Source organism: Lissotriton helveticus, chromosome 9 (genome assembly GCF_964261635.1).
Source record: "Lissotriton helveticus chromosome 9, aLisHel1.1, whole genome shotgun sequence".
Classification (NCBI taxonomy): Eukaryota; Metazoa; Chordata; class Amphibia; order Caudata; family Salamandridae; genus Lissotriton; species Lissotriton helveticus.
In genome coordinates this window covers 393013123-393301480 of record NC_136070.1, presented here as the reverse complement: position 1 = coordinate 393301480, position 288358 = coordinate 393013123, and the positions used below count along the sequence as shown (strand labels likewise).

At 43.3% G+C, this 288358-nt stretch overlaps 1 protein-coding gene across 4 annotated transcripts; it reads left to right on the top strand.

The window, feature by feature from the left end:
* Positions 1 to 85933: 85933 nt before the first annotated feature.
* On the top strand, positions 85934 to 245813 carry BCL11B (BCL11 transcription factor B). 4 transcript variants are annotated; one of them, XM_078660133.1, is made up of 4 exons: positions 85934 to 86685; positions 105435 to 105791; positions 239421 to 241277; positions 241914 to 245813. In XM_078660133.1, the coding sequence occupies exons 1-4, from the start codon at positions 86628 to 86630 to the stop codon at positions 241955 to 241957; spliced, it is 2316 nt and encodes a 771-aa protein (XP_078516259.1). In that variant the 5' UTR covers positions 85934 to 86627; the 3' UTR covers positions 241958 to 245813. The 4 variants fall into 4 exon arrangements, with proteins under 4 accessions (XP_078516259.1, XP_078516258.1, XP_078516261.1 ...); XM_078660135.1 differs by lacking the exon at positions 85934 to 86685 and adding an exon at positions 88908 to 89031; XM_078660132.1 differs by lacking the exon at positions 241914 to 245813 and having other exon boundaries at positions 85946 to 86685; positions 239421 to 241544.
* Positions 245814 to 288358: the final 42545 nt, after the last annotated feature.

Genomic DNA, 288358 nt, shown 5'->3' with positions numbered 1-288358 from the left:
GTATCAGGGGCTTGGCAAGAACTGCAAATCCCACAATCGATTGCCTGCACTATCCTACAACTCCAAGAAACATTCTGATCTCTTTTTGTGTTTGTGGCAGATTCATGTTTTTAATTATCCTGATTCTTTCTGTGGTAACTTTTCTAACACCTCTCTCTATCTGGTGCCCCAGATATTTCACGGATGTAGCACAAAATTGCAGTTTCTCTGGGGACACTTTATGTCCTCCTTCACCCAAATGTTTCAGTAAAGCAATGGTATCAACAACACAGTCTTTTCGTGTTTTAGATGCCACCAAGAGGTAAACCATGTACTGAACCAGGACGAACTGTCCAGGCAGTATTAAGGACTCAAGGCACTTTTTCAAAATCTGATTAAAAATCGAGGGACTTTCTGTGTACCCCTGAGGGACACGATTCCAAACATAGACATGACTGTCGAATTCAAATGAGAAAAGAAATTTGCTGTCTGGGTGTAAGGGAATTGAGAAAAAAGTGTGACATAGGTCAATGACAGTAAACTATCCAGCTTCCCACGGTATCTGATACAGAATCACTGCAGGATTTGACACAGCTGGAAAGCAAGGAACAACAATCTTATTAACCTTTCTCAGGTCCTGTACTACTCTGTACTTACCACTCGGTTTCTTTATACCAATTATGGGTGAGTTACATTGACTGCTCAGTACTTCTTGCAAAATGCCTGTTTCAACCAATCGTTTTAACTCCACTGCAACACCTGCTTTTATCTCTGCACTCATTTTGGACTGACGAGTATTTGGGTAAACTGCATCTTCTTTTATAGTCACTTTTATTGGGTCAACATTTGCCATTAGTCCTACATCCTTTCCAGTAAAATCCTATGCCTCTGGCTTTACCGTCTGTTGCAGTTCTTCTGGTAAGTCTTGTATTGTCAGCCTTTTAATTTCTGTCTCTGGTCTTACTAACATTAATTTGTAAATTCCATCTTCTTCTGGGGTTTGAATTTCAACACCATTTGGAGTGCAAAAGATGGTGCAATTCATTTGGCACAACAAATCTCGCCCTAGTAGGTTAACAGGACTTGAATCACAGACAACGAATCTATGCATTTCTTTAAAATTACCTATTCTGACTTCCATGGGTTCTGTAACTGGGGTACTAATTTGTTTATTAGAAACACCCACTACTTGGATCGCTTCTCCCGAGAGGGGTAGGTTTGGAACGTCTGCTGTTCTCACAGTAGAACGGGTAGCACCAGTGTCCAACAGAAAGGTGACATCATTTCCTTCAACCTTTCCTTCAATGTATGGACCTGACTGGTCTACCGGCAAGGAGGCGCCAAGAACAAACTCCTCGTCCCCCCCCTCAGGCACCGTCAGTAAGGTTTGTCACAAAAGAAGGTATCATTCAAAAGAAATTGTGAAGTTGCTGTATCCTTTCTTTCCCTTCCTTCCCACTCTGTGTTATCTACACTCTGTTGTGCTTTGCTCCTGTATTTTGGCATAGTTGGCGGGGGCAACTGATTCTGTATTACCTGCTGCTGGGTCTTCCGTGGCACCTCATTCTGCGTCTGCGGATTTAAATAATTAATTTGCACATTACCATTTTGCACAGTCTTACACTTGTCTTTCCAATGCCCCAACTTGCCACATCCGTGACAGGGGAATTTCTTCTTGACATCTTCCCTATTGAATTTTCCCCTTGGCCTTCCACCACTTCCATCACCCTTATTCTGATTGCTAGTCATCTGGTTTAACTGTTGTTCTTGTTGCTCTGCTAATTTTACTTGTGCCCACATGGCTTTTTCTTTTAACACCTTTTGTTTATTTTCCAGCTCATCTTCACAATACTTTGCATATTTAAGGACCTCATCTATGGGCTTAGCTTGCCAACAAATGTTATTGTCTTTAATCCATTGTGAAGTTTCTGGCCTTAAACCTGACACAAATCGATAAATGAAATGTGTAATGTCTTTCATGTCAATATTGTCTAGTCCACTGTATTGTTTGAATGTCTGTAATAGCCTTTCATAATATGAATGCACAGATGCGTCCTTATTCTGAGTGGTTCTGTCTATATTCATCCAGTCTGTCTCCTTTGCAGGCACCTTTCCTTTAAGGTAAAGTATTACCTGATTATATTTTTTCATTACATCCTCAGAAGGTGCCCCAGTCTTTGGGTCTCTTGGGTACTCATCACTAGGCCAATCAACAGCAATTTTGCATTCTGTCCACAGATCCACGGGAACTACTATGTCAAATAATCCGTCTAAGTCTTTCAAAAGACACTTTGGAACCTTTACAAATCTCTCGACTTGTCTGTACCACTCGACAGGTTTTTCACGAAGTTTTGGAAAATCATTCGTAAATGACAAAATATCCTGTCGGGACCATGGGACATGCACATAGCCTCCACCTGGTACCTCTCGCATGGGACATCATTTCTCCACCTTTTCTGTTTCTTTTAAAACATATTCTGCAGTCATTTGTCTTGATCGAACCTCTTCCTTTTTCTTTGCCCACCTGGCTTTCCATTTTTCTTATTCTCCCCATTTTTGTAACAAGTTTAGTAGTTCTCTTATCTGCACTTTTCTTCCTGACACATTCATGTTTCCTAAATCTTTGTCAGAGAATTCTGCTCGATATGGCTTTTGCAATACTTTAAATTTACCAATGTCAATCCCCATGCTAGCTGCGGTGTCCATTAATTTTTCATCGTACACCCTTGTATTTCGAGTAATGCTTTTACAAATAAACAATAATTCATCTTCACAAAGAGTATTTAGCCTGTCCAATCCCACATTCCCAGCCATCAACTCCTCCAATTCGATTCTCAATTTATATATGTCTAATGGCTTTGGCTGGGTTTTTGGTTTCTCTATTTCTCGGGTACATCTGTCTATTTCTTCAGGAGTCACTACTGTGGCACTTCTTGTACCAGAGGATGTCTCTATCTGAACTTCTCTCGAATTCAAAGAAGTTTTCTTTCTCATTGAACTGCCTTCTGGTTGTCTTATTGGTAAATCCATTAGTGAGGTTACTGACTCACACTCACTTGCCTGATCATCTATTATCAATGATTCTTTTCTTGGCTGTACTACTGATGTAGTTATAACTGGAGCTTTTGGACTAGCTTGCTTATCCCCGTACAAAGGAACAACTGGGCCAATACTTACTGGGATTGTCAGAGCTTCAGGACTTGTGTTTAATTGAGAGATTTTCTGAATTAATTCACTTCTCTGTTTATTCAAAGCCTCTCTTTCTCTGTCCTGTAGTACCTTTTCAATGGAGGTCTTGTGTATTATTTGCGGAATCAAAGGTGGTTTTAAAAACGGGGCACTTGGATTTACTGTACTTGGTCCCTCATTATAAGGTGGTGGATTCTTCATTAATAAATCCTCCATATAATCATCGTCTGAATCGCCACTAGTCATTAAATGTTTGGTTTTCTCAGTCCTTTTACCTCCTGTGGGCTCTTCTAAGGTTAGTACAGGATATAGCCCTTCTACTAACATGTTCTGTCTCCATTGTTTCATTTTTTTATCTTTAGAATCTCGTTGAATCTTTGGGTAAAATGTACTCAGTCCTTTGTCAATTCTAGGTCTGTCTCGCTCAAAGGCCTCAATTTCCCATTCTTCTAGTGACTCATATTGTGTTAATCTAGGTCTGGGATGTAAATCATTCGTCCGAGTCCTTAAATTGAACAAAATTCTTCCATTAAATGTGCTTTCTAAGGGAAATGCAAAAATTCCATCATTTTTTGTGTATTCCACCCAGTTTTCTAGCTATACACACGTGTGGTAACCCCTATCAAACATCATGAAGGATGCAGGAGTATTCGGTGGTGGAATAATGACTCCTTCTCTGGTTTTAATCTGCTTATCTTTTTTTTAAGTAATTCTTGACTCTGTCTACATGTGACATTTTCCTCTTACTTCCGTACATATTGCGGGGTCTGCCTCTTATCGCCTGATCCCTAGCAAAACCTTGGTATCTTGGATCAGGTCGAATCTCTGGATGACTTGGATACCACATATATTTTACAAAGTTTAAAGTGTGCGAAAATACCTATTTCTGTTTACTAAATGCTTCCAATAGTATTGCGTCTTCTATTTTTCTGCAACCAACCAACACTGCGGTTTCAAATAATTGCAACCAATGAGTGCGCGGCCTTTCTTGTGAGACGAGTTCCCACGCTCCTGTGCTCACCCCTCCTTTACAATGCTATCTCATCTAGATGCCCGCGGTCTCGACCAATACCAGCGCGGCTCTTAGTGACGTCAGCACAGCTCCGCAACTGACTCCCTCCTTCACAAGGTAATGGAAAACTCAATTTCTAAATTTTAAAGTGCGTTTTTATTTTAATCAACAACATGAAAACATTCGCCACTGTACCAGAGTGACTAGATAGGAAAGAAATATTTCACTGCAAGTAAATCCCTTCCGTTTACTTTTCATACACTACGAGTAGATCCCTTCCGCCTACCCTTCATACAAGCATTAAAGAAACTGCTACTCCTTCAGACTTTATCCACTCCGAGATATATACTAAGGCCAAAGTTTCACCAGCGAACCCCTTTGCTATCAATCAAGCTCAGACAAACCTGCTACTCCTTCCGTGTGACCCATACTAGGTGATATCACAACAAAAGTTTTGCTAGCGAACTCTTTGCTATCATTTATTCACACATTCATATAGAAAACCCTAAATAGTGCTTCCGGTTCTGCCCAACCATGCACTAACTTCCTACAGGTAAGCGACCTCACTGCGATGTGGTTTCCATTTACCACCCGCTATTCTGCCCCCAGGGATTCCAGACAAACATATAACAGGTACGAACAATTTTGGTTAATACATAAAATCAATTATAGCAGCAATGAAAAAACATTTCAAATAATATTACATTTGATCGATCAACAAAATGTGAATCATAACCAACTAACTAGCTACCTATCTTAACTAATCCCTAACCATACTACTGCTACCAAAGAAATATACTGATAGAGCGCGCAGGTCACCCGACTACAATTTTGTCAGTACTCACCTGGGCCCATAATTCAATTTTATCACTATTTACTCAATCGGTTAACCCACACTCTACTACCAGTCTATTTTAATATTACTGATTCCTATTCCATAGACTTACCAATCCTTGTCACTGGTACCTACGACCACAATGGATCAGGGAGTTGGTTGTAAAGATAGGCAAACAGTCAAAAATACCATAACCTTTGCACTTATGTAATGACCACAGACTCGAGAAAGGTTTAAAGGTTTAAAATCTTTATCTACTCATCATCAAAAGTCATATGCTAAAAGAAATTAGACTATCAATAAACAACATCAGAAACAAAGTATAGCTATGCAAAAGAAATATTATGCCAACCATTTAGCAAGTTTGAATTAATGGGAAGGAAAACAAGGAACATGCTATTTTGAAAAACAGACTTTCCAACTTAACTAAAGGAGGGTAAAGAAATGGAACACACTAGAGAATACAGTTTAAGCAAATTATCAAAAAGAAGAAAAAAGGAAGCATAATATGCAACTACGAACCAGATTTAACATATGACTATAGGGAAGTTAAGGAAAAGGAACACACTAATAAATCGAACAATCAGACCTAATTAATTTCAAGGGAGGGTAAAGAGATAGGACGCTATTTATTCAATCATTAGAAGTTTGACATTCAGCTAAACGGGAGGGCAAGAAAATGGAACACGCTAAATAAAAGCAGATTTCATTTACTACGGGAAGGGTAAGAAAGGGAAAATTTATAATCAAAGCTTTTGCAAATTAGGGAGGGTAAAGAAAAGGACGCAAATTATAATGACAATTACCCACACAGATTTATATTTACCTAGAATGGTGTGAAGACCAACCCTGGCCACGGGTCAGTTGAAAAGGACAGAAGAACCCCAAAGAATGCAGTTGCCAGTAGGCCAGCAGGTGCAGTATGGAAATCAGGAAAGGGTAGACCAGATTTGGATCAGGACGGGACCACCAAAGGTTAAGACCAGGACCCGGAGTTCAGTTGCAACGCCTGCGCTACTCCCTCTCTGCAAGGAATCAGCCAAATCCCCGACTGGGTTATAGCATGTACCAGCAAAGTGCTTCGCCAGCACTTTACCTTCCCAGCACCCCGATTGGGTCAGCGAGTCTGTCTGACAGAGTGCTCCGCAGCCCTCAGTTCTAAATCACCTATTGAGTGCGTTGGGTCAGTGACAGGTCAGCTATTCAGACAAGTCGGACAATTTCTCTAGTTAAACCTAGGCTAGTTATACCATTTTCCAAGGAAATGTACCACCCCCAATGTTGCAAGTGTAAGGTTCCCCAATTTCGATTAGATAAAAGACGAGGAGAGGTCATCACACCACCTAATATTTCGAATTTTGCCGTCTCCTATTCAAATTTAGGTTCACGCCCATCAAGTTAAGGTTCTCATGAAGTCTTCAACTCGTAAAACAATGGATGGTCTATTCCCAAATACATTGTATTTTCCCAAAGTTCATTAGGTGAGGTTCCCAGGAGCATCTTCTCAGTCAGTCAGCTCCTTGGCTGTAATCCAAAGGTCACTGCTCTGGAGACTCGCGGATCTCGCGCAGACGCAGTTTCAACCAAGATGGAGTACAGCATTATACAACAGGCCAAGTTTCGAAGTGCAACATGAAATGGAATAGAAACAGTTTTAGGACACAGAATAAATGAGTACACTGTATACCATGAATCTCTATACTATACCCATTACTTTATAATAAACTATAGCATTAGGATTAAGCAGAACGAACAGCTTAGCAAAAGCAGCAGTGCAAGCTTCTCGCATGTGATAACACAGAGCAGCCATATTAGCTCTAGTGCGCAGAAGCAACAGATTCCCTCCATAGCTGCGAGTACGTCATGTCACGTGAGTATGACAGACGCATGCGCAGTAGACATTCCCGCGTAGCAGCAGCCATTTTATTTGCAAGCGTATTAGGATTAGAAAACACATAAGTAAGCTTCACTCGGATACCCAGTAACGAAGGAAAAGGGACAAATTAGTAAGACAAAAAGGTTGATTACATAGGGGTCGATTAGGATGGCGGTGAATCCGCATCCTCCGGGCCGGTGGAAGCCACCGCCAGATTATGATGGCGGTGGGATCAGCGGCGGATGGCAAGTCCATCCGCCGCTGATCCGCGGGGTGTGGACCACAATATGGTGGCAGTGTCTGCAAGACACCGCCAGCCATATTATGATGTGTGCGGAGACATGCTTTTCCGCAGTAGATATTCCGCTGTGGAAAAGCATGTGGACCTTTGCTTTTGGGGGCCCCTTGCGGGCCCCCAGGGTTTTGGGGGGTGGGGAGTGCACATGGGGGGTACCTATGGTACCCCCCTGCATGTGCATGCACAAAGCGGCAGGCACCGCGCGGTGCCTGCCGCTTTGTGCATGCACATGCAAAGCATGCATTTTTAACTTTGCGGCGGGTGCTGCTTTAAGCACAGATACAGGATGTGACCGCCAGGGTGGTGGTTACATCCTAATTCCTATGGAGGGACCGCTGCTGCCCCTGCTGACAGTCCCTCCACCTCGCAGGTGGCGGACAGACGCAGGTCTGTCCGCCATCCTAATCGACACCATAGTTAGGGTTATTCGAGGTTCATGAATATGAGCAAGTCGCTTCATATGCGAATCCTTGCTCCATCAGTAGTCTCATTGTCTTCTTTTGCCTTTACGTTATCACAGATTTGTGGATGGAGATGCTTGAAGAACAACCACATTGCCGATATTACATACACACATCGTGGCCCTTTACGCATCTGTTGGTTGGAATATGGACAGACATTAACCCAATGAGGTAGCACTTACTAATCAACCAGTACTCCAGTTGGGCAGACGTTTTCGGCATAACTGGGGACTCTTCTTGGAAAAAAAGAGGTTCGATTTTGGCCTTGGTGCTGATTTCACAGAAATGAAACATGACAGGAAGCACTTACAAATATAAACATAGCAGGTGCCCCAGTTGAAGCTCCACTTCAAGCTTCTTGGGCTTGGCAAAGGCAAAGCAAGTGTGGTTCCTTTCGTATTCCATGTTGAAGAACAATATGAAATCCTTAATGAAGGTATATATATAAATATAAATATATATATATATATATAAATATATATATATATATATATATATATATATATATATATATATACACACACACACACACGCATATATATATATTACCTACTGGCGGTCGCCAGTAGGTAGTTATAGTTAGTACCTGTTATCCATAGGAAAATCGTAACATTCTTTTCCCAATAACTTTGGCGTCGGTTGACATGTGACCAAGAACAACCAGGGTTGTTCGAAACGGGTTGTCCTCGATCGCTTGCTGTGCCTGAATAAAACATCTGAAAGGACTACGGGCTTGTCTGAATTCTTTCTGCTTACCGGAATTCTGCTGGTTTATATATATATATATATATATATATATATATATATATATATATATATATATATATATACACACACACACACACACGCATATATATATATTACCTACTGACGGTTGCCAGTAGGTAGTTATAGTTAGGACCTGTTATCCATAGGAAAATCGTAATATTCTTTTCCCAATAACTTTGGCGTCGGTTGACGAATCTTCGCGAAATTTTCAAAACTCGTGGGTCGCTCCGGTGAGCACCTAAATTAAACGTTTCCGGCTGATTCAGCAAGCGGGGGCCAAGAAAAAAGGGTGGTCCCAAAACATGTTTTCTCCATGTTAATTCCCGTAGGAAACTTTAGACACGGCTATAGCCCGAACTGCTGAACGGAATTACACAAAATTTAGTGAAAAGGTAGCCCTTGGTTCAGAAAAATCCCTTTCTGTTAAATGGTGTAAATCCAATTCAGTAGTTCATGAGAAATTAGAAAAAGAAAAAGTTTCAATATCTGGGCGGAGCCTAACGACACATCTCATCGTGAGATCTGATTGGCTGTCAGCACTTAATCCTGGAATTGCTGGCAGCCATCTTGGTACCAATATACATGATAGTACCCCATTGAAATGCATTGCAGTGAATCGAAGATTTTGAGGGTTACCAAAAGGAGAACTATAAAGGGTGATAACAGACTTTAGTTACATTAGAATTCATTTGTTGATGGTACCATACTAATTTCAGGAATTGTGGTGTGTTCTAAGGTGATTTTACCCTGTGAAAAACCTTCTGCTGGAATATCATGAATCATGTTTGAGAGAAAACTGATGCTAAAATGAGAGCATATTTTCTGTAAATTCACATTATCTTTCTCAGTCATGTGAGAGTCTGTAATTCTCAGTAAATCATGTACATCCAACAAGGTCAGTTGATTCCTTTGTTTTCTACTGCAGCTTACCAGAGTGTTCTAAAGAAACAACCAGAGCGCTAACAACCTTACTTATGAAAAAAGTAGGGCACACCTGAAGCCATCTTGATTGGAATAAACTGGTAACACTTAAAACATTTAATTTAAAAAGGAACAAAATGATGGGGTTCATTTTGTCACAGATATTATGGTTAATGCTGTAGAAAGAAACATTTGGACATGTTTCAAGTGTTATCTCAAATATCTTCCTATTACATTTCAACAGGAGCAGCCTGTCAGTTGATGTCTTTGTGGGATCACTGAAATAATATCGACTGCCAGAATATCGACTTGCAAAAATATCGAGGAAAAAATATCTACAGACAAAATATCGAGTTTGTATCTGCAAACAGGTAAGTACAAAAATATCGAGTACAAAATATTGTTTACAAAAATATAGTTTTAAAAAATATCGACTTTATTAAAAACAGTGTTAAATTAAATTACAATGAAAAATTAATTACTAAAATATACCTTCAAATACTTAAATTAACTTATAATAATTAAATAATTAATGAAAGTTAGAAAAAAAAATTACAATCATATTTGTTAAAACATATATATATATATATTAACATAATATAATTAAATAATATCCAATATTATTACCGTACGATAGCATAAGTCTAGTCTAAAAAATACTATTCCCAATCCACAGAGTGCAACTGTAGGGAAAGCATTGGATAGCGTAGGGGTAAAAATTACTATTCCCACTCCAGTGGGTGCAACAGTGAGGAAAGCGTTGGATAGCGTAGGGGTAAAAATTATTATTCCCACTCCAGTGGGTGCAGCAGTAGGGAAAGCGTTGGATAGCGTAGGGGTTAAAATGACTATTCCCACTCCAGTGAGTGCAACAGTAGGGAAAGTGTTGGATAGCGTAGGGGTAAAAATTACTATTCCCACTCCAGTGGGTGCAACAGTAAGGAAAGTGTTGGATAGCGTAGGGGTAAAAAATACTATTCTCACTCCAGTGGGTGCAACAGTAGGGAAAGCGTTGGATAGCGTAGGGGTAAAAATTACTATTCCCACTCCAAAGAGTGCAACAGTAGGGAAAGCGTTGGATAGCGTAGGGGTTTAAATTACTATTCCCACTCCAAAGAGTGCAACAGTAGAGAAAGTGTTGGATAGCGTAGAGGTAAAAATTACTATTCCCACTCCAGTGGGTGCAACAGTGGGAAAGCGTTGGATAGCGTAGGGGTTAAAATTACTATTCCCACTCCAGTGAGTGCAACAGTAGGGAAAGTGTTGGATAGCGTAGGGGTAAAAATTACTATTCCCACTCCAGTGGGTGCAACAGTAAGGAAAGTGTTGGATAGCGTAGGGGTAAAAAATACTATTCCCACTCCATTGGGTGCAACAGTATGGAAAGCGTTGGATAGCGTAGGGGTAAAAATTACTATTCCCACTCCAAAGAGTGCAACAGTAGGGAAAGTGTTGGATAGCGTAGGGGTAAAAATTACTATTCCCACTCCAAAGAGTGCAACAGTAGGGAAAGCGTTGGATAGCGTAGGGGTTTAAATTACTATTCCCACTCCAGTGAGTGCAACAGTAGGGAAAGTGTTGGATAGCGTAGGGGTAAAAATTACTATTCCCACTCCAGTGGGTGCAACAGTAAGGAAAGTGTTGGATAGCGTAGGGGTAAAAAATACTATTCCCACTCCAGTGGGTGCAACAGTAGGGAAAGCGTTGGATAGCGTAGGGGTAAAAATTACTATTCCCACTCCAAAGAGTGCAACAGTAGGGAAAGCGTTGGATAGCGTAGGGGTTTAAATTACTATTCCCACTCCAAAGAATGCAACAGTAGAGAAAGCGTTGGATAGCGTAGAGGTAAAAATTACTATTCCCACTCCAGTGGGTGCAACAGTAGGGAAAGCGTTGGATAGCTTAGGGGTTAAAATTACTATTCCCACTCCAGTGGGTGCAACAGTAAGGAAAGTGTTGGATAGCGTAGGGGTAAGAAATACTATTCCCACTCCAGTGGGTGCAACAGTAGGGAAAGCGTTGGATAGCGTAGGGGTAAAAATTACTATTCCCACTCCAAAGAGTGCAACAGTAGGGAAAACATTGGATAACGTTGGGGTTTAAATTACTATTCCCACTCCAAAGAGTGCAACAGTAGGGAAAGCGTTGGATAGCGTAGAGATAAAATTTACTATTCCCACTCCAGTGGGTGCAACAGTAGGGAAAGCATTGGATAGCGTAGGGGTAAATATTACTATTCCCACTCCAAAGAGTGCACCAGTAGGGAAAGCGTTGGATAGCGTAGGGGTTTAAATTACTATTCCCACTCCAAAGAATGCAACAGTAGAGAAAGAGTTGGATAGCGTATAGGTACAAATTACTATTCCCACTCCAGTGAGTGCAACAGTAGGGAAAGTGTTGGATAGCGTAGGGGTAAAAATTACTATTCCCACTCCAGTGGGTGCAACAGTAAGGAAAGTGTTGGATAGCGTAGCGGTAAAAAATACTATTCCCACTCCAGTGGGTGCAAAAGTAGGGAAAGCGTTGGATAGCATAGGGGTAAAAATTACTATTTCCACTCCAAAGAGTGCAACAGTAGGGAAAGCGTTGGATAGTGTAGGGGTAAAAATTAATATTCCCACTCCAAAGAGTGCAACAGTAGAGAAAGCGTTGGATAGCGTAGGGGTTAAAATTACTATTCCCACTCCAGTGAGTGCAACAGTAGGGAAAGCGTTGGATAGCGTAGGGGTTAAAATTACTATTCCCACTCCAGTGGGTGCAACAGTAGGGAAAGCGTTGGATAGCGTAGGGGTTAAAATTACTATTCCCACTCCAGTGGGTGCAACAGTAGGGAAAGCGTTGGATAGCGTAGGGGTAAAAATTACTATTCCCACTCCAAAGAGTGCAAAAGTAGGGAAAACATTGGATAGCGTAGGGGTTTAAATTACTATTCCCACTCCAAAGAGTGCAACAGTAGGGAAAGCGTTGGATAGCGTAGAGATAAAATTTACTATTCCCACTCCAGTGGGTGCAACAGTAGGGAAAGCGTTGGATAGCGTAGGGGTTAAAATTACTATTCCCACTCCAGTAGGTGCAACAGTAGGGAAATAAATACTTCATATATTATTTCAATAAATATAAATTAATATCTATCAAAAATTATTTCAAAGTAATTACGAATTTAATATAAAATAATAAGTAATCAATTAAAATTAAAATTTAAAAAGAATTATTACAATTATTTAACTATTAATAGAAATTAATTACAAATTAACAATTAATAATTTCACATTTAAAAATTAATTTACAATAAATTCTAATTAAATACAATTAAAAAATGTTATTAAATTTACATAATTAGCAAATATTCAATGAAATAAAATTAATTAGCAATTCTAATTTAATTATTTAGCCATAAAAAATAAATTAACAATTAATTCTAAAACAATACCAATACATATGTTAGCATATTTAATTAATTATAAATAAATTACTTGCCACCCAATTCCCCTATAAACCCACAACCCGCTCCAGAAAATAAATTAGTAAAATTAACATAATTAGCAATTAATCAATTAATTTAAAATAATTGCCAATTAAAAGTTAATTCATTACCAAATATAAATTATTTAACAAAGAATTAAAAATGAATAACAATAAATAAATTTACATATTTAATTAATTAAAATTAAATTACTTCCCACCCTATTCCCCTATAAACCCACAACCCGCTACAGAAAATAAATTAGTAAAAGTAACATAATTAGCAATTATTTAATTAATTAAAATTAATTGCAAATTAAAAGTTAATTAATTACCAAATATAAATTAATTAACAAATAATTAAAAATGAATAACAATAAATAAACTTACATATTTAATTAATTATAATTAAATTACTTCCCACCCTATTCCCCTATAAACCCACAACCCGCTACAGAAAATAAATTAGTAAAATTAACATAATTAGCAATTAATCAATTAATTAAAATTAATTGCCAATTAAAAGTTAATTAATTACCAAATATAAATTTATTAACACATATTTAAAAATGAATAACAATAAATTAATTTACATATTTAATTAATTATAATTAAATTACTTCCCACCCTATTCCCCTATAAACCCACAACCCGCTACAGAATTAAATTACGCAAAAATTAACAAATAAAAATGTCATTAATTAAAATTATTTATAACATAAATACACACTTTTAACACACATAATAACATAAATATCACTATAAAAAATTCAATATTATCAAAAATTCGATAATTTTATTAAACTATATTATATACTTCGATATTTTAAATGTCTATATTTTTAACAATCGATATTACATTACTTACCTTAATAACAATATTTTTGGTGTCTATATTCTGTCCTGTCAATATTTTGTCCATTCGATATTTAAAACTCGATATTGTGTCCAGTCGATATTTTGTAGTCGATATTTTGACTGTGCACCGTCTTTGTGTTCTACTGCAGCTTCCCAGAGTGTTCTAAAGAGCAACTAGAGCGCTAAAAGCCTTACTTATGACAAACGTATGGCACACCTGAGCCATCTTGAGTAGAATAAACTGGTAAGACTTAAAACATTTACTTTAAAAAGGAACAAAATGATGGGGTTCATTTTGTCATAGCAATTATGGTTAGTGCCGTAGAAAGAAAAATTAGGACATGTTTTAAGTAAGATCTCAAATATCTTCCTGTTATATTTCAACAGGAGCGGCCTGTCAGCTGATGCCTTTGTGCTCTACTGCAGCTTTCCAAAGTGTTCTAAAGAACAACTAGAGCGCTAACAGAATGACTTATGAGAAAATTATGGCACACCTGAAGCCATCTTGATTGGAATAAACTGGTAGCTCTTAAAACATTTAATTTAAAAAGGAACAAAATGAGGGGGTCCATTTTGTCGTAGAAATTATGGTTAGTGCTGTAAAAAGAAAAATTAGGACATGTTTTAAGTGAGATCTCAAATATCTTCCTGTTATATTTCAACAGGAGCAGCCTGTCAGCTGATGCCTTTGTTTTCTACTGCAGCTTCCCAGAGTGTTCTAAAGAACAACTAGAGCACCAATAGTCTTACTTATGACAAAATGATGGCACACCTGAAGCCATCTTGGTTGGAATAAACTGGTAACACTTAAAACATTTATTTAAAAAAAGAACAAAATGAGGGGGTTCATTTTGCCATAGAAATTATGGTTAGTGCTGTAGAAAGAAAAATTAGCACATGTTTTAAGTGAGATCCCAAATATCTTCCTGTTATATTTCAACAGGAGCAGACTGTCAGTTGATGCCTTTGTGTTCTACTGCAGCTTCCCAGAGTGTTCTAAAGAACAACTAGAGAGCTAACAGTCTTACTTATGACAAAATTATGGCACACCTGAAGCCAACTTGATTGGAATAGACTGGTAACTCTTAAAACATTTCATTTAAAAAGGAACAAAATGAGGGTGTTCATTTTGCCATAGAAATTATGGTTAATGCTGCAGAAAGAACATTAGGGCATGTTTTAAGTGAGGTCTCAAATCCTCTTCTATTTCATTAGAAAATTCTGCCATTCAGACTGAAACAATCACTTTCAATACCAGCAGTAGACTTCCAGTTAACTCCCTGGTGAGCAGTAGCTTTACTACAGTGATCTAATGAACAACTAGAGTGCTAACATTCTGAATTTATGGCAAATGTGTGACACATCTGAATGCCTTCTTGATGGAATCGAAGTAAAACACTGAAAGCATTTCCTACTGAGGAAACTGCAGTAAATGAGGAAATTAGGAAACTTCAAAACAAATAAGTCTCCCAAGATGGCCACCAGAGAAAGCAGAGCCCAAATGTAGCACAAATATCACCCAGATGTAGCCCACATATAGCCCAATGACAGAACACTTTTTATTTTTAGTTTTTCTGTAGTTATATATAGTGCATACTGGGAAGGTATTGGAGCGTTACATCTTACTTGGACCCCTTATTGCGTATTTTGCACGAAGTACATGAGATTGATCTTGCGAAACATTGAACTTTACGATTCTGTTAACCTGAAGTTGCTCTGAACCGAGCTTTGTAACACCCATTTTTACCTACTGGTTTTAATTCATTCTCACTGTATTGTATTAGGAAAGAGGATTTACCGGTTTTATGTACACTTGTATGATCTATGTTTCTAAATCAGATCCAATAAAGTTTAATTAATTCTATGGCAGGGCGGAGGTGAGGATTAGGCATATCTTTCCTCACTTTATTTGCATAGCAGTTCAAAGAAAACGTAACACAACAATCATTAAAGAAAAGACTACACAACCCATGAACCATTAGGAGGTAGTCTCCAAGGCAACTATAGTCCAATCATATCACAATCCAAGGTATATTATATTGTGACGTCCCTTCCGCTTCCTCTTCCTTCACTGCTCGTCAGTTAAGTGCATTCCTTACATTCTTGGCTTAATTTGACATTGTTGCTATTTGTATAGATGTTTCTTGTGCACGTTATTAGCATTATTGCCTTGGTATTGTTTCATATTCCCTGCGCAGCAGGCTCTTGCCCGAGAGGGTTCTCCCCCTCGCAGTTTCTCCCGCTGTACGCTCTACGCGTGGTGAGGTCCTGTCAAGTGTGTCTGGTCCGAGCGAGGCAGCTCTGTTGAGCGATCCCGCTGGTCTTTACGTGCGTTTGGGAATCCTGTCACTCCTTTAGTGACCGCTTGATTCCCGACCAACCCTCACCTAATTTTGACACTGCTACGCGATGATTTCTCCACACGGCCACATTAGTGACCTAATTGGTATTGCGCCTCAGTCTATTCTCATAACAGCTTCGGGGAAAGCCCACCTGTTGGAGCACCGGCGAGGGGGCTACCTTAAGGATTTTAAGGGCTTTTGTTCTGTGCTCACACCCTCTGCTATCATGTCTTCTCCAGAAGACCATTTTTACTCCTCCTACCAGGAAGTGGAGGAGGAATGGCCCCCCAACTTCTCCCTCCAGCAGTGGACAAAGCCCTCTCTCTGGCTATTTCTAGGGTGCTGGCTCCTCTTAGGGATCAGGTTGATAAGCTGGCAAAAAGCATCCCTGGGGTGTTCAGTCACCCAGATCTGGTGGTGGCAGGTCCCAGTAGCTCCCAGATGGGGAATAAAAGGGCCGTTAAGCATAACGTGGGGCACTTGGAAGGATTTGATAAACCTACGGAGACCTTCCTCAAGAGTGCGCAAACGCTAAAACATGCACCCTGCCGGGTGGAGGAGGTGTCCAGAGACAATTGCGACGCTGTGACCATTATTGTAGACCCCGACGGCGGGTTTCTCTTAGAGGGAGAGGGTGTATCGGAGGACGATTTCTCCTCCGAAGAGGATAAGGACTCAGGGCGTCCCTGGCATCCAGAGTCCCACTCCTCCCAGCCCCGGGTTGGGGACGGGGTCCACTCGGACTTGTTGGAGGCAACCCAAATTTACCATCCTAGGTCGGCGGAATGAACCCCTGACGCCAAAGTGGCAGAGTATTTGGTGGGGAAAATCCATCAATCCCTTGAATGGGAGACCAGGAATAGGATGAGGGGTTATGCCCCAGGCCCTCACTGAAGGGGAAGGTGGCACAAACGCCTGAAATTAATGAGAAACTATGTACCTTTTTCTCCAAGTGTATGAGGAATCCCAAGAAAGGAATTGATAGGTCTTGGACGTGGTAGGGCCCTTGATCACAATTATTCAATTGGGGGAGCGTTCAAAAGAGTCAGGATCCCCTTTGTCCACAGATATCGTGGCTGGTTGGGCGCACTACCCTAAACCCTAAAACACTACCCCCAGCACGACACCCTACACTACCTAAACATAACTGCACTACCCTAAATCCTAAAACACTACCACCAGCATGACTCCCTACACTGCCCAAAGACCACTGCACTACCCTAAACCCTAAATCTACCCCCAGCACAACCCCCTACACTACACAAACACCACTGTACTACCCTTAACCCTAAAACACCACCCCCAGCATGACCCCCTTCACTACACAAACCCCACTGCACTGCCTTAAACCCTAAAACAATACCCCAGCACGACCCCCTACACTACACAAACACCACTGCACTGCCTTAAACCCTAAAACACTACCCCCAGCACAATACCCTACACTACCTAAACGTAACTGCACTACCCTAACCCCTAAAACACTACCACCAGCATGTCTCCCTACACTGCCCAAACACCACTGCACTACCCTAAACCCTAAATCTACCCCCAGCACAACCCCCTACACTACACAAACACCACTGTACCGCCCTAAACCCTAAAACACTACCACCAGCATGACTCCCTACACTGCCCAAACACCACTGCACTACCCTAAACCCTAAAACACTACCCCCAGCATGACCCCCTTCACTACACAAACCCCACTGCCCTGCCTTAAACCCTAAAACACTACCCCAGCACAACCCCTACACTACGCAAACACCACTGCACTACCCTAAACACTAAATCAACCCCCAGCATGACCCCCTACACTACACAAACACCACTGCACTACCCTAAATCCTAAAACACTACCTTCAGTACGACCCTCTTCTCTACCCAAACACCACAGCACGACCCTAAACAATAAAACTCGACCCCCTACACTACACAAACACCACTGCACTACCCTAAATCCTAAAACACCACCCCAGCATGACCCCCTACAGTACAAAAACACCACTGCACTATCCTAAACCCTAAGCACTACCCCTACACTACACAAACACCACTGCACTACCCTAAACCCTAAAACACTACCCAGCATTACCACCTACTCTACCCAAACACCACTGCACTACCAAAAACCTTAAAACACTACCCCCAGCAGAACCCCCTACACTACACAAACACCACTGCACTACCCTAAACCCTAAAACACTACCCCCAGCACGACTCCCTACACTACCCAAACATCACTGCACTACTCTAAACCCTAAATCTACCCCTAGCATGACCCTCTACACTACCCAAACACCACTGCACTACTCTAAACCCTAAAACACTACCCCAGCATGACCCCCTACACTACACAAACACCACTGCACTACCCTAAAACCAACATGACCCCCTACACTACTGAAACACCACTGCATTACCCTAAACCCTAAAACACTACCCCCAGCATGATCCCCTATACTACTGCACTACCCTAAACCCTAAAACACTACCCCAGCACAACCCCCTACACCACCCAAACACCACTGCACTACCCTAAACCCTAAAACACTACCCCCAGCGCGACCCCCTACACTACACAAACACCACTGCACTACCCTAAACCCTAGAAAAAAAGCCCACCCCATGCCCAATCCCCCTTACCTCTCACTCCTCGTGGTTCCTCTCTCCTCATGTTTCCTGCTTCACATCGTCTCTGAGGGGCGGTGCACCTCATTGTGAGGAAACGGAACAGCCTCTGTTTTCTTACAACAACGTGGATCATCTACATGTTTTGTAGAACACATGGTCATTTACCATACATACCTTTACAACAACATTTGTTGTAAAGGCATGCGTGGTAAATGACCATGCGTTCTAAACAATGTGTAGTAATGACTTTGCAATGTACAACACATGCGTAGTAATGCATGCGTTGTAATGGTATCGCGAAGTAAAAAAGTAATTGTAAAGGCTGTTTACCGATCAAAGCTGGCCCCTGTTCTTCAGTGAGACGTTTATTTGATTAATTAGGAGGAAGGAATGTGTTTTTTTTACCGAAAAGTGTATTCCCAGCTGTTGTATTGTGAAAGTGTCAGCGTGGCCTGGTTTCACTTCCGGTGAGAAAGTGGAAGAGTCTGTTTGGATCTAAAGGAGTTCTTTTGTTGGACGGGGCCGGCACGACATATCATCAGAAAACATAGCTAATGGAAAGCATCCTCCCTAAAATGTGGAGCAGTGCCATGAGAGGTCAACGAGTGTGTGTCCCACCGCAGTATGACCGTACCGCGTGACCCATGTGCCGCCTCCAGGGTACGGGAGGCAGAAGCGGCATCGCAGGTCCTCTTGAAGACCGTTGTAGCACTAATTCTATATTTTGGTACTAGGGCTGGGTTCTAAATAACCCGGTACTTCATTTGGCGCCCAACGTGGGGCGATTTCAGCGGTACCGGTCCAAGCCTGAGGTTCGTGAGGAGCTTCGTGTGAAAATTCTGGAGGAAGGCCAACCACTTCATCGACCCCTGTATGTCGTCGTGGTCTGAAAGTCTTTGCTGCGAGGTTCCCCGCTTTCCGACGGCTACGAAGGACTGCTGCCCTGACTATCACCCTGTCTTGGACCCTTTGATGATTTGTAGAGCGAGACGATAGACGAGTCTTCTGGTGACGTCATCGATACCTCAGTTAAGTATGAGTGGAGCATCTCCCAGTCCTTAGTTTTTGGGTATCCCCTTGGGATCTTTGATTTGGAACTTGGAAGTACCAAAGCCGAGGGACTCGTGTATTCACGAGACTATCGTTTTTGATATTCCCTTGAAGTTTGAAGCTAGGCTAGTGAGCGAAGATGCCTGGTCTTAGCAGACTTGGAACTTTGTTTTGTTGTGGTTATAATAGGGATTCCCGATTGGAGGACTCGTGTCTGGTTCCTCCAATTGGAACTCCAACCAATGAGCTCTGTGTGAAGCATGGCGTGGGCCCTATCGCATATAACGAAGTATGGATTCGTTACACAAAGAAGGACGGTGTCCTACAATGGCCCCGATATGGTAGTTTCGACACGGAAATTTTAGATAACCTAGAGGTTAGACTTTTCAAGAAGAAAGCCCGGCCGGCGATGTTTGAGTCTTTCCGCCTATGGCGAAAGGAAGCCAAACAGAAAGAAATTAAATTAGCGAAGAGAAATAAAAGAGAAAGGGGTATCTCGATAATGCAAGCTGCTATGCAGTATAAGGATGATGAAGAGGAACAAGCGAGTGAACAGTTGCACAGGCAACGTAAACTGGCGATTGATAAATGCTATCCAGTTTTGCCACCTTTTCAGCAAGATGCAACGAAGGAACTTGAAAAAGATCCTTTAATGTCACATTTGTTGAATTCGCCACCCCCTTATGCGCAGAGTGCTACAGCACCTCCGCAACCTTTAGTTGCGCAACCTCTGGTTGCTTTGCCTCTTACTGTTGCACAGCCGCCAGCTCCTCTTCAGCTGGCTCCTACTCCTCTGGTGCAGCCTTCTCAAGGGCTGCCGACTTTGCTACCTGTTCCACCTTTAGTACCTACGACTTTTTCACCTGTTCTTGCTGTTTCCTCTGCTACTGCTCCTACATTAGCTTCTTCTCAGTCCGCTTTATCCCCTGTTCTGTCAACTTCTCCTTCTGTCCGACAGAGAATGACGGACACTGTTACTAGTCTTCTGTCTCCTTTCTTTGGGTCATTAAACACGACCCCCGCTTCAGAGCATACACAGTTGCGTAGCCAACTGCCTGATTCTAGAGAGAAGGGAGTATTGGACCACTTGGCGCGTAGATGGGTTACCGACCCTACAAGATACCAGTTAGAGTCTGTTATGGATGTCTTCCGCCAATGGGAAGCACCGAAGCAGAGATATGTTTTTGATAAAATGTGTGTTTTTCTTCTCGAAGAATTGGAGGATCGTGACTTGGAACCCAATCTACCTGAGTTGTGTCATGTACGGTTCGAGTTTGCGAAAGGCACGATTGTGGGTTCCGACGTTGAGAGAGCAGTTGCGACATTGTCGTCATTTAAGAATGAGGCTATTTCTCGATCGTTGTTTGAGCCTGATCCCTCTGTTAGGAGGAAAGTGAGACAGTATCCCATGAAAGAAGTCCCCCCAGTTTGGAAAGAAGGAGATCTAACCGCTAATCCACCTGTTCAGCCTCATTTTCAGCGTGCTTGGGTGCATGTTCCATGGAAGCGAGCTGAAGTCTTGGCCCTTAAACAGACCTTACCTGACCCCCGTAAAAATCCTGCAGGCTATTATAAGGAACTATCACAGACTGCAGACTCATGTGTTATGAATTTAGCTGATATAGACATGTTGTTTGGAAATGTGGTCCCGCAGCCTTTGTGGGGTTTGATTCGTCACACGGATCATGCGCAGGAGTTAGGGGACACATGGGCTAATATTAGTGCGGCAAATGACAGATAAGTAGGCGGTGCTAAACCTGAGCCTTTAGTAGCAGAACTCCCTGGTAGGATCGTTACTTACATGAAGACTCTAATGCCTGCGATGCGTGTGAATTGGGATAAATTGTCTGCATGCAAGCAAAAGAAAGAGGAAACTGTGTCTGATTTCTTCACTAGGTTTGAAGAAACGTTTATCGACCACAGCGGTCAAGACATGAGTACAGAAGGCGGTCAACGGTTGTTCGTTGACAAGTTTGTGCATAATTTGCTTCCCGAGTTGTGTAAGAAATTGAAAGACTCAGAGAGTTCTTGGGCCGTTTCCTCTTCATCACAGATATTGGCTACTGCACAATACTACGAAAATACAGATAAGGATGAGAAGGACAGAGCAGACAAGAAAACTAAAGAGTTAAAAACGAAGGTTCTCTTACAGCAATCGTATCCGCCCCGTAGTAATCAGCGTGACTATCAGCAACCTCAGCAATTTCAGAGAAACTCGCAAAGGTTCGAGTTTTCTCAACCACGTTTTCCTGTAGGCCCTAATCAGTGTGCATATTGCAAAGAAGAGGGCCATTTTAAAAGTAGCTGCCCTGTGTTGTTACCGCGCATGAATGGTGTTTCTAGTGCAAGAGGTCGGGGTGTTCCACAAGCTCTTAGAGGTAGAGGGCGTGGAGGATTCTCCCAGAACGCACGTCCGTTTTCTCCTCAAAATTCAATGAATAGTTTTGATCAGCAGAATAACGCGTCTGGTAGGACGACTCAGTACTATGCCGATGACTACTATGCAGAAGGTGAGAATATGGAAGGTGATGATTGCTAGGACAGGCATAGACAAAGAGTGGGAGTTGTTTCAGTTCCAGTAGATCAGAGTGGACCTTATGTTGAGGTGATTACATCAGGTGTGTCAGAGCCTTTTCTGTTGGATACTGGTGCTACGAAGAGTTCTACTATGCACTCTAAACTCCCTGGCGCACCTTTGTCTGGCGAGACGAATGTTTCAGTAGGTTTTTCTGGCGCCCCGGTTAGGAACCCGATTTCTAGTCCTATGTCTCTTTCTGTTGGACCTTGTGAATTCGAAGCACCCCTTATTCTGACGACAGGTTGTGGTGAGAACTTGTTAGGATTGGATCTGTTGAAAAGATTGTATGCAACATTGTATTGTTCTCCTTCGGGAGTACAACTCACATTGGGCAAGAAAGTGGTCTCCCCGATGTATTTGTCGAAGGAGAAACTTCCGGCAGAATTGTTATCTCTTCCTGATATTCTGTGGGCTACTGGTCCTAATGACGTGGGTCTTTTGGAAATACCGCCATATGTTGTGACGTTGAAAGCGAATGTTAAAATGCCGCGCATTCCCCAATACAAGATCTCTAATGAAGGTGAGAAGGCGTTGCTAGCGATCATTTATGATTTGATTGAGAAAGATGTAATTGAAGAAACAAGAGGTAATGTTTGCAATAGCCTTGTTTTACCTGTCTTGAAACGTACTGACTCTTCTCAGCCACCCGTTTACAGGTTTGTGATCGATCTTAGAGAGGTGAATAAAATCATTGTGCCACAATTTCCTGTTGTTCCTGATATCACTGCCTTATTAACTATGATTCCAGCTTCCGCCACTTGGTTTTCAGTGATTGATTTACAGAATGCCTTCTTCAGCATCCCAATTGCCGAGGAGAGTAGGGATATTTTTGGTTTCTCTCTAGGAGGTCGAAGCTTCCGGTTCAAGCGCGCTCCTCCAGGCTATTGTGAGAGTCCGTCAATCTATAGTCAGGCTTTGAAAACACAACTTGATACGATTGTTCTACCGGATGGTGCTGCTCTTATTCAGTACGTCGACGATTTGTTAATCGCTGCAGATACTGAAGAGATTTGTAAAGAAGCCACCTTGTCGTTGTTACGTCATTTGTCTAATTTGCATCATAAAGTGTCTCTTTCGAAATTACAGTACTGTCGACAAGAAGTGACCTACTTAGGTCATTTCTTATCGAAGGAGGGAAGAAGATTGACCCCAGAACGAATTCAGGCAATTGCAAAAATGAGTGTGCCAGTTACACAGAGAGAAGTGCGTGCCTTCTTGGGTATCACGTCATATTGCAGACAATGGATACCGAATTTTTCCCTACTGGCCAAACCTTTGGTGGCATTGACTTGTAAAGATACACCAAATCCCCTTCCGTGGTCCGAAGAGTGTCAGAAAAGTTTTTCGGAATTGCGCAATGCATTGTGTTCGGCTCCTGTGTTGGGTACCCCCGACTACAGTAAGCCCTTTGCACTGTATGTCCATGAGAGAGAAGGATGTGCATTGTCAGTGTTGACGCAATCTTTTGGGGACAAGCAGCGTCCATGTGCGTATTTCTCGTCGACTTTGGATCTGGTAGCTAGAGCGTTGCCGAGCTGTCTGAGAGCTACAGCGGCAGCAGCTGTTTCTATTCGACAGTCTGCTGGTTTGGTGATGAATAATATGTTAATTGTAATGGTTCCACATGCATTGGATACTTTGCTAAACAGAACCAAGCCACAGCATTTAACTAGTGCTCGATTGTAAGGTTATGAGCTGACACTTTTAGCGAGCCATGTGCACATAAAGAGATGCAACACGCTGAATCCAGCTACGTTGTTACCGATTACAGCAGAGTCAGATGTTTCTGAACAACATGATTGTTTTCTCAGGACAGAAGAGAAGACGAAAGGAAGAGTAGATCTTAGGGGCACTCCTCTTGTAAAGTGTGATGGTACCTTATGGGTGGATGGCTCGTGCTTCATGCTTCCAAATGGTGATACGACTGCGGCATATGCTGTTACGACCTTGCATACGATTGTTGAAGCTGCACGTATCCCACATAACTCCGCTCAAGCAGCAGAGTTGATTGCACTTACGAGAGCGTGTGTGTTATCAAAAGGAATGAGAGTAACCATATATACTGACAGCCAGTATGCGTTTGGTGTGGCTCACAGTTTTGGACGATTGTGGAAGGAACGTGGGTTCCTCACGTCTCATGGAACTTAGATTCAGCATGGTCAGTTGGTAAATGAGCTCCTCGAGTCACTTACTTTGCCGTTGCAAGTTGCGATTGTGAAATGCAGTGCACATAAGAAGGTTACTGACGACGTTGTTCGCGGTAATGCGTTTGCTGATGAGGTTGCGAAAGAAACGGCAAGAGATGTGGTAAGCCGAATATATGTTGCGGGTCCTGCAAGATGGATTGGTGACGTTGGAATGTGTGAAGATACGATAGAGAGTGTGAAGTCTATCCAAGCTGAAGATACAGAGAAAGAATTGAGTGTGTGGAGAGAGAGTACGGGTAAATTGTATGCGAATGGTTGTTGGGTTGAGTTGTCAGAGCATCAGCGATGGTTGTTACCCGATGCGTACGTGCTTGCAGTGGTTACAATGGCGCATGGAATGGCACACATCAGTGTGAAAGGGATCTGTAAGTTGTTGGCTCCAGTATGGCAAAATGCTGGAATTCCCAAGTGTACAGAGAATGTGGTTAAAAATTGTATGGTTTGTCTGAGATACAATCCTGGTAAGGGAACTCCAACTCCAGCTGGTCATTTTGCGCCTCCAACGTATCCGTTCGAGGTTTTGCAGCTAGATTTCATCCACATGGAGAGGTGCAACAACTTGAAGTACGTACTCGTTGTTGTTTGTGCCTTTTCGAGATGGATAGTAGCATATCCCCTAAAAGATAATACTGCCTTGTCCACAGCGAAAGCCCTTCTCAAAGAGTTCTTCCCTAGGTTCGGTTTGCCGAGAATGGTTTGGAGTGACAATGGGAGTGAATTTGTGGGTCAAGTGATGAAGAGAGTGTGCGAAGGGCTAGGAATCCGCCAGAAGTTCCATGCTGCAAATCACCCCCAATCAGCTGGACTAGTAGAGTGCTATAATGGCACTCTTAAACTAAAACTGTCCAAGATACAAGCAAGCTCTGGCCTTAAATGGCCTGATGCTTTGCCATTAGCACTTTTGTCAACTACGATGACTGTACATTCACGAGTGGGACTTAATCCTTATGAGATTGTGTTTGGTCGCCCGGCCAACATATGGGGAGTGCCGAGGCCGATGAAATTCAGCGAGATTGAACACCCTGTACTGCTTGATTACTTGTATGATCTGACGGCTAAATTGCGTGTCTTACACCAACAGGTTCATGATACACTGCCTCAGGCTTCTGGAGATCCAGGGCATGCAATCGATCCTGGATCGTGGGTACTCATCAAGAACTTCCAGCGGACAAAGAACGTTCAGCCCCGCTGGATCGGCCCCTACTTGGTGCTTTTGTCCACAAGAACTGCAGTACGAGTGCAAGGAAAAAAGAACTGGGTCCACGGCGTACACTGCAAGAGGGTCCCTTTGCCTCTGCCGTACGACCGGTGGGTCCAGGAGGGTATTGCTGATTCTGAAACTGAGACTGTGCCTCGTTTTCTGCCTTTCAGCGATGCACGTTTAATTGGGACAAGTTCTGAGCGTGAAAGCGACGACCTTTTGCAAGAAGCCATGCCACCTTCAGTTCGATTGGACACTACCGGGCCTGAACTCCTATTCCAAGACCAGACGTTATCTGGAAAAAGCCGTTATAATTTGAGACCAAGAACCATGGACAAATAAAAATTATTTTTACTTTTAAGAAAAAAAAGGTTCCGCTCTCCCATCCGAGAACCTGTTTTGACCGATTTTTGTTTTTCGAACCGCCATCCGGGTTCAGCTGTAGGGTCGCGGCGTCAAGTCTCTGGAGTGCAAGCCGAAGACACAAGGTCGACGGTTCTGGTTGGTCCTAGGGCGTTCCCTGGACTGACAGACGCATTCCTTAGCACGGAACACCCTACCTCCGCGAGCAGCAAGGTTAGAGGATGGAGTTTTTCGAGATGGAGAGACCTGCCAATGAGATGAATTTTAGAGCCAAACTGTGTACAATGATGACTAGAAAACGTTTTCTGATATTATGCATTTTTATGTTGCTTAGCGTGAGGGTGTTTTTAATGGGATATATGTTTTATTCTCTTTTCGAGTGACGTTTGCACCCACTCCACAGCCCATACCTCCGTCTACTGTTTCCTCGCATTCTTTTCACCCTCTACCTGAACATGAGTCCGTTAGAAGATTAGAGTTTATTAATAACTCCTTCGTTCAGCTTCTGCACCAACACCAATTAGTAGTGAACACAACTAACTGTTGGGTGTGTGGTCTTATGCCTCATACTACTGATAAAGGTATTCCTTACCTAGTCCTGCCATTCAGCTATAATGGTTCTGGGTGGGCATACCGAACGGTGTTCATCTATGCTCGCGAAGTCCACCCCCTACGTTCTGTGAAAGACAACCCAAAGAATAGTGCTCTAGTCAAGGGAATAGTCGACATGATAAAGAGAGCTAGTGCCTATGAGGCTATCCCGAAAGATGAGACACTAGCATATATTGGATGGAACGTGACTGGATATGGAGCGAGTCTGAGTGAGAATCAGCGAGCAAAAAGATCCTCTCCGATTTGGATTGTACCCCATCAGGGTCATCTATGTCTGCAAGGTAATGGCAAGAATCCAAGAGCTCAGTTAGGGAAGAGTATCTGCACTGAGACGTATGTTTTTGCGTCTCAGACTTCCCCATCATTCCTAGCAGTTAAGGGTACCTATTTCATCTGTTATGATAGAGCATACACATGGTTGCCCCCTGATTTCTCGGGCTCATGTTTTGTCTCGTTCCTGTTGCCTCCCACCTACACAGCTGCGGCAGATTACCACAAGACAAGGGTAGTTAGAGGCGTCTTAAGTAAGGAAGATACTGTAGGACAAGAATTGAGTGACTTCTCGAAGGGTTTTCTGCCGTTTTGGGGACCTATGGTTAACAGCAGGAACATACGACAATTGACGAGGGGGGTTGAGTCCACCGTAGTTAAAACTGCCGGTGCCCTTAGTAACTTGACTGCTGAGCTCCAGTCGGATCGTCTTATGACACTCCAGAACAGAGTTGCGTTAGACGTCATACTTGCAGATCGAGGTGGGGTATGTAAAGTGATCCAATCAAGTTGCCGCGTTTTCATTCCAGATAATGCTCCGACAATGTACCAGGCCATTTTCAGACTGCATAAGATCTCCGAATCTATACACGTGGATAAAGGAGATTGGTTGTTGATGGGATGGTTCTGGGGACTGTTATCCACGTGGGGATGGAAGATTCTGATGATCATTGGGATGATCTTAGCCATTCTTTTCCTGTTCTGTCTGTGCGTACAGTGTGCTCCTGCTATATGTGGCCTCTGTGCTACATCGTGTGTAAGGAAACCTGTACCAAGAGACGTGCTAAGTAATAGGATGATGCTACAGCAACATCTTGATGACCTGATGAATATAGACCTAGACTCAGACTAACATGGGTTTAGGTTATTGCCTATGTAAGGGCAAAAGGAGGGTCTGAGGTACTGAAATTCTGAACCCGTTTCATAAAAGTCATCGTACCATGACGATTTTGGTAGCATCAGACCGAAAATGGCGAGTGTAAGGTGTATAAGTATTTTCGTCATATTCGAGTGACGAGATCACCGTGAAATCAGAGTTTCCGTTCTGAACCCTCGGGTTCCATCTTGCGTGCGGCAGCCATTTTGTGGTTGCCCTCACATAGGCCGATGATAATGGCCGAACGAGTCTCCAAGCACACGTACACTTTAGCTGACTTCAGAATGACCTGAGCGAGCGACCCTCTTGCCTGAAGCCAAACTTGTTAAGCCAGTTCCTTTCCCAGTAGCTGATCAAGATTGCTGATCAAGACACAAGACACCATCAAACCTTTTATTACGCACAGCTATGTCTTATCTTGCTCACACCTGTCTCTGCTCCTTTCTTTATGGTCCATTTTACGATGGGGATGTGCCCGTTTTTATGGTGGGTTCGATCGACCTGTCTGATGAAGAATGTTGGGTTTGACTAAAAATTGATTGTGGGCTGGACAAACTGAAAAATGAGCTTGTCATCATTATTCTGCGGTTTTATCGTGAAAACATGTGAATGGCCAACTGTAAAATCAGGAATGTTCGCTTGAAGCATAGTATTTGGTATAAGAAGGAATGACTAGCTTTGTAAAGTGAAGTTAAGCAGTCTCCTGAGAACATACACCGTGTTGTACTTCTAGGATACCTGCTACTGGCTGCAGCCAATAAATCTGATCTTTGACGTCACCAAGAAGTTTCTGTGTTTCTGTAGTCTGAGACAGGAGAATCCGAAGTCTTCGGGTGTGTCCCCTGGCACTGCTGGGTTCTAAATAACCCGGTACTTCAATATATTTGCCAAGGTGTATTGAAGAATGAGTGGGTGTATACAGGTCTGGATGGATGATTTAGTAGGTGTGTGACTGACTGTATAAGTGAGTGATTAAATGTGTCATACTGAATGCATGGGTTAGTGACTGATACATTCAAACAGTTTAGTTTGTCAGTTGGTGTCGGTTGCATGGGTTGGGGAGTAGCTAAATGAGGATCTATATGGGTTATTGATTAGTTGTCTGAGTATCTGTATGGGTGCCTGAGTGTCTGTGTATGTGAATCTGTGCATAGATGTGTGAGTGGATGATTCACTGGGTGTATGGGTTCAAGAGTGCATCTGTGAAGGGCTGTTAGGGTGAGTGAGTATGTGTATGGGTGTGTTGGTGAGTGAATGGATGCCTCAGTGGTACATGTGTGAGTAACTATATATGTGAAATGCAGAGTGTTGGAGTGTATAAATGACTATATGTGAGAGTGAGTGATTGTGAGAGTGAGTTATTGTGAGAGTAGCTGTATGGATCAGTGTGTGCTTGTATTAGTTATTGTATATGAGTGTAAGTATGTGTTAGTATATGTTTGAATAAGTGAGGTGGTGTGTATAACTGTATAGGTGAGTAAATGGGAGTGTGATTGATTCTTTGCATGACTGACTAGGTGTGTGAGTAACTCTATGGATGAGTGGCAGTGTGGGAGTGTCTGTATAGATATGTGAGTGCATATGATAATGCCGTATTGATGTTTGACAGCATGTATGAGTGACAGTATGGGTGAATGTGTGGATGTGTGTGTAGACCTGGGAATTAGTGAGTGGGTATGTACTAACTGGTATTGGTGTGTCTATGGTTTCAAAAATGGTAGGCTGTATTTTAGTGTGGGTATATCAAAGGTTATATTAGGGTATGAGGAGGTGCATCAGATATCATGTGGATGATGTCATCAATGATGTCATCAGTGATGTCATTTGAGATGTCATCAGTGATGTCATTAGTGATGTTACTGACCATGTCATAAATGTGTAATATGTGACATCATCAGCAGTGCATTGCGGGGGCGCAAGTTATAGTTAGGTGAACTAACTATAACGGCCGGCCGAGTTTTGTACGAGAGAAATGTCCAACTAACTATAACGTTCTGAAACCTGTGGTTTTTTTCAGTGAATTTCTAAGGTTTTTTAAATGCTAATTTCTAACTATAACGTCCCTGAAACCTATGGTGGGTTTTTTCAGTGAATTTCAAAGGTATTTTAAATGCTCATTTCTACCTATGCCTACAAAGGTAGGACATGTGAAGAAAGAGGTAGAAAAGCGATTGAAGCACTGCATCCGTTAGTGCCTGGGTCATTGCATAAGTACATGGTTAGTGGCTGGATGATTGGAGTGCTGCAAAGTGAGTACATGGTGAATTTATAAGTGCTTGGGTATTGGCGCAGTGATTGGTTAAGTACATGGTGCTGGTAGGGTGATTGGAAGAGTGCTCAGGGAGTGTCAGAGGGATTGCTGGTGAGCATCGGTAGGGCTCTGGGGATTGTAGCAGTGCATGTGTTAGTGCCTAGGCCATTGCATAACTACACGTGTAGTGACTGCATGATTAGAGTACTGCAAAGACAGTGCATGGTGAATTTATAACTGCTTTGGTTTTGGCGAAATGATTAGATAAGTATATGATGCAGGTGGAGTGATTGGAAGAGTGCACAGGGAGTGACAGGGGGATTGTTGGACTGCATGGGTAGTGTTCTGGAGATTTTAGTACTTCATGAGTTAGTGCCTTGGCCATTGCATGAGTACATGCATAGTGACTGGATGATTAGAGTGCTACAAGGAGAGTGCATGGTGATTTTATAAGTGCTTGGGTTTTGGAGGAGTGATTGGATAAGTACATGATGCTGGATGGGTGATTGGAGGAGTGCATGGGTAGTGACAGGGGGATTTCTGGAGTGCATGGGTACTACCTGGGTAATTGCAGGAGTGAATCAGCACTGTGTAGGCGGTTAGAGGTCTGCAGGGGTAGTGCACAGGGGATTGTAGCAGTGCATGTGTTAGTAGTGCCTGTGTCATTGCATAAGTACAAAGGTACTGACTGGATGAAGAGAGTACTGCAAGGAGAGTGCATGGTGAATTTATAAGTGCTTGGATTTTGGCGGAGTGATTGGATAAGTACATGGTGCTGGCTTGGCGATTGGAACACTGCATGGGCAGTGTACAGGTGATTGAACCACTGCATGTGTTAGTGCCTGGGTCATTGCATGAGTACATGGATAGTGACTGGATGATTAGAGTACTGCAAGGAGAGTGCAAGGTGAATTTATAAGTGCTTGGCTGTTGGCAGAGTGATTGGATAAGTACATGGTGCTGGCTGGGTGATTGAAAGAGTGCATGGGTAGTGACTAAGCATGAGCGCAAAATCCGCTACGCTCGCGGATTTTGCGAATTTTCGGTAAATCCGCGATCCGCGAACTCTCGCAAATTTACCGAAAATTCGCAATCCGCGAGCGGAGGATTTCGAGGCCAAAAGTTCAAGCCTTCCTGGCCTGTTGTTGTAACTAATTTACGATGGCGCCGGCAAGCTGCCAGCGCCATCGTAAAATAGTTACTAAATTAGCTTCAACAGGAAGCACTAATAGATAAAATCAAGCAGGCGCTCGTGCATCTGCTTTATTTTATCTATTCGAGCTTCCTGTTGAAGCTAATTTAGTAACTACTTTAGGATGGCGCTGGCAGCTTGCCGGCGCCATCGTAAAATAGTTAACAGGCCAGGCAGCTGTGCCCTCTTCCCAAATATACCATCGAAAATCGGCTGTGATGCTGGACAGAGGCCTTTGCATCCTTGACTGTCACGAGCGCAATCCTCGTGCTGTTCCTGGGGACAGGAGCTTTTATAGCTCACTCAAGGGACCCCTGCGCCCTTCGGCGCTATTGCATAGTAACACACACCTGGTCGCTGTAGACAACTCTCTGGCACTTTAGGCAGCTGTAGTGTAGTGTAGTGAAAGCACTATACATTTAGCCAACGAGGTATGGCACAAAACGGTGGCGTCTTCTTGAATAAATATGAAGGGCAGGGTTCATTCTGGCACGATGGTCCTGGCACAAAAATTAAACCTCAACCGGAAGCACTTACAGATATCATTTAACCATGTGCCCTAGTTGAAGCTTAAATTCAGTGACTCATTCATCGGCCCAAAAAGCAATCGTGAGCATTGTCAAGGCTGGGCAGCTGTGCCCACTTCCCAAATATACCATCGAAAATCGGCTGTGATGCTGGACAGAGGCCTTTGCATCCTTGACTTTCACGAGCGCAATCCTCGTGCTGTTCCTGTGGCCAGGAGCTTCTGTATCTTCTTCATCCGCTGCTCTGATCGGTCTCTGACCTTTTATACACACAAGAGGCATATGCGCTCGCATGGAAGCCCCGCCCCAAATCCGCAAATCCGCTAATCCGCAAATACGCGGATTTTGCGGATCCACGATCCGTGAATACGCAAATCCGTGAATCGTGGATCCGCAAAATCCGCCCATGCTTAGTAGTGACAGGGTGATGGCTGGACTGCATGGGTAGTGCTCAGGGGATTGTAGCAATGCATGAGTTAGTGCCTGGGTCATTGCATGAGTACATGGATAGTGACTGGATTATTAGAGTACTGCAAGGAGAGAGCATGGTGAATGTATAAGTGCTTGGATTTTGGCAGAGTGATTGGATAAGTACATGGCGGTGGCTGGGTGATTGAATGTGTGCATAAGCAGTGACAGGGAGATGGCTGGACTGCATGGGTAGTGCTCAGGTAAATGTAGCAGTGCATGTGTTAGTGCCTGGGCCATTGCATAAGTACATGGGTACTAACTGGATGAATAGAGTTCTGCAAGGAGAGTGCATGGTGAATTTCTATGTCCTTGGATTTTGGCAGAGTGATTGGATAAGTACATGGTGGTGAATGGGCGATTGAAGCAGTGTGTGGGTACTGACAGGGCGATGGCTGGACTGCATGGGTAGTGCTCAGAGGATTGTAGCAGTGCATGTGTTAGTGTCTGGGTCATTGCATGAGTACAGGGGTACTGATTGGATGATTAGAGTACTGCAAGGAGAGTGCATGGTGAATTTATAAGAGCTTGGGTTTTGGTGGAGTGACTGGATAAGTACAAGGTGCTCGCTGGGCATGGGTAGTGACAGGGCGATGGCTGGACTGCATGGGTAGTGCTCAGGGTATTATAGCATTGCATGAGTTAGTGCATGGGTCATTGCATGATTGCATGGGTAGTGACTGGATGATTGGCGCGCTACAAGGAGAGTGCATGGTGAATTCATAAGTGCTTCGGTTTTGGCGGAGTGATTGCATAAGTAGACACATGTCACATCAGGCCCGCCCCCTCCCTTCACCACTGTGCAAACGCGCCCCGATGGCGGGTTTTAAGTCGGGGGATGAATTCCCCTTGAATCCTGAGGGTCCCTGGGGGCCAACTAGCCCACCAGGTACCTCCAGTAAGCACCACAGAGCTGCGTTGCAGAGAGGTGGTCTGAGGCCATGCCCCTTTTTACACCTCTCTGCAACGCAACTCTGTGGCGCTTACTGGACATACCTGGTGGGTGTAGTTGGCCCCCAGAGACCCTTAGGATTCAAGGGAACTTAATCCCTCAACTTAAAACGCACCACAGGGCGCGTTTGCACACTTGTCACATCAGGCTACGCCCCCTCCCTGCACCACTGTGCAAATGCACCCCCTGGTGCATTGTAAATTGGGGGATTAAGTCCCCTTGAGTCCTGAGGGGCAACTATCCCAACAGCTACCTCCAGTAAGCACCACAGAGCTGCATTGCAGAGTGGAGTTAAAAAGGGGCCTGGCCTCAGACCACCTCTCTGCAATGCAGCCCTGTGGCACTTACTGGAGGTACCTGGTGGGCTAATTGCCCCATGGAACCCTCAGGATTGAAAGGGAATTAATCCCCCAACTTAAAACGTGCCACGGGGTGCGTTTGCACAGTGGTGCAGGGTGGGGCGGGCCTGATGTGGTAAGTGTGAAAACGCCCCCGAGGCGCATTTTAAGTTGGGGGATAAAATCCCCTTGAATCCTGAGGGTCCCCGGGGTCCAACTAGCCCACCTGGTATCTCCAGTAAGGGCCACAGAGCAGCCTTGCAGAGAGGTGTTAAAAGGGGCGTGGCCTCAGACCACCTTTCTGCAACGCAGCTCTGTGGCACTTACTGGAGGTACCTGGTGGGCTAGTTCGCACCAGGGACCCTCAGGATTGAAGGGGACTTAATCCTTCAATTTACAATGTGCCAGGGGGTGCGTTTGCACACTTGCTACGTCAGGCCCCGCCCCCTCCCTGCACTTGAGTGCGGTTCCGCTTGTTGGGCAAACTGGATCGTGAATAATTACCGGCCCGTTCAAGGTCGGGGAACCGCACCGCCACAAATCACTTGTGGACTGCCGCTTTCAGATACACAGGAAGCGAGGCAGAGTGCAGGTATGAACTTCAATCTACCAGCAACAGAATGGGAGGCTCATTGGAGCTATGGACATTGTTTTAATGGCACTACAAGTCCCAGGAAGGCCATGAGAGGGCATAATATATAAACCTCATGTGACATTGGTTTCCATCTGAACAGCCATTTACATGCATGTGAACAAGGAGAATGGTCTCCAAAACGCGTAGGGAGCAGGATTTCCATGAAGGGATGCTGGTTATTTTCAATAAAGGGACCTACAGGGTGCTGTGAGAACCCACCTACACTTGAGTGCGGTTCCGTTTGTTGGGCAAACTGGAGAGTGAATTAAACAACAACAAAAAAATTATATATATATATATATATAGTGGTAACGAAGTTTGCTGTAAAGGCATGCGTGCCAAAGACACAATCTTTCTAATGACCACATTGAGGCATGCATTGTATTGGCATGCATGGCTCCATCATACAACCAATAAATAGATGCTAATTGTGTGAACAATACTGCAGTCAGGCTGGCTTCTGTAATTACCAGTGAGGAGTGCACGGTCACTGGTTATGAGTTAATGAAGATTTTGCATTCTGCAAGATGATACCTATTAGTGTTCTTCAGTGCCTGATTAAAGTATACCGTAACCAAAATAGCACCTTCGATGGTATTCGAACATATAAATCCCCAAATAGAGAAAGTGGTGGCAGTGTACGGGCCATCTACCATCATCAAAATGGACAATGATGCGCTGTTAAATGGACAGGAGTTCGAGGAATACTGAATATACTAGGGATAGAATGGTGAAGTAGAAGACTTAATGCAAACTCTGACTAAAGATCTCAGGATTGAGTTGGAATAGGTTGGCACCAGAGACGTTTTAAGACCTGGGCAAAGTGGGCTTTGGCCCAGGGGCCCATCCTTTGAATAAATGTAAATGTAAATGTTTTTGTACTTGTATAGCGCACAGCTACCCAACAAGGGTCTCCCAGCGCTTGTACTCATACCGCTGAGGAACCCTTCCTGGCTTTCCTTGTGAAGTATCCACTCCTGGACACCCCCATGGTGAAACCAGGCATCCCCAGCGCTGTTGGGGGCCGTTGTGGAGATTAAGCAAGCTATTGCCCAGAGTTGCAGCGTGGGGCCCATGATTAGAATAGGCGCTGAGGCGAGAATATCAGGTCAGAGGAATTTATGAGCCCGAGACCCGCCGAGGCAGGAATCGAACCCTGGTCCCGGGCCTGAGCTCTGCATCAAGGTCTGCCGCTCTAACCATTTGAGCCACACTTCTCCACAATGATATGTTGACAAACGCGCAGTGCCTTGAACAAGACTCTCTCCCTAATTGGCAACCAGTGGAGGGAGACCAACATCCTCAGGAGCATAAGAACCAACCGAGCTGCTGCGTTCTGGATAGCTTGGAGTCTTTGCACGCTTTAGCAGTAGCACCCAGGCAAAGTATATTACCATAATCAAGGCGCGAGGTCACCAGGGCATGCACCATGGTCTTCCTGGATGCAGTAGGCAACACATCCAAGGTTTTCCGAAGGCCCCGCAGGACTCCAAAACAGGCACCTGCTACCCGCCTGGTATGGTACTCAAAGGAAATCTTAGTGTCCAGCCATACCCCCAGGTTCTTAGCCTGAGCGCAGGGCATGGGGGCGGGCCCCAGACTCTGGGGCCACCATGCCGATGTCCACACTTACGCAGCTTTCCCTATCACAAGCACCTCTGTGTTATCACCATTCAGTTTCAGGCAGTTATTAGCCATCCACCCTGCTAGTTCTTGCATGCATGCAGCAAAGTTGGAAGCTGCCGTGTCCTGCGCCTGTGTACAGGAATCCACCAGTTGAGTGTCATCGGCATAGGACACAACCATAAGTCTGTATTTTCCCGCAATCTCAGCTAGAGGAGTGACATAGAGATTGAACAGGGTCGGGCTCAGGGTAGATCCCTGAGGCACCACCTGTTTAAGTTTAATGACTTTGGAATAATGGGAGCCCTGACTCACCTGGAAGCTGCGCTCCGACAGGAAAGATTCCATCCAGCTCAAAGCACTGCCAGACACATTTCCTTCCCTCAGACATTGCAACAGAGTATGGTGGGCAACAGTTTCAAAGGTGGCACTTAAATCAAGTAGAATTAAGGCTAGCGTCTGTCCCGCATCTGCATATTTCCTAATGGTTTCAGTAGAGAGTAACAGGGCCGATTCTGTCAAATGGAGGGCCCGAAAATCGGACTGAGTGGGGTGAAGGAGATTGTATATCCCGATATGCACTGTAAGTTGCGTATTTACAACCTTCTCCGCAACCTTGGCGAAGTAAGGAAATTGGACGCAAATTATCAAGTTGGTCTGGGCTAATGTGCGGTTTCTTAGGCAGTGGAAGGACCACTGTTTCCTTCCATTTCACTGTCGTATGTATTTATCATATCACCTTTTTTTGCCTTGCAAAGCACTCTGATACCCGCAAGGGTCTTGTTCGCGCTATACAAAACTTTCAAAATAAAAAATAAAATAAACAAACTCCAAGAGGTGTCTGATACACTGCTCAATAGTTTCAATACACCGTCTAAGCAGCTTGGGGGAGGTAGGGTCTCTAGGAGAACCTGACTTAACACTAATGCTGATTTTTGTTAAGATCTCTGGGGGGGGGACAGTGAATTTATCAATGCATTCTATCTCTAAAACGTGCTCCGCTTCCCCCGCGGTCCTGTGGCCTACTCGAGCAGAGTCCAGGAAGGTGCAGTAAATCCTCTCCACCTTCTCCGCAAAGAAATCCACTGCACGGTTGCATGACTCCTCTGACCAGTTGCTGGTGCTGCCATTTTCGCTGGAGAGGATTTTTCTTTATAGACCCTGAGCAGTTCCTTTGCAGAATGTTCCGCCGCGCCAATTCTTTCCTGATAATAAGATGCCTTAGCCCTTCTGATGAGCCCATGATAGCTCTTCAAGGTGACTTTATATTCCCTCCTCACCTGGGCAGAGAAGTCTTTCCTCCACCGTCTTTCAATGCATTTACAATCTGCTTTGGCAGTTCTCAAGGCGGTGTTATACCAGGGAGCAGATTTTTGTCCTCTTCCCGGCATTTTTAGTGTCCAGGGGGCGGTGCTATCCAGTGCCTCCGTAATACACCTATCCAAGGATTCGCATGCGCCTTCAGCGTCTGAGCCCCCGGGCGGCCCACCCTGAGAGAGGGCATAATTAAACTTCTCCTGAGAGAAGCCAGCCCACTTCCGGTGTGCTATTTTCATCTTGGATTTCTCCTGTACCTTTAGCCCGGGCAACCTCACCACGAAAGGAACCAGGAAATGATCTGACCACAAAACAGGAAGCGGTGGTTTCACATCTATGGCATCCCAGTTAGCAAAAATTGGGTCGCGTAAATGACCCAATTGATGGGTGGGGGAATCAGATTTTAACAAGAGCTGCAGCATAGCCATTTCCTGACATAACTCGTGAGCCCCCGCATTCGTTGCATCATCAAAATGCAAATTAAGATCGCCGAGCACTAGGAGTTTCTTGTAACACAGTGCTGGTTGTGTGAGGCATTCTATCAAGCTAGGCGAGGAGCGAGTGAGCGGTCCAGGGCGTCTATAGACCAGGAGCCCTTTCAGGGTGACATTCGTGGTCGCCCTGATTGTAAAAAGACCAGCCTCACTGTCTTCAATAGCGACCGGCTCGAGAGAGCATTGGATGGTGTGTTTAAATATGACCGCCACCCCTCAACCTCTGCTGGAATTAATCATCTTTTACTAAGATAGCTGTTCTAATGATGCTAGAAGCGTCTGCACAACTTCTACTACGCCAAAGAATCCAAACGGGGCTTCCATGTTCAAGTAGGGGACTCAAGTACAACTATAATTTATCATTGAAGGGGCCTGCAGTTCTAGGTTAGCTAGGTCTATGATAAATCTGACTCCCTATGAACACATGGCTCAGACTCTTGCAGCACTGACAGAATCCCATATCCCTCACAACCTATTTCTGACTTGGAAAAGATGAAACATTGAAGTTTTATGTAGTGGTGGGAGCTGTAGCCCTGACAGCTTTCCCATAGCTGTGGACAAATGACAGGGCCATGAGAAGAAGGTGAAACAGTCCAATGCAGAGCTACCTATACCCATAAGGAACAGACCTTACAAAGAAGTGGCAAGAAAGTCTTCGCAGGTAAGTCACCTCCAAATCTTTTGAATTTTTAGACTGAAAAACAAGGTGCAGATTTAATGAACTTTGACACAACGCAGCAAGGGAAGTTGCTGGGTTGCATCAAAGGAAGGGAGCAGAACTGCACCATATCTACTAAGATATGGTGCAGTTCTGCTCCCTCATAGAGCTGGCACCCCTTTGGTTATCTAGAGCCAATGCAGTCACCCTTGTGCCATGACGTAAAGCTGCCTCTGTTGAGGTCAGAATAGTTTTTGTGGAGGAAGGGGTATCTTCTTGCGCAAAAACAATTTGTATAGGCTTTTTCCTCTATGCATGTGTGCTGCACAGAGCATGTTATGCCCTCCTCAGGTAGGCGCACCATTTTGGCACAAAGCTATGTTCACTGACCTTAGTAAATATGGGTTTGCATCAAAATACATGGGTGGATGCACAAGAATAGCCATGCTGCACCCATGTAACCAGGGGTGGCTCCTCTGGAGTGTCGCTCCACTGGCTCATAGCCAGCAGGTGAAATATAAAACGATGTTCTATCATCGTTTTATTTTTTATTTGCTGGCTCTGAGCCAGCATGTGTATGGAGGGGCGGGCTGGGCCACGGGAGGAGAAGGAGGAGTGCTGTGTGCACTTCTAAGCACGCATGTGTGTTTGGCTGGCCACCTGGGTACTTAGGTTTCTCGAACCTGGCTGTATTGAACAGCCAGACTGGAGAAACAGCACATACACCCTGCGTTTCAGCGCAGGGAGTCTGTCCCAGTGTCTGCTGGGAACTGGAAGAACATGGAGGCGCAACGTAGGAGGCGGCCAGCAGCTTAAGGTAAATTCTTTTTTAAAATATTATTATTATTAAACGCCAGCGCTACCCACGCTTCCTCCAGCAGCCCCACCACCCTTTGTTTGTGGCGGCTACCACTGCTTGTAACACCTCTTCAATACAAAATAGCACACAGCAGAGCCATGTGCTGCCTTGCATTACTTTTGGGTTAAAATCCCACGCAAGCCATGCAAATCTTGATTTGCGTGGCTTTATAAATTCAAACATGAAATTTGCATCAGGACAGTGCCAGAAAAGTGCTGCAACCGCGACGCAACATCTTGGTATATCTGGCCCCCAATTCTCATCTTGTTGGAACTTGATAAGTTGGGTGTGATAAAAATGACTAGAATCCCTAATGTAACTGATGCCGCAAGAGGGCAAGTATGCAGTGGTCCAGAGGACCCCTGGAGCATTGCTGCTTCTCTGATGTTTCCCAAATGCAAACTTTTTTTTTAAAGTAGCTGCGATTTCTTGGGCTTCATTTAAAAAAGAAATTCTGTATGGGAATGCAAACACATGATTTGCTCAACTTTGCTGTCCCTTGCAGGTCACCGTCCTTGTGTTTCTATTCAATCACAGAGGGCCGCAAATTACAACCTGTTTAATTAATATTCATGCAACAGGTCATTCTGCAACCCCTGCAACAGGCAATTTTGTGAAGCAACCTAAAAGTGCATAGTTCACTTCACAAAATCAAATATTGGCCACAAAAAGTCAATGGACAACTTGCTACCACTTTTTGTGACCAGTATGATAGTACATCTGACCCATGGTTCATTTGTCCAACAAAAGGCAACGGTCCAAAGGTGGAGATGTAGGTACATACAGTTTAAAGGAATTTCATGTTTCGGGGACTTTTTCAAGACACGTTAAAATGGACAAGATTCTTAAAGGGAGTTGTAACTCTCAAAACCAATAAAAGTCTTCAAAGTCTTCTAGCCAGTACCTTTTAAACTAGGAATTATTTTATTTGACTAGTCGTTTCTTAGATTTTCTCGACATCCCAGTCTGGTCTACGAGGCTTGTTTACCATGTGCAGGTGAAATTTCCATTATGCTATTATAATCTCACGTTAGTTCAGTCATTTTACATTATGCTTGTTATGCGAAATTCCCAAAATTGAGCTATTCCACCACGTCACGTAATTAGATGCGGTACATGGTAAGAATGTTAAGCACACAGGAACAATACAAGCAACCTGAAAGCAAGTGGCTGCTGTTTGCGCTGCTTGTGTTAAGTGCGCTACTTTTTTAGCATGAAATGTGTCCTCGTGTAGAAAATTGATACAAGGACACAGTTCGTGCTAAAATATAGTGTGAAATTACCCGTTTGCATTTTGTGTAATTACACATAATTTTGCATAATGCTATTGAAATTTTGAGCAATTACTCAAATTTTAATTATGTGAATTTTGAACTCTCCTAATGTTTACCAGTGGGTAGGGAGATCAAACCCTAACTGCTCCCATAGATGGGTTCCTGAAACCAGCTCACTCACTTCGTGGGGCAGTTCAAGTTAGAAGTTGGATTCCAACCCTTCAGATGGTATTCCACCAATCAAGCAAAAATACTCCTGACCAGCAGGTAGGGAAATCCTTCTTTCTTCTAGAGGTCTAGTGGCTGAGAACCATTTTTACAGTCTTGAACAAGCATGCCATTGATGTGGATCCATATATGAATAATAAACTAGTTGCCACGGGTTCCACTGCAACTTTACAACAATATAGCCTTATAGCCCGCGAGCCGAAGGAGAGGGCCTTTAACAAAGCAGAGGGACTTTAAAAGCCGGTATAGCCCTGCTACGAATTGCTATAAGGCTATTAGAACATTCTGCCACTAGAGGGCAGAATGTTCTAACAAAAAAAACAAAGCCTTCAGGGAGCACGAGGGGATTGAAATCCCCTCAGGCTCCCTGAAGCCTTTGTTCACAGCCAGAGCTGTGAACAACGAAACATTCGAATGTTGGAGCCCCGGGCTTATACCAGCCATTATAAGCCCGGAGCACTCCATTGTTTTCAATGGAGCTCCCAACATTCCAATGTTCTAATACAGAGTATTTCTTGCTCTGACACAATACCAGAGGACCTCTTCAGAGTCCCTGGGAGTCAAAATCCAAAATGGAAGGAGAATTCTTCAGCAGGAAAGAACTCTACCTGGTATCCCTACTCTGTCCCTTACAAACAGTCCAGTCCAAAACAAAGCAGTGTATTTGTTGCCACAGGGATGGAGACCAAAAGGAGTTGGGGGGATGTGGATTTGCAGGCTTGTGGAACTGTCTATTGCATGATAATCTTCCGAAATGGGAGCAGTGTCAGATGATCTGCCATGTTCATATTGATATGGAAATTACTGTTCTAGCCGGTCCAGCATGTGTCATTACTTCACTCTGGCTGGAAAAGCAGAAAATGGGCCCTCTAAATATCCTTTGTTAATAAGATGATTTTGATGTGGAAAAAATTATCCCACTGCACTCGGACGTAATCTACACCCATGTAACTTGTCTGAGATGGTTCAGAACTGCCCGACCTCCTGTAGCAGAGTTGCATTGAGAGGGAACAGTGTAAAATCCACCAGTGCACTTGTAACTGAAGACTTCTCACTTCCATCAGCCCTTAACAAAGGTCATAAATCCCTAGGTAACACAGGGTGAAGAACCGGGTTTTAGAACCCAGCGGCGCGAGGGGCACGCCCAAAGTCTTCGGGTTCACCTGTCTTAGAATACAGAGACACAGGATACTTCTGAGTGGCGTCAAAGATCAAATTTATTGGCTGCAGCCAGTAACAGAAGTCCTAGAAATCATCACGGTATGAGTTCTCAGGAGACTGCTCAACTTTACAAAGCAAGTCATCCCTTTTTATGCCAAACATTATGCTTCAGGCAAACATTCCTTGTTTACAGTTTAACCAATCACATGTTTCCACAACGAAAGTATTGCATGACGACAAACCCATTTTACAGTTGTCCGGCCCATAATCAATCATTGAACAAACCCAACATTCTTCTTTGGACAAGCCGGACAAACCCATAATAAAAAGGACCACAACCCATATCGTAAATAGACCATAAAAGAAGAAACAGAAACAGATAGAAGTAGGATAAGGCATGTTTGCGTGCAGTAAAACTTTATGATGTCCTGTGCTCTGATCCTTAATCTTGATCAGCTAAAGGGCAGGAACTGGTTTAACATGGTCAGCTTCAGGCAACAGGGTCAGTTCACTCAGGTCAAACAGGAGTCAGCACGAACTCGAGCTAAGGTGTACATGTCCTTAAAAGACTAGTTCAGCCACAGTCATCGGCCTATGTGAGGGCAACCACAAAATGGCTGCCATACACAAAATGGAACCCACGGGTTCAGAATTCACAGAACCTCAAGGGGACACCCAAGACTGATGAACTTCTTCACAGTTCCAAGGCGAAATGGCACTGGGACGACTTACAGAAAGGAGCTCCATTGAGCTAAAGTGATCCTCAGGAAGCAAACTGTTTATGGTCCAGCAGTGGCTTTGGAGGACTTGGAGGTTGTACCGCTGCAGCAGGAAGGTGCAATGTGCAGAAGAACTCTTGCCTTGCCTTTCCACTACGTTTCATAAAGGGGGGTGGTGATGGACAGAGTATCTGAATTAAGCAGAACACTCCTACCCAGTCAAAAGATCAGGGCTTGATCCATCACCGTTTTTTAGCTCACTGCACCATCCCAGTTCAGAACCTGGCTACATGCAAATTAGTCTGTCCCTGGCCCAGTGCATCATGGGAACAGGCCAGACCAAACTACCAAGCCAATTCTTTACTGGAAAGGAAACAAGCTTCCGGGGACCGGTTTCTGGCATTACAGCCGTCTTCGGCCCGGCTTGCTTGAATCCTGATGGTGCAGTGAGCAAGGGACTCACATCTGAGCATACCCTTCCACGCTTATGGTGGCCAAAACGATTCAGACTTACAGAAAGGTGCTCTATTGAGCTAAAGTGATCCTCAGGAAGCAAACTGTTTATGGTCCAGCAGTGGCTTTGGAGGACTTGGAGGTTGTACCGCTGCAGCAGGAAGGTGCAATGTGCAGAAGAACTCTTGCCTTGAGTTTCCACTGTTCCTGTCTTAGAGTTTGTGAGTAAGTGATGCAGCTGTGATAGCTGAAGAAAGGAAGGCAAATGCATTGTGAATAAATATAACAAGTATGTTATTAAGGACTCAGCAACACAGTCTATTGAATACATTCCAGGGTCTATGTTTCCTGTGGTGATGCCAGATGCGAATGGCTACTGTGACTGTTAAGCATAAAAAAATAAATCATTTAAGGATGAAAGTTGGAAATTGAATATGACTGAGGAAGGAAGTAAAAGAGGTTATGAAATAATATTAAACACAAGAAGGCAGGAAAGTGGGAAGCGTGAGGTCAGATGAATGAATGAATTCTTTATTAACCGTATGTTTACTTAAAATCTTTACAGTAAAAACACATTAAATAAATAAAATAGAGTGCACCATGCCTGCATGGGCGCAGTTTTTAGCAGTATACTCCTGGGAGAGACTATGTTACGATAGGTTAAAATTATGAAGACACTCCTGAACACACCAATTATCACTTTGTCCTGTAAAAATCCCTGTTTACATAGAATTCATCAGTCATTGTTGCCAGATCTGATTGAGCCACGTACGCAGACCCGCTTTCACTTATAGTCTATTTAACCACACTGTGGGCCCCTGAGTTAGATGACTTCCACCAGGGCTAGAGCACCATCTGATTTGGCTACTGGGAAGTGGAAGTCCAAGGATCTGCGACCGATAGCTGGGGGTCACGAGCGATTCTTATTTGATTAGCGAGGGAAACGAAGCAAAAATCTGCCGACACCGCCGAGAGTCACACTCACCTCTCTGACGGCCGCATAGGACGCGGAAGCCTTCGCCTGCAACGCCGCCACCGCCCAGAGTCAGGGGACACCGGACTCCGCGCCGCCGCTCCGGGAGACTCCAGGTCCCGGCAGGCAACGCGGCGGCGCGTCTGTGTGACGCGGTAGCGCCCTGTGAGCGCCAACTGAGACGCTCAAAAGGAGGAGCACCCCCGCGTCGCGGGACGCGAGCGGGACGCCCGGGGCTAAGCCCGGGCAAAGGGCGGGCCCTCTACGGCCCTCATCGGCACGAGGAGGCAGGGCAGGGCCTGACCCCCTGTTTCACCAGAGACGCGTCCACAAGTAAGATTTAGTTGCTCCGTTGTTTACCGTGTTACATATATGGCGACTAAAAAGAAACCTGCTGTTGTGCCCGCTAATACCATGGATAACTATGTTGTGCAAACTGTAAAGAAAATAAACGAACAAAGGAGGGAATCACTTGGGCTAAGCCAGTCACCAGATTTGCGCAGGTTAAGCCCTACCTTACCTATGTCAGCAGAGGATAGCCCTTTTGTGATGGTGGAAACAAGGGTCTCAACTAATGATTCACCAATGATTGAGTCTGACAGTCAGCCACTGATCACGTTAGTATCCCCTGTTATTTTGGATGTAGACTTTGATAATGTTATTGATTCAGATCCAGACACTGTTACTGGTCCTGTGGAGGACGATTTACCTCTGATAGAGCACACACCCCGACCTGTGCGTGCCTGTGTGAAGAATCAGTGGAAACAGGGTGGTCAAAGACCAAGAGTGAAAAGGAAAAGAACATTATCTCCAGGTTCCTCGAGAGCTCCCCTAAAGGCAGTAGGGGACGGGACTGCAAGAAACAAAGGAGAGGATGAAATGTTTGCTAAACTGCTTGAGGTTGTAGAGGGTAAACTTATCGAAATTGTAAAACCTCTGATCTCTAAAATAGATAAACTCCAGGCGGAAGTAAAAAGACTTGGAGGTATGCAAACTAAGCTGACGGAGGAAATAGGTAGTCTCAATACTTCATTATCAACAAGAAATATTATAGAAGGGGTTAATCATGCCGGAGAAGGGATACCTGGTGTGTTGACTGATCCAGCCCATACGTCGGCCCCCAAAGTTAATCATAATATTACAACAGTAGAAGGGTGCCCGTTGATAGTTAATATTCCACAAGCACAAGTCCACGGTACAGACCCTCTGCAATTTATTGAGGAAGCTTCACCTGTTGTATTAGTGTTAGCTAATGTACCCCAGTTGGATGACGGTATTATCGAGTCAGCCAGCTCTCTGAGTAGTAAGGCCCTTCACTGGCTCTCTGGTAATATGAGGTTAGCGCCTGGTGGGTTACAGCAACTGGCGCATGATATCAAAGCAGTTAAACGTATTCCCTGGATAGGGAATCGCCCCAAAAGATTTAAAGGGGATTGCGTGGCGATAACATTTGCACATCCCAATATACTTCCTAATGTTTTAACACATATTTTTCCACCTCAGCGTAGAAGAGGTACGGTGGTTCCCCTAACACTAAAATTTTTCCATGGGGAACAGCAAAACGTAACCCTACCAAAAACGCCAGCATTAGGATGGGATAACAACTTGATTAACAACCTGAATATGCATAACCGCTGGGCATCCCCCCTAGTACCAAGTCTGCTATTGCACAATAGATTTGATGCCCTGTCTGGTCTTAACAACTGCGATTGACAAGAGGTCAGACATGAGTCTGTCGCAGTGGTTGCAGGAGTAGATTTACATCAGCCCTCAATTACAACTGGTAGTACACTGCCTAAGTCTGTGGGTACATCCTGCAATACCCTAGTGGGGGCGTCAACAACTTGCCTTATTGCCAGTTGGAATATAGCAGGACTAGTTTCTAAATTAAATGTACTAGGGTGGCTAGAACTAATTAGAACATTTGATATCTTATGTTTGCAAGAGACCTGGTGTTTAAATTTTAAGGGCCTTGATGGTTTTGTAGCCTATGAGTTACCAGCAGTGGCAACTACCTCAGGGAGGGCCAAAGGTGGTTTGCTAACTCTGATTTCTGTGAAAATGCGAATCAGGGTGAAGGAACATATTACTGTGGGCAATAATTCCCAACTGCTATGGTTAGCGGATGAGGCAGGCAAAAACATTCTGTTGATTAATATGTACAATAATGTTTTTGATGCCAGTAGATATATGGTTATTTTAGAACTAGATGTCGCAATCAAACAATTGATGAAAGCCTCCAATACAGTTTTTGAATACATATATGTTGGAGATTTTAATATTTCTGTTTGCCCTCTCTCTAATCAAAGGTTGTGTGGTACTTTGAATCGTGTTGGAGAGCCAGCTACGCACTTCCAACACAATACATATGGAGAAACTTTGAACTCCTTCCTACTCGCCTATGACTTGGAGATTTTAGAGATTGAGCAGGACGGGAAGGGTGATAGTTTGCCAACCTTTGTGGGGCGAGGGGCGAACACTGTGATTGATTTTATTTGCATGTCTTCCGAATTAGCTGATTTTAGTTCTGATGTCAAGGTTGTAGACCACATGGTTAGTGACCACAACTGTCTTGTTATTGAAACTAGGTTTTGGGAAGCTTGTATAATTCCAGATAGTAGTCCTATTTTAAACATTGAAGTACATAGGCCGAATGGATTTAGAATAAGGTGGGCAGGGGATAAGGCTGAAGTAACTTCAAATTGCATTATCTCCTGCTGTTTAAATGATATTACATCTATTATTGACGAGAAACCAAATATGAAGGCCTGTATTTCCCACTTTACAAAAATCAATGTTTTTATTAGTAGTAAGTTTACTAGGTCTGCTGGAAATTTCAACTACAAAGCTAGGGGATGGTTTGACAATGCATGCACTGTGGCATTGAAGACATTAAAAAAAGCATTATCCATCAAACCTAGAGATAAAACAGTTGTAGTTAAGCTTAGATCTGACTATAATTTAGCTCTTAGGCAAAGGAAAGTTGAACTACGTGAGGAAGCTTGGGAGCGATTTGATCTAGCGGCTGTATCGAATAATTGTACGCTTTTTTGGGCAGCAGTAAATAGCCCTTTTTTAAGAGATGATAAACTTCCCATGTTAACCTCAAACGTGGGTAAGGAATCATGGGTACAGCATTTTTCTGCCATTTTTAATCCTGATACGGTAACGTTGCCGATAAGTTGCTCTTGGCCAGTACTTAATTTAGATATCACCTTACAGGAGGTCCTAAGTAGTATCAGGGCTAGTAAGGGCGGTAAGGCCCAGGGACCCGACGGTGTCCCAGTTGATGTATACAAATTTGCGCCCGAGACTTGGGGGCCAGTACTAGCCAAAGTTTTTAACGCTGCTGTTCGCTATACTATTCCGTGTACCTGGTCCGAATCTATAATAGTTCCAATTCATAAGAAAGGGGACCGAGGAAACGCCAAAAACTACCGGCCAATCTCGTTGTTGGATTCGTCGGTCAAGATCATGAGCCGTGTACTCCTCGTCCGATTGGAAGAATGGGCAGAGTCTAATCAAATAATGACAGACTGCCAATATGGGTTCAGGAAAGGGAGAGGTTGCATTGAACAATGCTTAAATCTGGAGCTACTGATTGGGAAATACACCCGTGCAAAAAATGGTTCACTTTACCTCTGTTTCGCTGATCTGAGCAGCGCTTTTGACCTGGTGGATCACGCCATACTATGGACTACCTTGCTAGAAATGGGAGCACCCAGGGAAATTATATACTTTCTGGCCCGTTTATACGAGAGGCTTAGCTCGAGTGTCCGGTACGGGCCTTCGGGCGAATGCACAGATAAATTCAAGGTCAGGAGAGGTATCAGACAAGGGTGTGTATTGGCACCCTTGCTCTTCACTCTGTTTATTAATGAAATAGACTCGATCTTACAGAGGGCACCAGCTGACGCACCTAGAGTAAACACAAGTACCATCCCCGTGTTACTCTATGCGGACGACGCTGTGTTGCTCTCTAGGACTCCCCGGGGTCTACAGCTTTTGATAGATAAATTTGTGGCCTTTATTGAGAAAAGAAAGTTGGTCATTAATAAAAGCAAGACATTTGTGATGGAGTGCGGAGCTAGTAAGGTAAAAATTAAAAAGCCCTATAGGTATCTCATTGACGGCCAAGTGGTGCAGTCTGTGGAAAACTTCTGCTACCTGGGAGTTAACTTTTCCAAAAATGGCCACTGGGATGTCGAGCACAAGGTGGTGCGCGACAAAATGATCAGGAGTGCCAATGGAATATTTGCATTTGCAAGTAAATTAGGTAGTAGAAGGCCTAAAGAAATGCTTAAGATTTTTGAAGCTAGGTGTCTCTCGGCTGCCCTCTACGGAGCAGGGGTATGGGGGGTATCCAGGGTAGAATCCCTACAGGTAGAAGAGAATATGTTTCTGAAAAAATTGCTGTGTCTCCCGACCTCTACTGCTAATAGTTTGGTCCATAAAGAACTAGGACTACACCATATAAACGATCTATTATTGTTGAGACCTTTGATGTTGTGGCGTTCAGTCTGGATGAAAGACGAAACCTCATTTAATAGGGCCATCATTGAGGATTGTTTACGCCTAGACTATTTTCTTAAAATCCCATGGATTAAATACACAATTGATTCTTTCTCTAGTGTATTTGGGCTTAACGTTACACTAGATCACTGTTCTGCCTCGGATCTCTCTAAGGAGAGTCTGAAATCAATTTTCTTAAATCATTGTGCAGAAAGACGAGCTACGGATGATCTTAAACTTTCCACTTGTATACGTTATAACCATTTGAACGAATTCGTGGGCCTACACCCTTACCTCATCCAGGTGACTAAAGGGCAACACCGGTTTGTTCTCACCAGGATGAGGATGGGTACGGTCCACCTACTGGTTGCATTCCCTGAGATTAAGATGCGCCCTACTGGTCCATGTCGGTGCGACAATATTTCGGAACAAAGCACAGAGCACTTTCTACTTATATGTAACCTGTATAGCGAATGTCGTAAATTCTTTTTAAAACCTTTATTTATTAAATTTGGAGCAAGAACTGTTAAAGCGGCAATGAAATTACTTTTTAACTTGCATCACCCTGACATCTGTTTTTACACGGCTAGTTTTTTACTTAGGGCCATCAGCTATAGGAAAAGCATGATTTTTAAAAAATATTTATCAAATTTCTTATTCCATTTTATTTATTGGAACATTTTTAAGTGTGTCATTTGATTGTTATATGTATCTTACTGTATTTGTAGCTGATTGCGATTGTCAAAGTGTATTTTCTTTTAACATGTATTGTATGTATGTACTTTTATGGACATGATTTACATGTTTCCGAATAAAGTTTTTGAATTAAATTGATTAGCGAATTTGCAGACTCTAGCAAGAAGGCAAGTAGTTGTTTCCGTAAAGCACCAGTCCGAGGTGTCCCTACACGTTCTCAGGCCCTTTTCCATTAGTGCTGGGCGCAACAGACGAGGATGGGCTGTGGCTAATTTTGGGCAACAGCATAGAAGGTGTAACCAGGATTCCCTGTGGTAATTGCATAACTGACAAAAGGCTTCATTGGCTTTTCGTGCCCAGGTTGGGTTGAAGTCCAGAATCCTAAGGGCGGTGAGACAGAAATACAGGATTTTCCTTCTAGCTTGGGCTGAGAGAGGATCACGCATGTAAGGTTGAGTTTTCCATGGGTGTATGAGGTATTTAGCGGCAAAGTGAGAGAATTATATCAGAGTGAGGATTGATCCAGTTCAAAGGAGAGAGTCTAAACTTGGAGCTTCACGTCTTTAGCCCTGGCTTGGTCCAGCTTCACGTGCCACGGGGAGCCCTCTGTCCTAAAGATCAGCTTTAAAGAGTGTTTAAGATTCTTTTCTGGCGCTTTCAATGCTCCAATGTAATATTTGTGAGGTCAGATGTGGTGGGCTGTTGTGGAAAATTAATACGGTTTGGTAAACATTATCTGCGCCATCTTGCCCTTTTTCCCTGATGCCACACTTTTTGTCGTACGCACCCGCCATTTTAGGTGCCCCGATCAGAACCACCCTCCGCACGCCACCGGCCCCCAGCATAGCCCTTCGCCCTCGCAAAGCCCGCACGCAGACAACCCCCCACTCTCGCATGCGTTGGGTCATAAACCCCCCTTCAGCGCAGCTCTGCCTCAGAGCCCCATCCTGTCCCCAGCGCGACACCTCCCTTCATTCCTTTCATGGTCCAAGACCCTTTTGATTCCTCGTTCCCAGGCCGACACCTAGCTCTGCCGATACTGTTTATTGCCCCTCCCCGTACAGTAGAAAGCTTCCCTTATCAAAGGACCCCCGAGTTGATCAAAGCCCCCATCCCACGAGATCCGATCACACCCCCACATTCCATGAATCAGCGGAATGTCCAGCTGCGCGATAGTCATCACCTGTTGTAACCGGGGTGGGGACTTCAACTGTAAATATGTGTGGGAACGGGCTTGAAGGGGAGATTCGGAGGATATCCTTTCATACTTCAAAGCATTACAAGACTGTGTTACCTGCAATAAAATTCATTTAACTGTGTATAAGAGGCCAGGCCTCAGAGATGCGGTTAGAGCACCTCGTGGCGATACCTGCTGTCTGAACTGATGTGTTCTCCTCCGGAGAGAATAAACCTTGTTTCCTGCCTTCCCGTCTCCAGCGCCTGCCTCTTCATTGATTAATATTTCGTGGGTTATAGAGGCGATACCGCCGGGCAAATATCGATTGTCCATTGACCTTAGTTTTAACAATTGGCGCCCAACGTGGGGCCCATCAGTGACTCGTGGATCCAGTGGGAGAGGTCCTGACGACAGAGTGAACGACTGCAACGATCGGGAGAGCTCTTGCCCAATAGACCCTCGTCTGGCAGCCGATCATCCGAACTTCACTGGTTCCGAACAGACCTCTCTCGAGTGATCTACGGTCCTGACTGGGAACCATCAGGAGTGCCACGAGGAATACGAGGAAAAGAGGACGATCGGGCGCTGGATTCGGAAGACAAGAAACTGTCCATACGGTCCGGGTAAGGTCGTGTAGACACGACGAACTGCGAAATAGTCGTTTAATTGTTCAGAAAATACTAGTATTACTCTTTGTTGACCTATTTGGAGATTCACTGTCTGCAAACGGAGAAACAGTAGGCTCTTTCTCTTTGCAAACAGTGAAGGATAAGTAACGCAGCCAGCGTGCCTATCTTCCTCCCCCACTGATTAAATGTTTTTCGGCACTGATTAATTGTTTTTTACCCCGAACTACTGTTCGCGGATTGTTTTCTGGAGATTCTCTATCTGCAAACAGGAAAGAACAGGTTCCCCTTTGCAGATAGTGAAAGGGTAGAGGACGCAGACCTTTTGCGGGCCTACTTATTCTCCCCACTGGTCGTTTATTGTTTATTTGTTATTGGTTCATGAGGTATTCACTGCCTGCAAACAACGTAGAATAGAAATATTCTGTCTAGTCTTTGCACGCAGTGATAAGATAGGCAGTGTTGACTTTTTGTCCTCTTCGCGAGCCGTCATGTCTGTCTTCTCCCCACTGGTCGATAGTTGGTTCAGCCCGGACCGTTTATTAGAGGTGGATCATCTAGCTCCGCTGGAAGGCACCCCTAATAAAGACATGTTCATAAACTATGGATTAGTTACCATAGCCTATAGTAAACTGTGGCACAGGTATACCAAAGAAAATCAAGAGAAACAGTGGCCACTGATAGGATCCTTCGATCTTGATAAAATAGAAACGTTAGAAATAGCCCTTCGTGATAATAAGACAACGCCTATTATGCTCGACAGTCTCGGTATGTGGCGCAAAGAAGCAATGCAACAAAAGAAAAAAGACGAGGACAGAGTAGGTAAAGGAATATATCGACAGGACAACCCCAGGACACAACGACCCGAAAGTAATCCCCCGACACTGCGCACAGGGCGACCAGACTTAGGGCAAAACCAATGTGCTTTTTGTAAATATGCCGGGCACTGGAAAGCCCAATGTCCGACTCTACTAAACAAGAGTAGGAGCGGAGGGCCGACAGGAATAACAGGCCGGCAGAAAGGGAAAAGGCGCGAGACAAAGATGAATCAGACCGACATGGACAGGCCAGATAGAACCACCACGTTCGATTATGCCCGATGGCACAGATTTCGCCAGGCCGATTTCAGCGACATGTTCGAGTCCTCATAGACCAAACAGCGCTAAGACGGGAAACCCAGTCTAGCTCTAAATCAACCACGACAAACCCCGAATAAAGCAAAAAGAATAATGTACACACGTGATCAAGCATTCTAACGTTTAGCCGAATAGGGAAAAGTTTAGGGTATTTCGAGGTAAGGGTTAACTCAGAACAATAAGTATGCGCAGCATACAGAAAAAGATAATTATGGCCAATAACTGTTGTATGTTTGTCTTGGGTCTTTGTATATAATACTTGTACTGTCTCCCCGTCTGAGTTTGTGTGTACGTGATGCATGAATCTACGTCATCCCTCTGCCTGTATTTCCGTGTTACTTAACTTGTGTTAACAGAAGCTTTAGCATGAAACAACCTGGAAAGAAAGGAATGGGAAAACGAAATCAGTAGGCCACTGATGAACATGAACTTTTATTTTTTTAACATAACGAGCGAGAAACAATAACAATACGTAATAACAACACCTATTAATGCCCTAACAACAGGAAACGTTAGAAACAAGAACGGTAAACTGTAGAAAATAAAAGTCAGCAGAACACCCCCCCACTCTAGAAACTTCCAAGGTGGGGCAGGGTTGCGGCTACGCCCAGCCGGCAGCAACCCATATAAGGCAGGTCCTGCCGCCAACAATCGGCCAGGAAATCGTAACATAGGGCGGAGCCGGAGGAGAGACAGGGGCCAGCGGGACCCAGCCAGGGGATCGCCTTGACCACACTGGAGAGTTCTAGGGGAGGGATGTCTATGTCCTCGACTCCCTCTCCCAGTCTGGCCGCGGTGGCACGTGACAGTTTCAGGTAGTCCCGCCACATGCTCTCCCGGTCCGGCCACCAATGGCCGGGGACTGGGGCCAACTGGATCCGGCTGCAGCCGATGAGCCAAGGAACCCGTTCATGGGGCCAGAGCAAGGGGCGTCCGGCCGACGTCCACCGGAAGCCCGGCCCAGAGACGGACGGGACACTTCTTTCTTTTCTCCTCCGTAATGGCCGCAGCGACACGCCAGGCGCCACTTCTTTCTTGAATAATGGCTGCGACAACTCTGGGGAGGATGTCATGTACATACCTCCGCGAAAATTAGTCCAGGTCGGGCTGGGAGGGAGAGGCGACGCGGACGAGCCTCTCCCACCTCCACGGATAGGAGGCTTCCCAGCCCTCGGCCCGGCACCGAAATCCTCCAGCCGGACGGTGCCGATACTTGCGCAGCACCGAACATGCAACGGTGCCGATACTTGCGCAGCACCGAACATGCAACGGCGCCGATACTTGCGCAGCACCGAACATGCGCCGCAGGTAGCCATACTTCCGCAGCACTGGACATGAGACTTGAGGCCGAATGTCCTGCTCCAACGACGCAGAGTTCCTTTTCTTTCACTCCAAAAGGTCACCTCCACTCTTGCAGACTCGACGAAGGGCGCTGCTGCAGGCCTCAAAATGGCGTCTGGGCCCCCTGGAAGGCGGGTCTAGGCCGCTAGAGTAACTTTGACCAGCAATGTAACTCGGACGCTTGCCCACCGGGGCACGAGCCCCCACCTCCGACAGCATCCCCACAGCCTTGAAGATTCTACAAAAGTCCCAGGAGCCCTCGGCCCCTGCCGGCTCCCGGTGAGGAACGACTGCCTTGGTCGCTAACGAAAATAACCACGACATAGCCACCCCTTCTGTTAGCACGAGTGTTTGAACTGCCGAAGAGGACTCTGGTCCAACCGCCGGTTATGGGAAACATTTTGTCTCTGATGCTACTTCCGGACTAACCCGGCCCCGCCCAAAATGGCGCCGGAATCAATGAGAACTTGCGAACGCCTCGTGATGTTTTTGCTAAAAAGACTCGATGTTTTGAAAAATGTATATGATCCTTTGTACACTTGACGAAAAAGAGGGAGGGTTCACTCGACGAACATGTAAAAGGGTCCCGTGAAACATGTTCTTTTCAAATGTACAATTTATTATGATGTTTATTGTAGCCGATACATAACCTCGCTTACGACACACGCACACGGTATACATATAGGAAACTTGATCGCGACTAGTCCAACTGTACTGCCAACTATGAAATGAATGCCCCTTGACCCCTCAACTATCGATAGACATTTTAGTTCCCTGCAAATGAAGGAATAAGCCTTTTTAATATTCTTAATACTCCCAATACTGCAAAATAACCCCCCCCTACTGTACGCACTTTAGCCATTGCCGTGCCCGACCAAATACGATTGCACTGTCATATCTGCATGCTGAACGATTGTGCAAATAAAGGTTTTCCGAACTATGAAATGGGTATTGCATGTTTTTTTTTTTTAAATGTGGGGTCAGCGAGAGAGTTTTTTGTGCACCCTGCTTTGTTCTCTCTTTAAGGTTATTAGAAGATGGTTGCCCAGCCCCGGAGGAAGGATCGAATCTAAGACACACTACTCTGCCTCCAAATATGCGACTGGTTCAGGAACTAACGCATGGAGGAGGACCTCGACCTCCGAGGATGGGTAAAGTGGAGCGGTGTAAATAATAGAATGTTATAAAGGTACGGCACTCAAAAGGTACTAGGGAACAGAGTTGACCGAAGAACTGATAAACCCTAGAACATCGCAGCGTTGAAAGAGATTTAAGGACCCCGATAGCTAGATACACCTACCAACTAGAAACCTCGCACTAAGTACCTCCGATTTTTTTAACATTTCCCTACACACGGCTTATAAGGACACACTGCCCCCCCCCTGGTACCAGAAATCAAGACCCCAGGGATTCTATCCCGAGGAGATAAGACGAGTATGAGGTAAGTAAAGGACTTTCGTACCCATGCATTTGATATGCTCGAATGTTGTCCCCTTCCCTTCCCCTCTTTTCCTCCCCCCTACAGGGTACACTAGAGATCACGACCGAGGTATGGTGAAGATCTGAAGCTCCGCCATGTCTGATACACGAAGCGGACTAACATTGCCAGATGGCACCTAAGCACACCCGCAAACTGTTCTTGCAACGAAAGAACCAATAAGTTGAATGACATAATGAAAAACGATCACCCTTAATCCGTGCTGTGCGAATGGACACGTGTCACGTATGTCTGAAACTATGAGAACATGTTTTTGTGCGACTGAGGCGCTGACTTGACTGGTCGGCGGACCGAGAGTGCGAGAAGTGCGATACAATGGTGTCTTTTACTCAATGCATGCCCCCTCTACCCTGCCTAAATGCTCGTCCGTCCCAAACTGCATGCTTTCGAAATTCTAACACAGACCCGTACTGTCTCATGTTGTGTAATGCGCTGAATAGCCTACCTTAATACACTGCTGCCTCCAATATCGCACGTGTACTATTTAGCCTATTGTTGCACATCTCTCTCTCTCTCTCTCTCTCTCTCTCTCTCTCTCTCTCTCTCTCTCTCTCTCTTCCGAACGACTAGCGCCTAAATTGGCAAACCACCACCCAATTGGCTCCAAATACCGCAAGTATTTGCACAAAATTTGTCCTAAATAAAATCACCCTGATGCCGTGTCACTACCTCTCCTTCCTGCTAAAAATTGATGAAACCGAGAATTGGCCATAAGGGAAAGGACAGGTAAGACGACTGAGGTTCCCTGATCTGACCCGTAATAAGGGAACTACATGTCAGCGGCTTCTATGATAAAAAAAAAATGCCTCAGATAACGCAACCTTCCCCGTCCCGAATCGTCGCAATACCCAAACAGTAAAGGTGATCGAAACATCCCCATCTTCCCAGAACGCCCCCAGTTTTGTATCAGCTGCCCCAGACGAGATTTTTTAAACTGTCCCTCACCCCCGATTGTAAGAGATGGGTCGACTTACGACTAAAACAGGCCAGCCATTGTTCCTAGAAATGATTTGTTGATAAGCTAGCTACAGAATTTAGAATTCGAGAAATGCCACTGAACGCTTACCAACTGAACTGTGGCCTTCTGCTAAATAATGCCTTTATGACACAAAGCAAGACGATAGTCCCTTACCACAGTTTTCTATGTCCCTAGTTGTTTTCCATAAGACCCCGGTTTTTAATGAAGTAGTCGGGTTGTAAGGAGCTATGTAGGAACTAGAATGATGTTTGCAAAGTTAAAGAATAGACCGAAACGAAGAAATTGTTGCAATAAACCCTGTTGAAAGTAAAATGTTTAGCTGAAAGGTAGGGTGCATTGCTAGAATGGAAAAATGTTTAGCCTATGTTCATTCCTCAGAAAGATACCTATCAGACCATGGTGATGGCACGTTGCACTTCTTCGCAAAATATAAAGCCCTGGAGAACGGTATAACTTTGTAAGGCTCGTACTAGGAAGGTGGGTCTCTGTCAGAAGAACTGGCACAACTGTAATGCAATAAAGGGTACCAGATCTCGTACCACGACAATGAATGTATCTACCAACAAACACCCAAGAAATAGTTAGGACAGGAAATCCAACAGGCCCATCATCAATTATTTTATATGTCGATTGTGAACCCCAATGTAAGGGACGTTTCTCATTTTGCTTGGAGCTGGGAGAGAAATAGACTTATGTGATTACCTTCCTCTGCCAATTCTCAAAAGACTGTCTTTTCGAACTCATTTTAAGGGTACAACTGTCGGAGGAAAGAAGGACCGGATGTGGGAGCACGAGGCCTGACTACAGATTATGGAACATCTGCGACATTGGCCAAGGCGAGACCGCGACAGTAAGGAGCTGCAGGACGAGGCACTGTTTCCGAGGAAAGGGCTGACCTGATGCCCCTGCTCGAAGTTCAACGTGTGCCGAAAAATCCCCGCTCTCTGAACTCGGTCGTGAGCCCGCCTACCCGAAATTTTCCGTCCCCTTGGTCTGTTCTCGATCTGGCCCTGCTCCATCCCCCTTTTTCTCCGACCTACCCTAAGGACTGCTCACACACACATTCCTTCCACCTGAACTTTTTGACAATCGACTCAAAAGGACACAGGGCGAAAAGGACCTCTTTGACCAAAAAAGCGAGGAAAGGGTCATGCCCTGCAACGCGAGACTTAGAATAGAGCTGGATCCATAGCTCCACCGCCGGTGCTCCACAGTGCCAACAAACGACGACAACGAATGCTGAGAACTCACTAACTTCGAACAACGACACCCTTGATTATTGTTTTTACTCTGTCTCATTTCTCTCCCAGCCGCCATTGTATTTATTATGCTCCAGCCAAATATGAACAGAACTTGCATATGTAATGACCTATCAGTTTACATTCCGAACGACTATAAGTATCTATGAAATGTACTCAATGCTCACACTACAGAATCGTTTTTTGTCCGATATTGCATTACTATGACTTTCCTGCAAACGAGTTTATCAATAGACCCGCCTCCTAAGACGAAAGATTTTAAATGAAATGTTTATAGCTCCTTCACCTAGGTTCCTGCTTCTCTGCTTCTTTCACCACAGTAGACATGGGTAGGAACTAGGTCAGCAAGATGTCTTGGAAATGTTAAAGGGAGGACTGTGGAAAATTAATACGGTTTGGTAAACATTATCTGCGCCATCTTGCCCTTTTTCCCTGATGCCACACTTTTTGTCGTACGCACCCGCCATTTTAGGTGCCCCGATCAGAACCACCCTCCGCACGCCACCGGCCCCCAGCATAGCCCTTCGCCCTCGCAAAGCCCGCACGCAGACAACCCCCCACTCTCGCATGCGTTGGGTCATAAACCCCCCTTCAGCGCAGCTCTGCCTCAGAGCCCCATCCTGTCCCCAGCGCGACACCTCCCTTCATTCCTTTCATGGTCCCAGACCCTTTTGATTCCTCGTTCCCAGGCCGACACCTAGCTCTGCCGATACTGTTTATTGCCCCTCCCCGTACAGTAGAAAGCTTCCCTCATCAAAGGACCCCCGAGTTGATCAAAGCCCCCATCCCACGAGATCCGATCACACCCCCACATTCCATGAATCAGCGGAATGTCCAGCTGCGCGATAGTCATCACCTGTTGTAACCGGGGTGGGGACTTCAACTGTAAATATGTGTGGGAACGGGCTTGAAGGGGAGATTCGGAGGATATCCTTTCATACTTCAAAGCATTACAAGACTGTGTTACCTGCAATACAATTCATTTAACTGTGTATAAGAGGCCAGGCCTCAGAGATGCGGTTAGAGCACCTCGTGACGATACCTGCTGTCTGAACTGATGTGTTCTCCTCCGGAGAGAATAAACCTTGTTTCCTGCCTTCCCGTCTCCAGCGCCTGCCTCTTCATTGATTAATATTTCGTGGGTTATAGAGGCGATACCGCCGGGCAAATATCGATTGTCCATTGACCTTAGTTTTACCTGTGGTAATTGCATAACTGACAAAAGGCTTCATTGGCTTTTCGTGCCCAGGTTGGGTTGAAGTCCAGAATCCTAAGGGCGGTGAGACAGAAATACAGGATTTTCCTTCTAGCTTGGGCTGAGAGAGGATCACGCATGTAAGGTTGAGCTTTCCCATGGGTGTATGAGGTATTTAGCGGCAAAGTGAGAGAATTATATCAGAGTGAGGATTGATCCAGTTCAAAGGAGAGAGTCTGAACTTGGAGCTTCACGTCTTTAGCCCTGGCTTGGTCCAGCTTCACGTGCCACGGGGAGCCCTCTGTCCTAAAGATCAGCTTTAAAGAGTGTTTAAGATTCTTTTCTGGCGCTTTCAATGCTCCAATGTAATATTTGTGAGGTCAGATGTGGTGGGCTGTGAGTGATAGCAGTTTTATGTTGTATAGTTAACAAACAGGCAGAATATAATTAGAGGGTGCATTTTAAGTTGCACTCAGTAAACCTGGTCTTTCACCATATTAAAGTCCATGGTGTGTTTACTAAAATTAGATGGCCAAAGAAAGGCCTCGCCCAACTTATTACACTGCTTTATAATACCTTTCTGGGCCGACTCTCAGAAACTCCAGTGCTGTACACTTATTTTCCGGTCTTTCTCTAATATGTCAGAGTGCACTATTCATATTAATGCGTGCGCTCTATTTGTTATTTGCATCTGACATCATAGTGTTCATGTAATAAGAAAAAGTATCTCACCACTCGTAATTATTTACTGCAGACGGATACTGGAGTCACAATACCCCGCTGTCTACGGTGGTCCATAGCAGGTGCTTAGCTAAAGAGAAGGCTTTGTGAGAAATGGTGCATGGCAGTCTTAAGACACCCTCTATGCACTGGAATCAGGGACGCATAAACAAACTTCGACTCGTTCCAGAGAACAGAGAATGTCTGCGCTACTGTGCAGTGCACCATCTCTTTCACAAACTCCGAGGGAAGCGATGCAGCCATTGGTTGCCTCAGATCAGCATGGATTTACCTTTCATCGCTGAGAGCTGCTGCCTCAGTCCTGCCTGACGAGACAAGACCGACGCAGCAGCATTTTGTACTTGAGTTATAAGGAAGCTATTTCAGCGTGCAACAATGTTTTTTCAACCTAAGGCAATGATTCATAGCTTTGTTGAAAAAGCGGAAAGATAGGCATGGCGGCACTTCTTAAACCCTGAATCCCTACATAAAGCACACTCTGCATTATTTGGGTTAGAGGGTTAGTGGAAATTGTTGTTTTTAGAAGCAGTTTCTTAATTTTTTTGACATGAATCATCTTTATTCTGTGGAAAAGCATATTCTTTTTTTCTCAGTAATCTGCTGTTCCATAGTATGTCAAGTGTGACACCTTCCACTTGCCCTTGCTTTTAGCTAATACAATTTTGTATTCTTGGACATATAGTTTAGTGTTTCTCATTGTAAATTTGGGATCCAAAATGTGAGCTCGCAAAGTAGCCTTAGCTAAAAAGTCAGGACTGTCTGAAGACCTCAAACATAACACTGGCTGCTTGTCCATCAAAACGGATTGAAAGTAAAAGAAAACATTTGAGACTGTGTGGGGCATATATTATATGGAATAAAATACCCTTAGTTTACATGAAAGTGAAATTGCAAGTTGGCTTGGAATTCCATGACCTTAAAAGGACAATCTGCATACAGCCTCGCCCTGGCCCTGAATCTATTTGGTGACTTGCAATACCAATATAGTATTTGACTGGGGAAATTGTATTCCATACAAAAGACCTAATGTACTATACCTGACTGAAACTGTGTCATTCACACACTTCACGCAGCCATACAGTGACCTTTATAGATTAAGTTGTGTACCGAAAGTGTATAAAAGGACCATAAAACTCTGCACATTCTCAAAAAAGGATACCCAATCAAATACATCAATTCCTGAAATGCAATGTATATAGTTGTTTCTAGAGAAAGAAAAACTGAAATCTGTTGTCACATAAAATCTTTCCACCCATCCTCAAACCAAGTACATTCTGAAAACCTTTCATTCAGGTTTTTGCCCCAATTACTCTATGGAACCGCCTTCCTAAACATTAGAGAAGAGGCACACAGTGTAAGGGGTAAAGGCCATGTGCAAACTTTGCTGCTCAACTGTATTTTGAACAATCCATAAAGAAAAACCTCAATTGTCTGGTAAATGTTATTAAGGTGGGGAACAGTTTGAGAGTCTCAGAGGAGTTCTGTGTTAGAACACCAGCAAATGGTGGACTCTGCATCCGTAATATCTATTGTATTGCCAAATTGTTTATCTTCTATTTTTTCTGGAATGCTGAAAGGCCGAAAAACAATGGTGCTTCCTTGACCACAGGCTTTCCAAGAAGGCCCACAGGCTTCCAGGGACGCCTCTCTGGGAGGTTTCTTAGTTGATTCCAAAAGACAGACTCAATAACATGACAATATATAACTGATCACTCAAGTCACTCTAAAGGTTCAGTATCCAACAGGGACAAAGTATGGTTTCACAAGCTTTCCCTCTTGTACACACCTCTATCTCGTCAGGAGCCGTGCGTTTCACCCTGGATTGGATGGAAAGGCATTCTGGAACTAGCAGTCCTGAAGATGCAATAAAGTTCCATATGGGGGCGATAAAATTGTTTTAACAAATCAAAAGAGATTATGGACCTTAAGTAATACTGTGGTTCAGTAAAACACAAGTATGTAACTGGATACTAGACATGTTAGGGAGGGAGCAACCAAACCACTAACACCATTTGAAAAACTACTTATTCCGGTGGAAAATTAGTCTCAACTCATCTCCTGGCACCATAACATGCTCTTGGAAAGCAAGACCAATAGAAAAGGCCTCTACCAGAGTAAATGGAAAGAATAAATGAGTCACTTACTTTCGGATGCGCAATGTGATTCAATACTACGGAATATATTCAAGGGAATTACGCAGGAAACAGAAAAAGTGGGAAAAGGCACTGGAGATTAAAACGTCTGTCTGCAGTTGATGGTGACCAAATGGACAGTTGTTGGAGAGGTAAGGGCAAAAAGCTACATTGGCACACATTGTATGGAAATTCTGCAATCTCTGCACTGTTTAGAGGGAGGCTTTGAGGTTACTGAAGTGATGCTGCATGCACAACTTCTAACATCCTCCAACTGCTTTCTCTTTGGATGAATGCCAGAGGCAATTTTGGGGAAGTGGGAAAAGGTGCTTGTCATTGATTAACTCATTATGTAGTAACCATTCCATCCTTTCTAGGTGGGGGATAGTTAGTTGACTGCTACAAGACTGGCACGCCATATTATGGTACATGCTACAAATGGAAAAGTGTGTCCATTCGATCAATGGTACAGAGAAAGCCTCTGGTGCCATGTGGTGGCTTCTACTGGACTATTTTGGCAAAGACAGCAAATAACTGTCCTTCCAAAGAACACCCAGAGCACTGCAAATTACATGCCCTGAGACATGGTCATTAGATTGTTTTTAGCAGGGCAAGGACCAATCGGTTTGTTTTGAGCTGGTGTAGCTCTTCCACAAGAATAAAGCTCCTAGGGAGAATAATGTTATAACATCTGCAATGGAATGCTCAAAATCAAGGTATGAAGGCACCCAAACTCCATTAATGCTGGAAGGCCATAACATTTACAAGCCTGTCTTTGATTTCCAGTCTAGACTTGCCCTTTCCACCTTACATAAAATACAGCAAATGTGGAAAACTCCATTACATAAGTGTTTGTAAACGTAACAGGAATCTTCTAGAATCACCTTGGCATTAGTTTATATATATTCAGCGTGTCAATCCTTACAATCATTCTGTCTTGTCAGAAACCGGCACAGCATTCCAAAGCTCATTCTCTGGAATGCTCCGTCTTGAAAACATGCACTCTTTCAGGAAACGGGCAGTTTAACCATTTAAACCTATTATCCTGAAAAAAAACAGCCGTCCGGTCTGCCACATTAAGATAATTCATGACTGTAAGTGATTTCTAGTGCTGCATGTTTTTTGCAACCTTACAAACGTTTATTGAAATTTTTGAAAACTTCACAAAGTTCCATGTTTGACATTTTCTCGCGTTTGTGTACAAATTTACTTTACAACAATTTATGTAGTAAAAGTTAAACCTGAAGACCAGAAAAAAAAGACCTTGCGATGTGAATGAAAACTTTGCGTGTGCGAAGGAGAACTTAAACTGGTAATTTTTGTAAAGTGTATAATATTGGAATAAACTCATTGGCATACTATAACTATGCACAGTCCTGATAATTGCAGTACACTTTATTTAAAAACATGAGCACATTCACTTAACTCAATCAGCTACATTTTATTCAGCTAAAAAGATAGCTGGTGAAAAAGACTTTGGGTCCGATTCACAAGCCAAGTTACAGCCGTAAACCTGTTTCTAGATAAAGTTCCTTCATATGTGCCTATAACGTCTCCACAAAAGGATACCTGGCAAGTATGACTGATTTACCTTCAGTGGAGTTGTGTATCCCGACTCCATACAACCATGCAGTACTTAAGTCCACGCCTGGGTGGTTGAATTAAGGTGTGGTTTGTGCTGAGAGATTATTGTGAACATCTCAACATGTGAGTTTGCTGGCTTTCAGAAATTCTTCACTTTACCCTTTGGGGGCCACCAGTAGGGGGGGGGAGCACTGACCACAGACACAAATTAAGGTGTGACAAAGGCCGCTTTATTGGAAGCAAGTGCACCCTAACATTTTACCCCAACCTGGCCTCTGCCGAACAAAACTAGGCCTCACTAAATATTCGACTGCCTCACAGCCCCCCACCCCTAAGTATTCTCCACAATGCAACATAAACGCAACATCCCCAGTTGTTACAGGCCCCCTACCTAAATACTCATAACATGACCTCAGTGTACCTCAGCGTCCCCCATCACCTGCCAAACAGCCCAGGTCTCCTGCAGTACCCTCCCCTTTTAACTAGGAAAACAACGCCACCTCATTGCTCAGCACACCAGCACCTGTTCCAGCGACACGAAGAACCCCCTCTGCGAACAGCAAACTTTCAGTGCACCATGCACCCAAGAAAACCCCTCTGATTCCCCAGTCCCTTCCCGCCATGGCCAAATTACCCAAAACCAGCAAAAAAGAGGGAGGGAAAAAATGTTACGCTCTGCCCTTACTACACCCGACTGCTGTGTCACTGCCACCTAAATGGTGGGCAGTGACACAAAATGGCCGTACATATAATCCCCCCAGCCCAACCAGCCCAAGAGGAGCCCAAGGGAGCCCAAAGGAGCCCAACCAGCCCGACTAGCCCAAAGGGAGCCCAAAGGAGCCCAAGGAGCCCAAACGAGCCCAACAACCCATGCTCCGTCCCGAGAGCCCCCCCTACTGGCCCCAAATATCCCCGGGGGAGGCAGGCCTCCCGATGGTCGACCGCCCCCCCCAAATCCCCATTGGGGCCCACCAGTAGGGGGGGGGGAAGCACTGACCACAGACACAAATTAAGGTGTGACAAAGGCCGCTTTATTGGAAGCAGGTGCACCCTAACATTTTACCCCAACCTGGCCTCTGCCGAACAAAACTAGGCCTCACTAAATATTCGACTGCCTCACAGCCCCCCACCCCCACCCCTAACCCCTAAGTATTCTCCACAATGCAACATAAATGCAACATCCCCAGTTGTAACAGGCCCCCTACCTAAATACTCATAACATGACCTCAGTGTACCTCAGCGTCCCCCATCACCTGCCAAACAGCCCAGGTCTCCTGCAGTACCCTCCCCTTTTAACTAGGAAAGCAACGCCACTCGAAAGCCGCTAGCGACTTTCGTCCCCCCAAAGGACCCCACCCCCTGAGGATACCTGCGCACCCCCAAAGCCGCGTCCAAAGCCTCCTTCAGCTGTACCACATACAACTCCATCCCGTACCGCGACAGGTGAACCCCGTCCTCCCTAAAAAAGTACACCGCCCCGTACTTCAACTCAGGGTGCTCCATCCTACCCAGACCTTCCCTGGCACAAAATTCCTTCATTTCCCTATTGAGCTTCCTCCTAGCCCTGTCTATCGCCCCTGGGTGCTCCGCTCCTCTCCAGACCCTCCTAGGAATCAGATCAGACCAAATGACGTAGCACCCTGACCATTGCCTCCGTATCTCCAATAAGTCCCTCTTCATCTGCTTAACCAGTGCCAGGCCCTTACACTGCACCAGGTCATTTTCTCCCAGGTGAATAACCACCACATCCGGGCAAACACCCCCCGCACAACAGTATTCAACAAGGGCATCAACTCATGCCAACGCATTCCCCCCTTTCCCCGCCAATGACATCGAAACAAACTCTCATCCAGTTCCAAGTTCAATGTTCGGTGCCTCTCCCACTCAGCCCTTTCTGCCCTCTTCACAAAGGAGTGTCCCACACCGTAAATTTGCATCACGGCCGCCTCCGGCCCCGCCACAGCACCTGCAAAGACACATATGTGAGAGGGCGAGGCAATTCAAAGCACCCCGTCCACCCCCCGCAACCTGATGTACCTACGGTAGCAATCCGACTTCCACCGCCCCAACCGCTTGATCTCCTCCTTCTCCCACCCCCTCCGAGCCGCCTCCGTCGCCGCACTGATTCGAAAGGAATGTGTCTCAAAAACCTTGGGGTCCTCACCCATCCACCGCAGGGCGTGCCGCAGAACCCACAGAGCCTGAGCCGCCGTCACCCAACCTCCTGTCCGCAGCCAAACATCTCAGTACCCGACTCGCTCTGGCCTGCCGCCAAACGCCGCCCCCACGCCGCGGGGCACACTTCCTCCCGTCTTCCCGGGCCCAGCACCACCCACCCTCCCACCTCCCGCTGATCTGTTTTCGAGCAACGCAAGCGCACCGCCACTTCCTGAGCCCATATGTCCACATCCTCCCACAGGACCCCCGACCCCCCTTTCCTGCGCACCAACTTCGACACATGAAACGCTCCAAAGAAAAGCCAAGACATGAGAGTGGAAAACAGAACCGACTCCCCCACGTCCCGACACACCGCCGCCAACGCGCAAAGCAGACCCTCCAGCAAATCCACCGTGATCGGCCGCCGCTGGCTCACCCCTGCCCCCCTCCCCCTCGCCCACCCCTCCAACAGCCGTGTCCCCAGCTCCCCCGCCGACGGCAGATAACCCTACCACAGCTTCCCCATGAACGCCACCGCCGACAGCTTACCCGCAATCGTCACATGCGACACACCCTTGTCCATCAAAGCCAACATGCACCTGACGTCCTGCTCCTCCCTCAACCACCGATCCCCGCACCTTACCGCACCGGACCGAAGGATTTCCTCCCACGCCTGCACGTATGCCGTCCACGTAGACGCGGCCACTGATGCCCTCGCCAGTTGAACGACCCTGTGTCTCCCACAGACCGTAGCTCCCTCGGAACCGGTGTCTTGACCATCTCCGCCTCCGTGGCTAGCCCATGGAACCTCTGCCACTGTGAACGTGACAAAGCATCCGCAATGTCATTGTCCACCCCAGGGACGTGGCGAGTATGAAACTAAATGTCGTACTCCAAGCAGCGTAACACAAACACTCTCATCAGTTTCAAGAGCTGCGGGTCCCTTGCAGACTGCCGGTTCACCACCTGCACCACTGCCATGTTGTCCACCCTGAACAATACCTGCCTGTGCGCCAACTCCTGTGCCCACACCGAGACCACCACCACCAACGGGAACAATTCCAAAAACGCGATGCTACGTCCTCCCGCCTGCCAATGCAGCAGCCACTGCTCTGCGCACCAGCGCCCCGCCCAGTACAGACCGAAACCGCCAACCCCCGCCGCATCAGAATACAACGTGACATCCCAGTCTCAGTCCTCCGGCGGCGCCATGGGAACACCATTGAACCGCCGCAAGAACGACGACCACATCCTCAAGTCCTCCTTTGTCCCCGCCGACAACCGTAGGTGGTGGTGCGGTAGCGTCAAACACGACAGCGCCAAACACAGCCGCCTGCAGAATGTCCGCCCCGCCCGCACCTCGCGATACGCAAAGTTCAGATGGCCTAACAGGACCTGCACTTCCCACACCGTCACCTTCCTCTTGACAAGCATACCGTCCACCAACGCCAACATTGCTGACCTCTTGTCCTCCGGCAGGCGTGCTTCCATGGCCGCGGAATCGAGCTCTATACCAAGAAAGGACAACACCGTACTGGGATCGTGCGTCTTCTCCGCCGCCAGGGGGACCCCAATTTCCCCCATGAGGTCCGTAAAACTGTCCAGCAGCCGCTGGCAGTCCGTCGAACCGGGCCGCCCCACCAGGAAGAAGTCATCCAGGTAGTGCGTCACCATCTCAGAGCCTGTGCGCCTGGAAAAAGCCCACTGCAAAAGGGAACTGAACCGCTCAAACAGCGTGCAGGATATCGACAGCCCATCGGCAGCGCCTTGTCAACAAAAATGCCCCCGTCGAACTAGATCCCCAGCAACTGGTGGTCCTCCGGGTGCACCGGGAGCAGACGGAACGCCGATTTGATGTCGCACTTCGCCATCTGCGCTCCCGTGCCCACCACGGTCACTAGCCTCCGCGCCACATCCACGGATGAATATGACACAGACGCGAGGTCAGCTGAAATGAAGTCGTTCACCGACTCCCCCTCCGGCCACGACAAGTGCCGTATGAGCCTGAACTGCCCCGGCTCCTTTTTGGGAACTACCCCAATCGGGGAGATGATCAAACCCGGCAAAGGCGGCTCAGGGAAAGGACCCACCATCCGGCCCTCCTTTACTTCTTAAAGTAGCTTCTCCCGCACCACACCCTTGTGCGCATTAACCGACTTCAGGTTATCCGCCCAGCGCGCAATCCGAGGGCCCTCATAGCCCAACCTGAACCCCTCCCGGAAACCCCCCCGCAGTACCGCTGCATCCTCCGCCCGCGGGTATGCCTCCAGCCAGGGCTCGATCCTCTCCAATTTAACCGGCGTATGAGCCCTTCCCCATGGCCCCTGCCCCCCCCTCGCGCTCCCCCTCACCCCCCGCCCTGGGGCCCTCCAATCTGCAATCCTCCCGCGGCCAACTGCTGCCCCTGCGGCCCCCCGACCCCCCAGCAGCATACCACTGGGTGCCTCCGCCCACATTTGGAGCACTCGTGCCGAAAGCGGCAGGCCTGTCGGCCACACGCCCCCCTGTTAAAGTCCCAGCAAGCCTCGACAGTAGCCTGCCCTGCTGAGTCTCCGTGTCCCACCCCCCCGGGTGGGGCGGGTTGAAAAGGGATTCGGCACTAGCGGCAAACCACTGGCCGTGTACACGGTGCGACCAAACTTCGCCCCGCCCATCGTCTGTTGGTACAGGTCGGAATCTATCTCCCCCCACTTTGCCTCCCGATCCGCCGCCATCTGGGCCCGGAATTCCTCATCATAATGAGAACAGGCGTACCCCCGTACGTCACATGAGCCCTCCCCACCACGTCCATGTACTTGAACAATGCGATGGACCGATCCGGATGCTTTTCACAATACACGCTAGCGTATATCAGAAACGTCGCCGACCAATTATCGATCGTCAGGGGTACCTTGGGGCGCCACGCCAATTCCAGCTCCTCCTCCTTCGACCCCTCCTTCGATGTCAACTCCCGGTGCAGAGGCCTCAACATGTACTCCCCCTTCCAAATGTTCTCTTTCGTGGCCAGCGACAAATGAGCCCCCAGCGGCTTCGTGACCCCCATGTATGGGAGCTTGCGCACCGGCACCAAGCAACTCTCCTTCCCCCCTGCCGCCGGCTCCTCCACCGCCGCGCCTCCCGACGCCTGCACCCCGCACACCCCCCGGCGCCTCTCCGGACCCCGCCGCAGCCGCCGCGACGTCCGTGCCTACCCGTGTCCTTGACATAATGGCCTTTCACCAGCCGCCCCTCATCCACTCCACCAGCATCCGTCCCCACCGACACCTGCACGCAGCGCCACTTGCCCGGACCACTCCCCCCTCCGTCCCCCACCTTACCTGGCGTCAAGGTCGGCGTCCTCGCCGGGTCCCGCCGCCTAACCAGTGGAACTGAGGGGGCCGTCACTTTGGGCGCGTCCTGCCGTGTCCGAACCTGCAACACATTGCCAACAAAATTACTCTCCCCCCCACCCACTCCCTAATCTCCACCTCCTCCTCCGACTCCCCCACAGCAACATCCATGGCCTCCCGGCCGCCCCCCAGGGGCTCCAGCCGGCTCACCCTGCCTTTTCCCTACACACCCGCATCAGATCCACCAAATCCCCACTTGCCCCCCGCACTGTAGTTTTAAAAAAGGTAGCATTTGTTTCTGCTGTGCCAAGCGCACCCCCCCACCTCCAGCAGCCGTCACGACCCTTCGGGGGGGGGGTCGGCGAGGACTCCACCCTCTGCCGTACCATGTGCTCCCCTGCCAGGTCCCACGCTGGAGCACGACCGCCCGTACTAGGCTTAGCCGGCCCATCCCCTCGGTGGATTGGAGCCGCATGCTGCTCACCCGAGCACCTCGCCATCAGCTCCTGCCAAGGAAAACAAGCGGAGTCCAACATGCCGGGGAAACAACGCGCCTCCGCCGCCCCCCAAACGCTACCCCCCCAACCCCGCCGTGCACCCCTCCCCCACCCCGCCGAGTGTCCCCCCCGCCTCGCCGGGCGCTCTCACCCCCCCTCCGCCCCCCACTCCACCCCGTCCCCCCAGCCCAACCACTGCGGCCCCGCCAACCCCCCCACCCGCCTCTTCCCCGACGCCCCCGCGCTCTCCCACTACACTCCCCGATCTCCTCTCCCCGCCGCACCCCCCCACCCACCGCCTCGCTGCTCGGGCCCGCGCCCCCGCCCCCCCTACCCCCCAGCCCGCACCCCCTGTCCACTCCTCCGCGGCGACGGCAACCGGCTCGGGCCCACCATGTCCGCCCCCTCCCCCGAGGAAGACCCACAGTCCAGCTCACATTCCCCACCCACTGCCTCCCCCATCCCTGCCCCGGCCCCCTCCACCTCCACCTCCAGATCGGACTCCTCAATGAGTAAGGGGGCCCCCCCTACCCCCCTCCTCCCTCGCCCTTCCTCCACGTCTCCCCCCACCCCACTGCACTCTGCCCCTGTGCACCAGCCCCACCCACCCCCTGATCCTCCCTCACCCCCCCGCACTCCCGCCAGCCCCTCCAGCCTGCCTCCCCCAGGAGCCGCAATGCCTCCTGCACACGGGGGTCCGCTATCCTGGCCATCAGCACGCCGACAGTCTGTAAACACGTGCCAGCGACCCGCTTCCTCCTGTCCAACAGAACCGCCGCACTAACGCTCCCGCTGCACACACTGGAATAGCGCCCTCCGGCCCACGACACCCACACTAGGCCAAAGGTTCAAAAAATGTTACGCCCTCCCCTTCCTACACCCGGCTGCTGTGTCACTGCCACCGAAATGGTGGGCGGTGACACAAAATGGCCGTACATATAATCCCCCCAGCCCAACCAGCCCAAGAGGAGCCCAAGGGAGCCCAAAGGAGCCCAACCAGCCCAACTAGCCCAAAGGAGCCCAAGGAGCCCAAACCAGCCCAACAACCCATGCTCCGTCCCGTGAGCCCCCCCCTCCCCCTACTGGCCCCAAATATCCCCGGGGGAGGCAGGCCTCCCGATGGTCGGCCGCCCCCCCCCCCAAATCCCCATTCCCACCTTAGAAGTGGTCTGAGATTTTTTCCACGAAATTACCCTGGGTGCGAAATGGTACTGAACACTCGCAAATGTTTTTTTTTTCAGGGAAGAGATTTCCGCATGGAGGAAAAATGTATTCCCTGCCTAAGGAGAAAAACAGAAAAAATTCAAAAAGTAAAATTGTGCAACAGGCTTCCTTTTCACCAATGTGGTTGTACTAAATATGGGGAAATAGCACATATTGCATGAGTTTCCGAGAAGAATGTTAAAAGAAATGTGTGATTGGTACAGCTTCCCAGGCATACCCGTGAGAATGTATGTGTGTCCCCAAAACTCATAAATCTACATCCACATTGGGGAGTATGTGTACATGTATATGTTTGTAAGTCATTTTTATGAACTGGGTCCCATGCATTCCATTTTCTTCAGACACATGTTGTATCCCACTCCTAATTGGTTAATTTGGGATGAGCCTGGGGAAGCCCCACAATGATGCTGCCAGGTAGACCAGCAGCTGCTGAAATGAACTATGAACCTTTGAGGTGAGGTGGTAATGAGTGATGGTTGTGCTTGAGAATAGTTTATGTGAACCAAAATGGGGCATTAGCAGAGAGTGATATTCATAATAAAACTATAAAGGTTGTTACTGTAAAAAAATGTATATGAGAATATTAAAACTACCATATTATCTTTTATAAAGCACGTTTTGCAGAGTTGCATTACACTGTGCTTTAGGCACACGTGCTATTGTTGTAATTAGTATTAAAACATATTTTATTGTTAGCAGTACTAACATCATTAGTATTGTTAGTATCCTCATTAGACACCATCATTTTAATAGTACTAGTTGTAATAACTGCAACAACTACTACTACTACTACAGCAACAACACAACAACAACAAATAATAATAATAATAATAATAATAATAATAATAATAATAATAATAAATAGTAATAATATTAACAATAATGACTCGTTCTCGGTATCAGTATCTCAAGTCGGTGGCAAATAAGTAGCATGTCTTTAAAAGTAAGCCCTGCTTTCAAGAATAGCTAGTCAGGGTGCTCAACTGAATGGAGCCGCTCTCATTGGAACCATCATTTAGGATTACAACACCTCCCTCCCCCTCCTTCTCCCCCGAGGAGACTCGCGAGAGAGAGGGGATTTGAAATCTCCAGAGCCTCCCATGTCTAGACTTCCAAATATCTCGTGTTTTACTCTGGGGATGGGCTCACCCCAGCGCCCCCATGTATTTCCCTCATTTGTAAAAGCAGCTTGGAATTTGTACAGTTTTGCACTGGGCAAAACTGAGGCTGGTAGATGTACGTTTTTAGGTGTTGGGGAGCAAATGCCTCGTCGTATATATGGGCTTAGTAAAATCACGTGCCAAAAATATGTTTACTCTTTAGTACCACGGTCCAGAAATATAAATACGACCCCGCGTTCGCCTGATGCAAAAGTTTCACCTTCTGAAAAAGTTCTTTCAAAGTTTTCTTCAAAAAATATATCACAATGTTTGTAAACCTGATCACTTCGTAATACTCAGTAACATGTTTTAAAATTAGGTTGTGTGAATTGTCAAATATATATTTGAGATTGTTAAGGGCGCATATGCGATTCGTGTAAGAAACATTTTATAGGGAGTGGACCTGTGCAATTCTAGCTTGTTACTATGCGGGGCTGGGCTCGGCTGCTAGCCCCGGGACGGGAGGTGTCTGTCTACCCCTTAGGGCCGCCCTTTCTGTTTGTCTGCTGTCGCTACGGGCAGAGTGGCGGGGCAGCTGCAGACGGGGTGGGGGTAGAGGTCAAGGTTAGAGTAGAGCCTGCCACGGATCTGGCTTTGAACGTGAGACGAGGCGAGGGACGGACCAGAGGGGGAGCTCTCAGACCAGACATTAGCAGTTCCTGCAGCTAATGATCGGGCGCGCGAGGCGGAGGGAGGGGAGGCAGAGCGGAGCCTGGGCGCGCGCCACGGGCTGGCTGAGCGGCTGCGGGACCAGCTGGGCGGATGCAGCACGGAGACAGCGAAGTCCGCCCAGTCCATTTGTAACTACCTGTCCGCCCTGCTGCCCCCACAAACGGACTTCGGCGCTCGTTCTCCTATCTGCCCACCACACCTTGCAAAATGAGCGATGGCACGCGCCTCGGTTGCACACACTCCCACGCGTGCAATATTGGGAACTTTTGTTTCGCTCACCGCCATGAAATTTGCAGGGAGAGTGGTGAGGAGGAACGGCAACTGTTATGGGGCGTTCTCCAGGGAAGCTCAACGCCCCTAAAAAATGTTACTATGCTCCGCAAAATATGCATTTTCTTACGAGATATGCCCTTCGTACACGTCATTTTGAATCAAGCGCATTGTCACATTGACGTACATCGCTTCTTGATACACAAAGCCATAATTTGGAAACATGTCTTTTATTTCACGTCACTCCTCGGCACGGATATGAGCACATACATACACGTGCCCTAGTTAGCTAACTTTACTTGTTTGCACACGTTGGTGAATTGTACAGAAGCCTCATTTGCAAAGGTGCCCTCTCGTGCTCACACGATAGTACTCCCCCCACACATATCCTCTCTTACTTTTCCACACTTGCCATTTCCGCACATATCTCTCACATTATGCATATCAGGTTACCTGCACATGCCTTGGGTGCACACATATCCGTCGTTGACTCACATGCCCACGTGTGCACAGAGGCATAGCTTTGTCAGTATGACTGGGAGGGTGTGTGTGTGTTGGGGGCTGCGCTTCAGATTTCCCATCAATCACAATATGTAAAATATACGTATAGCAGGGAAGGAGGGGGCATTAAGAAGCAGTAGGAAGGGAGTGGAGTGGGGATTGTGAGGGGTGCTTATAACTCAAGATTTTGTAAGATAACCATGTTGTCACTTCTTTAAAACAGAGACTAGGGTGTGTGTTTGGGTTTACATTTGCATGTAAAAATCCGAAGTGAAATATGGCAAACACTTCGCTATACCCGACCTAAAGCACGTGTACCCAACTATTTACTACAGAATACATTTATTAGGGTAGTGTAGTACCCGAAACACCCCCTGAAGCTGTGTACTTGTATTTATTGCGCCTGTAAATGTATAGTTAGCTGGTATATTCTTAACGTTCCTAATTGACACTTTTCACACATGACCCTTGTGTGCGCAAGTGTCTCTCGTTTGCATTCACACCCCTCACTGTAGCTCTTAACGTGCCCGTTTTGTAACTAAGGTACTTGTGATAGTTTAGGGGGATCATACCCGGAAGTGGCAATTTTTAGCTGTACATGAAATCGAGTGGGACCCTCCAAATGGGAGCCGCTTTTGAACTACACCACACCCTCGTTTAGGTACACGTCTCGCATCAGACGTATGTCTCTCGTCTGCACTTCGTTTGCACAAACGAACTTCATTTGTAAACATGCGTTTCACTTGCGCGCCGACTTCTCGATTGCGAACATCCTTCTCACTTGAACGCGCGTCCCCTCATTTGTATCGTCTTTCATGTGCACACTTGTCCCCCATTTGCACACGTGCCTCCTTTCTGCGCTCTGATCTCATTTGCTAAACATAATCATGATTCCATCCAACGATAATCGTTCAGTAAAATGCAGGGCGGGTTCATCGGTACTCAGCATCCAGATATACCTCTTTTCCACAAGTCTCTTATTTGTATCACTCATTTGCATACGTGCCCCAGGGTGCACACATGCCCCAACGCGGATACGACTGAGCCTCGTGGTGCAGGCGGGCGTGCAGAATTTCTGCTGAAGTGAGTGGCGACTGCTTGAATAATAAGCAATTGTAAACACCTAGTCCTAGGCGCTGAAAGCGGGTCATTAACTCATGCCTAATGCCCCTCCCACCCCCCTGCACCCCACACCCCGGAGCAAGAAGCCGTGTATATCCTGTCACTGTCCATTCTCCACCCGCGCAAGTCCCGCATCGTGCGCCAGAATTCCCAAGGTGCCAAGGCTACGTTGTAGGTGCCAATTCGCTTCCTTGGCCAGGTAATTCACGTTGGCACAGAAGTATTTAAAGTCTTAACAAAACAAGGGCATTCAAACAAAGACAATTTACCAGAGACTTTTCCCTGCCAGTCGGTCACGCAAAGACAACCGGTGCTCCTCGGAGCATGAACATTACAAGACACACACAGAGCATGTATCGGAAAACGGGGCATCCGATTTGTACAGCAGAAAAGACTACGAACAAAAATTAGAAATTGAAAATATTAGAGCCAGGGCTGAGAGACAGACAATGCACCATCAGCAGACATAGCAGGGAATAGCAAAGAAACCATAATAACAAAGAGTCATCACAACCAGACAGCAATGACTGTGACATATGAAGGGTTCACTGGGACACAGAGAGGGTCTTCGCCAACAGGTACAACAGAGCGTGAGAAACACAAACTAACTGAGAGTAGTATCGCCACCAGACAGACAGCACACGCTTGTAAACACGTTAGGTGTACTCTGAGACCAAAAGTGTCACCAAAAAGGTACGACAGACTGAAAAACAAAAAAAATACATACAGTAAGTGCCATCACCACCAGCGAGACACATAGAACTGTGACAGGACTGGGAATTCTGTCATCACCAACAGACACATGACAGTGTGAGAAACAAAAGCATAGAGCAACCTACCAACACCAGCGAGACAGGAGGAGTATTAAAGCTGTCCTGGGTTACTGTGTCATCAACAACCGCAGCAATACAGTTTAAAAATCAAACCTAACATAGAGACTGCTCCATCACCACCAGTGAGACAACAAGACAGCAACAGTACTGGGGCACTGCCATGAACGACAGGCACATTACAAGTGTGAGAAACAAAAACGAATATAAGCAGTATAGCACCAGCAGAGAGGCAGAACTGTAATAGAATGGGACACGGTATCATCACCCACAGATACATTACATTGTGAGAAACAAAACAAAAACAAAGAGCAAGTCCTATCACCTTCAGCGAGACAGGAAGCACTGTAACCTGTTAGAGCTGTACTGGGTTTCTGTGTCAGCAGCGACAGGCACAACACAGTGTCATAAACAAAACCTAAGAAAGAAAGTGCCATCACCACCAGAGCGACAAGGACAGAAGCAATACTGGGACATTGTGTCATTCTCAGCAGGCACATCACAAATGTGAGAAACAAAAACGAATATATGCAGTATAGAACCAGCAGAGAGACATAACTGCTATAGTACTGGGACACTGTGTCATCAACCACAGATGCATTACAGTGTGAAAAACAAAACAAGAACAAAGAGCAAGTCCTATCACCAGCAGCGAGACAGGAAGCCCTGTAACCTGTTAGAGCTGTACTGGGGTTCTGTGTCAGCAGCGACAGGCACAACACAGTGTCATAAACAAAACCTAAGAGAGAAAGTGCCATCGCCACCAGAGAGAAATTAAGGACACATATGCTATAGCTGTACTGGGACACTCTGACATGAGCGACAGGCACATCGGAATGTGAGAAACTAAGTCTAACATACAGAAAGTACTATCACCAGCAGCTACTGGGTGATTGCACCATCAACAACAGACACAACTGAGCCGGAGAGACAACAAGCATTTGCAATGCAACAGGTCTTGCATTTACGAGAGTTAGAGCTAGTGCCATTGTCAATGGCAATGCCTTCGATTTATGTGTTGTTTCTAAAACAGATAAAAAAAAAGGCTTTGTCATTTACAATGCCAATAGCTTAAACTCTCACAAATGTGAAACTTATTGCATTGCAAATGCTTTTGGCGCCGGTGCTATAAAAAATTTAAAAAAGCGCTAGGGGGTAGCATGTTCTGCCTGCAACAGAAGGCAGAACAAAGCTATTTGAGAAAATAGTGCTCAGAGGCTGTAATTAAAGTCTACCAAGTAACAACACATGTAACATGGGGTGTCGCCATGGGAGGTTACAAAATGAGAAAAGGCAGTGGTAGGGAGGGACTACTAAGCCTATTGACCAATGAACAGTCACAGTTTACAGCGGACAATGACGCAAGCCAATGAAAAATATGGCAGAAAGTGGGTGGATATTCAAGCCCCTACCTGAATAAAGCATGCCTTGCAGAGCAGATCATGCACTGCCAGGCTTGACCTAAAAACTAAGATCCAAAAGGTGCCCTCACCACTAGAGAGACGAAAAAGACAAAGATTAGAGCTTACACTGTGCCATCAACACCAGGCACATTAGACCCTGAGAAAAAAAGCAAACATTCAGAAAGTGCCATCATCACTAAAGAGACAGCAAGGACTACCATGTTAGAGGTGTACTGGGTTAAGTTATTATCAGCAATAGGGACACAGGAGCACGACAAACAAAAACTAACATAACGAAACTGCCATTAACTCCACAGAGGCAACAAGATCTGTGACGTATAGCAGGCTGTACACGTACAGAGAAGGTTTATCACCAGCAGGAACAACAGAGCAGGAGAAGAAGATTGAAACTTACTGAAAGTGCCATCACAACCAGACACTGCAGACAGCAATAACTGATCAGAGACTGCATTTCACAATCATCCTGCAGTACAGTGCATGAGGCAAAAAGCTAACACATGGAGAGTGTCTTACTCTTCACCACCAGACATGCAAACAGCAAGAACTCAACACACACAGCTTGCAATGGCACAGAAAAAGATCCACCACCAGCAATGTAGAGCTTATATTGGGATAAACACAATAGGAGGAAGGAAAGCCCACACACCCAATGAATAAGAAACAAGCAAATGACAATGACAAAAAAGCCAACCAAAGGCAAGCAATGGGCGAGCTGTAAGTTCAATATAAGGTAATAATAATACGTCTCACAACAGGTATCGGATGTGCTGCCTCAGGAGTGACCTAAAAACTAACATACAAAGAGTGTCAGCACACCAGACAGAGCAGAGGATAGATGTCAAAAACTAACATATCAAACATATAAGAATTACTGGGATAATGAGTGTCACCAGCAACTGCCAAATCAGAGAGTAAGAAATAAAAATTAACTGCGGCTGTTCTCACCATCAGACAGTTAGCAAGAACTATAATATCTGAGAACTTGTATTGTGACATAGTAACTTCACCATCATGAGGCACAGCAGAGCATCAGAAACAAAAACAGTGTCAACTCCACCAGAAAAAGCAGCAAATGAGAAACAAAAACTAACCTGAAGACAGGGCACTGGAATTATGTGGTAGTGGAGCCACAGCATTTTTTGCACAATTCTAGATTTACTAAAAATGTAGTTATTTAAACTAGTAATAATGAGGTGCAACCAATGCCCAGACAGAGTTAACAAGTGTAAAAACTACCAAATAATGAAGTAATACTATCACAAAATGTGCCGCATCATATTTTGGCTTTTCTTGCTGCATAATTTACTCAACCCTGCTGCATAATTTGACCCTCCACTACTGCATAATTCCAGTGGCCCTGCATATAGAGTGTCATAACCATTAGACAAAGCAAACAGAAAGACCTGACACACAGGAGAGCTCTCCTGGGGCACAGAGTGTCAACACTCTCAGGACCAGTAGGCAATGAAAAACTAAAACTAAAATACAAAGTGTCATCGCCACCAGAACTGTAACATTCTGTTCTTTATATGGCCACACAGATGTCACCACCATCATAGTAAATCAAGAAAAACAAATACCAACACACAGACAGTGTCATCACCAAGAGAAAGAGGAACAGCACAAACCCCAATTATAAAGCCTACACAGAGACACCGTGGGTCGATTCACAAAAGGGCCTCCGCACTCGCGGCAAAGGCCCTGCAATCGTGGCGGGGGTCCCTCACTCGTGACAAGAGCTCCACATAGAGAAACTGCAGTTCAGAGGCCATGACTTGAGGCCCCCCCCCCCCACCATGACTGCAGGGCCTCTGCCTCAAGTGTGGACGTCCTTTGTGAAATGGGTCCAGAGTTTCACCCCCATCTGGCACAGCCAAACATGAGAAACAAAATCTACCATACAGCGAGCATCAACAACACCAGTCAAGCAGCAAGAACTGCAGCATGAGAGTTTGACTGGGACACTGTGGTCCAGATTTACTAACACCAGTAAACCTGGGTTTGTGACATGGTCGGGCACCTATCTGACAGCAGCTGCGGCCTATGCAGGTAAGAGCGGTGGGGCCCGGTGGGATTTCGACGGACGATGACCAGGGAAAACTAAATAAATAATTAATTTTCCGTTATCAGGGTCTATCGTAATCCCTCCCCCCCGTACTAGGCCCCACCACTCTTACCTGCACAGACCACTGCTGTCTGAGAGAGGTGTAACAATGAGAAATATGTTAATTTCTCTTTATTAATTCCTCTTTTATTGTGGAGTGCACTCACCACACATAAAATAATACGCCTCAAATGATTGTTTTGTGAAAAATGGCGTCTCTTGGGAATAATCCTGCCTTTAACGCAGACACTCCTGGGCTATGGCACAAGGGTGCGTCTGTTGGCGCTAGGCTGCCAGAAGTGCACCAGCACTGGGAGAGAGCAGAAGTGAGTCTTATCTTTATTTTTTTAGAGTTTTATATAGCGTGAACTAGACCCGAGACATCAGGTATCACAGCGCTTTACATGAGCACCAGTTTTGTTTACAGAAGGCCAAATTAATTTTTGTTAGGCATGGAACGGAGAGATTAAGTAATTTGCCCAGAATCAGAGGATGTTGAGCGTCATTGCCAAGACTCAAACCCGGGTTCCCAGCTTCGAGGTCGACCGCTCTACGTAAGGCTACATGTGGCACATTTCTGCTCGCTCCCCTTTACTTTCATGCAACGCAACACTGCAAGCTCCTGCGTTGCATAAAATGGTAAATATACACCAGAGTGTGCAACCACCACAGAACAGAGCTGACAAATAAACAGCCGCGGTCTGTGAAGGTAACAGCAGTGGGGCGGAGTAAAGGGGGACTTCGAGGGACGATGCAGAGTAAATGTAAATGTAGTATACTTGTAAAGCGCACAGCTGCCCCAGCAACGGGGCGTCCCGGCGCTGTATAACTCTGGGGAACCCGTCCTGGCTTTCCCTGTGGGATGGTCCCTTGCTGGGAGTCCCCAAGGTGGAGCCAGGCATCCCCAGATTTGGTGGGGCCGTTGTGGAGATTAGGCAAGCTGATGCCCAGAGTTGCCGAGTGGAACCCCTGATTAGAGTAAGCACCGAAGCGAGAATTATCAAGTCCGCTGACCAAGGTCCACAACCCTGCCGCGTCGGGAATTGAACCCTGGTCCCGGGCTGACTTCTGCTCTCAGGCCTGCTGCCTCTAACCAGTGAGCCACACTACTCCACGAGGGAAAATTAATTATTATTTTAATTTCCCCTCTGCATCGTCCCTCAAAATCCTCCCTTACTCGGCCCCACAACCCCACTGCTGTTACCTGCATGGACCGCGGCTGACAACAAATACTGAACATACAGCATATGTTGTGGCACACGTAGCAATTTACTACCAGCAGAAGAAACAAAAACTAATGTAGTCTCATCAACATCAGAGGAAACAGCAAGAACTGAAAATACAGCCCAGTACCTGGCGACAGAAACCCAGTGAACTCACAGGCATAGAACTTCATGAGAAACAAAACTGAACACACACAGTGTCGTCACCACCAGACCGAGCATGAGAAACAACAAAAACTAAGATGCTGTGAGTGTCATCACCACCAGTCATAGCAAACAGCAAGAACTGAAACAGTCTCTTCTGGGTCACAGGACGTCAACAGCACCACCAGACACAGCAAACCATGAAAATCAAAAAACTAACATAGAGAGGGTGTCTACGCCACCAGACGAAGCAGACAGTAAGCAAGAACTGCCACCTATCAGAATCCGGGCTGAGACAGAATGCCTGAAAGCACTGGAGGATTTAGACACACATTCATGTATCCTTCACAGAAGCAGGGCGAGCAGACGGTGTTTATGTTGGGTTGCACTGTCTGATCTTTGTCTTAACCCAGCCCACATTCCTGGAAAGGCACGGCTGACCCCGGGGCATCCATCACGCTGACAGCAGGTGGGGCCAGGGCGCTTTCACCTTTCAACCTTCTCCCCAGAGGAAGCGGGGCCTGGGACAGAAGAAAACAGAAGTCCAAAACAAGCCGGGCAGAGCAGAAGCAGGAGAGGCAGAGAGGCCTGGTGACACTGCGCCGCTGCTCTAGGGTGCCGGCTGGGAAATTAGGGGCGGGGTGGCCTCAAGTGCTGGGATAGAAGCAGGAGGGAGGGGGTGCTACAATCTGGGCGTGTTCGCCAAAGGCACGCCTCGCTCACGTTCACCCCCAGTTTAGGACACAACTTTTTCGAGCAGTTCTACCAGTCTGAAGCTGTCAGTCTTCGCAGCAGACACAGGCGTTGCGCAGTTTGTTTTCATCGCCAGGTGCTAGAACAACGCACATAATAATGTGGTCGGGACATAAACATTGCAATGATACTCGGATATATACGTGCATTGTATATAATACCAGCACGGACTAGCGCTTCAGAGCCTCAGAGTCGGTAGTGCACGCTATATAAATATTACAATAGGTTACAGAGCTCGCCACTTCTCTACCGTCCTTTTCTCGCCCTGGCTTTGATACTCCCACTCTTTACTCCCACCTCCCTGACTTTGTTTCTCTCTCTCTCTTTTCCCTGCCAATCTCTCTCTGTCCCTCTCTTTTAGTGTATTTTTGCCTGTCGTTTGCCTTTTTAGTGTCCCTGTGTATAGTTTGTCTTTCATTTTTTGACCGTCTTTCTTTTACATAAATGTCCCACTCAACCCCTTTCCCGCCTTACTCTGTATTGGTCTTTCATGTCTGATATTCCTGTTCGCATTACCTCTCATTTCACCTCACAGTGATTTTCCTCTGCCCAATTGGTACTTTCTATGATTTTCCCACCAGTCTCCCCCCCCCCCACACCTTTCACTATCTCTCCTAAGTTCTCACTCTTTCAATATCTCTTCCATTTACGCCGCCGCTTTCCCAATCTGTTTCCTTCTCTGTGTCTGCATTTCTCATTCTCTCTCGTGCCTCTATTGCATAGCGCTCTTCGAGATCCAGGTCACATCTAGGCGCTCACAATCTTTGCACGTCTGAGACAACAGGAGGCCAAAGGGATTTGTCTAGGATCACACTGTGTGCATGCGGAAGCCGAATCCTGGTCTTGCATTCCTAGGCCTGACCTATCTCGCCCGGGAAACAGCCGTTACATTGCAACTTTTACAACGCACTTCTATTACAACGCAACTTTTACAACGCTGGATCCATTACATCGCATGCCTTTACAACGCATCACATTACATAGCAGATGCTATTACAACGCATGCCATTACAACGTAAGTATAGGTAAGTATATAATTTTATTTTATATTTTATTTAACATTATTTAATTATTTTATTTAATATTAAAAATAAATAAATATATTGGGTTTGGGTTTTGGGGTACAGGGGTATTTTTAGGTTTCAGGGTTGGGTTTGGGTTTTGGGGTACAGGGGTATTTTTAGTTTTCAGGGTTGGGTTTGGGTTTTGGGGTACAGGGGTATTTTTAGGTTTCAAGGTTGGGTTTGGGTTTCGGGGTACAGGGGTATTTTTAGGTTTCAGGGTTGGGTTTGGGTTTGGGGTACAGGGGTATTTTTAGGTTTCAGGGTTGGGTTTGGGTTTTGGGGTACAGGGCTATTTTTAGGTTTCAGGGCTGGGTTTGGGTTTTGGGGTACAGGGGTATTTTTAGGTTTCAGGGTTGGGTTTGGGTTTTGGGCTACAGGGGTATTTTTAGGTTTCAGGGCTGGGTTTGAGTTTTGGGGTACAGGGGTATTTTTAGGTTTCAGGGCTGGGTTTGGGTTTTGGGGAACAGGGGTATTTTTAGGTTTCAGGGTTGGGTTTGGGTTTTGGGGTACAGGGGTATTTTTAGGTTTCAGGGTTGGGTTTGGGTTTTGGGGTACAGGGGTATTTTTAGGTTTCAGGGCTGTGTTTGGGTTTTGGGGTACAGGGGTATTTTTAGGGTTCAGGGCTGGGTTTGGGTTTTGGGGTACAGGGGTATTTTTAGGTTTCAGGGCTGGGTTTGGGTTTTGGGGTACAGGGGTATTTTTAGGGTTCAGGGCTGGGTTTGGGTTTTGGGGTACAGGGGTATTTTTAGGTTTCAGGGCTGGGTTTGGGTTTTGGGGTACAGGGGTATTTTTAGGGTTCAGGGCTGGGTTTGGGTTTTGGGGTACAGGTTTTTTTTAGGGTTTAGTTTTAAAATACAATCTTTTATTTTAATTAAAAAAATTAATTTTAATAATTTTATTATTTATTAAAAATAGTTCTTTATTATTAAAAGTTCTTTTCAAAATAAACTTAAAGTAATATATGTACTAAATAATTATTTAAAAACAATGTAATTTATTTAATTAATTAAATTTAAATTACTTACATTTAAAAAAAAATAATATACTTACCTATACTTACATTGTAATGGCATGCGTTGTAATAGCATCTGCTATGTAATGTCATGCGTTGTAAAGGCATGCGATGTAATGGATCCTGCATTGTAAAAAATGTGTTGTAACGGAGTGCGTTGTAATATATCGCGTTGTAACGTCATACATCCATCTCGCCCGGCTCGCCCATTGGCACGAGGTGCTTTTCCTCTCTAAGAGCTCTCTGCCCTGGTTTCCGGGAGTCCGCCCGCAGCATGTGGGGCCCACTTTCGGCAGAATAGTGGAGGCTGATTGTACCAGGCTGGAACCCGGAGCTCGGCACAGTTAGGTGCATCTGCTGGTGGTAGTTCCCAGGCGGAAAACTAGAGAAAAGAACACTCAGCTGCTGTAGCTGACCCCAACGCACACGTGCTGTCTCTGTTGTAAGGAGGGACTTTACTTCCTGTTGTGTGATAGCTCATATCTGCGACAGATCACGAGTCGACAATTTCTGGAATCAAAAAACTGTCCTTCCGCGGGATGAAAGTAGGGCTGGAGGTACGGCATCAATTGGTTACCACGGCGCAAACTGCACACGCCACACGGGGGCCTGTTTTCTGCTGTTTTGTTGCACTTTTGGCACATGATTTAAACGTTTCATCAATGATAAAAGGCGCCCAATTCCATTTTACACAGTCACTGTTGCCACCCAGGGCTGCATGTGCTTCAAAGTTATAATCTATCTATCTATCTAGATTTATCTCTCTGTCCGTCTGCTCATCCATCCATCCATCCATGAACCCTTCCCCACACACCTCTGTCATCCAAACGCTAGCCCATCAACCCCTATTTACCTCTTAGTGTATTATTTATGTACAGTAACTGTCTACCTACCTAGCCTCACAACTGTCCATCACTGGTCTGACCATCTAGGCGTCCATCTATCCTTCTCAGCCATTTATCTGTTCCTTCTTGGATATACCCACCCAAACCTATTCATTCATCTGCATATCCATCCATCTACAACATCTGTCTATCTGCCTAGCCTCCATCTGTCCACTCATCCATACTTTACCATCTATCTATCTATCTATCTATCTATCTATCTATCTATCTATCTATCTATCTATCTATCTATCTATCTATCTATCTATCTGTTTGTCTGCCAATCCATCCATCCACCCATCCATCCATTCCACCGACTTACCTGTTCCTTCTTGCCTATGCCCATCTAAACCTATTCATTTATCTGTGTATCCATCCATCTACATCTGTCTATCTGCTTAACCTCCATCCAAACTTTACAATCTATCTATCTATCTATCTATCTATCTATCTATCTATCTATCTATCTATCTGTCTGTTCATTCATCTATCCACCTATCCATCCCATTGATTTACTTGTTCCTTCTTGGTTATGCCTATCTAAACATATCCATTCATCTGTGTATCCATCCATCTACAACACCTGTCTATCTGCTTAACCTCCATCCAAACTTTACCAACAATCAATCAATCAATCAATCTATCTATCTATCTATCTATCTATCTATCTATCTATCTATCTATCTATCTATCTATCTATCTATCTATCTATCTATCTATCTATCTATCTATCTATCTATCTATCTATCTATCTATCTATCTATCTATCTATCTATCTGTCTGTTCATTCATCTATCCACCTATCCACCCCATTGATTTACTTGTTCCTTCTTGGTTATGCCTATCTAAACATATTCAGTCATCTGTGTATCCATCCATCTACAATATCTGTCTATCTGCTTAACCTCCATCCGTCAATAAATCAATCAATCAAGATTTATATAGCAGTACTAATCACCCGGTAGGGTATCCAGGCGCTTACTGGTCCCGGAAGGCTAAATCGATCAACCATGTCTTGAGCACCATTCGGGATTCTGGAAGTGAGGTGACTGTCGGAGTCGCAAGTGGAGGCTGTTCCAGGCCTTTGCTGTAATGTATGAGTAGGAGTGTCTTCCACTTCCATCCAAACCTATCCACAGACAGATCTATCTATCTATCTATCTATCTATCTATCTATCTATCTATCTATCTATCTATCTATCTATCTATCTATCTATCCACCCATCCATCCATGGATCTATCCACCCATCCATCCATGGATCTATCTATCTATCTATCGATCGATCTATTTATCTATCAATCAATCTATTTATCTTTCTACGAGCCCACACACCAATCCATTCATCTACCCACCCAACCATCCATCCACCTTTGCATCTAGTCATCTCAAAAGCAATCCATACTTCTACAACATGTCTACCTACCTTGAATCCCATCCTTCTGTCTGTCCACCCATTCATCCATACATCCCACCCATTCATTCCTTCTCGCATATAGCTACATCCAACTCTATCCATCCACACATCCACAGTCTGTCTGCCTACCTAACTTTCCACGATATATTCACGCCGACACCCACCATTCGCCCAGCCATCCGTCATTCATGAATCATCCATGCATCCATCCATTCATCTACAATATTACTGACACCAAACCATAAATTATATTTTGCATTACTACATTAATAAATCTTGACTGCTTAAATCTATCTATCTATCTATCTATCTATCTATCTATCTATCTATCTATCTATCTATCTATCTATCTATCTATCTATCTATCTATCTATCTATCTATCTATCTATCTATCTATCTATCTATCTATCTATCGAGACCCCAGGTGTACCACATTGGTGAAAACAGTTGTTCCGTCCTAGACACTGTTTAAGCACAGGTGTACTAATGAAGGTGACAGTTCACTGTTTACCGGTTTGACTGTTACAACAAACTATCTAATAGCTTATTATCATGCTGCAATCACATACAAATGTAGTTTTTAGACTCATCAAGCGGTTCTGGCGCATATATTTACACCAGATATGGGTATGCAGATAAGCATCTTTACAAAACGAACACTAGCATGGTGCATGTCAATGAAGTTACTTTGCCTTTCTTTGAAAGCAAAAGTACACTTCACGTTCTGAGCTGAATGGAAAAGAAGGCACGTGTTAGACAGTGGGGGGCAGGGCGTATGTGGGGGTATACAAGAGGAACGCTTTAGTATGTGGGGTGGCAGGAAAGGGGGGGCTTTGGTGCGTGATGGTGCTCAGTACTGGAAATAACCTTAATAATTAAAATAAAGTTATTGTTAAAAGGCGGAGATCCGCGGCTCCTCCGTGCCCAGTCAGCTCCACCGCCCTGCGCCGCTCGGGTGCCGCCGGACCCGGATCAAGTTGTTACATTTCTCCCGTAATGAAGACAGAAATGGCCCAGGCGGTGTCCTGCAGCGCCCTGACAGGCTTGGCTCTCCCCCTAGGCAGCCCACCTTTTGTTTGTGGTGGGGGAGGGAAAAGGGGTGCGCATTTTTTTTTCCTGACAGGAGCACACGGGGCGCAAAGGGAAAGAAAAAAAAAACACACACAGAGCCAGTGCTCCAGAGCCCCGGCGCCTGCAGAGCATGTGGTTTCGCTTGTTGTCTTTCGCAGGGTACAGTGTTAAAAAGCCACCGCTAGTCGCCCCCAGTGCTCCTACTCTTCTCGGTCTTTTTTTTGTCTCCTTAGTGCAAGATTAAACGTCACGTCCGCACTTGAACTTGAATTTTATCCCATTGTACAGAGGCAGACCCAGCCACAGAGAGGCAGGAGCTCCGGAGAGCCACGGACTCCGCCATCTTCACACTGACTGACAACATTAATAGTAATAGCCAGGGAGGAGAGAGCGGCCGAGCCCTGTCCCTCACTGCCAGGCGAAGGGGGAGCTAGAGCAACGTGCGGGGCACTGCAAGCCACCAGGGCCAGCCTGCAGAGCAAGGAGGCACCGCTCCCGGACACCCCGCAACCCCGAGCCAAGGGTCACTCACAGATTTTTTCTCATTTTTGGCAAATACCAGAATTTCTTCTTTTTTTTACAGCATTTTCTTTCTTTTTTTGTTGTCATTTTTTTCCATTTTTTTTAATTTTGTGGGCAAGAAGTGCAACTGCCAAATTTCGCCAAGCACCTCTGTAAAGAAAAAAAGTCTCATTGTTTTGGATGGACAAAAATATTGCAAATTTAAAACACCTTCAAGAAGCATTGCCAAGTTCAAGGACGAGTCGTGGAAAATCCAGTGGACAGCTTTTTTTATGAATTCATTTGAAGGAGGGAAGGAAGTTCCACTTTCAGGGAAACGAGATTTTTTTCCGTGACTTTTATTTGCTTGAGAAGAAGAAGACATTTGACAAGAAAGAAGAAGAAAAAGAGTCAACGTGGGAAAAGAAAAGAGAACTCAGTGCTGCTCCCCGGGCGATGCCAGTGTAAATGCCAGGGCAATGTCCCGTCGCAAGCAGGGAAACCCTCAACACTTGTCACTGAGGGAGATTGTCACACGTAAGTTTATACTGCTACTTAAGGATGGGGGTGCATTTTACCGTAAAATTAGCATTGACTGCAAAGCAAAGAATGCACCATTCACCTGAAGGGGAAATAACTTGAAAACAACAGCATTATCGTGCATAATGCAATAAAATCTGAAATGCACGCGGTACCTTTGCATTTTGGAGGGGACATGCAATAACTCGGGGTGGCAAGCCAGAGGGGAGCTTTTTTCGGGGGGTGGGGGGGATTTGGAGGGAGGAGAGAGCTGCTGGTTACAAATAGGAAGTGTTGAAAGTTGGCGAGCAGCACATGGAAGTCTCCCTGACAGGAAAGAAAGTGGAAAGGCTTTTGGGAAGACGCAGTTGGGGGGAGAGGAGCAGAGGAGGCTGAGCCCGGGTTTGCTCGCGGATTTCCCTGTTGCAGTTTTGTTTCTCTTTCCCCTTTTTTCGCGGTGTTTGAAGTTGAGGAGGGCAGACAAGGCGAGGTGATCCCGGGGCGGGCGGGGAGAGCTAATGACAAACACATGGGCTGCCCGGAGGTGCACGCTTCGTCTCATGTAAGGGGGCTGCATTTGCGGCGCCGCTGTCTTAATTTTAGGCGAGGTTGCGCGGGACGTGAATAGGGCTGACCCAACTACAAAGACAGCGCAGTGCATTTTGTTTATAAGTAGTATTGTTATGCTTTGCATGCGGTCATTCAGTGTTCCCACACCCCCAGGAAAAGGAAAACAAATGCAACGTGAGGATGCAAACACAGGGCTCTTGAAAGGGAGCCGGATGCAGGCAGCGAGGGGGGCGGCTGCCCGAGGGTGCAGGTTTGCAGGCAGCTGTGAACGTATTTACAAAAGATGAGCACTATTGCGAAGACAAGGGACGTGAATAGGAAAGGCACGTTGCCAGGGCACTGTCAGCTGTCGTGCACGTATTGCACAAGTGGGGTAGCCGTTGCATGATGTTGTTTACCTGTGAAATGTTGCACATGGGCGCAGGCTCGAATAGAAAGTGATGCAAACATTGCAAAATGAAAGGGTAGGCTGGGGACCCTTTCCCGGTGATGAACACGGTAACGGGCACCGTGCCTGGAACAGCTTATTCCGGGCAGGGCGTATGCTGGAACTCGTCCTCTTCTAAGCGCTATCTGAGATTCAAATCCTCTCAAACCATCCAGGTGAACAGCGATTAGCCAGAGCACCCGCTGTAGCTTGAGGATGCCCTGCGGGGGTGGAGGGGACCCCAAAAGAGGCCACTGTGCCGGACTCCCTGTCCGTAGGAACCCCCATCTCACCACAGTCATGCGAGGAGGGCTTCTTTGACGTGGGAAAGCTCCTTCAACCCTATCGTCCCAACAGAATGCACTGGAAAGGTGAATATTCGAGAGGCACCTCAAAAAGTGGTGCTTCATTAATACAAAAGGACCACGAAATTAGGGCAAAGCTCTCCGCGTGAGGGTCGCCCAAGAGTTCAGGGAGACCCGTACGGGCAGGGTGAAGACCGGCCCGTAAAGGTTCACCCTGCCCGTTACGGGCGCGCAGCAGCCTCTTCCCACAGGCAGCCGCCCTTCCCGGCATCTCTGTCCCCGGGTGGGTCTCTCCCCCGGCCGCCTAGGAAGCTGCACGCGGGTCCCTTCTCCTGGCTACCCTGCCTTCCTCCCCCCTCTCTCCTCCTAGCGGAGACGGAGTCCCCCCACCCCCTCTGCTTCCAGCCTGTCAGCAGCCTGCCTCACTCACATGGCCAAGCTGCCGAAAAGGGCTGAGTCTCAGGCACCGGCAAATCCGAATATTTATGTTATATTTCACAAAAATTTAAATAAATAAATAAATATGGGGCCAGCTCGTTCCATATACCGCCTCCTCCGCGGCGAGAGCCCGAGACCAGGAGCAGCTGCCGGCTGCACGGCGTTCCGTCCCTTCCCTTGCGTTTGACACTTGTCTTTTTGTTGATAAATAGAATTTATTTGACATATATGTTTTGCAGCGGCGGTTCGGTGGTTTCCTCGGCTGTTGATAGAAACGTCTCCGTTTGCATCTTTTTAGCTGCATTTTTTTCAGAGAGCGAATCGTGTTTTTGCCTCGGTGATTGCATTATCAGCTTTATTTTGCGAACGCGAGCATTTGTTTTTGGGCCAGTGCCTTTTGCAACAGCAGGGAGGCGGCGGTTGGAATAGGATTATTTTTTGGGGAGGTCTGCAGACAGGGAACATCTCACATGGTGCGTTATCCGCCCCCATCCCCTTGGCGTGGTGCACATTATAGTTTTGGGGGGAGGTGGGGAGTGGTACTTATCCGAAATCCGGGCTGCTGAAGGCGCCGGAGAACCTTTGAATGAGCGGGACGCGCGGGAGTCGGTGTGGAAGGAGCAGGTAGGTCCGGGCTTTGGTCGGGGGGCGGGCGGGTGGACGCTGTGTTGTCTGTTGGTGATGCTGTGGGGTGAGGGCAGCAGCGGAACACAAAGAACGCTGACGAAGAAGCTGCGGGGGTATCTGCTCGGGGAAGGCGCCCGAGAGGTGGGGGGTTGGAGGGGGTGAGGGGAAAGAGGCGAAGAAGCGCCACGCCAGGCACAGGGTGAGGGGCAGCGTGAAGGCGCGGCCCCCTGTGAGATGGCTGATAGAAAAGGCAGATAAACATGCAGTGTGTGAACATCCGGGACATTGGTGGGTCAAGCCGTGCAAGGACTGGGCGGCTAGGGGATGGGTATGGGGGTACACCAGTTCACGTGCAAGCAGCTGGGTGGCAGTGGGCAGCAGTTACGTGTTTCTGGTTAGGAGGCTGTATAGGCACGGGGTGCATGGATTCAGTGAATGGGCTCTTCTGAAGGCGAGTGACCTCTAGGGGTTGAGGGGTGGATAGGGTGCTTGCTGCAACAATACAAAGATAACGTGGCAGGACTAAGGGGTGCACACATTACAAGTAATGGACATGAATTGCATGGGTTTGCAGGTGATCGGGGTGGGCAGGGGTTGTGCGCATGCATCTAGGGTAAAGATGGGGACGGCGATGAGCTAGGGCTGCAGGGGTGCTCAGCTTGAGATGAATGGACACGTGCATCGGTGCACACATCACAGGTAATGGACAGGAATTGCATGGGTGATACAGGGCTGGATAGTGGCTTCATGGGTGCACAACGCTTTATGACTGGGCAGGTGCATGGGTGTACTGATAACAAGCCGCGGGCAGGCTGCTTGCTACATGTGAGTACGAGACTGACAGGGTATGCAACTCTTGAACAATGAACTGAGATGCATTTGTCTCACTTTCATTGTAGTGAATGAGGCCGCATTGTTGCATATGGCTTGGGAAATCGAAAGTGGGCTGCATGTGTGCAAATGTACTATGGGGTGAGCAGATAACTCTGTGTCCACAAATGATATGGGACAGGGTGCTCATAAGGGTGCAAAAGCATATTATAATGAATGATCAATGACCAACACGGGTGCACACAGAATTGAGAAAGGCCATGGGGTAGCATGGAAGCCATCGTCAGGATAAATCTTGAGGGGGCTGTATGTGTGCAAAGACAACATACGATGGGCAGAAGTTATTGGGATGTAACGTGTTATACAATGAGTTGCATGGGTGCCCAGTTGATGTGCAATATAACTGGGGCTGCATGGGTGCCATGTTAATGTGTTGTGGACATGGGGTTGCATGGGTGCCATACTCATGTGGTGTGGACATGGGGTTGCATGGGTGCACGGACCAAGTAGAATAGACCCAAGTATGCATCGCTGTCCAGCTCATTCCAGTGTAGAGTGTTGCATGGGTGCCTACCTCATGTTTTGCGGACATGGCTGTTCAGCTTATGCACAGTAGACAGTATTGCATGCCTGCCAAACTCAAGTGCCATAGGCAGGGGGTTGAATGCCTACTGGCTCATGTGCGTTAGACATGGGGTTGCATGCCTGCCCAGCTCATGGCTGTAGACATGGGTTGCATGCCTACATAGCCTGTGCAGTAGACTTGGTTGCATGAGTGCCTAGATCATTGGCTAAGCCCTGGTGTTGCATGACTGCCCATCTCATATGCAGAATGCATGGGGTGCACAGGTGGGCAGGTCATGTGCATTGTCAGGTGGCTGTTGGGGTGCCTAGGCATTGCATAATTGCTTGCAATGGACGGACTGCATGGGTGCCTTGACAACGAGAGGGGCACTCGGTATCCAGACGAAGAAAAGCGGCAGAATGCGGGGCCTTAGCTGCATTACTTGAGGGGGACCCTCTGTTCAATCATGTCTGCACACGTGCATCACATAGTACAGCCTGCATGTTGTGCACTGCACACGCTGACAAGCATCAGCGTGCTGAAGGGAGGGCAGAGAACAGGAAACGAAGACATTTTATACACAAAACCGAGGAAGGCGCGGGCTTTGTACAAAGCTTGCACAACCGGTTTCACAATTAATTAAAAGGAGCAAATATGTTTTCTTCTGAAAGTGACAGTCACAGCCATGCAATATCGTTCGAGCTGATTACAGCTACTGTGCCATCAATTCCAAGTCTGTGTGGGCACGACAGAAGTTGTGGGGTGTCTCAGCGTCGCACCTCGCTGCCTGGCACCCATCTTACAGCGTCTTACATCTGTCCAGATTTAGGGGGAGAGATGGGGATGGGTGTTAGAGAGAACAGCAAAAAAAAAAAAACTTCACTTGAAGCCATATAGAGAAATAAACCAAAATATACTCTCTGAGCTTCACTCAAGTATAAACCCGTTCACCAACCGGAAAGCCCGCTCCAAGCAGCTGCAAACTTTTATCAGCGGTGAAGACATTTATGACTTTTAGTAAGGCGTGTCTGCTTATCAATTGTTCACTAGATGCAGCTCAATTACATCATACTCTGACTTCAAACACATCACTGACAACGCCAACGCTGGCACAGACGCCTTGTTTGTTAGGACGAAACAGCGCATCTCTGAAAGTATGGATGCCTGTTTGGGACAATGGTCATTCAAAGGACTTGCATAAGGACGTTACATGAATGGTAGTGTAAAGTGCAGTAGACGAGATCCTTCCCGTAAAAGCATACGCGCTGTTAGGGGCTAGGGATTGATAGACAGCTAAGAAATAGGTTTTTCTTTAGAAAGTAGTGAAGACGTGCACAGAAGATAACGTTGCAGGTTTTTGCACGACTAGTGCAAAATAACATTCTATTAATAATAATGAAAAGGACCAACATCTAGTTGGTACTTTGCTGGATGAAACCGGATCAGAACATAACTATTAGAAAAAAATGTTGCGATTATAGCAATCCAAACATAGACATCTTTGTTCTTTTGCAGACCCTTCTGAAAGTTTTCTTTGCAACCTGAACAGACTTGTATTTTGAGATAATTTCATGCAGGGGCTGATGCATACAGTCCTCCTGGCTTTTCCTTTAGCCCTTTGCTGTCAAGAACAACAAACTCAATTTATTTTCATTGTAGGCTCGTTATAAGTTTCCCTCGTTTTACATTGTATTGTATTAAACTACAGTTCAGATGCATAGCACGAGCCATATTTAGTTGCCTGTTTTAAACGATTCTTTTGAGGTTCCTGGAGGCTGACTTGTTTTAAGTAATATATGGGCACACATTTTTTTCCCAGCGATTTTTTCCAGTTTTAGATAGTAAATAGCACCGGGCAGTTGCATTTTAGCCAGTAAATATATAACCTTTTAGAAAAAGTAACTGGCAAGACAGAACCAAACAAAGTCGTCGAAAACTGCTTTTTGCTAAGCACCCATGCTTAATTTGAGGTTTGACAGAAGTCCTGCAGAATAACACTGCACTGCACTGACTGGGGGGAGTGGGGTGTCACAGTTAACACTGAAGATTAGTACAGGCTGACACTTCTACATTAACCTTTACTCAAGTTTATGTTATTCCGAGGTGTCTGCTCTCCCAGGCCCTTTCTTGCTCTTTTGTGGTTCCGCCCCTCTTCGTATTGTCTACTGTTTCGTTCTTGTTGTGATACATACTTTCCAAAACAAACTTTGTAGTCTGTTAAAAAAAAAAGAGAGGAAAAACAGAGACTCACATGAGCCCTCCGGCTACAAATAGTTATAGTTGGCCGCTAGGGGGAGCTGTTAGCCCGTATCATAGCGGGTTTGCACTGAATTGTACTGTAGTCGTCTAAGTGCGTGTTCAGTGAGGGGAGATCAGGAGAGGTTGTCAGTGTTTAGACTGTTTACAGCCTGCGAGATGTTCTCACCGTGGATGGAGCAGGGGGTTGATTTTAACACGTACGGGCTCCACAAACACGGAATGGTTTCAGCGTTCTGTTATACAGTCATTTGTAAAGCGACGTCACGACGGTATGAGGATTCTGCTCGGTCCCCCGCCCCCATCACTTTCCCTTTTTTTTCAGACTGTGTGAAACCGGTTAATAAAGGAACGCTGGACATGTCAGGCTGGGACGCAGCCATTAGTGCGAAGAGCATTCGGGTGTGCACGTGTGAGCAATTTTCTATGTTCACCATATGATCTCGCTGTCACATTTCCCATTTTAATTCGAAGCACAGACCTGTTCTTTTAGCAGGAGGATGCTTCGGTTTTTCTCCAAACCCAACGTGAGCATAAGTATGACAGTATTGTTATGGTATAGCTGAAAGGGCCAGCATGGATGGAGGCTGTACATTTTCTTAAAACCCTTACTATTATTCGTGAGTTTCCATGTGCACTAGTTTCTCGTGCATATTGAGGCTCTGGCATTTGATTTCATTTTGGTAAGCGTGTTGCTAGCTACAACACCGTTTTACCACCCCTGAGGTCAGCAACAGTGGCCTTTATTTTAAAGCGCCATGTGTGGGAGCTGTATCAGGTGAAGCCGAATGTGGCATTATATATGAACCTGAAAGATAAGGTGAGACGAAAGACCCGTGCCTGTTGGTTGAGAGGAAAGGCCGTGCCTGTCACCCTTCCCCTGCTGTCGTGAGCCTGTCCGCGACGAGTCGTAGGGTGTCCGACGGGTCCGAGTGGGCCTGTCAACCGTCCACTGCTGCCGTGCGCCTGTCCGCGGCGGGTCGTAGGGTGTCCGTCGGGTCGTAGGGTGTCGGCGGCCAGTGAGTGGGCCTGTCAACCGTCCACTGCTGCCGTTCGCCTGTCCGCGGCGGGTCGTAGGGTGTCCGACGAGTCATAGGGTGTCCGTCGGGTCGTAGGGTGTCGGCGGCCAGTGAGTGGGCCTGTCAACCGCCCCCTGCTGCCGTTCGCCTGTCCGCGGCGGGTCGTAGGGTGTGCGCGGGCAGTGGGCGCCTCTCCCTCTGACGGGAGTCTTAAAAAGAGTCTGCGTCACAGACGGTCCAGTCCTCGCGGGCTCCGCCGTCGGGCCCCGTCAGAGCACGTGCAGCCCCAGAGCCCCTCGCGCGCCGACGAGAGCCTCGCGCAGAGCGGGGAATGATCGCGTCGTAGCCGTGGCGCGCGCGGCTGCTGGCACGGACTCGCGAGGGGTTCCCCTCTCCTTGGAACTGCGCGGAATCTTCCCCGTTGTTTGTTCGCATTATTTATTGAAATTACAGCGTTAAAACACAGCTTGCTGTATTTAGGAGGAATGGCAGGTCTCTTTAAGGAACTACATCAAAAACTCACTGGTGCGTCTAAGCAACCTTACTGGGTTGTCTGTCTGTCCGTCTGTCCACACACACACCTAGACATCTGCATGTGCATATATATAGCATATGGGGTGGATTTATATGTAGGCACATATAGACATGGGTAAAGTATATATCTACATCTGGCTAACTAGATATGTGTTTGCACACACACCTACGTGTATTTATATATACTCATAATATAAATATGTGGCATATTTAAATGTATAGGAATATATGCATGTGAGTATGAGTCTGCCCAATTGTATAACCGTCTATCTAGATCCAATACACACTCGTGTCTAAATGTGCATATGAAGGGAATGTGATCACGCACACAAGTGTCTCCGTGAACACATTTCTTGTATGATTTGTGTGTACCCATGCAGATGAGTGGGACTGACTGGTGTGCTCGCACTGTACCTGCACACCCCAGCAGCCGATTCTGTTAACTGTGAATGGAGGGTGTAGAGCAGAAAACCGCCTCAGAAGTATCGCTTCAGTTGAAATTCAGTAAAGACGTAGGCCTAAACTTCGCTGATTGTGGCGCACATTTATTCAGTGGGGAAAGGAATCAGTCGTGTTTGGCTAAAGTGGTCCCATGCACTGGCTTGGACAGTGGGGCAACAGACAGAAGGCCGTATTTCTTCTCGTCAAAATGCAAGTCTTTTGTGACATTATCTCAGAACAATGCATGCATTTTTTTTGCTTGAATGCTGCATTAAAATAGGTGCCACCCCTTTGTTTTGTGCTTTTCCTGTATCTGGTGCCTATTAGCACTCATCGAAATGATAGGAACCAAAATATAGTTTTTCTCGAGGTTGTGTGCCTCCTTTTTGAGTGATAGGGAAAGCTGTCCAGTTAAAAATAGAAAAAAACACTAATGCAAGAAGTTATACGAAAAATGCTAGTTCAACCATCAATTCTTCTTTAAAACTCTAGATATGGAGAAATTCGCCTAGGTTTAGTTCCACCTAGATACAACACGTCCACTTGACATTAAACCATGCCTCCTGTATTCATCAAAGAAACGTAACTTGATTATTTTTTTCTAAGTGTTCGACTACTCTACAGTAGAACTAGGTCTTTCCTTAAAGGAAAAAAATAGCATTTACAAATAAGTCACAAAGCAGTTGTGTGTTGTGAGGACCATCGACTATATTCTATTGCTTATATGAACATTTTCATGTTAAGTGTACACTTTCATTTAACTGCATCACGCTATTTGAAGGTACTGTACAAGTATATTTACACTCTAAAAAAGATCAGTTTGATGCTGCATGAATTTATATAATCAAGAACAGAATAACAGTACAGTTTTCTGTAATCCATTCGCAAGCTGTTTCTGATATAACAATCCCCACCTTCACCGCTCCCAAATGTGCACCACAATAATATAACATTCATGCATGCTTTGTGTTTTTTTCGTCAGATGCCTCCAGTTGCTATTCATCAAAGCAAGAATTCAAAATCTTTTCTTTAATTTTTTTGCAATCACATTAAAAGTTAGTTAAAATCGAATATGACTTCCTTGTAGCGTGGAACTCCCCCACGGAGAGTTAGCACGCGAGGCAACACAACACTTGTCTGAAAGTATTGTAAATGCGTTTCTTAGAAAAAGTACAATTTTGTAATGCCTGTTATAGAAGTAGAGTGTGGCAGGAGGGGCCCGCTTTGAGCCTACCGACCGCCACTGACTGGTCTAGAGATTTAAATCTGGCCAATGCCTGTTACATGTATGTCCAACAGTTTTTGAAAACTGAGTTATCCAGATGCCTGTCCCTAATGCCAGATACTCCAAGATGAACTTGCGTTTTGGTGAAATTAAACCACAAAAAATCTTCAGATCCCCACATATCAAAATTCACATTTTGTATTGCGTGCCAACGAGCATCAACAATTGAATTCCTGCATTCTACCTTAGCATGGAGTCAATGTAAATGTGTTGGATGGAATGCTAATTCAGTAGACTCTTGAACGGCCATAGCTGTTCAAGTCGTCATGATGATGTGTTAGAAAAGAGTAACAATGAAAAATGAAGCTAATTGTCACTGCACCAGTTCTGTACTTGCAGTAAGCGAGCACTTACCATGCAATCAACGCGCATACAATATAGCAGTGGTCTGGCATGCAGTGCATTTGCATTGTTTCTTCAAAGAAATGGCTTCCAGCACAACTGTGACAAAGGAGCTAATCAATGTTCTTATATAGTATCAACATTATTGATGAAGATCAGTGTATTGACATATTTTAACCAGTCTTAATTTGATCCGTCACCTATTCAGCCTTCATCTGTGTATTAGTAATCAAAGTACTTGTGACATGTGTCTGAAATATTGATTCCAATCCCCCTGTCTACAAGGCATCAAGTGTATCGATATTATTGATCAGTGTTCTCAGACTAGTTCCCACCAGTACCCAACAAGCTTTTCTGGCTAGGTTATGTATTATTTGCATCCAGCTGCAGCTGGCACAACCTGTGTTCGTTCCTTTCAAGGAAAGATGCGTCTTCCAGCCGTACAGGGATTCGAATCCACAAAGGATAGCCGAAGGCAGTTGTATCAGGGTACAGGGTGAGTCCTCAACCCATAGCCCCTTATTCATGCCCACAAGTGTCAGGCAGCAACATTGGCATACATCAGGAGCACAGGAGGCATTTCTTTCATGGAACCGTCCCTCGAAGCGCGTAAAAACCACTGCAAATCCAATGTTGCTGTTTATGTCTGGTGTCCATCATTGAAACTAGCGTCTGCAGGCAGCATCTTGAAGGCTACACATTTGTCTGCACTTTTCATTATTTATTGGGTTTAGTATAGCGCCGCCGTGCTGCCTGATGGCCACATCTGAGTGCCCTCGGACAATACATCCTCTAAAAGAACCACAGGCAGAAAATAGGCGATAGCAAAACATAGGATGACTTGGGAGGTGCTTCGACCTCTACATTGTTGGGTTGGGTGTATTCGCCTGGCATTTTTCTAACAATGAGGTCTCAAAATTTTGTATGAATAGAACGTATTTTGGGGCAGGTGCATGGCTAAGGCTTATAAAAGGGGTTGAGTGTTTCTAATATTCTGAAGCAGAGATGCTGGTGCTTCAGAGCTTTGCAGTGGCAATATGTTCAATGCAGAAGACTTCTCTGTTAGTGAAAGAATGTGCCAGGGTGTGGACATGGCGGAAGTAATTGTTTATTGTGCTATCAAGGTAGAATTCCCTTACAAACGCGGCACCCAAGGCATATGGATCATAGATAAGTACAAGAAAATTGGAGCCAGCATTTCAAAATTTACAAAATGTACCATCCTGTGTGGTTTGTCTCTGCTAGCTGTATGGAAGTATTCGCTGGTAGCGTGTAGCGGGCCATGCCATGTTATGCACACTCTGACTAGAGGAATTTTAAGAGCAAGGGTTGAATACTTTGTAAGGTCCATGGTAAAAGTGAGTTATGTGTATTATGGTGTATCTTTTAATTCCCAAACAGGACCGGATATGGGCTTCCACATTCAATAGCACAGGGTGGTGTTCTACCAGAATATTTTCTTTAAAACATCATCCTACAAAAATATGGTAGCCAGAATAAAGACTTCCACAATATCTTGAAGGGAAGTGCATGTAGGTAATTAGAAGTTTAAAGTTCTTCGCTCCCCATATATGTACATTGACAATTTATAAATATATATTCAAGGTATGCAGACTTGGAGTTAAATATATTTAATTAGAGTTCACTGTGGGTTAGCTTATAAAGGCAAACAAAGGCAAAAGAAGAAAAAAGAAAGTTGATAGACTGAATTTGTGAAATGCATATTCAGTGAACCTAACTAGTTGGTCTAAGCACCCACGACTCTCAATAGACCCCACAAATCTCCTTTAATACAAGGATCCATTTTCAGTCATTGCAGTGTGATTGCTGACACGGGGCAGGGCTGGTTCGACGGGTCTTCGGCGGGGACAAGACAGTAAAGAGTGCAAAGAGTCTGCGGGCATTTTAAAACCCAATTACTGCAGATCACAAGGGCTCGCTGCATGAAGAAAGTGAAAGAGAGCACAGCAACGGCTGCCAGAAAGCGAAAGAACACCACATGTTACGAGTAAGAGGCTTGGCAGAGTTTTTGGCAAGCAAAGAGACAAGAAAACACTTATTTTTTGTAACTACAGGGAATATGCGTCTGCAGCTCCAACTAGGTTGGTAAATGAAACATACTGAATCTTTCTTCACATCGGACTGTCGACGCTGAAAAATGCAATTGATTTAAAAGGAAACAAAAATTCGTGGTGGAAGTTTGCATGCCTTTTTTATTTGACATTCTGAAGTTCAGGAACTACTGAAGCAGTTTCTGGCTATATAGAAAGGCAGATCGATAGATAGATTTATAGATAGATATATGTGTATGATAATTTTGAGTGCTCAATGTAATCCTACCGATGAGATGAGGTCTCTGTTTGAAAGCAGGCATAATGTCAAGGCAGTCTAGAAGCTTTGTTATCCTTTCTGTGTTTTTCGGGGGCGAAGTGCCTGATCCTTAAATGTGTCATTAATTTCTCAGGAGGCAAGGACTCTTTCTTAGGGTGCAGTATGGATCTTTATAATTGGCATCTATTTCTTGGGAAAAGGGAACGTTTCTTATATGTGGCATTTATTTGTTGGGATTAAGACACTTTCCCCTATATGTGGCATTTCATTTTTGGAGTAAGGATGTTATTTCCAATATGTTATATTTATATTTGAGGCATAAGGGTACTCCTCCTTATGTGGGCCATCCAATTCTTGGGGTAAAAGTAGCGGTCCCTATATGTGCCATTCATTCCTTAGGGTGAAGGTGCTGTTTGCATTGTGGATACCTATTTGTAGGGATACGTGGTATTCATTTCATGGTTTAAAGTACTGGCCCTTATATGTGAAATTCATTTGTTGTGGTGCAGGTGCTGTTCATTACATGTGACATCCATTTCTTTGAATAAAGGTGCTGCTGTTTAAATGGTATGTTAGACTAATGGACACAGTCAGAATAAAAACACCACTAACACTGTTTTTCCCAAATGTTTCAAATTTCTGGGTGAATGAGACAATTCTCACACACACACTAAAGCACATTGGTTTCAAAATAGCAGCACCCACACTTGTAGATTAGCCAAATATTTACTGGAGCTGCCATATTTTTGTATTTATTTTGTATAAACTCCATGGGCTACATCAAAGGACAGTGTGACGTAGAGATCTCTGAGGAAAACTTCTCGCATGACACAAATAAAGCTGGATAATTTGACAATCATTACTTGGCTAATCAAAGGCCTCTATTCTGCAGCGGATTGACTTGTGGCAGGCCCGTCTCCCCATATGCACCGGCAAATTCAGAGAGGTGAATCTGAGCTGAAACACCAGCCTCTCGCAGGCTCTTCTGCCAACCTCGGAAGACACATAGGGGTATATGAGTTTACAAATTGTATGAATTTGTATGAATTAAAATATATCACATAGCACAGGTGAACTGGCCGTGGTTACGAGAGCATGGTGGCAGAGATTCAGGCATACCTCACTCACTTTTGGCACCCACACCCCGCCTTTTGCGCCGCTATCATTTCCTGGCCTGACAGCTTTAGTCCCTTCAACAGGAGAGCTTGGCTACAAATGGTGGGCGAGGTCACACCTTCCTTTTCTTGCGCGCTACCTCTTCAAACTGACACAACTTTCCCTATCCCCTGAAATTAGGCTCGTGTGAACAACAGTTTAACGGCTTAAGCTTCTCTGCTTCCGCCTGCTGCTTGAACGGATAAACAGGCGGTACATATTTGCCTTTTACTCCTGAGCCAAATACCTAAATCCCAGAACGACTCCATATTAAAATGAACCAATTGTTTACAATATGGTCTTATTTACTATTTTTTTATAGTTTTTGTTTGAGTGAAGCCCCAGCCATATTGGGTGTCTGAACTCCACACTAGGTCTGTCAGTATAAGTAGGCAAAAACCCTCATGATCATTATATATTCAGGAAAGTGAATTTCAGTACAAAATCTGTGCTTTTGCTTACAATATGCTGGCACAATCATCATTATACAGTAATAATCTGTTTATGTGTGTAGTCACTCCTCATTAAACTCTGGTATTGATGGTGGACTTCGTTGCTAAGATGTCGACCAGAAGACCTACCTTCCATACATCATGTTTTAAAAATAAAATCGCCGCGTCAGATTGTCTTCTTATGAATCACATTCTACTGACTCAAGCAAATTTTTAAAGAAACTTTTACCCTATATTTAAGCACGCTTTATGAAGACTCCTGGCCATAATGGAGTAAGTTAGCAATGCTACTGAAGTTCAATCGCACCAGTTTGAGTCTGTGTAAGAAGCATGTCTAGTGGATCTAAAAATCCCTGGAGCTGCACGTGACAAGCGTGATTTGCCTTTGATGGTGCTCCTTGAGCGGTACTATTCCTGGTCACAAACCGCATTAGCGTGGTTCTCTAAGAATCCTGCTTTTCTTGATCACGTGCATTCCTTGCCGCTACACGTTTCTTTGTCATTTTTTATGTTACTTGCTCAAAAAAAACATTGATCGTGGCCTCTTTCACTCTATGTTTTCTAGACAAAATACCTCTATTTTGTGCTTTTCTTGCCCAGGACTGGACCCATTACCCCTGCCGCCACCTCTCTTCCATCCGACACATAGTGTTACTGGGCTTTGTACAAAGAAAATACAAAAATCCTGCTCGAATATCAGACCAATAAAGCAATTGCTTATCCTGTAGCACTGAACATTCAAATATCCTTTTGGGAAGGGCTTTTCTGAGTCAGAAAACTACCCCAATCCATTGTTGGGTGCTTTTATTCATCTTCCAATGTGACTGTGCTTCAGAGACGCCTGTGTGTCACGCCTATTGCAAAATGATCCCTCCATATGTTTTTCTTAGAAAAGCAACTAGCAGTATTATAGTCGCATTTGTATGTGATAGTTACTGCTGCACAAGGGGCGTTCCTTCTGTCGTAATGTAGATTGCATAAAAATAATCCTGCAGTGAGCCTTACTTAGTTGATCAACCCCTAGTTACACTTGCACTTTTCAAATATTGGAACATGTTTTTTAGGCCTGGCCCACGTACAGTTTTAGCCTATCGCCAGTCTTATGCTCAAAACATACACATATATACATATATATACACACACACAACACACACACACATATATATATATATATATATATATATATATATATATATATATATATATATATATATATATATATATATATATATATATATTGCTACCGCTTAGCAGAAACCCATCGTGTTTTTGAACGAATAAACCGGAAAACAAGATTGGTGTGCCACTTTGTTTCATATCTTCATTCCTGTGTAGGACTGATGATCTTTATAGATACTTTGACACAGCTCCAGCCATCGCTAGCACCAGCATCGTAAGGAGGAGAGCAGTTCACTTGAGTTCTTTTCGCCATACAAATATATATATATATATATATATATATATATATATATATATATATATAGGCGTACAGGGTCATTTGGTCAGCTCTTTTCATCCGTTGGCCTTTCCAGTGTCATTCACCTTTTGCTTCCATCATCACAGCATAATGCCTTGAGAAATGGGTCTGCCTACTTCAGCCATTGCTCTCTTGCAATGGGTAACAGAGTTTTAACTGACCACATGTACACATCTCTCTGAAAAGGAGTGCTCGCCAGTGCTAAGGCTGGTATTCCTGGGCACCGGGCCACTCCTTTACTTTTCTATTGCTTATATTTCCCAAATTATACAAATAAATACACCTTGCACAGTAGTCAAGGAGAGGCCCCTCTGGATTTGCAAATGCTTGTTGTTTATGTCATTCAACACATCGTGCAGGTATGGAGGGGGCTACTGTTTATTGCGGGTGGGGCTAGTTAGGGGTATGTCTGAGTAGGCTTGAGGAAGTATTCTTTTACAGGATTGGACAGTAGAGGTATCTGCACAACAGGAAAGCTGAAGAGTTGGTATTAACACAAACTGAAATGATGGGAGAGCTAGCCACACGTCACGGTTGAATGAAGGTCAGCGGCTCTTTGATTCAATTGAGCATTGTCATGTACCATTAGCAGCTACTGTCTGTCTGCATAAGCTTATAAGAACTTTTTGCCACAACCAATGAGGGATGTTTAGCAAAGGGGGAGTGGCTGACTCTTGGAAGGTAGGGCTCGTGCTGATGTCATAGGGGATGTCAGATGGACTTTGCTACGAATTCTGAAGAATTATAGCAGCTGCACAGCTAGGCCAAGTAAAGTCAGAATGCCATGTTTTACGTTGTTACAGTCTGCAGAAGTTTCAGGGGTACAGCAAGCAATACGCCAGCTGCTCAAGAGCGAAACCATCTCCCTTCCGCTCAGAGTTGATGCTACCGTAGATTTTTACTCGTGTTGCCATTTAAGGGAAGTGGTTGCTTCTAACTTCACATTGGGTTGCCTCTTTGTCTTGCTGTGAGTGTTTGAAAGTAGACTCTTTGACCACCAGTGTACCAAGGCGATGGCACTTAATGGAGGTATTGAACTTTGGGTAGTTGCAAGAGGAGTCTTTTAGTGAGATGGTCTGGTCTTCTAGTTCAGCTCACAGAACCCACCGAGCGTAAAATAATGTTTGTATCATGACCCCACATTTGACCCTCTGCGCATCTCTTTACCATTTATTTGCGTTTCCCAAGGCTGCTCATAGAACGATTCTTCCCACTTCCACTTTTAATTTTAGAAGCAGTTCATATTTTGCAAAGACAGGGAAAAAAAAACTGAGCACTACAATTATGGGTCTTGGCATCAGAGTACAGTAAATACAATTATCCACACATCATACTTAAACATTTATAAAAAGGAAGATACTTGGGTAACAAATAATAGTAATTAAATAGGTGTTAGGGAAATGCCAGCTTTGTCGCAGCACTGTACATTTGTATTCACAGTTTTACCACATGGGGAGAGCCTTATAGTGCTATAAGTTGGATTGTAGAGAGTGGCGCGTTGCCAGGAGCTGAGTTTTTTCTGGTATTTTGTGATGGTGTACAGTTCAGACATAAAACAAGCTACAAGTAGTCCTTGGCACTAAATAGGTGACTGATTATGTTTCGCAGTTTAGGTAGCACTTTTTAGAACGTTTTGGTGAACCAGCATGTGTCTTAGGATACAGAATAGATAAAATGACAATTTTGAAAAAGCTTACGCCCCAAAAACTGAGTGAGTGGAAAGACCAGTAGAGCATGTAAACAAGAAGCACCAGAGCAGATCCTCTCTACTGTTGCACAATCTGGATCTTACAAAGTTGTAGTGACATCGTGACTAGTGCCCCGGCCCACAAAAAAGCCTAATAAGGCCAGTAAATGGGCTGCCTCATGCCCTTGAGTCACTTACGGGTGATGATAGAGATTACATTTAAGAGTGCAATAGACTATCCCAAAAGTCAATGTAAATAGAAGTTGACTGCCTTGTGGAGGAAAAAGGAAGGTTCCTGGCAAGCTGGTGCCTTTGAAAGGCTGATAGGGCTGTGGCAGCGTCAGTCACAATGCTTGAAACAATGATAACAAACTTTTAGAGACAGTAGCCTCCTTGGGGATCTCATGATATCCCTGCAGTCTAGTTTAAGTCTGAATGCAACCTTGTCAAGGGAGAGCTGAATTTCCAGTACCCGGTAATCCGGTGTCGGAAAGCATTTTGACCTACATGTTGTTGCTTGTGCACTAGCTGCAAGTAGATTATACAGGCCAAGACACTGACCTTTGTTGTGGCCTTCTAGCAGGAATACAATAAAAAGTAATTTCTTTTTGGCTCCCCAAGTTCCACAAAGGGAATACAAACTTGCATAAATATTCACGTTCTAAAGCTTTTCATCAGGCACCAGCAATTATCAGTTGATATGAGATTGGATGAATGCATGAATGAACACATTCATGTTTTGCAGCCAGATCAGTGCAGTTTTTAAGCACTTTGTGGAAAGTCAAAATTGGAAGACGACATGGCCCAAAACTGACCTCTAGCAGTGACCTACAAGCAAGGTAATTCCCTTGAACAGGATCAAACATGCAAGCCGGCAGCCTTCAAAGAGAAGGAAAGTGAAGAAACAGAAACGAACTTCGCTCAGGATCCAAAGACCTTCTTCTTACGCCTCGTATTAAACAGGCTAGGTTGGGAGGGGGGGGGGAATCATTCTCGTATCTAGCCCCACTATATTGCAATCAACTGTCAATCCACCATCGACACTGCAGCAACTACACATCCTTCAGAAAGTTGTTAAAAACAGCACTCTTCTGATTCCCATGTTTTGATAGCCAAAGGCAGCGCGAAGATACCCTGGTTGGGGTGATTCAGGTGCTTTACAAATGACATTAAAAAAATAGTGGAAAAGAAAAATGAATAAAAATTAATTGGTGAAGACACCGAAATAGATAATATATGCGGGGTAATTGTCAGTGGAAAGTGAGTTTGCTCAGGGAACAAAGAAGGGTGGAAGGAGGGGTGCAGTGGGTCATCATTGGGCTATCACAGGGACTCTGGGACAAGATGAAGGGTTATCAGATTAGGATAGGCCATCCTCTCTCTACTTAATACTTGGCAGTGATAAGAAGAGGGCATTTTACACACTGCCAGCACACTCATTATAAAGCCATCAGAACCAGGATCCCTGTTTATCTTGCAGGTAAGCTCACCATGTAGGGGTTCTCAGCAGACCCAAAGCCAGGACACCATCAGACTGTGGGCTAAGTGGTGTAAGAAAGAAAAAACAAGACAGGGCACCTTTTTAATCTATGCGCCCAGGATCTGAAACAACATTCCCATATCCCATCAGCACCGTCCCAACGTTGCTCCAATTTTGGAAAGAGTTGAAGGTTCATCTCTTTACATCTTAGTGCATTAACTGCCCACAACACAGCTTCCTCTCTTATTATTTGTTGACTTATGGTTGTCTTTGACCATGCTCAGTGCTCTGCTGCATTGTGGCTAGGCTCCAGCTATAAGAATGCCATATACATACATACAAACTGTTATTTGCCCCAGCCTTGAGGCCTTTTTTTTGAAGGGTTAGCTACTAATGTCATGAGTGACTATATACTGTTAGAAGGCCAGTGAAAACTTGAATCCTACATGTTGAAATGCTTTTTTCTGGATGTTAATTTAACTTGTGTGCAAGTTGTTGAAGCATTCAGACGGACCTTTTGTTGTTTTCTCTCTCTTGTCCTGAAGAAGCAGAGGCTCACAATGTGGAAGCGGCAATCGCAGACGAGGACCTGGCGATCTCAGAGTCAGGTGGCATCGGCGGGGGCCGAGACCCCGATTTACTAACCTGTGGACAGTGTCAGATGAACTTCCACCTGGGGGACATCTTGGTTTTTATAGAGCACAAGAAGAAACAGTGCAACCTCGCCAGCGGCATCTGCTACGAAAAGAGCCTGGATAAGAGCAGTCCACCCCCCTCGTCGCGCGCAGAGCTCAGGAAAGTGAAAGAGCCCGTGGAGATCGGGATCCAAGTCACACCCGATGAGGAAGACCGTCTTCACACACCTCCAAAAGGAATTTGCCCGAAGCAGGAGCACATTGCAGGTATGTTTCAAAAGTCTTGGATGGCAATAATGCTCATATTAATCACCACCATCTTTGATTTTTACTTTCTACAGGAAGTTACATTTGTGTGTAAATGTTTAGCACCAGTTTTATAACAAGACTTCTGCCTGAGCTAGAGCAGGCCAAATGATCAAAAACAATTCCTTATTATGAAAAGGAAGGAGCTTCGATCTAGTAGTTATATAAATGAATTTATGAACTCAAACAAAGAGGTTGCAGGGGGAGTCACAATAATGTTGCCAAAATATAATTCTGCAACAATATTGACTCCACGTTATCTAGTACCGCTGTATCATCAAGGTAAGTAGATATGGAGATAAAAATATTAAATCTATACTTGCCTTGATATACTTTTTTTTTAACAATACAAAGTGGGTTTATATGGTGGTGTTGATATTTTTTGTCGAACAATGTTTCGAGCATGATATTGTGAGATACATCCAACTAGAATCTACACAATCACGGACAAGCCCCATCACCACCCAGTGCCTCATTTTGTCTGCTGTAACTTGGATATGTCCGTCCTCTAGGATTCTTGATCAAAAGCAGGCAGGCGTTACACGAAGGGCAATACTAGGTACCAAATCACACCATGGAGCATCACATATTACATCATTGAATGGGGTTAGGGGGTGTGACAACATATTAAGCTGACCAAGATGCCAACCATTCTAGAAATAATCCAAGTTAGTGGTCCCTTTCTTTGAACCCTCGTCACCTAATCCTATTGGAGCAGCCACTGCAGAGCCAATGCTTTTAGTTTAAAACTTTATTCGTGATTATGCATCCAGGATAAAGATACACCATTAAACATCAGGCATGTTAGACATCACGGTTTTCATCTTTACCCCGTTCAGAAATAATACAAGTAGGACTCCTCAACCTGACTGCCCATGTCGCAGAGCCAATGCTAATATTACTGTGGGCACTGTGAGTCTGGATGTGGCAAAGCATGCATTTCATAGTGGATCCTGCCCTGCGTCCCTGGCCTTCTTTTACCAATACCATTGCAGCTTTCATTTCTATGCAGAGCCGGCTTTGGCGCTGGTGGCACCTGGTGCAACAATCACTTTTGGCGCCTTCACATCCCATGACCTCCTTCTCGGATTCTCTCCCTACCACCAGGCAAAAGTGCCCCTTATCTCTCCGATTATAAGTCAATGCTAAACACAGCGCCCCCCTGAGGTCAACACCCTCTCCACAGGTCAGCGCCCAGTGCGGCTGCACCGGTCGCACCACCCTAAAGACGGCCCTGTATCTATGTGGTTTTCAAGTTGCTCACATTTGTCTGAAACATGTGTGGATGGACATTCCAAACATTCATTGCTGTTCATGCCATTTTGCCCTTGTGTAGTTCCAAGCAAAGCAGTATACCGGGACACCTACTTACTATTGCATTAAGGCTCGAGCTTCACGAATCAATTAGTACAAGAAGGATTTTCTTCCTAGATAACAAGTTCTGCCTCATTTTGTGGCAGTAGTAACTCAAAATGAGAATCTATACTCAGCCTTTGGGCGTGACATTATTCATTTGTTTTATATAACAATTCATTCACTTCATTATTTTAGCTTAATAACATTTTTATTATGTGGTGCTATAATCCAACTCTGTGTATCATTTTGTCAGTCTCTGAGGGGTGAAATGCTGTGCTACCACTAGTGAAATACGTATCTATGGTATGCAGTTTGCCCACTTATATATGCAGCAGTTCCTTTAACTCACTGAGCTGCCTGACTAGCTTTCTCATCTTATTTCTGCCACAATACCTCTCATATACACAGTACTTTCCTCTTCAAATATTTACCTCCCAGATATTGGCATATATACTATGTATCAACACACTTGCAACGTTTTCACTGTGCCTTCCTCCCATTTCACAGGTTTCCACCACTTCCCTGATAGGAAAATTCGGTTTTACTACAAACATGTCCCCACACTTGATTATTTCTACTTCATAACTTATTTTATCTTAGTGTACTTTTTAGTTTGCATTAATTTGCATTTTTCATGAACGGTAACAGTCAAAAAAGTATTTTCTATAAGAAAAGGAATCCTGCACGAGGGATTTTCTAACTTTAAAAAAAAAGAACGCTTCACTTTCGTTTCAGTTTTTTTGTGGTGCCACAAAAATAATAATTGAAATTCATTGTGTCAGTCGCTTGAAATATTCAGCTCCTAACTCAGATTTAGTTAACTATTGACTTTAGGTGGGTAGTGATTAGGTGGTTGTTCCCATCCACCCCTTGACTACTGCACATCATGGCCCCTAAGAATGTAGAGGAAACGGCAACTTTTTTGCTTGTATTGAAATATACACCCTATCTAGATTTGACATGTGCTTATAAAAATAGTATGTGACACATTTTACATGCATGTGACAGCTGGATACAAGAAACCGCGGGCATAGGGCTGGGGGTGGGGGTGGGGGGTGAGCATCACTTTCATCTGCAGAGCAGAACCCTGGATAGAAGCGTCATTTTGTTGCCTCAGGCCATTCCACTACCCTGGTGTAGGCAATGATGTCATACCAGTCCTCCAATCCCAAGCAGGCATCATCAGGCAAAGGAACAGGCTGGAATGCCTTTTGTTGGGAGTGGTTACAGATGTAAGGCTGGCTGGGGAGACTGTTTTTTCTTAGGACTGGTCACCCCTGTATGCAGGAAGGTTGACAGCTTGGTACTAACTTGTCTTGTGGCTAGACTGGTTAGAAAGCAGAAGATATCGAACGGGGAAGCCCATAAGAAAGCAAAGCATGGACTTGCTTCTGGGTATTGACCACACTGAACGATTAATACATTAAACACTTAGGGGCAGATTTATGTTAACTGGCGCATCCCCAGGGATGCGCCAGTTAACATGCGCCACAGTGCGCCACAGCTCCGCCACCCATGGTGCGCCGCATTTATGATGCGGCGCACCATGGGGCAAAAACGGCACAGATGCGTGACGCATCTGTGCCGTAAAGGTGACGCATTGCTGGAGTTGCGTCGCAAGCGCGACGCAGCTCCAGCAAGGCTCGGGGGTGCCCCATCTCCACAATGCTGCGTCAAGACCTACGCCTGCTTCAAGCAGGCGCAGGCTTTTGACGCAGCATTGGCCTGAAAGTGACTGAGTGAAATCTTATAGATTTCACTCAGCCACTTTTGCGAGGCGCAACTTCCCCCGGAACGCCCACCCTGCGCCGGAACGCCCACAAGCGGCGCAGGGCTTTACAACGTGACGCATCTGCCTAGATGCGTCACGTTGTAAATCGTTCGTAGGGATGCGCCACGTTTACGCCGCCTTGCGTGACGCAACAGCGGCGTAAACGTGGCGCAAGTGCCTCATAAATCTGCCCCTTATTTCAGAAGGAGGGCAGAAGAACATTTTAACTTACCTTGCTTTTAGCTTTTGAAACATTTGGATCTAGTTTAGCAACTAAACCTCAGGAATTAGTTTATAACTTCTCTGGCAGTAACTGTCTACTGTGCGGTTGAGATATAGCACTTTAAAAGTTTCTCAGGTGTCCAAACAAATACGACGCTTAAAAAGTGAAGTGTTAAGGAAGGTTCTACTACATCACTAGACTGCATGTGGTCTTTGCACAGTTTTGTCTCTTGCTTTTGGTTACTTTTCATATGAGTGGGGGAATGTCTCTATAATGTGTCTGCTTTTGTGATGTATGTTGCTTGTGCCTCTGATTACTGCCCAAAAAAACTAAGGCAGATTCTAAGATACGGAGAAACAAACAATTCCACTTAATGAATGTCAAAGTAACAATGCACCTACCACTACACTGTGAGGACAGCACAGGAAATTCATTAGATCCATTTGTATTATGGTTTGCAGTATGTGAAGAAAATTGCCTGAATAGGCAGTACAATTTACACCTGGTCTCTGTATACAAGATGCTTCAAAATACGTGTGCCTCATGAACACATTTACTGCAGAAGCAGACACCACTAGTGTTTTGTTGGACATTATGGATAATTCAAATCTTGAATAAAACAAAGCATCTTTCAAACCTTTAAAGTTATTGATAACAAACTTCAAATCCTCCCATCACAGAAGAATGATTTCCCCTTCCCTCTCATTCCTAGGGGTTTGTAAACTCTGTTTTATGCTGTACTCAGACATCGTACCAAGATAGATGCATGCTGTACAATGTAAGCACCAGCCAGCTTTTTGTTTGAGACTGTAATAATTACCACAAATGTGGCCTCCTCAATTGTATCACAATGGGTCCTTCTGTGCTGCTCATACTGTGAGATGATCACAATGTCGGCTTCAGTGACACCACAATCTGTTCACCTCCAGACGGCAAACTGAAGTTTTCTTCAAACTGCAAATGAGAGCTCTTTCAGTGGCCTTCCACAATGTTCTTTTACACCCTCGATAAAATCATAAATGTTACCATATGCATCCTTCCTATCCCTTTACCATCCTAACCCTCATCACTAATACCAGACTGGATGGCTACCTGCCAAGCATCGAGCCCAATATGAACTCCTCTTCCTTGCATGTTACCTGCCAAGCATCCAGCCCAAAATGAATGCCTCATCTTGCGTGCTACCTGCCAAGCATCAAGCCCAATATGAACACCTCATCCCTGCGTCATACCTGCCTAGCATCGAGCCCAATATGAACTCTTCATCCCTGCGTGCTACCTTCCAAGCATCGAGACCAATACGGACTCCTCATCCTTGCATGCTACCTGCCAAGCATCGAGCCCATTATGAACTACTCATCCCTGCGTCATACCGCCAAGCATCGAGCCCAATATGAACTAGTCATCCCTGCGTCATACCACCAAGCATCGAGCCCAATATGAACGCCTCATCCTTGCGCGTTACATGTCAAGCTTCGAGCCCAATATGAACTCCTAATCCTTGCATGCTGCATGCCAAGCATTGGGCCCAATGTGAACTCCTCATCCTTGCGTCGTACCTGCCAAGCATCAAGCCCAATATGAACGCCTCATCCTTGCGTGCTACATGTCAAGCATCGAGCCCAATATGAACGCCTCATTCTTGCGTGCTGCATGTCAAGCATCAAGCCCAATATGAACGTCTCATCCTTGCGTGCTACATGCCAAGCATTGACCCCAATATGAACTCCTCATCCTTGTGTGCTACTTGCCAACGATCGGGCCGAATGTGAATACCTCACCCTTGCGTGCTATCTGCCAAGAGTTGAGCCCGATATGAACTCCTCATCCTTGCATAAATGGCTACAACAGCTGCATCCTTCAAACCATAATTTGTGGAGTTCCTTTCTTGGTAATGATCACTATTTGTGTGCTACCTTTTGCTGACCATCGACTCCTAACTGTAAAACGTCATACTGTTCCTTATGTTTTACGCTGAGTACACCTAGATGGCATCTGGCACAGGAACGCACTGATCTCCTTTAAGAATGGCAGGACATTCCCTCCCTACCTGCATTGCAGATTGAAGTAAAAACCTGCTTCCACCACTTGGAGGGTCACCAACAAAGACTGTGAAGTTGCTCTCTCACTTTTCTGACCACCCCCCCCCCCACAGCCCCCAGTCTACTAAAAGTAACTGTGCAGTCATTTGATGTATCTGTGTAATACTACTTTTGGCCAGACCTCACCATATTTCCACATTATTTTCGTTGACTGTACATAATGTAAAAAGTGTACACAGTTCTACATGTAGCACTATCTATATCTCAGGTAGCATCTATCAGCCCCAAAATATACCATCTCAGCCTCACACTGACAGTGCTACTGACCATCATAGACACTGATTCCAGTCCTGACCTCTTCACCTACAAAACATTATCAGGTGTGTCAGTCTGATTAGTTTGATGGAGGCAGAACAAGACAACACCACTCAGAATGCATTAGGGAGACACAAAGAAGCCTGGGATTGCAAACTGTGCTCTTGATGACATAGAGGAAGGTGGGCATCTTACTGGCCTACAACCTGAAATGCTAGGAAAATATCATTATTCCAGTGGATGCCCCTCAACTCAATAAATCCAAATTCAGCTCAAAAACAAAATCCGCGTAAATGCACAAATAAAAAAAATGCACAGAGGAGGAATTTGTTGTCTTCCCTAATGGGTTGCCGTGAAATAGAAGGACATAAAAATAATTTGTCATAAAGTCACTAGGGTGATCGGCCAAGCCCTCTCAGTGGCACCGTTTGCTGCTTTGGGCAAGAAAAAGCCGAATCTGTGTTGAGTGCAAAAGGTATTTCCCAGACAGAGTCGGTAAATCACTGTTGTTAAATTCCTTTAATAAAAGCAACTAAATATAATTTGATAAAAGGAGAAATTAATCCGTAGGCAGCTCTTTTTGGGGAGGAGGGCGTTGTGGGGTTGAATAATCCGACAGTCAGCCTATTCTTTTTTCTCTCGGCATGTACTGAAAAATATTCTTAGCCTTCACTTCTGAGACAGGAAGATTGAGCGTCTTTATTCTCTAAGAAATATGCAAAATAATCCCTTAAAAGTAAAGCGAGATATGTTTGTTCAAAGCTTTTAAAATGTTATTTTAATCAAAGGCACAAAAAACACTTTACATGCTGTGTCAGCTGAAAGGGAACATTACATTAACAAATCGGGCCTTTTTCTTTCCCTTACTTGGCATCAAAACTTTTTTTTATTATTATTTAATAAAACGGCAGATGAAAGAACAAAACGTCAGTGGCTCAGATGTAAAATGCAGTTCAATGTGTTGGAAGCATTAATTATTTTTGGCTTAATTGAATTCTTAGGACTGCAGCGGGTGCATTTTTATGGAGGAGCCATGTTTGTTGTCTCTCTGTGTAGATGAAGAGTAAAAGGAAATTGAGATAACTTTCGGTTTATTTATTATCAAATAGAGCTCTCAATTGAAGCGTAAGCGCACTTTTCAAAGATGACAAGGCCTTTATGCTGCAAAGCGCATCCAGAAATAGGCCGCGTCAGCCCTCTGAGATCTCTTCTCAGGCCTGCTGCGCTACCTTGCGGTCTTTCGATAAGGCGGCTGCGCAGTCTCTGGTAGAGAGTGCATTTGTGAGACTAGTGCCTCAACTTTTATAGTCGGTCTCTATATCATTTCATGCGAGAGGTCTATCCCTAGGGGGTGGTTGGATGGCGCGGTGTGAATGGGGGGCGAGGGGGGGTTGGTGTCTGCAGGAAGGGTAGGTCCGCAATGGCTTTTTCTTCCATCCTGTTGAGCACTTTCTACTGCCCATGCCTTCATTGAATTTCAATCATGGTATTTACCTAGCACTTTTATCCTAAGCGTATCGCGTAATTAAACTGCGGCAAGTACTTAAATGGATTAACATGAAAGAGAAACATAAGGAAACGTGCCACTGAAGGGGAAAGGATTTCAAATGCCCGCTCGTGCCCTCTCTTAGCAATGTGGAACAAGGCATAAAGAAAGAGTGTGCCATTGTCTTGGCATATGGTAAGTAGAAGACCCATAAGGAGGAGGAAAGGAGGCCTGGGGACATTGAAAGAACCAGAGCACGCCTAGTGTGAGAGGCGGTGAAGAGTGATCAGGGTGGGCCGTTAGGAACAGTGGGAAGTGTGAAAATAAAAGTGAACAAAGTTGATGGGTTTAACGGGTGATACAGGTAAAATAAGAAAGCCCATATGGAGTCTGGATAACAGAGTAAAGGATGAAACGATGCAGGACAAAAACATGATTAGGTAGACCACTTAGATGGAGTAGTGGCTATCACTGTAGAATGGACTGAAGTTAGAAGGACCAATTAACACATTGGAATGCCCAATCTTCCCTTGTGAAGTTAGAGTGAACCTCTCCCCCATCATCCCTCCCATCCACCGGCCCCTAAGTCAACACAAGTGGTGCAAGCGCCTGGTGCAGCATACCGTACAGGCAAATTGTCACACATGCTCTATTGATCTGCTCACCCCACTTTAAAGGAAAAGCAGTTGTTCAACACCTTAACCCTCCGACCAGAATGTTGATATTCTAGAAGACCCAAATGAGATCTTGTGCGTTTCTATGGCACACACTGGTTCATTTCCAATAGTCTCTCTCTGCTGAGCCAACAAGAGTTCAAAGTTTCTTTCAATATTTTCTCTTTAGCCTTCTTTCTCGAGACATCTGGTTTGAGTTCCTGGACCTTCTTTCACTTGCATTCAAAGTCATAGTAGAAAACTAGCTCAAAAGTACAATTTCATTTTAACCTGAGACAAGCTATCCTTGGTTCTTATCAAACTGCAGGATGGTTCAATAAAAACTCCAGTAGATATGTTATTCGTTCCAAAATATAATTAGGAAAGAGCATTCATTACACTTTGAATATTTTGGGAGCCTTAAATCGCCCTTATTTTGTAAACAGTTAAGGAAGTCTGTATTTGTTTTATTTTATTTGAGCGTATGCTGCTCACTAAAAAGGACTAAGTGTAGCGATGCTGAACAGCGGATTGGTGCTCAAAGTCTAACCATTCTCTGTTTAGGTCTCAAGTTCGCAATGTGGAAATAGAGCCAGCATAGCTTTCAGCCCACCCGAGGAGAACTCTGAGGCAGCGCTTGGAAGCCCGCTCACATATTTTGCAAGGAAACTGGGGAACTGAGACATAAAACGCTACTAAGTACTCAAAATAATTTTTAGAAGATGGCACGGCATCAGTTTGTTGTGGGAACACAGTGAACGTTTTGAGAAGCTGCGATAATTGTTAGATCAAAGTTGCGGTCATAGGAAGAGAAAGGTGGCCTTCAACACGAGAAATATTTGCAAACTGCACTCCGAAATTTGCTGTATCACCAGATGAAGAGTGACTGGTGGGAGTAAGGGGATCAATAAAGGAAGCCTGTCCCATAAGTAGACTATGTTTATCCTGTGAATAAAGTAGTTATATTATTACTTGGACTGCAAAGGTGCATTACTTCTGAATGGCTTCAAACTTCACACTATTAGAACATTGTCATTGTTGACTGTTAACTTTAACAGTAAGCTCTACCTCCTCAGCTGAGGAGTCCACGTGCGTGTATGTACATCATTCAGTTGTTCAGCCTCTCATGTTCTCACGTACACCTTCCACAATATTGAGGATTGGAGTTAAGTGAACATGCTCGGTGTGAAAGCTAAGGTCAAGGTAGTACCTTAATTCGGAAATTCCATGCCTTTTGCGTTGTGTCCACAGTTACACCCCTGCCAACTTCATTCATCCATCCATCCATCCAGCCATCCATCCAGCCATCCATACCGCGGTTCGATCCCCGGCTCCGGCGGCAGGGTAGCCCAGCACCATGTGACTCTGGGCAATAGCTCGCTTAATCTTCCCGATGGCCCCCAGCGCCTAGAGACCCTTACGGGTGATTGTGTGCTTTACAAATGTGGACTTTACTTTACCTACCTACCTACCTACCTGTCAGTCAGTCAGTCAAGTCAGTCAGTCTATCTGTCTGTCTGTCTGTCTCTCTGTCTGTCTGTCTGTCTATCTATCTATCTATCTAGCTATCTATCTATCTATCTATCTATCTATCTATCTATCTATCTATCCGCACATACACACTTTCATATATATATTTTTGCTGGCACAGACTGGTGTCACTGTCACCACCCTACACTTCCACGAAGTAAAACAGCCGAATAATGTTTTTCAAATTAAGACTAGTTAAATCTGCATATGTGAGGCCTCTGATTGGGATGTGGCTCGGATAACCCTTATTTTAAATCATGACAGCTAATTATTGCTCCTGTCTTCCGTGAGGCATTTATGTACAGTGCACTGTGCCATTATGGACATTATGCAGCCATGTTAAATACAGGACTCAGACATCCATCATGGCACCTCGGGATAGCTTGCAAGAGGACAAAAAACGAGAGCGCCTTCCACGGCTAAAAGCTCATCGGGCGATTGCCAGGGATGTCAGTCAGGCTGGGAGCAGGTGTTCTGCACTCTGTTGAGCTTGGCACATGACGCTGGAAACCGTCAACATTGGCTGCGCCTCTCTGTAGGAAGCCTGCAGTGGCACCTGATGTCACCAACGCGAGGGGTATTATATACCGCGGACTGTAATTACAGGACTGATAATTTACTAACAAGTGGGAGGGGGAGGGATAGTGGGGGGGGGGGGGCGGGAGGGGACAGCAATAAAAGTTAGAGAGCATGGAATGAGCCATGGAGAGAGGAAGAATTGAGTCAAATATTTCAGTGTGTAACGGTATGAGTTGTGTACATTGGTTGCATGTAAAACCACTTTAACTGAGACACTGAGTTCACGAGGACTAAGTTAGAGGTGTTGGAAGCTTTTTTTTTCTTTTTTTCGCCAGCGAAGTTCTGCAAAGTTAACAATATTTCCCCTTCTCAAATATTACAAAGACCCCAGGTTTTCTCGTCTTTGCCCAAGCAAAGTTTTTTTTTCCTATAACACGACATCCTTTTCACTGAACAGTGAGATTATGTTTTACTTCAGTTAAATGTAGTCAAGCTGGAAAATATTCCCCTTTTTATTTTCCCTGTACATTTACATTTGGCAGAGTTTGCAGAGTGGCAAATGATAGCAGTTTTTTTTATATGTAAGTTTTCCTTTTGCAGAGATTTTCTGTGAAGAGGTGGCAAAGAGGCAAATTGACATACTTACACGAAGTTGTAAATATTTTCCACTGGACGTTAGGAGGGTTGCAATCAAAATATATGTACCATGGCTGCTTATAGAGTAGCAATGCTCGCCATCTGTGGTGCGCCATATTTTTTCCCTGTCCTTTGTTAAAGCACATTTCTTCTACTTTAACTTCCACAGGTTCTGGGAGTAATGGTGGGCTTACACTTCTCGCTCTACACTTTGTTCAGTAGCTGCTATGTAGACACAAAAGAGCGACAACTACACACCTTTAAGAACAACTCTAAACTTTGCTACCATTCCATCTGCCCCAGCCACCCCATAGCTGTGGATTTATTCCTGCTTATTGCTTGAGACCCCAAACTATGAATCTCCTGTACACACCTGCATCTGTAATTTTCTAAAGCTCTGGAGATGTGATTTATCACATTCAGGTACAGCAAACCAAAATGACAATGGAATATTTGATGTGCATGCTTTGCTGCTGTTGCTACAGCTGCATAATACCCTTTCATACTTACCATAAAACAGTGGGATGCGATGTATTCTTTTCATGGTAGTGCGTTGTTATGTTGACTGTGCCCGTGGTTAAATTAGTGCTTAATACTTTGAAGTGGTCAAAGATTCTGTCCTTGCCTTGACCTATCCAGTTGTACCAGCTGGGGGGGATGTTGCCTTCAAGTATGAGCAACTCACTTTTTAAAACTTAAAAAAACATGAAATGCTGGCAAAATCCTGGCTAATGTGGAGTTTTGGGCCTAAGACTACAATTTATAGTGATGTTAGTTTCTAGTTTAGCTGATGTTTCTCCTACACATGCAGGCCTACATCACTTAGGCATACTTGGATGAGAAAGAGCACACAACCATTAAAATGCAAATGAAGGTTGGTGATGATAAGTCACAGATATCACTTGTGTGACATTGCAGTTTGTGCAATTTCCACAATATGTGAGCGGGCACAGTTATCCAAAAAGTTAAGCTTTGTTAAATAACTCATGAGATCAAATTGACAGTCTTCGTGTAATAAGGGCAGTCCCCAGTAGCCCGTTCCATGGGAAGATTGTGAAATAAAATTTTGAAAGAATTTTTTTTTTTTTAAACTACTTGGCTCTAAATGTTGATACTAAGTGGTGTATAAAATACTCCCAAAATAGTAATGAAAGCACTGAAAGCTAGTGACACCAGCAGTAGTATATGAATCTATATGTGCTTCTACGCAATGAAGAAATGTGAGTTACAGCCTGACATTTTGGAGGTCTGTGACTTGTGTTCTCATCTAGTTTTTCCAGAAGACCAACAATTATTTGATCCTTGCCACATATGTTGATTTAAAAAACGTCCAACATTCCTTAAACTCCCAACATTTCTTCCTTATGAAGGTGATACTTGTGTGACATCATGGGAATGATACCTTTCACACTATCTTGGTAGGAGGATCATATGTTACACTTTACAATAGCACTGAAATGACATTGCACACTTGATGACATCACAGTTGACCTTCATCTAAAGTACAGCATCTATGCCTATATCACATCTTCATTTTAATGTTCACAGCTTTTCTTCTGCCTTTGTAAAACCAAGGACAGGGAGAACAGCTGTGTCATAGACATCTAAGCAGGTAGACACCCCATCACCAGGCAGCGACTTCAGAAAAATTATTATTCTATTCAACGTGTATTTTACTTCCCTCCATCAAATATAACAATGTATTTTCATTTTATATTAAGTAACATATAGCTTGCTGTAAGGTGAAACAAGCAGTATCATGTGATTCCTTTTTAGTGTTGCAGTTCTATCCGTCCTGTCCTTAAAATTTTGAGTTGCACGGCTGCAGAACCACTTAAATGACGTTTTTTACAGTCTTTTTTCCTAGATATAGAAGTCTTTTTTAAACTAGAACGGTCGTTTTAGTCTTTAAGCAGTTAGATGTTATGTGGTGTGCAGTGTTCTATCATACAGGCCTGTTTAATCGTTGGAAACAGAAATCCATACTTTTATGTCTAAAGACAAATACACGTGACCCACACATTGTACTGTAGTCTCAACTATGTTCAGAACCCAAGAACATAATATAAAGTAGGGCATCAAGTGAAATACAGTCCCAAAAACTATCAGTAGGCAAAATGGTGCCTGTACACATCCATGTCAATGAATCGGTAGAGTGTTATCTTAGTTGTATGTCACAGTATCGACTACAGAAATTACATTCTACAGGCTTACAGAGGTAAGTATGTATGTGTACGCATAGTTTTGCTATTTCTAACATCACATATGTAGCTTGAACATATACACATACATATGTAGACACACATATGTATACATGTGTGGAATTAAGTATAGCAAAGTTAATACATACCTATATATAGTTATTTTTCGACATTTTGATTATCAATAGTTTTGTTGTGGTATGTTTGTAGCTCAATATTTGAAATCTGATATTTCAGTGCCATGCCATGATCTTTGCTTTCTGGACAACGATGTTGCATCTGCGTAGGTTAAAATTAGACAATAGGTGTGCACCGTGAGTAATATACAATATATGAATACATACAATAATGAAATAACTTATAGACAGCTGCAGTGAGTAATGCGCCCCCACATCGCACTGTCCCTCATTCATATGAAGCGGAGGCAGCACTGAGAAATTAACATTTAATGCCATCAATGGATAAAAACAAAAGTCCCAGTGTCAGAAACCTGGGGCTTTAAATGACCGGTAAACATCAGTCCCTTGAGTCAAAGGTCAGGAGAGCGGAGGGCCTGCGTAGCTGATGATTTGTTTGTGTTGTTGTTGCCAGTGAAGTTATTGCTGCACTCTGAGGGAGTGTGTTGTCCTTCTTAACGGCTTCACAAACCGTTAGTCGGCGGTTCTCTCCCAGCCCGGGGAATGCGGAAGGCGCGTCCGCGCGCCTGATTTACACTCTGCGTAGCAGGTGATATTCCTTAACGGACGCCATGCTTTCTTCCCTTCAGAGACTGCGGTTTGTTGGGAGAGGGGTTTCTTTTTGACGGCCATTAGATTGTCTAAATTATGTTTGTGTTTTTGTTTGGTAGCTCACCGTGTTATGAGTATACTAGGACTCACATGAGACTTTTGTGGCATATTCAGAACATCTGTGCCCACTAAATTTGCTTCTTATATGTGTACACCCTCTTCAAACAAATTGGAAGCATTTTTTTTTAATATAACGATTTAGAAAGGCAGAGACGTATAATTTGATTTCAAACAATGATTGTGTGGGCTCTTTACATATCTGTTATCCACACACAGCCCTTGTATGGCATCTTACTCTGCTTTTCTCTAATCAAAGCAGGTATTCTTTTTGTATATAGAGTCCTTTACAAATTTGTATTTTTTTTCTCCACCAGTAATCTCTTGGTGACAAAAGAACTTAACACATCATGCTTTATATAACTTAATTAGCAAGGTTCTAAAATTGCTGACTATTATTCAAACAATTCTAAGGATGTTGCTTATTTCCACTTCGTTGGGCATCCAACTCATGGAAGTTCAGTGTATATTCTGAAGGCCCACATGCCTTCCCGCCCACATCCAGTCCATGGAATATATGAGCACGTTGTGGAGCACAGGATCGAAATCTGGCTGCATTTGTCAGTACAATTACACTGCCCCCAGAATATCATGAGACCAAAATATCGAAAGGCAGAATATTGATGGATAGACTATTGAGGAAGTAGAGTTTTACTATTCCTAAGAAGTGGTGGCCTGGGTAGGTAAGCACGGTGGGCGGGGAGATTGAAGTGACAAACAACGGAAAAGGGAAAATAAATAAATAAAACCACTTACCTTGCACTCGCCGCATCGCAGACTCGGCTATGTGGCGGGCGCAGTGTAGGTGGTTTTATTTATTTTATTTTCCCTAGCCCGTTTTTTGTCACTTCCACCCCCGCCCCGTCCTCTTCCCACCGAGCTAACCTGCATGGGCCGCCAGTGTTCCTATCGCCACGTCTATGTACCTCGAAGATATATGTATCAGGTAGGTACATAAATATGAAGTTAGATATAGATAATCTAGAATTTCTCACTTGCCGATATTTTGTTTCGATGTTTTCTTCTCAGTATTGTGTCCCATCTGTATTCTGGGGTCAATATTCAGGGTGCACACCCTCAGTACTTCTAAGATTGTATTTAGTATTTTTGGTCTTCGGCTTTACCTTTGGTTTACCACTACTTGCTATCTGGTAAGTTTCCACTGTTTCCAGTTGAATATTTCCTCTATGTTTAACATAGAAGCATCATTTTTTTCATACTCAAAACAGTGAAATGATTTTTTGCGTGACATGCGCATTTGCAGTCCTTTAATAACAGTCAGTATGTGGATTCTTACTTAAGGCAGAAGAAATATGCATTAGGTATGCATGCATGCTCACACGCTATGAAATGGGCACATCCCCTGTGCACACTTTGTATCTGACCACTCTCTCGAACACAAACATGCATCCACCCTGTTTTACGCTTTATACTTCGGCATCTGGGTCAGTGTCTCGACTGCTCCTGCGTGAATGCACAATCTTGGTTTGGTCAGTGCTTACAGAGGCCACACAGTACTCTTCACCCAGTCCTGCACGTCTAACAATCACCAAGAGTAAGAACGCTGCTTTGTTTAAAGGGGTTTTGGGTTGTGTTGTGACATCATTCACTTCACGGCCCTTTTAGTTTTTGAAGGTGGGGCCCACTGGCTCTAATTTTTGGGAATAAGGACTTATTTCTCATCATCCATCTTTGATCCAGAGCACGAGAGAAACTAAAGGGTAAAGCATGGATGAAAACAATGCAAGAGTAAAATAAAGAGTCAGGAACTGTAGCGTGTAAGAAAGAGGACTACGGTGGCATCAAGACTGAGCAGACACTGTATTCACCCATTTAGTCGGCATGGCATATTTTTTGTAAACGCATATGTTAAAACCTATAGGCATTTAATATTGGATCTTGTATTTTTTCTTCGAATATGATATTATCGTTATTATTCTGCTCTCTGTAAATTTGGAAAGTGCTCTGATACTTGCAAGGGTCATGTTCGGTCTATAAAAAACTATCCCCAAAAAAAAACCAGTATCTGTGGTGGCAGGCTTCTAAAATAATCTTGGAACCTCTTATGTATCTTTTTATACAAATTTGGCACTGGCAGTATCATCACTATTCCTTGAGCACAGGAGCACAAACTAGCAATTCCACCATTATACCTCTAAAGTTGATTACATGGGTACCTCTACATTGGGTTCGGATATCACCTATTTTAAAAACGCCAATAGACCTTCAGTTGTGTATCCAGGATTTTAAGCTGCAACTTTAATCTCCACACACATGCTAGCAGAAGGAGCTTATACCACTGAACTATCCCACAAGCTATAATTTTCTAAAAATGAAGGGTGAATTGATCTGGAGCAGCTCCTCACGTGTCTCACTGTAATTAATTAAAGTGTTTCAAAGACCTGTAAATTTGACTGATTGCTTCCTGGGCATGCAGAAAAAGACTGCTCAGATGCTGTATCATTTGTTTCTACCAAGGCACAACCAAGTCCCAACCAGGTGGGTTTTTCCGGGGAGGCTGATATTTTGCTTACATCCTCACTCTCGGATGCAGCAATGGAAGCAGAATGTATATGGGAAATCAAGAGAAGTGGCATGCAAGCTTGAGGTCCACCCCTAGTATGAGCTACGAGAAGGACTCGGACTTTGAACAAACTATTTGTGTGTAACCATGCCAGGGCTGCAAATTGCACAAGCCAGTGAGGTTTTCAGGAAAACCTACATGAAGATTGCAGGAACACATTTGGGTTATACTGGACCCAGCTAACAACAGCATTATTCTTTAGTCGCGCACGTGTTGGAATGTCTTTTGCAAAGGCATTCATTATGAGGCAAGTTGGTCAGTGACGGCTGCTAGCTGGGGAAATTGGTAGGGCAGCACACAGGGGACTGCGTGGGGAGAATAAATCAAATTAAAACGTACCTGCAGCCTGACTCAGCCGGCTTGCCGTTTCTTCAGACAATGCTCCCACCTCACCCCAAAGTCCCCTGCGCCAGTCCAGATGTTTCTCTCATGCTAGTATTACACAGCATGAGAGAAGCGTCGGGATTGGACAGAGAGGACTGGTTCCACGCCCCAACATAGAGTGGGAGCCTGAGCCATGCCGATATTTCCAAGCAATAACCTGGAGATATCCAAGTGCGCATGTCGGTTTGTCCGTCTTAAGATGGCCGGCCAAATCTGCATGCGCACTGGCAGTGCCCTGAGCCTACCACTCCTCCTGCTCCGGATGGCCCCACCCTCAAGACTTGGAGTCGGCTCTGGAGTAAAATAACATGATAATAAAGCAGTTTGATTAACAGCTTTATTATCATTTTTAATTTACATGCATCTGCTGGTTCCAGCAGTGGGGCGACGCTCCTCCGCCATAACTAAGGAGCCTCCCTTGAAGTAGGTGTATTCATGCCTTGTGCAAAAACATGATTCCTTGAACAGTTTAATTGTTCGAATTCCTGGGCGTAATCGTACATGCACTATTTTTTGTACATAATACCCTAGGTGAGCATCCATGATTTGTGTGAGAACATGGTGTGTGTGTGTGGCCATAACTCTTTTACAAGAGCTTAATTTCATAGATATGTATGTCCATTTATTCTTTATGTGAAAGAGTTTGAATGATTTGATGTATCTTTTTGTAAAATCTGATTTCATGGACTTATATGTGCAGTCATCTCATGTATTGGAGAGTGATGCCTACTTTTTATTGAGCACAGATGAACTTCGACCCTTTGTGTAAGAGCACTAGTCCATGCTCATGCCTAATATTGCAATAAAAGCAATATTGGGTAAGTAGCTTACGTTGAACTAGTAGATATGTGATTTCACGTTGATTCACAGCTGCAGGTTCACAGATGCAATTCAGGTGGTAGCCATGTAAGTTCAAATGCAAGTCAAAAATAACTTTAAGAAACAAAAAAATGGTCAGGATTTCGGTATTTTAGCAAACCACTCCTACTTGTTCCAACGATTTACCTTTCTTCTTTCCCTCATTTCTTCCTTCCTTCTGTGTTCCTCGTGCTTGCTTGTCTGTATTTTCTGTTATCTTTTCTCGTTCTCATATTTGTCTTTCTTTTCAAATTCACTCACTTTCGTTTTCTTTCTGCTGCTGTTTTTCTTAGTTTTCTTAAAATTCCTTCATTGATCTGTTCTTTTTTGCTTCGTTCCTTTAATTCTCCATCTTTCTTTCTTTCTTCCTTCCTTTCTTTTCATCTCTCTTGTTTTCTTTTTTTGTTCTCTTTCATTCCTTCTTTCTTTCTCTTTTTTCTTTTCTCCCTTTGTTTCATCCTTCTTTCTTTTCATTCACGATGTCTAAAGCTCTTTTTGTTTTAACATTTCTATCTTTTTGCCCTGTCTTTTTCATCCATTTCATCTTTCTCTCCGTCGTGTCTTCTTTCGTTCCCTCAGATCAGACATCTGCAGTGATTACAAATCAACCTGCGCTATCGGTCCCCTTTGTTATTAGCAGCAGGCTGACATTATTGACAGCGCCGATTTACCATCTGGACTGCCTTTTTTGCTTTTTCATTTAAATATTCATTTACTGTACGCTAAAATGTGCTAATAATGGGTGCCAGGAGTTACATATAACATAAAGGGAACAGCACGGTAATCAGCATCACGAAAGAGATTTACAAGTCAGGGTATATTTGGTGGTTTAAAAATAAACAGTAAAGCAAGAGCTTAATTGTACAGAATAGCAGCGTGCTTGAGAATGTTTATAGCTTGTCTGCCATATGAATTTGGTGTTTGTAATTGCGCCACTTCTCCCATGTTGAATGTAATGGGAGAATGCACCTGTGTAGTTATCGAATGAGAATGGGCCGATGCCAATGTGATAGATGTTTTAATAAAAAAGGGGCTTGTTGAGAAAGAGATTCTGATTACCCAGTTCACTGTCTGCTGCCAACTCTGCTAGAAATGAGAAAAAAAATCTTAATCATTAGAAAACATAATTTTATCGCTCAGTGCCATCTTAAATGACTGTGGGCATGGGCAGGCCCATGGAAGAGGAGCCGCAGATCTGCTGACAGAGCATGCAGTCGGTAGCTAGGAGAATAATTGTTGTGCACACTTTATGTGGCAATTTGATGAGCCAGAGACAGAAGAAGGATACTTTTTTTGTACAACTGACCAAAAGTTGCCTTAGGGGATAATAGCGTGACCACATTAGTACACCTAATTTATATTTTTAGATTCCCGACAGCTATGGTGGACTTTAATATATATGCATTTTTTTAAATTGTATTTTTGTACATCTTTCAGATTTAAGACCTAAGGCTCAATCTAAATTGATGCAATTCAGATTCAGCCCAAGGCCTGGAAACCAAGAGTAGTCATGTAAGTAAAAATGTTAGGTTTAAACCTAGGCCTTGTAATCTAAAATTCTGATTTCTAGGTGAGCCTGGAAGTTCTAAAACAAAGATATCAATGTTGGCAAGGAAGATACAACAATCTTCCAGCCCTCCCCCTCCAACCCCTCCCCCCCCACCCCCCAAAAAAAGGTTTAGATTCAAAATGTAGTTTGACGAAAAAGATGACACTAACAAAACGCATTTATTATTTTTTTTCAATTTTAGGAAAGGCCAATGCATATCATAGAAAACCTAGTAACGTTCATAACTGTGTGGTTTTGGTGTCTTTGTCCGTGCCGGATATTCTAACTGTTGTTGGTTGCTCAAGCATGAATCTTTTGACAGCAATCTAGCTAAAGTTCGCCATACTGCTGGGACAGTCTTTGGCAATAATATTGCTTCAGAGGAAAAATTCAATACATTGAAAAGCCTTGTATTCAACATTTTGAAATCAGTGTAGAAGAAACATGATCAAACAAAAGGACTATGGCAGATATCAGGCTGCATGGAAGTATGCAGCTGGTTCAAAACCTGGAAAATGTAGATAGTGGCTACTACGACAGGATACTACTCGAACCTAGAACCTTATAGGATATGGTTAGAACCTTAGCCAACAAAAATTTATCTTATGCTTCCAATGTAAGGTGTAGTGGTTTGTCTCCTTTTTCAAAGAAAAACATTGAAGAGACAAATGTCCTACCTTGTTTTGACATAGGAAAACTTTACTAAACTGTAAATATGGCTTTTGATGATAGCTGGTTCAGCCATTGACCATGTAAGTAACATTAGGAGCTTAGGGGCCATTAGGTGTCCCCCATGCGAAGGTTGGAAAACCTACAATAGTAGTAAAGTGTTCTATCACGCTGGTTCCTACATCATAAATGTGTGTATTATTCGAAGTCTGTTTTTTGACTATTTGAAGGTTGGTCACTTGACATAAAAATTCAGCCTGACTGTGTTCTATTTTTTAGCTATCGCTTAATCACCAGCATCATTGTTTGTGAAAAAGTGATGATGATCGTGTGGCACTCCATCTTTTAAGATGGCATCTGATAGCTCCTTGTTTACATTAGATCAAGTAGACTCCGCCAAAACGTCTGTTGTCTTGATTATTAGTTATGTTCGCTGCATTTTAGGTGATAGGGCTAGTTTTGTTGCTGATTTAGTTGGATCTTTTCAGTAGCAGTTTCTACTACTGACTAGGAGACGTTCATTTAGAGTGGGTTCTTTGGCTTGGGGTGCCACCTTCCTCAAAAAAGTATTCCACTGGATGTGCGTTTAATAAGGACAAGTAGGACCAAGTTCCAAACTGTGCAGAATTCTACAGATTTCCATCTTGTCCCCAGTGATGTTGCATATTGAGTCATTTGGCATGCTGGCAGGGTCTCTGTGTTAGTGCAGATAATTCAAAATTGACATTGAAGATTGTCCACATGCTAAGATAATAAGCATTTCATGACCCGGCTGGATGTATAGAGAAGTATATGTCATCCACTGCATGAAGTCAGACCCTTTTAAAGCTAAGGTTGGCCTTTATCGATCTGTTTGCTGGATTATGTTTTTTGTGGTTGTCATCTAGTTCCATACACCTGGTGTGTGTCCTTGATGTGGCTTGAGTCTACGATGCAGGATTCGTAATATCACAGAGTCTGCCACCATTCAAGGAGGTTCTTATTGTTTATTAATGATTTTTTCTTGAGGCTGACTTTGTGAATTTGGTTCAGACTCTGGTTCTTAAGAAAATTGACTGGCAGCAAGCTGTTTTGTTGTCTTTTATAGTTCAGTTACCCTAATTCGGAAATATGTAAATAGGGTACCCATCTTTCACTGTTTTCATTGCATGCTATGTTAATATTTTGTGTTGTTTTATTTTACAGTTGTTGGTTTTATTAGATGCGTAAAACGATGTGATAATAACCCTCTTGATGTTTATGCTTGATGAAGATGTAAACTGTAAAAGAAAGATATATTGTTTACTATGGTCTGAGATGACCTAAATATTAACACTGACAGGTCCACTTGAATAAATTCCAAACAATCAAAGCAAGGGTTTGGCATTCCTTCCGCTAAGGACTTATGCAACAACATTGATTACTGTCAATAACGTAGAAGAGCAATTGTCATTTCGCCAAACATGACCCAGAGGCGGTCTCATATTTTGGCTGTGATATTTTTCATTAGAGTGAGCACAGGAATGGTGGTTATTGCAACACAGTCACAACAAAGCAGCTGGTCTTGGTTGTGAAATCATGAAACTTTCACAGCACGTAGGCTGGCCTTCAGAACTTCTAATTGTGGGGTACCAGGGAATTTGGTACCAGCATTCTGACGTTAAGCCTGAAATGAAAGCAAGACATCATTTCCACTCACAGTGGCAAGCTGGCTGTGAGACGGGTTCCTGGAGATAGTGTTTCTGCTGGTGATTTTCCTTAGAGAAGTTGTAGACCGAATCACTAATCACTATAGTAGCACTCATGCATAGTATGGTTGCTTTTCAATGCTTTCGAGATGGTTTGTTCGTAAAGACCATGGAATTGTGCTTCTGGGTGGTAAGTGAACAGGATTGAAAAGCTGAGCTGAACATGATAGATAATTTGGCAAGTTAGGGCACGCGTTAAGAAAATATTACAGCTAGCGCGAGTACTGTCAGCATAAGTCCTTTATGAAAAGCACTGAAGCCACGTTGTCTTTTGTACACATCCATTAGCATAGCTCTGTGCAAGTTAGGAGTCCCCTTCCTTGAACCAAGAATACATTGCTTCACCTTAGCAAGATTACTGGAGTGCTGCACCACCTGCTAAAAATGGTTTTGCTAGGTCTTGGCTTTTGGTGTTCAGTGTTTTTAATTTGTATATTTGGAGGAAACGAAAACATCTGCATTCAGATGGGAAGGATTCCACTTCCCACTAGTACCTGTGCGTGCATTTTCTATGCGTGTTCATTTACACATTCATTTCCCACAATGTTTTGGTACATAGAATCAATATTTCTCCTAGATTTTACTTTGCATTTTGTGTCGACTCCTCTTTTTATTCCGTTGTTTTTGCTACAGTCTTAAGCGTTTGTATTATTTTAAATGTATTCTTTTCAGTATCTCCCTCTGCTATTGGAGTGCTTGTGTGTGTGTGTGTGTGTGTATGTATGCATTGTGGGTGCTTGTGGAGCTTGATTTTGTGTATTTACATGTGGTGGTGATGTATGTGTGGTGGTGTGTCTGCTGTATTGTGTGGCAGTCTGAGATAGGAGATGATGTGTGTGTGTGTGTGTGTGTGTGTTGGTGTGTGAGTATGTGTGCGCGCGCGCGCGTACACACGAGAGCCTCAGCTGTATTCTTGCACTGAGTGCAGGGCATCAGATCTTTGCTATCCTGAGATCCTGTGTTTCTAGCCTTTAGGAATACATCGAGCAATTAACATCATTACACCACCTCCCGGCTCCCCGGATCCTCTCAGCCTGCGAGGCCCATACAGATTCGCGGAATTTCAATTCCCTGCATAATTTGGGCATAATTGCACAGCTGCTGCCGGGTCCTCGTCTCGCCCCTGACCTTGGTCAGTGTGTCTGGCCTCTGAAAGGCTGTTTACCTTCTCTTTTCCCAGCCTGACAGACCCCCCTCGCCCCCTCCTCTCCGCTCCCCACTTTTTTTGTCTGGTGCCATTCCACAGATTCCCCAATCAGTGGGAAACACATCTCCTGAGGGTCTAATTAATTTCCCTTCGCCGTTTATTCACTTATGAAATGTTTTTGGGTGTGGGCATATTTATGGACAAAGGTTTTGGGAAATAAAATATTCAAAAAGAAAAACAACAGCATTTGGGCCCTTGTATAGAATTAATGGGGAAAGCAGCTGGGACTTGCTGAGGTGTTGTTGAGCTTGTCTGAATACGATTTCTTTTTTTCGCCTAACCCTTGGGTGACTTATCTTACAGCGTGCAGAAATCATAAACATTTTCAGGTCTTTAAAACTTTTTTATTGGACTAGACTAACGGGCAATATCAGGCCACCGTGGCCTAGTCTTTCAAAGACACATGAACGTGTTCCTGGTCTGCATTGGCCATCTAGGGATCCTGCAGAAAAGCCGCCCTGGACCACTGAGAGAGCCGTGACGTCATACCAGTGGCAGAGTGTGAGCTTTCCAAATGCCAGTCACATTCAGACAACATCAAGCATTTTAGTAGAAGACCCGGTAAAATTAGCTAAAATGTTGCCCAGCTTGCTTGGTTAAAAAAAAAAAAAGGTGTCGTCTACATTTCAGTCGAACAAAAAAAATGCCTGCATTTAAACTCTTAAAGTTTTGTGGAGTCCTGGGGTGGCCTGGTGCAGTTTCACATTGGCTCGCAGAAGCTTGCGGCCTGCAGGTCTCGTGAGCAGGAAGTCCCTCTCCCCCCTCCCCCCGCCCCCGGCGATGGCAGCCAGACTTGGCACAGCACCAGCCTGTCTTTCAACGAGCCGAGAGCCCTTCCAAGTTGAAATTTATGGAGCAGAGTCCAGGTTCAAGGGCTGGAGCCCGCCAACAGCCTCGGCTTCTTTGTCGCTAATCAATTCTGCAAGCGGTCCGGCTGGTTTGCCCACTCTCTCTTCTCGCTCCCAGCCCTCGCCGCTTCCTCGTAGCGGCGCCCTCCCTTTCTGCTCAGCCTCCCCCCTCGCTTAACCACTCCACCACTGAGGTCCTTAACTTTGAACGTGCTGCCAGGGGTTTTTGCCACAGAGCATTCCCTCTTTCTGTCTTTTTTCCCCCATCTGCAACCGATACACTCGACCCTATCAAGTGCCCGTTCGGCAGAAGGCACATGGCACGATATTTTTAACATGCTGAAAATCTTTTATTTCGACGAAGATGCGCTGCTCAAAATCTGCGGTATATTTTCATGGGAAGGAACTGTTTTGAGCTTCATAACGAGGAGGAAATTATATAAAACAAATATAACAACATGCTAGGGACGGAAAACAATTTGCCTTTCGTATGTTATGCAGAAACCACATACATAAAAAAAAATAACATATATAAAAGAGGGGTCACAGGCCCCTTTCCGTTTGTATTATCCCTAAATATGCATGCTTATTTTCTGTTTTAATTTTCGTCATACGTGTCTCTACATAAATGCCGGTCGAGCAGTTGAGTTTAAAAAAAAATTGTTTCGTGTGCAGGCGTCCACGTGGTTTTGTAAAACTGTCATACACCGCCACAAAACTACAGTCAGTCGAGCACCTCGAAGGTTCTCCTGCCTGGGGCCACGGCCTCCTCCCATTCCTGTTCAGACATTTCTCGAAAACGCCTAACGATCTGCAAGCACAAAATGTAATTTTCGCTGTGACCTCTCTTTCGGAGTCAGGTTTTCGAGGCATGTCTTGATCTGACACCGATGGCAAAACAGGCCTGGACAATATGCAAACCATCTACCACGGAAAAACACACCGGCCATAAACAAAAGCCCAACTGTTTTTTTAAAGCTTTTGGTGTGAAGAAAGACTTAGAACTAGCAGGATGTTGACCTCTGTAGAAATGATCTGAGCAGAGTCAGCAGATTCAGGGATGGGGCGAAGTAGTCATACCTGAAACGGTTTGTCACGAGAAAAAAACATGCGTTTTTCGACGCTGCAGACTGCAGACTGCAGCACACATCTCTCTGAGAAGGAAGGGCCTCACATCTGCCTGGGCCTGTGTCGAATCCCTGGGTTCCTGCGCCTATCAGCTCGACAAGATAGAATCTGCCTTTGAATATCTATAAATACGGCTAAATAGCTCAGCCCTGAGCCCCAATTGTGCAGAGCTAAAAAGCGAAACACTGCTACTGATGAATGTTTATGTTACTACATTCCTGTGCACAGGAAGGGGAGACAGACCAGTCACAGAAGAAAATAAAATAACATTGAATTCATTCCTAGAGACTTGGGCATTAGGAAGACACGACCAAATTATTCAATTTCCCACCAAAAATAAAGATTTCCGAGCATGGCTTGTCTTGCATATACTTAGGTCAGGTATTGAATTTTGTTACATTGTGGATTTGTATATGACTAACTACACCTGTTGACTCGTTGAAGCACTTTGCCTATGAATAGCTACTACTATGTGTAGACCAGAGGTATTTTGTAGTGTTAGCTGTAAGTGTTGCAGTTACTCATACATGAATCCACATTATTAGTGCTGTTGCTATATTGATTGGTTGCATGCAGTGTCTAGTAAGCAGGAAGTTAGTTGTTAATGGTTGATTGTGTTGCCGATGCTTAGTTATGTATCGATTTGTATTTTAATTGAGCCTGGTTATTGAAATGAATGGCATGCACTATAGAATGTGTAATGCTATTTATTACCATTGTTGACCATGTGCAGCCGCGGTCGGTAGTAGGAGTTTTTGCAGGGCGGTGACGTGGGGAGGGGCAGGGTGGGGGGTAGTAATGTACGGATTACGGAGTTTAATAGGTAAGTAAACATATAAATAAATAAAACGAATTTCGTTGCGTGTACTGCATCACCAAATGCGATGCAGTGCGCGCAACAAAATTTGTTTAATTTATTTATATGTTTACTTACCTGTTAAACTCCGTAATCCATACATTACTACCACCACCCTGCCCCTCCCCCTCCCCACGTCACCGCCCTGCAGAAACTCTTACTGCTGACCGCGGCAGACCATATGGACGGGCCATGACTCACAAGAGGCAACGCCTCGAGTGGGCCTTGATGTCTTTTCCCTCCCCCAACAATTGTAATAATTATCATATTTAACAATGTGCATCAGCATACATGATTTATGCCACAGGGTGCAAGGGGTTAATTTTGTGCAGCTAGGTAAAATCGCACCGAAGAGATAGCAATACTATTGAGAGTTCAGTTCTTTCCTTGTGTAAAGTAATTGTGACATGCAGTTTGTGAGGCTGTATAAGTGGTTTTTCATGTCAGCTTTTCTGTATTGTGGTAATACATTTGAACTTGAGCTGTGCACTGTAGTAATAACTATGTGAATAAGCATTTATTACTACAGTTGTTGTAAATAATGTGTGTTTTTGGTCCACGTCTATTTTCATTGCTACAGCATAAACTGTGTTATATGTGGGTGACATTTTAGGCCCATTTTCTTAAGTATTGCTTTGGCAACCCAGCTTGGAGAGTTATTTTGAGTAGATGGTTCCCTGACAACCTTTTCAGAAAGAATATCCTTCCATGTATGCAGCTGTGTCCAGAAAAACGGACACATATTCACTATAATGACCTACCCTCAGCACCTATAATTCTAGTATCGGAGACACAAAAGATTTAGGCTCGTTCGCTGTATACAGGTTTGAATTTGGCATCCGCTTTGCATCATTTACGTTTTTTATCCATAGGATAAGTAGCATGAAACAATAGTAAGTTGATTTTTTATATAGCCCATAACAGAACAAACTTGCAAATTTTACTTACTTGTTACTATTATTGAATGTAATGATTCTCAGTTGATCAGCTTCACAAGGAAGAATGTCTGAGTTGGCTTCGCTGGGTTTCAGGATTGAGAGCTTCAGCGCTCACCAGATTTCAATAGGAAACTTACATTTTGATGTCCTCTGGGTGCTGGCACACATAAACATCACATGCAGCTAGCGATGCCAAGTTAAACGACAGGAACGCCTCCCGCCTTTAGCCACCCCGCTCACACATAGTACCCTGGGCTATAATCTCCACCTGGAAGCAGCGTGGAAAACGTAAAGGTCTGAATTTGTAGACTAGATTAGTTAGGATCATGTGTGGTAGCACCAAGTAAAGTTCCCCAAAATTCTACGTACCTAGAGGTAAAAAGTTGACAGATTAATTAACACGCACTTCTAAACGATAACTAGATAAAGAGGAAATACTTTATATATGTATCCAAATTGGCAGTTGTGTTCTGAAAGCTGAATAACAATGCTGGCCCCAGCCACACTTTCTCTGGGGGTTCAATTTGACAGTACAGTGCCTATGGTGGTATGTTACTGGTAGAATACACATTTTTGCTTTTTTGCGCCACACTTTTCCAGCACCCACCAAATTTGGATTTATTGTACTGCGGAATTGAGCAGTCATATTGTTAGGATTCATTGAGCCATGTAGGTAGTGATGCAGCATTAGTTGTCCCCATCTGAACACACTGGCAAGTGCTGATACCTTTGGTTAGATGGTAGTTCACAAGTTTCAGTCAAAGAGGACCAACTCAGCCTTCCTCCTTTTGAGCAATTGAGTACCATTGAATGGGGTAAAGATTACTCATAATATTAGAGTGATGGGAAACAACGTTCCTACTATAGTAATAAGTGGATTAAAAAAAGTACGTTTGTATCAAATTTCGAATTCTTGAAATGGGCACAGTTAAAGGAAATGTAAAAGTAAAAATGTGCATGTGGAAAATATTGCACGCAATTTGACATACTATTTACACCAATTGAATGGAATTTTGAGAGTGCTCAAAATCTCAGAGTGTGTATATCAACTAGCCGCGTGTCTGGTTGCTGTATGCAGTAAAGGCCCCCGTCTACCACCCACCATTGATGGTCTTTGCCTGTAGTTACAAGTCACCAAAACATGCAAGTTTAAGAAATGATCCCTAATTTACAGAACAAATAAAGGCCACAGACTCCAAGAGCCTCTTTGTCCACAATATTTTATCCCACAAACTAGACTCCCTCCAAACATACCTTCTAGAATTGAACCGATATAAGAGCCAAGTATGGCGGTTGATGACTTGCATGTCAAAGAGGGTCCTTATAGGATGTTGCGAAATAAACAAGGGGATTAAAAACATAATTTAATCTTTTTTGGGAAAAATATGAATAGTGCTGTTGGATTAAACGTGTCCTAACAGCTAATGTCCCTTTAGGCTCAAGCCCCACATGTCCTGCTCTTTTTTTACACCAAAGCAGCTGTTATTAATCGTTCATTGCATGTCCCCCAGGTCTCTGTTCCTCAAGTTATCAGATGAAGCATGTAGAGCAATGGAAAACAGATACAAAGACAAGTATAAGCTCTGTTTTCAGTTTTGCAAACAATTCCTCCATTTATTTCCAGTAAAATCCTGTTGATTGTTCCAAAATTTGTTTTGTCGTGTGCTCTTCTAGGCTACTGTAGAAAAGTGCACCTTTAACTTGGAAATTGCACTGTGTGCACTTTTTGCAGTGAAAAGAATTTATATTTAAAACCATACTTACCTGAATGATTTTTTCTCTGATGTCTTAACATATATACAAATATTTGCTATTTTTATAACTTGGTTTAGATCTACTTTTTGAGTCGTGTGTCATTTATTGATCATTGTGTGTATTTGCAAATGTCTTGCAATCCTCTAAGTTAAGCCTAAGGCTGCTCAACCACAGCACCTCCCCAGTAGAGCAATATGGGATTGCATGACAAGCCCATGTCCACTTATAAGGGAACCCCTGGACTCTTTACACCTTTACACTGCATATCAGGGTCTTGATACATCATATAAAGAGCCAGCTTCCTACAGCTACTAAAGTACAAAAGGAATACTTTTCCTGTTGCCTCACTTGTTCCGCCCTGCTTTACAATCTCTTGCTGTATACTGCCTGACATTGGTGCGTATGGTGGAAATACACACTTGAAACCCCTCAAACACTACCACTCATTACCAAGATTGTTATTTTTTGGTTTTAGAACAATAGTTCATCAATTTGTTAAGTTTAAGTTCCATTTAGACACTGGGGGTGTCTCTTTACACTAGAATTGTGTATTCATACATTTTCATCAATGGGCAAATTGATTTGTCCAATGCTTGAATCAGGATATTTTTCACATTTATGAAATGTGACCTGCGAAGTAGATCAAAGAGTGATTCACACTCAAATTTCTTCCAGAGTCGTGTGTAGGCATCTTCTCCTATGCTGTGTCGGAATTTTGTAGGGCGTCTGATAGAGCAGTGTGTAGTCTAGTTACAGCAAATGTTAGGGCATTTTCAAGCCGGGATGTTTTTGTCACGCTTTGTGTGCAATGATTTGTCTATGTTTTTAATAGTGGTGTGAATTGAAAAAGATTTTGACTGTTTGAATCCAGACCAAGCAACTCTAGAACTGATGGGGAGGTACAGAACTCATAGTTATTGCTGAATCAGCAGACCGCATTCCAATTTTACAGTCACTTCCCTGAGTCTGTCCAAAGCATGTTTGGGTTCTTTTATTGATTTATGCCTTAGCGCACCTTCCGGTCAGCAATTTCATAAAGGGTGTTTTTAAATTACACCTAAGATTCTGGCTAATAAGTTGTATCTTATATCCAGCTCATATGGAATATTCTCATCTCCTCTGTCACATTTCTAGCCTCCCTGTATTTAAATGCCTGTGTGGTATATTTTCTTTCTTTCTCTCATCTCATCCACACAAAACTGTTTTAAGTGCTAACATCTCTCCTTATACGATTTTCGTTGCTGACCGTCCCAATTTTGATGGCCCTTTTCTGAACTGTAGTCCTCATTCTCCTTTTAGAGATGTGACTTCAAGACCTGGTCCCATAGATCACATGAGGACTCACTGGTGATTTGTGCTTTCTACAGCTCCCCATTTTCTGTTGGTTGAAGCACTCCCAGGACAGTTATATAGCACATTCTCGGCTTTCCACAGTTTCCTGTCATATTGTTTGAAAACCTTGGATTGGTGAATCTATGTAATTTATTCACTGGGTGGGGTTGGCTGACTCAAAACCAAACAGGTAGCTGTTTTCTGTTTTATTGGACTCCACTTCTCTTCTAAATTAAGAAGGAAAGCTCTGCCTGGCCAAACTGCAACGTCCCAAATATTTACAGACCCAAAACAGGCTTTAACCCCTTCCGTGTTGGCCGACGGGAGCACTCCCTCCCTGGTGGTGCGACCGGCCAACGATCGTCGCAGCCCCGCCCACTCATTAAAACGCCTGCACCGCGGCGGAATTGCTGCCGCGGTTAAGGCGTTAATACGGCTTGTTTTGATATGGCGTGTATGAATAAGAGTCGCTGAAATTGCCTAGTTTCCTGTTATTTGAGTACACTAAGCTTTTCTAGCTGGATACGTGTTTTGTGAAGTTGACTGCCAGTCTGAAAGGGAATAGGACTTTCATGGTATGCTCCACATACATTTTTCTTTGGAATCAATGTGAATTTGCCTTCTGCCAAACTGAGATCTATTAAAAAAAAATGAGTCAGGACACTGAGACCAAAGACTAGACTCAAACAACGGATTGGGAATTTTAGCCGCACAAGCTTAAATACATTTCCAATGTAGAACACCCTGGATACGGAGGGAAAGAGCTCTTCCCATCGGCAATGGTCTCACTTATTCCAGGGAGGCAGTGGTACTCTATGCTGCAAATTGAGGACCAGGATTAACGCACATGCAAGCATGAAACCCAATGATATATGTGGCAAAATCCTGTTCTGCCTATGTAAGTAATGTTTCTTGAGAAACTGGCCCTTCATCACTTGCTGTTGATGTGCATTGTTAATTAACTGCAGATTAGTACTGCATTCTTCCGCCATCAGAATACATTTTTGTTTGGAGCATCCTCGCAGGCAGCGCAGTTGTATGACAGAACCATTCAAGATGTATCACTTGAGTACAGTAATAGAATCCTTCTTTTGTTTCTTTTTTGTTATTGTAAATGCATGCAGGGCTTCTGGAGTCTAGAGCAGAGAAGCGCGCAAAACATGGCTAAATAAATCATGTTTACTCTTGGCGCTCTTGGTAGTGAAAAATCTCTTGGCTGTTTTGCACTTCCTTGTTTCTAAGCATTTGCTTCCTACCTGCTTTTGAGTGCGTGCCCAGAAATAGTAGTTTTGTCAGAAATGGGGTGGGTGCCAGCAAACAGTTTCCCCAGCCAAATGCACTGCTGGATCTCAGAACTGCGTGACGTTCCTCCGCGCGGATGGAATTTCTCAAAGAACTAGGGATACAGTAGAAGGCTATTAAAAATACCTTTGATGTTGCCCAGGGAATGGACCACCATTAAATGTAACTAGATCTGGGCCCAGTTTTTTTTTCTGTTGCTGATTTTAGGTCATAACTAGAACCACAAGTTTGTATTCTGGCTTTTGAGTAGAGAGCAGTTCCTTTTACGCCACTCTGACTTACTGGCAGGCCTGTGAGTGGTCAACAGGAAGGAGATTGAGGCCTTTATGGAAGAAAAGAAAGTGGGTAGTTTATTGAGAACAGTTTAAGGTTCAGAAAGCCACTTATCCATAGTGGTTACCTTCGACACTAGCGAAAGTATAATTCTTCCTGCTCACTAACATTTTCTAAGCCACAGCAAGTTGGCATTATACCATTGGGCAACTTTTTTCTTCGACTGTTATAGAAGTTTAACCGAGAGTTCCAACTTTACCTAAGTTTGCATTTGGGCCATCTTGAAAATGTGTATGTGATATTTCAGATTAGTATTCTAAAATCCCTCATAGGAATATCTACATTGTTGGCTCAAGAGGTCCTTGTACACGGACCATTGAGGATGTAAGTTCAGCTCATCCCTGGCAAGAAAATGACTTGTTGATATGACATAAGCTGCTGCAGCATGCACAGCTGCTGGGTTTTTTTTGTGGAGAAGAGGGACAAAGGAAGCACACACCTTTGTCCATCTTTATTTACGAACATTCATTATAGCTTGGTGATATAGATGACAAGTTGTGAAAAGTTTTGTGTAGTCATCCGTTTGTTCCTTTGACATAGTCATATGTACATTAAAATAGTCTGATATCTGGCCATTTGATTTCGCGCTTGATTTGATCCTCACACTTATGGACCATATGCATGCACTTTTTCAGAGAAAATAACTATTTGAAGCATAAGCCATTCAGGCATTTGTAGTAATGTAATTTCAAGGCACATTGCAAATTTGATTTACATTTGGGTTCTGTAGTGGTCGTTGACTTTTCTAGGCCCACAAACAATTGGTGCAGCAGTACTCAAAGACTAAAATCCATAACTTTGCCTTCTCAAGCACCTACCCATAAACATGCATGAAAAAGTGGGATTCAAGTTGTATCTGAATTTTGAGTCTACCTAACTCCACCCACACTTCCTTGCATCCCTTGCTTCACTGATCACTTCCTTTGTGAGTGTTCCAAGCATTCGCCCATATGACCTCATGAAGCACTTAAAAAACTTAAATGAAGATAATTCCATGACATCTAATCCGTTACACCCAGGGTGGCAAAAAACGGTTTCAAATATGAGTATTCTATTTCCTACTTTTGGAAGTTGTGAGTAAAACGAATCCTTAAGGAGTAAATTAGTAACTGTAATTTTGTGATGGAAGTGTATTTAAGCATTTAGAAAACGAAAAATCTATTTGAAATTTGTAACCATGGGCACCTAACCTTAAGCTAGAATTGCTTGTTTTCTAGCTGGAAATTCATCTATACGAAAAATATTTTTGACCTTGAGCAGCCCTCTTTAAACCACACAACAACACACGGAGAATATGTTCTTGTACCACAACACTACTGATATTACCGATTTAGACATGTTACTAGGACAGTGTGTGGAAGCTTGCATAGAATTTCCCTTAATTGCTGCTTTTTCGTACTGATGGGCGTTTTTGCCTGATCATAGGGAGTAAAACGGCCCACCTTACTCCCTTAGCTGCAGGCCTATGGAAGGAGAAGTGAGATTGAAGTTCTAGTAATTCTGGCTTACCTGTATGAAGGTTCTTCCCACACTTTAGGTTCATTTTCTGTGTCTATATGTGTGCAGTAGCTGCATAGAAAGCTAAAACTGACACTTGTGTGTTAGGTTTATCGAACCAAATGCACAACCCCTTGCAAAACAGTTTGCTCCTACACCAAAACTACTACTAATTTTCAGAGATGCCAACAGTCCCACTTCACCATTAGCCCTTGCAGTGCTTGCATCCTAACAGCATACACCATCTGGGAATTACGGGCACATTTTAATAATAAAACAACTAGACTACAAATCCCACAAGGCAGCACGTGGACCAGATCACCTGGAGACAGTCAGCAATACAGTGTCTGCTGATTTCGGTTACGTGCATTTTTATTGTGCACTTGAAATAGTTCAATGCCACAAAATTGTTGTGCCAACCAGTTTGACACTATAGCGGATAGGTTGGCTTTATTAGGTTATTTATTATTTGTCATCTTTACTTGTTAGCAGCCACAGGCTCTCTCCATGTCTCCTAAAGAAAATTGGAAAAAAAACACACCCTAGCCTTTTTTTGGTTTAATCGTGTTAGTCATTTCAGAAATTACTGCAGTTTCCAACCAAGAACAGCCCTGCCTCCCTTCCTCTGAGCACTTGATTGTGGGGAGCAGCTTCATAATGCGGGCGGGGAGCAAAAGCGGGACGAATAAAAAAAAACAGTATGTCATATTTTCCAACATTTCTAGTGGGAATACCCACAGTCGAAATGCATCCCCATCGAGGCTTACGCCGCTAATTTGTCTAATTGCATGAAATAGTGGTGCGAAGCTGAACTGAGCACACGACGCTGCTGCAGCGAGGACTAATGCCGAGTCTTAGGAATACTGTTATCGGTGTTTAATGTGTTAGAACAATCACTGTATTCAATTAATGATCTGATTTCCTGCTTTCTTTTTCAAAATTGCTATTTTTGCTCACCGTTGCCTGTTAATACCTGTTTGCTCAAAGACTGAAAAGATATATAAATAGTAGTGAATTGAAAAGGTCGCATGGTTGCCTATTAATAGGTTTAATTATAGGAATATTTGTTATTTTGCCACAGTGTTGTTCCCATTCCTGGGAAGGGTTTGCAGCGTTTAACTCGCAGTGCTGTCTGGATGCAGAGAAGTGAGGGTAAAAAGGCTCCTCTGTTGAAAGTAATTACAGGCCTGCTGTAACTGTTTGTCTCTGACATTTTAAAAACTTGCCTTGAAACACAAAAGGCCAATGAAAGATTATTTTGTCGTACCGTATAAAGTAATGAGCCCTTAAAATGTGCAGTACTTCCATAAAATAACAAGCCACCGGTCGAGATTTATTTGTTTCGGGCTTAATGATAAATGGATGCCTGATTTCACAAGCTTGTGTGTCCTTTCGCTGGATCTTGTAGGCTTCCGTTTACTACTTATTCTGGTGAGAATGCCAGTTGTATTTTTTTCCTCAGGGGGGCTCTGCAAAAAAGGGACATACATAACAAATACTTTCAAACTATTTTTTGAGTGGGGGCATTTAACCGGTTGCCCAACCTCGCGAACATTCACATGACGCACCTTCAGTTTGAGTAGTGGCCCTAACCTATCTTTGTATTTAAAAAAAAAAAACACAACACCATCACAATGATCAGCTCAAAGTAACTTCTGGCAACTGCAACACACTGACTCCTGGTGGTGGTTCCTCCTGATTCAGTTCTTTCTAGCTCTTGCACCCCGCTTATGAATGATCTTGAATGGAAACGTTTGGCTGCACGCCCCAAGAAGCAACATGGTTTCAGGACTATCACCCAATAGATTTCAGTTTACCAAGCCTAGTCCGTGACCAGCGCGGGCCTAATATGAGCCAATCAACTTCTCCAAAAATCTTGCAACTCCTTTCTATGGACCAAGTATGATAACAAAGTAACACCTAATGGCGGAAACATTTCAATGCAAAACCAAAGGGGATGTTGGACGGAGTGTTGAACATTGCAAGCACTCACCCCCAGTCAACTGATCTGGGTTTAATCTATCATCATTCTTCAGCTCACTCCGCCACCCCAGTTCAGACATGGCCATATGCAAATCAGTCGAACCCTGTGCCTCATGGGAACAGTCCAGCCCGAACTGCCAAGCCATGTCTTCCCTGGACCGGTTAAATTCATTTTTATTGTGAAACATATCAACACCAGATTCACCTAAACATTGCGGTGTGTAGGTGGGATAAGCTGCTCTATTACAGTTTATTAAAAGAGCACAGGCAATTTTGTATTGCTTTGTATTTCACAGATTCTGTACATATTCCTAAATGTACATTGTGTAGCAGAGGTTTGGCCCCTATGTAGTTTAAGCTAGCAATACCAGTATGGTGTAGTTTTATTTACTCAGACTCTTCCTATGAGAGAGCTTATCACTATGTATAGGGTTTCTCGCTGTCTTAATGTGTACACCGATTGACATCTGTTCCAGTTTATATCTTATCCAAATGTATGCCTTGAAAGCACTAATCACACCATCCTCTAACATATATTAATATAGGCATGAGTCATCCAGATCCATGGTTGTTTCAGAGCATACACGGTGGCCATGTTTGAAGGGAGGAGACACGTCCTTCTTCGATTTCTAGCCAGTGTTCTAAGCACCACTTTTTCCAACCTTTTGAGGAGGTGGGGCACTTACTGATGTGATTGTACCATTACCCCTACTTAATTTCACACTCTCCATCAGTAACTCTCTCCCAGTGTCATCATAGCCCTTTTTGGTTCTGAGCACCCTTGTGACTTGATTACATTTCATATGAATTCAAAAGAAGTGAAATTGAGAGGAGCACTCAAGCAGGATCGCACTAGAACATCACTTTGTCCGCTGTACATAGTATATGTTCTGCTGCCTGTATCCTGCATCAATGACTACTTGAAAAATGCATAATGTCCATATTTTCACTCCCATAACTCATTATTCGGAAGAAACCAAAGGGACAACAGTGGGCAGCTGTGCTATGAGTCTTGTCATCGTGGAGAGTTCTGAGCTATTGAACACCTGCTATCTAAACTCTTCTCCTGGGTGAACTAAAAGGATCGAGTTGTCCGAAATCAACTCCTCACCTCAGCCATCTGTGTCAATGATCACCTCCTCTTGGGATGATGGTAGATCCCCCCCCCCCATAAGCTTCTTAAGATTGAAGGTTTCAGAATCAGCTTTCTCATTTTTATTCGCTCAGCCATAACGACTTCATGGATCCTGTTGGTGGTAGTGGGGAAGTCGAATCTTAACTTAATTTGCTTTCATCCTACCCAACAGTTGTTTTAGCATTCAATAGAGATTTTGGCATGTACAATCAGCTCTCAAGCAGAGCCACAGTAGTGTTTAACTGTCATATAAATGTTACTAAACCATAAGAATGTGGGGCCTGTGACTAGTGTAACTCAGGACCCTGTCAGGCACAGCGTCCTGATAAGGGCGAGTCTTGCTTGTCCCAATTACATATCTGGACTCACCCAGATTTGCATGCATGCTATCCTGAACTGATGGGCAGCAAAGGTGTGCATTTCAATAAAGGGGATTTACTATCAAAATCTTTTTACGCAGGTATTGTTTTGTTGTTTTGTAGATATTGCCAAAAACCTTTTTTTTTTTAAAAAAAACATTTTGTGTTGTAAGACAATCTAAGAGGCCATTTTGTGAGGCAGAAATTAGTTTTGTTTGCATGGCCAGAACATTTCTCTTTAAGTTGTGGATTTATGTAGTTCGAGCAGTAAAAAAAGAATTCATAATGAAGGCACTCTAAATATTCATTCAAATGATAATCCAGATTCCTAGTTCACTCAGAGAGGGCCTACATTTTCAATATTTGGCCTGTAAAAAATCTGTTTGAGGATCTTCGTCGCTTTCAATTCAAATGTCTGAATTTTTCTGAAGTTTCTGGAGCTCTAAAAACATCTGCCTGTTTTTCCACATTTAACAGTTGTACTGCACCCCTACCTCTCCTCTTATTGCCTTCTCCTAAAAAATGGGGGGGGGGAACTTCATAGTGACTGATATGAACACATTTGCCTTATTCTTGAATTGTGCAAGCAAGTGACCACAGTCCAAAAAATGTAAAGGATATTCGACTCTTGAAACTTGGTTAATTCTAGAAATTGATATAAGGTGAACTATCTCTTAACTGTTGAACCCTAAAAGTAAGCTTGCATGCAGTCATTGTCACTCACTTTAACAAATTATATCATTTTATGACAATATTGGTGAGGATTCTCACCTGACATTTTTTGGCACCAGTAGTTTGGATGTTGTCTGCTGTTTTCTTTTCAGTAGGAAATTATTTTGGTTGGAGTCTACCAAAATCTTTGCTCGGGTCAAAGAAAAAACCTGCCCTATTGGGACCCACAGAGTGTGGAGTTTGGAGGAAACTTAATATAAGGTTGTTTTGTTCTCACAACAACCATCGGGGGCAGCCCCAAGATTGCCAATACTATCACTGAGATTCCCATAGTGAACCACAATGGTGCTGAATGTATGACTTGTATGAGTTTTCTTTATTTTTTTGTTTTAAGAAACACTGCATCCCCCTAGATATGTGTTCCTTAATTTCAGTCTCTAGTTATTAATTATCTCATACATCTGATTGTAATGACATTTGCGCGCTACTATCTTATGGCTCTCTTATTTCAGTTTCTCTTGTTTGTCATTCTCCTATTTCTATTTGTTGCTAAATGTTTACACGTCCTACGTTCTGTGCCACTGTGCTAGTCAAATTGTGATCTTAGCAAATAACTGTATAATATTACTCAGTGGTACAGCAAATGCATATTAATAAAGCGGTATGCAGTTTTTAAAGTAGTCATGTGGAGTAACATTGCAGTACTGTGCAGCCGTGCAGTAGTATTTTTTTGCACACAGTAATGGAAATGCATATTATGCAGTTGTACAAAATCATGTGGTGGTCGCCAACAACATAATAGAAACACAGTAGTAGAGTAGATGGGGGAAGCAAAATAGTTCAGGGCATCATAGTAGTCCAAAGTAGTATAGTATCACACATTACTGTAGCAGTACACACCCATCTTTTAAGAGTGTATTAAAGTACTACTATTATAACAGTACACATCAGTATATTAATACAGAGTAGTGAAGAGTGATATAGTATCAGACAAGCCTACAGCAATACATATGTGTATATTAATACAGAGTAGGAAAGTTGCACAACAAAACATAGTCTCACATTAGTACACCAGTGCACATTCATATATTAGTACAAAGAAGGAAAGTATTTTAATGTAGCGTAGTGTCACAAATCATGATTTTAGTACATATTGGTATGTTACTACAAGGTAAGTATGCGGATCACAGTAGTGCAGATGCCTGGTACTAGTACACAGTAGTATAGTATTACACAGCAGTTGTATTGGTTAGTGTAGGACATGGGTTGAATTGAGTGCATGTGTACATTGGCAGAAATTGTCTCTGACCTCATTAGAGTACTGGGAAACAAGTCTGCCAGCCTATAAATTCTATCTTTCAACAAAAAAAATATCTTTGTGGCAAAATCAGTTGTTTGAAAACTGAATTCACTCTTGATCATTTATGTGCACAAGCAGAAAACAACTTTCCTTCAGGAAAATATTTTTCCAAGCCGAATTTAATTCCGTGGGCGCGCTACGAAATTCGTTTTTATTAATTTAATTGTTTACATACCTGCAATCATCCATATTCCGGTGTTTATCACCCCCCACCCTGCCCCTACCCCGTCCCGCCTGTCTGCCCCACCGGAACTCCCTCCACGGGCCGCGGCTGGCCACAACATTTTCAGACTTGGCCTAATTTTCTTCCTTTTTTAAAGGAGTTTGTTTTGTCTTGGTTAATACTAGGTGAAATTTGAAAATGATTTGTGCACGAGGAGTAGTGCAAGTGGTTAACAGAGTGTAGTGTGTACTGTGCAGGCTTTCACAAGGTTGACTCAAACCTTCTGGGCACTCTACACCAAAGAAGTTAGAGCAACAGACAGTTCTAAAAGTCCTTTTTTCAGACTGACAAACCACTGTAGTGTCCCATTTCACTGACTATTTAACGACCCTTAAGTTTTTGCTTTTAAAAAGCATCAGTTCACTTCATTTTCTAGCTGGCCTAATATCAGTGTCTTTTCTTTTCTCTAATACTACATGGAGCCATTTATCGATTAAATATTCCGCCATGTATTTCCAAATATCTATTGAGCAGAGTATAGTGCATATTTGCTTTTTTAATGATGGATTCTGATCAGTTAAATGCGGAATAGACTCAATGAAAAAAGTTATTTCTTGTGCACCATGTGGTAACTGCTATACTAGTCCTATTTGAACTGGTATGAAAAGTATTAACTGGGTCTTGTCTTGCCCTCTCCTTCTTTAAAAACTCGTGAAAACCATTTTGTAATCACGTTTCATATTTATGACAAAATGCAGTCACCACCAGGGTTGCTGAGAGGGGTAAGTCGCAGGTATAATCCCGTGCAGGAGGTGTGTACGCCGCAGGGAGTGCAGTTCCTCTGCAACACCTAACGAGCAGATTTTACACTCCAAAACGGTTGGATTGTTATCTTATAATTAATTAGTCAACACAAGGTACAAATCTCACCACACTAGTTGGGTGACTTTTGGATAGGGCACCTATCCACACTTGATTATCGACTCAATCATATGTAGATTAGGTTCATGACGGTCCTGATGAATTGCCTAGATCATTCGTAACTTTTAAGTGGCAAGAAACATGTTGACTTTCTTCTTTTAAAATATCTCTCGAGCTGTGAAGGACCATTATCTCCTTCATCTCTGTACATTGTTTTTAGTCATGACAAGAGATACCACTTTAATAAACACTAATTAGGTATCTCTTGGTCATTTTTATCTTTGCACTTTTCCAATCTACACTCTTAGCACCCTTGACCCTGACTCATCACAGCTGACAGTATCTAAAAAGATCTCCAGCAAAGAGTTCCCTTGAGGAGTTGAGGGGCTCTTTGGGCATTGCGGCACCGACCCAACGAGGAGCATCCTGATGATGAAGCATGACACCCAATTGGGTGGATGAAGGCTTTTGCTTCTGAATGATCAGATTCCTCTGACCTGTATTTACAAAAGGGAACTTCCCTTTTTGTAGTATCAGAGGAAATGCATTCTCGTTTATTGATTTATTCCAGGAGCATATATGCTGGACCTTTTTTGTGTTCCTAGTCCCTCTTTCTTTCATTTAGAAACTCTGGTTAGTAATATACTGGGAAATGAGAAAATAGCGCAGGAAAATGGAAATTCTTCTATTAACTACATGGTAGTGTAACAGCTGCCATATGCATTCGGAACAGTCAATAGCTTTTATTATTGACTTCATTTTTTTCTTTCTGCTACTTTTTGTAGGCAGCACGTCAGTTAAAAAAGTGACATCAACAAATGTGTTGTCTATTTGGCTGTCTCTGATCATTCCTGCCGACCATCTCCACCTACCCTGCCACTTATTTTGTGTTTCGCTTAGCACTTACTAGCACTGTAAATTGGTAGTAAGCGCAAAGTGGAAGAAAAAAAAATCCTAGAAATTCTGAAATGGTAATCAAATAAATTAACATTATGCATAGATGCCCTGAGCAAAAGAAACATATTCCTCCAATTTTTCGATTCCTTGTCTCGTTAATTTTGAGACGATGTGCTATTCTCCACTGACATCAGCGTGATCCTCCTTTGAAGTACGCCTTGTAAAAAAAAATATCAAAATGCAAATGTGACCATCCTTAGGAAGATGTTGAGTTCCGTTGCTACCACCGAAGGGGGGTGAGGAACGAAAATCAAGAACTTTCACCTGTGCATTAAGGAGGCCACTCACTTAATGCCGTGCTTGACTTTCCATTTTACACACATTCTAAATTGCGGAGAATCATGCTGCAGGCTGCCAATTAGATGTGTTTCCTGGGAAAGAATAATTTGCCGCAGCTCGTTGTATTATTATGTGCTTGAATCTGAGTCCTGAGTGGGCCCGAGAGCTTGTACTTGTTTCAGGTCTTTGAGTGAAGCGGCGGGATACCTCAAGTGATGCGGCCCACTCCCAGTGCACCTGCGCCAGCTCGCATTCCCAGGTCTCTTTCGTGGATTCAGGGAGGCACTCATTGTGACATTGGGAGGAGCCATCTTGTAGTTACTGTCTTTCCTTAATGATCTAGGCCGCAAGCAACATGTTGCAAATACCATGACCTCTTTGAGCACAAGCAGCGTTTTTGAAGAAACCTGCTTCCCTTGTTGCTATCTTAATATAATTGTATTATGTCACTGTAGTGGCTTTATTTTATGTGATGCATGTGTTTACCTCGGCAACATTATGGCAACAAAGAAGCTTGTATATTTTTTATTTTATTATGTTGTAATTCCACTCGGTCTTGTCCCTACATTTCTGTCCAACATTCATTCCTTCCTTCTTCCCTCCTTTCCTCTTCCCAACTTTCCTTCTTGATTTTTTCCTTTTTAATTTTTCCCTTCTGTTATATTCCTTATTTTGCTTTAGCCTTATGTTATTAGAACCATTTATTTTCTTCCTCTTTCCCTGTAATATGTTTTATCCATTTATTGCCTCTTTCTTTATTTCTTCTTTCCATCTGCTATTAATGTTCTTCCAACCCCTTCCTTCTTACGTCCCTTTCTTCACTCTCTTCTCCCTTCCTTCCTCTGTAGCTCCATTTCTTCTTTCAAAATATTCTTCATTTTAACCCCTTCCTTTCACCCTTCATTTACCTTTCCTTGCTGGTTTTCTTACCTTTTATCCTTCTTCCTTATTCCTCCTTCTGCATCTCCAGTCCCATTTCCTTACTTCCTCTATTCTTGTATATATTCATTCATTCATTTTCTTATTTCCTTGTTTATTCTATTCATCAACCACCCCTTTCCTTTCCTTAAATCCTTCTTTTCTTCCTTTCACTGCTCAAGCTTCTAAGTGCGCATTTTACTTTACACCCTTCACTGAAGACTTAAACTAAATTCAGTTTTGCTATGGGAGGTGGGAGTGAGGTAGATATTGAATCTCAGACCTCCCGATATTTTTCTTAGCGGCCCATGATAAGTATATGGGCATAGACAAATTGCAGTGGGAGGTCAGGACAGTCGCCCCTTGGCCCTTTCTGTTCTTCCCATTGTTTCCTGAGCTGGTAATGCCAAAACGGCAAAATTCGATTCCATTAGGGCTTTGAATATTCCATTGTAAATTTACATAGCAATATATGCAGCTGCTTAGCTCATTAATATGAATTACTATATATTATTACATGTTTGTATGTAAAAGTGTGGGTGTGTGTGTGCACGCGCGCATGTACGTATATTTAGATATAGACACCTACCCACAATAGTTAGCCATTTTATTTATCAGATTCAACAAAACAACACACGCGTGTGTATCTATGCATAAATAATAATGTAAGTGTTCACTAATATTTAGCAGTTTACAGAAAATACTGTTATCTGCCTATCTTGTTTATGAAATGCTATGCTGTCTTTGCAGCACAGACTGACTCCCAAATCTTCCCTAGCTCCATTTCCATATTTCTGCGTGCTTGTTCTTTGTTAATCACTTGGCAAGCTCTTATTTGAATATTAAAAATTTCTTTAATCATCAAAGGCAGGAGCAAAGCTTCATGAATATTCATATTTTTTCCTCCTCAGACTGGATTCTAGTTCATTACCCTGCAGTAAAGCCAAACAGTCATCAATCGCGCTCATTACAGCCGCTGGCGTTTTGATTGGCTGCCTGCTGCTGGTAGCTTCTTTTTTCCCTTTCTCCGTGAGCTGTCGTGTACCTGCCAGCATCCCCCCCCCAAATATATCAACAATGCAAGAGTACATTTCTCTGGTTGAAAAACAACTTTGCAAACTTGTCAAACAGTACTCATCCCATTTTTATTTTAAAAAAAATAAAGGAAAGACTTGAGCTTAAGAGATGAATATTTGTCAAGAGAGTTGACGTAAGTTTCATTTGCATAATGACTTTGTACTTCTGCATTAATAAAATTTGCATATGAAGCCATGTTAATTACTCCTGATCATGCTTTTTGCATTCATGCATAGTAATTTTCTCCGACTTGTGAGAATTAATGTCTTGGCATGGGGGGAGGGGGTAAGGGGGTACTGTCAAGTAGCTGCGCCAGTGTCCCTTATCATGGGCATGCGCAAGCACTGACTCACATTCACGCAGATATACATAAATACGCTCACAAATGTGCATTGTGTGTGTACACGTGCACACCCACCCACACACACATTCTTAATTTGTTTTTATTTTCTATTACTGTGCTGCAGTAGGAAAAAATGCATACCAGTTAATAGCTGTCCTCAACAGTAATAACAATTGTACATAATAATGGCCAAAAATGCATTGGTGTGGTTTCGACAAGAAATTAGAAAAACAAGTCCAACTCTGAAAAATGGCTAAGGCTGACATTTCAAATGTTGACCTGCACAAAAAGGAAGTTGAGAAACTAATGTTTTCTGATTTGCCATGACCATTATAGGGATGTGTCCTATTTAGCAGGCCATGTCACCACAAAGATAAAGATGAATTTGAATCAGCTAGCGAAGTGCTACCAAGACTAGTCTGTGACAGAATCCTTATGAAAAGCGGTGCAACAACTTACATTCTTTTAGTCTTGGAGAATTAAAATGAAAGGGATATTTGACATTGAAATGCCATTCTGTATGAATGTAGGAGAGGAAATTAGCCTTTTCCAGCAGAGTTGTTGTCTATCAAAAGGAGTTATGACATATGACTGGTTGACATGAGAATATGTAGCCACTTGAGTATGCTCTTCTTAAAAACGGTAGCAATTGCACAAAACAGCATGTGGCAGAGGTGCTTCGGGCAAAATCCAAAACACAATCAAAAATTAGAAATGACAGGTTTAGTGGATTAATTGTGGTGTGGGCCTGTTTATGTAATCCCTGCTATGAGGAGTGAAACTAATATATTATGGTTTTCCCATTCTCTTATAAGGGTGCATAGTCGCCCTGTCGTCTCTTCTCTTGTCATATTTATTTATTCATTTATTTATTTATTTATAAAGTTGTATGCATATGAATAACAATGGCATTTTAGAATACCATTTAGGGTAAATGTTCTTGCTCTGCTTTTCTTTGGGTTGGCACATTTTTATATAATCAAACGCTATAATGTCTTGCCTCCTCTGTACCGTTCTTGGATTATACCAACCGTACATGTACAACAGCACTGATAGTCCAACACATCTGTATCAAGAATAACACGGGGATGATGTTGAGTACTTCACTCCATTGGGACCTTTTTTCCTTAGAGTCATTCCGTTTGGATGAGGAGATACACATGCTCTTCGGTTATGTTTCATGTATTCATGAACTAGCTAGCAATGTCAATACGTGTAAGAAAACCATTTGCGATCCTGATGCCACTTCAAAATGCTTAATGTGTAAATCTAATCCATAGTTTCAAAGAAATGTGTGTCTCACCCACCAGAATTGGGCTGCAATTCATACTTTACTTCCAACAAAAAATAGCAAAAGTAACTGGAGGTAGTAACAGGGTCGTAGAAGAAGACCCCTTAGGTCCTTATCAAGAGTGCATCAATTGCAAGGCTCTCAACCAGGTAATTAAGCTCTATCACAATATTGAGCCTAATTCTCTGTGCAAAACGGTGCAGTGAAACCGCCTACATCCCTCTACGCTCCCCAAGTGCAGACCTGCTTCTGCTGCCATTTTCTGAAGGCCAGAAAAGGGCACAGTGTGAGTAAAATGAAGAACCACCTCAACTTTGATAAAGTTTCCAAAGCATATCTTTTAAATCCTCTTCCATTGTCATCTCCCCCCCCCGCCCTTCCCCCCGGGATAGACATTTAATTCCCCCCGTAAGTTGTTTTGCTTATGGCGTGCACAATAAAAATAAATACATCCATGATGTTGCATTATTGCTATCTCTCCAGGAAGAGACACTGTCTGATCATGCACTTTAAGTTAGAGGGGAAGTTCTGGGTTGATAAATGCGTGCCACTGAATTATCTTTGTTGTTGGTCAGTTCCAGAGGCATATCTAGATGGTGCTAATTTATAATTCACATGTGAAAGTCTGGCAGAGAATGCCTCCAGTATTGTATTTCATTACTACAAAATTGAATTGTGTGCAGCTGTAGTCTTAAGGGTAGGTGCTTGATAAGTAGCACTACAACCATAAGCTTACCATTGGTCTACTGATCAGGTGTGAAATAGAAGGATATCGTTCCCTTCACGTACAAAACCCTGCCCAGGTGCCATCTCTGTTTTCCAGAGACATCCTATAGATTTTCATACATTCAACTCAATTTCCATGCCCAGTTAAATCTTAGCTTTCTTTTCTGTAGGGGTTGCCACTAATGAGTAGGTTCCTTACAACGCACCATTGCTATGCTCGTGCTTTAGACACTTACTCGCTGGCAATTGAACTAGGACCATCACGTCTTGGATTGAGATCCTACAGCTTGCTTGTTACATGGTCAGGGAATTCTTAATCCTTGCTGGGCATGTGATTGGATATTTCTTTAAGCTAATGCTCAATGCGTCATATCAGACGTAAGATGCATCATAAGCTTGTAACACCTTGAAACTTCCCAATGGTTTTCCATCCTCTGGCTGTACCGATCCAGAGTTATTCACCCCAACTCTCCTGAATCATAAGGCAGAGCACCTCATCTGGTCTGATTTATAAATATTCATATCTTTTGGCAGGCCGTCTCTGAGAAGTATCTTCAGAGATTTAGGTCGGCTGAGAATAGTGTGCCTTCCCATCTTCAGATTATGACACGCAGCTGATGCCTTTGTGATCTTGGTTCTTTAAGCTATTTTGGGCAACTGTGGTATACTGTATCAAGGGTACTGTTGTTGTGGTGACTGGGGCAACTGGGTTACATTGTCTCTAAGTACAGTAGTGACTTGTTGCGTGCAGGATGACAAGATTAAGCTCTGCAGTGCACCCATGTTTAGTATCATGATGGCCACGAAAGAAACAGCACATTCTAATCAGGAAGTGGACTTAAAAGGGTAGATTATGATCCTCAGGCCTATCACATCTGCCCAATGTCCTTCCCGCTTTTGACACAGATTTTACATGTTTCCTTTTTCACCCTGTTATCTTGCTTCAATTAAGCATCACAGGCTGAGGGAGGATTTGCTTCTTTACCCCATTCGTGAGGAGGATGTTTCCTAAAAGTTCTGAATCTACTCAGCAGTATATTATTAAGACAGTGATGCCCCTACCTGGTAATAGACTAGTATCCTTAACTTTTGCTCCAACGTTGAGCCACTACTTTCTCCTCCACCAATGCACAGTGTCAGTGCACCCAATTTAGTTGTGGCGTTGGGTGAAATTAGATGGTGGATTGAACTCAGAGCGATAATGTACCGGTTCACGAAAGAATGCCATCACAGTGTACAGTGATGACCCCTTTAATGGAAGTGTAAAAGCCTTACCTCTTATCTGTTGTAAACACAAACCCTCTCATACCCTAAATCCCTTTGTGAAATCCTTTCTTCCACTGGCAAACAACCATGCCATGTTGGATACTCATACAGTGCTTGTACCATCCTAATGAGGCTTCAAAGCACAGAGGGCATCAGGAGATGAAAGGAAGTATCATAATAGAGGACAGCAGAATATAAGGAGGGCTGAGAATAATTAATTATGATATTGTGTAATTTTGGGTACTTCTTCAGCAAATATTATGCCCTTCTCTGACTTCAGTTTTGAAGAAATTTAAGCGTCTTTTACCAATGCCGCTTTTGCCTTATTTTTTGATGTTCGGCCTTTTGTGGGAATGGCAAAGAAGCCTTTGCTAGCACAGGATACCACTTACTCCTAAAATGGATGCCACTATTTCTGCCCCAAACAAGATGGTATTTGGCTGGTTAAGGTTTCCGGGTCAATTGTGATTTTAGATTTAGCTGTGTAAATATGGGAGGGAAGGGCACGTGGAAAGACCCAGACATAATAGCTAAGACTCTCTTCTTCCTTTCCATAAATTCTTATAAAGATTTGCTTCCTATCTCATGATTATATTTGTGTAGTTGCTTTACAGAAAATGAACTTACTGTAGGTTGTGTAGGGACTTATCCTTTCCTGATTTTCAGAATAACCAGAGACTGTACATTTTTTCCATACTTCTGAATTCCATGAAAATTTGTCTTACGTGAATTCCATGGACATCTGGTAAGGATCCTGCTCTGTAAACGCAACCCACCAGCCCAGTTTTTAGACTTATGGTGCACAAGGTATCCCCAGAGGGCACCCTTTAAAAAATAGGGAAAAAATCTTTTTTCAGTTAAATAAGGGGCAAAAGACGGCTAGGAATGGATAGGGCAATTATGAGAACTTTCTCTTATTACTATGTTTATCAGAAAGCACCGCATTTGCCGGTGAAGAAACAGATCTACGAAGTCCTATGCGCCGTCTATTTAAAGAGGTTCTCGCAAATAGGCACTTAGTGTAAAATCGTATTCTTGATGATCAGAGCTCAAGTATTTACACTGGGAATTTAGACTCTTCACTTGTGGTTTTGGCAAAAGCTTCACACAAATGTTTTGCACTGGTGGTCTCCCAGCCATTTAGGATAAACGACAAAATCAAATGCAGTCCTCGCGGAGAGGCGCTCAATGCTCTGCCAAGGATGAAATCTCTCCGGTTGCCTCACATGTGTAGAGCTGTCACATCAACATGTATCCAGACTTTTCGAAGAGCAAGGACTTGGGAGATGGCGAGAGAAGGGGGGGTTGATGCACTGGAAAACGCTGGGCTATAGCAAGCCTGGTTTTTATTCCCTTTCTGAGCATATCATGTATGTCTAAGGGAGTTAACTTTTGGAATATTTGTGATAAAAAAAGTGGTACGTGGCTGGAATGTTTCAAATGCAAAATTCAGTTTACATTTTTTTTTGTTAGTGCAATTGTTCAGTTGTATGTACTTTGTTTCTCTGATGTAGTTGCAAGATTATTTTAAAAGAAAAGGAGAGATAATAGTCATTTAAATGCATTGACTTTTTGCAAGATCTGGATTTGGCAAGGGCTGACAAGAGTAAGTGACTCCAGGCCCGGAATGGATAGGAAGCCATGCCGCTGTATTGATTTAAATTAGGTCTGATACCACATGGTGAAGCGTGTCTCCAGACCCTTTCTGGACGTGGTGCGAGGGAGCTCATGATATCATCTCTCTGGGCTGTTTATTTTCGGCTTAGTGGGATAATGTTAAACATCTGAGCACTCTCTCTCGTTATTTGTGGAAAATACTTTCTTAGAGTCAATGGGCGAGCCTCACGTGTTCTTCGCCTGGTGAAGGAAATGTCTTGTCGGCCATGTTTCTGCGTGTATGCAAAAAGACGGGAGAAGAAAATAGATTGAAACACAGTACTCTGGGGTCCCTAATCAGCAGTGGATTCTTTGACACTGTTCAAGGTAGTTCAGGAGAGGTATGAGGCCAGTTTAGTGCCTCTTTCGGAGGGGGTTAAATATGTCCCTATTCTATCCATTTCCTGCTTAACCAAGAGGTTGCTTTTTATGTCTAGCTTTTCCTCATATAACTATACTCTGTATATTCACATCCATGCTCACCCAACCAGCCGGCCTCAAATGAATACCCAAGGACAAAAATCCATAGGTTTAACCAGACACCAGGCCGCATATGAATACCCATGTTCACGTAGTTATACGTTTTCATGTGAAAACTCATACTAACTCATTTGCCTCAAAAATATACCCATGCTCACTTGAATACCTGGCCTTATTAGAATATCCATTCTCACTCAGTCACATGACCTTAAAAGTATAGCTTTTCTCATTCGTATGTATGGCCTTATAACAATACCCATGGTCACTCACTCAACTGGCCTTAAGTGTACCGATGCTCACTCAGATACCTGGCCTTATAAGAATATCCATGCTCACTCAGTCACATCACCTCAAAAGTACATCTTTGCTCACCAGGATATTTGGCCTTATGACAATACCCATGCTCACTCAACTGGACTCATTTTTATACCCATACTAACTCGGTTATTTGATCTCTTAAGGTTATCCAAGCTCACTTAGTTCCCCTGCCTGAAATGCCTACTGAGGTCCAAGTACCCACCCAACCTAGCCTCAAACAAATAGTCAAGCTCACTCGGTTACTGAGCCTCATATGAATACATTACTCACTTATTTAACTAATGTCACATTAATAATGGCAATTTAACAAAGCCTATGCTCACTCATTCATCTGGCCTCCAAAGTATACCCGGGCTCGCTTAGTTGTCTGGGCGATTACAAATACAGAAGCTTACCCAGTTCACCCAAATACCCAGTAGCATACAAACACCTGTATTCACTCAGTTACCTAGGCATGTATGAACATCCATTCTCAATTATTCACCCAATCTCATGTGAATAGCTAAATTCAATCAGAAATCTAACCTCATATGAATACATATGCTCACAAAGTCTCCCAATGTCACATGAATATCAAAACTCAAAGTGATACCTAACCTCTTATGAATACCCATGCTCATGTATTCGCCCAATCGCATGTGAATACCCAATCTCACTTAGTGACCACACCTCATTAGATACACAGGCTCACTTAGTCACTCGGCCTCATGTAAATACCCAATTTCACTCATTTGCCAGCCTTGCATACATAACTAAATTCACTCTATTGACCGGGCCTGATATACTAGCACTCACCCATTCGTCCAATGATATTCTTCACTTTCAGTACTGAGAAAGGAAACACCCACCTTTAGAAATGCTCCAGCTAGCTCCTTCACTTTACTAATTCTTGCAAATGTTCCTCCTATCACTGAGTAGACCCAAATTCCTCGCTACATCTTTAAAACCTATGGGCCCATTGTAGGAAGATTTGTGTGACACTTTGTTTAGCATACGCCTTACTTAGGTATATGTAGGAGTAAGTCCTTCTTGCTCTAGTAAAAAGCATTACACTTTTAGTACTTAAGCAAGGCATTCTGCCCAATGTGGCACTTAGCCAGATTTTCTGCTTTCTGTCTATTTTCCCCATCTTTCGCTCAGCTTTACCCAGAAATTGGAGGACTGGATCCCCTGTCGTAGTTCCTAATTACATTTTGGCGGATCTAGGAATCTTTTTATCCAATCTGCTAACAATTTAAGATCTGCCTCTTTGTTTGCTATATTGTATAAAAGAAGGTCTGATTTCTACTCCAACTCTCAGAGGATACCGCACAATTTCTTCTGTGACCAAACTGCTAACTTCATCAAAGATTTAAGAGCCCTGTTTGGTTACAAGACCTTTTTTTTCCTCCAAAATACAAAATGTCATTCAAATTAGAAAATAAGCGAATATGCGTGGGATGGTACATGTAACTGAGTGCACGACAGAGCAGGGTAAGAGAATTATTATGGTTGCGAGTATGCTATATGGGAATAATTCTTGTGCAAAAATGTACACCAATTACGCTTATAGGCACAAAATACAACCATTATTATGTGTCCAGTGGAAGGTTTTGACATTGACCATAGGGGCACATACGGGATATGGCAACTTGTGCTTCAACAAAAGATTGTAACGCATGGAAGGACAATAAATGCAAGTGATTGTGTGAAAGGAGAGGAGATGGCCTTGGTGTGTGTAGCAGATATGGCTATGATTTTCTATATACGTATAGGAAATGATGATGATGTAGGTACAAACCATGGCAGCAACTGTGCGAACATACAGGTTACAATAATGAGTACTGGCTTGAGTACGGGATACAACAGAGGTTATTTGTGGACAAATACAGGCTGTGGTGATGAGTGTGTGGACATAACAGAATACTACCATGTTGAGGTGTGCACATACAGGGCATGCATTACTATGCGTGTACATGCAGGGTACCGCAAGGACAAATGCAAGTACAAGTTTGAGACTTTGAATGCATGCATTTACAAGATAAAACCTGATCTTTGCAAGCCCAGAAAATATGGTATTTGCTTTTCAGCCACAGGATATGTATTTTTCATGGTTTTGGCATAATTTGAGCACACTTAAGAATTGGTTGTGGAGCACTTCACCAAATGCGTGCAACAGTGCACAGTTACAAACTGAATGTTCACATACTACCCATTACATATTGACCAGTTTCTAACAGCACCTAGTAGAGCGCAGACGCATAAGCATCATTATGCTCTAGAGCTGTGTACACCCAAGCCAGCCCCCTGCAGACGAGTGCATTTCCCACTTGGGACACAAGTGTCCTTGCCTGCAGGAAATGCCGGAACAGGTAGGAAGATGGGATGATGTCTGGCGGGGGAGGGGTGGGGGTTTACAACAACAAAAGGAGCAAACAACGGCCGACCACAGTTAAGCACTTCAATTCCACTTGTTTCATGCAGTTTAGTCGGGTGCAACTACTCCCAGCAACCGCCGTTGATGGATGCTAGTGTTTGAAAAGAGTTCATGGATAAGGAAGGTGCAATCAGAAGGAAGTCAATCAAAAAGACAGGTCTAATCCATCAATCTTCTTTATTCAAAGTTGTCATTTAAAACTGGCACACAACCAACACGTTTCGCTCCTTGATGCCAAAGGAACTTCGTCAGGGTTTAAAAGTAAAATGAAGATTAAATATTGTGCTGACCAATATATAGTATCTGTGTCGCCCTGAGACTGAAATCACATCAAGGTAAAGTACACACATATAAATGTATCCAATGGTATCAAATCCAGTTTATATTCTTGAGTATATCTCAGTTGTACATACGTCCTCCATATGTTAATAACCCAACTGAAATCGCAGGAGTCTCACAATCAAAGAAAAAAAGATTTATGGGTCCTACTGCGAAATATATACAACGCAAAGGACGTGAAGAACGGCATGATAACTGGCAGAGAGGGGTGGGGGTGCTAACCCTGGAAGAGGGGGGCTCTAGTCAGGCTCAACATAGCACACAGAGGGGTCTAAAACAGTACACTTCTATAATGACTTGTGAATACAGGATTCAGAAAAGATGATGCGCGCAAGGTCACAGTATGGCAGTGATGGGGGACAAGTAAGCCTTGGGTTACACCGAGTAGCAGATCTTCAAGTTCTGCAGGTGTGATGTACGGATGCTTGTGGACGATACAGCAAAAGCATTGTGTTCAAGGGCATCAGTAATGCTGTACTTTGTAATTGTTACAGGCACAGGACAGAGCAGAGATAATTATTTCAGGTGCATGACGGAAAAGAGAGGCTTTCTCCGGTTATGAACAAAGCAGCAATGACTATCTCAGGTGCTGGACAGAGCAGCGGAGATTATCTCAGGTAAAGGACAGAGCAATGATTAGCTCAGGTACAGGACTGAGGAACAATGGTTATCTCAGGTAACAGAGAGAGCAGCAATGATTATTTCAGGTAACGGACAGAGCAGTGATGAAGAATAAAGGACAGAGCACTAATGACTGTCTCAGGCATAGGAAACAACAGTGTGATTATCTTAAGTATAGGATACCGCAAAGACGGTCTTTGCAAGTGCAGGATACTGTAGGGATTGCAGCGATCTTCCTACAGGTATAGGATACAGATGATGATAATCTCAGGTAAGGTAACAGCAGTGATCACTGTCTCAGGCATAGAGCACAGAACTGGTGATTATCTAAGGTATAGGATACAACAGCGAGGAACTTTGCAAATACAGGATCTAGTAGGATCCAACTGTGACCATGTATGCGTTTGTTCCAGCATAGCGTACAATATAATTCATTAAAGCAGAATATTGCAGGAGCGATGGACATGCGTACAGGATACAGTAGTGCCTGTTTATGTTAAAGAGGCCATCGCATTGATGATTCACACAAGTACTTGACGAGGGAGATTTTGCAAGTGCAGGATACTGCTTTGCTAATTAGCACACGTACAGGATGCAACAGTGATGACACATCATGCATGCGTTCAACCTCTGGCTTCTGTTCCGCCATTGCATGCCAAGGCGCAGCAGCCTACGGCAAGAAAAGTGCACGGCTCAGGTCTCTCACCAACAAAACTTTAGGACACCAACATAAGGCAGACTGCAATACAACATTCTTCCTACCAGGCACCCTCCCAGCGTGTAGCATGCCACCCAGCGGCTAATGTGCTTTGGCATCTCAGCAGTGGTAGTACATGCTATGTCAACGCCTGCAAGTAAGAAGGTTGCTATAGTAGAGATGTTGTATTTTGTCCAGGGTGCAGTGTGCATCGGAGAAATATATGATGTTACAACGCAAACAATTACAACACATGCTTTTACAACGCGTTTTTTACATCGCCACTACCATTACATCGCATGATTTTACAGCGTATGCATTAATACACATTTTTTTTAATTACCATTACAAAGCATTCCATTACAACGCATACCATTAAAATGCATAATACTTTTAGGGCAACGGTAGGGTAAGTGTTGGATAGTGTAGGGGTACAAATGACTATTCCCACTACAGTGAGTGCAACAGTAGGGTAAGTGTTGGATAGTGTAGGGGTAAAAATTACTATTCCCATCTACCCCAAAACCCATACCCACCCTAAAACTAAAAAATCTCCATTACTCACCTTATAGTGGGTTGTAATGGCATACGTTGTAATGGTATGCGTTGTAATGGCATGTGTTGTAGTGTCTTGCTTTGTAATGGCATGCGATGCAAAGGCAGTTGCGTTGTAAAAGCAGGGTGATGTAATGACTGCGTTGTAATGGATGTTTTCCCTATCGGATCAGGAGCATGAGCTGTCAAGGGAAGTGTAGGACAAAGAAAAAGATATGCAGGTGAGTTCACGTTGCTGCACTTGATGACGTGCATGCTCTTCCATAAGTCATGATGATAATGTGAATTGAGAAAGGTCTGCAGGCAGTGGTTTTAGGATTTTCTTCTTTGCACTTTCATAGGCGAACAACAATTTGTGTTTTTGTTGTCTCTTAGAAAGGCCTAGTGAAATAATATATATCTTGAATATTACTAGACATACACACCAGATACAGTAAAAAGAATTTCGTAGTACCTCATTGAGGTAATAGATTTCTAGCACCCATTTAAAAGTTGAACCATATATACTTCTTATTGAGTGGTCTAGCTGTGCTGGACATTGAGCTCTGGCAAGTACATTTGAAAATGGTAGTTGAAGAGGCAGACAAATCCCTAGTCGATGTCCTCCAAATGGTCTTGAGCGCTACACTTCTGTGCATGCAACCAAAGTAATCTTTGCCTTTCAATGAGAGCACCCTTTGTGGGATTTCTTCATAGTCCCAGCTATCAACACAAATTTGGTGATCGCACTGTTTTTTGGAGGCAAACTTTGCTTGAACTTTATTACGGCCTCCATTGCCACAATGTTATCTTTGCCAGATCCTGGCGTCCGCTCTTTCACTTTGTTTAGAGCCGAATTCTATGCTTGAGGTGCATCTCGGCTTCACATTGGCACTTTTCTCATGTCTCTGTGCTCAAGGTCTAACACTTTTTGGGAGTTCCCAGTGATAGTTACTGGAACTTTTGCATGTCCACTCGATAATGGGAAGGCAGCGGGATCATTCTACATTATCTCTTTTAACTGATGCACTAATAGGGTAAACATCACTTACAACGAAACTTTTACAACGCACTACCATTACAACGCGTTCATTACAACGCAAACCATTACAACGCATTGCGCTGGGGGGTGCTCTAGGATAGGGAATACATTTAATTTACTATCCAACACCTTCCCTAGTGTCCACAGGGACTGGAGTTGGAATAGTAAATTAAACTATTCACTATCCAGCACCCAAAAGCGCTATGCGTTGTAATGGTATGCGATGTAAAAACCGCGTTGTAAAGGCAGGCGTTGTAATAGCCTGCGTTGTAACGTCATACATCCCACTAATAGGACTTATATTTGGAATGGCACAGACTTTTGCCTTCAACTCTGGAACTGAGTACCCTACGGACATATGGTTTCACATCGATTTACAGTCTTGGAAAAGTCTTGTAGACGAAACAGGTGTCGGCTGCCGTTTCGTTGGTATGTTGTAACATAATACGAAGATTTAGAGACAAATATGAAGAATAAAAACCTTGGTTCACCTCTACTTTTGATACATTGTTAGTCTGTGTGTGTTTCAGAATTGTCTGGACTCAAGTGTGCGCTTCAGTACTTCTCTCTAAGCTCATTGTGCTGGGACTCTGCTCCAGAACAAACTTTTCACTATTGGTGGCAGGGTAACTGCACCAGGAAAGCACCACCACAGGGACAGTTTTTGCAACAACAGACTACTATATCCCCTTTCTTTGCCCGCCCATGGTTGTGTGAACTTTAAAGCATAACCATTCTCTTGCATCTATCAACACAAATTAGATGCCTATGCCAGCCCTGTATCGCCTTTTGAAATGATTGTGGGTTGGTTGTCACTGAATGCGATCAGCAGGACACCCAGAGATTGTTTCATGCTTTTTGCTAAACCTCAAGTGTGAATACTCGGCACGCAGCAAAAAAATGCACTGCAGCTGAGTATAGAAACTGGAAACAAGCTCCCCAGCTAAGAGGCACGGTAGGTAGGCGAGTCTGGTAGGCAATCCAACTATCCTTGTTATGCAAGTCTCATTTCCGACTGTCAATGACAGCAGAAGCTACTTCTAGGTGACAGCTCTGGTATTAGGAAGTGACGTACCGTGCAGCAATTCTGCTTCAGAGTGAGGAGGTGTGCGGGCTATAAGAGCCAGTCTTTCATTTTACTTAATTCCTTGGTGATGGTGCCCACAATCAAATTATGGCAGGCAGATGCTTGGCACTATCTAGCAACATGTCAATACTACAGTTGAAACACATTTTCACAGTCTTATGTATTTGATTTTGGCATGTATTAAATACAACCCTACGTGTATCAAAACATAAGAGTTGTGTGAAGTGCCCTTTTGTGGAGAGTGGTCCACAGACCCATCCCCCCAACCCCCCCCCCCCCCACACACACACACACAGAGACCCTCACCATATGTGTTTTATATTGAAGCTAAGTGGTGGCGGTTTTCGATGGCTTGTTCGTGGGTATTTCGGTCCATCTAGCTCAAATTAAACTTTCGCTTATCACAAAGGGCGAATTGTCGTTGGGAAAGTGATCCTGGAGTTTATGTACCTGTTAAATGTTTACAAGTGAAAAGTATCCTGCATGTGGGGAGGCGGTCGGAGAGCTGCGTCACTGCACGCGGCTTTGTCCTTGGCAGGCGTGTACTGCAGGCATGTCACAGGGGAACTCTAGCTGTTGAATCGACTGCCAGCAAGCTGGGAAACAAAACCAGCGCCTCTCCTGACAGACAGAACGGAGCAGCTCCGCAGAGAACACACACGGAGCTTGTTTGTGTTTTAAATGCTCTCAGGGTCTTTCTTTTCTGTACTTTTTAGATTCGCGCCGTTGGTTTGTGGAGTCATCTATTTGAGGATGGGTGATGCCAGCTTTATGGTGAAAAAGACCTGTGCTCGTGGCCTGGTGTAATTGCTGCTGCAGTCTACAGCACTTAGAGAATATGTTATATCAAAGCACACACTAAGTGCCTATGACAGTAGTTGGCCAAGTTTTGCATAGAAGAAACATTATCTTTCCCTGGAAAGATGGCTCTGATAAAGTTAACCCATTGCTCTCCCTCTGAGCGAGAAACAGAAGAAAACGCTTTTTTTGTTGTTATTGCTCCTGCATCAGTGGATCTTTAAAGTGCGGTATTTAAGCAGATGATAACAGTTGTGAGCGCCAACAAACAGCGAAAAAACAGCAACTATCGCGTGAAGGTTGTCATGACATCAGAGGCATAGACTTTTGTTCATAGAACAAGGGTAATGGGATGAAACATTCAATCATGTGTAAATGTACTATCTGGCTTTTGGAATCATTAAAAGGTATGAGACCATCAGACAGTAGCCCATCTGACAGCTGTTGGGTCGAGGGGTTGCTTTCTCTCACCGTGCTGTCAGATTTCTTTTCCACTTGTTTGCACTCGGTTTTAATTAATGTTGGTCATTGTATTAGATCATTTCTTTTCACTTAACCTTGTTCCGTGATGTTAGTAAAACTAGTTCAATCATTTTACAGGGTAGATGGTCTATAGAGGTGTGCTACAATCCTGCTCTTCATTGGTTGATGACAATATATGTTAAAGTGTTTAAAGTTTTATTATTAGCACATTTGGTCATTGTAAATTATAATACAACGCTACATTAAAGCAAAACGTTTGGTCAGATCAGTAAACCAATACTAAAAGCAAATATGCCTGCTGGAAGGAATACATCCAAAGAGGGAGGAACTAAAGTTAGTATTCAAAATGATATATTTATGTATAGGTCTTCTTACTCAATTCTGAAACATCAAGATGGAGGATGAGTGGGTTTGGGAATAAGTGGCAGGGGCATGGGTCTAAGATCGACCACTTCTAATATTATTATTTTTGTTTGCTGTTGACATCTCCTGTGTGCTGCAGGAACGTGTAAAATTTCTGTGCATCCATTTTGATGTAATGATGGCTGGCAAAAGTTATGTGTATTGGCCTCTACTCTCTGAATACTTTGGTGTCCATTACTGGTGCTGAATATAGAAAACAAGCGTTGGGTGTCTTCCTTCTGTCAGTCTATCAGAGATGAGGCTAGTGGTTGCTAAGTGATGAGGCTCCCTACACTGATATGCCAGGGTGCAAAATCCTGCTTTCACGGGGGTCTACGTTGTCTGAGTAATGTTAGTTCAGATAACCTGCCCCATTCAATCCATGACCCATCTGATGAGATTATTCAAAACTTCACAGTTGTGATGGAGACTCTGTTGACAACAGGCCTACACCCACAAGGATTTCAGTTGGGATTGCCTTCGAATTTAAATGTATGGCATCAGTTGCCATTACCATATATTTAAACTGCAATGACTTTCAGATATTAAAGTGTGTACTCAAACTCCATGCTTAAACTTGGACATGTGTATGTGATGTAAACCAGATCTCTTGACCTGTGGCTTCATTACTAAGGTGCACATTTGCATTTTTGTTTTTAGACTGAGGTCGCTTTTAAAAAATCAGTCACACAAATCATGATTATGATTTAAACGTAGCCTGATTGGTGCTTCTGTAGCCAATAAGCTATTTTTAGATTACCTGACATATAAAGAAAGTTTGTGTCATGGTATAATCATGCCAAAATTAGTTGGTATGAAGTTATTCCAGTAAATTAATAAGATTGAAAACACTTAAAAACATATAATCAAATACCTAAAACATGACGCAAAAGAGCACAATGACGACTTAGGAAGCATGGAGAGTGGAGTAAATACTAAAATGCTATGTGATAAATCGGAAAACCTCTTTTCGTCTCTCAGTGTTTTGTAACTCAAGGCCTGATTGGGATGGCGGTCGAACTTATGTCTGACCGCCGTCCCTTCGGAAATGGGACCGCCTGACTAGCTGTCAGCGGGCCCGCAACCGGTATCATGAAGCAGTTGCAATGCGTATCTTTTGTATTGCGGCATGTGATGCGGGCTGCAGCACACCCCACAGTATAAAATATACACTCTGCACATATCCCTGCACTATGTGGCAGACACCATATGGTGCCTGCCACATGGTGCAGGGATATGTAGGGGCACCATAGATGCACCCCGGGGTCCATGTCCGAGGACCAGGGGGCCGCTACGGGCCCCCAATGTCCCCTTCCACCTGCCTTTTCATGGCGGGTAAACCGCCATGAAACAGCCGGTAGGAAGGGACATCGTAATCCCTACGGCGGTGCCTGGCAGGCACCGCCACCATGGTAGGGATAGCCGACGGTCCGACAGGTTCCTTGAGCCCGTCGGATCAGCGGCGCCAACCAACCCACTGTCATCATAATGCGGTAGGCTGTAATACAAGGTCCGATGGCGGCGGGACCACCACTGACGGGAGGACGATGGTAGTCTCACAGCCATCGTAGAGAGGCCCTCAGTGTTACTTTGATCTCCCTGCCAAAAACAATCAAACAGAACATCAGGATAAGTGTATAGCATAAAATACAAGAAAAGGTTGCTTTAACAGGATTTCCTTCCCACTGTGCCCATGATAGCAGTGTGATGTCAAAAAGATAACCTTCTTATGTTGTTTTCTACTGTATGATGTCACTACAGTTTGATAATGACCTCTGAAGACTGTGTCTGTCTAACTATTTCCCTCCCTCACACACTTTTTTTATCACCCTATCTCCTCCCTTGCTTTTTTCTTCTCTATTCCTCGCCCCTTCTTTTTCTCTCTCTTTTTTATTTTTTCCTCTTTCTTACTATCTTTCAATGGCCAAAATCAACAGAGCATGATCGGAAATCTGTTTATTAGCCAATAGGACAAACTGACATCATACACACAGTAATGTGCTGGAGTTAATTTTAATTAGCGTTGCTCCCGTTGCGGTGCCTACTATTTAAGCAGTCTGGCATTTTCTTGGCATGTTTAAAGGCGAAAATAAAGATAAAAGGCATACCTGCAGGCAAATAACAGGGTTTAGCCGTTGAATATTTTCCCCACCCTCAATTATGTGAAAGTGTTCATTTTGTGTTGGTTTTCATAACCAGAGTGAGCAAAGGGGAGGCCAGAGATTAGACCACCCCTGCTGTAGAAGCTTGATGCAATTAATACAGTCTGTCTCTGAAGCAGTGCTGTTTCGAAAACTTTTGTTTTAATGACATGGTATGTGTTCTGCACATTTAGAACTAGAGCGAGCATCACTTTTTAGTTGAATTCTTGACTGGCTCTTATTAACGCGGCAGAGTTGAGTAAAATATACAAGCCACAGGAGTGGAGACTCGGCATGGTAAGCACCCTGTTGCACCTGCACCCCAGACAGCCATTTGTTTCCACACCTTATCCCTTACAGAGCAGAACAAAGTAAAACATTCAGGTTATACCCCTCCAGGATCAGCTCCAAAACCTTTGTAGGATCGTAACAAAAAATCACATCGAAAGTAAGGGTTATGTTATTTTTTGGCAAAGATGGCGGCGTGCAATAGGATTATAGGCACATTGAGCTTTACTATATTGAATAGAATGTTAATGCTGTCATCGTCATTATACACACAATTGTGTTATGTTTATGCAAGAAAAACCTCTAGAAATTAAAATGAAATAAAATGTATATATATAAAGCAAGTATTTTGTTTAATTCGAAAATAAATTAGACTCACCCCCACAAATTTCCTTCAAAAACGAACACGATGAAAAATCACCTATTGCCCATTTCCCCCTTTAACAGACCTGAGCTTGGGTAAAGAACTCTCTATATTCTTCATTTACCCCTCCTATAGACCTCATCTCCTCTGTAATTGGCTCTGAGCAGTGTCCTCTTTTTTCTTCTCTGTTATCCAACATACCTACCATACTGTAAGAAGCCGCGGTCGGTAGTGGGAGTACCTACCGGGCGGTGACGTGGAGAGGAGGAGGGGCAAGGTGGGGGGTAGTAAACTATGGATTACGGAGGTTTCCATGTAAGTAAACATATAAATAAATAAAACAAATTTTGTTGCATTTTTAAGATGGTGGCCCTACCGCGCCTCATATATCAACTACAAAACCACCCATACCCTATCTCACCGCGGTGGTTCAGGCTGGTGAACTCAGCACTTAGTAATTTCCTTTGGGCTGGGGGAGTGGCGAGAGTGGCGCTCCGCACATGCTTTTTGTCCACGTACTGTTGCAGCCTGGCAACGTCAGATATCCTGTATTATTACCAGGCTTCCCACCTGTTAATACTGAATGAATGGTGGTATGGGGACCAAGGCGACCAAGCCTACGCCCTAGAGCGATTTCTGATGGATCCCGACACGCTTCACAATATACTATATTCCGCTGTTAAGAAGAAGAGGCTTCCTGAGGTCACTCAAACCGTGTTCCGAATATGGCGCGGCGCACTCCGTAGAATGGGATGGTGGAATAGGATGATGAGGGAGACCCCGTTGTGGCAGAATGGGCAGTTGCCGGAGTTGCTGTCCCTGCAGGGCTTCCGTGCCTGGGACGCGATCGGCATCTCGGCCGTGGGTCATGTGGTCAAGGGCACGACCCTCAAGTCGTTCCAGGAGCTACGTGAGGAATATGACATGCCCCAGACCCAATTTTTTAAATACCTACAGCTCCGCCACGCTATCGCCCCTGCCCTAGAGGGCCTCGACTCGCTGCCCGAGTTCAGCCTCCTGGAGGCGAAGGTATTTATGGGGGAATTGGAGAGCAAAAAGATATCATCTATCTATCAAACACTAGTTACACATTGCTCAACTTCCCTAGACACGCTGCGGGCCAAGTGGGAACACGACCTGGGTGCATTTGAGGAGGAAGACTGGAGAGAGGCACTTGAAGCTCCCAGAGGGGTGGCCATTGCAGTACGGCTGCGCTTTATTCAGTTCAAATACTTACACAGGGCCTACTATACAAGGGAACGGCTATGGAAGGCAGGCTTGATTGCGTCCCCTGATTGTTTGAGGTGTGGCAGAGAGACGGGCACATTCCTACATACAGTTTGGGCGTGTGATGGTCTACAGAGGTTCTGGACGGGAGTGTGGAACTGCTTGTCGGAGGTGCTGGGCTGGGACCTCCCCCGTACACCACAGTTAGGCCTCCTTCATGTCCTAGAACAGGTGGGAGGTAATGTCTATAAACGCCATTTATTATTGTTGGGTCTTGTGGTGGCCAAGAGGGACGTGGCCCGTGCCTGGAAAGACCCCAGAGCCCCCCTGTTGGGTGTGTGGAAGAGGGGACTTGACTTTTATATGGGCCTGGAACGCCCAATTTTTGAGGCCCGGGGTTGCCCCCGGAAACATTACAAAATTTGGAAGAGGTGGGAAGAGTACAGGGGGTTATGGCTGGAGCCGCCGGCACATGATGAACCGGCTGAAAGACATTTGGACACGGAGCCCGTGTGACGAGGGCTACACACTTTATATACCTTGCGATGTTTCTACATATGGACTGTTTCGACGCTGTGCTGGGGGTGGGGGGAAAGGGGAGTGCCGGGTGGGAGATATGGGGGGGTGATGGGAAGGGGAACTTAAGATACATTTAAAATGACTGTTTGAATTGTTTGCTATGTGATTATTGCTTTCATGCTCACAGCCTCTCCGGGATCGGGACGCTGTATGTCTTATGTAACTCTTAACAGCACGAATAAAATTTTGTGCTGAAAAAAAAATAAAAAATTTGTTGCATGTACTTCATCCCCAAATCCCAAATGCGATGCAGTGCACTCAACAAAATTTGTTTTCTTTATTCATATGTTTACTTACCTCTAAACCTCCGTAATCCATAGTTTACTACCCCCCACCCTGCCCCTCCCCCTCTCCACGTCACCCCCCCGGCAAGTACTCCCACTACTGACCGCGACTGACTGTAAGTGTAACTGCACTTCACTCTGGTACATTTACATTTGTGTCACAGGCTCATGCTCCTATAGCACAATGTTTATTCTGTATAATTCCACATTATTAAAAATACATTTTGTTGCACAATGTATATGAAGTGGCAGTAGGAGGTGCGCCAAAGCATTGGCGCCAATCTGTGCTGCATATGCATTTATTTATTTTGAGGGGTTTTATAGTGCTAAGTGATTACCCTCATGCCACTTCAGGGTGTCAGATCACATCCAAATTTAAATGTCTCTGCAATGTTTCTTGCAAAGGTAATCCCTGGCACAGTTACTAATAATTACTACACCCAGTGCTTGAAATGGAAAAATAGAAGTGCAAGCACCCTATAGCAGAGTACATATTTGCTTCCGAGAAGTGCTGGTACTCTCCAATTTAACGGGTTGCTTTGCTGGGAAGTCAAGTACACTGCCTCTCAAAATATAATGCAGGTAATCAACACCTCACAGTACCTTTCCATTTAAAGCACTGAGTACACCTATACAGAAAATTTCACCATTTACCAGATCTATTAGGCGTTAGTGATATGTATTAGGTTTAACCTACTCAGTGATTCTCATTTTATTGGCCTCGGAGGGACAAGATGTTAACCTACACCATTCAGGTTACTGTGCTTTAAGTGGAAATATAGAAGTGCAGGTACGCACTAACAAGGGCACCTGTTTGCTGCTGAGAAGTGTCGGTACTCCCCCATTACATATAATGCAGCAGTGATGAGAAGTGCCGGCACTATGCCTTCAAAATTAAAAGAAGTGCAAATACTCTACACAGTACCTGCCCATTTAAAGCACTGGATTGCACACATATATCTATAGTGGGTTTATTAGTCCATTTATGAGTTTTAGAGTTGCTTTCCGCCGGAAAATCTGTTCCAAGACACAGAACATGTCCCAGATTTCCCGCTCTCCCCCCCCCCCCCCCCCAGCCCGGAAATGGCGAATCTGCACCTGCAGCAGTGAGCTCTCAGCACCTCGCACCGGAAGAGTCTGCCCGCGAGCAGCCAGTGGCGCAGAAAGAAAAGTCTGATAGCAATATGAAGAGGGCGGCAACGCATCAGATTAATGTGAGACAAAAGGCGGGTCATCTGAGAGGGACGTGGCGGCTGCAGAGACCGAGAGAGTTAACTGCGTTTCACAGCCCGCGTCCAAGCCTAGCTCATCAAACAGCCCAAACCGAGAGCTAAATCAAAAGATTCTGTGTCAAATCCATACAAGATGTTGCCGTTTCTCTGTTCTGGCAGGGAAAGAGAGAGGGGCATTTGGAAATGCAGTCCTTTCCTTTTCGTCCTCCTTTTGTGTGTGTGTGTTTTTTTCTATCTGCTTAGAAGCGGTTGGGATGCGTAGCACAGCTGGTGCTGATTCCATTATGTACTATCAATAAAAACATGTGTAATTAATTTTTAATGCAGTGCTGCTATGCAGCGCCTTAAAGCATTTGCTGGTTGAAGAGACCGGATACTGGTTTCAGTGATATAGTTGAACTGTTGAAGATGGAGTTTGTAATGTTTTAGGAGGTTGACAGGGGCAAGAATATTTGGTACCTAGACTATGGCGAGCATGTATAAATGAAATATTAGCAATCCAATAATGCAGTCGATATAATATATTTATACATTTACACATCTTTAATAAAATCAAATGAAATATGTGATAGGTTAGAAGTAGTCACGCATTTTAGCTAAGGGCATCATGAGCACTGAATACTGATTGTGACCAATTTAGGTTTGTTTGTAAACTTTCCTTCACAGAGGGTACACAGAGCTGGTTTATTTTTGTATGTTATTTTATGTTATTACTTTACGATAGTTTCTTGTATGTTGTATGTTCGCTGTAAATGGTTCCTAGGTGCTGCAGCAGCAACTGCTGTTAAAGACATTCCATAAAAAAGATATTAAGGCATACTAAGTATGGTGGCAATTCTGTGGTAATGTGTATTATGCAACATAGAACCATGTTATGTCACTGAGAATGTATCTCTGTGAGTGTTCTCCTGTAGGCAGTTATTATCTGTGCCTTCACCTGTCTGCTGGGACGGCTCTCCTTATGTACGAATAAACTTTCTACAAAGACTATTTGTTCAGTTTCAAACATACTTCATTTCATTGGCGACTGAGGACGGGATATCCTGCTGTGATTCACCTGTTCTGACGTGGGATTTTCGTTTTCCACCATTCTACAGCGTTTTTTTTTGTTAAAGACATTCCATAAAAAAGATATTAAGGCATACTAAGTATGGTGGCTATTCCTATCTAAAAGTTAAACAAATAGTGTTTCTCAAAAACAGAACAAGTATTGGCGATGCCAATAGGTCTGGCTTATGCATGAAAGTGCCTTTTATGTCTTTGATGGGTTTTGGCACTCAATAAGTCATCATACGTGCACTCTGTCACTAATCTTTTAACTTATGCCTTCATTACACTAACTCATTCCTGCAATAACCCTCCCAACTGCAATAAAACACACACAAAGTAAACAACATATGCAAGATAAATGAAAATAATAGAAGAGGAAAAAAGAAAACATGCTACTTTCTAAACACAGTGGGGCAGATTTATGATGACTGGCGCATCCCCAAGGATGCGCCAGTCATCCTGCGCCGCTGCTCCGCCACCCATGGTGCGCTGCATTTACAATGCGGCGCACCATGGGGCAAAAACGGCACAGATGCGTGACGCATCTGTGCCGTAAAGGTGGCGCATTACTGGAGCTGCGTCGCAAGCGCGATGCAGCTCCAGCAAGGCTCGGGGGTGCCCCATCTCCACAATGCTGCGTCAAGACCTACGCCTGCTTCAAGCAGGCGCAGGGTTTTGGCGCAGCATTGTCCTGAAAGTGACTGAGTGAAATCTTATAGATTTCACTCAGCCACTTTTAGGAGGCGTTCCTGCGCAGGAACGCCCCCCCCGCCCCCTGCGCAGGAACGCCTCCTATGGCGCAGGGCTTTACAACGTGACGCATCTCCTAGATGCGTCACGTTGTAAATAGGGCGCATTGTTTGCGCCGCCGTTGCGTCAAATAAAGTGACGCACCGGCGGCGCAAGGCCGTCATAAATCTGCCCCAGTGGGTATATGCGTGCAATAGCAAAAACTAAAGATAGAAACAGGTGTCTATCTTGCAGAGGTATTGAAAACAGTCTGTCGTTTTCAAGTTCCAACAGGGCTGCCAACTTTATAACCAAAGTGTTGGCCACCTTGGAATGGTAAAACAATTATACACTACAGACATTTCATAATGGTCTCCTGCTTTACAAGAAGTGGCCACGTGGGATACGGCTCACTGCAGGTGAAATGAGCACAATCAAGCGACCCATTAGCACTGCCTGGAGAGCTGTAGCACCCTCTAAAGAAACATTAAAATGAAAAAAAAAAGAATCAAAGAAATACAATGGAACTTTAAAAGGAGAAAACTGTAAACTAAAGGATTTGCCAGCCAACCATGACACTGCAGCATACTCCTTTCCAAGTGGTAGCAGCTGGATAAATAAACAAAATAATCAGAACTGCATGGAGGGAGGTATTTTTTTTCTTTCTGTGGAAGCACACACCTTCTGCCCAATTAAAGATCTGGTTACCAACATGTGAGCGGAACCAAAGCCCCTCTTTGTAGTACTCCTGAAGACTCTTTTTTAGGACGATCACATTTCGTCTGGCAACAGTTGCTCTGTCAAGCCAGACTTAAAAATTACTGTTCCCGAAATGAGTGGCCTGCCGGTACCGGCAGATAGGGGAGACTTCCACTTGTCTGGCTAACGTGGATTATGCCATGAGTGCATATACCATGTGGTTTCTTGTAGAAATTAGAGGCGTGGGAAATTTGCAGTCTTTTCACTTGAAATATATATTCAAGTAACTTTTCATCAAGAAGGTATACTTCACATAAAAAAATGATGCGAGGGATTGGCAGGAGACTAATACGAGAAGGAAACCCCTCTTGGCTAGATATATTCTACTCAAACCAGAGTCCCATTGACCCACATTTTCCATGTTAATGGAAAGGATGAACATTGTGCGCAATGAGAAATTCAGGAATAAAGTGAGATTATGCATAGATAACAATTACTTCACACTGGCCTAACGGGAAATGCATTGTGCTGTGCATGCATTTTGCACTGTACAGTTTGTCTGCAATAGCCATTTTTCCTTGTGTAGGGGACATAATATATCTGCTCTGTTTTTTATTGCATTTTCTGTGTTTGACTGACTGCAGCATAAACTGCTACGGGCCTGCTCTCATTGCCATTGCTTCTTAGATACTCGGTGCTACTGTATAGTTTAATACTTTAATGTATGAGTTGATTTCGCACCATAGACTGAAAGGTAAAAGTTACCTAAATAAGATATGACAGCTGACATCCAACATGTCAGCCATCCGAGCTAATAACCACCCCTAGCCTTTTCTCTTTTTAAACTATACGGTGCCCCCTGTTAGCCCGTGTGGCTGGGCAACAGCTGGGGAAAGTGTGCTGCTATACAAGATTTCTTAAATGCTTCAGACTCTTGCCTAGAAATACCTCAAGAATCAAGCGAGAAACCCTGTTGTAAGGAAGGTAGTTCCCAGCTCAAGCTTCGCCTAACCTGGGAAGCACTTTCAGATATTCTAGGAGTGCAAACAAAACTTGCAGCCCTATTTTGAAATGTTGGAAGTTATACGACTTTTGGTATTCAGGGCCAAGTACAGAGCGCCCCCATTTAACAGCTGAGCTGGACCATGGCCCGTGACCCTATCACGTACGTGGGCAGCTTTAATTTCCAGCATACAGAACAATTAATTGCAGAATTGGATATGTGGACTTTAGGAACATCAGAGGTTCCAAATGAATGTTGTCTGTTGGTGGCACGGAACACGAACTGCTTGTTTTAGAGTTGGCAGCAAAGGACGTCTCTGATTTTATCTCTCTGTACACTGACTTTGTCGTGTTCAGTTGCTGACAAATGACATCTTTGTTTTGAAATCATTGTAGGTGTTCTATGTAATGTACAATGGACTTTGTTCTAGTTCTTCAGATGCATTTACCACTACACATGAATTGTGCATGTAAGAGCAAACTATATGTACTACCCCACCGAGTAGTGCGCTACCCGTCTGAAAATGTGCTTTGGCGGCCCACAAGAGGGTACGAAGCGCTATGAAAATGCCACAGTACAAAGGACTCCACTGCAAGGATCTGCATGTACACTTTTCTCTCTACAGTGGTCGACAAATGGTAGGGGCGTGTGTCTGTGTGTGTGTGCGCGCGCGCGCACACATGCTTGTTTGTGTGTTATGCATCTATAATTGAGTGCAAATGGCTTCACTGCTTGTGCATTGGACTAGTATCTGCATGCTCTACAGTGGCCTGACATTGCTACTCTCCTAAAGTTCTGTGCATGTACTCTGCACTGTACAGTTGTGTACAAAGCATTGCTCCCTCCCGTTAGTGCTGTTCATGTACTCTTCCCTTCTTAGCGGACTATAAAAGGTCCCTCTCTTTTTGACAGGGAAGCACCTGAAACAGGCTCTGAAAAAAGTTATTTAAATTGATGCAGTATTTTATGAGTGCTGTACGTTCACTGTGAGAGTAAATTGGAGATACTGTTCGTTTATTATTCAAATATTTGGGACTATCGCTGCTTAATTAGGATGGAGATAGAGTTAAATGTTTTGGTGTGACCACAGTATGTTTGAGCCTCTAAAATCTGCTACTCTTTTGCACAAGAGCATGTTTTGAGTTATCTGAATGCTGTCAGACACTGGACGTTGCCCCCTTAGCAGAGCCTGAATTCTGTTCATCTGCCTGCAGCGGAGGCATGCAAGGAAGAATGTGTAGGAAAGAGAGAGTAAGATGTCAGATAAACGCAAATAGTGGGAGAAACCAAATAACCCTAATCCAGGCAGGGAGCTTTCACTTGTGCACCTTTGTCTTGCCCCAGTACGTTTCATTGCCTCCATTAAATATGCACAGGGTTCCTTTATGTAGCTGAAAAGAGCTGTCCAGGGCAGCTGACATTTTGAAAGCAGACAACCAGGGATGGACAGCCGGCCCTTCCTACAAGGGATGAAAATAATTCACGACAAATGTGTCTCCAGTGCTCACTCGACGAGTGTGTATAAGGCCATTAGCAGGAGTGAAAGCGAGAGCGCCCAGTCACAGAGGCCTAAGTGGGGTTCCAAGTGTAATGTCACCAAGCAGTGACATCATGAAAGCCGCATTGCTCCTTAAGCGCGTAACTGCGCCACATGGTATGCTGTGTGGTTTCTTTACACGCCAAGATTTGTTGTGTATAAAAAAAATGCTTAGTCGTCGGCAGGCCCATGTGCTGGCAGCAAAGGGAAAGTAAAGTGTTAGAAGATTATGAGTTCATGGATTTGATGGAGTCTTCCCTACAAGCTTGAATGGTTCCCTCTGTTCCCAGTCACAGCCTGATACAGTAGTGGGACTCTTTCTAAACATGCGTGGTCTGTGGCCTTATGTCAGCCCAGTTTCTGATGTGTTTGTTGCGGATATGAAAATGGAACATTGCATACTATGGTAGGGAGGAGAATAAAGAGAAAGATCATTTTGAGCTATAGTCATCTGTGTCGGGAAAAGCATGGGAGAAGCAGCAAATAGTTGTACGCCACAGCCCACCACAATATGACTTTACCATCCCTTCCTGTGATCCCTACACTGGCTGTCATTCTGTAGTTGAGCTTAGAATAAGACCCCACTAGTCTACCTTAGTAGAATTCTTGAGTAATAAAGGGACATTATATGTGCATCATTCAAGTTAAAAGGTCTATTCAGTGAATGACCTGACATCACAGCTCAAAATCCCAACTGACATCATCAAAAAAGCAATTTTCTAGAATTCTTATTGTTGGTGATTGTTAGACATGTAGGACTGGGTGATGTGAACTGTTTTTTTCTCTACACGGAGTGGTCCTTTAAAGTTTATTAATGGTGCCTTGCATCTACAAAACATTTCTGTGGTCTTAGTAAGTGATAGTTGAAGGGACAAAGTTTGAGAGATATGTGAGAGAAAATAAGGTGGCCACTACGAATGTGAAGTGACTGAGTATGGAAAGGTTCAATAAATATGTGCTAGGAAAATCTCTAGTACCCAATGTCTAGGTGCTTAGTGTTGTCTATTAATGTAGTAAAAACACGTTGCTGGTCACCATGCTGTCCCAAGAGAAATCCCTGTGTATCACAGGCAGTGGTAGCTTTTCTCAGACCAGCCATATAAGTGCACCATCTTTGTGTGCAGTTGGCAGTAGGGTGTTTGTTATCAGGACCTCCAACAATTGTCAGAGTTCTGCAGTTGTGCTTTTGTGACTTTCACACCAATAGTTACTGTCCACCAACCACAATGGTTCCTATTGACAAGCACCTCATTTCTTGCAGGGACACTTGAGGGCATGGCATCCATTGGGATAGTCATACAGCAGTGTTCACTATGCATAATGTACTATTATACCTCCAAGGTACTGTGCTGCTCGTTTTCACTCTAAGGTGTGCACAGATCTTGCAACTTTACGAAGAAAGTAAACAAACTGAATCAATATAATTATTTAAGCATGCTAACTTCCTTTGTTCCACATACAAATGTATACAGGCACGTCCAGATTGAGAATACATGTGATCTCTTGTTTAAGGACTTGGACATCTAAGAGTTTTAATCCCCTTTCATCACTTCATGAGTTGTGTGATCCTGACCAAATATTTTCTTCCTCCAGTGCCCCGATGTTATTATTTGTGTTTTTGGAACTGCAAGGCTAATCCCTACAACAGAAGGCTTCTAATCCCAATTACCTTTACTTGGAGAATATTATACATACTCAAGCACACAGAATGTTTTTTCTTGAAATGAGGTGGATTAGGTGTCTAAGTTCCTGCCCTCAGAACCCCTAAACCTTATCTCAAATTGTTTGGCTCTGAGTACATTCCTTGATCTTACTATGCCTGAAACTGTAAATATGTGCACTGTAATATAAATGTGTGTAATATGAAAATATGACTATGAAGTGTGCCGAAATGTCCTGTCTAGTTGCCTTTTTTTACCTTTTGTCCCAACATACGCTCTCTTCTGTAATCAACTCTCGACAAGCACCCCGCAAACCACAGTCTTGTGAGCGATTGATGTTTGAGATGCTCTTTAGGTGGTAAAAATACTCAATAAACCATTCTGTTCTTCCTTGGAGCTATGTCTAAGCTATACAAATGCATTACTTCAGCATCCAATACAGAGATTTTCATATCACATCTTATCTTCGTTACTTCACCAAACCAGCACTGCAACTCAAGCGAGAAGAAATACACACCGCACCTCAAAGCATGTTGTTATGAACCTGGAGGTTGCATGAGTGCTGGTCAAGAAAACATGAATCGATTCACCAACATGCCATGGCTAGCGGAAGGATGATGCACGCTTTGATCCTTGGTGACATTATAGCACTGATCACTTGCCCTAACCCTATCCCCTCAAATGCCTTCTATTTACTGCTGAGGGTGTGGAGGATGGTCAAGGCATAGAAGCTAATGGACGTAAGCAGGGCTGTAAGAGCCTTGTTATTGTTACGTTCCTGGCTGTTGTCACAGTTGCTGAGACCATGGGTGGAAAAGTGTGTGCCAGATGTGCCAACGGGCAAGACTGGGCAAACACACCAAGATGATGGACGGAGTGCTGAAACTTTCAACCACTCACCCCCAATCACAGATCTGGGTCTAATCCATCAGTTTTTTTTTTACTCACTATGCCACCCTAGTTTGGACCCAGCCATATGCAAATCAGACTCAACCCTGTGCCTCATGGGAACAGTCCAGCCCAAACTGCCAGGCTAGGTCCCCCATCTGTTCTTTTTGCAAAGGGCAAGACTGGGGCACCAGGTGATACCTCTGGCCTCCTGAAATGAAAGTCCATGCAAGAAGACAAAACCTGCTGTGTTCCAATTAATGACATCAGTAGGTGTACATTGATTATTTCAGTGGGTCACTAAAACGGCATAACTTAACGTGGGGAGGAAACAAATAAACCATTAGGTGGTCACTTTTGCTTCTTAATTTTGCGTGGTACCAACACCTCTTATAATTACATTTTCTGTTTCTTCACATTGCATGCCCTTCAGCATTTGAACCTCTATATTATGGTGGAAGACATAAGATCAGAGGGAGCGCATTGTCATCGATATTTGTGCCGTCAGTCCTTCTGTCTGTCTAGTCAGCACAGCCTCGCCTTCCAGACGTTCAAGGGAGATTGCCTGGTGTGAATATATTCCCTTAATGCTGAGGATCACTCACCCTAATCCTATCAAGTCTCCCGGGAGGGCGCTACCATATTGCAGAAGAAACAGAGCCAGTCAACATTCGTTTAGTTTTGATATATGCTTAGATCTGGTCCCTGAATTACGTATTGTGCGCCGCTGCCAGAGGTTTGCATGACAGGCTGCAGCTCGTGCTCGCGCTTCTTGTTTTCTCCGCGTGGAGTCTCATTCCCGGGCACTGGCTTACCCCCTCCTTCGCAATTTTTCACTCTTTTTTTCCATGTCATGAATATTCTTTTTGCTCCAGGAGAGCGCACTACTTCCTAGCGCAGTAACAATAAACACGCGCACGAGGCTGTTGTTATTGGCTGGTTTTCAAAACGGTGATTGGCTTGCTAAACGTGTGCGTACGCTGCAAGAAAGCCTATAGAATGCGACGACACCGAATCGAGCAGCTGTTACGCAGAACCGTTGCGTTTGAGGGTGCCCTTCAGAAAGCGTTTTAAAACGCAGCTAAAGACTCAGGTGGCGTGTACTTCTCTAAGAGGTTTTCTTAGGAGGGCTGTTTGGGATATGCCTTTTCAAATACGTCCAAACTTTACTGGCCGTTTAACGGAGCATGGTTTCATTTATCCTGGAGCCAGACTTACTGCGCGAGACCCATCCGCATGCTGGAATTAGTATTAAACTCACTTGTGGTGTTGCCAAATTCTATGCTTGTGTTTTATTTAGAATTCTTTTCACGGCCAGTCGGATCTGTTCAGGCACACATCGGCGCTGTTGCTCCCCATGGTGAAAATAAGCAAGCTTGCGTTTTCCTTGGCAGGGGCCATGGCCACAATAGACTGCGGTTAAAAAATGTTTTTTTTTCTTTAAAAAAAAAGAAGCAATTTTAACCTGTAGCACATGTAGAAAGTGGGCAAGCACAAGTCAGTTTCCTAAGTTTTAATCAAAAAATAATTCGGAGGTGAAGGAAGGCCAGTGACACGCTGGATGAATATCAGGCAACCTATTTGACTCCTTTGCAAAAAGACAGATCACTTTGGAGAACTGCCACACTTTGATATGATTTTCTATGCTTGCCCCCAAAATTAGAAGAGAGGCATTGAAATATATATTCGAGGATAAGATAATTTACTATTTCAACTGGAGTCCTCCGACATTGGGAGTAAGTGTTATTTTGAGTGTCTTGCTGTAGTCCTAGCAAGAAAGAAGAGTCAAAACCAGTCATGTCTATGTGTGTAATGCATTTGTTTGCTCAATATAGGTGGTAAGGTATGCAAAAATGTATAGCATCAACATCGCCAATAAAAACACCCATCCCCTGAAAAGTGGGCCTTCGCAATGGTGAATTGTTTTATCGCTGTGTTTAATTTTGTTAGATATTCATTCTTTCAGATTTGCAGTGCCAGCTGTGTTGCCAAATTCCTTTGCTTGATGTCAGAATCCAGCTCTATTTTTAGTTTAAAACACGTAACTATTTCTTCCGAATAAAGGATGTGCATATTCACCTTAATGCTTACACAACTGTTGTGCATTTCAGTTTGTCTGTGTGGGGATGCATCGATGTAAGAGACAGGCCGCAGTGCAAGGGAGACATGCCTCTTCAAAATTATTACCCTAGAGCTTCAAACATACCTTTTATATAGTCTGATAGGCAAGGATTGAAGGAAGAAATGAAGAATGACAGATATATTATTTTCCCATTTAGCTACAATTCTTCTCAACTTCAAGATGATTCGACCAAGCAGGTAGTCATTATAGTTAGGGTGACAAGATTGACCTAAATAATATCGCAGCTACTACATTGGCGTACCACTTCTCTGTAAGGTGAGTACATGTTTACTTTCCATCACTCCAGGCATTCTTACCTTGGAAGGTAAGTATAAGTGGTGGTAAGAACAGTAATTGTATACTTACCTTACAATGTAGTGATAAGTTAACGTAGTAGATGCCGTATAATTTCCATGGAATATATTGCACGTATCTGTAGCTCGCCTGGCGACTCACATGGTGTCACCGCGTGCCACACAGTTCACACCTCATCACAAGGCAACTTGTTGAAAAGGCACTTACATGGTACGGTGGAAACCATTTCATAGAAGAGGTGTTCGGCTCAAGTGTGAATACTTTGCACAGCAAGGCTCGATTTAAAACCTTCCCGAGACATAGCAGGTGGCTCCAAATTAGGTCATTCTTTCTTTGCAGGGAGGTAGGTGGGGGTTGTTATTAGGCAGAGCAGGACGCCAAAGCTCGGCTCACCACATGTCCCCACACTCTTGTCAAGGCCACTTACCTGCTCTGATCTCATGGTAAAAATTGCTTAATGGTTGCCAGGTCTGATATAGTTACACACCACCAGAAATCACCTCCCAGTGCTTCTCACTGTACTAGTCTGCCTCCTATTCTGCAACTCTCATGCTGCAGAACTTCCTCTATGTTTGTGTTTTGCGCTATCACTATGTATCCTTACCACAACCTGGCTCTTGGATTCCAATTGGTCAGGAATGGAGTTGGCATATTAAATATACCCACATGATATAACAGGAGGCAATGTAAAGGGGGAGGTTAACATTAATACCATGTACTGATGATAATAATTCAAAATCCAAATTGTAGTGGGTCGGACTCTGACCTGCCTCATGCATGTTAATGAGGTAGGATGCAAGTTCCGACTCGCCACAATTCGCTGCAATTGCAGGGATAGTGGCATGCTGGGGTCAGTATTCCACCATCTTGGTGATTGCTTTTAAATTAAGCAATTCTTTTTTTTGTTGATGTAGCCCTTTTTCATTGCTGAAAAATAGGACACATTTAAAAAAAAAAGGAAAGTCTCACAAACTTATTTTAGTAGTAAGGAGTGGTCCCATGCGTCCTAGCCTATTCCTAAATGTTTTTTTCTTCATCACTCACAAAGAGGGGATAGCTTCCTTTGGTGACCCATTCAGGTTTGCATATGGGTTACCACTATGTTTACGTAGTTCTTAAAATGTTAATGTTTTGGGACCAGATTTTGGTCACAGAACATTAATACATACCATAATGAATCGCGCCATAAACACACTCCTTCCAGATAACAGCAGGGCATGGTTTCCAAAACCCATTTAATGATTTGGAATACATTTTCAGAATTGTTAAAGTGGCTTAGTGCATTTGAAAAAGGTTATTAGCACTCGAAAATCCTCTGATATTCCAAATGCTGAAACCCTTTGCACATCTGGCCCTTAGTTCTTTTAAGTGTTCAGGTATTTGAATGTTTGAATGCATAAGTATCCTGGTTCCCAGGATAGGTTTTATGAAATATTTCTGCACCCATATGGCTGTTTGGTGACTTAATACTGTCTCCATCCCTGTGTTTTGAAACATGTTTGTGCTAAAGTTTCTGTTCCCATATTAATGCCTTTTCTATGGTATATGTTTTGGGCCATGTACCTGCTTGCTTACTAGATTAGTAGACCGCATCAGGATTGCATTCATTGCCACAGGCTATAAATCCAATGTATTCTCCTCATATGCAGAACTGGCACCAGTGTAAAGTTTTAGAACAGTTGCGAAACAATGCGCCCCTTCCATATTGGGCCAGCGGGCGTTACTTCACTCATTCTTATTCCCCCAAACATGAATTTCTCCAGAATGAAAATTAAAGGTGCAATTATAAACAGGTGTTGCGCCAAACAGGGCAAATAAGAGCCCTCGAAAAGTCCTGGAGTGGTTTGGGAAGCTAGGTTCATGTGTTATTGTCATAATACTTTCGGTAATATGTCATTTCAACTGTAATCTATGGCGCATTCCTTTACTGTTCACTGCTATTAGCTTGAAGTGTAGGGTTTTGGAATACTTGTTTTTTTGCCAATTTCAACGTGGTAATGTTCTTTATATGTATGCACAATGTAATTTATTATATATATAATATATTTATGAAACGCATTCCAAATATCTGAGCTTTAATTTGCCTGTCAATCCTTATATTTTGCTTTTATATAACTTGACTCATGCAAATATCTATTTGGTTCTTCTGAGAGTGATTGGTGTCAATGAATTAGAGCCTAATTTAAAATTCTGTTTGAGTGCAGATAGTGACCCCGATTTCAGGCTACTTCCGGTCTCGCCAATCAAGGTATTTTATTTGATTTTAGACTCTCCTACTGTGCCAGTGTGTTTAATACTTTTATGCTAAGGGTGACATACCTAGATCCTGATATGGACGCTGCTATTGATCCAGCGGGACACCAACCTACAGACAAGTATCAATAAAATACACACATTAGGGACCATAAACCACTCTCACTTACAATATTCTGTCAATGAAAACCCTGCCGGGGATCAGTTTAGAGCTTTACTATATGTCCGTTTACCTCCTGAATTTTGAACCTATTAATTACTCAGCCCTTCCTTACTCATGGATCGTTATTAGTTGAGTTAGAGTTGGTAATTAACAACATTAAACATTTACCTATTTATTTAATTGAATAACCACAGACTCAATTTAAGTTTAAAGTTTTATATGAAACTTTTTGTGAATCGGGTACAATTACAGTGTTAATTCCATCATTCTGAAGAGGTAAGGTTCAGTTACCTAAATGAGACAATACATTTTAATGACGAGCACCTCAGGAAAAGAGGTTAGAGAGAAAAGGCACATTGACACAAATACACATTTATTTTTACCTAGGATGGTGTGAGATCAGACATCTCTGGCCAAGAGTTTGGACCTCACAAAATAACAGGTAACAGGTTCTGGGCAGGAATAGAATAGGATAGGTCACCGCTTCTGGATTCAACGCCAGCGTCAAAACCCCTCTCTGATACTAGTTTTCCTCCTCGACTATCTTCCGCATCTCGTTCCCTCGCCTCCTCGGACCTCTTCCACCCTCTCGTTCCTAAATTTTATTTGTAGAGTTCTAAGTCTGCTTTAAGTAAATCGATCAGCAATCGGACAGCATCTCTATCTCTCAGCGTTCTGGCAGCGGTCAGGCAGCGATTGAGCTAATTCATTTAGCTAACTATCCCAATTATACCTTCTGGTGGCATGTTCCACCCCCAAATGTTTCAAACTTGTAAAATGTGAGTGTTCTGATTGGACAAGCCAAGGGAATGATCGTCACACTATACTAAGTTTATTACTTTTTCTTAAGAGCATTGTCTTATGTTCCCGCCCATTTAATTTGTTTCTCCCAAGCTTTATTCCCATATTAATTTTTATGCATTGTATAACATTTATACATTTGTTCATTCATCTTTCTGCCTATGAGAAAAGAACGTCCTTGATCAGGTTCCAAGACTTGCGATCACAACTCCGGGGTTGCTGTCTACTGCGACTCCTCGCGTTACCCACGTGGGTTTTAGCCTCGTCTCTCATTTTAGGCCCAATTACGAACAAACAGAGAAGTCAAAAAGACAAGATGTTACATTCAAATAAAATGGTTTCACTGTATACCACTTATGTCTACTCTAATCCCATTTAGTCAAAATAATTCTTTATGCATTAGCACTTAGTATAAAACACAGTTTTGTTTTAAGCAGAGCAGATGCTTAGCGTGTGAGTTCTGAAGCGGCCATTTTGCACGTTAGTGCACAGAAGCATAGCTTTTCCTCTAAGTGTATGACATCATGCAGTTGGCGCATGCGCAATTAATTTCCCGCGTTTTTGGTAATTAACAACATTAAACATTTACCTATTTATTTAATTGAATAACCACAGACTCAATTTAAGTTTAAAGTTTTATATGAAACTTTTTGTGAATCGGGTACAATTACAGTGTTAATTCCATCATTCTGAAGAGGTAAGGTTCAGTTACCTAAATGAGACAATACATTTTAATGACGAGCACCTCAGGAAAAGAGGTTAGAGAGAAAAGGCACATTGACACAAATACACATTTATTTTTACCTAGGATGGTGTGAGATCAGACATCTCTGGCCAAGAGTTTGGACCTCACAAAATAACAGGTAACAGGTTCTGGGCAGGAATAGAATAGGATAGGTCACCGCTTCTGGATTCAACGCCAGCGTCAAAACCCCTCTCTGATACTAGTTTTCCTCCTCGACTATCTTCCGCATCTCGTTCCCTCGCCTCCTCGGACCTCTTCCACCCTCTCGTTCCTAAATTTTATTTGTAGAGTTCTAAGTCTGCTTTAAGTAAATCGATCAGCAATCGGACAGCATCTCTATCTCTCAGCGTTCTGGCAGCGGTCAGGCAGCGATTGAGCTAATTCATTTAGCTAACTATCCCAATTATACCTTCTGGTGGCATGTTCCACCCCCAAATGTTTCAAACTTGTAAAATGTGAGTGTTCTGATTGGACAAGCCAAGGGAATGATCGTCACACTATACTAAGTTTATTACTTTTTCTTAAGAGCATTGTCTTATGTTCCCGCCCATTTAATTTGTTTCTCCCAAGCTTTATTCCCATATTAATTTTTATGCATTGTATAACATTTATACATTTGTTCATTCATCTTTCTGCCTATGAGAAAAGAACGTCCTTGATCAGGTTCCAAGACTTGCGATCACAACTCCGGGGTTGCTGTCTACTGCGACTCCTCGCGTTACCCACGTGGGTTTTAGCCTCGTCTCTCATTTTAGGCCCAATTACGAACAAACAGAGAAGTCAAAAAGACAAGATGTTACATTCAAATAAAATGGTTTCACTGTATACCACTTATGTCTACTCTAATCCCATTTAGTCAAAATAATTCTTTATGCATTAGCACTTAGTATAAAACACAGTTTTGTTTTAAGCAGAGCAGATGCTTAGCGTGTGAGTTCTGAAGCGGCCATTTTGCACGTTAGTGCACAGAAGCATAGCTTTTCCTCTAAGTGTATGACATCATGCAGTTGGCGCATGCGCAATTAATTTCCCGCGTTTTTAGCAGCCATTTTTAGTCTCCTTCAGTTACTTGTTAGTAGACATATAGGCAAGCTTCCCCTGCTTCTACATTGTGTAGGAATGTAGTGTAAATTAGTATGACAAACAATTTTTTTTAGTACTTTATTATGATTATACGAGAGAATTCATCCAGCAAGTTGCTTATATGCAAATCCTTGCTACATCATTATCGATAAGCTTTAGAGCCTAACAGGGAGAGAATTACCTGAATGTCTGCGTGGTTCTGGCAGCACTAGGCCAACAAGTGAACTATACTGATCCACCCTTAGTGTGCTGCATCATTTGTGTGATGTGTAGGATTTGGGGATGTTTTTTAATGCCACATTGAAGGCGATTGCTTTATTGGTTTGTTTCAACGTTAACTTGTACCATGTCCTACTGATCACCCCAAAAATGTGTTTAATGTCAGAGCACAGTTCAAAATCCACCTTTAAGGCATCTGCCTTTGCTTGTGTGTGTACCCTCTTCCAGCACTAAACCACATTTTCAGGTGCCTTTCACCATAAGTTGCTGTCCTTTAACAAACCTCCAGCCCTACCCCTCCAGCACTGCTTGTTGTCAGCTTAGTTCATGAACCTCCAACCTTTAATATGATAAGAGTTAATGGTGTTCAATGAAAATCACCTTGAGCTGCTAATTTTAATAATGTTGTAATTGTCACAATATCAGACAATGTTGGTGTGTGTATATATATATATATATATATATATATATATATATATATATATATTGTAGTTCACAAAGCACAGTGAAAACTGTGCCGATGCACTCCACTCAGGTAGCACGTCAATTACTCGAACAGTCGGGTGTACTCGTAAAGTTGATGTTTATTTTACATCGGTTCCAAAACACAGATACATGGAACAGCCCAACGCGTTTCAGCGAACAAGTCGCCTTGATCAAAAAAAAATATATATATATATATATATATATATTCAACAAGATGAAATCTTGTAATTTAGTAAGCAAGGCTGCACACGGGAGCTACTTGCAGGTAGCGGGAGAGCTACAGTAGCTCACAAGCTCCTCGTCGGAGAAGCCTGCATTAGTTTGTACGACATACATTAAGAAACTGCTTTGCCTGAAATGCCGCTTTGCAACTACATATTGAATGCAGAGTGTGTGTTCAGAAGGCCATGAATCCCACACTCAGACTACAAGGGCTTGAAGAGCATGTGTGTTTAATTGGTAGAAGAACAGGTGGGCAGATAGGTAGGATGACTTATGGGTAATTAGGTAGAAAAATTGGTTAGGGGTAAGTAGAAAAGAAACTCATGAATGACTAGAAGGAAGGCAGAATAACTAGACCTGGCCTTGTCATTGCATATGAAGGTATTTGTCTTTTATTAGATAAGCACAATATAAATATATTTTAACACTATAAATTGCAGCACTATAATTTCGTCTTTTGAGCTCTTTGTTGCAGTGTTTGTAGCACGTATTTCGTTTTGCCTTGCAGTCTGGGCTCTTTATTTCAGTTTATAGAAGAGTTCCCAATACTGGATCCCTGAGAATCTCCTAACAATTCTATATTATAAAAAAGAAAAAGAGAGTAGAGGCTGAATGTTGAACTGAAAATGCATCCTCTGACGTCTAGGAACAATAACCTGCATTCACCAGCACAGAGGATCGTAATTGGCTTACAATGTGTCATCTGACCTCTAACAGCTTCACACATCGCTTCTGAATCAGAGGCACTTCATTGATATATGCTAACCCCATATTTCCACTGGTAGTTCTTTATTTTCCTTGTTTTAGTGTCTATGTTGCTGTGTCAATGGCCTCTGGTTGTGTTCTCCAATGTTGTTTGATAGATCTCCATTATACATCGATTATCTTGCTCCGCCATCTCTTGGCTTGCCTTTGATGCCCTACCCAGGCCTTGTGAATATGATATTGTGACTTTGTACTTTGCCTTTGGGAGTTCAGAGTTGGAAATGAAAGCGTCCAAATCCGGTAATGACACACGGGCCCTCGTTCCAATTAGTTTGTTATTTTGTGTGATAATACTGCATCTTGTAAATCCTGATATAGTGTGTCACCTAATTTACCTTGCCATTCTGTGTTCTGCACCATTCCGGGCTGTGAAACTTGGAATATTGTGCTACTTCCACTCGCAATGTTCTGCCCTGTGAAATTTGCTCTGCGATCAAGTGAGATATTTTAGAAGTAGTGACAGTTGCACATTTGATGCAACCCTCTGTTTGTGATCCACATCGGGATTTCACACCCATTTAGAATGAGTGCCACTGTGTCACCTCTGAGATGTCATTGGTCATGTCATCAGTAGCCCTTCGATAAAGCGATTTTGCCACAGTTGGTTTCTGCTGTGTCTGCAACACAGGAAAAAGGTTATGAAGAAAAGTTCTCTTCATGCACCCATACTTTTTAGCCCCTCGCGCATTGCCTCTGAATTTCATACCGTAGTTCTTCCACACCCCTCCCACCCCCACACATGTGTAAACTGTTGAATCATTTTTTTCAGTCTAGTCCTCAGATCTTGAATTCTGACATCCTGAAGGTTGGGTCCAGCTCACTTGCATTCATCAATCCCTGATAGGGGTGCATGTCTCTATATGGAGGTCAATAATATTGACCTACAAAAATGTTGCATTGATTACATTGACTTAAACACTCATCACAGGGCAAGTATTTATTTATAAAAATGTTATATAGCGCAAATATAACCCTAGAAGGGTATCAGAGCTCTTTAAATGAGGTCAAAGAAAGAAGCAGTAAAACAAATAACAAAATCAGGAGAGAAATAGGGCGGGAGGGACCCAAAAGAGGAGGAGACCATCTCAAAGCCCAAGCAACCGCTACACATACATATACATGATCATAGAAGTCCAATAATTTACAAGGTTATACCAGATGTGGTTATATCTTTATTTACTCTTCTTAACTCGTATCTATTTTCATAGACATACCATTGATGTAGTCGTTACATGGATGCTACGTTGTTATCATGCGCTATACCGCATACGATATAGTGACCCTGTTCCACCAGAGACTACACAGTGAGGTCTTCGAACCCTCACTCGACAAACAGCTGCTCCTTGATGGTGTTACCATAATATTATTCACGCATAGCCTTCCCTCCCCCTTTGCATAGACGGAGGTTTACATTTTCACAGGGCTTTGATACATTTCTTTTGATGAGCAGTGGACAGCATAGGTAATGAAGTGGGGTGTGCGAAGGCTTCTATTTTCATTTATTATGGATGAGCTCGCCGTTCACAGGCGACCCTGCCACTCCTGAGCGATGCCGTCCTGCCTGACTCAGGAAAATAAAAGCTCTTTTTTAACCAGCATCTCTGCCTGCTTCAAATATTACAATGAATCCATTTGCGTGCACACCACATGAGCTGTGTCAGTGCCTACAAATATGTTTCCCCTCAAAATGTGTACACGGTGTGTTACAGCACAACAGTCTGGGAGGATTGTTTGTCCTGGGAGCACCAAACGGATCTGTCAAGAAAATGTATGTGACGTCACTAAACAGAAATACTGCTCACAATGTATAACCAGTGGCATATGAATGCCAGGGATAGCAATGGGATTAAATCCCGCCTTCCTTATCCATGTAACAATTTTACAGCCAGAATCAGTTCATGGATATTATAATACTTTCTGCTAGTGAAAATGGCTAAGTTGTAGGAAAGAGACATCTATTTTTGAAGAATACTGTTTAATAGCACTGCTCGTGCACTTCTAACACAGTTAGCTCAATAATATCTGTTAAAAACAGGTTAACTAGTAACAAAATTTAAGGTATACCACGCCTTGCTAAAAATGCAATAACGTACTGCAGTTTTTGCAAGTGCACAAAGCAGTTACTGATGGAATTTTATTTTAAAAATGTATTTATTTATTTAGAATTATGTTGCATTTTGCATTCCTACAGCAGAGAACAATCGACTGCTCCGCAAGACAAATTCTAATATTGAAACGTCAGTTCCATTCAAATGTATGGTAAAAAATTATCAAAGAATGTCCAAAATCTATTCTCATTTAAGATGAAAGAGTTGTAATCTTTTTGTGGCTTTTCTTCGTGCTAATTTAGCTGTTGTGAAGTGTTTTAAATCTGGCATTAGGCAAGACCTTTAGATTTTACTAAAATTATATATATGCTATACTTGCACATAAGGGTTTATTGTAAGTCCTCTTCATCCACTGGTCTGCTGTTGTGTCATTGACATATTTTCTCCGCCCAGTACATTATAAAGCATTGGGCAGACTACTTCAGCCATTAGCTAACTTCACTGTGAGTAACAACATTTTTGGCTTCTCCAACATGCACCCACAATTTAGCTCTTTCAGTATGCGAAACTACTATGACAATGTGCTTTTTGAGCGCAAAAATATTTTTGCTTTTAGTCAAATGTTTATTTGTATGTTGCTGGGGCCCCACAGATCCCTCAACAATAAATATTTACACAAACCATGGCAAAACAAACCAAGCAATGACAAAGCCAAAAGACTGACAGCCAACACCAGCCCTATTGGCTTTGCCAATGCTTATTTATCATTGCTATGTGCTCGTCTTGTTGTTTTTGTAGTTTGGGGGTAGGTACTTAATTCATTTTAGGAAATGTATAAATATTCACATGACTTTCCCAGACCGCTGATGCAGATAGATCCTGAATACGTTTGGCTTTATCAACCACTCCTTTGCCAGTATCTAGCCAGGAGCAAGTCTCGGGGGCAAAAACCTGCTCCTTTGGAAACTGAACTAAAGAACGCAGGGTTTATTGCGAGGCCATTTTAAAAATGAGTGAGCTGCAGAAAAGTTGGCAAAGTCCTTGGGTTAGTCAATGCGGTGAACAGCTCAATAATCCAGATTATATTTGGTTGCAAGTGAAATAATCAAGTTTCCTATTTCCTAAAAAGGGGGGTCGGGGGGGGGGGGGGGGTTGTCTCTCCCCTGAAGAATTTCACGGAAGTAGCTTCCTTTCAGTGCATTGATTTTCTTCTGTGAAATGCTGAAGATACACTTGGGGTTTGAGGGTGTAGCAGCCGGAAGGCGGGGATAGCGAGGGGGCAGGCAATGAGAATGCTGTAATTACTAGATGGCAAAAGGGGACACAGCTGAGGTTTATAGGATCTGTCTGCAGATTTGTGATGCAACACTGTGGAAACCTTTTAGATTCTGCAGGCCCTGCCCACCTATGGCTTGTTGACTTTTAAGACATCAGTCACTCCATATTGGAGAAAGTACTTTTTGAATTGCATTGTATACATTGAGAAAATAGGTAGCCTTTTGCACCGAAGGGCTAAATGTATTTACAAGTGCTGTTTATATGAACAGTTTAACAGATTGGATGGATGGTGCTAAGGTGTGGTGGGTTGCACATTAATGCATACATTACGTGACACACAAATAGATATATTCAGCATTCACAAATAGTATTAATATTTACAGACATATATATATGCATTTTACATTTAGTAGCAGGTGTTGTTGGGTTGGGAGGTAGTAGGAGATGCATCATTGTGAGGCCACGAGATGGGTTTTGGGCCTTTTTTTAAGCTTAGGAAGGGAGATGGATGCTCAGAGGTGATATGAGTGGGCGTTCTATAGAAGAGGACCTGGCAGTTTGAGGGGTCAAAACCAAAAGGTATTACATGAGGGCTAGATGACTATATGGCAGGAAAGACGGGCTGGAAGTAGTGTGTACATATGATAAGTGGAAAGTAGGGTGGGGCTATGCAATTATGACTTTGAACACAAGGGCGAATAGGTTGTACCTTGCCTCATGTTTGGGAGGCAGCCCCTCTGCTTTGCAGGTGAATGAGTGTTTTGATAGGTCGCAGAATCTCCATGTGGTATAATTTGTAACTTAGTCAAGAGGTGATACAGCATATTGATGTAGTTCCACCGAGGTGCCTACTGAGCACCAGATCACTGATGAGGAACCTGGCTGTGTGGAAGGGAAAGTGTTGCAGGATCTAATTGATACTGAGCAGCTGGAGTCTTGTTGAAATCGAGGTGGTAGTTCCACACAGTCTGCTATGGGTACAGTTTTCTTACCTCCGTTCGTATCCACACCGTCAAAATATTTAACATTTCTAATATTTAGTGATTCCAAAACTGGGGGAAATAATAGCAAAGGTTACTTGGGTGCAACTTCTTCTGACAAAGTGCAGCCATGCATTTCTTTCCTTACAATCAAGCTTCTGTTTTAGGTCTTGTCAGGTTGGCCTTTTTACATGCTATTGTTCAACCCTATATAGAACTCCACCGCCTCCTTCACCCAACCTTTGCTAAATGTAGGTGTTTGGTGTTGTGAACCGCAGCCATTATGCAAACATTGCACCGGATCTTCTGTCTTTTTCCTTGCATCATTTCAAACATCTATTCAATTAAGTAGTTGATATTAGCAGAACCATATTTCATTTTTAAGTTGGTATAAAGGCTAGCTCTCCATTTTGTTTCCATTACGAAGGTGTGTCCAAAGTGGAATCTATGACTTAAAGCGCAGAGTTGCTACCTTGGTCACAAGTAAGAATGAAGGCTGCCTTTGACTTATCAAAAAGACATACATAACTAGATAGAAGAACAGACAACCAAGTTTAGACATCAAACAGAATCTCCTGCATACTTCTGTGCAGGGTTGTATGATGGAACCATGCATGCGTGTGCCACGCACGCCTTTACAATGCAGGCAATACAACGAACACGACGTTACCATGTGTTCCTTTACCATACATATCATTGCAGCGACTTAGGAAAGAGCTGGACTTTGGAATTTTATAATTTATTATTCAAACTTCAGTCTGTGTAACAGTAGGGAAGGTGCTGCACTTAAAATCCCACACCAGTCAAACAACGCGTTCCCTAAAGCAAGACATTGTAATGACTTCCGTGGCAAAGGAACACGTGGTAAGAATGTGTTCATTGTATTGCCTGCATTGTAAAGGCACTTCGTAGTTCCGACAGCATGGTAAAGGTTGTTTCCCTTTGCGCACTGTTTGTAAACAGACATTGACTCCTTTCAGACATCTCATCTGCTGTAGCATCTTTTTATCGTCTTGAACCCATTCTACTCTGTTCGTGATGTAGCAAATGTCCCACCATTAGATAAGTTAGCAATCAATGCAGGACTTGGTCCAGTCGGTTGTATAGAGAGATCTGGGCCTCACTATTGACAATTAGTAGTGGTCTGTTATTTATTTAATTTGAGAAATGCATAAGACACACAAAGCTGCTCAAACCCCCAAATGCCTGAATAAGATGGTGATGAGAACGGTTGCAGTATGGGAGGGTGAGACAGAGGATAGTCTGGTCAAAAAATCTTGTATTTAGTAAGAAACTCCAACTATTCAGATTCTTGCGGAAGGGAGGTAGACCTTCTATGTCTTGTAGGCTTTGTGGCTTTGGGTTCCAGAAGTTAGCACTGTCTGTCCTGAATCCTTTATGCCTACTGTCCCACACCAAAATTACTCATCTACTTGCAGTCTTTGCTTAACGCCCACATTTCCTATCGGCTGCAGTGAATTGTAAGCATGGAAGGGCGGAGGGAGCACTCAGGGTTTCCTAAATATAACAGGGAAAACATGAAGAGAATTAAAAGATGAACTGTCTGCGTGTTTGCCGGAAGAGGTGGATTTAGAGACCTTTTGGGTATCGTTTACAGAAGCAATAGGTGAGAGGAAAGAAAGCTCCCCATGAAAAAGAAGTATTCAGATCCAGAGAGGTCAAATGAGCGATATTGTTCTTCCTATCTGTAAAATATGAAAACATGCTGATCAATTAACACTGGCTCTTCTCCACCTGCAGCACACCCATCCCCTTTCCAACTGCTCTACATTTAATACACTATACGCTGGGCTACTGGAATTATAGATGCCTAATTTATGAACCAAGAAACAGCAAATTATGTGGTTTCATGTGGCACATCCTGCGGCAATATTATTACTCAATTTTCCCTAACACTCGTTGATACTGTGTGGGCGATAGTCTCACCTTATAAATACCAGTTCAACACCTGAATACTGTGAACTGAAACATGAGTGGGCAACATTTTTTGTTGGATTCTGCAAACTATGCAGCAGATGGTGGATTATGTGGTAAATGTTATAAATCCTTAATTCGCGCAAACCACCTTGGCTAGAGAATTGCATAATTCCTGCAGCCCTGACTACAGGCATACAGGCAAAGTTTACTATCGCTCAAGTATATTCAATAGAATGATTACAGTGCCACTTCTTTTTATCTTGCTGCAGTGCAAAAAATCGGCAAATAGATTCGGTCTTCTCAAATATGTTGTCTGCTTCTTGTAAGGGTACTGCAGCTTTACTGGGGTTCCAGTGGAACAGTGTATTACATTCACAATTGAGCCTATTGATTGCGCCTATGAACAGCCAGAATCTAAAAGGTGCATTTTGTTTGCAGTTTATCAGGCTGACCTCACAGCACCCACCCACAAAGAATATTATGTTTCTGCCCTGATAGCTTATTGATTCTTGGCAGCCCTCTGTGGCCACAATTTCTTTCCATGCTGCTTTCTCTTTTGCAACAGCAGCTGCTATCTCTTATTCAGCAGTAACACTTTGTTGGGTAAAGGTCCTCCTTTTAGCCATCGTTCAGCTCTGTGGTGATCTTAGAGATCGTGCCTTGACCAGTGGCAGATGACATCGGGGCAGGAGGGGGAAGGTGGAGGCGCGCCCTCGTAAAAATAATATAATAAAAAACACTATGACTTACCTGAAGTCGAACACGACGATGTCCGCTCCGTACCTCTTCTTCCAGGAACTGGATGCTGGAACTCCCTTGACCAATCCTGGTGCTGCTCTCATTCAGCATGAGTGCAGCACCCTGATTAGTGGGAGTGGCCTCACTCAAAACTCAACAGCAATTTGAAGGCCTGCACTTGCTGTAACCTTAGAGATGTTTAAATTGCACGTGTGGCTGGTCACCGCAAGAGGCTGGCCAAAAAGACCGGCACACTGGAGACGGTGCATAGACAGCCCACCCTCCTCCCTGCTAATGTCACTCAGCAGACCCCGTCCCGGCACTCTGTTCTGGACGGGGGATGAAAAATAAAATGGTAATGAATTACCATTTTATTTTTCATCTCTGGGGTTTTGGGGGTAATTTAAGTGGAGCAACGCTCCTCGCTCCAACGGAGGAGACGCCCCTGGCCTTGACCTGTCCTTGTTTGCGCATGCTCAGTGAATTTGTGGAAAGGTACTGAGGAAGTGACAAGAGTAGGTGATCAGAGGCAAACCAAGGTAGTGTAGATTGTATCCCTCACAGCTTCCCAGGCTGTCCCATGCAATATGGTGGCTCTGGAGTGCCAGAACACACTATGTGTGACTCGTGGGAGACAACACAGAAACCCGGATGGGTGGTTGAAAGATTGATGCAATTTAATGAGAACTGAATTGGTGATTGTGAAATATGTTGTAGAATTACACAAATAGAAAACCTTTACTGCATGGCTGGTCAGATGCTCGATTCAGGATAGGATGTCCAACTTATGCACGTTACATTTTCAGGATAACTACTGAAAATGTGTTTCTTTTACAATCATAGTACATTTATGTTACATAATGTCTCCTTCTTGACTTGCATAAGTAAAACAGTAAAACGGCAAAAATTAAAATAAATTATTACATTCTTAAATGGATAAACAAATAAAAAGGCATAAATCTGCCCCCTTGACCTTCTTGGACACCTCTGGTATTAGGCCTTTCCACGCATTGCTCCTAAATTTGGGTACGCATTAGTCCATGCCACATGCACTTTTAGGCACAGGAGTTCATGAACTCCCACTTTCAGTGAACACCAATCATGTTTTATTGAGTTTAGCTGGTGCCAAACGAAGGTAGGTATGATTATTATTATTGAAAGAGTTTGAGACTAGATTAGTGCTATTTGCAATTTCTTGAGAAACACGGTTTTCTCAGTCCAGCAAAACTCTGAAGTAAAATCCTTCTTATTACAGCGCTTCAGAATACGCGAAGAAAGTAAGTGGTTAAACTAGAGGTTACCTTCGTCTAGTGACAGATTCACCTAATGAAGTGCAAGTTAAAGAACTGAAGTGAAGGTTTGCACAGCACTGGCCATTTAGCACACTACAAAGCAATGATATTTAGAAGCCTCTTTAACCAATAGCCCTACTGCCGCCTGATGATCATGGATCCCGGGAACTCAAGTACCACCCGTGAATACATCAGTGGGGTGGTTGGGGTGGCTGTGGGCGAAAGTTGGCTATTTTTTCTTACAGCCTTTATTACAGAACGTGCGTAGAAGCAGGAGAATGTATGTTTCGATGATACCGCAATGGGGTTTGTTTGAACTTTGGATTGAAATTTCACCTTTCTTGCTAGTTTGTGAAGTATCATATTTTCTTGATTTACAAATGCATTTTTGCTGTGGTGGAAGTCTGATTGTTTATTCAAGAGAATAATGTATACAATAAAGGGTTAGTGTCCAGAAATGATTCCACTGCAGGTTTCTATCACTAATCTTGTATGCTTGGTTTGCAAAATGGTTCTTGAAATCCACACCAAGTAACCAGTTGTCTATATACATCTCATAAGTACAGGAAACTGTAAGGTACAGTTCTTGAAACAATGATACCTCTCCAAAGTAATACAATGCAGCAGATAAGGAGATGTGGTTTTAAAATATCATGCTATAGCTGTATACACTAGGCACAACAAAAATAGCAGAAATCACTACGAAGCACCATAAATAATGTATTGTGTCGTGTTTTGTGCTCTGGTGCTGGGGAGTTATTTAACCATGAGCTCTGTTTGCATTTGTATATGTTTCTGCTTCTTATAGAGCTTAGATGTGTTTTTTGTTTTAAAACACACCAAACTGATTGATGCTTTTCCATTCTTTTTAGTCTTTTACCTTTTTATATGCAATAGACTAAGCATAATTTCTTTTGAAAATGTCTGTTCTTCAATTAGCTTTTACTTATTTTTTAAGAGATTACAGTGACTAGTGAGTTTTAATCCACGCAGTGTAAAGTTTTGCAGTCTGGACCCGTATTATTCACGTGGTATGAAAATATGTACTCTTCTGAACAAATCACACTAATTCTACCTGTTTTGCTCGCTGCATTAATGTATAGGTAGTGGTCTGAATGATTTTTCCCTGGTGCGATTGCAAATTCTTTTCTGCTGATGTAGTTTTTTTTTGTTTTTAGTGTGCATTTGTTTGGGCGAATATTTATTGGTAGAGACAAATTTACATTTTTTGGAGCAAATAAACATGTATTGTACCAAATGTACAGTGGACAAATCTATATTTTTCAGTTTAGTTCTGTGATTCCCAAATAATTAAGATGACTTTGTATCGACATTGTCTATTAAGGCGCCTTCCATAGTTGCTGTATAGTACTGAAACATGAATTCACAATCACTTCTTGATGAACTACACATATTGTTTTCTGGAGACTCACCAAATGTGACTGAAACATTCATTTTCATGTTTGAAGCAGGCACATGATCCATGCAAAATGTAGTGTAATTCAATGCAGACGATTTTGAGCAACTTGTGGTGGAAGTTGATCTTTTGAGAATGCAGTGCTAAAAAGGGATTAAAAGCTGCAATAAATGGGTTTTAAATCATTAAAACATATTTGCGTGTTGCAGGAAAATATTCAAACTTTGAGAAACCTTGGACAAAAAAAGATTTATGAATGAAAGCTAAAATGAAAATTTACTGAGGAAAGTTCTATGCACCATCAAATATAGATGTACTGTTCCCAAAACAACTGCATTTGAAGGGTGTTCGTAGTTAAGATCGAAACCTACAAATCAATGACATTTCAGACTTATGATTTTCCAAGAAAACACAACCTTAGCAATGCACTGCTTATATTGTGACAAGTAAAATAGCAGATTGCATTACAAATGACATTACTCGTGACATAATATATTACCTCACTAGTGACACTGCATGTGGCGTCCATTGCATTAGAGAAGCCTCAAATTACTACACTAAAAAAAGCCTCTTTTCTATGTATGATATCTTTGAGGAAATTACAGCTGGACACCATACTTACAGCCCTCATTAATGTGTTTAAAGTTATTGATTGTTTATGACTTTAAAAATACAGAAGTGTTTGATACAATTTCTGTGGTGTATGTTTAAATTTGATAATAGCAAATGTATTTAATTAAATTATTGGCTTACCTATATTGAATTTTGGTGATTTTGTTTGTTTACATTTTGGTTTACCATTCTAAAAGCACATTTGGATTTACTCAATAGTTAAAGGCCGTAGACTAGGATGGCCATAACATAAATTTGATTTGTCTAGTATTGCAGGAAGGAAACTATGTTGAAGAGGGATGGGCTGCTTCAGAAAAAACGAAGGGTCATTATCTACATTGCGTATGAAGGGGGCTCTGCTGAATTGTTTTCTACGGAATATGATAACGTCTAGTATAAACACAATGATTGGTTAGATTATTGATTGGATATTAATTGATGTGTAAACATGCTGTTCATTACTTTTTCTTATTGGTATTTGTAGCGTTCCCTGACGAAGGGCAGAGTGATGCCCGAAATGCATTGGATTTTTTAATAAACATTGTCTTGGACGAACTTCTGCATTTGTCGTATTTGAACTTGAGGTCCGGAGGGCACAGTTTGAATATCAGAAACCTAGAAAAAAGGCAGAATGAATCCCGCGTGTGGATGGGAGTTGGTATTACACATAAAAATGAAGAATAAAAAACATGGATTCAATTACGGATAAAAATGAGAAGATGGAGTATCGTATAAATGAAGCCAAAAGTGGCAAACGTTGCTGTACGACTGGCTTGGGGTAACACATGTTGCCCCACCCTTTTTCGTACTATTGAATGTTTGCCACAGAAACCACTCAGTGAGAGCAAAACATGTGTCAGGAGATGCATTCACTTTGTATTAAAGAGAGTGAGCTTGGGTGGTATTTTATTGAACAACAGCTCTAATAGATTGCATGGTATGGTAAATGGTAAAATAGTAGCTTACCTAGGGTTCATTATTTGGTGTTTTATTATTTATGTACCACTCTTGGCTCCTGAACCAAGGGGTTAAGCTTCCCAGTTGTCTCCACCACTGTGTCCATGCTAAATATACTTTAATGTATCTTATGTAACCAATGAGAAAAAAGTACAACTTAAATTTGATATTGCCTGAATGTTCTACTACAATGGATTGCCTTATTGACTATTTTTTTTAATTGAGGTACCAATAATTTTGTCTTTTTAGAAACTAAGAGGTCGATTAGGATGGTGGACGGACAAAGTCCGTCCGCCATCCTGTCTGGGGCAGGGACCGTCGCCACAAGGGCAGAGGTACCGTGCCCCAAATTAGGATGCACCCGCCACAGTAGCGGGTGCATCCTGCATTTTTAACATTGCGGCCGACGGTGCTGAAAGCATCGCCCGCCGCAATGTCCAAAATGCATGTTGTGCGTTTCACAGCACAACATGACAGGCACCGCGCGGTGCCTGCCATGTTGTACTGTGAAACGCAGGGGGGGTACCATAGGTACCCCCCATGTGCACCCCCTTTCCCCCTGGGGGCCCGCAATGGGCCCCCAAAGCAAAGCCCGTATGCCTTTTTCCGTGGCGGCAATGTCGGCATCTGCATCCGGCCATCGTAATATGGCTGGCGGTGTCTGGAAGACACCGCCAACCATATGAACCCTTTTCCGCCCCGGCCGCAAGGCGACTGGGGCGCAAAAGCGGCGGACGGTGTTTCTGTACGCCGCGGTCCCCCCCCCCCCCCCCCCTGCCATTGTAATATGGCGGGAAGGAAAATGGTGGCAGACGGGCACAGATGGTGGACGGATCGCCACCTCCTGCATGGCGGTGGCGATCCGTCTGCCATCCTAATCGGCCCCTATGTGTGTTTGTGTGTGTTTGCGTGCGTGTTGTATGTGTGTCTGTGACACATAGTGAATTCTGATCATAATTTTTTATGAACATTTTAACATTTGCATATGCTTAAGAATGCTATTTTATAAACTGAATGGTAATGTAAATCTCATCCACCATGTGACAATCAATATGAACTCAGATCACTTGCTCTGGGGGATGGTGCTTTTGAAAGAACAATGTTATTTACTGTACGATACCCTTGGAAATATGAATGAGATGTATAAGGCATGTGTGACGGAAAGCAGACCCTATCATTCTCAACCCCAAGTGATCCTAAATTTTCATTCTGCATCTAAAATTAGGAGCACGTGGTTGCCACTTTTCTGTAGCTTTTCAAACACTGTGTCATCATCCGATCCATTCCGTTTACACTTCAGTGATTCCGGAGTGTCCAAATGCTCAGCTTGTATTGCTGTGCATTTTAGTCCACGCGTATTTTTAAGCTGCTTCTGCTGTTGAGAAGTAAGGGGGAGCTCTTCCACAACAAATTGAGCTGCAGATTTGGTGCTTTAGATTTCTTTGTCAGAAGGCAGTTTTCTTTCTGTGATGCTATAATACTGAACTGGCAGATCAACGAATACTGGCTTAAGTTGTTATGTAAGGTGACCTTTTCTAATAACTACAATAATAAGGTGACTAAATATAGGCTTTTGGTAAAGAAATGTGGCTTTTATCCCAAACAATCACAGCCTAAGGTAAATCGATGTACAATACAGGTCGAGAATGAGTATTATGTCTATCCTACTACGTTTTTCGCAGCACAGTGGAGGAACACGCATGGCGCATTCGATAATGTTGATGTCTCACAGGCTGCATCATGCAAAAATGTCCTCTTCGCCATCTAAGAATTCTTGGTTGCTCATACTGTCAAAGGGTATACAAACCATTTGAAAGAGGGGGCTTCTTAGGGAGTATCTACTTAGAAGGATAAGTAGGCTTTTGCTTCCATGCAATCTTATTTGCATGCATTGCATCCAAATATTCCTTGGTTTGATGAGTGCGGCATAAGCACACATGAGAGTTTAAGGTGGTGAGGATGCCTGGGCGGCAAAGAGTTCATCGAAATAGGGGCTTGACACATAATAACTGAGCAGATGTGTAATGAATGCATAGCTGCCTTCCCTACATTTGCCATCCCTTTAAACCAAAGCAGAGGAGAATCATTTGCATATGTTAAGGATTCCGTATAAAAACCGAACCCAACATTACCTTTTTTTGTTTCGAAATGTTTTTATTGAGAACATTTGTAATGATTACAGCAATATGCATACATAAGATTAAAATGTAACATTTTAAGTTCAGACGAACCCAACATTTCCAAACAGGCCAGCCTCTTTGAAAAGCCACTGGGGTTTGGGAAAAAGCCAGTCACATGTCGGTCTCACCCGTTTTTTTTAGATGGGCATCCTTACCAGGCTCTTCTCAGTTTTTGACAAGATCAGTTACCTCTTGGCACGTGACTGGCTCTGACCTTCATAGTAAAAACAGGACATTTCCCATCGAGCCACAGTATGTGAAAAGCTGGTAGGGTGGGAGCGGAGCCAGTCGGGGCGGGGGTGGGGGGGGCAAGACATTTTCCTCGCCGGGCACCACCTGACCTTGCTATGCCACTGCCTGTCAGTGCCAGTCGTTTTCCAAAACTACAGGCTTCTCAGGAATTCTCTTAGTTTTTACCAAGACAGGTTTCCTGTCACGGGCGGCCAGACATGTGACTGACTGTGGCCCAGCCCAACAGGACTTCAGAGATGCTATCCTGCAAGGAATTCTTTCGTCTTCCCCTTCGTATGCCATTCCGGGCCTGTGGGCCTTGCAGCGCCATTCTCCTGGCAGCGTCGTGACGTGATTCCGTTCCGTTCCTCAGCAAACCGCTGAAGTGTCTGTGAAGATACACCTCTCCTTTCACGCAGATTCCAAGTGATTTACTCTATTGACAGCAATCAGAAAGCCCAGGCTGTTGAAACTTCCCCTCTAATTGAACTGGGAAAGGTAAACCAGTTTCAGCGCTCTGCACGCTGTAATTGCAATAATTTAATTTAGCTATTTAACCCGCAATTCAGTGGTATTTATTAAAGAGCATGGGAGAAAATGAGGCCATTAGGCGCCAGAGATGAATTCATTGAAATGAAAATGAACACTTCTAACTGCTAGTTGACCTTCGGTTTGTAGCGGTTTTTATTAGGCTGGTCATGGTAATTACCAGGATGTGAATCATGGAGAAAAGTGAATAATTCCATAATGAACATTTTTATTCATTATCTTACAATTTCAGCAAGCGGGCCGTGAAAGAGAGTACATGCAGCATTTCTGCCTTTGTTTGTTTTTAGACAGAAAGATTGTTTGTGGACAATGGCTTCTGTGCAAGGCATCATTCGGCAGTGAGAGCTTGTATCAAGCTAAATTGATGCGGGCTTTGTTACTCAATAGGCAACTCGCTCAGCCACAGTAGGCAGAAGACACTGCTCTTCCCAATTGACGCCAGGCAAGTGAAAGCGAGGCAGGAGCAAAGCCTTCCCGTGCTCTATTTTAACATAGCTATTGGCTTTACTTATTTCTTTTATATCTAGTTAATTTTATTTTTATGTTATCTCTGTTATTCTGAGCGAATATCATTTTGGAATGTTTAGACAGTGTGGCCTGTGAGGTGTGCTATCTGAATCAGAGTTATACATATTCTGGTGCAAAATTATCATATGCAGAATGCTGAGTATCACAATGTCCTGAAGGTAAAATTATATGGGTAGGTAATGATTTAATATTCGAACTCCCCATCTACATTCTGTGTTGATGTATATCTTCAAGGAACATAGATGCGGAGTTTAAAATAGTGAATGTACTATATATATGTACAGCCTTGTGATATTGTCGTAATCACTGTTCTCGATACAATATTTGTGTAGGACAGTATTTTTGTTGTTGATATTCTGACATATGACTACCATTTAAGGATAGTAGTCGGCCTACTTTGTTGACCAGCCCTAACCTTTAGGGTTCTCCTCTTCCCAAGGGAATACTTTTTTGTCACTTAAGTTCTCAGTTGTTGTGTGGGAGGCGGGTGACCCGCAATCTATTACAGCAAACTCAAGGTGGGGTCCTTTATTGCAACTTAATCTTATTTCTTCTGTGGCACTTGATACTTCATTGGGGTATGAGTTGTTCCTGAACAAGCCACATTAGAACAATAGCCTTGGGGTTGGTTTTCACCTTGGCATCTGGTAAGAATTTGTTGTCTTCATTTGGTGTACAACCTGATATCCGGTAAAAGTCTGGTTACTGTAAGTTTAATTTTTACTTGGCCTATGGCAAACGATTTGGTGGCTTTAAGTTTGCTTTCTTAAAAGCCGCAGGTAAAGAATGTTTATTCGCTTCGTTTTTACATTGACTCCGGCTGGCCTGATGATTCAATCAGTTGAACAATTGCTGCTTACAAAATGTAAGGTCCAGGCGGTTACAACTTCAAACTCTAAACGTCCCCCTATTGTAGATGTTGTTTCCACCATGGTTCTGTTATTGAAATTGTGACTGGGACTTGATTTTGGTCACACATTTATTTATAAGTCTTAAATATGGTTTACACCTTAGTGCCAAGTAAAAAGGAATGTGTTGATTTTTGTCCTGGTTTACAATTTGATCCTGGGAAAAATTAATGTGTTGATTTCAGATTTGAAAAACACAATAGTTGGAAGAGAACTGAACTTTTAAGAACATATTTTAATGTATACCTTTGTAAATGAACACTTTTCGACAATAGTGAACAACTGGTGTTGAGAATGCTGGCTGTATCTTTTCTTGCAAGTCTGAAATGTCTGGAATAGCTGGCTAAGCGTAAGTTGAAATAGAGAGATTTGTTCCACACCTGGAGGAACAGAGTTCAAGCTTGATCAGATTATATCTTTGCATGAGTGCTTGTAGTCCTGGCTTCTCATCAGCCGCGTTGAGTTTCTACAATGGTGGTGTCTCTTGTAGTCCACTGTTGTGGTCGCCATTTTGTAAGACAACATTACTCAAAAGTTTAATTTAGTTTCAGTTTTGTTTCAGTTTCAGTTTATAAACTTTATTTCGATTTAAAAAATCACAAAAGTCATCACAGGACAAACAGAGACTAAATTGGACAATACATCATATCCCTATAACAACACACTTGATTATGACTTGGACATATGATACTCCTTATTAAAACAATAAATAATTTAATACAGCTCTAAAACGCTCCCATAACAGCGGCCTGGAAACACATTTTCCCTTTTAAAAGAGCATCAAATCTATACAATGAAATTAATATACAATTAAAAAAATATTAAATGATGAATAAGGGAGGAAGTTTACCTATGCCTCCCTTCAGTCCAACGAATCACCCACACCCAGCCCAAGAACTTAGCTGTGGCAATCACAGTGGGGCCATCTACTGCAGTTTTAAGTAATCTGAAAGCCTCACTTTATAACCTTGTCCCCAAAGATAAACACAAGGGTTTCAACCAGCATCGCCTCGGGTTGTTGTATTCTGGGCATGCAAACAGAATGTGGGCCAAAGTTTCAACCCTATCAGGGCAAAAGGGACAGTTGCTATTAGTTGCATGCGAATTAGACCACTTCGAAATGAAAGCCTTTGTGGGTATTGAGCCCACTCTAAACTGGTGGCATAATTTTCTATCACGTGTCGATGTGATCAGATCCCAGTACTGTTCATATTTCTGTTCAAATTTAATTTCAAGAAAGGTGCTGGACAGGGTAAGACTACTGGAAGCTGAGGCCTGCCGGGAATATATCATGTGCCAATAAGCTGCCTTTAACTCTGTTTTACTGGGAAACGGACTTCCCACGGGGGAAGTCCACAGCCGACTCAATCCCAGCTCACCGAGAATATTTTTTACACTCCTAAACCACTCAATTTTATTATTCACATCCATATCCCGAACTTCTAACACAGCCAGGGCATAATTGGCTAGCTCGGGAGTCACCCAAAGTCTCCTCCAGTATGATACTAATCTATAACGGCTACATCCCTAATGGAATGACACCCCAAATCCAAATAAAGGGGCATCAGTGGGGTGGATTGTGGCTGGCCCATTAACGAAGAATTTATTTTGACCCACCACTAAGGAATCCAGTTTTACATGCGCCCACAACTCTGAGCCAAAGAGGATTGAAACACCAATTTTGGAGTTATAGATCTGCAATACTGGAGCTATGGGTTTGGTATAGGAGCCTCTGAGCTCCCTAAGCATCACACCCGAGAGTTGAGCATGTCTCACCGCGAGACAGTCTATTTGCGGCTTACAGCTCATTTTTTGTCTATGGTTACCCCTAAATATGAAAAAATCGCTGTTTGCTCAAGAACACCTTCCTGCATCCTAACTTCACCGATGTATTTGTTAGAGTTCTGGAGGACCATAAACTTTGTTTTGTCAACATTGAAAACGAGGTCATGATCCGCACAGAACTCTTCAAATCTTGAGAGGGCACGTTGGAGGCCCTGTCTCGTTTTAGAAAGAATGAGAGTGTCATCGGCGAACATTAGGAGTGGGATCTTTAACCCAGCTAGACTTAGGGCATCTGTGGGGCAGTTTTCAAAGTATTTCAAAACCCCATTTATATATATTGAAAATAGGGTGGGTGCGAGTACGCACCCCTGCTTTACACCCTTCTCAACCGAGAACTTTTCAGTGGTGCGACCTGCCATATCCCACCTAACCTGGGCATAATTATCCGTATGCAATTTGAAAACAAAAGCCAAGATGTCCAATGGCATACCCAACTTTAATTTAATGAAATTCTGAAATAACATGACATCCCTTTTATATCTTACTTTTCTTTGTAGTTCTACTGCATTATTTCACATGGGCCTCTGACTAATAGTAGCTGGGGTTTAGAAACTGAGAGTTGACCAGCAGTATTGAGTAATAATGCACAAAATTATGTATTGATTTAAAGAAAAAGCATCAGTTTCATGTAGTAGAGTGCACACGTAGGTCTGGGACCTTACGAGTTGTTCATGCACTTGGATTCTGTCAAACAGCCTTTGACGCTATCTGAATGCAAGGCAAGTAGTGCTATTGTAGGAGCACCCCGGTGTGCAACCTTGATGTTGCGTGATAGTATTATTAGGGTGCACTGTAGCTCCAAAAGTCCAAGAAGACCATTTAAAGGAAAGATAAGCTGCCTCAAATGTTACTGTAGAAAAACGAGGCGCTATCATTACTGTATTATTGTCTCATCGAATATTGTAGCCGAATTGCAGCAAATTGTATTAATCCTAATTAAAAAAAAATAAAGATTGCAGAGAACTCTACCACGCTGTTCCTAGAGAACTGGCTGCTCTGCTCAAGCTTTCGCTATTGATTTTATTTTTCCAAGCTTCAGTGATTACAGCTAGCAGGTTACTGATAGGCCAGCCTGGCTTTATTTACCTTGAGCTAGCAAGAGTAATTTGTTAAAAGAATCTCAACATTAAAATTATGCTTCGGCACCAACAGGCAGACGCAACGCCAAACATGTCACAGTGAATATAAAAACAGAGCTCGACGTGTATTTTGCAAAGCTGGCGAGTTTTAACAGCCTTGGTCCACGCGATTGCCAGGTATTAATTAATGGCATCTCATACAGTGACCACACATGCAAAGCTTCAGGCAGGGCAGAGCCCGCCTGTCCTGCCATTGCATGTTGTTGGAGACCATTTTAGAAAAGCGCTTGCTGTTGTCAGAATAGTGGATGAGACGATAACCCTCCGCTCCCGCAAGGCCTTCATTTCCGGGCTTATCTGTTCTCAGTCGAGTGTCACTTGGTTCATGCTGCGACCTTAAGATGCTCGGAGATATGCGTTTGCCATAAAAGCATCTTAAAGAAAGTACTAGCCGACTGTTTTACATTCTTCCAGAATTGTAGTACATTGTCAGTAACATAATGAGAACTGTGGGTCAGGCACACCGTTTTAAAGTAACAAAACTGTCCTTATTGGACGTGAGCTTCAAGGATGCTGTGTATATTTTTTTTCTTGACTATTATGTACACATTTTAAACAAAGCCTGCTTTGTAAGCCTGATGGACACGCATAAATATAAAGCTTTTTATATTACCAATGTAGGTATTTAGTGATTGAGTAAAAGAAAAAAGATACAAGCAGCATTGGCAAAGCCAATAGGTTTGTTTGATTTCAGCCTTTTGACTTTGACAGTGATTGATTTTTACAAATCGTTATTGATGGGGATCCTGCTGGGCTCTCATCAATCTAAATGAAAACTGGCTAAAAAACAAAAATATTTATCTAAAAAACACACACATTGCCATAGTAAGCCCTGATACTTGAGGGAACTATGTGTGTGGAGATGCTCTTTGTGAAAGAGTAGAATGCTGTCACTCATAGTGAAGCAAGCCAATGAATGAAGTGGGCTGAGCCATTGCTATAGGTGGAAGAAAAATGTGAATTACAAAAAAATAGATCCATGGATGGAGAGGGCCGTTTGTAAGCCTCTGTAAGTATATTATATGTATGATATTAGTCAAATCAAAAGGTTTTGAGGGATAACTCGAAACCTAAAAAGCGGTGGAGGGAATGCTTGAAAGAATCTTACCAATGGTAATTGCTCTGCGTACTTCTTCGCTCCATCGTTTTTTGATTGTCTCTTGCGTTCCAAAGAGTACCAACTTTTTACAAATGAGACCAAATTGGTAGTCCCCCTCCCATCAGAACAGGCTTCATAAGTAAACCATTGATGACTGTTGGACTTTGTTGAGACTCCTTGGGGAAGCCTCCAATGGGTATTCATGCTTTTTGCTTCCATATTCAACGTTGGTTTAAAAAGTGAATGTAGGTCATGCTAAAAACATGGTCAAACAAAATAACAATGACACATATGGATTGCTCTCAGATAAGGACAACTAGAAGTCATCCTGCCAGCTAATTTCTTTGTCTTTGATAACATCCTGTGTCCTACATATAACCTTCAACTTTGGTTTTATACAGATTCCCATGGCAACAATTTCAATTTCTGTATGCAAGCACTCTGATCTACTTTTCATACTCTGTATTTTTACAAATCAAAGTATATTATGTGTATTTGTATAGCATCACGTCACCACCAAAGGGAGATCCTGGTGCTGCCGGTATCAACTTAGTGGACTGAAACCAGGATCTGGAATGGAAAGCTGGGTGGAAACTTGAAGAGGCGGCTAGGGAACTTGAAAATTAAGGACCATGTTTTCAGCTGTTTTTTTTAAGGACATAACGTCTTCTATAAGCCATAGGTCTAGCAGTAGGGTGTTCCATTGCTATGATGCCAGGAAAGTGTAAGTGTGAATCCCGCTTGTGGAGTGGTAGATGCGGGCAATGGAGGCAAGCGATAGGTGGGTCGAGCAAAGGACGCATGCTGGTTTGCAATTAGAGACCCTTTGAAAGAAATGTGATTTTAGATTTTGCTAGTTTCAAGTGTGTTTTTTTATTTATCACTGTTTATGAACATGCTCGAATCTCTCAACCTCCCACTGCAGATAGGCAGATAAGAGATAGATTACGTGCCCTTTAATCCTGGTCGTGCCACAAGAAGTGACACCACCCTACTCAAATCACACCACAGGAAGTAACATGACCTTTGTTGTTTTAGGACACATAAAAGAATTATATAATAAGACGTTGCAAGATCTCACGCTCCTAAACCGGTAAAAAAGAAAAGTACAGTCCTTCCAACCTCAGCCAATGGCATCTAAAGCACAGATCCCATGGCCAGTTTGGCCGCAGGCCATTAACGTCTCATATCGTGTGAAAAGGCTTCAAGTCAGACAATGGATGTAGGAATGAGGACTAACCAACAAGGACACATCTTCTGTATCTCCCAGGCCGGAAAGCAGTAGAAGTGAGGAATAACAACAAAGGCTAGGCACACAGCTCTTTTCTCGGCTGTATCTTTACATTGGACTCCAGAGGTTGGCATAGTTCTACAAGAACATTCCTACCAGTGAGTTGTATAGCTCCAATCAGTTTCTTATGCAAGTTTATCCTCATGCATTAAAAAGTCCCCTTGTCACACTAGGCTGCCCTGCTGCATTGATTTGAAACCGTTTGACAATTGGATGTGGTAAGTAACTCAAGCTCTCTGTTTTATGGTTCCCAGTACAATGTCCCCTAGCTTGAATTGCCCACCTGGGTTTCTTCTCTCTGAACGAATTGCTTTGTGTCACGTTATATAGACCCATAGATAGTACTTTTGAGATCACCTTTCATATGTTTTTACTCCTTCATCTGTTCTGGGGTTATCAAACCAGTTCCATATCTTTTTTTTTTAACACATACTTTATTGATTTTCTTTTTTATATCCAGTGCATCCATTAAGAAAACATTTAAACATTACATCTCTTTCGGTTCTGACATTTTACAGTATATGGTTACCTGTACCACGTAACCAGTACCGGTTCCATATCTTAAGAGTCATATCCAATGAGGCATATACTCCATTCCCGCCTTTTTGCAAAGGCTCAGATACAGATGCTCGATGAAAAGGTACTGATCAGGATGGACAAGAAGAGTGAGCTTTGGGCACATCAACCATTTGACCCTATGTCCCGAGGGTGAACTTCATTTACACTATCAGCACCACTTAACTTCTGTATTTTACACTTTTTCCAACATGGTGACCCTACACCAACACTGTGTGACATGAGTACATATGTTCTTTGTGGGGCAATGTCAGCGGCTTAGCTAAAATCAATGTAGAAGACATCCATAGTTCTTTTTCGAAGTAAGTACAGAGAGTATGACATTTCTTTATTGTATTTATATAGTTCTGCTCCTTTCCAAAAAGTCCACTTGTAGTAAAACCATGCTAAAGTGGAACTTGTAATTATGTTATTCAAAGATATTTTTTTTATCTTTGTTTATAAACCTTTCCTTCACTTCCACCAGTTCCGAGGCCAGAGTTCATGGATATTACCACACCTTTTCTTTTATTTAGTTTCAAAATATATACGTTTAACTTCCCACTGATCATTGTGGTAGCAATTGTTACTTCTGGACCTCGCAAATATGGCCTGGAGCCAAAGGTAAGGGCAAATAATGAGGGAAAATCAAAGGTTTGGCTGTGGTAGGCCTGTTGCCCTTCTACATGTGGGCCACTAGTTTTAGAACTATTCCCCCAAGCTCACCCTCTGCATGCAGATAAACCAATCCATTCTCCTCAATTACTTCACAAACCTGCTTCGGTTCTCTCCTGAAGATAGACAGGAGGTAAAGAAAGACAATTAATGCCAGCATGTTCAGCCTAATTAAGGGCAATGGCAGCTTCAGGGCCTCATGGCAAGTTACCAGGACATTTGTGGAAATACCCGATTCCAAATTGTACCCCGCACCTATTACTAGTTAGTTCCTATGTAATCAATAATAACATGCAAACACCAGAAGATCGGGTGCAAATCCACGTGTTCTCCACCCATGTGTGTGAGCTGATTTCAGGCCTGTCGTGTTGGTGTTGTGAGACCAGGGGCGAGCAGAGAGGTGAGCTTTTGATCTAATAATTTGAGGGCCGGAGACACTGGGAAACACAGAATTCCCCCTTCCAGGGATATTGCCCAGGCCACTAATAGTGAGGGCATCAGTGTGAAATAGTGTGCCAATTCAAATGAAGACTCTGCGTCTGTAAAATTCGTGGCAGTGGCATATAGAACAGTCAGAATATACAGCATCTCGACACACCTCTAGCATCCTTAATTACACTGCTACTTTCAGGCTTTCTCACTAGATGCATTGATGTTGGACAGAGGCTGTGTATTAGCGCCCATCGTGTTAAAACCTTGTTGGGAATCACCCATGCACACTACCTATGTAATGTATGCATTGTCTCTAAAAAAAATGCCTTCTCACTTGTAAAATGTAATATTATACGAGGATGATCTTGTTACCTCTAATTCTCCAGTTCTTCCTGAAATGCAATTCAAAAGTTGGCAGAATATTGAAGAAGAGAATCATCTCGTTGATAAAAATGGTATAGAATACACTCTTTTAAGAAGGTTGTGAAGCAGTATATTTAATAATATACGAACAAAATGATGTGTTGCTGAGTCCACATACTTGAAACGTTTGACTGAGCTGTCAGCTCTTCAGCAGAATTGGTGAGGTTTAACCCTAAATGTGGTGAAAGTTTATAGCTCCCTTCCTGGCGACTTTAATGAGCAATGGTATATCACAATTTATTTACAGGACGATCAATTTTTACCAATATGAAAAAGTGAGGAGTGATTTGGAGGAACAACATGGACAGACAGTTTTGAACACAAGTTTTCAGTCTCTCATTCACACGGTTTTCAGTCTCTCATTCACACAGTTATGAAGCAGAGACGTATTTTGTCCAATTAGGTTGTCGCCTCCAAATCAATGTTGTTGACATATTACATGCGAGTATAGTAAATCTTTAAATAATGGGTATGTACATTATAATATTGTTGCAGGGGTCTTCTGTTTTGGAAAGTACTCTGAGGATGTCAACACATAATAGGCCTAACATCAACTTCACGAGGCATACCTGCATGCAATCGAAGCTCCGACATCAGCTTCATGAGACATACCTGCATACAATCCAAGTCCTGACATTAGCTCTATGAGACATACCTGCATACAATGCAAACCCTGACATCGGCTCCATGAGACATGCCTGCATACAATCCAAACCCTGACATCAACTCCATGAGGCATACCTGCATACAATCCAAGTCCTGACATTAGCTCTATGAGACATGCCTGCATACAATCCAAACCCTGACATCGGCTCCATGAGACATGCCTGCATACAATCCAAACCCTGACATCAACTCCATGAGGCATACCTGTATACAACCCAAGCCCTGACATCAATTCCATGAGGCATACCTGCATACAATCCAAGTCCTGACATTAGCTCTATGAGACATGCCTGCATACAATGCAAACCCTGACATCGGCTCCATGAGACATGCCTGCATACAATCCAAACCCTGACATCAACTCCATGAGGCATACCTGCATACAATCCAAGTCCTGACATTAGCTCTATGAGACATACCTGCATACAATGCAAACCCTGACATCGGCTCCATGAGACATGCCTGCATACAATCCAAACCCTGACATCAACTCCATGAGGCATACCTGCATACAATCCAAGTCCTGACATTAGCTCTATGAGACATACCTGCATACAATGCAAACCCTGACATCGGCTCCATGAGACATGCCTGCATACAATCCAAACCCTGACATCAACTCCATGAGGCATACCTGTATACAACCCAAGCCCTGACATCAATTCCATGAGGCATACCTGCATACAATCCCTTTAAACATAGCTGCAAACTAGCGACTAGGAGGCACACCTTTGATTACAAGAGTGCACACATACACTTGTGGTCAGCTGATTGCTACATTGTATACATTCTACACAAACTATATTAATGTGGGAGGTAGATACACTAGCACAAATAGTATGCCCCTCCTGCATTTCCTTGTAATACCAGATCATTATATTTTGCTGCATAACATGTTACACTGTATCTGCTGTGCGTACTTTTCGCCCTTAAGAACTCTTCGTATATTTAAATGCTTATATATTTTGTAAGCATTGTCTGTTAAAATACGTTAAGGGGAATATAAAAATGCAACATTCTGCCTGCCCATGTTGTATAAATCAGTCAAACATGCTGCATAATTCGACCTTCTGTAACATGTTTTGTATTTTAAGTCCATTCGGTAGAATACTACACAACATTTCTGTAGTGCACCCTAATATTTTCACACTTCCGTGGTCTGTGGTTTTCAGGGGTATAAAGTCAGGCAGGGGCTATTCCATTTCTACTCCTGTACCACCTATGGAATGAAAACGTATATCTTTATGTAAACATATAGATGTTGCCTGACACCCAGTATGCTGGTGTGGTTGAGAAGAACTGTCTTCTAGAAGAGTTCATTCATTGTAATTTAGGGTTTTTCCATCGAGTGGAGAGAGCTTGGCTAGGCTGACACAAAGAGACAGAACCGGTTTCCTGCCTTGACTCCTTCCCCCTAGCTAAATGTTTTTACTCCTGGGCGGACAGGCATCCGGGACCCTACACTGAAGATATCTGCAGTAAACACACACTTTTCATGTGCAATAAAACGAAAATAGGCTGTTTTTAGTTGCAAATCATTTGATTGGAAGTGACCACTGAGCTTTTCAAGTTACACAAACACTGGAATGTTCCTAATGATCATTACTTTTTTAAGATATGTAAAGAACAAGATGTAATTTCTTTTGATTAGAAATGTTCTCACATTGCTAAGACCTGTAAAGTACATCGTACAACTTTGCAAGGTGATGACTCAAACCAGAGGTAAAGACAGGGCCACTGGAATTATGCGATTTTGCAGCTATGCCTTATTTCACATATTTATGGATTTCCTGCATTTCCTACAAAATCTATCATCTGTTATGTTATAAAAATTTATATAGCGCACTAATACCCTTAGGTGTCTAGGCGCTTATGATCCGCATACTGTGAGAGGGAAACTCGTTTTTAAAAAGCCATGTCTTAAGGTGTTTCCTAAATTCAAGCAGGGATGGGATCTTCCTAAAAGAAAGCGGAAGAGAGTTCCATATCCTAATAGTACTATGACGGAAACTCCTCCCCCCTGCTGCATGATCTGTAGATTTTAACAAAATATGTTTTTATCTAGCTCAAATGGTTCAAAAGTTACTCAAAATATGGCAACGTGTTCACAGGCAAGGGAGTGTCCTTTGTAAAGGGGGTTAACTTTTAGTTTCTTATTGCTGTTTATGATTCTTAAACTGGTACTAATTAGGTGAAATCTTTACCCATACTGTATTAGCATGTGTAAAAATGACAAACGAATGAAATATTATTATCAAAAAATGTGCTGCATTATGCTGCATAATGTGCCTTTTATTACTGCCTAATTTTGTCAACCCTGTCGCATAATTTGGTGCTCTCCGACTATATAATTCCAGTGTACCTGGTTGTGGAGAGTAGTAACTAAAGGGTGAGCACAAATGTACAATTTATGAGAGAATGTATCGCCAGAAACCAGTCCCAGGCGAAAGTGTAACATAACTTTAGGTTAGGTTAAACGTTGAGAGGCCTGGGACAGTTCATGCTCAATGTAGACATTTTGAAATGGTAGCTCTTAATTGGTAATTGGTTGTCACTTAATTGATAGCTGAAATGTAAATACAACAAGGAAAATGCCTTACATTTAGAATAGTACCACAAGGAAGAGGGTTGATGTTAGGAGTTATATTCGTTTATAGTTCATACAGTGTGGAGGAATTTTCTTTAGTGTTTTCATGTGCACTTTTATTTTTCTGAGAGTTTTCATGGTTGATGCCCCACATCTGTGCGTCTTGGAGGTAGGCTGGACTAAATAATGAAGGCAAGCCCATCTATACCAATGTATCATAGTCCAAGATTTAACATTTACACAAGAAACCACACAAACACTTATACTCTTCAATAAGTTCCTTTCATCACCTGACTCAGTCACTCTCAGTTTATATTTGAAGCATAAAGTGCAAAGGTTTTCGTAATGGGATTCAAAGTAATGCCTCTGGTAGGCACTCAGCTCACTGAGTCAACTCTCTAGGCTATCTGTGTGAGTTATTTTTAATTTCAAATGTGTTTTTATTGATTTTTGGAAGCAGAAAAAGCAGAAAGAGGCAGGCAATACAATATTATACATATGGAATAGGCAGGTGTGGCGATCGAGACAGAGAGTTATTTTTGAATTTAAAGATAGAAGCTTAGTTTCGAAATCCACACTGCATCAAACGCTAGTTGTACATCTTACAAATACAATGCAATAAAATAATAGCATATTTATATTTAGACGCTGGCCTTCTGGTTAGTGTCTTTGTTTCTTCTTTGTGTTGTTAAGAACCACTCACATATTCTGGATATAATTCAGAGGAGCCGAGATTGAATAATTCATTCATCTATGTGTGTAAAGTACAGCTGGATAATGATATGCTTTACTAAGTTGCCTAGCATGATTCTTTCCATTTTTAGATCTATGTTTCATGGCACTGCTGTCTGAACAGACCTTTTGTTTCAGATATTCGTACATTGTGCTCAGAGTCCTCCCCTTTCAACCTTTTTCTTTTTTGACCAGTGTCTATCAGTTTTTGACTTGGGACTCTGCCAATCATATCTTCGCTCAGAGCACCTAATGTTACTGGTTGTCTGTGTGTATTTTCCACCTGCAATAGAGTACATGCAGTGTAATGCATGACAGACTATTTTACCTATCACTGGCTTTCCCTCTGTTGGGACCTCATTGCCAACATTTTGATGATGCATGCATACATACAGGGTCATGCACAAATGCACACCTCTGCAGAGCTGCATTTGCATGTGTTAGCACATTAAACACATACATGATGTCTTTGCCAGTGCTTGTTTTTTTAATTGATGTTGTTTTATGTTGTGTTCCATGGCACTGCCATATTGAATCATATCCTAACTGTTTGTGATGCAAAGGGGAGGTCGCTGCAACCCCTCTTTGCTTGTGTCATTGTAATGTAAGCAAGCTATGTGATGAGCATGGGCAAAGCCACCAGTCCTGGCTTTAATGTGCCAGCGCAAGTAAGCACAAACGCTGTTTACATGTGTTTCTCACACAAAGGTTTAATACACTAAAGCTTACCCTTTTGGTTAAAGAATTGAGTGAGCATGACTAACAGTGTGATGATTGAGTCTACTTTTCAGAAGTAAAATAGTCTCTCACTCATTCCAACAGAAGTTTTCCCAGGAAGGTGGAATGCTAAACCAAATAGCTAATAGCATGAGTTGCTCCTTTCCCAACACCTCTTCATCAATTGGGGAACAAACGAGTCAGCACCACCGGAGTTCCTTGGCATATAACTTTTAATTGGCAGAAGAGGGAAAACACAACATCTTTCAACCACACACTGTCTTGATCACGTGATCCGGTAGTGCTGGCTAATTTTTTCCCCAATCGACACGTTGTTGGGACACGAGCAATAGTTTTGTGATGACGCCTACCACACGAGCCCCGATCCGCAAGCGGGGCAATTTCAAAGCATCGCTTATCTGGTGGAGATATATATATATATATATATATATATATATATATATATATATATATATATATATATATACATACACACACACACAACCATTTACATATATATATGCGCTAGCACTAATTAGTAATATATATATATATATATATATATATATATATATATATATATATATATATGAATTGGTAAACACTGTTAGACCAGACCTAAAAAGGAATGACTCCATTTCAGTATTTACCTCTTTACTGTATATCTTTCGTACATATGTAGTGAACAAGGCGGACTTGTCTGCCGAAACGCGTCTGGTCGTTTTTGGAACAAATTATCTTTGATCTTCAAACCCACGGAGTCGGAGCCTGTTTTCAAATATTGCAGAACCAGAATTGGAACTATCTATCTATCTATATATATATATATATATATATATATATATATATATATATATATATATATATATATATACACACACACAACCATTTACATATATATATGCGATAATTGGTAATACATATATATATATATATGAATTGGTAAACACTGTTAGACCAGACCTAAAAAGGAATGACTCCATTTCAGTATTTACCTCTTTACTGTATATCATTCGTACCTACAGATGGGTTCTAATCACTGCCACCACAATGATCAGGAGGTATGCTATCATGCACTGGAACTTCGCAGACCTTCATTTGTCCTGTTGCTTAGTAACAAGATCATTTGTCATGTATTCAGAGAGAGAGGGAGAAAAAAACACATAACATGTGCTGTTGAAAATGCAATGAGCACATTCGATCCTATCTAATTCCCATTTATATCGCCGTGGACATCCCCACTGCCCAGCTGCCCCCTGAAAGACTCCGAGCTGTGGGATTTTGTGACGCATGAATGGATGCTGGGAAGTGGGCCAGCACGCTGCTCCTCAGCGTCCTCTATCATTTATTACCTTCCAGTTTTAATTGTTTTCTTGCTTCTTTCCAGATATTTATCTAGGGCGAATTACACTCACTTACAGAGGCGCACAGGCACACTGGGAGACAGGGAGGAGCGCATCCGAGCCGGTTCATAATAACTCAACAATGGACAGCTAGCTGGTGGAAATTAAAATGCATTTTTTTAGACTTTAATATTCTCCTTTCTTAAAAGTTAAAAAAGTGTATGCCTCTACTCTTTCCACAAGCGGCGACCGATTAGCATAACAATAACCCGCAGTTTTTTATGTTTGTGTTAAATCTGATCTTCTGTGCTTCCCAGTTACATCTTCACTAAAGCTGGGATACGATTTACCCATAACCAGTAAAATCTTGATAGTGAAGAATAGGCTTGTGGGAACTGACATCCCACTTAAGAAAAAACAAAATAAACAGGCCGAAGAACTTACGTATTCATTTATAATTTTGGTATAATCGCTTAACATGTTGCCTTTTGATCACTTAACGGCACGCTTGGCACATTCAGTCAACTTGGGTATGTATCTTTCCGTGTGTTGGTTGTTGTGGAAGTCATGTCTTGAGTTTTGTTGTTAGTGCTTGCTTGTGTTGTGACTGGATGGCTGATGCTTGGATCAGTTTATAGATAGGTTGCCAGTTGGGCCAGGTGTTAATTACTCACTTGACTTAATCATCCATCATTACAGTTCCTGGGGCAATGTCTTCAGATAATAAAACTATGAAGTGGGGGCTCCACCTACTACTGTTTGTAGCTGACATTATATGTCAGAAGCTGGGTTTTCAACTCTTTCCACAATCTATGATAGTTTGTTGGTCCCTGAGGGGTTGGACTAGGCATCTGTGCAACATCATTGATTAGAAACCAGAAAAATAAGTACTTCTCTAGTACACTGGACAACAGGAGCCACAATCTACTTTGTACATGAGCCAGCATAGTCCAATTATAATCTTAAAGACATATGAGATCTGCTTTATTTCCTAGAAAATCAAAGGTAAACCACTCTGTTTCCAAAACATTTGCGATAGAGCAGTGCTGGAAGCAAAAAACGACCCAAGTGGCCCAAGTCCGTAATTCATATGCTGTGAGTTAGCTTTGGAGAGCACATTTCTTGTTTTGAATATGGTTGCAAGGGGAATGAATTGAAAGAAAATGAGTAATATGAAGCAGTGGTTCCCCAGCATTCGCTCACTGCGTCACACTGAGCATCGTGTACGCCTAAACACGGGACCCGCAGCTAACTGTGCCTTACTAGTGGATTAGCGTGCACCTCACTGTTGAAGAATAATAAGACCAAAATAGATATGGGGCTGTTTGCATTCACTCTCAGAAGGGGTGGGATTCTTGGTTAACAACCCCTAAAGAAAAGTTATGCTGCATAAGGTGTGGGTATTATGCATGAATAAAATGAATAGTGCAGTGGAGCTTTTCCAAGTAAGAAAATACTAAAGATTATTTTATTTGAAAAAATGTCATGGTTGAATTAGTTTTAAGAATCACATTTTATGTAGTTTTGAGCCTGTTTCTAATCAATGTTTAGGACCGTCCTTTCCATTAAGAAGTATGTGTCCTGTTCTTTATAGATTATATGTTTAACCCAGCAATTTCAGAGTGGAGACGGATGAGACAAAAGGCTGTACTAGACGCATGATGTGGATGGTCAGTGAGGACGCATTGCAGAAATTAACTAGACAATTCTTTGTACACGTAGGCTTTGTGCATGGCATGCTGCTCTACTGCAACAAGCCACGCGGAACTAGGACAGACCTGAATTGCTCTGTGGTCATTGACACTCCTTTTATAGAACTACTCTGCAATAAAAATGACTTTCATCGTTATTGACACAACAATGATTGTTACCTTAAGAGCCCTGCCTTGCTGCTGGTGGCAGTTGGCAAACACTACCTTTGCAGTCCCCTCTCACCCAAAGTCTAATTAGCTCTTTCTCCTCCACTGAGTCTGCCGTGTACTACTGGCTCTGAAGATTATCCAAGCTTCAGTGACTTTAGCAGAAGACCCTTCTTCTGAGCACTCTGAAATGTGAAAATCTATGCTGCAGATTTAACAAAGAAATAATGTGACATTATGAATTTTCTTTTGTTGATCATATGGCACATGTTTTGCTCTGTTTTTTGCATTTGTTGTTTTTAGCTCTCTGATGCTAATCCTATGATGACAGCGACTATTTGTGGCTTCCGTCCTCACTGTTTGAAGACACACAACATTCAAATATTTAATCATATGATAAAAATGGGGAGAGAGCTGCTGCAGTTGTTGGGACAGACATTGAGTACTTTCCTCTGAAAAGCAGGCATCAATCACTGATGACCAACCTACATTAACAAGTCCCTTTAGAACGTGTGGGGTGTATCACAGCATGGGGAACACTTTAGCTTTAGTAAGATGCCCATACCTGGAAAGAATATGGCACCAGGGCGATGTGTGATCATTGAATGTTTGGTGGCAGGGAGGAGGCAATGAACTGATGTAAGTTTTAGTTATGCATTAATGGCATTGCCAGGCACCATCAGCACGAATGTTAACAGAGCACACCCAAGCAACTCAGTGAAACCATTCAATTTCAGCATTTAGATAACAGAGCAAACATAGCATACCAGATGCATTTTAAGAGTGGCATCCAAAGTACACCATAGGATCTTAGGGCTACCTAGAATCATTGTACCTCAAGGCGATGGGGCTAGTCGAGCAGTTTATCCTGGTTGCCTTTTTCGATTGTACCCTAGCTGCAGTGATTTATCTCTGCTTCTTTCCCCCAAAGTAGATAAAGCCCATGTGAGCGTTTCTATTAACAAGACCGGTATCCAGGCCTCCTTCGTTTCTTTCGTGTCACAGGCCTTTGCACTCATGGCTTGCCTTGAGGAGCCGGACAGATTTCTAAGTATCCATGCACATAACGACTGCATATTTTATTTTTCAGTATAATACTTTTCTGCCATAAAATAGGGCACAGGGAGAAAAGGCCAGCTACAGCCTCTGAGATCATTTCTCCACTGAGCTGCCATTTTACGCCACTATGGGAATTCAGCAGCTGCAGAAGTGCAAATATATGTTGACGGCTGCAAATACAAAGTGTAGAGACACCTGTACAGGTTGGGCATTATTTATTCTTGGAACTTATTTGGCTCCCGACACATCGAAATAACAACTCTAGGGACCTTGCTTTATCTCTTGGGGCCTCTAAGCATCCCAGGGTGACCGGTGGCGAACACAGAATCTTTTTATAGGCAATGTAGTGTTGGTGGGGTGTTTACACCTCTTTCTGTGTCTGAAGGACATCTTTGCACCTGCAGCAGGCGAGGCGCTACACATTTTATATCCCCGAAGAGCCGTGCATTCCACCACTATATTTTAATCTGCAGTAGCCAGAAAACACATTGTCAGCTATGTAAGTATCCCATTATAGTACTCAATAACCAAGTCTTCATTTTCTTGCATAAAGACTGAATTATTCCCTGCCGCCATTTTGTGGCTGTTTTTTGGCCTGGTGTATTCTCTGTTGCATTTAAACTTAGGTGTAAGGACATTGCCCCTTTCTTATAATTACGTTGGAAAAATTGTAGCTTTTTCAGAGACAAACAATGCAGAAGATGATGTGCTGTCTGTTCTGCAAAATGGGGGTTATTATTTCAAATAGAAAATAAGATCCTATTTTTATTTGCTTTTAACATTTGCCCTTGGCATCTGTTTGCTCCATTGTGGGCTAACCTAAACCGTGTTCTGACAATGGGTTAAATCAAGCACTTATTGAGAGGCATTCTCTTCTTAATTACATTTCCTTCTTCTGGAAGCTATTTTAATTTTTTTTATAATTGCATGTTAATTGTGTATTAGCAGGCCTTTCTGATTAGTGAAAAACATAATGGAACCTTTGTAAACAACTGCGAAAGAGGAAGAGGGAAAAGTGCATGGGAGCAGATGCTGGGTGTTTTAAGAATAAATTGTCACATCTCGAATATAGTGGGAAAAAAAGATAAATGGATTTTCGCTTGTAATTGTAAGTCAGCTGGGCTTTCGTCGTGCATGCTTTGTAGATGTGCACCAGGTTTAAAGGGGACATGTAGCATAAAGATTACAAAAAACGTTCTCTGCCCACACCTGCGACATCAGTAGTCACCAGAATTAAGGAACACAGATTAGCCTTCTACTTGAAGAGATATGGTTTAGTTTTGAAACATAGACTCACATAATTCAAGATGACTACAAAAAAAGAGTATACACATTTCCTTTATGAAAGATTATTTAAAGTACTTACAACATTTAGTGACCAAACTACATTTTCATTTTGGAAATAATGTAATTTTCTGACTGCTCCAAATCAGTAACAACTGATGAAAGATGATGGCATGATTTATTTCATATTCGAAATGTATTATACCATAAAAGAGACAGAAACATTTTACTGTTTTGTTTGGCCCATTTTACTACTGTTTCCAAACAAAAGAGAACTTCATTTCACACAACTTTACAAGCAGAAATGTAAAATATGTTTGTAATTTGGATACAGAGCAACAAAGAGATGTATAGTTGGACATACACAGTTAATACAGTGAAGATAAAGCGAGAGGCAGAATGACAAATAACGAATAGACAAACACAGGTGAATAGGCAGCAGACTGAACCACAGTTTGAAACGGATAGTAACAGGCAAAAAGACGGATGAACGGATAGATGAATCAACACGAACATACCAACATGCAGGCAGATTGACGTACACTTGTATGGACAGACACTGTCAGGTGGATGGACACAGGGACGGATTGTGGCTGGATGGATGATAGGATGGATGGATGATAGGGAGGGTCAAGGAATGGATAGTTTGCACAGGCACAGCCTGACCAAAAAGCTGGCAAATGGACAGAAAAATTGAAGAATAAGCATAAACATGTGGCGAGACGGACGACCAGATGGTCACAGACAGATCAAGACACAGGTGTATGGAAGTGTAGACAGAGAGACACAGGATGGTTAAAGGTAGGTGTTAAGTGTGAGGTGGTAAACCAGTAGTAAATGCAGGGTCTGATGGGACAAAAAGCAAACCCTGGCACCAAAATAAAACTGTCACTATTAGCGAAACAGATAGCTAAACAAGTGATATCAGGGAAATCAACTATAGAAACCATTCCACCAGGCACATCTGCCCATAAAACTGTCCCACACAATGATCTGTTAGCCCAGCCCATCCGGCACTACCTGATTGCCCTATGGGCCAGGCTGCCTGTGGTAGGTGAAGGAGTATGAATGAATGTAGTGAGTCTGCCTGCTGTGAACTCCAGAGAAGCTATTTATGTTCATGTTTTTTAGGTGTGGTGTATTTTTCTAACAGGGACAAACAGATGGGCAGATATTAGAATAGATAAGCATGCAATGGCATAGACAGATGGATAGATATGAGAACGGGAAGAAACATGGACAGATGATGGACAGATGGAAGGGTATCCTCCACCCGTCCACTCTCTTCATCTTTCAAAAACTTGTATCAATTATTGTTCTTTTTCATGTGTTATATGCTGCCATTTTGTAAATTTGACAGAGGTACTTCAGTCGTCTGTTTTAAGGTCCTCATTACCATTAGAGGAACAAAAAAACAAAGCATGGTTCCTTTTTTGCAGATGCCAACGTTCTAGCACCTGGGGGTACAGAAGACCATTTGACTTTGTTGGCAAGCCCTGTTGCAGAATGTATGTTTCATGTAAAGGAGGAATTTGGGGATGGTGTGATGCTAATTACGCTCTGACATTGTAATTGTAGCTGTTAGAGGAATCGTCGCACAAAGAAGGAGCTAGTGAACTTTACCAGGCCTATTCCGCAAAGCGACTGTCAGGTACCACATACCTGGGGAAGCTTCCACGTCAACAAGAATCAATGGAATTTAAACCCAAGCTTCAGATAGCAGTGCTTGTTGTTTTTTTTTTTTGCTCTCCTCCCTTAACACATAGTTTCTATTGAAATACGTCAGTCTCATTTACAAGCATTGTCTTTTCCTGGCGGCGCCTCTTTAAAATCCCAACTCGGAGGGATTTTCTTGCGCTCCGTGTGTTCTTGGAGAACGCGTGGCGGGGTGGGTTGAAACGGGAGTGCTACTGTATGCAAGAGCGATAGTCACTGTACGCTATCCAAGGAGAGCCTGCCAAGGCAGTCTATGAACAGCAGCCAAACACAACACAGGCGCCTTTCCAGCGAAAACCGGCGCACTCCTGCAAATAGAGGAAAAATTGACTTTCTGATTCCGAGTGCTCCTCCAGCTAAGAAGAATAGCAGCCCCAATGGCTCTAAAAATAGCTTTTTAGACTCCACGTTCTCGGAAAGGCTTTCATTTCATTTCTGGCGTGCTTACGAGATACAATAGAAGTATCCTGTCTTGTTCCGGGTCATTTTTTTTCGCGCAGTATTTTTCTGTCAAAATTATTTTTACAAGTCAGGATTTCCATATGCCAATACCGAGCAGGCTCCAACACGAGCGACCGTTTTAGTTTAATCTACTAAACGGAGCAGTTCGGTCCAAAATAATCCAGCCATTCTACCTGGGCTCTTTGAAAATGTAAAATGTGCGTAGGATATTCAGACGTGTTGCAGTGTTTATCTCCGTTATCTGACGTCGTTTTCCGCGCGCGCTCGGCGCATTGCTGCGTCCTCCGCAAGCGCGCGACAATGCAACGTGTCGAGCCGAGTTCTTTCTTATTCATATCATTTCCATATTCCATAATGATGGAAATTGACTGGGATTCCACGAGTGTGCTCAGTGCCGGGAATAAATAATGCATGCGCTCTTTTCTTTTAAATCTTTTTTTCGCTGGGCTCAGCTAGAATTCCGACAAAGCACACTTATAATTGAGTGCAGAGAATGCAATCTATCTAACACAGGACCAAAATAAAGGAAACATTTTCAGGGAATTATTCATCCGAATAAATAACAGCAGTGGTACCGTAATGCGCATTAGCTGCTCTGCATAAAGGACTATTTTTAAGAGGCCTATGTGTTTTGCATCATAGGGTCCTAAATCGTGCTCGCTGATTAACTGAGGGAGCCACGGAAATTATGAAATGTTATGCAGGGCGCACACTTAACTCTGGACATGTGCAATGTACTCCATTTCTCTAGAGATCCCCCCCTCCCTCACAGATAAATTTAGGCTTGTCACCCGGATTTTGTTTAATTGAAAGCGACCGCCCAATGATTTTTGTGCTGCATCTGCAAGGTAGCAAAACAACTCATTGTGTAGGGTGGCTCATAAAAAATCCCCTGAAATTAACTGTCTGGGGGTGTCTACTGTACTAAAACAGAATTAATTAATCTGTGCTTTGCTAGTGCTAAAGCACAAAGGAGGGGACTAGGACAGCTGCTTGCATGGGCTCATCCTCATTAGAGCTACCATATGACACTGGGACACTCTGTCCCAGTCTTGAGCTATTTTTTTATAAATAACATAATGCATTGTGGGAACTGTAGTCTTTTCTCAATACAGTTGAGCCATTGCTCGCCATTGCATTTCTCTAAGGTAAAGAATGTGAGGCTTATTGTAGCAGGCACATCCCTAACTCTTTGCTCTACTGCAGACTAGCTGCCGCTTGGACTAGGATGAAAGTTCTTCATTTCAGGTCACCGAGGAACAAAAGGTTCCAGAAGCTTGGCTTTGGGTTAGTGATGATTAGACAAATGTCCACAGGCCTACATCTGTGTCTTGAGGGACTATACATGTAAATTAATTCTTGCATGGGCACAATCATTGTACATTGGAAGTCATTACGAATGAGGACCAAGCTTTGAGGCCTCGGATGGCACTTGGATGTCAGAGTGTTGGGTTCTAGGCAGCCGAGCTCTACCCCTGATTGTCAATGAGAATCCCAAAGAAGTAGGGATTTTTTTTAAACAGTGTTGAGTGTGTGTCTGCCTCATGTTTCAGAAAGTTCTGGTGTGCAGTATAGTAGACATGCCCCCAAATCTCTTTAAGCTAAGACCCACTGGCTTTTGCAAGGCAATCACGTAAACAAAACATTTTGCGTAAACAACCGAGCAGTTGGAAGTACGCAACAAAGCTTTGGCTAGGATGAGTGTCTAAGTTTCAACTCCCAAATACATAGTCATCTCCTTGAAAAAAGAACACCCTCCTCTCAGCTGTTACCTGTGGCATCACTGGTGGCCAATGGGGGGAGGCTCATGTCCTTTTTCAAGGTGATATTTATATAGTATGGACCTACACCCATTCTATCCTCCTTGCCTATCTCTTTGGCTTTAAGACCACTATCCCCTAGGAACGCACAAACTCTTGGTCTCTTTTACATTCTGTCTCACAGCCTTTCTGTTACATTCACTCTCTTCTTGTATCTTTCTTTCACTCTTTCTGTCTCACGGTCACGTTTTCCCACATACTCCCGTTTACTCTTTCTCTTGATATCTGTCTCAGGTTTCCTCTCAAACTCCTGGCCTCTGTCTCTCTCTCTCCCCCTCGGTCCTCCGTTCTCTAATTCTGCTTCATGTTTTTCCATTCAGTCTTTCTCAGCCTCGCACTATTTTCTGCGCGCTCTCATACCCTCCCATCGTTTCTCTCGCACAAAACGACTGATGAGCATTCCCGGGAAGTCTGTGCGTCACCTGCAAATCACGGAACCGAATCTGGGGAGGACACCTCCCCCTTTTAACCTTCCGAGCTCGATGAAATGAGTGTTATTGACTTAGCACATGCTCCTTACTTTGCTACGAAGCAGTAACACTATGTCGTCAAGTGTTACATACAGATATGTTACTACGAATGAATCATACTTGACAATTCTTCATTTATTGTTCATTAAAGCTCACAGCTATACGTATTGAGTTCAGTTGGCAGGTTTTTTCTCTACTGAATAGCAAACAGATGTAAAGGAGGAATGTTGATGGAAAGCGGCGCGCGCCAGAGCAGCGCAGGCCTGTACTGGCACGGCGCTCCTCCCCTCTGCAGAGACTTGCCATTGTTCAGCCTTGTTTGGGGATTGTCTGTTCTGAAGCACTCAAAGCTGTGGAGAAAAAAAAGGCTGAACTGCATTCACTTCTGACCCCCTACCTTTCATGTCACGCCACTATAAAGCACTCTTTGTTGGCACTGAGGAATGTGCTGTTGGAGGTACACTTTCAGGCTGCTGGGCAAAGGTTGTGTATATAAACATTAAACACCATCTCAAGAGACAATAGCAGGACTTGTGCCGGTAAAACCTCTGTATATTAGTCTAAAGTCCTTAAGGGCAGTAAAAAAAATAGAAATATTTCGATTCCAGTTCAGCACTTTTTTGGTTACTTCCTTTGCACGTGGTGCTTTGCGCAGATGGTAGGTGTTGCCATCAGGTCCCCACGTGACCTTGTGTTTGTTTCAAGAGTGGTAGTATCTGCCACATCAGTAACACCAGGGCTCGAGTCGGGGTACCACGCGGTTGGACGGCGTCCTCCCACTTATTTTATCGGGTGGACGCCGTCCCCCCTGCCAAACAGCTGGACTTCACTCTTTGGCCTCTCTGGGACGACGAGCTCGGAGCTCACAGCATGCTACTCACGTGCTGACTTCTCTGATGCAATCGCATCTAAGGGGTGAGCGAGGGGAGGTAATGAGCCAGATGGTGCAAGCCACCTTTCGTGACGTCACTTCCGGTGACAGCGTCCCCCCCACTTCTTTTTTTAGGACTTGTGCCCTGAGTAACACCTAACCTTCAGCCTCGTTTCTGAGCTGCTTTTCTTTAGGAATAAAAACAATGTTTGCCTAGATTAAACATGTCAACGCTTTGGCCTGCCACAAGAACATGATTCACTTAAAATGGGTCTTTTCTGGCACTGGTTGGCATTGACCGAAAACCCTTAGAACTTGGAGACTTCTTGTCCTCTGGGCAGTGTCTGTTCATTCTTTTTAGGCAGACAAATGCTTGGATTACAAAAAAAAAGGATGATGCAAAACATCCCGACAGAGGACTCAAGGGTTTGATTCGGATGGAATCAAGAACCAGGAATCTGGGCAAGCTAGTGCATCTTGTTCCCATGTCCCACCCACCTGCTCTGTTGGTGTATGTTGGTGATCAAGGTTTACCTGCAGTACTGCAATGCCCTATTTGAAATTATCTTTGGACCATCCTCCCCACACCCACTAGTAACAGCACATTTTAAAAATGTACTACAGCTGATCCTATTACCACTCTTGTTCTTTTAGATTTTATGAATATTCATGAGGTCATTATCATGAGATAATGCCTACCAACTGAGTTATACCCAGGGCAACTGAAATAAAGCCATTTTGCAGCTGCAACATTTTTTGCATAGTTATGGATTTACTGCATTTGTCTCATTATCCATCATATGCTGCCTAATTTGCAGGTTTTAACAAAAACAATACATCAAACGGGCCAAAAGCTACTGAAAATGGAGCTCCACGTGTAGCTGTGCAAAGTAAGGCATGACTGTTCACCTTTCAGTTGCATTTTGCTGTATTTTGGTTTTACAGTAATGCTAATGAGGTGAAGCCTTTGTCCAGACAGTGTTAAAATGTATTGGAATGACAAGCAATGAACTAATACTATCATAAAATGTGCTTCATAACGCCGCATAATTTACATTTTCTTGCCACATAATTTAGTAAACCCTGCCACATAATCTGGTCCTCCCTTGCTGCATAATTCTAGTAGCCCTGGTTATACCTTCAAAACAAAGGCACGTTTGCAAACTAGGTGAGGTAAAACACATTTATCTCCGCGACAATTCCCTCTATAATGTTAGCTAAAACTATTAGAACATGCTTGATGGATCCATCAGCCTTTTTCAAAACTGAGGATTTATTTCAAGAAGTCACCCGAATGTATCCTTGGTGCTTACTAAATAATGTTGGTTGACATGTCTTGTAAACTGACTACATGTCAGCACCTTGAGAAGCGCTAAGCAGCTGCTGCAGCAGAATACACTGTCCAAGTTAGATTCCGATTGTTTGGTGGAGCATTATTAAATCACAGTCTTTAGAAATGTGAATAGCAGGTCTTTATTACTTGTTAGTGCCCTCACCCTAAACAACCAGATCCGCTACCATGGCCACTGACCATTCTGATATAGACTTGTAGCCTGCTGCCGAGGGCTATACTAGTTGGTATAAGCCCTGAACCTGAGTTATGGTACGTAGCGACAGAGGAGGGCCTATTATGACATTGAGGGCCTTTATTAACCAGTATAGTTTGAAGCAGAAGGGCTGAAGGCTGTTAGAACATTCCATCCACTGAGGGTTGAATGTTTTAAATTAAAAAGCTAGAAACAGAAAGACAAACATTGGAATGTTGGAGCAGAAGGCATATACCTTGGGCTCTCGCAAACATTTTCCCATGGGCCATAAAGTCTGGTCTGTAACTTGACCAATGATCACATTGATGCCAGCAGGGTGGCATTTGGTGGGTGGGCGGTTGGCAGTTATGCAGGTGTGGGGGAAGCAAAGCATATACATCTAGTGCCTGAATTTCACAATGTGAAACCAGAAAACCTGAGATTGATCCTGGCTTCCCTAATTAACCAAACTGTGTGATCCTAGGCAATTGATTTGACATTGAAATATATGACTTAAGGATGTGTGCTGTACAAAACCTTTTCCTGTTTTGATTGAATAAAGTATAATATTGTTCATGTATAATAGGAACTCAGTTCAACCTAAGAATGCACATAACAACTGACATGACTCCTAGTTCACTACTGGCATTGTTGTTAGGATGCAGGTAAGAATGAATTTTTTGATATTCATTTTAAAAAAACATCTTTTAACAAAATACTTCTCACACAATGTTAATAAAAGAACATTTTAAAATTTTGAAGAATCTTATCACATGTTTACACTTTTGCTGCAAAGATCTTTAAAAGTGAAGATGTTCCTATAGTTAAGCTGTGCAGGGCACCCTAGTAAGTTACTTTATTTAGCTTCAATTAACCAGTGAATAGATGCTTGCCTGTTTATTTAAGTTCTTTTAATGTTAGTACTGAATCCAGTAACCAGAAGCCCAATGCTGCTGCTGACTTGGGGCAGCATGTAAAGGTCAGGAGGGCCGCATTCTTTGGGTAATACTGACTTATACGAACCATTATAAGCCCTGAGCCACTTCCACGTGTTCAGTGGCGCTCCCAACATTCCCATGTTGTAATAAAGCATTGTGAGTTATCATTCGATTTCTGAACCCCATAACAGTGGTGAAACAGTTAAAGAAAGGTTAACAGGTAACTCAAAAGTCTATTCAGTGGAATGTGCCTGTTTAATATGAAGTATGCAATTATCAGCCTGAACATAGATGCAGAACAGCACACTGCAAAGAAATGGTAATAAAAAGGAGAAAGAACCAGGGGCTGGGGCGCAGAAGGGTATACAAAGGAGGACCTGGAGCTTACAACCGATAGTTGAACAGACAGTGGGAGGATTGTACAAGGTGTAGCATGCTGGTTTTACTGAAGGCATCCCTTTGCAATGGTGGACTCTCACCGTATGGATCCAGTAACTAGTATGTTGCTTGAATATGAATTTCCTATGTTGAAAACTTTTTTAGGTGAGGTGGCAGGACATGATTGGCTGAATAGATTTAGCAGCTCATGTCTATCTACAATTCTATGAATCCATGCATCTTGTTAATTATTCCAAGTGAACACATGAGTCCATTGGCTTCCTGGTTGTTTTCTTTGCATGGAGAAATCTGCTCTAATCTAAACGAATCTGTTTTTTTATACTTTCACTTTCCTTCATGTATTGCTCCTCCAAGCTCAAAAAATGAAGTGGATTTAAAGACATTTCCATATTTTCGTTGATGTTAAGCCGAGTGGTTTTGTTCGCATCGACGATGTCAATATTCAGGAAGATAAACTTTGAAACGATAACGTTTTGGTTGGTGAGAATGACCGGTCTTCCTTACGCCTCCTTGTTGAGCGGGTTGAAGGGAGCTGGCATTGTCGCAGAGTGAAAGCTCTGCAGAAGTGCCGCGGGTTTTTCATATGGAAATGTGAAATAATGGGGTGATTAAATAGAGCTGTATATTAAAGTACATCTGACATTAGAATTAGCATAATGTGCTCTAGCCCGAGGCTCAGTACTTTATTTGCCATCTGCGTCGGACCAAAATCCCTGGGGGAAGCGCTAAAATATTCTGAATAAACTCAGCCCGAGTTTCTTATTGAGAGTAAAATACCATTTGTGGCACGTCGTATTGACTCGTCTTAATTGCGGTGCAGAAAAGAACATTCACTAGCTGGTGACTTTTGTGCTCTTCGACAAGCCGGCAGGAGTTATTCTAACAATGCGCTTGGTTAACCAGGACCTAAGTTGTACATGGCACTGTCCTCTGTGACGTCATCGATCCGAGCGTCGGCCCAGGACGCATGACGTTCGTTTCGCCGGTCACCGTTGTGCGTCACCAGATAAGCGTCATTTGGAAACTGTTTGAGTCCGAGGACACGAGTGCTGCCCGATTTAAAATGTTATCGACTTCCGCAGTTGTTTTTATAGATTTTTAATTGAATGGATTTGACTTGGAAATCAGAAATTGTACTCAAACCTGCTCGTGTTGGTCACATACCCGGAGAGCGCATTGGTGCAAACATTGTATTTATTATGTGTTGTGTAGTTCAAAACCTTTTCAGCTGCCTCTGGAAAGTGGAATGCAACTTATTCCCATCACAGCCGAAGTTAAACCATATTGGTGCCAAACGCACAAGAACAGTTACCCGTTTTACAGCTGCAAGCTAGACTTCTCGTGCTAGGGGTTTTGTTCTCAGATGGGTCTTGTGCTTATCATATAGGTTGGCCTAATTACAATTCTGTTCACTATTCCTGAAATAAACAGCAAGGTCTTTGTTTTTGCAAACATAAACCTTTGGGTAGTGCTCCAAACAGTGTGTACATCTTAGTGTATTTATAAACTAGACCGTAGTTTTTTTTCAAGAAACCTGAGGTAGCATGTGTATTCACAAGTGTGCAGAAGCTTGCATGTGTGTGTTTAATTGTTTTATCAAGTGCATAAACAAATGTACACATGCATGTGTTCATAGACATATGCATCAATGTATGACTATGTATAGTGCACTCAACGTTCAAGTCGCTGATTCCCACTGAATAGACTCACAATAAGAGACAACTTCGATTATGGTTTAGTCAAGGCATAGTCCTTTATCTTTATTCACACAGCATCGGTGAGAAATGCGAAACATAGTTAAGCAGACATTATAGTTATGTTAATAGAGGACATAATATCGGCAAACAGCTGAAAGATTGTACAAGCAATACGACTGTCACCACTTTCCATTATAGTGCAACATTCCAGAATGCATAGGCCTGTATCCCTTATCCATCACCCATGCCACTCAACCAAGTACATCCCGCTGTTTATTGGCAAGCATACCTTAGTGGCAACCTCTCCTCCGTCTAACAGAGGAATAGGCAATACCCGCAGTTCCATTCAAAAACATACACCAGTGCCCTGCATAGCACTCTGTACCTGCCGGGGTACCTGTCACACGGCAAATCCCCACAACATGTTCAACTCCAGGCATCCCGGGGTAGGGCATAAAAGGTCCAGGACCACCAGCAGGTCAGTCCGCCCCTCTGCCTTCCCAGTGCCCACACAAATCAACACCACTACACTTGGTCAGCTCAGTAAATCAGCCCAAGTTTTTGTGTATCCCCCTTTTTCTGCTGCTAGCTATTCCGCCTTCCAGGAGTGGGTTGGTGTGTGTTTGATCTGGTAAGCTGGATGCTGGTGCGAAGTGAAGAGAAAAGAGGCAAACCCTCGCCTCTAGACACTTTAAAGGCTCTCGCCCCAGGCGCCTCTTGATGATATCACAACCCTCCTTTTGTGGTTAAACTGGCAAGGGGCTGCTTACCTTGGCTCCTGCCCGTGGAGCAACTAATGGCTCTCCTCTGCAATTTGTAGGGGGCGCCTGACCAATATGTACATAGTATATATCCACCAATAACAGAGCACATACACATATGTATGGCACACATTATTTTCTTGTTATACACATGTATAAGTAAATACACAGGTGTGAATGTGTGTGTGTGTATATGTATGTCTGTGTGAGTGAGCTCAGACACACCAGTACACATAATGAAATGTATCTATGCATGCAAGGGAAAATGCATACGTAAAATGCATGTTATTCTACGTGTAAAATCGTAGAGTGAAATGCATTTACAGAAGGCTCTGATACATCTGCAGCTATTGTTGGGTCCAGTTTCCACCCTATAATTGTCTATCATTACATTCAATTTAACTATTCAGGCTTTCCCCCGCATCTCTACTCTACCAGATTTTTATTACATATTCAGATCAAGGTAATAACCTTTAGCTTCAAAGACAAATGAGACAAATTTACAAGTGCATGTCTGCTGTTTTCTTGTGGTTTATAAATCCCTGAAGACGTGAACACTTTTGCTATAACACCACTCAGAACAATATACATATATTACTACTTGTTTGCACTGTTTCATTAATGAGTCCCCTTTGTATTAGATAACCTATATAACACAGTATCCAGGCTCTCTATAACGTCAATTATGTCCTCATAGCTAAATGTACATTCCATTAGAGTAAGATTTACAGCCCGTGCATCTCCTGTTAGCATCGCACATGGAGAGTCTGTTGGTTTAAAGAAACAGGAAGGGTTTGCATTGCTAAAGAAGTGATGACATGAAGCAATATAGTGCTTCGTTCACCAGTTATAATGATGTCTCCAAGGCCTGGATTCTGAATGGGTTTTTGCAAGGACAACTAGACCTCTTGCTTGTCCATCCTGACTCATTAAACAGTATGGATGTGTAGGTAAAGCAGTGAAATTCATTTGTGTGTGTTGCATTTCTCCCATTACTATATAGCATATTCCTGACGCCCCAAACCAGGGAGCTGCGCATGTTAAAATAGAATGCTCGAGTTTAGTTCCTGTTTTTAAAATTCTGCCATATCATTTACTTCCATCTCAGTATATGTTGAAAAGATGGTCAGAATTTCAACCACCTTTGCTCTGGATCGCTATAAACCATGATATGCAAGTATTCCTTTAACAAGGACAAGGTGACTTTAAAGTTGCAGGTTTTGTGTTTCGTTGCAACCATTTTAAGGGCCTACATTTGGGGACAAATGTTTAAGGTAAAGCAATTAAAGATTGAGTAAATTTGTTTTGCATGCAGTCAGGCATTTCTCTGCTTTGAGCATATTTCATTTGTGCTCCTACACATTTTTAGGGATACTGCAATGCAATAAAATTAGAATACTGCAGTAAGGGGAACACTCTTCATAAAACTGCACCCAAAAGACCACTGTGTACATCATACCACGTATCAAGGTGTGAAAATCAAAATCAAATGCAGGAATGGGTCCAATAACTTCTTGTAACTGTGATCCCTTTGGGTGGTTTCAGTGCACACTTTTCCCCCAGCACTTCAAATATGGATATATTATCAACAACAAGGCTCCTAATCTTGACAAGTACACATTGTAGGTTTATCTACAAGCCAAGAATAAGATAGAGTGCAGCAATGTGAACTTGAAAAGACATTTTAAGCATAATAAATCAGTGGCATTCCATGATCAAATAGCAGTTGTTATAGGTCAATGACTTCTGTATTGCCACCATTAAATCAGATGGCATAATATGCTTGAATAATGACCTCATTCTTGTTGACAGCCAATGATATCCCTTGGATCCGGACAAACTTAGGAACTGAGGCCATGTGCAAATACATTTTTTTCCAATCCTAAGCATGTAATAAAGTTCAGTAGTAGGAAGTGCGTGCAACGGATACCCTTGGGACCATTAGCTAAGCACTGACACAATTCTCTGTGGAGTTCTACATATGTTGTACTTCATAAAAACAGGCTGAAGATAACATTCTTGACTGCCATGTTTAATTTGCATGGCATACACCAACTTCACTGCCATTTCATAAAAGATGCAGTAATTACACTGGAGTAATCAATCAGCAATAATTCAGATGACTAAATGCAATAAGCATTGTGTATAAAAAAAAAGTTACTGAAAAAAAGTAAAAAATTACCCCCTTATGCAAATGTCAAACAAAGAACCTGTTCTTCAAACGGCTAGTGGTGGCAACGGTGCTGACCTAATTCTGACGGCAATTAATAAACCAAGCTTATGATGAGTCTGTTGCTTGGGACAAAGCCATTGTCTGCAGGCATGATAACTGTGCCACTAAATACTTTGCAGACACAAAAAATACATAAATACATGTAAGTGTTTCAGAGAGCGCTGTTGGTCAGTTAGCCATTAGGAAAGCCTGTTTAATGAATTATCATTGGTCAGTTGGAGTGCCAGATAAAGCGATGAAGCCTTTCTTATTGTTATTGTGTTAACATAAGTTGACAATAGTTTACTATTTTTCACAAGAGCAGCGACGTGGAACATATTAAAATAGGACGCATTCAGCAACGTTACTGGTTTATTTGTAGTATCTTAGCTGTTGCTCACCAGTTGGCCCAATTCCAGTAGATGTCGAACATAATGTCATGCTAGTTGCAACGTTTGAAAATTACTTCCACTACCTCTTCGAGCCACTTCGAGGAGCTGTCCAACATGATCATGTATTGACAGTTGTGTTTCTCACACAAAATGGGATTTTTCTCACTCTTCAGAACGGATTACTACTTGCAAACCTGGCACTGCACACTACTTGGGCCTACTAGCAGTTCAGTTACAGCAGTAACAGCCGATAAAATGCTGCAACCCGCTGATGAATGGTCTCTAAGGCACCGTGTTTAGATTTTGGGTGAGCTCCACCCTGGCTCCCTGTGAGGAAAGGGCATGATTCAAACTATCTCAAACTATTTCCTATTGAGTACACATGTCTAACTTCAACCCATGTTCGAAACGCTTTCCATCTTTTTGACTATTTCATTTAATTTCAGATAAGGCTCTTTTTGCCCCTGTGTGACCAAGTTTGTTGCTGTACTGCTTATTTTAAATGAATAAAGATAGATTATAAATTACGTTTATTTCCACATGCGAACATTTTTGGATGCACAGATTGTAGGGATGAGCCAGGAAATAACAATTTTTAAAGCTTACTTTTTGATCAGACATTTTGATGACATTTTTGCCTGTGCCTTTGACTGTATGCTGTCTTGATTAGAGCATTGCCCCAATGGAGTTGGCGAAAATTGGCAAACAAATGTGTTTTATTTTCGAGTAAGTCATATAAAAAAAAATCTAAATTGCCGCTCATACACCATCCAGATTACAGTGGATGTGCGTGACGAGCTTGCACTGGAGTTACATATGTGTGCGCACATTAGCATTCCATTCGGGTGTTTCCCTCACTGCTTTTCCTATTCTCTTGAGAACAGGTCGGAGAGCGCAGCATCCCTGTGCAGAAGATACGTAGGAAAAGAAACTACATTAGTAGCACAATGTGCCCAAATGTATTCGTGCCGAGTAAGGGAAATTCCTTCTGCCCCCATATTTGTTGATTACTCAGTGTTAAAAAAACCATGGTATTTTTCCCATCACAGCATTATGTTTGTTTCTGGTACCTGCAAAGGACTGGACCCTATAAGATAGTTGAGTAAATGATAGCTGGCTGTGTAAATCTGGTCTACCCTAAATTCTCGAATTCCACTTTATGTAGGTTAATATTTAAAGGTGAATATTTTTTAATTTACTTTTTGCTTCTTTGTATAGTTGTTGTTGAGAAGCGCAACTGTATGAATTATTTTTGACTTGTTGAGAAATCTCACCGGGAGGTGATTTAGCATTGGATGTTCCTTGCTCGAGCTTGCCAAATGAATGTGGGTGAACCACGTGAGAGGAAGAACTCCAATCCACGCTGCTACATGGAGTTTTGTGGAACTCCGCGCTCTACAAGGATAGGAAAAAACTCTGCGAGTGGAATTTGAAGCCCAGGCCTACCTAAATCTATTTGGTTTGTCCAATCAAAAGGCCACTGACTTAGTGACTTCACCATACAAAGTCCTTCTCTTGAAAAGGTTCAACAGACCTTTGACTCTTGTGACTGAGATTCGGTTGTCCATTGATTATGGGATAATGCAAAAAATGGGTTGTGTCAAAGGCCGTGTGGTTTGTAAATGTCAACAGAATCCCAAGATAGCAATTTAGGGTCACCTTAGACATGTTACCTGTTATGTGTTTTTTTATTACATGTTTATTTTGGGGAAGTTACTGTGAGACAACTGTCTTCTTCAAAGTGCAGTTAACAATCGACAGCGATTGAATTGGAAAAGTTTAGGTTTTGTACACCTTTCATCAATTGTTCATAAAACAACAGACAGTGATCAGCGCCACTGGATTGATGAGATTCTGCGGCTGCACTGTTAACCGCATACTTATGGATGTAGCAGTTTTGCCATATAATCTTCAGAATTTGTACATTTCACCAAACAATGTTGCATAAGGCTCTAATACAAAAAAAGCTGGCACAGAATGTGCCACACAGAACTTTGTGACCACATAATTTATACAATCGTTCGGCTTAGTTTAGATAATGTTGCAACATGAATCCTAGTGACCCTGACAATGGCAAAGCTCTCCAAAGTGGTATGGGATGTCTTTATGACGATGACAACTGTAGAGGGATTCATTCAATATTTCCCACATTTTAGTGTTCCCTGTGAATTTGGGGTTTTATACTAATAAATTCAGTGCAAACAAAATACCACAACATGTAGAATATTAAGGATACATAACGGGTAAAAAAATATATATATCACTTAATTTCACGGGTCACTTATGACAAGTGAATTTTAACCGGTAGTTTATTTCTCTACCTGCCTCAGGCTCAAATCCTCGTCTTTTGAACAATTTATTAACTATGGGTGATAGAGGGCTATTTTACAGGCAACCAATTTAGCAGTTACCGTGAAACTCAATAATGTTGACTTATCTTATAGATTATGTACATCACAGACTGAGAACAAGTTAAAAAAAACACTTGATGTTTAGGCGACATTAATTTCTACTGACTGTTCTTGCAATAGTAACATTTGGGCAGAAGGTGTGCAGTGAGATTAGGAACGTTTGTGGGCACCTGTGCCTGCAGATATGTTAAAATGGCCTTGCGTGTGTTGCAAACACTTTATTTCCCTTTTTATTTTTATCTATTGGTTTAACTGCGCCCAACATCAATACGGGACGAACTCCAACACATAGCTTAGAATGCATTTCAGACATCACATTGTAAGTTGAAACACCTCCATCCACCTCATCATTGGTTCCTCTGTGAGGTGGCAGATTGAGGATTGCTATGCAGTATTTTCATAATGTGCATCTGCTTCAGTGGTACTTGATTGGGATCATGCTGTGTACTAGGTGGAAAGCCTCTGACCGATCTCTAGGCGTAACCCAACAGAGGCCAGCTCTGATGAGTTCTCAAACGTGTATCCGGTTGTGGATTATAAATTGAGTTTCCACGCTTCATAAAAGAGTAGAGGTAGCAGTGCTTGTTTTATTCTTTTATCTCAGTTCTCACATCACCACTAAACACCTTTCTCTCCGATATGTCATACTGCTATCATCCTCAGCCTTGGTGATTCTGCATCCATCTCTGATGCTAGGCTAGTTAGGGTGTAAGCTAGCTGTAGCCTTGACATGCAATTCCAACTCCTATGACTTGTCAGGGTACTTAAATATTTAAAGGTCTCTGCAGCCTGTAGAGACCTGCTAAAATGTGACTCTCAGTCAAACCACCTTTAAGGACAGGTTAGGCAGAAAAGGCATCAAAAGTCCTATTCACATGATTAACAGGCAAACATCTCCCCTTTGTCTGGTATTTCTGATCACCCTTCATCTTTCCCATTTCTTCTGCACATTTCAATAACTTCATCCGGTGGACGGTGTGTTAGAATAAACGAAAAAGAGGAACTATATGCAAATCAAGCTTCAAGGCTGTATTTTGGATTCAGTGAGCCATAGGAACCATTAAGATGTTCTGTACCACCTATCTCCCTTGCCAATCCCTTCCCTTAGATATGGGTTTCAGTTTCAGTGCACCCTAAGAGTCACTGATGAACATATTCCATAACACTTATCTCCCTTCTCCATCCTTTCCCTTAGAAGTGGGTTTCAGTTTTAGTGGGTCGTAAGACTCACTGACTAATATATATAATACCATGCATCTCTGTATTCCTTTCTTTGAAGTCAACATATTATTTTACTATTTGTATTCATTTCTCTATTTACACCTGTTGATCATTTAGTGAAAGACTTCAACCTGATCACCAATAATACACTAGGTACCTCACCAACCAGTGTCCACTGACATCTTGCATCATGGAGGAGACTCGTCTGTGTGGATTATGTCACAGAGACCTAGAGAGAAATGAGAGTAGACTTCAAGACTAGGGGCCCGATGTAGGTAATCCCAGATTACCGATTCTTAAATACCGAATCATACCGATTCGGTATTTAAGAACTGGCAATCGGGATTTAGGTAATTTTACTGATTCCATTACAGAATCGGTAGAAATCGGTAATTACCGAATCGGTAAATTTACCGTTTCAGTATTTTACAGAATCGGTAAAATTACAGATTCTGTATCTTTACATGCCCCTACATCTCCATCTTCAAATACCGGTCGGTAACGGCCGAAATCGGCCGTTACCGACCAGTGTTTGGCGACCTACATCGGGCCCTAAGTGATGCTGTTCAGGAATTGACTGTAGAATTCTTTGCGAGGGACAGTCTTGCAGCTTTGTAGGAAGGTGCGCTCTACATTTGTGTGGTCTACTCTGTGGCACGGATAAGGGATGAAAAGCTGAAGTCAAGTCCAAAATCAAATCTAGATCGTCACCCCGTTATTTGACTGAAATCAGATGTATCTGCATTTCCTGTCAAAACTTATAAAAAAATGAATTAAAAACCATGAAAGCTGGAGGATCCTTATCTATAGACAAATACATCAATCTACTTCTATTTGTCAATATATGGAATCAGAAGGCAGTGACGTTGACATTAAGACAAATATGTTTATTTTATATCAAGTGGCTGCATTCTATGGGTTAACTGCGCAATAACAAATTGGGAGGGGCGAGCACAACACAGAAAACTGATCACTTTCTGTGTGAAAAAGACAGCTTTATTGAAACAGGTGCACATCACATATTTGCTTGGGTAACCACTTTTTAAAATCTAAAGCCTCGCTATATATCCAGTGAACTATCCCCTGGTCCCGCTCCAACCCCTACAGTTCCACCCAACATACCCACCCTGCGCCAAACTCATTTAACTGTATTGCATTTCAACATTTCCAATGTTCTATTCCCTCTACATCCTATGACTATGTATGAACCTTTAAGTACCAAAACATCCTACACTAAACCTTGAAATACCTGCCTATCCTCCCCTTGCACATGGTTCCACAACTGGCAATGCCGACCAACGACTGCCAACTCCTAGCAAACTTTTCATGCCCCCATCACCCAGAACAAGGGAGGTTGGGAACCTACCTCCCCTGTTCTACCTCTCCTTCCTCTTTTCTGTGTGGTGGGTGTCCTGGCTGCCTAACGTCTAATATTAAGAGCCTTAGTCAACACGTATAAGTGCAAGTATAAATACATGCCCATCCAAGATAGATGTACACCATCTCTCCTGAAAATCTCTAAGGTCTCAGATGTGATGTTCGAATGATAAAGCCAACCAAAACCGATCTCCCTACAAAAACTTGACATCTCCCAATTCACCTTCCTCCAAGTTCTAGCTATTGCAGCCGGCTTGCAGGACCCTTTCTAAGACCTCAGCGGAACTAACTCGGTCGATAACACGTAACATCCTGCCTACTGCTTTTTAATCTCCAACAAGTCCTTTTTATTTCTCAACAACACAGCCCCTTTCTCTTCGACTAGTTCCTGCTCCCTGAGGCGAAGAAGCAACACTTCTGGACCCCTGTTCCTCCCCATCATGCTATTCAACGTCTGTAATAGGTCCTTCTTAAGTATTCCTTCCTTGCCCTTCTACCTAACCCTAAACTGACGATCATTAAAACCCAAATTAGACCCCCCCAACCCCTCTGGCGAGTCTGAGTAGCTGCCCACTTGATGAACAAATGCCCACCACCCAAACAACCACTTCCTCAGCCGCTGGGCCTCTACCACCCCTGAAATAAAACAAACAGGCTGTAAGCAATTCATCATGCTATGCCTACTGCACATTCATCATCTCCCAAGGCCCACACATAGCTCCTGTACAAGTCTGACAACACACTAACCGCTGCTTGATATCTTCGCACGCCCAACCTTTGTTTTCAGCTTCTGACGTTGCACCAATGCGAAAAGAGTAGGTGCTTTAATCCGCTGCCTGCAAACCCAACCAAACTAAAGTCTTTTGCAGCAACGCTAGCAGCTGATACTTACTTCCACTAGCGACCAGTTCACCCTTACCTAAAATGGTGGCATGGAGCCCAATTTATCCCCTTAAAATAGCTTGTGCTGTAATTGGGCTACGTAGGTGGCTCAAAACAAAATGTCAGTCACTGGACTGTGCCACCATCACAGTTTGCCCTATGCGTAGTCTTCCTGCTGGTCAGCTGACCCCAAGGCCGCCTCGCCAAATCTGTACTGCACTCACCATGTCTTTCTCAGAAAGTATTTAAGGTGTCTTTTACCCACAAGTTTTTGTTCAATAACAACTACATTTTCATCTTAAATGTGAAACATTCATTGTTCCTCTGATTCTAGTCTCCCAGGCTATCACCTTAAGTGCACGACTGCTTGATTGACACCCAACACAATAGCAGGAAAAATGCAGTGGCATCACTGCGGTGTGGCATGGTTTTCCCATTCATACTGGTGGCATGGGAAGTTGGTAGTGCTCCCTTGTATCACTTTTAGACATATATATTCACCAGAGGAAAATGAATGCCAGTCTTTACTAGAGAACATTCATATTTTGTTACATAATATATTCGTCTGATACAATCTTAGTGTCCAGATCTGAACCAAGTGGAACGCTCATTGATGATACAATTGCCTTTTTCATATAAACGGAAGTCAGTAAGGTTTAATAGGTTGAGCGCTGATCACTGTCTAATGGTCTATTGTTTAAGTGGATATTGAGAGGTAATTTTATGACTATTGTGCAACTTACAGCAGGGAAACATATTATGCAGTCACCTCTGTGTTAGCATACACCTCTAGAGTACTCTCACTTTTTCAGCTGACCCCTATGAATGACTGAAGGAAGGCCTATTCCTGATATAAACTGAACGGTTGCTAAAAACGTGTCATGTTGGTGCATAAGGGGCAATACGTGGCTGCTGACTAGCTAGCAAAATAGATTAGTGGGCTAATGCACCCTCTAGAATGATCTGTGAATAACTTGTATGCCGTTAGTTCAAATTACTAGGGGGCTGTCAATTCATTCTGAGCTCAAAAGAAAGTGAAGTAGCGCATATTATTACGGTGTAAACCTAGTTGAGTGTTTGTGTACTGTATACAATTGTGTTTTAAAACAAATATTTATTCTTGCAAAGCAAGGCTTGTTTGCCCTTGACTTGGGCACTTTGAGTGTTTTCCCAGGAAAAGCAGCAAGATTTTTAGAGTACTCATAGAAAAGGAGTATCTGTGTATTTTATGCCTTCAGTCAAAAGCGTATTTCAATGAAAGCTTGCATCTAAAATTAATAGATTTTGCAAAATAACATTGATGTGATTAACAGTATATTATTTTAAAACACATTTGTTTTTATTTTACAGGTAAAGATGAGCCTTCAAGCTATATTTGCACAACATGCAAGCAGCCTTTTAACAGTGCGTGGTTCTTGCTTCAACATGCCCAGAACACGCATGGATTTCGCATCTACCTTGAAGCAAGCCCTTCCAGCAGTTCACTTACACCACGCATCACCATCCCTCCTCCTCTGGGACCGGAGAGTATTGCACCGTCCCCGCTGATGAACTTCCTGGGCGATACCAACCCATTCAGTCTTTTGCGAATGACAGGACCACTCCTGCGTGAACACCCTGGCTTTGATGCTCGGCTTCCCAACACTCCACCACTATTTAGTCCACCCCCACGCCACCATCTGGACCCACATCGCCTTAGTGCCGAAGAAATGGGGTTAGTTGCTCAGCATCCCAGTGCCTTTGACAGAGTTATGCGTCTCAACCCCATGGCAATTGAGTCCCCAGCAATGGATTTCTCCAGAAGGCTTCGAGAACTGGCAGGTAACAATTCCACTCCTCCTCCTGTCTCACCCAACCGTGGCAACCCTATGCATCGTATGTTGAACCCTTTTCAGCCAAGCCCTAAATCACCTTTTTTAAGTACTCCGCCACCATTACCACCAATGCCTCCTAATAGTACTACTCCACCCCAACCCCTAGCAAAGAGCAAGTCCTGCGAATTTTGTGGAAAAACATTCAAGTTTCAGAGCAATCTTATAGTGCATCGTCGTAGTCATACAGGAGAGAAACCATACAAATGCCAGCTGTGTGACCATGCCTGTTCTCAAGCCAGTAAGCTGAAACGCCATATGAAAACACATATGCACAAGTCTGGCTCCATGACTGGCAGGTCAGAGGATGGACTGTCCACCACAAGTTCTCCGGAGCCAGGCACAAGCGATCTGACCGGAGAAGGAGGGAAATCTAATGATAATGATTTCAGAAACGAAAGCGATCGTTCCCTGGGGCATGATAATGAGGAAGAGGAGGAAGAGGAAGAGGAGGAAGAAGAGGAACTTGAAAATGAAAGTAGACCAGAATCTAGTTTCAGCATGGACTCAGAAATTAGCCGAAACAGAGAAAACGGTTCCAAGCCTCTACATGACGAAAAATCCATTATGCTAGGAAAAGTCATGGAGAATGTAGGCCTTGGGGCCTTGCAGCAATATAATGACATGTTAGCTGAGAAACAGAAAAGGAGTCATTTCATGAAGAGGTCCAATGACCCTCGAGACTTGTGTCGGCGGCATCCAGGTGATGAGGACATTGTCAGGCGAGAACTTGAGCATAATGAGGAAGGGACAGTAAATGGTAGGAATTTTGGCCCAGGAGAACCTTTTCATGGTTTGCTCCCTCGAAAGCCAACTCCAATCACAAGCCCTGGTTTAAATAACTCATCTTCAAAAAGAATAAAAGTAGAGAAAGAATTGGAGTTACCACCAGCACCAATGATCCCACAAGAAAATGTTTACTCACAGTGGCTGGTTGGATATGCAGCATCAAGGCACTTCATGAAGGATCCATTCATAGGATTCACAGACTCCCGACAATCTCCCTTTGCAACCTCATCTGAACATTCTTCAGAAAATGGAAGCCTACGTTTCTCTACTCCACCAGGTGACATGCTAGATGGGGGTCTCTCAGGGCGCAGTGGGACAGCAAGTGGAGGCAGCACTCCGCACATCGGTCCTGGTCGACCCAGTTCCAAGGAGGGACGGCGGAGTGATACTTGCGAATACTGTGGCAAAGTCTTTAAGAACTGCAGCAACCTCACAGTGCACCGTCGGAGCCACACTGGAGAGCGGCCTTACAAATGCGAGCTCTGCAACTATGCATGTGCCCAGAGCAGCAAGCTGACACGTCATATGAAAACGCATGGCCAGCTAGGTAAGGAGGTCTACCACTGCGACATGTGCCAGATGCCCTTCAGTGTTTACAGCACCCTGGAGAAACATATGAAAAAGTGGCATGGAGAACATTTGCTTTCAAATGATGTAAAAATTGAGCAGGCAGAAAGAAGCTAAGCCCCCCCCAACTGGGTTAATTCAGGGGTCTGGGTATCATTTAATTTGTACAGTCTGTTGCCAACTGAGAAAAGCTGACCTAACTTGCCTCTTTAAATATACCTTAGCATAACTATTTAAGTGCCAGATACTGACACTTAAATATAACCTGTGTCTACAAAGTTCTGTTAAACCCAAGGGTTGATTAAGGCAGTAAAATGTGGAGCCTTTTAACTGTGCAATAATTTCTGTATTTATTGGGTTTTTGTAATTTTTGGCATGTGCAGGTACTTTTATTTTTTATTCTTGTTTAAAGTTCATTTACATTTTGTTGGGTATCCCATTTTAATTTTACCCTCTAGTAGCCTGAGATTACTTGCGCTGTAGGGGAGGAGCATATCTTTTAAATTATCATTTTTGGGCTGCTGCTTTTTTTGAATTTAAGCTAAGCATGTGTAATTTCTTGCAAAGAAGCCAAAACTTAAGTAACTTTTCTTTTCTCTTTTTTTTTCCTTTAAAGCATGGAGATCAGAAAAAAATTGTACAGCGGATAACAATCTTTGAAATTGTAGCACTTAACTTTCTTTCGTAATTGGAAATGATATGTAGCACTGTTGATGTCACTAATGATAAGAGGCCTTTTCTCTGCAAATTTCAACATGGACACGTACTTAAATAGGAAATGGTATTGATTGAAGGCAGCTACAGTAAACCTGGCAATAGCATACTTATTGTGCATTATGAGCAGATATTCACCCTGGTGTAAGTGATATACATCAAGATGTAATCATTTTGTCACTTGTTGCAAAATAACATCAGAATATCTGGTTGTGAGACCTCTTTGGGGGGATATCTAAGATGGGCCCTGAAGAACGAACGTCCACATTTGTAACACGAAAAAAGCAGTTTAGCATACTTGTGCATATTAATTATTTTACAAGTGCACTGCTACTGTCCTTGATCGTGTTGGTGAGGTATATAAACAGTAGCATCTAATCGGATATTCAAGATGCTTATTGGGTGGTTTGTTGTTTAATCAGAATTATAGTCGGTTATCTCGTATAATGCACAATAATGTTATTGTAAGAAGACAAGCTAATCACAAACTCCAGTAATGTTAACTGTTTTTGAGCTATGTATTATAGCAGACATATAGTGCATTTGCTCTACTTTTCCCATTTTTGTTATTTAGCTATTAGGACTAGCAAGAACAGTGGATGATAAAGGTTAGAGATTTTAATTATGTTGACCCGCACTTTAAAACTTTTGTTTGAGTTTGAATGGCTTCTAAACAAGAAATTACACCATAGTATAATCTATGGCCCAACGTTGGGCTTAAACTATAAGGGAACCGCTGAGATTCAGTGCCGGTGTTGCTAAGCATGGCATTCACAATACTGGCACTATAAAATAAAACGTAATATATTGGACAGTTTCTCTACTGCCATTCAATTTGATGTGAGTGCCTTGAAAACTGATCTTCCTATTTGAGTCTCTTGAGACAAATGCAAAACATTTTTTGTGAAACAAAAAAGACATTTAAAAATAGTAAAACAAGAAAAGTACATTTTTCTAAAACAATCCACATTTACTTAAACAAATTCCTGGTTGAAGACAGTGGACATGAAAATGCCATAAGAGCCAATCTAATGAAGATGTAAACCCAGCACAACTTCGGACGTCCATTAGCTGAATTATTCTCAGCCTTTTTATTTTTCAGGACAACGCTGCTTAGAAAATGGAATGGAAATTATTTACTGCTGAATTGAAACTGAAATGACACAAGTTACGAGTTGTTATCGTTGAATGGAAACTAAAACAATTCAGGAACAACTGCAAATTTTTTAAAGTTAAATTAGTGCACTCTGTCTTAAGATACGTTTACAGTATTGAATACATACAAGGGTAAAAGAAATTGTGTGTATGTGTGTTTGAGCGATAATTTTTTTTTCAAAGTTTGCTTGATAGGTTTTAAAATGCCATAATGGCCATGTATATATATATTGTTTTTTCCTTTGGTGACGGGGTTTTAGTATATATTATATATATTAAAATTTCTTGATTACTGTAAAAGTGGACCAGTATTTGTAATAATGGAGAATGCCTGGGCATTTTACAAAAACAGAAAAAAATCTTTTCCTTGAAAATGTTGCAGTAAAATTTAAATGGTGGGTCTATAAAATTTGTTCTTGTCACTGTAACTGTAAAGTCTGAGTTTTAGTCAATTTTTCCTGCCTTGGGTGTTGAATTTTTATTTCTAAAATGTATAGAAACTTGTATATGGGGATTCAGCGGTGATTGCTACACCATGTAGAAAAAGTACGTAGGAAAAAAGTGCTTAATATTGTTATTGCTTTGCAGAAAAAAATCACATTCCTGACCTGTACTTATTTTTCACTTCGTTCCCTCTTCCCCTTTTTTTCTGGAATGGATATCGTTATTGGTTGGTTCATATAATGTAGGCACTTGCTGTATTTTTACTGGAGCTTGTAATTTTTTAACTGTAAGCTTGTCCTTTTAAAGGGATTCAATGTTCCTTTTTTTGTTAGTAAATTTGGAGAAAAAAAAACAAACCGGCTGCCATAATATATTTTTTTTTAATTTGGCAGGATAAAATATTAAAAAAATTAAAACAAAATAAAAAAAATTGTATGTTGAGTCCGATTGTACAGGAATCAAGGGTTGTTTGATGACCTTTGTGTAAAAGAAGCAGAACAGATTAAGTAATTTTGTTTGTTCACAGATAATTTTAGTTGTATATATTTTTTGTCAGAATTGGCCTACAGAAAGTGCTGTTCCAACAGGGCTCTAATAATCTTATACGCTGCCTGGACCTTGCATCAAGGGTTTCCCAGGTACAGCCACATCAGGCTGCTTGGTAATTGCAATTCATTTTAAGGGGAATTCAGTTTTGTAAAAAATAAATAAATAAAACGTGTTTAAAGCTACATTCCATCAATGCTCTTTGCAGTAAATAGGTGGGGATTTCCTGAAAATTACAAGATGAGATTAGGCAGCTTTCATCTTTTGTACGTAATAATCCCTAACCGAAAGGCCCCTTTCTATGATTTACAATCAGTTTTATGCATCTACTTGATGAAGGTGAAGTGACCTGCTGTTTAAACCATTCTACTTCGATTTAAGTTAAATTCTAGTGGTCCTGTTACAGCCTCCCTTCCATTCCCCGTCACAACAGGACCTATTCTAAGTACAGGTCTCTCCTGTTTATTTCTTAGTTGCTTTGCTGCTGTCCCACTTCCCCCAATTTTACATTCCATTTGCTCCTGAATGTTTGAGGGCTGAGATGAAATGTGACATCCTTTGGTCTGTAAGCTTGATAAAATGATTTCTTAGCATATCTAAAGACAAAATCACAGTCACTAAAAAGCAAGTAAATAAAAGGCACAGGAACAGTTTTTTGTAGTAAAAATGTGCTACAGTATTCTGTAGCTGCTTAAAGATGAAACTTCACAATTTTTACATACGAGGATAGATCCTAAGAATTCCTCATACTTGCGTGAACATGCTACTTTTTGGGTATTAAAGATGCCCACTTCAGCATTACAATCTTAACATAATATTTTAGTATGCACTATCATAGTGTTCACTGTCAACCAGTAACACCAGCAGCAGGGTAGTCTTCAACTCACCTAACTTCAACAAACCACTGTAAATCAGAAACAAGCACAGGGATTTTGTTTCTACATCAATTATTGTAAATAAGGATTTTCTCTCCTAAAATAAATCTTGCTTTACTAGGCCATAAGCACAATAACTCAGCCCATAATTGCTCTCCATAACAATTTTTTATTTTTTTATTTATTTCACCACCACTAAAAATGTGGAATTCATTATTTATAAAAGTTTTTTAAACTTTGAGTCCCTTGTAAGTAATAGGTCAAATTGAGCATTTCATCCCAGCCCTGATAAAAACAAAATGACAGTCCAAGATTTTGTTTTGTCTCATACAACCTCATTTTTTATGGTGCTCTTCGTATTTTAGAACTGCAAAGCAAAGTCACATCACTTAAGTTGTTTGCATTTGTACTGGCAAGGCAAAATATTTTTATTACCTTTTCTATTATTGTATGAGCTTTTGTTGTTTACTTGGAGGTTTTGTCTTTTACTACAAGTTTGGAACTATTTATTATTGCTTGGTATTTGTGCTCTGTTTAAATTGAAAACGCGAGCACTTTTTTATTATGGATAAAAAACATTGAAATGGCCTGAGGTCGTTTCAATATGGCTTAGTGAAATATTTATTGTTCCTTTTATTCTCTGTACAAGATTTTGGCCTCTTTCTTTCCCTTATTGTCACAATGTTGAGTTCAGCATGTGTCTACCATTTCATTTGTACGCTCGTTCAAAACAAAGTTTGTTCCAGTTTCAAGTTATAAAAAATAAATTGGACATTTAACTTGACAATCTCCAGTTCTTGTCTTTCATGTGTTTCTTCCTGAACGCGTACAGATCTAAAATCGATGCGCAACCTGGGCGTAGATGTGATGAGAAGCTTAGAAGATTTAAGTTCAACTCCTCTTTATGTGATTTGTTTGCATCCAAAAGCTGAATAAATAAACACCACTAAGCAAAACACAAGGTTGTTGACATTTAATGCATGGACACTACATGGAGAACAACATATATATTTCATTTTAGCTTGCAAGATCTCAAAAGGTTTTTTAAAAAAGTCCAACTTGTTGGATAGCTAGTTAATGCCAAAGATATAACCTTTTTGCGTACTTGGAACTTGTAATATGTACGCATTGCAACATTCCCACAACATTTATAAAGGAATGTAATTAACTAAACCCTTTTGTACCAATCGAAGCACATTTCTCAAATGTGATATGGGGCATCCCAATGCATGAAATATACTTGTCTATTAAAACAGCCCTTCGGGCATAACCCGCATGTCCTCAAAAAGATCTGCTATCCAGTGAAAGCAACTTGGAATCTTATGAGTTTGTCAGGACTATCAGTGGTATCTAATGAAGGGGTTTAGGTGAGTTTGAATGGAGGTAAATGCAATCACATCACACACAAAGACGGCTCCCCCTTAAATATTCTCTCAAATATTATTTCAGTAGGGTGGATGGAAAACTCACACTGTTAATGAAATAATGCTGCAGTGATCCTAGTGACCAAAATCAGTCAAGCCGATAATCTTTACCACACAGGTCTTTACACATCGACGGTGCCATAGTCTGTCCTTAGTAGGTCTGACATTCATCATCTGTGATGGTTGTAGGTCCAGCTGAAGCGTATATACATTACTAGTTCGAGTATTTGTGGCAGTACATGTCAGCTGAGCAGCTACTAAGACAGAAATGTGAAGACACACTGGTAAGTGATGGTAAATGCGACAACTACATCTTGACAGCCCAAATCAAATTACCATAGCATGTACAAGGTAGCAAATTAATAAAAAAAGGTCAATGTAACGTAACATAAGATCGCGGGGGTAGACAAAAAATTTGTGTACCAAAGTTTACCTTGAATGGAAACTAATTATTATTGTAGGTTAATAGTGGCATCGCACACACTGGTCGCTTACAACCCTACATGGAGTTCTGAAAGTTGACCTATAACTAGCTTCGTGATAGTGCTACCAAATCATTGATCTTGCACTGTCAAAACATAGAAAAATTTGCACTCATGAAAATAAATGCAAAGGAAAAATGCAAAATTGGAAAAATTCAGTAGACTCCTCTAATTTCTATATTCAAAATAGATAGCTAACAATATTAAACATGCATTATATAATGAGGAAACAAATGTGACAATGATTAGAGATGAAACGCAATGTATAGATCCTTGCAACTGAACTTCCTAAGGTAATGTGAAATAAAAACTGCTATAAAAATTGTGTTTATTTTTTCTAAAACAGTTGTTCGAAAATGTGTAATGCTAAATGTAATTGACATATTATGAGCCGTAAAGGCACATTCAAATTCTGCCGAAAACAGTCTTACCATGCATACATGGAGCAGCCGTACTGAGAAATATTTACTTCACAGATAAGCAGTTTATTGGCAAGGTCATCATTAAGGAGGACTGATGTATGTGAATTAATGGAAAACGAAAACTGAGAACCCACAATGGAGGAAACCAATTCATGGAAAACCAAATTTAAGGATATACAAAAAAATCAAAAATTAAACTACACATTTTAAGGGAAAGGTCATTTTAAGGAAAAATCAAATAATACATTAAACTTGGGTGAAGTGGGGTTTTTGAGTTCAGGGATGGGTAATGTTTAGGGTGATGAGGGGTTATTAGGGGTCAGGAATATTTGGAGTTTGGGCATAGAAAGAGGGTTTTAGGATTCAGTGACGGGTAGAGTGTAGGGTGATGAGGGGCTTTAGGGTCCACAGATGAGTGGAGTTTAGGTGTGTGAGGTGTCTAGGTTTCAGAGATGGGTGGAGTGTAAGAGTGTTGAGAGGTTTTAGGATTCATGGATGGAAGGAGTTTTGGGCTTGTGAGGGTTTTTAAGGTTCAATTATGGATAGCGGCTTAGGTAGTAAAGAGTGTTTTAGGTTCAGGATGGGGTGGAGTTTAGGGTGGTGAAGAATTATAAGGATTCTGGGAAGGGTGGAGTTTAAATGTAGAACATAGTTTTTATGGTTCAGGGAGGAGTAGTTTAGAGTGATGAGTTCTTATGGGTCAGGGTTGGCTGGTGTTTAAGGGCAGAGAGGATTCTTTTGGCTTCAAGGATGGGTGGAGTTTGGTTGTACTGCAGTGTTGGATGGGGTGGGTGGGATTTAGGCATAGAAAGGGTCTTTTAGGGTTCAGAAATGGGTGGAGATAGGGTAGTGAATGATTTTATGGTTCAAAGATGGTCAATATTTCGGCTAGTAAGGACTTTTTGGCTTCAGGGATGAGTTTAGAGTAGGTGTGGTGAGGGGTTTTAGGGGTGCAGGAATTGATGGTGTTTAGGGGTTTTGAGGGGTCATCGATTGATGGTGTTTACAGGTGATGATGGGTCAGTGAATTAAAAGCATCTGAAGTAATTATTCGACAATGTAAAAAATATAGATATGAAATAATGTCCCCTGAAGTTAAGCACTGACAAATATTGCAGACAAAACTGTTTCCATAAGTGAGACCGGCAACCATTGCATTTACACCCAAAAAATAATTCAAAATCCAATTCTGATCAAAAAGACATTCCATGAATTGGTTTCCACTAAAAGGTAATTGCCATTCATCCTGAAAATTTCTATTATACAGTTTCTCAGTAATGGTATTCCATAAAATTGTTTTTCTGTGAAATAATATACAACCAAAAAGGACTTACTACCTCTGGAGTTCACACTTCAAAGACAAGGGCAAAGATTAAACATTATGAAAGCAAGAACATTTCTATAAGATACCCGCTTGACTATCTTATACCTGGTTAAGAAATTATTCCCAAATTAGGGCACTTGCAAGCTAGAAGTTGTTATATGGTGTCTGTCACTGCCCAACAACTATGACGAAACTGAATCAAGTGGATTCCAGTGCTGAGACCATACTGTACAAGCTATCACAAAAAGTTACTTTGCAGGGAAAAATGCCTGAAGACTACACAAGAGAATGTTTTACATTCAAAGGTACTACTCTAAGTTGTCCAGTATCAAATAACTAGTTTAAGCATACTAGTCTACTACTGACGCTACCACTTCTCAGTACTCATGCTGGATCTTGGATGTTATTCCCCACATCGCAGGCTGCTTCTGCCCCTATTGGATTTGTTGGAAATGCTAGGGGTTCCTCTTCATTAGACTACTGAGTTTCTCGAGTTGAGTCTGGAGTCTAAGAGAAAAAAAGAGTTTGCTACTCTGTGACCGTTTTGGGGCTAACTTCATCCAACCTAAATGGTTATTAAAATAGAGGCTTCTGGCTAATCCTACCAGACATAAGATTCAATAGATCGAAATTAATTATTTTTGTGCGCCAAGTGAGGTCAAGGATTAAGGCATGTCCTAGACAAGGACACATTGGCCGAAAGGATACACTGTCAGCATGTCCACCAAACATGGCCATCACACTGAGTCTCATAGTAAGTGTGCAATGTAAGTGCATAATGTGAATGCTTTGTCTAGAGTGCATGGATACTTCCATAACATTTACACTTCATTTCCCAGCCTTTTTTCCACAGGCCGTGCCACACTTTTTAATTTGGGTGTTATCATGCTCAGACACGCCAGTTGTCACTATTTTTCCAGGTACACTGTTCCAGATATCACTGAGGGGGCATCTTGAACACTTCCAAGTGAACTGGAATGTAAACAGCTGTTGGAGGAGTGTATTTTTTCATCTGTCATCAAAACAGATTAATGGGAAGATCCAGGGGAGACCCTCTCCTGGCACTGGACCTTGAAATAAAGCCTGGTCTACTCTTTACAGTGAAACAGATATGTTCCTTCCTATTACTACAATGTCTTCAGTTATACATTATAATCAGGTTGACTACTTCATTGTCTACTTCGGATGGGACAGCCACATGGTCAACTTGGGAGCTCCCTGTTCGTGCAGGTCTTTGTACTGTGGCCTGTGCTTTGGATAACTTGGTAATTCACAGTGTCCACTTAAGTGCCTCATAGAGATATTAACAACGTATGATTTATGTCCTTTTTTAAAATCTTTTCTGTGACACACTCTGTTACTGTACTACTGCTGGAGAACACCATCATTTGATAGTGTGATTTGCCCAAACTCGTGCCTGGTTCAAGAAGGGCTTCCTAGCTGTTGCCACTGGAGTTTCCTGCACAACTAGGGTAACGGGACTGCGATAGGGGAAAAAGAATGGCTTCTGCAAACCCTGGTGTCTTTCATTTAATTTGAATTCATGCAGGAGATTCCTTTGCCTGACAAAGGGGAGTCTGCAGAGGTGTCACCTACTTCAGAGCCCTTCATTTACACCAGGACACCTACTTTTACTCAAAGGGATTACTGCCCAAAGATGCTCACTAAATGCACACCCTGCAGAATATTTATCGAGCAAAGGACCTTACTGAATTTATTTTGTTAGGTTTTACCAGCGACTACTGAACCAACTTAAGTTCCCTCTTTTGGGTAAGGTAGTTATTCGGGCCCTTTGCCTTTGTATATTGGGTTCTAAAATTCCTGTGCATCCAGTTGTGTCTTGCCTTGCTAAGTCAAAGATAAACTATATTCCTTTTCTGCTGTGATGATCAGTCTTGGAGGGCTGAGGTGACCCAGGTCTCTTGCTCTACTGAAATGCGTTTTGCAATTTCTCAGAAGGACTTATCCATACAGAAGAAAAATGCACAGCCTGATATGGCTCTGTTCCTCTATATCTCATGCTCATTGGCCCTAAGCTCTAGACACAGGCAGTGGCTGGCCACAGTGAATATCTTCTGCTTCGGCTCATTGATCTCTTTGCCAGCAGCAGTGTTAAAGCGAACAATCAACCTGTTGTAATAGGAAGGCCTGTCTGTCCCTCATGGGTCTAGTGGGCTCCCTGTACAAATTGCCTAAGTGTCACCCCTGTTCACCCTCTTACAGGTTGGGGCTGTAAGCCGCCAACGTGCTGGTGTGAAAATGCCTCCCCTTGGCCATCTTCGTCACAGCCCACTCTAATGTTACATGAGACTTCACACACTCTGGTGGGATATTTTGGCTGAAAGCTCGTACTGACATGAAAGGAGCACTTTCAGTGAAAACGTACTGACATTTGGATTTCTATGTTATCATGATCCACTTGAAATGTATTTAGCTTTTCAAAAACAAAGTCTCAACGTTATTTTCCCCATGAAAAATATATAACAAGGGCCTTGCTGTGCTAGTGTGTCTTTTTTCCCAGGGCTTAGAAAGTTTTGGCTTGTCTTGCTGTTCACAACTGCCCTGTCTGTCACAGGCGGGAGAAATCAGCATCAGAAGGCCACCCCGATTTGGTCGAGCCTTTTGATACCGAGTTGCTGCAATCTCCTCTGTTAATGGGCATTCTGAAGAAATAGCAGACCCCCATTGTAGTTATTTCCTTCATTCTATGGAATAAAATCATGGAGTAAGGAACGGATATAGGGCCCATCCAAGATGAACTAGTGAAAAGAAACTCTAACCCTCATTCCTGATGAGGCCATGTATTTGAAAGTGGTGCTTTACACTTGATCTCATCTTAAGGAGTGCACACTTTCCTCCATTTCTAAATTCATCATTTGCACTGGAGCTGTGAAAATCCTTTTTCTTTCACTTGCTCCAACTACAAGTGACTTAATGTCTCCTGATCCAGGGTGCAATTTGGTATAGTGTGCACATGTCCATCGTTTCTCAGCCACTAAGGCTACCTGTAAGCTGCTCTCTTTGTTCAGATACTTGCTGAAGCGTACACTTCAGGAGCCAACACGGTTACTGGCCATTAGCTAGCTTCTTCACCTCCTGGTTCCCACTAGTCATTGGAAGAGCAGGACCTTTTAGATTTTTTGGAAGGGCTCCTGTTTAGCTCAAGCCAAAGCCTGCATGTTTTTATCCACAGTGGATGGATTTAACAGATGCCAATATCCAAATGCCCACTCTCAGTATCAAACAGTATTGCCATCTGCTTTTAGCACTGAGCTACAGGGGAACACCAGTTGCCAGCGGAGCAACCTTTGCCTCACATGGTAAAAAACGGCTCCCATCAGCATACTACCTCATGTAGATGGTTGTAATTCACTTCACCAAGTAGCAGCAGTTAACTTACCCCCAGCACGGTGTGTTTGAGCGTACAAGGCAATCCCCTATGAAGGTATGCAGTAAGGGTTTGCAGTACAAACTCTAACATAGTGACTGAAACACATCCCAGAACTTAAGATTGGTATGTAGGACTCATGTGCAGCAGCCATCAAGCGATCCGAATGTGAGCGTGTTGGGATACCCTAGCAATCAATGCTCTTCGAGGTATTAAATCTGCTATAGAAAGTGTGACCCAGTATGCCCTTTGTGTCTCCAGGCAAACATGGGTAAGCAGGCAAGCTGTAGCACATGTGAGATGGTGTAGGCTGAGGGTAGGTGCAGTACAATACAGTTATCAAAGTTGCAATGAAGAAGTGAATGCAGAGACAGAGTACACACCATGTGCAATGTCTCACAATATGTAAAAATATTTACAGAATAAGTAGTAGCTTTGGAAAAAAACCTCACGCAAGCACAACACACTGCACAGTATCCAATCAGTCAATATAGCTGTAAAATCAAGGTCCCAGGCTATGAAAACCTCATCTTGTTGACAAAACTCAAATAATCGAATAGCAATAGAGGAAAAGGATGGAAGAGAGTAAGGGCTTATATCCTCGAAATTGAAATACCCACAAAACCGCTCCATACTTGGAACTATTGGAGTGGTGGAGATGCTATTGTAAATATGGGAAATTGGCAATAGAATTGCTATTAGCAGGATAAAAAACCTGCACCCACCCTTGGGTCGCATGCCTCATCATTGGACCCCTACTGGCACCAATCTCAGATTTCCTGGAGCAAGCTACACCCTTGTGTAGGGGAGCTCATAGGGATTTGTCAAAGGTGACCACCGGTTAGGAATACTAGAGCAGAGATGTCTTAGTTAAAACTACCTGTTGGTGGAAAAGGAAAACAAAATATTCGAACCCCAATAGTAGATTAAAAGGATGTGGGGATTAATTCAGTCCTTACAGCGCAACATGTTTCTGCACAGCAAACACCCTCAAAAAAGGGGTATGGCCCTTCCTCAAGAAGTATCACCCTCCCGCTATCAAAGTTCATCAAAAGGGTGCACCAAGAGTCATAATAATAATGAAATTACAAACAGTGGTAACAATGTTGGTTTGTAGATCCACATGATTGCGGACCTGTAGTAGAAAACCGAGCAAGATAGACTACTATATGTCAATGCTTGAAAACTACAAGTGTGAAAATACAGTTCATGTGGTGTGAACAGTCCTGTGACGATCACTCATTGGATCTGAGTACGTAGGCACCATACACTTATCCCTTCATACATAAAATATTTCATCCTTATCCCTTATAATGAGTTTAACATCCCATCTCTAACTATAGACCAGAAAAGGGTGTGCCATATTTGGAGATACATAATATATATTTAACGTAAGAGTAGAAAAGTCTGACCCTTTAGTGAGTCCTGAGGGTTCTGTACGGTGGCTACGTGAGGGATCTGATCTATGGATACCTCTTCCCCCTTTTTTCCTAACTCCATTCTGTCACTTCTTGCTTTTAACTCAAGGCTTCCTTTATCTACTATATTATCTACAGTTGCGTAGTCTCCCACCAGCTTATGAGTACCTAAGGGGGGAGTAGGGGTGCCTAGCTCACTTGAGTCTGCTACTGACGGAATTCCAACCTCTCTCCTCACTCTACCAGCTTCCCCCAGACTCAATACTTCTGGCAAGACCTTAAAAGAAGACCTTAGGGAGGGCGTAATCTTAAATTTTGGGTCCAACAATAAGCCCTTGGCTTTGGGAAGTTTGGGGTTTTTCTTCTTAGCCTCTCCTGATAGAAAAGTAGAGGTACACTTTCTACTGCCTTTCCCACCTTTCCTGCTCTTAGCCTTCACCACCGTTCACCCAGTGCCCCTACCATCGCCCGCTCCTCAGAATCACTGCCACTCTTATTGCTCCAGAGTGTAAAGCTGGTGGTATCTTGTCTAGTTTCTAGTGCAGTATCTAAGCCCCCCTTTAATCCACTCAACTGTGGCTGGTCGGCTATTTTTTTTATCGGGCTTAGCCTTTTGCTTCCTATCCCTCCTGTAGCTTCCCTTATTCAGATGAGAAAGGACAGGTACAGGAGCATGGGCATGGGCATAAACATCACCCCCCCAGCTATTCCAGCCCCTTCAACCTGCCTACTCTCATGAAACTGGGTGTCCTGGATAGGCTGAGCTTGAGATTTTTCTGGCCCCGGCTCTACTTCAACCAGATTTTGTACCTCCGAACACTTCGCTTCCTTGGTCTACTCCAGGATGCACTCTGCTGCCGCTCCTTTAATGCCCCCCCTAAGGAGGCCGCGGACTGCCACTCTATGACTTCTCCTTAACTCCAGTGCCGCGGCCCCCCAATGAGTGGAGCCAAATGAGGTAGAAGGAAAACAAGTCCCGGTCCTGGTCCCAATGTCCACACAAGCAAGGCTGGGGGAGCTATGCTTAACACCCTCTTCTCCAAGTTCCCTTTCCTCTCCGTTACACTTCCGTTTTGGAGGGCCTATCTGGTCAGAAAAAAAAGAAAGGGGCAGACTGAGCTAACCCCCCAGCAATTTGCAAGAAAAAACAGATCTCTGAAAATACCAAATCATACGCTGCTGCCGCCACAGAGCAAAAAGAAACAACTCTCAGAGCACACTGGCGCCCTCCAAACCCTGAACCGGATCCGTCAGACTCCTACAGACTCACACAGCCCTCGGGCCCCTACCGTTCTGCTGCCTCGAGGTCTCGTGGCCTCGCTGCGGCCCCCAACCGTGCCGGATCACCCACGGGCTACACAGCCTCTGCACCGCCTGCGGTCTCTCGGTCTCACCGCGGCCCCAGCCTTGCTGCCTTGCCGCCCCTCACGCCGTCCCACCTCAGCGAGCACTTGCGGGCAGGAAAGAATAGGAGAAATCAGGCCAAAAAAACAAATGCGGGGGATATCTATGGAAGGTAGGTACATTACCGACCATGGCACTCCAGAAAGCGGCCCATGAAGCGCTCAGCTTATGGAGGAGCCGATGTGAATCTTAGACGCAGCGGCTCCTTGTGTGCAGCTGCCATGTTCTCCCCCTGTTGTGGGAGAATGTGCCCCGGCACCGACTCTGGCTTTGGCTCTGGTTCAGGCTGTGGCCCCGGCTCAAGGTTCCACCTTGGATTCGGCCCCGGTTCAAGTTTCTGTTGCGGTTACAGAGGCTCACTCTATCTCTTCTTTAGAATTACTTATGGCATCATTGTCAGTGGACATAAAGAAGAGTTGGGAGATCAGAAGTTTCTGTGAGTCACTAGACAAAAAAGTAGACCTTTTGAATGCAAGGACAGAAACCCTGGAATTAGAAGTGGGGATACTAATTGGCCAGCTAAACATCATGAAGGGGGATTTTGCAGCTTTGAAGAAAGAGGAAGGAGCATTGAGAGACAGGCTGGAATTGGTAGAGAACAACTCCCGTAAGAATAACTTACGAGTATTGAATGTCCCAGAGGGCAGCGAGGGGAGTGATCTAAAACCTTTTATGATAAACCTTCTAAAAGAATCACTGGAATTAGAGATCACTGTCGAAGAGCTGGACAGGGATATTCAAAGAATCCATCGGGACCCCTTCAGAAGCAACCCGAGTCACTCCAAGCAAAGGAAAATCCTTATCAATTTCCATACCTACTCAGTAAAAGAGAAAATCTTGAATCTTTCTCTTAAATTTAAATCATTGAAGGGTAAGGACTTTCCTTTTCAGATTCGATCAGATCTGGCTAGAGCAACTCTAGATCGTCAATGGGAGTTGGGGAGGAAGATGGAAGAATTAAAAAAAATAGGAGCAATGGTCCAACTAAAATTTCCCGCCTCCTTGAGGATCATGTACAAAAATAAGATGTACAATGTAAGATCGGTACAGGAGGCTGAGGATCTCCTTGGAAATTTACAGTCGGGTTAAGTACAAACAAGCTATAGGCGATAGTAGCTTTGAGACCTGTCTCCAGATCCATATCAACTCATAATTAAGTGCTATGTATTTATTAATGTAGGGGGAGAATAGTACGTTTTTTTGGGGGGTAGAAGGGGGAGGAAGGTGTGACAAAAGAGATATTAATATAGGCACTGATTAGGTTCTTCCTCTTTCCTATCTTCCCTTTATTTATCTCTGGTTTATTCCCCCCCTCCTCACTCAGAGATGAATACGTTTACATCTGTGTTTGTGTTTAAGGATAAGGATATTAAAAGGCACATTATAATAGAGGTGGGTAGGTCGATTCCCCTAGGTGGGGATTTATGTTTTGCACTCTTAGGTGGGGGTTTTGTGCCATTCTCTTTCACGATGGGGGCACAGGGTGGGAATCTTAGGTTGCAATACCTGGACGATTTCTGTCCGGATGATTGGGGTAGGGTTCTCCAGGGGTGGGGGGTAAGGGTAAGGGAAGGGGGGAAGGGAGGGAGGGTTAAAAGCTTCAAAAACCTTATTTCTGCTAACTTTGATTTGTCAAGCTCTAGAATTAAAGTGAAGGGCGTAGGAAAGGTATGGAGGGTGCCAATAATTAATATTGCACAGCAGGCAAGGGCAAAGAAGGGGGAGCCACCATGACTTCTCTGCAGATTCTTTCCTGGAATGTCAATGGCCTGCACACCAGGCCAAGGAGGGATAAGATTCTACAATACCGACGAGACTCTACGGGGCAGGTCATTGTCCTCCAGGAGACACATCTAATGGAAGAAGAAATTACTGCCCTGTTAAAGCCCCACACTTGGGTGGGTTCCCATGTTAGCACCAATCAAACAGCAAACATCAGAGGGGTATCTATCATATTTAAGACGTCAGCTAGGGTCCAAGTTTGCTCTTATATAAAATATCCAACTGGTAGGTGGGTGATCGTTAAAATCTTAACTATGGACACCCCGCTAATTTTAACCGGATATTAATGCCCTAACCAGGACGATCCCTCTAGCATGAAGACCATCTTTTCACACTTATTGGACTTTTCAGAGCCAATTGTCCTGGCGGGTGACTTTAATATTGTGTTAGATCCGGTACTGGATAAATCACCATCTAACAGAGCAGCAGCCCTGTCTAAATCTCAAGAGTATTTGTTGGGGGCCATGAAACAGTATACTCTATCGGACATCTGGAGAGATAGATCGGGGCAGCAGCAGGGGGTGTCGTATCGAAATTATAAATATAGACATCATTCACGTATTGATTTTGTGTTGATAAGTTACTCATTAAGGAGTAGGGTCAAGAGCGTTGTGTATCCGGCGCCTCACCTCTCAGACCATTCTGGGGTCCTCTTGACTCTCAAATATCAAACACCTAGCCCAATTAGGACTTGGTCCTTTAATCGTGCCATCCTAGGGGAGAAGGAAGAGGAACTCTATCTTTCACAAGAAGTGTTATGGTTTTTAGAGTTGAATGAGGGTACAGCCTTAATCACCTCAGTGTGGGATTCTTTGAAGGCCTACCTACGGGGACAAATTACTAACAGGTCCTGTTATAGGAATAAAAGGTATAAGGAGGAGATCTCAGATATTGCGAATAGGCTGAAGGATGCAGAGGTAGATCTTTTTGCTCCAATGTCCTCCGAAATCCTACAGGAGAAGCAAGATGGGATCAAGGATTTGAAATCCCAGCTTGATAGCATTTTGAACACTAGGCTGATTCGAAGGTGGGAAGCCAGCAAAATCTCAGATTTTGAATATGGGAAAGGTGCCGGCAAGCTTATTGCTTGGAAGAGTAGAGCGGATCGAGCCAGGAGCTATATTAAAGAGATTAGAGATGAAAGAAGTATTGCTGCAGCGGATGAAGAAATTCGGGATGCCTTTCAGTCCTTCTTTCAGAACATCTATCTGGAGGATGGTAATGTAGATAGCCAGCATGCCCAAAGGTGGCTTGAGGATATGACGCTTCCCTCTCTTACTTCGGAACAAAAAAATACTTGGACAGGGAATTTTCCTGTCCTGAAGTAAGGAAGGCAATCTTTAATACTAAAAAGTGCAAGGCCGCTGGTCCAGATGGCTTACCCTCAGAAATATATAGGGCTATAGCGGATCAGGTATGACTAGGCTCTTTAATTAGATTTTTCAAAAAGGCTTGACTCCGCCGGACTCATGGAACGACGTCATTATAGTATTGATATTGAAACCTGGGAAAGCGGCATCTAATTGTGGGTCTTATAGACCCATATCATTATTGAATGCTGACTATAAAATCCTTACATCTATAATGGCAGCTTGACTGGGTACAGTGGTGGGGGATGTCCTGCACCTAGATCAGAAGGGCTTTGTAAGGGGATGGCAGTAATCACATTTAACTTACGATCTTATTGGGGCAATAGATCTAGCGTCCGCCTACGCTCTACCTCTGGCAGCAATGACCTTAGACGCCACCAAGGCCTTCGACAGAGTAAATTTGTTGTGCCTGTCGGAGGCTTTGAAGAAATGTAATCTCGGTGAGAAGTTTTGTCGCACCGTACAATCCATCTATAGGAGCACTTCAGCTAGGCTGCTGGTAAATGGTGGTCTCACAGCACCCTTTAATATATCTAGGGGCACTAGACAGGGCTGCCCACTCTCCCCTCTCCTTTTCGATCTGTAAATCGAGCCATTTGCCCATCGGCTAAGGGAGGATATTAACATTCAATCTTTTAGGTATGGAGAGTGGGCGAGGAAGGTAGCCCTGTATGCCGATGACATCTTAATTCTTACGGCTGACCTTGACCGGGCCTTTCCAGCGCTTATTAGTCAAGCCAAGATTTTGGTTTGGTTTCGGGGTACAAAGTCAACGCGACTAAAACTGAGGTTATGGTCTGGAACCACGTGGCAAGTATGCAACAATATCAAACAATATCAAATAAGTTCTACTATCAGATATCTGGGAGTTAAAATAGTCCAAGATATAGCTAAGATTGCAGAAACAAATATGATGGCAGTGTCGAGAGAATGTCTAAAGCTGATGCGGACCTGGACTTCGCTACCTCTCTCAATTATTGGTAGGGCCAATCTGGCTAAAATGACGATGCTCCCTAAAATCTCATTTCTTTTTAATTGTATTCCTCTGCACTTTGACAAAATATTAATTGATGAAATTCAGAGGGAGGTGATTTCTTTTGTGTGGGGGTATAAATATGCGAGATTGGCCTGGAAAAAGCTGAGGCATCATAGAGAGAAGGGGGTCTGGCTTTACCTGACTTTCAAATTTACGCTTGGGCATTCCAATTTTCTCATGCCCGGATGCTTTTAAAAATGCCGGCCAATACTGGGATAGGAGGGATGTTTTTTGCAATGCTTTGGGGGGCACATGTATCGGTGGAGGGCTTTTTGTTTAAGTTTGGAGATGTTACATTTTTCAAGAAGGTTAGGCTAAAGGTGCTACAGGGCTTTGCAAAATCTTGGGCACATTTAAGGAAGGCTGTCTCTTTGGGTTATTTTTCCAACAAGGCTCCGCTGTGGGATTCACCCGGGAGTCCAGAATGTCTGAGAGATAGCTTGGCAGCCCCTTTAAGGGAATCAGGCCTGGCATTTTGGGGGGACCGGTTCATAGAAGGTACACTATTAACATGGGAACAACTCAGGGAGAAGGTTGGGGCAGGTTTATCTAGGTTTAAATACCTCCAGCTGGCTAGCTGGGTTCAGGTTCAGTCACAGACTACTAGAGGAGGCTTACTAAGGGTAGGCACCGATTTAGAGTTGAATCTCCTGTCCAGACCACAAGGGAAAAAAGAAGTCTCCTTTTGGTATCAGGCAGTTTTGGAGGCAGTGAACGGAGAGTTTAAACTTGCGCAAGATACATGGGGGTGTGTCTTGCCAGAACAAGAGTGCGATACCCTGTGGCTAACTTCTTGTAATCTGTTATATGATATATTAAAGCCTGCATGACTAAAAAGAAACCATCTATATACTATCCACAGGGTTTATTTTACCTGCTGAAGCTATCAAAAATCAACAAAGAGCAGCCTGTATGTTGTAAGAAGTGCGGTCTGGCACTGGCTTCGGACATCCATATGTTTAAAGAATGCCCTGCATTGGCCTCCTTTTGGGATAGCTCTGGCAAATGTATGTCTGACCTAATTAGCACCCCGGTTACTTTAGACTTTTCCTTAGTTTTCTTCGGTCTTCAAGAGAATGTCAAAGGACAAGCAAGATCTTTACTCTTTTATGCTGTCCTCCTGGCTAGGAGGCAAATCTGCATAAACTGGACAGACTCTATTCCTCCCTCCTTCTTTGAATGGCAATCTTCGCTCCTGGCGACTTCGAAGTAGGACTTACTAAGAACAGGCAGCAAAAAGAAGAGAAGTTTTTGGAATATCCTGAAATCACGATGAGACCCGGAGGAGGTTTTTTGTTGTTGTTTTTTTACCTCTGGGGTCCGATGATTATGCTGCCTGAAGTCTCTATGGCAAGGTTGGAACTACTCCCAGCAGTTGGGGGGAGTTATCAAGATACGGTCATCTAGCTCAAGAAGCTTACGAAATAGAGATATCTCAGTGGATTTTTGAGTGCATATACCAGCCAGTCTTAGTGCCGGTAGGGGGACGAGGATAAATCCCTAGCCACCTATGCCTCGCAGTTCGCTGAGTGTGGGTACGGACAGGCTGAAAAACCACACTCAAAGTGAGATGGGCGGTAAATGAGGACAAAAAAAAAGAAAGGAGGATGCATTGTAAAGTAACATCAGTCATCTAGGTATTTTAGAAGGGGCCATGCCTATATTTAAATTTGTTATCACATATGTAGAATCTGGGTTCAATCACAGTACAAAGCCATTTTGAAGATCTCACTTCTATTGGTAGGTGTGAAAGAAAATAAATTAAGTTAGGGAATAGGTAGCTCAATATCATTGATCCGTAGGGGCAGAGTGGCAAGTTACAACCTCAGTCGCTGCTTACCTTCAATCTCTGTTTTCCCACCGTGCCTGCTATTCATCATATATGATTTTCCCCATGTCTAGAAACCCCTTTTCCAGTCTATCATGAATCCGGCTTGAAATTTTCAAGCACTGACCTATAGTAGTCTATCTTGCTCTGTTTCCTTCTGTAGATCCTCAATCATGTAAATCCGAAAAAAACTTTTTAGAAGAATGTTTTTCATTCTATGGTCCAATAATAGTTTTTACATTAGTGGAGGCACAACATTAAAACATTTAAAGATCATTGCCCTAAAGTAATGTGGAATTCTTGTTTTTAAATTAGAGCTCCCCAGCATTTACATCACCACCATAATGGTTGTTCCCTACACTTAAAGTAAAATATTACAGGACACAAGGGATAAGGACACTACAATGTTTAAATACAAGTCTTGAAAGCTTCACCTACCACTCCCTCTACACTCGGAGTAACTTTCATTTAAAGGGTTTAGGCTGCGTTTTTTTGTTTTTTGTTCAATAGAAATGTAAAAATATTTGGGGCTCATATGTTTCCATTAAAAAAGGAGGAGCTGTTTTGTTTGATGTGTCCTTGCTGAACCAAGGAAGGTTTTCAGGAATGGAAAAGCAAAAACAGATTAGTTCCCATGCTCTTTTACACTTTCTCTGTTCTGTTTGTGCTATTGATGTGTCTTACTGTTTGGGCCCCAGTGTCTGGAAGCCTTGCTAAACTCTGTCTGGTGGCCGCGAAGCATAGTTTTTCATGTCAAAAGAAGCAGAAAAGTCCTGCAAAATTGAGAATTGTCCCGTCAAACCACTTTGCAAGGGCAAGGAAAGATCAGGTTGACTGTAAAAAACGAATTTATCAGAAGCCCCAGTTCACGATTTTATCACTGTAGGAGAACAGTCTGTGGCACTGATCACAGAAAGTCACACACTTCTTAGACCTCATAAACAGTGGCTGGATTTGGCTCCATTGACTCAGTCACCCCCACAGTTAGCTATACAGGTGTTACTGGTAACTCCGGGGCGGAGTTCAAGGGGACTATAAGTGATACCTTGAGGTTTCCTTGATAAATAAATAATTAGTAGAGAATCAATAATTCTGGGTCCAACTCTCCCCAATGATTGCTCATTTTGTCCCGGACTTTCACAGGGAGATTTAGACTGCTTTCAGCAGCTGAATGCACTGGGTCACACTAAACAGATCTGCAGTGTTCCTCCAAATCTCACTATTACAACGGGGCCAATAATTGCATTTTGAGGGTTTTGGCTTTCTACTTTCCCTTCATCTTTATGCAAAATATGACTGATCACAAACACTCTTCACCACAAGTTACTATCAAACTGAAAGAAAATCTTGGAACTGATTCTGGACTCAGCCTTTGACCCAATAAATCTTCACAATTGCAATAAACCACCAGGTGCATCTGGAAGCTGCAAATCCAGATTAGCCCTTCTCTATGTTTTCCCAGAGGGTTGAGTGTTTTTCCTAATACAAGTCAATGAAGCTTAGTCACATGATAGAAACATATTAAGGTTAGTGAAACTCTATCTTATGAGCGGGTGGCAGGGGTTTCCGCTGAGGAAACTTTGACTTCTGACTGGTCTTGAGAAGATGCCATTCACACCTACATTACTAGCCCCATTCTCGTGAAATTCCTTTTCCATTTGTCAGGTTTAGAAACAAAGTTACACTGTTAGGATATGTGGAAGGTCCAACCTTGAGTCTTATGGCTTCTGGGCCTGCTAGCCATGCAAATGAGCAAGCACATTCAGTGTCACAGGAAGCTTCAAAATAATATAAAATGACATCCATATTTGAAAAAAAATAGTTGATACATTCAGGGTTACGTATGTTATTATTAACACAGCACTACATAGGAGTATACAAACATGACACAGAAAATATTTAAATTGTGTTTTCATACAGGCAATTCAGTGAGTGACCATGGCACGACATGCAGATGAGGTAAAGGATTTTAAAAGTACATTGTTTTACTCTGAGCAAATGAAAGAACAGTGCCAGAGTGGTTTGATTATCCCTTTTCTAGCCGAGTAAAACAAGCTTCATAATTCTGGAGTTGGTGGGGTTTAAAGCGTTATTAAATGGGGAGACTTGTATACAGACTTGCAGTAGTCTATTTGGAACATAAACACTACAAGCACGAGGGCTATTTTCTACGAGATGTGATGCACTAGCAAAATGTCTTTTAAGTAGATGTTCGTCATAAAATGCTATTTTCGAGGCGTCATTTATTTGAGGGTTCAAAGTTAGCTGTCAAAGAGCAGGGTGGCAGGGGTTTCCTCTGAGGAAACTTTGACTTCTGACTGGTCTTGAGAAGATGCCATTCACACCTACATTACTAGCCCCATTCTCGTGAAATTCCTTTTCCATTTGTCAGGTTTAGAAACAAAGTTACACTGTTAGGATATGTGGAAGGTCCAACCTTGAGTCTTATGGCTTCTGGGCCTGCTAGCCATGCAAATGAGCAAGCACATTCAGTGTCACAGGAAGCTTCAAAATAATATAAAATGACATCCATATTTGAAAAAAAATAGTTGATACATTCAGGGTTACGTATGTTATTATTAACACAGCACTACATAGGAGTATACAAACATGACACAGAAAATATTTAAATTGTGTTTTCATACAGGCAATTCAGTGAGTGACCATGGCACGACATGCAGATGAGGTAAAGGATTTTAAAAGTACATTGTTTTACTCTGAGCAAATGAAAGAACAGTGCCAGAGTGGTTTGATTATCCCTTTTCTAACCGAGTAAAACAAGCTTCATAATTCTGGAGTTGGTGGGGTTTAAAGCGTTATTAAATGGGGAGACTTGTATACAGACTTGCAGTAGTCTATTTGGAACATAAACACTACAAGCACGAGGGCTATTTTCTACGAGATGTGATGCACTAGCAAAATGTCTTTTAAGTAGATGTTCGTCATAAAATGCTATTTTCGAGGCGTCATTTATTTGAGGGTTCAAAGTTAGCTGTCAAAGAGCACTAGCAGACTTTTCAATGGTATGGGGAGTGCTCAGTTCCAACCGGCTATGATAAAGGGAAGAGGACTGTGGCTCAAGAGCAAGATTTCTGTTGTCTTTCTATTCAGGCAGAGCCAGTTTTTCTGCATGCTCTGAAGAACCTGAGAAAGTCAGTGAGACAAACTCAGTAGCTTACCAGACGCCCTCAAGCATAACATGGTCCTGGGTATTGTTAGCATACATGTGGTAACCACTACTGTCGGGATCTAAGGCGAGGAAGAGGAAGGGTCTCATAGGAGTTGAATGGTGTGGGTGACAAGGCTGAGCCCTAGGTAGAACCTCATGGATTGTCAGCTTTCTAGAGAGGAATGAACACGTTTGATTTGATGCATTTGATTTTTCAGGAACTATCCAAACCTTTACAGTATCATTCCAGTAATGCCTGCCGATGCGTCCACCCTAATGAGAAGCATGTGATGCTCAGTGGAGCCAAAGATATATGGGAATAGTAGGGTAAACAACCTTTACAACGCAACTTTTACCACGCAGTGCCTTTACGACGCAACTTTTACAACACTAACCATTACAACGCATTGCGCTGGGGGGCGCTCTTGGATAGGGAATAGGTTTAATGTACTATCCAACACCTTCCCTACTATCCACGGGGACTGGAGTTGGAATAGTAAATTAAACAATTCACTATCCAGCGCCTAAAAGCACTATGCGTTGTAATGGTAAAAACCGCGTTGTAAAAGCATGCAATGTAAAAGCATGCGTTGTAATGTCATACATCCGAATAGTAGATACTGTGGTAGATTAGTAAACTATTCAAATTGGCAGTTATCTTTATCCTGGTCCAGCCAAATCAGACAGCCTTCCTCACACTTTGCTTGACCGTACTCTGCTTGGAGGGACATTGACCCACTTTGCTCTGTCTTTGGGAGATGACCTGTGGTCTATAATCCTTGAAGAAAGAGAACGTTTGGCAGGCCTTTGTCGATTAGAAGGATTATATAGCAAAGTCTGTGGCGACTCCAATGGATGATCTAACTTGTATGTGATGTTTGACAACAGATATCGCAGCTGACAGTTGGATCGAAGTGACAGAAAAACGAATAGAATGTATTTCTTTTAATTTAAAATGTACCCAAGGAGCTTGAGTAGTACAGATATCTGTGGGGATGTCCTCGCAATAAGGACTGGACTTATTTTTTTCTGCATCAATAATAAGGACCTAGCGACACGGGAGATTCTCGTGTGCATGCCCTGCTGATGGTTGGAAGGAGACAGAAGCTGCCTGCAGGCCAGGAGTAGGAGTGATTTTTCCGTTACTTTATACCGCCATCAACCACTTTTACCTAGGTTGTGCCACCTGCAATGAACTCACAGGCAATCACACACAAAGCTGTAGCAGCTGTCATTTTGTACATAAGTAGATATTCTAATTGACAGTCAAAGTGAGGCTTCTGTATCTCATAAATAACAGGTACGGAATAGATTACCTTCACATCAATTAACAAAAAGTGTGTGCCTTCAGGGAGCTATGCCATTGCATAAAATGCTCCATAGCTTTGTTTTGTATTATGTTTCAGAAATGAGCACAGTTAGACCAAACCATGTAGCAATGGTTTCAACATAACTACCAAAGAAAACATAAGTATGCCAAGTAGTTATTTGCTCAGAAACTCGTTTCATTTTTCTCAAACCTTTAAAGTACCGTTGTCATCTCTATTCCCTCAACCTCACCAAGGATATTCAATGCCCACCAAACTATATTCTGCTCCATCGAAGCCACCGTTCCTCTCAAAGTGTAAGATGTTTGTGACTACTTCTCTGACTGGCCAAGAGAGTTCCAGAATCGAAAGTAGAAGAAAGAAAATATAAAGTGGGAAGGATAAAGGGGTAAAAAAATGTAAGGAGAGTAACTGAACCACTTGGTGTGTCAGAACGGAGGTGAGCGAATGACCAAAAAGCTAATGTTCCTGCAAGTTCTTCAACACAGAGGCCCACATAAGCCCAGGTGGTTCGCTGAGACTTTCAAGTCCTCTGCTGTCAACAACATTGTGCATATCTCACTTGGCAGTAGAAAGATTGTTCCTTTGTACCTCAATGTGGTGTGGTCCAGTCAGTCAATATATGCAGCAGAAGTGTCATCTTCCTTCAGTGTATCCTGTAATTTGTGGTCATCTGTTATGTTCCAGAAAATGTATCTCTTGCTCTTTTCCTTTACACATACAGCTACACAGAGTAGAGTATCCTTGTGTGGATGCCTCTACATTCAGATTCTCTTCAGAGCAGTATGAGCTCTCACCCTCACTTCTTCATCAAAATAGCCTTGTAGAGAACAAACACATTTGCTTGCCTTTAAGTTGAATCTTTCCTCTTTGTTTGTGGGTCTAGAATCTGGTTCTTAACTTCCTCATCTTCCAACATCAGCTAATTAATCAGATCTGCAACCTTTTTCTATTTTGTAGCATAATGTTCACGAGTCAAAATCATCTTATAATAAAGGCAGGTCTTTCAGGGGTGTTGGCACGGAAATGTCCTCTGCATGGTAGTATGGACATGTGCCAGTGCCCTTAGTGATCCCAACTGCACGCTATCTGGTATCCTGAAATTATTGGCTCAGCGCATATGATAATCTTGCATGCCTTCTGAGGCCTACGCCTTGTGACTTACCATGAGACCCAAGGCCTAGCTCCGACGTTTGGGAGGCACACCTAGCAGATGGGACTACTGCCCATGTCTTGGGACATATACATTATGTGGTAATGGCAGCATACCCTTTTGTCTCACTGAAAATAACAAACAGACCTATTCTGCTATTTAGGTTTGAGTGTGGGGTTCTCAGGCCCCATTTCTGCAAAGTTCCTTGTGAATATATTGCCCAGACCCTTACTGGCACCATATGTGTGTTTCATGTGTGTGCTGTATGATGGTCGCTTCATGTAGCACTGTATGCAGGACTCCATATTTATTGTGAGCTTGTGGTCACAGGACCAGTGGGATCTGTGTTGAAGTCCCCTTGTAAAATATAGCACAAGCTGGAGGTTGTGATACTGTCTCACCAGGCAACAATAGTGTATTACCTATATTCCAGAATGCAAAGGTAAAGCCTCAGACACTGAAGTGTGGGAGGATGGAGAAAGGGCTGCTTTAAAAATGCAGCAGTGAATGCAAGGGTCTGCTAATCAACCCTTCCAGAGTGCTACTGTTTGACTAACAGGGGTTGTGGTTAGTTGAGAAGGATTCTGTCTTTTGTTGTACAGAGGGAAGGTTTTAGGCAGGGCCTGCCCCTTTGTCTCTCTCAGGAATGTTACTCCAAAAGGCTGATGACAGTCATGTGCAGCCTTCACATTTCCTTGTACTTATGTTTTGAAGGCTCTGATTTTGAGACTGTATTGTCACTATCTGCTGACGAAGACTTAGTCTACTGGGAGGAAAATACGGTCTTTTTGAGGCTTGAAACTGGTTTGAGAACACAGGATTAATATCCCTTGTCTGGAAAATGACTGTAAGAGTGCGACTGAGGCTCTCTTACTTGGTTCCAGTTGTAGCTTCTTCATTGCCAAGGAAGGGAGTGCTCCACAGACTACTCAAAGAACTAGTGCGATCCATATTCTGCCTGTGTCCTGCCCCTGAATGACAACTTTCAGTAGTAAGCTGCCTGTGTCCTGCCCCTGAATGACATATTCATATTCTGCCTGTGTCCTGCCCCTGAATGACAACTTTCAGTAGTAAGCTGGTTCTCAGCCCGTATTTCTTTGCCTGATTGCTTCTTGGCACCTCAGCTACTTCACCACTGTGTTTTTATAGTTGTACTGTTCCCAACTGTACTTTACTGTTCTCAGCTAGCATTTTAATTTACTTTATTAGAGAGCCCCCCGCCCTGCTCCTTTTTCCCACCGATTTTGCCACCTCCCAGTGCTCCTCCCACCCCAGGAACTACTTAATGGTGGCCGCAGTGCAGCCGTGCTAGGGGTGTACCAAAGACAAGCCCGTCTGCGCCCATCCACGCCCGGACCACGCTTAGCGACAGGAATACTGGCCTGCCCACCATCCACTGGTGCACTTCACCAGGATGCGGTTCCTCACCACCAGAAGCAAGAACAAAAACTGCTGCTTCATCTCACCAGAATCAACAGAAGGATTCTTCATGTGCCACCGCTGCCGCTTCAACTGTGATGTCAAGACTGCCATGACTCCCACACAGCTGACACCAGACCCTGGGGCACAGCTCCACTACATGCTGCTCAACATTCGGTCCCTCTGCAAGAACTCCATGGAAATCTGGGAAACCATAACCACTCTCACCCCCCACATGTTCATCACAGAGACCCGGCTCACCCCCGACACCACCACCGCTACAGCCCGCAGCTAGAAGATGCTTCACCGCAATTGCCCTGGCAAGCACAGTGGAGACATCACCATCATCCCTAAGAACACCGTCCAATATACCAACTCCAAAGACGAAATCTCACTGATCATGGAACACCTCAACTTCCAGATCAGAACGGATACAAAAAACAACCATCAGAGGAACCTTTGCCTACAGACGCACGGGTTCCCACCCCAACTTCTGCAATGCCATCTCTGACTTCATTGCCCTCCCAAGCTAACGACTCCAACCACTATATCTTCCTGGGAGACCTGAACTTCCACCTCGACAGCCCTCATAACACCAACTCCGCCAACCTCTGAGAGAGCATGCGCAACATTGGCCTCCCACAGTGGTTACCATCCCCACGCACAACACAGGACAAACACCGGACCCCCATCTTCTCGGCAAGCGACAGAATCAAGTTCTTCCATGTAACCGAGCTCCCCTGGACAGATCACAGCATCATCCACTTCGCCATCACAGGCTCTCTGGAACCCCACACCATACCCCCCAACCCACCTCACCGATGTTGGAGCAGAATCACAGAGTCCCGCTGGACCACAGCCCTCAAAAACACCACTCCCAACCCCACCAACACCCTTAAACGTGAAGTACACAACTGGATCTCCGCCGACACTTTTTCCCCCATGAGGAAGGCCACAACCAGCAAATCCTGTCAGCTGTTTCACACGCAAGCTACGACCCCTTAAACGCGAGTGCAAGCAACTGGAGAGGCATTGACGCTCCAGCAGGAATCCCTCCGCTTCAACTGTGATGTCAAGACTGCCATGACTCCCACACAGCTGACACCAGACCCTGGGGCACAGCTCCACTACATGCTGCTCAACATTCGGTCCCTCTGCAAGAACTCCATGGAAATCTGGGAAACCATAACCACTCTCACCCCCCACATGTTCATCACAGAGACCCGGCTCACCCCCGACACCACCACCGCTACAGCCCGCAGCTAGAAGATGCTTCACCGCAATTGCCCTGGCAAGCACAGTGGAGACATCACCATCATCCCTAAGAACACCGTCCAATATACCAACTCCAAAGACGAAATCTCACTGATCATGGAACACCTCAACTTCCAGATCAGAACGGATACAAAAAACAACCATCAGAGGAACCTTTGCCTACAGACGCACGGGTTCCCACCCCAACTTCTGCAATGCCATCTCTGACTTCATTGCCCTCCCAAGCTAACGACTCCAACCACTATATCTTCCTGGGAGACCTGAACTTCCACCTCGACAGCCCTCATAACACCAACTCCGCCAACCTCTGAGAGAGCATGCGCAACATTGGCCTCCCACAGTGGTTACCATCCCCACGCACAACACAGGACAAACACCGGACCCCCATCTTGTCGGCAAGCGACAGAATCAAGTTCTTCCATGTAACCGAGCTCCCCTGGACAGATCACAGCATCATCCACTTCGCCATCACAGGCTCTCTGGAACCCCACACCATACCCCCCAACCCACCTCACCGATGTTGGAGCAGAATCACAGAGTCCCGCTGGACCACAGCCCTCAAAGACACCACGCCCAACCCCACCAACACCCTTAAACGTGAAGTACACAACTGGATCTCCGCCGACACTTTTTCCCCCATGAGGAAGGCCACAACCAGCAAATCCTGTCAGCTGTTTCACACGCAAGCTACGACCCCTTAAACGCGAGTGCAAGCAACTGGAGAGGCATTGACGCTCCAGCAGGAATCCCTCCGACTTCAGCATCTTTAATTAAACCCTCAGCAATTGCCACCACCACCTCAGGGAGGCCAAGAGGAATGCCCTCACCAACCGCATTGAGGCAAGCACAAACCACACCAAGGAACTCTTCAGCATCGTCAGAGAGTTCTCCTGGTCAGCTGTGAATGAAAACATGATCCCCCCATCCCAGTACCTCTGCAACACTCTGGCAGACCACTTGCACAACAAGATATCTAACATTTGAAGCAATTTTGACCCTCAACCTACCAACCTCAACCACCTCCAACACCCACCAACACAGCCGACAGCCACCAACTCACCGACTTGAAACAGCTCATGCCCCAGGACACCACCACCATCATGAACTTGATTTACTCCGGATCATCTGTGGACCCCTGCCCCCATTGCATCTACAGCCTAGGAAAGAAAGAAATCAGCAGCACCCTCACAGACGTCCTCAACACTTCCATCACCACTGCCACTGTCCCTGGCACACGGAAGTACGCTGAGTTCAACCCGCTGCTGAACAAACCCTCCGCTGACCACAGCAAACTCAAGAACTACCACTCAATTTCACCTCTCCCCTTCCCCTCCAAGGTGCTGGAGAAAGCCATCTCACAGAGTACCTGGAAGATAACAACCTGCTTGATGCCACCCAATCTGGCTTCCAATCCAATCATAGCACTGAGACCACCCTGATCGCCATAATGGACGACATCAGACACCTCCTCCACCAAAGGGAGACCACAGTCTTGATCCTCCTCGACCTCTTGGCAGCTGTCAACACCATATAACACTTCACTTTCATTACGAGACTCCACCACATTGTCAGCAGGGGTAACACCCTCAAGTGGATCTCCTCCTTCCTCACTGGATGAACACAAAGGATCCGCCTACCACCCTTCACCTCCGAACCCAAAAGATTCTTTTGCGGAGTCCTCCAGGGCTCCTCCCTCAGCCCAACCCCCTTCAACAACTGCATGAAGCCACTAGCTGAGATTAGCTGCACCTGACGACACTCAGCTCATCCTCTCCTCTCACGGAAGACCCCACCACCACCAGACCCAACTTCTGGAACATCATATTTCAACATCGCCAACTGGATGAGGTCCAACTTCCTGAAGTTGAACACTGACAAAACAGAGGTGGGCAACATCTAACCATGGGACGACCCCTGGTGGCCCACCGCGCTTGGCCCAATGCTGACCTCCTCATACCCCACACGCAACCTCAGCATCGTGCTGGACAGTGAACTTACCATGAAGCAACAGGTCAATGCCGTATACTCTTCCTGCTTACACACCCTCCGCATGCTCCGCAAGATCTTCTAATGGATTCCCACCTCCACCAGAAAATGGTCACCCCAAGCCCTTGTCTCCAGTAGGCTTGACTACGGCAACAGCAACACACTCAATGCCGGAACAACCAAACAGCTCCTCAAACGCCTCCAGACCATTCAGAACTCTGCAGCCAGACTCATCCGCAACCTCCACAAGAGAACCAGCTCCACCCCTCACCTCAGAACCCTCCACTGTGTTTAATCCCTAGGTTGTTCTCTCATGCTGTTATCTCTCGTCTCTGGTTCCGCTGGGACGCCTCGTCGCGGAGGCAGCCATGCGCATTACAAATCCGCAAATAAATAAATAAGAGACGCCACTTCAAGCTGTTAACTCACGCCTACAAAGTGCTTCACAAAATTGGACCCACCTACAGCAACCACCAACTGATATTCCACCAACGCCTCAGGGAGCTTTGGTCCGCCTCCCTCGCCCTGGCACACATCCCCCAAATTTGTCGGAGCCGCAGTGGAGATCCTTCCTTTTCCTACCTCTTTGCCAAGTCCTGGAATGACCTCTCCTTACTAATGCAAATCTCCCCCTCGCTCGCCGACTTCAGGAAGGGGCTCAAGACCTGGCTCTTCAACTAAGACATCAGAACCTCAGCACCTGAATAACCCCCGGGGTGGTGAGCCGCACTTTACAAGTGCCACCTGATTATTTAACCATTCTCTCAGAAGTGAGGAAGTGAGGAGGATATCACCTGAAGTCTGCACCACTTGCTGGAAGGTGGGATTCCCGGGGGGCCTGTTTGATCTGCTGAGAGAGGGGAAGGAGTGTCTAACCCTGCAGAGAAACTAGAGCCCAAGGAGGAGAAGCCCCACCACTGTATCAAAATCGTGGGGCAGCCCAGAAATCCAGATGAATCAAGGGAGTGCCACGGGTGGCAACCAAAATTTTGAACTTCCTAGGTCTAAACAGCTGACAGTCTGAGAACATGACAATCAACTTGGCTACTATGTTGCAACCTGTTGTCAAGAGTGGAATGTCATGTGCTGACTCTACGGGGAGCTGACACCACTATTGGTGGGTCATGTGACCACCAACAATGTCGGCAGTTCTTTTTATTATGGGAGTGGGGCCACCAGGGCCTGTCCTGCTGATTTGCTTGAGTCGCTGCATTTGTTGACCTACAGTGGCTAAAGGAGATGCTTTAGCCTGCCCATGCCACTGATGTGAGCCTTGAGCAGAACTGTTCACACTGTTGTTGCCTGCAGGCCTCACCCTGAAGATTGGCAAGCACTGAAAAGGTCTGGTAAACCAACCAAGTGAACTCAAACATTGACTGGGCTTCTGCTGCTAACATAAATAGGTATTTGTTTTCTTCTGCATTGAAGCCCTGAAAGAACATTGTAATAGTTGACAATATTCAACTGATCTGAGGCGCTAGGGGGCTTGTGACCAAGATGGGCGCACGTCTGTGAGGCTCTGGTGGCCCGGACTGCAAATAGTCAATTAACATGCTGTACCGCTGCTGAATAGCGAGCCCGCTATGCCAAAATCAGCGTCGGTACACCTCAGGAACCCGGTGACCTGAACAGCACTGGTGGATCAAAGCAAGACTCGGAAAAGCCGACCATGAGCCTAAGCGGATGCAGTCGTGCGACGTATGGAGCTGAGAGGCGGGTGCAACAACTAATCGAGCCTGGGGTTGTGCACGAGGAGCGTGCCGAGTTCGCCGCGCATCCCTGGCTTCACGATCGGCGGGAGGGGCCTGCGGACTGCTTGGCCTTGGGGGAGCTAACCGGAACTTTGTATGCCCCCTCCGCCACTAGCCAAGGCGAGAAGTAACTCTTTGCGGCCCGGTAGGGTACAATAACAAAATACAAGGCAGCAGCGTGATGTGGATGGCACCCGCTCCCATAAGATAATCGGTGGACACAACACAAAGTAGTGGAGCTGCTACTACTCATAGCCCGATTACGAGGGATAGTAGTATTTATTGCACCCCCTCAGTGTCAGCTGATTAAACAAGGAGACAGAGGTTGGACCCCCCTGACCCTCGGGGCAATGCACAACACAGTGGGAGGCGGACCAGTGTACCAAATCAACACTGAACCGGGCACTAAGGGCCAGAAGTTTGTCACGCAACTGGCCGGAAATGGGGGGCTCTAAGCACTGCCATAACAGACTATCCCCTCCATCCCCAGGCCTGCGCACTGTGGACACTGTGGTGCTGTGCCCTCATTTACTGGGGTGAGTGCGGTCTGATGGAGTGACCCCCCGCGGACCATAGTGAAGAGAAGATCTGATACCGGCCGTGGTCCCGTTGGGCTCCCCCAGGAATCTGCGACCCGCATAACGCTCCTGTGGACATAAAGACATTACCAGTAGTTGGCTCAGCTGGAGAAGACTTGTACTATAAAGAGACAGAGCTGATCCCCAGAGGAGAAAACTGCACAACTGCTTAAACAGTGAAGCCCACACGCTTGACCAGTCAGTCGCCCTATAAGCACTGCCAAAAGGAACTATCTCCCAGAGGAGTGGGCCAAGACACTACCGTGCACTAACATTGGCAAGATGGGGCGAACAGACGGAAAACAGTCGAAGTTGCCGTTCGAGGCCTGTTAAACTGTGTGCTCACAACACAAAGAACAGATTGAGGTGGGGGCCCCTCCCGATGGTCAAGAAGATGACTGGAAAGCAATACTCCTCACCATGAAAAGTAGCTTATCCTCCATCGAATCAAAAATGGATGCCATGTCCATGCTCATGGACACAATAGTCCAGAAAATCGGAAAACACAGACACAGGATCAAAGAAGCAGAAACCAGAATCACATATCTGGAAGACAACACAGCAAGTCATAAAGGACAGATCTCTCAGATGGATCGACTACTGAGGGTTTTAACCACCAAAAATTAAGACTTAGGGACGCACTCACGCCGAAACAATGTACGCGTGCTAGGACTCCCCGAATCGACAAATACAGGCCGCATGGAGGATTACGTGGAGCGGCTGCTCTGTGACGTGTTAGGTGCCTTCTCCAAACACTTAGTGATCGAAAAGTCACACAGATCGCTGGGAGTGAGGCCCATCGTGGTAAGATTCCTCAACTACCGTGATAGGGATACTGTGCTACGGCTGGCGCCAAGAGAAAAAGAAGGTAGAATACAAGAGCAATACCCTCAGCTTTTATCCTGACTTTACCCAATCTGTCCAAGAAGCAAGAAGAAAATTCACCATGGGCAAACGGAAACTTCTACAGGCCCACATAGAATATGACACGCTATACCCAGCGCGACTACGAGTAGCTCATAATGGGAAGCAACATTTCTTCCAGAACCCACAGCAAGTTGAGGACTTCCTAAAAAAGAACCAACGCACAGCGCCCAGCAATGCACCTAGCAGATCCAGGTCCTGAACTTCTTCACCATTATCTAAACTTGAGTAAACACTAGGGCACACTATAGAGCAAAGATGATATGCACTGACCTCATCTTAAGTGCATTCACTTCCCCCTAACTGTGGGTTGTCGTAACCTTCAGGCCAACATGGAACATTTACAGCAGTCAAGACAGCCCCGTTGGTGTGACCTGACAGACGGTAATGGGCATAGAACTCTTGAACACAAACAAGGTGCCCCTGCTTCTTCTTTCTCTTCTTTTTATCCTGATGGTAATATGATTTCTTAAGTGGTACAGAAACTAATAAAAGGTGCGGATGCCCCCCCACTACCACACTCCTCCGCTAGCCGGAGGTTCTCCCTTTGTCAACGGAGCATCACAGGATGGAGGGATGGTGCAACACCCCTAGCAGTACCTCCGCGGGAGATCCCCCTAAACAACCTCTTTGGTAGTAGCACATTCAGTTAGGATGACTGCATGTAAGAAGTTATGTTTTACGTTCTTATTGCTAGATGGGGAATGGGCGGGAAATGCATACCAGACAAGGTGGGGAAGTCGATGTGGAAGGGGGAGGGAAGGGGAAAACAGTCACAGTAATCAAGCACTCCTTGATAGAGTTTCAGGTCAGAGTATGTTTTTCAAACTGCATAGGGAGATAATAAATGTTGCATACATATTCACCAACAATATTGGATAATGAGTACCACTAGGACACCGGTCTAAATTCATGGCATATACTGGAATGTCAAGGGGTTAAACAACCGGTGAAAAAGGCGGCATATTCTAGCATACCTGGGTAGACACTAAATTCGAATACCACTTCTACAGGATACCCATTTTGACCCAATTATGAAACCAAGCTTTGTTGCCTGCTGGGCATTGCACCGCTACTTTTTATCATATTCCACATACGCACGGGGTGATGATTATCATTAGAAAAAACACACTATTTGTCCCTAGAAGATCATTGTCGGACAAACAAGGACGATACTGCATAGTATGGGGCCATTTGGGCCCACACTTAGTTACCATCGTAAACTGTTACATCCCAAATGTAGATGACCCCCATTTCTTCACCACGCTATAGGGAAAAATACTCTCCATAGGAACGACATATGTCATCTGGGGAGGAGATTTTAACATATCAGTCTCGCCCGCCATGGACAGATCACACCCAACTGCGCAACATTACACAGCTGCACAGAGCCAACTAGCTGGAATTATCACAGACAATTATCTTCACCATGCATGGAGATACCTCCATCCCACTGAGAAAGAAGGGACACACTACACAGCCGTACACTCGACATAGTTGAGAATTGACTGCTGGTTGATTTCTAGAGGAATGGGACACCGGGTAGAACAGACTGAACACTTAGCGAGGAGACCTTCTGACCATTCCCCTAGTGAAAATGACACTTTCCATTCCAGGTTGCAAGCCACCGTACAACAAGTGGCGACTAAGCTCAACAATATTATTAGATCCAGTCTTTAAAGAAGAAATAGGACAAGAGATACAAGACTTCTTCGAGCTCAATATTGTCACTTTCCCGAAAATCACCACTGTGTGGGAGGCGTTCAAAGTCACCACACGAGGACTCTGTATTATGAAGGGAGGGGGAATATTAAGAGATATCCGCACACAACTTAACAAGCTAGAGAAGGATATTAAAGAACTGGAACGAAAAGCGAGCGAGCCAAAATCGGGGGACATACGAAAGCTACACTACGAGACAAACTAACAGAGTATAAAGACACAGTCGACCGGGAGTGCAAATTTAAAAGTAAATACCACAGAGCGAGAACCTACAGAGAAGGTGACCGCCCAGGGAAGGTAATTGCTGTCTACATTAGGCAACCTAGGTTCTCTAACTTTGTCACATAAGTGTACAACCCTGAGGGAAATATTCATAGGGACGCCTTAGAGACTTTCTTGCAGCTGACTTGGAAGAAGACAAAATCATGACAGCCATTATGCAAATGAGCACAGGGCGATCCCCAGGATCAGGAGGGCTACCTGTAGAATTTTACAAGACATATGTTACACAACTAGCCCCTATGCTAGAGAAGGTGTTTGAGGAAACGAATAAAGATGGGACACTCCCATTGACAATGAGAGAAGCTATGATCACCTCTCTGCTTAAGCCGGGCAAACTAGCTGAATATTGTTGAGTCATACAGACCGCTCTCATTGATAAACTGCAATACTAAAATCCTCACTAAGGCCCTTTCAAACAGACTAAATCTACTGAGGGACAGATTGGTGCTGCCCGTTCAGACCGGGTTTATTCCAGGCAGAGCGACATCTCATAGCCTTAGGATACTGTTCTCGGTCCTGCAGGATATAGACCCAGACACCGATGCGGTGGATGTTTTTCTTGATGCCACCAAAGCATTTGATTCTGTGGAATGGGACTTCCTTAGTGTAATACTGCAACATATGGGAATTCTCCCTGTTTTTCTGAGTTGCATAGAGCTCCTATATAGGAAACCCCAGGCCACAGTCCTCCTTAATGGGTCCCACTCACCTCCATTCGAAATTACAAGAGGTCCGAGGCAAGAATGCCCACTATCCCCCATATTATTTGCATTAGTAATTGAACCATTGGCTGAAAACGAAGACAGCATCATAAAGAACAGGCATTGGCATACACCAGCAGACTCATTCTAATGTCATTATACGCAGATGACATTACTCTTTATGTAAAAGACCCACAGGAAAACCTAAACCCCATCTAGCGAAAAATTACCAAGTTCGGGTAGTACTCGGGTATACACATACATTTGAAAAAATCATGCATATTCCACCTCACAGACAAAATCACACCTTACACCCTTGATTATCCACTGGAATGGAACGAGACGGAAGTTAAATACCTTGGGATTAGGGTAACAAGGGATAAGAGTGAGTTGATACGCATTAATTATGGGAAAGCCCTTGATATTATAAAAGACTCTGTATCTCGCTGGATCGCTATGCCACTGTCCATGGCGGTATGGATATCATTAATAAAAATGGTCATACTTCCATAAATGCTTTATTTATTCACAAACATCCCATACAACCCAGGTAGGGTTTTATTCCATGCCCTACGAACGCAAATGATTCAGGTAGCATGGGGAGGCAAACAACCTCGACTCAAGTGGGAGGTACTTATACTCCCATACTCTCAAGGAGGATTTGAGATACCAGACCTCGAACTGTATTATCACTGTGCACAGACACACTATGTGACATATTGGTTCCACCCACCCCTTTTATACCGCACTTAGCAGTAGAGTTGGGATGTATGGATTCAATCCCTCTGTCAGGATTTATCTACCCAAAGCCAAAAAAAGGAGAGGCAGCCCCTTCGACTGTAGCATGCACTAGCATTGCATGGACGAGAATAGCGAATAGACTAGAAGTACCTATGCTATACTCCCCTCACCTACAAATTGAGTACCACCCGACCTGCAGGTTACCTATGAGAAGACATGCAGGCAGGCCCGAGACAGAGTTCAGAGGAGAACATGGGGAGACCTCTATGAAAACAGGGTGTTTTTAACAAAGGAGCAAATCTTTAGAGACAAAATTACCACAACGATGGAACTATTTATGTGTGTTAGAATCAGAAAAATTGTCCGGGCCATCACATCTGATTTCCCACAAGAGCCCCAGACTTTAACACCATTGCATGATATGCTCCAAACAGGCCCACCTCGACATGTGACATCGCGCATATACCATAATACGCAAAGTGCAATTAAAGCGCCTCAGATGTCATCCCGAAAAGCTTGGGAGGAGGAACTGGGCACAACAATACCAGACAAGCAGTGGGACTATTGTTGTAAACAAACAGGATATATCTCATGAAACAGCAGGCTAAAATTGATACACTATAAATGTTTACACTGATTATATTATACACCTACTAGGCTATATAAACTCCATTTAAAAGATGACGACAGGTGCGCATGATGTAGGCAGGGAGGAGTGGGATCCTTACACCATCAACAAATATTGGCAACATGTGTTCGTGGCTATGGAACAAATGGTAGGCTCTCCCCTTCAGGCTGCCCCGATTACATCTATACTGGGATCCTCAGATGAGGTTGAAAAAATACATAAGAAGTTTCTAGCTTTGGTAGCAAAACGTAAAATCGCTTGCAGGTGTGGCAGAGGCAGAGGCAGAGCCCCTAAACTTAAAGACTGGCTTTTGTAGAAGACAACATGTCAGGAACAAGCTCTTACTTATGCATAATTGCATCCATCCTCGTCGAGGCCCATAGATATATGGGAACCCCTCAAAACCTACCTTCTCTCTACTCAAGACACTACACCAAACACTCAAGAGAGGCGGGAGGCGGAGGGACAACAAGAGATACAGCAAAATGTACAGACAGATCAACACCACAGGGTCAAGCAGCGATTGAGTCCCGACTAGACCTAGCAGTAGCATATAGTGTAGATAGATTGTGCTGCAAGGACATGACATAGGCAGTCTCATTGTAATATAAGGCACCTGTAACCAGCAAATAAAGTGTAGACCCCTATGTAGACGACCAGGATATGACCAACAAGTAATGTTTATTCCTGATGATTTAAAATGTAACACAACTATGGCAACATGCTCTGCATGTAACGTACAATGCTAAGACTGTAAAGTATATTTCTTTTCATTTGTTTTATTATCTAATGCAGATGTTAAGTATAAACTGTATCGTTGATATGAAAATACTTAATAAATAAAATAATAAAAATATATATATATATATATATATATATATATATATATATTACCTACTGGCGGTCGCCAGTAGGTATATATAGTTAGGATTTTTTCTCTATGGGATTTTTGAAAATTCTATGTGTAATAACTTTGGCGTTTGTGGACGGAATTGGCTGAAATTTTCAGGAAAATGGCACATTTTGTTTCTGAGCAGCCCTTGAAAATTTGGGGGGGGTTCGTCAAGGGGGGGCCGAGAAAAAAGGGGGGTCCCAAAACGTGTTTTTAACATTGAGTTTTCCATAGGGCGGTTGGCCTCACTTTTAGCCCGAACGGCTGAATGGATTTGCACGAAACTTGGCAAAATTGTAGGGACTGGTAGCCCGATGTGCTTTTTGTAGGTCTCAATATATGTGCTCCAGTGGATTTTGAGAAATTAACGTTTAAAAAAAGATATATATCTGTAACAGCGGACCTGGCAGCGTCCCAGGACGCGTACTTTTCGCGCAACGGAGCTTTGTGAAGCGAAGCTGATTGGTTCTCCGGCGTCTGTCAACATTCCAAAAAGTCCGTAGCGGCCGCCATCTTGTCTCTCGGTAGGATCGAGAGACAAGAGGAGGTCAAAACAAAGGGGGAAATAACTATAAGGGGGCATAGTAGATCCTCGCTGACCCCCTAGGTTTGATGTGGAGGTTTTAAAAGGGCCCCGCGGGGCAAAAAAAAATAATAATAATAATAATCGAACGGCTGAATGGATTTGCACGAAACTTGGCAAAATATTAGGGACTGGTAGCCCGATGTGCCTTTGCTAGGTCTCAATATATGTGCTCCAGTGGATTTTGAGAAATTAACGTTCAAAAAAAGATATATATCTGTAACAGCACTCCGCTTCGCGTAACGGAGGTTTGCGAAGCTGATTGGTCATTCTGTCACTGGGCTATAGTTGGGCTACATCTGGCTGATATTTGGGCTACATTTGTTTTTTTGTGTGTCTGGCGGCCATCTTTGGGCTACATTGGGCTACATTGGGCTTCATTGGGCTACATTGGGCTACATTTGGGCTCCAACATATATATAGGCCAATGTAGCCCAATATATATTTTTCAAAGTTAATTTTCGTAAAAACCACTGGAGCATATATCTTGAGACATAGCAAAGGCACATCGGGCTACCAGTCCCTACAATTTTGCCAAGTTTCGTGGAAATCCATTCAGCCGTTCGAGCTAAAAGTGAGTCCAACCGCCCTATGGAAATGAAGGAAATGAATGGGTAATTTGTAATTAGCAAATAGCTAATCGCAAACTAGGAATGGTAAAGAATCGCTATTTATTCCTTAAAGTTCGCTATTTAGGAAATGCAAAAAACTTTGATGATACATATGGCGGTTCATCTCTAACAAGATAAGAAGCATAGGGATACATTTATGATGACTGGCGCATCACCAGGGATGTGTTAGTCATTCTGTGCCGCTGTTCCGTCACCTATGGTGTGCTGCATTTACAATGCGGCGCATCATGGGGCAAAAACAGCACAGATGCGTGATGTATCTGTGCCGTAAAGGTGGCGCATTGCTGGAGTTGTATCGCAAGTGTGATGAAGCTCCAGCAAGGGTCGGGGGTGCCCCTGTCGCAGGGTTTCTGTTCTCACACAGAACTGTGGACAGAGGATTGGAACCTCGGCGAATTAGGGTGTCCCAAAACTCACGTTAGTAATCAAAAACTCCTTAGCAAGCTAGGTACAGTGTCACATTGGATATAACAAACTCTCAATGTTTAGACAATCCAGAATATGAACTTATAGTACCTCAGGATACGTGGAACTCATGAACAGTCGGTCGTTATATATTTCTTAGAAACCAGAACATGGAGTTAAGAAGAACACATGTGTATTTGAAATGTTTATTTACTAATGCCGTCTTCTCAGGCGTAGTATCTTAGATAATACAAGTACACATATTATCAGTAGCAAAATTACCAGCATAGTTACTAGTACATAAAAAGCGAATGGTGATAGTATGTTAACATGCTGTAAATGAATAAGAGTTAGCAACACTTATAAGCAGCCGCGGGCCGTGGAGGGAGTTACGGTGAGGCAGGGAGGCGGGGAGGGGGAGAAGCAGGGTGGAGAATACAAGTACACATATTATCAGTAGCAAAATTACCAGCATAGTTACTAGTACATAAAAAGCGAATGGTGACAGTATGTTAACATGCTGTAAATGAATAAGAGTTAGCAACACTTATAAGCAGCCGCGGGCCGTGGAGGGAGTTACGGTGGGGCAGGGAGGCGGGGAGGGGGAGGGGCAAGGTAGAGAGGGCTCCACCCTGCTTCTCCCCCTCCCCGCCTCCCTGCCTCACCGTAACTCCCTCCACGGCCCGCGGCTGCTTATATCTCACCCTCCCTAATACACATATTATATTATTTGCTAAGAAGGTCTCTTTGTGTTGGTTTAGGGCGTGCCCATACTTTAGTGTCTTAGATTTGAAGGAATCACATCAGCATACACCAGCTCTCTCTTCATGTGAACCGCATCAACTGTTGTGTATGTGTGTTCGGCAAAGCAATATAAAACCCGCCTCATGCCCAGAATTGGCAGAAGTTGCACTTATGTTATGAGTATGAAGTCGTGGAGATCAGACCTCATAACAATTCTGTATCGTGTTGTTCTTGAAACTTTAGCACTCGCTGTACAGATATAGTTTAACAAGCAAAGCAGATAGTAGAGCAATAACATATTATTCTCATGTAAACCATGATGAACTACTAGGTGGAAAGCTAAAGCAACAACTAAGTGTCGTGTGCAGAAGTTGCAAAAAAGGAAAAATGGCGTTTAAACCGGTAATGAGCCCATGCTAACTTAACACGGTGTAAAGATATCCAGGACCTAGATGACACCTCCCCATGATCCGGAAACGAACTGAATAAGATAATAGAAGTGCCATCTCATGAGAGCAGATTGCAAGTTTATATGTGGACGGTCCGCAAGGTAAAAGCATTAAAAACTAGGAAAATTTAATGCTAAAGAAAAATAAAACAGCCAAGTACTTTATCGAGTCTTAAGCCAATAGGCAAGGTAAATAATAAAAACTTGACAAATAAGTCAATGAATTGTCAATGAAATGCTAGTACTCAGCATATCAAACATGAAAAAGGTCTATGACATAACTGTGTATGCAAAATAAGCTGCAACAGCCTCCAATAGGAAGTCACCGTCTTCATCCGAAAACAGTTCAGCCATCCAATTTAAAAGCGGAAAAGAACATACGTGCTCTCCCAGCACCGGATCCTCTATCACCATCAGAGGACAGCTCGGTGGGTTTTCAAGAAAGCTCTGTTCCAAGAAAGACTGTGCTGCCGCCAGTAAATTCCAGGGACCAAGTAGTCCATGCATCAATGCCACAGCCATAATCCTTTCGCCAGGACAAACCAACTCGTGAGTAATGATAGGAGTCATCAGCTGATTAAAGTCGACGTCAGGAGAAACCGGTCCGCAGAGACACAAATCAATGGCCCAATTGAAATCACAGGTCAGGCAGTGAAATACAGGCTGGACACAGGTGAAGTAGGAGAATCGAAAAGATAATCCATATGCCGTGCTTAATATCGCCAACGGCATTGTGCCATAATATTCTAGCATGCGATTGCGGAACAGTGTCAGCAGCTGCAGGGTGGGAGGTTGCATAGGAGGGACATCCATATTTAAAAATGTAAAAAAGCACAAGAGCGTCCGCTGGTAATGCAAGTAAAAATGCCAATCCACGAACCAGAGTGGAGAAAATAGAATGAAAGGAAGCAGGGATGACTCCAAAGATTTTCTCAAATGAAGTCACGAGACCACTGGTAACAACTTTAAAAAAGTGCGCCAGGGCTTTTGTGGAGGATGCGTTAAAGATAGTCAGAACCATCTTGCTGAAATTGAAAGGCAAATCTGAATTGAAAAGGGTCTGCACCTCTGTACGGGTGTTCGCTATGTGAAGCACGAAAGTTTCACGGGCCGAACTCAAGGCCACCTCTCTCTGAGACAAAAGAGCTCTTATTCTTGCCATGCCGTTGAAATCTGTCCCAAGGTTGGTATTTGTGGCCAGATTGAAAACTCCCTATGTTCATGTGTGGGAGGAAATAGAACATTTCTGCAGCAAATAACCCGTTCACTTACTGTTACGATAAAAGGAATACTTTTAATTAACTCAGAACAATCTTCATTATTGAGCATCAAATAACTACCATTTTCCAACAACTTGAACGTGGGGATGATAGCAGGAACTGGCGTGCCTTGCAACACGCAAGCCATATTTGGTCGGTGTTTGTTGCATGAACCGTGTAACTGTATGTGCCTACACATTAGTGAATGATCTGGCGTCTCAGTGCATTCCTCTCCATTCAGATAAACTTCTTGATCATCTTTGAAACATCTGTATGTGTATGGAAGCGACCAGACCTCATAAAGAAAAGCACTACCTAAAGGTTCATAACGACCTATTGATATATATTTCATACAATTTGAAAACTTATATAAAGCAAAAGGCAGCGTTATTAAACCGTGGATAAGGCACGTTGCCAAAAAACCCGCAATCCTCTGCTGATGATGTCACTGAGCATGTCATGAATGATGTAATATGTGACATCATCAGCAGTGGATTACGGGTAATAGTATCTCTAGCTTACTCCCCTATAGCTGTCTTTCTTTTAACATAAGTGTCTGTTTCCTTCCCTTATACTTACTGTTTTTGGTTCGCTTCCGGTTCGCGTACCGGCGAGCGAACTGAGAAGCGAACTAAGAGAAATAGAGGTTGGCACAGTTCCAAATATTGTACCAATTTTTTAATAACGGGGAGGTAGTTCTGAAAAGAACTTTTTTTTTAATTGTTTTTGTTGTTTTATATTTTTTTTATTATTTTTCGGAATTTTTTTTACTTTTTTTGAATTTTTCTGAACAGTTTTATATTTTTTTGGGTTTTTCTTGGAGGGGGCAATGAAAACGATTCATTGTAAAGGGCTCAACAGGAGCAACAAAACAAAAAAAGAAGTATTTATTATTTTGGGCGTTTCGTACAAACTTGCATATGATAGTCAATAGCTCTGTTGATCAGAGTGATGCTTCTTTCTCCGTAGGAAATGAATCCATCGCAAAATACGCAGATGTGTTTTACTTCACCAAATTTCATTTGTATATTTGGCACCATCTCCCTGCCCTCTGGTCCCGTTACTTCCGGTACAACAGATCTTCTGGCCATAATAGGGAGATTATCTAGGTCGTTCCGAAACTGTGCAGCACTGTAGTTGTTAGGATGCCACCTAGTCATATGGCGATGCATTGTGTAGTTTCCGAAACTGTATTTTTTCTCGGTTCCTCTGGACAGTCTATCTTGACATATAAGGCAAGTTACGTATCTTGCATTTACTTTTTTCTGACCTTTGGGAATTTAAAAAAATTGCCAAATGAAGTTTTCTTTCCGGTGAGACGTCCTGGGCTGCTCAGGCAAAAACTGCCTCTCTTCGTGCTCGTCGTCCTGTTCCTCTTCTTCCTCTTCTTGTTGAATTATAACTTGAGCAGGTGGTCCACTCTTCCTTGGATGTGGTGGAGGTGGTGGGGAAGCACCAGCTGAAGCTACTAAAGAAGCCATTGCTCAGTGATCACAAAGGGTCTTTCTCTCACAATGATGAAAGTCAGAGTGAGGAAAGAAGGAGGGATTTTCATCATTTGGGAAAAACAAGAGTTCTCAACCAATCAAAAGTGTTCATTTTAGATTATATGACCTAGTCTTACATCATTAGGAAACCAAAAGTGAAATGAACCAATGAAAAGTGTTATTACCAAGTCACATGACTTGCTGTGTTTACGTTAAGCGCTTTGCAGGGCCTCCCGGTTTGCTTCCAGAAACCTGCGCTTTGCGACTCGCTTCGCGTACCAGTTCGCTAACGTAGCACGTCATATGACGTATCACGCGACAACGTGAAACGTCATGCGGACGGGAGGCGTCACGATGTTGTTTTCTAACGCGGCACTTGCGGTAAAGAAACGTTTACCGGCTCGCGGTCTATTTCGCGGCATCAAGGTCAGCTAACGGGAAGCTTCCCGATTCGCGAAGCGGGAACGAAGAAAAAATAATATTTAAAAAAAAAAATCTTCATAAACATATAAAATATATTTTTGGATTTAAAGAAGAATACATTTTACAGCTACAGATATTAGCTGTTAAAAAACCAATGAAATTCACAGAAAAAACCATAGGTTATAGACCATATATAGTTAGGAATTAGCATTTACAAAGCCTTGAAAATTCACTGAAAAAACCATAGGTTATAGACCATATTACCTACTGGCGGTCGCCAGTAGGTATATATAGTTAGGATTTTTTCTCTATGGGTTTTTTGAAAATTCTATGTCTAATAACTTTGGCGTTTGTGGACGGAATTGGCTGAAATTTTCAGGAAAATGGCACATTTTGTTTCTGAGCAGCCCTTGAAAATTTGGGGGGGGTTCGTCCAGTGGGGGCCGAGAAAAAAGGGGGGTCCCAAAACGTGTTTTTAACATTGAGTTTTCCATAGGGCGGTTGGCCTCACTTTTAGCCCGAACGGCTGAATGGATTTGCACGAAACTTGGCAAAATTGTAGGGACTGGTAGCCCGATGTGCCTTTTGTAGGTCTCAATATATGTGCTCCAGTGGATTTTGAGAAATTAACGTTTAAAAAAAGATATATATCTGTAACAGCGGACCGGTTAGCGCTCTGGTTCGCGGACTTTTCGCGCAACGGAGCTTTGTGAAGCGAAGCTGATTGGTTCTCCGGCGTCTGTCAACATTCCAAACAGTCCGTAGCGGCCGCCATCTTGTCTCTCGGTAGGATCGAGAGACAAGAGGAGGTCAAAACAAAGGGGGAAATAACTATAAGGGGGCATAGTAGATCCTCGCTGACCCCCTAGGTTTGATGTGGAGGTTTTAAAAGGGCCCCGCGGGGCAAAAAAAAATAATAAAAATAATAATTGAACGGCTGAATGGATTTGCACGAAACTTGGCAAAATATTAGGGACTGGTAGCCCGATGTGCCTTTGCTAGGTCTCAATATATGTGCTCCAGTGGATTTTGAGAAATTAACGTTCAAAAAAAGATATATATCTGTAACAGCGCTCCGCTTCGCGTAACGGAGGTTTGCGAAGCTGATTGGTCATTCTGTCACTGGGCTATAGTTGGGCTACATCTGGCTGATATTTGGGCTACATTTGTTTTTTTGTGTGTCTGGCGGCCATCTTTGGGCTACATTGGGCTACATTGGGCTTCATTGGGCTACATTCGGCTAATTAGCAAATAGCTCATCGCAAACTAGGAATGGTAAAGAATCGCTATTTATTCCTTAAAGTTCGCTATTTAGGAAATGCAAATAACTTTGATGATACATATGGCGGTTCATCTCTAACAAGATAAGAAGCATAGGGATAGATTTATGATGACTGGCGCATCACCAGGGATGTGTTAGTCATTCTGTGCCGCTGTTCCGTCACCTATGGTGTGCTGCATTTACAATGCGGCGCATCACGGGGCAAAAACAGCACAGATGCGTGATGTATCTGTGCCGTAAAGGTGGCGCATTGCTGGAGTTGTATCGCAAGTGTGATGAAGGTCCAGCAAGGGTCGGGGGTGCCCCTGTCGCAGGGTTTCTGTTCTCACACAGAACTGTGGACAGAGGATTGGAACCTCGGCGAATTAGGGTGTCCCAAAACTCACGTTAGTAATCAAAAACTATTTAGCAAGCTAGGTACAGTGTCACATTGGATATAACAAACTCTCAATGTTTAGACAATCCATAATATGAACTTATAGTACCTCAGGATACGTGGAACTCATGAACAGTCGGTCGTTATATATTTCTTAGAAACCAGAACATGGAGTTAAGAAGAACACATGTGTATTTGAAATGTTTATTTACTAATGCCGTCTTCTCAGGCGTAGTACCTTAGATAATAAAAGTACACATATTATCAGTAGCAAAATTACCAGCATAGTTACTAGTACATAAAAAGTGAATGGTGATAGTATGTTAACATGCTGTAAATGAATAAGAGTTAGCAACACTTATAAGCAGCCGCGGGCCGTGGAGGGAGTTACGGTGGGGCAGGGAGGCGGGGAGGGGGAGGGGCAAGGTAGAGAGGGCTCCACCCTGCTTCTCCCCCTCCCCGCCTCCCTGCCTCACCGTAACTCCCTCCACGGCCCGCGGCTGCTTATATCTCAACCTCCCTAATACACATATTATATTATTTGCTAAGAAGGTCTCTTTGTGTTGGTTTAGGGCGTGCCCATACTTTAGTGTCTTAGATTTGAAGGAATCACATCAGCATACACCAGCTCTCTCTTCATGTGAACCGCATCAACTGTTGTGTATGTGTGTTCGGCAAAGCAATATAAAACCCGCCTCATGCCCAGAATTGGCAGAAGTTGCACTTATGTTATGAGTATGAAGTCGTGGAGATCAGACCTCATAACAATTCTGTATCGTGTTGTTCTTGAAACTTTAGCACTCGCTGTACAGATATAGTTTAACAAGTAAAGCAGATAGTAGACCAATAACATATTATTCTCATGTAAACCACGATGAACTACTAGGTGGAAAGCTAAAGCAACAACTAAATGTCGTGTGCAGAAGTTGCAAAAAAGGAAAAATGGCGTTTAAACCGGTAATGAGCCCATGCTAACTTAACACGGTGTAAAGATATCCAGGACCTAGATGACACCTCCTCATGATCCGGAAACGAACTGAATAAGATAATAGAAGTGCCATCTCATGAGAGCAGATTGCAAGTTTATATGTGGACGGTCCGCAAGGTAAAGCATTAAAAACTAGGAAAATTCAATGCTAAAGAAAAATAAAACAGCCAAGTACTTTATCGAGTCTTAAGCCAATAGGCAAGGTAAATAATAAAAACTTGACAATTAAGTCAATGAATTGTCAATGAAATGCTAGTACTCAGCATATGAAAC

Coding starts and splice junctions, on each gene's coding strand:
- BCL11B (XM_078660132.1), top strand. CDS start 86,628: ATGTCCCGTCGCAAGCAGGGAAACCCTCAACACTTGTCACTGAGGGAG. Junction 86,686..105,434: donor ACTGAGGGAGATTGTCACAC/GTAAGTTTATAC, acceptor CTTGTCCTGAAG/AAGCAGAGGCTCACAATGTG. Junction 105,792..239,420: donor GAAGCAGGAGCACATTGCAG/GTATGTTTCAAA, acceptor TTTATTTTACAG/GTAAAGATGAGCCTTCAAGC.